Raw genomic sequence first — 288,358 nt, forward strand, 5'->3', positions numbered from 1 at the left:
TTAAACACACTTGCTGCTCTCGAAGACGACTCAGGTTTAGTTCCTAGCACTCACGTGATGGCTAACAATTGTCTGTAACTGCAGTTCCAGAGGTTACAGCACTCTCTTCTGGCCACCTAGGGCACTGCATACACACAGTACTCAGACAAACATGCAGGAAAAACAGCTGTGCTGCCTGGTTTTGGGTGTTAATTGACCTAAGCTAGAGTCATCAGGAGCCTCAGTTGAGGAAATGCCTCCATGAGATCCAGATGTAAGGCATTTCCTCAATTAGTGATCAATGGGAAAGGGCCCAGCCCATGGTGGGTAGTGCCATCCCAGGGCTGCTGGTCCTGGATGCTGTAAGAAATCAGACTGAGCAAGCTATGATGAGCAAGTCAGTAAGTTGCACCCCTCTGTGGCCTCTGCATCAGCTCCTGCCTCCAGGATCCTGCCCTGTTTGAGTTCCTGTCCTGACTGCCTTCACTGATGAACAGCAAACCTGATTTCTCATCACAGTGTTTCATTGCCACAATAGAAACCCTAAGACACACATAAAATAAAAATAAAAATATTTTAATCTGGGTGTGGCGGCACACGCCTTCAATCCCAGTACCCAGGAGGCAGAGGCACACAAATCTTTCTGAGTTTGAGGCCAGACTGGTTGGTCTATGTAATGAGGTTAGTCAGTGGTGCATAGTGAGACTCTGTCTAAAAAAATTACTATAAAAACAAAGTAGAAAACCGGAAAAAAGACACTTCCAAGAATGTGAGGGGGTTAGTGAGTTGAGGAAGGAATGGGCTTCAAAGTGCTGGGCCAAGAGGCTCATAGCCTTTGTAGCTTACGTAGCACCTGCCTCTTCTGTGATTGAACATCTAGGGCTTTTCTCAAGCATGCTCTGTTTGCTACCTGAAGTCCAGGTAAAGAAGGGTTTCCAGGCTTTCCCTGCAAACTGCCTTCTTTTATACATGCATCTTATTTTGAGTTTTAATTATTAATGAGTGTATGTGCACTTGCAAGTGGGTGCCACAGAGGTCAGAAGAGGTCACGGGGTCCTCTGGAGCTGGAGCTAGAGTTGGCATAAATCACCTGACATGAATTCTCGGAGCCCAACTTGTTCTCTGGAAGAGCAGCTAGCACCCTTCACTGCTAAGCTGCCTCTTCAGGCCCTGTGTGTTAGTCTTGATCTAGCTTGCTCCAGACTTTATCTTCTGGCCACACCAGGCTTCTGTGCTGGCTTCAGAGACATGGAAGATTTAAACTCTCCCAAGGGGGTGGGCTGGGATCAGCTGACAAAGCACTTTCTGAACAACCACGACTATCTGTGTTTAATTCAAAGAACACATATAAGAAAACCTGGCGTGTTGATGCATACTTGTAATCTCAGGGCTGGGGATGAGAGGCATGTGGACCTCTGGGCTACATGGATAGCCACCCTAACTAGAGGCTCTGTATCAAAAGAACAAGTAAATGATGCCTGAAGAATGGGGTCAAACTCCGGCCAACATGTGCACACTCAAGCATTCTCTCTCTCTCTCTCTCTCTCTCTCTCTCTCTCTCTCTCTCTCTCTCTCTCTCTCTCTCTCTCTCTCTCTCTCATACACACACACACACACACTCTCTCTCTCTCATACACACACACATACACACATACACCCTTTTGTCAATCTGTGTAAGAGTCATCTGGATAGGCATACACCATGTTCCATGTGGTAAGGGCTGCGGTAAGCAGTGAAAACTGGTAGGTGTGATTCTAGAAAAAAAATAGCCTCTGTCTGTTGACATCAGTGAAACTCTCAGAGAATATGCTTCCTCAGACCCAGCACCATGAAATGCTAGGGCTGTTTGATTTGCTTGGGTGGGAATGGATGTCCTGTGCTTGCCTGAGGATTTGAGCCTCCTGGGTCACTTTGACATGGGGAAGCAGCTTTAGCTTCCAAAACAGGCCATGAGGGATTTGTGAAGGCTTTTCACAGATGACTTCACTTTACGGTTTCCAAGGAAACAGGTCTTTGAGTCCCTCCTTAGACCTACCTGCTGATAATCAGGATGTGATGTTCCTGGAAAATCAAAAGGCTTCTGATGGGACATGGTCAATGCCTGTAAATATTCTGCCTTTCAGTGTCACACCATAGCTTCAAAATGATGGGCTACCTCTGTCCTCTTGAATGACTACTGCCTTCTTTCCTAATGGCAACTTCTTTCCCAATGACTCCCAGCAGCCCACTTTACTCTTCTTCCACTTGTATAATGATTTCCCTGGACCAGTTTCCAAGTTGCCTCTGCTCTGTGCCAGTGACCTATAGACAGTTCCCCTTCCTTGGTTCAGTGTGTGTGTGTGTGTGTGTGTGTGTGTGTGTGTGTGTGTGTGTGTGTGTGTGTGTGTAACCCTGGTTGTGGTTAAGTTATTAGGTTAAATCCTCAGGGATCCTTCTATCTTTCCCTCCCCAACTCTAATATTACAGGCAAGTGTTAAAAGCTGAGTGTGGCAACACACACACACACACACAGAGCAAGCACTTTACAGACTATAAATACTCTTGCCAGCTCTCTGGTTTCTCTTAAACAGCCTTTTGCTCACTCCCAAGCTCTCCTGACTCTTGAGATGTACTGCAGTGCCTGTGGCTTCCAACATCGCTTATGTAAACAAGTTGACAAATCTAATGTTTTGGGTCAATGATGGCAAAGGAGGGTTCTCCCCCTTCGGGTGGTTACACTGGTGAATTTACCGATCCCGAGCAGGCTCTGGGAAGAAGTTACAGTGGATCTCTCTGATTTCTGGGGGTCTTGTCTGTGGAGTAAAAACTCCTGTCTTCGTGGCTCAAGTCCCAAGGATGATGTCACATAGTCGAGCTCTGGGCTGAGGCCCACTGTCAGTGTTGAGAGGTCAGGACAAGTCAGTCCAGGACATGACAAGTGCATTCTTTGCCCAACTCATCCACCTTAGGCAAACATCTCTTTGCTCCTTGAGTTCCCCAGAATTTTCTTTTTCTCGTGGTGTACCATTTCCCCTCCTTGAATCTGTGCAGGAATCGGTACCTCGCTGATGTAGGAGTGAGCTGTGTGGGATGTGGTGACTACAACAGAAACTTCCACTGACAAATGGTGACTGGCAACCGGCAAAGAGCGTAGAGCTTCAGAGACCAACCAAGGCGGAGAGTGACTGTCACTGGGTTCCTGGCTTTGCCTCTCTGGTTTTAGTAGAGAAGAGAAATGCCTCCTCTTGGCTATCAGCCCTAGTTCATCTTGCCTTGGCCTGGTCTTAATCTACAAAGCTCTCAGCAACCTGACTTTGCTAGTTTCCAAAGCAAATTACCATGGTAGAATACCTATGAAGTAATTATAGATAATGGTCCACGGTCTGGCAGCTTCAAGTTCAGCCTTTTGACTGAGAAATGAATTCCCTATCTGCGGCTACAAGACCTCATTATGTGCTGGACTGGCGAATTGATAATGAAAGACTTGAAACGTGTTTGATAGCAGAGAAACCCCTTTCTTAGCCTGCTGAGCCTCTGGGAGGGGTGTGGGGATGGGGGCTAGAGACAGGCATCCAAAGTTAATGCAAATTTCAAAGGAGATTACATTGACTTCTTGTCATCCCTTGAGAACTCTGGGGATGCAGAAACCAAAGAAACAAAGATGTAGTTAAGGTGGGAGGGATTTCAATTGATGGAGAACGAAAGAAAATGGCTCACGGTAGCTAGGAAAGATTGGTCTTGCATTTCTATGAAAGCATAAGCTACTTTGGCTAATGGTATAGAGAAAATGGATCTCACACTGCCAGCATATTGTTCAACAAATGTATGTAGTTTTTTGGAGGCCCTGGAAGTGACAGAACAGAACACAGTTGCTTGCTTCTTTGTCCTTAGACTGAATCTGACCTACAGCTTTCTGCTAAGCTGCATTTTCTAGGTTCCCTAAATATCTTGCCTTAATCTATGCTTAACACATGGAGAAAATGGCTGGAGATAAGAGTGTGGGCATTGGGAAGAGGCCAGAATATTCTCTATCCTTCTCTACTCCCTTTGGCTGGTGGCCCAGGAGTCCCAGCTCCCTTGGACCAGTTATGGCATTTTGGACTCCTGTAACAGGTTGCAACTGATTTTTCTTCCAGCCCTGTGCTTCCTGGTTATCTCAAATCTGAGCCACCTCGTTGCTGCTGTTTGACTTATTAACTCCCAGTACTTTTCAGAGTTCCTTGTGTTTAGTACAACAACAACTAGTACTAGTTGCTGAGTTCCTCCCAAAAACCAGACAAGGGCTTCTTTTGTTGGCTCTAGGTTGATTAAGTCAGAAAACAAGTAGTTATAAAGTTTACATGGTGCTTCTCTGAGAAGTCTGTACAAAGCTACCTGCAGACATAGGCCGTAGCCTTCCCTCACCTTCAGACACAGGTGGTAGCCCGTCTGTCACCTGCAGAGACAAGAAAGGCTCACATTGAACAAGCAGTTAGGTTGTATATTCAAGAATGAGAAGGATATTCCAGGAACTGAGGAGGAGGAAGTAGGAAGGCAGAGAGTAAGTCACCCGTTGCACGACACAGTGACAATGACAACACAGTAACTTCAGAGGAGGGTCAGGTTGCCAGGTAACACTGACTTGGACCAAGCCAAAACTCAGCAGGCTACTCTGTATTTTACTCACAAAGAGAAAAAACAAATTGTCTACTGATTCTTGACACTTTATTTCCTGTGGAGATGGCTACTCTTGTCAGAACACCTGGGGCAACTCCCCAGACAGACACAGATATTTCTGGATCACCCCCACTCCTCACCTGACTTGTGCCATTTCTCTCATGGGTGACATTTGAGACCTTCAGCTCAAGCTGGCACCTTCAGGGCTTTCTCTTGTCACCATCAGCCTTCTGATCCCCCGGGGAAAATGCCCTTGTGACCCCTACTGGCAGTCCTGAGTAAGCATGGCCGAGTTCTTCAGACCAGACATCAGCACACACTCCTGCTGTGATGGGGGTGGGTGAAGCTATACACAGGACATCGGCTCACCCCGAAAGCACAGGCTGGAAAGGCAAAAGCAAATAATCCCCACATAGGTACCCCTAACGGAACAACAGAGCAAACGCCGAGGAAGAAGACTGCTAGCAATTCTTAACTAGAAGATTAATGTGCGGGGATGCTCTACCGAGGACACGAAGATGACCAGAGAGGCAGAAACAGCTCCATGGTGACACACTGCTACAGTAGGGAGGAGGGAAGGGCTGACTGCGTGTTGGGAGCTTCCGGTTAGGGATGCTCAAGGCGATGGAGGTGACTAAGAAGGAGAGGGTGGAGAGCAGTAATGGCAGACTCACTGCATAGATTTGTTGGAAGGGATAGGGACGAGCTGCAGAGCGGTGTTAAGGGGCTTGCCTGAGTTTCCTGAGCTTACAAGACCCCTGCACTGGGGTCTGAGTTGAACTGCTCATGGCTAAACTGAAGGAGAAGGCATTCTGACTGTAGGTCTATCAAAGACAGTGTCTCCTCCCCTTGCCACCCCACCCACCCACCTCTCTCTCTCTCTCTCTCTCTCTCTCTCTCTCTCTCTCTCTCTCTCTCTCTCTCTCTCTCTCTGCATGTGCTGGGGATCCAACTTGGGTCTTTCTGTTTGGGTGGGAAACGTTTTGGCAATGGAGCTATCTCTCACCTGTCTCCCCAGCTCTTTACTGATACCTTGGTAGCCATTTACTATCACAGGTAGCTTGGGAAGAGCACATTCTGCAGAGGGATGGCAGGCATTAGGTAAAAACAATTCGTACAGGACAAAAAACTGAGAAGCAAGCTGGGCTACAGTCATGAGCCATGGGTTTGACTGAGAACTTTTTCCTCGCCTAAAGCAAGCCTATGGCATTGGTTAGAGCAAGACAGAGAAGGATGAATGGCAGAGCACTGAAAACAGGGAAAAGATTTTAGTTTGGAACTGGCAGATCCAAAGCAGAGAAAGAGCGTAAGAGTCATTGGGCTAGCAGGTTAGGGGAGGCTCTGAAGTTGGATGGTTTGTCTCTGAATCCTGTCTTCCTCACACTCTCTAGACCGGCTCTGGCTCTCTCCTTGCATCTCGGTTTATAGTTTTCAAGTAGTGACAACGACAATACCAGGGATCAAGTTATGACCATATAGGCTGGGAGTGGGGCTGCATGGTGGAGTGCTTGCCTGACATCACAAGGCCCCAAGTCAACCTCCAGCACTGCACAAACAAATGGACAAGTAAATAAAGAAAGGAAACGAGTTATTTGAATCCCATTGGCTCACGTGCTTGAACACGTGGTCATCTGAGGGTGCTGTTTGGAAGGTTGTAGACCCTTTAAGAGGTGAAGCCTGGCTAGAGGAGTCATGCCTGAGGTTTTACAGCCCTACCTCACTTCATGTCTACTCTCTGCTTCCTGACAGCAGACACAATGTGACCAGCTGCCTCCCTCTTCTGTAGCCGGTCATGTCTTCTCTGGCATCGTGGAATGTATTCCCTCAAATAGTAAGCGAAATTAAACCCTGCCTATCTGAAGTTGCTTCTTGTCAGGGACAGTAACAAATAAGTAATACAGCACACATAGGTAAAATAGTACCAGGCACATGACAAGTCCTTTAATATTAGTTACATTGTCAACACTGCATTACTACCAACCTTTGCTAGGAGTCGGAATTGGATAAGTGTGGGAGATCAGCAATGACTATCAGCAGAGGGCTAACACTAGGCTATTTGGGGCTGGGGTTTTCTGGGGAGGGAAGTACTCTAGGATGTTCCTAGAGTTGGCAATAGTTGCTAATGGACATCAAAGGGCTGTGTTATAGAATCTCTATCTTAAACCAGTTGTCACTGATATGTTTTTTTAATGACTTAATTCTCCAGCAAACACACCAAACAGTTAGTGAAACATCCATCTATGTAGTTTCATAGGGGACAGGTGTCGTGTCACCTTTGTAGGTAGTGCTTCTTCCTATGGGCTGGCACCTTGTGACATGGAAGAGACACACCACTCTGGACGGGAGGCTTTAGAGAGACAGAGAACTTACCAGAGGCCATCAATACGAGAGGGTATCTGGCCTACTGTCGCCTCTTAAAACTATGCCATGAATGGATAAACACAAGCAGGATCTCCCAGGCAGCACACACACCTGTGATCTGGCACTCAGGAGGGGATGGTGTGGAGAAATGATGGAGGAACTCTGCAAAGAGCTTCCAGAGCACAGCCGGGAGTGTTGGTGTTAGCAACATGTGACCACGAGAGTGGCAGCACACAGCAGGCAGGGTGTGAAGGAGCAAGCCAGCCCAGAGCAAGGACTTCCCATGTGGGTGGGAGCTGAGGAGTGGGCTACCACTAAGTTAATTTCCCTGCCTCTCTTTCTCCCTCCCTCTACTTCCTTTTCCTTCCTTCCTTCCTTCCTTCCTTCCTTCCTTCCTTTCTTCCTCCTCCTCCTTTTCCCTCCTCTCTTTTGATGAAGTCTCAGGAAGTTTTAATTTGGTTAGTAGCAGAGGATGACCTTGACCTCCTGATGTTCCTGGCGCCTGGTGCTCCTACTTCCTAAGTGCTGGGATCATAGGCCCAAGCTCCCATGCAGGGCCCAAATTAATCTTTGTGGTCCACCTTTGTAGTTCTGCTAAAAATTCAAGTGTGTCTCCTTTACAATAGGCAAAACTACATTTTAATAGTAAAAAGTCATTACACTGAGGGTCATGGAGTAGTTTTATAGCAACCTCAAATTACATATGTAGCAGAATTAGCTTCTTGCCAGTTAGGATAATGCTCAAGGGGAACCTTGTGTGGGGGACCATGGCAGATCCCATGATAGGTCAGGGAGACTGAAGCAGGGGACAAACACGCCAGGCAGACAGAGTTTAAGTGAGAAGTTTTACTAGAAAGGAAAGAGAAAAGAGGTAAAGAGACAGAAAGAGAGAGAGGACAGAAGATGAGAGGGAGACAGGAAAAGTTCTGTCTGTCCCAGGGGAACAGCAGGCAAGAGAGAGCTGGAAAGAGTAGAAAGAGAAGAGAGTGGAGAGAGAGTAGAGCCGGAGAGAGCATAAGTGGGCGTGGGTCTTTCATTTAAAGGGTCCTTTGCACCTGCCTGCAGACTAGTACTCATGGAACCCTAGGCTGACCAGAGTACTGCCTGAGTGCAATCTGCCAGGTGATAGAGGCAGGCCAGCATAATACCTGAGTCCTTACAGTGCCCAGTTCTGACTTTAAATACAGAATTTTTAAAGAAAAAGATTATCACACACATTTCTGAGTGTTTTAGGAAATTAGCAATTGGATTTCACAAGCAGTTCTTTGTACACTGATGGGTATCTGAGCCTAAGCAAGTTTAAGGAACCTGGATACATTGTATATTAAATGAACAATGATCTTTGTATTCAATTCTGAGGCTGCTAAGTCTCAAAGTCCTTGTCATTCATACTTAGCATACAACTCTGCAAGTCTCTGAGGGCATAATCTGGATTTTATGTAAGTGTGTTTGTGTGCACAGTTATGTATGTGTTTACGTGCATTCACCTCTGTGTACAAGAGTATGTGTGCATGTATATGCACATGCATGTGAAACCCAAAAGGCAACCTCAGGTGTGTGTGTGTGTGTGTGTGTGTGTGTGTGTGTGTGTGTGTGTGTGTGTTGGTTTGAATGATGGCCCCCATAGACTAATAGGGAGTGGCATTATTGGAGGTGTGGCCTTGTAGGAGCAGGTATGGCTTTGCTGGAGGAAGTATGTCACTGGGTGTGGGCTTTGAGGTTTCAGATCCTTAAGCTAGGCCCAGTGCTTCACTCTTTTCCAGCATCATCAGCCACCATTCCTGACTTGTCCATCTACCCTCCTCTGGTAGGAGGGGGGAGGGACCTGGACACAGAACAAAGCATCCAACATCGGCTGCGATTCCTATCTTGCTCCTGCACCATCTGGGAGAGAGGAGAGGATAGGGCCTTGAACCCATACCCACCAGGAGAGGGAGAGACCCTGCCTATACCCACTAGAAGAAGAGATGGGAAGATGACAGTATAAGAACACATGCAACAACAGAAAGACTTACATGACACTACCAGAGTCTATAGACTCTACACCAGCAAAACCTGAACATTCCAACACAGATGAAACAGAAGAGAATGACCTTAAAAGCAACTTCATGAAAATGATAGAGGCCCTCAAAGAGGATATGAGAAAATCCCTTAAAGACATGGAGGAAAAAACAAACCAAAAATTGCAAGAAATCAACAAGTCTCTTAAAGAAAGCCAGGAAAGCCTAGAAAAAAACCAATCAAACACATGAAGGAAACAATTCAAACAGTTCAAGACCTGAAAACTGAAATATAGACAATAAAGAAAACACAAACTGAGGGAATGCTGGAAATAGAAAACATGGTAAATGATCAGTAACTACAGATACAAGCATAACCAACAGACTATTAGAAATGGAAGACAGAATCTCAGGCTCTGAAGATAAACTAGAGGAAATAGATTCATTGACCAAAGAAAATCTTAAGTCCAACAAATCATTAACACAAAATATCCAGGAAATATGGGACACCATGAAAAGACCAAACCTAAGAATAATAGGTATAGGATAAGGCAAAGAAGTACAGCTCAAAGGTATAGAAAATATATTCAACAAAATCATAGAAGAAAACTTCCCCAACCTGAAGAAGGACATGCCTATGAAAGTACAAGAGGCTCATGGACCACCAAATAGACTGGACAAAAAAAAAGTCCCCTCACCACATAATAATCAAAACACCAAACATACAGAATAAAGAAAGAATATTAAGAGCAGCGAAAGAAAAAGGCCAAGTAACATATAAAGACCGACCTATCAGAATTACTCCTGACATCTCTATGGAAACTCTGAAAGCCAAAAGGTCCTGAATAGATGTTCTACAAACACTAAGAGACCACGGATGCCAGCCCAGACTACTATACCCAGCAAAACTCTCAATCACTGTAGATGGAGAAAACAAGATATTACATGACAAAATCAGATAATACAATACATATCCACAAATCCAGCCCTACAAAAAGTTCTGGAAGGAAAAATCCAACCCAAGGAAGCTAACTACACTTACAAAAACACAGGCAATAAATAATCTTAGTTTACCAAAAGCCAGAAATAGGGGAAAAACTCACACACAATACCACCACCAAAACAAATCCAAAACAAACAAGAATCAACAATCAATGGTCATTAATATCCCTCAATATCAATGTTCTTAACTCACCTATAAAACGACACAGGCTAACGGAATTGATACAAAGACGGAATCCATCCTTCTGCTGCATACAAGAAATATATCTCACCTTCACAGACAGATGTTACTTAAGAGTTAAGGGTTGGGAAACGATTTTTCCAATCAAATGGCCCTAAGAAACAAGCTTCTAATATCTAATAAATTAGACTTCAAAGTAAAGTTAATCAAAAGAGATAAAGATCGTCATTTCATATTCATCACAGGAAGAATCCATCAAGATGAAGTCTCAATTCTGAACATCTAAGCACCAAATACAAAGGTACCCACATTCATAAAAGAAACATTACTAAAACTCAAATCATACATTAAACCCCTCACACTTATAGTGGGAAACTTCAAAACCCCACTATCACCATTAGAAAGGAATACCAGACAGAAACTTAAAGAAACAAAGGAACTAACAGAAGTTAAGACCCAATCAGGTTTAACAGACATCTATAGAACATTCCATCCAAACACAAAAGAATATACCTTCTTCTCATTGCCACACGGAACCTTCTCTAAAATCAACCACATACTCAGTAACAAAGCAAACATCAACAGATACAAAAAGATTGGAATAACCATCTGTATCTTATCTGACCACCATGACTTAAAATTAGAATTCAACAACAACACAAATTGCAGAAACTCCACAGACTCATGGAAATTGAATAATGCTCAACTGCATCACTCTTGGGTAAAGGAAGAAATAAAGAAATCAAAGACTTCCTAGAATTCAATGAAAATGAAGGCGCAACATATCCAAACCTATGGGACACTCTGAAAGCAGTGCTAAGAGGAAAGCTCATAGCACTAAGTGCCCACATGAAGAAACTGGAGACTAGCCACACTATAGAATTAACAGAACACCTGAAATCTTTAGTACAAAAAGAAGCAAACTCACCCAGGAGGAGTAGACACCAGGAAATACATTGAGAGCCGAAATCAATAAAGTAGAAATAAAGAAAGCAATACAAAGAATCAATGAAACAAAGAGTTGATTCTTTGAGAAAACCAACAAGCTAGACAAAACTTTATCCAACCTAACCAAAAGGCAGATAGAGAACATGTAAATTAACAAAATCAGATATGAAAAGGGGACGTAACAACAGACACTGGGGAAATCCAGAGAATCATGGGTCATGTTTTAAAAACCTGTACTCCACAAAATTGGAAAATTTAAAAGAACTGGATGATTTTCTAGATAGATATTACTTACCAAAATTAAATCAAGAACAGATAAGCAATTTAAACAGACCTATAACAGCTAATGAAATAGAAGCAGTCATCAAAAGTCTACCAACGAAAAAAAGTCCAGGGCCAGATGGTTTCAGTGCAGAATTCTACCAGAAATTCAAAGACGAGTTAATAACAATACTCTTCAAATTGTTCCACACAATAGAAGCAGAAGTATCATTGCCAAACTCTTTTTAGGAGGCTACAATTACCTTGGTACCAAAATCACACAAAGACACACAGACCAATCTCCCTCATGAATAGTGATGCAAAAATACTCAATAAAATACTGGCAAGTTGAATCCAAGAACACATCAGAAAAATCATACACCATAATCAAGTAGGCTTCATCCCAGAGATGCAGAGATTATTCAACATATGAAAATCCATCAATGTAATCCACCATATAAACAATCTGAAAAAGAAAAACCACATGATCATCTCACGAGATTCTGAAAAAGCCTTTGACAAATTTCAACACCTCTTCATGATAAAGGTCTTGGAAAGATCAGAAATAACAGGAACATACCTAAGCATAATAAAGACAATATACAGCAAACTGACAGCTAACATCAAACTAAACAGAGTGAAACTCAAGGTGATTCGTCTAAAATCAAGAACAAGACAGGTTGTTAACCCTCTCCAATATTGTAATTAAAGTTTTTGCTAGAGCAATAAGACAACAAAAGGAGATCAAGGGGATACATATTGGAAAAGAAGAAGTCAAACTTTCACTATTTGCAGATTATAAGATAGTCTACATAAGTGACCCGAAAAACTCTACCATGGAACTCCTACAACTGATAAACACCTTCAGTAAAGTGGCAGGATATAAGATCAGCTAAAAAACAATCAGTATCCCTACTATATACAGATGATAAAAGGGCTGAGAAAGAAATCAGAGAAACATCACCCTTTACAGTTGCCACAAACAACATAAAATACCTTGGGGTAATGCTAACCAAACGAGTGAAAGACCTGTATTGCAATAACTTTGAGTCTTTAAAAAGAAATTAAAGAAGACACCAGAAAATGAAAGATCTCCCATGCTCTTGGATAGGAAGGATCAACGTAGTAAAAATGGTAATCTTGCCAAAAGCAATCTACGGATTCAATGCAATCCCCATCAAAATCCCAGCACAATTCTTCACAGACCTTGAAAGGACAATTTTCAACTTTGTATGAAGAAACAAAGACCCAGGATAGCAAAAACAACCATGAAAATAAAGAATCTTCAGCAGGCATCACCATCCCTGACATGAAGCTCTATTATAGAGCTATAGTAATGAAAACAGCTTGGTATTGGCCAAAAAAAGATAGATAGGCAGACCAATGGAATCGAATTGAAAACCCTGATATCAACCCACACACCTATGAATACCTGATCTTTGACAAAAAAGCTAAAACTAAACAATGGAAAAAAGAAAGCATCTTCAACAAATGGTGTTGGCATAACTGGATGTGGGCATGTAGAAGATTGCAGATAGATCCATACCTATTACCATTCATAAAACTTAAGTCCAAATCAAAGACCTCAACATAAATCCAGCCACACTTAACCTCTTAGAAGAGAAAATGTGAGGTACCCTTGAATGAATTGGTACAGGAGACCACTTCCTGAACATAACACCAGTAGGACAGACTGAGATAGACAATTAATAAATGGGACCTCCTGAAACTGAGAAGCTTCTGTAAGGCAAAAGACATAGCAGCTCACAGAATGGGAAAAGATCTTCATCAACCCCACATCAGACAGAAGGCTGATTTCCAAAATATACAAAGAACTCAAGAAGCTAGCCACCAAAACACCATATAATTCAACTAAAAGTGGGGTGCAGACTTAAGCAGAGAATTCTCAATAGAAGAATCTAAAATGACTGAAAGGCTCTTAAAAAAGTGTTCATTATCCCTAGCCACCAGGGAAATGCAAATCAAAACAACTCTTACACCTGTCAGAATGGCTAAAATCAAAAACACCAATGACAGTTTATGCTGGAGAGAATGTGGAGAAAGGGGAATGCTTCTCCATTGCTGGTGGGAATGCAAACCTGTACAGCCACTTTGGAATTCATTATGCCGGTTTCTCCGGAAAATGGGAACCAGTCTACCTCAAGATGCAGCAATTTCCACTCTTGGGCATATACCCAAAGGATGCACATTCATACAAAAAAGACATCTGTTCAACTATGTTCATAGCAACATTATTTGTAATAGCCAGAATCTGGAAGCAACCTAGATGCCCCTTGAACTCAGAATAGATATAGAAAATATGATACATTTACACAATAGAGTGCTATTCAATGGGAAAAAGAACCAGTGGAATCTTGAAATTTCAGGCAAATGGATGGCACTAGAAGAAACCATCCTGAGTGAGGTAACTCAGTCACAGAAAGATAAACATGGTATGTACCCACTCATATATGGATTCTAGTCATAGTGAAAAGGATTACGAGCTTACAAAACAAGGACCATTAGAGGGACAGACACACACGGTCCTCCAGTGAAGCAGAAAGGGACAAGAACCCATGAACAAGTCAGGAGTATGGGGGGAGGGGGAGGTAGGAGAAAGAAGAGGGGAGAAGAGGAGAGGGGAGGAGAACATGAGGGTCAGGAAGATTGAGTGGGTAGAGTAATAGAAGAGATCAAGAAAAGAGACACATCAATAGAGGGAGCTGCTATAGGTTTAAAGAGAAATCTGGCACTAGGGAATCATACAGAGATCAAAAAGGATGACCCCCAACTAGGACCCTTAGCAGTAGTGGAGAGGGTAGCTTAATTTTCCATTCTTTATAACGAGAATGATGACTACCTTAAATGCCATCCTAGAGCCCTCATCCAGTAGCTGATGGAAGCAGAAGCAAAGTCAAGCACTGAGCCAAACTCCTGGAATCCAGTTTCAGAGAGGGAGGAGTGATAAGCAAAGGGGTCAAGACCACGCTAGGAAAACCCACAGAAACACCTGACCTGAGCAAGATGGAACTCATGGACCCAGTCTGTCAGCTGGGGAACCAACATAGGATCAAACCAGGCCCCCTGAACGTGGATGTCATTTAGGAGCACTGGGCAGTCTATGGGGCCTCTGACTGTGGAACGAGAATGTATCCCTAGTGCACAAACAAACTTCGGGAGCCCATTTCCCATGGAGGGATACTCTCTTAGCCTAGATGCACAGGGAAAGGCCTAGGCCCTGCCCCAAATGACTTGACATATTTTAATGATTCATCATGGAAGGCCTCACCCTCCCTGGGGAGAGGATGGGGGATGGGATGGGGGGTTGTTGGAGGTATGGGAGGATGGGAGGGAGAGTGAACTGGGATTGATATGTAAAATAAGATTGTTTTTAATTTAAATAAAAATAGAGAGAGTTCATGTTGCCTTATTTCATCAACTGTCACTTATATGTGAAGTGATATGAAATGATTTAGAATTCTTTAGAGCTATAGATGTCAATGTAAACAATATTTCACTGGGGCTGTGAAATATTGCACTTTGGTTTCTGCCCAGCATTCTGAATGGTTTGGAGACCTGAAATTCTGCAGTTGATTGGCAGGCATTTCTGCTGGACATGCTGTCAGGCTCCAAATCAAGGCTGTAGTGATATGACCAAGCACCCAGAACCATTTACGGGTGATTCCACAAGAATCCTTTGTATTTGAGCTGTTGATCTGTGACTCTGTATGTGACAAACACACACTCCATCTTGGGACAGGGGACTGGCTCCCAAGGAGAGTAGACTCATTACATATTGCCATGACTCTGTGCTGGAGTGACTCCACGAATCACTGTTGTTGACTTCACCATGAGAAAATTAGACTCATAATATGGTAACATTCCCTTCTCAGGTACCGGCATGAAAAAATGTGTCATGTGCAGGGTCTTAGTATATAAGCTGGCAAAGAAGGGGACCAGTGACAGGTGAAGGAACGATGGCATTTCAAGGTGACCTTTAAAGTCCCAAATTTGACAGTGCAGGTGAGGCCAGGGAACAAGATTGAGGAGCACTGTCCCTCACCTTGAAGTGAGCCCTCAGGATCACTAGCCACATATTTTCACATGCCCTAAGGGAGACAGGGCGCTGTGTTTCTGTACCATCCACAGTCAGATACAGAACCAGCCCTACAGACACACACAGGTTAACCTGCTTCTGTTTCTAAATCCAAAGCTGTTGAGCTGTGAGGGTGATTTCATAAGGGGTTGCTGCCTTCCTCTTATGAATATGAGTTAGTGCCTTTGTTCTGCTAAATATAAACATCTAGACACCACTTCACATGACTGTGGACTGTATGGAATTTTCCCTGCTCTGTCATTCTTGTCTCAGCTCTCAGAGCTCTTATGTAGTGCTAGCCTGTTTCAGGACTTGACACTAATTTGAAAAACTGCATTGACAGGAACCAATCTGAGAGATCTATCTTCCCTCCCTCCCTCCCTCCCTCCCATCTTCCTTTCCTTCTTTCTTTTTGTTTTTTGAGACAGGGTTTCCTTGTGTAGCCTTGGCTGTTCTAGAACTCCCACTGAAGCCTCTTTCTTCTAATTGGAACTGTTTCAGAAGTGAGGGTGGTGTCTTCCTTTTGAGAACTCTTTCTTTTCTAGGTGCTTTCTCTAGGAATCTGGATTTCCCTCTCCCAACATCCCACTGGCCTGCTCCCTCTCTGAATACCTTACTGGTCCATTGCCCTGTTTCCTGGAAGCCACACTTTACATCATGCATGGAAGATGTCACAGGATGGTGCGGTGAACCACACATGCCAATATTCTGATCAGGTAATGAGTTAACTTCCTGGAAATACAACTCTTTCCAAGGAAAAGCAGAATCACAGAATTTAAAGCTACAAAAATGCCTTTAGATCTTTTTGAAAGGAAACAGCTAACTTACTTGGGGATAAATATTCATTGGAATTTTGCTTTCTAATTCAAGTTTTCTTCCTTCTGGGCCTAAGAAATCCTGGCCAATAGACCATCCCCCTTTTAAGTTCCTGCCTTGGGGACTGTTCAGAATGGGGTCTGACCAATGGACTCTTCAATTTCATCATTCTTTGCCCTACAAGCCTATCTCCTCTTCTTGCTCACTACCAGATACTTAGCATTGATTTTTCAATGGATTTATGCTTTTATGGAGTTAACTTCAGCTCCTGTCATTTAGCAAATGCTGGAGGCAAGGAATTACAAAAATGGTTGACTGCTTAAAATGAAAGGAAAAAGGGAAAATCGAGAGTAAAATAGGCAAAACTGCTGGATCAATCGTCTTGGGACATTTGCTTTCCCATCAGCCAGAGAGCAGTTCCTTTCGTGTTTTACTGTAAATGTCGTAAAGTACAGGAAAATAAACTAAAAGACTCATCAATACCTTACTATTATTGAGTTAAGTTGTAATGCATGTTGATTGGTAGATGGGTAGATGGCTAACTTATTTTTATATAATCAGGATTATAGATGCAATTTTAATGAAAACTATTAAGTTTAATTTCACTTAAGCTAAGGGAAAAGCGGAAGTAAAACAAAGACAAATGTTTTTTTCATGATTTTATTAGCATGTATTAATTATACATAGTAATTGGTTTCATTGTGACAGCTTATATGCATATATCATGTATCTTAATTGTAATTTCTACCCATTACTTTGTCTCTTCCCTCCTCCTTCAAGATTTCTTTCCTCTTCCCAATTGTCCTCTTTTAGTTTCATGTCTTTATTTTTAATTTTTTTTCTGACCAAATGGGTTTCACTAGGGTTCCTTATAAAAGCATGGGTGAAAACTTATTTACAGGAGCAAGGGAAACCTGCTAGTTTCTATACCACTGAAGAAAATGTCCCTTCCACCTCAAGCAGCTATTAACTGACTGTAGATCCTAGAGGAAGGGTGTGACCTTGTGAGCCTCTCTCTCCTCCAGGATAAAACTTGAACTTAATTTCTTTTCTTGCAGCTAATCTCAGCTGTCTAGAGTTCAAGAGTTCAATGGCATAGCGGTAGGTTTTCTCCTAGACCCAAGACCTATCTAGTCTTAGGTTCTTGGCCACTTTAGACAAGAAAACTAAATTTTCACTTGCAAGTGGTTGTCAGTTGGAGCTGGCTTCTGGGTTAGGGATGAGGGCACATGCTATCTCTTTTTGATTAATTTTGGTTTCAAATCTACCTTGTCTGATATTAGAATAGCTATATCTGTTATTCTTGTTTCTGATTTCTTGAAATACCATTTTCCACCCTTTTACATTGAGGTGATATTTATCTTTGATTTAAGGTGTTTTTCTTGGATTCAGCAGAAGGATGGATCCTGTTTTGTAATCCAATCTGTTAGTTTTTGTCTTTTTATTAGGGGATTTAGATCATTAATATTGAGAATTATTAATGGGATGTGTTTATTGATTCCTGCTATTTTGTTTTTAGGGTGCACCCTACCCCCACTTTGACTTACTGTCCTGAGATTATTTATCCCTTGTGTCTTCTTAGGAGGAGTTAGTCTCTTTAGAAAGGATTTTTCTTCCAGTGCTTTCTATAGAGCTGGATTAGTAGATAGAAATTGTTCAAATTTGGCTTTATTGTGACATGTTTTTCTTTCTCTATGGGTTGTGCCTCATTATTTTTCTGGGTATTATAGTCAGTCTACAATGGCATCTTTGGTCTCTCAGTCCAGGCCCTTCTTCCTTTCACTCTCCCTTGAAAAGTCGGTGGGCCTGCCTTTATAGGTGGCTTGATCTTTTTCCCTTGAAGGCTTTAACATCATTTTTTGTTCTATATATTAAGTGTTTTGGCTATTTGTCATGGAGAATTTATTTTCTAGTCCTATCAATTTGATAGTCTGTATGCCTCTTGTGCCTAGTAGGCTCTTCCTTCTTTAGGTTGAGGGAAATTTTCTTCTCTGATTTTGAAAATATTTTCCATGCCTTTGGCCTGAGTTTCTTCTCCTTTCTCTTCTATACTTACTATTCATAGGTTTGGTCTTTTCATAGTTTCCCAGATTTCCTGGATGTTCTGTGCCTAGATCTTTTTAGATTTAACATTTTTTGACTGAGCTATTTCTTCTACATTGTATTGAAGATCTGAAATTCCTTCTTTCATCTTATAATCTGTTGGTGAGGTTTACCTCTGAGGTTTTTGTTTGACATCTTACATTTTTATTTCTAGTTTTATTGTTATTTGGTTTTCTTTAGTGATTCTATTTCTATTTTCATGTCTTGAAATGTTTTTGTTATTTCATTCAACTCTTGTCTTGTGCTTCATCTAAATTGCATTTCTCACAACCTGTTGCAATAGGGTTATTGGCTTCTGAAGGAGGCATATTGTCTTGGCTGTTCATGCTTGTATTTTTGTGATGGAATTCAGGTTTGTAGAGTTGTGATGTTTGAGATGTTTCTTGGTATGGATATCGACTCTTGTCTTTGTTGGGTAAATGTTCCATTCTGTGGTGGTTGTTGCTCACATGGATCCTAGATAAGTATAATGGCTGTAGGGTCCCTGATAAACAGTGCTTTTGTAGGTCACAAAGGAATGGAGATGGGCTAGGAGGAAAGGCTGAGAGGTCCAGTGAGTAAGAGCTAGGGGGATCTGGGGTCAACACCAAGAATCAGAGGCCCCAGAGAATGGGGGTGTGCTGGGAGGAGGGGGTCCTCTAGGCAGGCTGCTACAGGACTAAGAGTAATTTGGGAAAGACCAGGAAGGACAGTAGTCCTACCTGACTCCCAGTCCAGTGTGGCCATTGGCGTGCCCTGGTAGCAAGTGTTTCTGTGGATTGAGGTATGAAGCACTCTGCAAGGAGGCTGGGTGTGGATTTTGATTTCCTAGAGTTGACTTTGGGATGGGGAGAAGCAGACACTGAGGAAAGTTCTGAAGTGTGACTGTGCAAATCTGGGAAGCTCTATGGGGTAAATGAAGGCTGAGACAAAGGAATGGAGATGAGCTTAAAGGGAGGCCTAATTAAAGGGGGATGGTGTGAGAAATAGCTAGGAGGACCCTGGGTCCACACCAATATGTGGAGTTCCGAGAGAATGGGGGTGGGCTGGGAGAAAGGGATCCTGTGGATAGGCAGTAGGAATTAAGAGTAAGTCCAGACAGACAGGAATGGAAGAACTAGGGGTCCACATCAAGAAATTAATCTATTTTTTTTGAGCCAGTGCCTTGTGTGCCTCATGCTGTCCTTGAACTTGTTATGTAGCTGAAGATGACTTTGAACTCTTGATTTTCCTGCACCTACTTCCCCAGCGCTGGGATCATAGGCATCTATCACCTCACTCAATTTATGCTGTTCTGGGGATTACACCCAGCGCTCTTTCAACAGAGCTGCTTCCCCAGCCCTCTTGTTCTTTTTAGCCTGCAGTAATCATAATTATCTCATACCATTCTCCCTTTATCAACAGTTCTATTTGCAGCATTATTTTCTTGTCCTTAAGTTATTTGTTAAACCTGTAATAATGCTAGTCTGTTCCTTAAACTTATCTCAAGTCTGCAAGCCTATTTTTGTCATATCCTGTTATTTTGTAGTCTAATTTTAAGTTTTTGTTTATCATGTGTGTCTTCATTTATGTGTTCTTTTAAAAAGATTAATTAGTTAATTGTTTTTATGTATGAAACTTGCCTACATGTATACGTGCACCATGTATGTGCCTGGTGTTGGAGGAATTCAGAAGAGGGAATTGTCTGTCTGGGACTGGAGTTACTGGTGGCTGTGAGTCACCCAGTGTCCTTTGGAAGATCAGTTTCTTAGTCAGTGTTTATTACTGTGAAGAGACACCATGACCAAGGCAAATCTTTTTTTCTTTTATAATTGATTTATTCTTTTGAATTTTATTTTACATTCCAACCACAGTTCTCCCCGCACCCCAATCCCATCCCCAGTCTATTCCTCCTCACAGGTAAGGGCTGTCATGAGGAGTCAACAAAGTCTGACACATTGAGTTGGGGCAGGGCCAAGCCTCTCTCTCACTCATTAAGGCTGAGCATGGCATCCCACCATAGGGAATGGGCTCTAGCAAGCTAGCTCATGTACTAGGTTTATATCATGGTCCTACTGCCAGGAGCACCTCTGATATTTCAAGCTTCACAACTGAAGATGGAGGTTTCTGTCCCTCAGCCTGGTCCCACAGCCTCTTTGCCCCAAATAAACACACAAAGACTTATGTTAAGTATAAAATTGTTTTTGCCAATAGCTAAGCTTCTTTTTGGCTAGCTCTCCCTTATTAACCCATTTCTATTAATCTAGGTATTGCCACGAGGCTGTGACTTACCTGTAATCTGGCATGCTACTCCTTTAGCAGCATGGTGTCTCTTTGTGGCCACTCTCTGCCTTCCTTTCCTCACCCTTCTCCTGGTCTGAGCCCCGCCTATCCTTCCTGCCTGACTATTGACCAATCAGTGTTTAGTTCATCAACCAATAAGGGAAACATATATACAGAAGGACATTCCCCATCACACAACTGTCTCCCACATATGGGGGTGTCTAGTTTAGTCCTCTGGAGTCTATCCCTATTGGCCATGAGTTTCCTTGAGCTTGGTTCAGCTGTCTCTGTAGATTTCTCCATCATGATCTTGATCTCCTTGCTCCTATATTCCCTCCTCCCTCTCTTTGACTACATTCCCAGAGCTAGGCCTGGTTCTTGGTTGTGGATTTCTGTGTCTGGTTCCATCAGTTGCTGGATGAAGATTATAATGACAGTTGGGGTATTCACCAATCTGATTACAGGGGAAGGCTAGTGGGGCCACTCTCTCCACTATTGCTAGGAGTCTTAGCTGGGGGCATCCTTGTGGATTTCTAAGAATTCACCCCCAGTTATAAGGCCACACCTCTTACTCCTCTACTCCTTTTCAAATAGTGCCATTCCTTGATGACTAAGCATTCCAATACATGGCCCCATTGGGGGTCATTCTTACGGAAACCACCACAAGCAGCAAGTTGCTTGTTCTTAACCACAGAACTAACTGTCCAGCCCTATACCTCCTTTTCCTTGACCTTGCTGCTTTCTTATATTTCTGTGTTTGCTGATGCCTCCTGCCTGAATATACAGGGGCCTGTTCACCACTCTCTTATCACTCATCTCACTTGAAGTGAGGCAGGAAGGGGGTGCAGCCTCAGTTCTCTCTTCTAAGGTTTTGTAGAGTGCCTTTCATTTGGTAGCCATGCATGTATCAAATGTGGTTTTGAGTTGGGACCAAAGACATAATAGCAGTGATTTAGATGGCACAGAAGTTTACCTTTTTCCTGGTTAATTGTTTGAAAACGAGCAATACCGTTTGGTGGCTCCATTCTAGGGGCAGCTCCAAGCCACTGGTGGAGCTGGGTGGCGTCCTGTATTCCTATCTAAGGACCTGTCAGCTTTCTCAACACTATACTATGCTCAGCTCTGATTGCATAACCACGCCAATTAGAACAAATGGGCAAGTGGGGACAGTATGGCAGAGGATGACTTCAGCTGTCGTTTCTCAGGCACTATTTACTGCTTTTTTTTAGACACAGTCTCTCAAAAATAGCTGTAATCTCCATGACCCTAAGTTTCAACTATTAATTTGTCATTTGCCTAGAGCATGGGATGTAGTCACCTTCTGAAGTTGTGTGTGTGTGTGTGTGTGTGTCTGTCTGTGTGTGCGTGCCTGTGGGTTGAAAATTGTATTCCATTATTCTAGGAAGAAATGGGAAAGCATGGCACCACTAAGGTTCCCCTCTAATGGTGAGGTGTAGCTCATTTCTGGGGTGGAAGAATTTGAGCTCAAATTGCACTTCAAATTGGCTCCGAAACTAAGAGAGCTTTGTGAGACCCTCCTCCTTCCATTCCAACTATTGTCTCAGTAGCTTTCTACCTCTCTGCATGAAGGATGAAGCGCTCCCTTTGGTGCATGTAACTCTGGGTATGATATGGTTAGAGAGGATCCCCCCCCACACCCGAGTGTGGTGTGTGTGTGTGTGTGTGTGTGTGTGTGTGTGTGTGTGTGTGTGTGTCTCCTCCCTCATACACAATCATGTGTTTACACATGTGGAATCTTTACATCTGAACACTGATGTACTGGGGACCAAACCTATTCAGTTTTTTATTTTTTTATTTTATTTTTTACAGCGTGAGTGCTGGGATTATACGGGCGTACCACAACATTTTTAGTTTTCAGTTCTCAGGATTGAATTGGGGGCTTCATGTGTACTGGAGAAACAATATGTCAACTGAACTACAGTCCCAGCCCTTAGGTAGTATAAATATAGAGTAGAATAAAAGAAAGTTATATTTAAGACCCTAAAAGTAAGTTCCTTTTAGCTGGAGAGTTTGAGTCATGACAGAATTCCAAGAGATCTGAGGAGAGTAGCTGGGTCACCTTCAAAGAAACAATGCCTAAGTCATTAAAACATAACTTAGTCAACAATGAGAAGCTTCCGACATGGGCAGAACTGGAGCTCTGATGGCTCACAGGGGATGGATGGTTTTCCAGGAGGGTCATATCGTGACTAGAAGCCCTTTGGCTTACATAGCTGATGTGGTGACAAGACCTCAGGAAAAGAAGTGTAGTTGGCTCTGGTCCAAATGAGGAGCAGAGATACCAAGCCACTGGAGGGGGCATGAGGAGTGGGGATGCTGCTGTCTATCCTGGTGATTCATTTTCCTGTTGAAGCTGCCAGAAGGCAGTCTGTGTTTGTTCCCAACCTAGAGGAAACCATTTCATTTCCATGTGGAGATAAGACCTCACTTTTGGCTTTTGAAACATGGTCTCCTGTATCCAAGGTTGATCTTGAACTTGCTAGTAGCCAAGGATGACTCTGAAGTCCTGATCCTCTTACCTCCCCCTCCCCCTTACTGGGATTATAAGTGTGCACCACCAGGCCTGGCCGGAGACTCTCTTTACATGGAAAAAATCCAATTTTCGGGTGCCCCATTTGACCATAAAACTCTATGACCTGATAGAACCTTATCTACTTGTAAGAAAGACCCATGAAGGAAACATTAAGAGACCATTTGGGGCTTCAACATCTTTAGAACTCAGTTGTTGTGTGTGATCTAAAAGCTAACTGGAGGAATTGGCTCCCAAACTTACTTTCCTCTCCTTGCTGGATGAGCTCTGAGGAGTGCCAGCATTTGCTACACTTCTGTAGTACTTCCAAATCTCCAAGCCAGCAGCATACTACACCAGTGACTCTTCCTCTTCAAACAACCACATTTAGGTTCCTTGCAGGTTATGGTGGCAAAATGACCACAATCAAATGAGATTTTCTTTACTTGTTTATTTATTCATTTAGGCAGGGTCTCATGTAGCCTCGCCTGGCCTTGAACTCACTATATAGCTGAGGACAGATTTGGACCTCTCTCTCAAGCACTGGGATTACAGGTGTGGGGCATCGTGAGTGAGGTTTGAACTTACTAATTTTCTAGACTGCTATGTACTCAGTTTGGAGTTTTTACAAACCCTGCGGGGATGCCTTCTCTTAGTTTTGAAGGTTTAGAAGTGACCAGAAGATGAAATGCCAAGACAAATGGCTGAGAGTGGTGACAGAGTGACATGGGTGGGCACAGGTCACCAAACATCTTGTGAACACCCTGACTGGATCATTACACAGTGCAATACGTATTCAAATATCACATCCTGTCTCCTAAGTATGTGTTAATTATCACCTGCCATCAAACATAAAATCTAAGCAGCATCCCTCATCTCCCACACAGGCTCTCGTAGCAGGGCCGTTTGTGGAGGCCCTGGCAGACAATACCCTGAGAGGAAGCAGAGTCACTGAGGGCAGAAAGCACAAACACATCACATCTGTGTGCACCCTGTGACCTCTCTGCACCTTGGGGTTCTCATTTGTAAGAAGAGATAAAGAGACTGTTAAAACTTGATATTATAATGTTGCTACAGAAATGGACACTGTAAGGGCTATGGCTTGGAGCACTGGGAAGGCAGAGTAAGATTAGAAGTTCATTGTCATTCTTGGTGACGTAGCCAGTTCAGAGCCAGTCAGGGACACATGAGACCTTGCCTTAAACAAGTAAAAACACCTAGTGTTCTCAGTAGGTCGTCACGGGAGGTTCGTTCATTCCGTCCGTGAAGGAGCAGATCCCCTCTCAGGGCTGTCAGTTCTCTGTTTTCATATGCATTACCGGGTGGTGAGGAAACCTCCAGGTCCACATGCCTTTTGATGTCACGTTTGGCTCCTTTTGAGGCCTATTCTGTCCAGGTTTCTGAGTTGCTTAAGACTCCTTAGGACATATAGTTTAGGAGAAACGAAAGCTAATTCTTGGCAGAACTACTTTTTAATGAAGCCCAAAGCCTTGTGATTGCCACTGGGAAGCAGAAGTACCACAAAATGGAAACATTAGGCAGCATCTTTGATTTGCACAGATAGTGTAGTGTGTTCAGCCCCATTGGTAGGAAAGATGTCAGGACACACAGGAAACAGGACAGTAAATTATTTTCATGTTTAAATTAAATGCTTCAATCCTCATGATGTTTTAAACCACAAATTTGGGAAGTATTAGTCAATGATTTATCAGCTTAAGCAAACAAACAAACAAAAAGCTTAGCTAAACTATCAACAAGGGAGAAGGGAGTGGGAAGCTTTCACATTGACAGCCTCAAAGGATACAGAGAGTGTAGCCCATGGGTCCTGTGCTGTTCTGAAACTATGTCTAGGAGACTGGTGCTGCGACTCAGTTGGTAGAGTGCTTGCCTAGCATACATGTAGTCCTGTGCTGTTTTTAGCACTGTATAAATTTGGCATACACCTCTCATCACCTCAGAGGTAGAGGCAGGAGGATCAGAAGTTCAAGACTACATAGTGAGCGTGAGGCTAGCCTGGGTCACATGAGCCCCTACCTCAAAAAACAAAACAGAACAATAATAACAACAAAACCGAACCAAACAAAGAAATAAAATATATGTAGATTAATTCTGAAAACGCTTGCTTGCATGCATTGTATTTTCTGGAACTATCCCCGAATGTCAGTAGAATTTAACCTTAGGAAAATGAATATGGTTTTATCTCTTTTCTAGGCAAAGACCTAAAAGCTCACACAATAGGGAGCTTTCTGTATTCTTGGCTAAGCACTGGGAAATGGTTCCAGGATCCAGGAAAGGAAGCAGGAAGTGAAGAAACTTGGCTCACTGCTCAGAGCAGCAGTGTGTCCCAGAGCTCTCTGGACTGAGATTTTCTGCCATTGGAGGTGGGCAGAGAAGTAACCCCTCGCCTGCAGAGTAGGGGTTGGGTTCTGCCAGCTCTGTTGGGACAAGCTTTTTAAAGGATCTATTTAACATGGTTTGGCTCAACATGTTTTTTGAGTCCTTTTTGGGGTGTGTGTGTGTGTGCCATTAGTCATTATTATTTCCTATTGTTTTGGTCCCCAAAGGAATGGCCATTTCCCCAAGGCTTACTAAACAGACAGTTGTAACACTAAACCCAGTTTCCCCTTTCCCTAAATTTGGTATATAAACAGTATGTACATTTACCTGTTGCCTACAGAACCAAGACTCACTAATGGTAATCTGTTAGTATCATAAAATCAACTTCGCCATGCGGGTATACAAACCAATATAATTTGGGTGGAAAAAATGTCCACTTAGAGGTCAGTCCTACCTCGTTCACCCCCAAAGACCTCTGTTTCACACGCCCACTCTTGGGAAGGGTCTGCTTGCTCTCTGCCCATTGTGAGATTATTTTGAAGAGATAACTGAAATCCTGGAAAGTGGGCTGTCCCCAACATCTTTAACAAGAAGAAAGCTAATTGAATAAGAGCCATCAGGTTTGGGATTTCTATGAAAATGTTTAATTCAACTGCTTCTTTGGAATGTGTAGTTTGGAGCTTAAGTTACAGTTCATTCTAGGTGGTTTTTTTTATGCTACTCAGAGAATACAAATGTCATTTCAAGTTAAGGCTTCGCTGTTCATTTTGAAACAACAATTTACAAGTGTCATACATATCATCATAGAAAATAAAAATTTCTGTAAAAAAAATTTGCACAAAATTTTATGAGGGTACAAAACATGAAGCAATAATATACCAGAAAATGAGACATCTTACTACAGAAAGTCTTATAGATTTCAATAAAGAAAAAATATGTTATTTTACACCTTTAAAAATTACGAAACAATCTAAAACAATATAAACTGAACATTTTGTAACACTGCCTTTACAAATTAATAACTTTATAAACATATAACTTTTAAATATATTTATCAGTGCAAGGTACTTTAAAATTTTAAGTTTCAGTATCATTTTTTCCTTGGCTGAGGACATGGGTTAAGTCTGTTGCCTTAGAAACAAAGTCTCACTTAATGCTTTCCTCCCAGTATGATTGTAACAAGTAAAAGATGCCCCTGGGAATAAAAACATAATCTTTTTTGTGTGTGTGATCAATACTTTCCTGGAAAAAAGACATTCTCAATCCCATTAAACCAAGGTGAACGGACCATTCATCCAGGAAGCAAATGTGATCTCCAGGAAACATAACTGAGACCTACAGCCACATGGGGAAGGAGAAGACTCGGGAGTTCTTACATACAGCTCCACAAGACAGATTCCACCAGCCACAAGCTGCTTTGGGTTAAGATATCAACCTTTTTGTGCTGTTGAAGGTTATGCCTTGCCAGCCCTAAGATAGACCTTTCCTCTTTATTAGTCATTGGAAGTTTCTAGAAGCAGTCATTAAAATTTTTTTCAGGGTTTCTGTTGAATAGTTTGCTCTAAACATTGGCTTTGACTTTATGCACCCCTTCTGCCGAGTCTTAAAATAGCTTTGCCTTGGGCATCAGGTTTATTGTTTATATCTTAAATGAGCTGTTCTTTTCCCGCCCCTCCTCTGACCCAATAACAAAACAGGAAGGTTCTCAGGGATCATTTTGTATATTTGGATGTAAAATTTTCAAGTCCTTTTAGATTTGGGGATTTTATTCATTGTTTCCTGTGGGTCTCATCAGAAAGCCAGTTGGTATTCTTTTTTTTCTTTCATCTCATGACTTCCATTAGATGCAAATGTTCATATTAAACATCAACCTAATCATAATGGATGAGCACATGGCTTAAGGAAAAAAGATACTGTCACTTTAACCAGTTAACAAGAAACCCAAAGTTAGACTTTGGAGGACAAAGTTAGGAATTTCCCCTTACTTAATTATCTTAAAACATAAAGTCTAGTAAAATTGTTCGCCATCGCCAGCAGGTTAAAGCTGCAAGGTTCATTCTGGACAGTGGCAAATGCTTCGATTCTAAGAGAGGAAAAAAGGACGGAGGGAAGAGAGAAAGAGTCAAGAGTTTACATCTGAAAATACATTCCATAGGAAAGAACAATGAGAGAGAACATTGCAGCTTTATACAAAGGGTCAAGAGACATGACATTGAACTTCAGAAAAAAGCAGAACAATTAAGCCACGTTGCCAGGTCTTCAGAGCCCTTGCCTTCCCGGGGTCGGCGTAGCACACTAAAATATACTTTCTTCTTAGTCAGTGGGCCACCAGGTCTGATTGAAGAGAAGGGTTTTCACCAGAAACAGAGTGGGTCATCCACGGGACACAAGGAACCAGTACAAACAAAAAGGCACTTGAGAGGACGAAGACTAGCCAGTGCCGAAGACTTTTGTGGTGGTCATCAGCGGGACACCCAGGTGCCAGCAGTTTGGTGGCTGCATGGTATGGTATTCTGAATGGAGGTCACAAACACGAGATTCGGTACAACACTGTAAAACATCAATAAAATCTGTCGGTATTGCTTGGTAAACAGAGCTGACACGCTATACGGGTACTGAGGCCACAGTACTTTGCAGACAAAATAGTCTAATTCTTTTCTCCCCCACGCTGCGCTCACTGCAGGTTAGCGAGGCAAAGGCGGATGTTGGTGTCCCCTGATACGTGGTTACACTAATATGCTCTGGGCACTGGGCTACAGATCGCATGCCCATCAAAAGGGCCCACTGAACAATGCCTGGAGCCAGCATCTTGGATTTTGCAGTTTTTGAGAAGAATCCATCACAGGGTAAGGAGAGAGAAAAAAGCGGGGAAGAGAGGATGAACCATGAAGTCAGTCACACTTGGTCTCAACCGGCTTCTGATTATCCAAATGAAACCAAGAGAAGAAAGTGGGCGGTACATGATTCCGGTTGTTACCAGTCACCTGCTTGCGTCTGTAGGTGACGCTCATTGAAGCTCCTGAGAAAAGCCTGGCGTGGCGTCACGGACGCCCTTTCCAGCTTACAGTGAGAGCAGAGCAACAGAGTCCCCGCACCTCCACTGTCCTCCCACCTCGGTCCTCCCGTGCTCCCTCCAGATCTGCGCCTTCATGCCTCTGAGTAATTACTCTGTGGGTTCAGTTTGTCTTTTTTCAACTTGACGCCATCCACAAGTTCAAAATTATAGTTCTCCAGGGCAGACAGGTTTCTTTCCGACATCCCATTGTGCCAACAGGCACAATACAGAACAACTCCACAGACGGCACCCAGGAGTACCCCCAGAGCACTCATGGCTATGATGGTGATGAGGATGGGGTCCAGGGTCTTAAGCACGTTGCCTGGTTTCCTGGAGATGTTCTTGTCACCTTCCCCTTCCCCTTCATATCCGGGGGTGCTCCCTGAGGAAGAAGACAAGATTGACTCATGAATGCTGACAGGCCACGTGTGAGGAGACAGACAACGAGGGAAAACAGGAAGGATCTAGGAGCCATTGCATGCTCCCGTGCATGAGGAGTGGAGAGGTGGCAGGTGAGGATGTTGGGATTTGGAGGTGGACACTGAGGTCACAGTCTAGTTTAAATCACTCTAGCGTGACAGATGTGTTTATAGTTCTCATCCAGAGAGTTAGTCATGCATGATAGTCAGGTTTTCTAAAGCCCAGGCTGGCCTCGACATACAGCAGAGGATGACTTTGCATTTCCAATCCTCCTGCCTTTGTTTCCTTTGCGTTGGGATTGTAGGCATGCACCACTATGCCTAATACATACGCTGCTGTAGATTAAAACCAAAGTGTAGTGAATGCTGGGTTAGCATTCCAGCAGCTAAGCTACATCCCCAGTCTTAGATGTGCAGGCATGAAATTTTGTCAAGTCTTGGCCACACAGTTGAATACTGTGTTTGGTGGGTGGATCTAAACATTCTCCTGACTTCTGCCTGACCTCCCAGGCAGGCCTGGTGCGGCGCCACTATGGGATGCTGTTCTTAGTGTCCCCGTGGGTTTTTACATAGAAAGCCGTGAACACCCTTAAACCCCAAACTATCTAGTAATCCTGGAAGAGAGACTTTTTTCTGAATAGACTAATGCCCACTCCTATCATGCAGAAAGGGCTGTGGCCCCGACTAAGAAACAGTGTCTGCGTTGTGCCAAGTAGAAGACATTTAATCAGCATCTTCACCACCCTGACCATGCTGCTGGCGACAGCCACACTGCTCTGCAAAGGAGTCACTAGGGATGTGTTTGCTTTAGAGTGGAACATGAGAAGTTATTAGCATGGGAGCTTTGAGCCTAATTACCTGGTGCTAGGAGCAGGACTGAAATGCTAATGGGCAGCTTGTGTGGTGTTTACTTAATGGTGCTCTGATCAACTGAGATTCCAATCAGCACAAACTAAAAATATGAGATGTGAGTCCCTAAACAAGGGAAAACAAGCCTTGGGGGCATATTAATACTCTCTCCCTTGATGAAAGATTGTTTTGAAACAACTTCCAATAAAGTTTACAGCTGTGTGGACTTGGTAATATGTTAATATTTCCAACAGCACAGAGCAGTGTTTATTGTTTCTATCAGTCTGTGCTGGCCATACATATAGTAGGGCCACATTTCCAATGGCAATAGATGGCATTGGTTCTTCCTTGTCCCTGCTAACTGTGAGCAGTGCTGGCCAGGTGGTTTGGGAACTTCCAGGACCTAGCTCAGTCTTATATGTGAGCACTGAGGAAATGCTAGCTCAAACCACACATTTTACAGTTAATAAAACAGCCAAGGCTACCTGTAATTAGCCGTGCTACTTTTGTTTTAGTTCTGTTGTCTGTCAAACGAGAGGGAGCTCGCCCTGTGCAACTGTTCGGAGGGTTCAAGATGAAGGGTCTCTAATGCTTGGAGTGTACAGAAATCCCTTGGGAACTTCCACCATTAATGTCACCCCCAGGCTGCAGGGTCAGGGAAAGGGAGCAGGACAAGATCCCCAGAGAAGCTAGGCTTTCTTCCCTCCTCAAAATTCCACCTGGGAGAAACACAGGATTTGTTGGCTTCAAATGATTACATGAATAGTCTTCACAATTTTCCCTTTTGTGATTGTGTTTCAGTGAAAAAGCTCAGGCACGGAAGGATTGGGCATACTTACTCTGTGGAGTGTAACCTCACAGTGTCACTCCCAAGTCCCCTAGGCAGCTAAGGACACACAGTACTCTGTGACAATGATCCAATCCATGCCCACTCACTTAGACACAGGGACTTATTTTGTCTAAACTGCCTGGATACAGGAGTGTCTGAGGATTTCAGTGATGTTTATTTATAAACAACAAAAACATAGGAAATTAAAACAGAGGCTGATCAGTAAGATGAATTTACCTGTTTCATCAATTTTAATTTCTGTGTTCTTTTTATCTAGGTCTGTTGGTTCTGATAAGGCAAAGAAAATGGAAAGAGATGTTTAAACCGCCAATAAAATAAAACAGATATGATACACACGAACTGCACAGAAACCCTCCAACCCCTCTGCTGGGCCTCCATAGGAGTTAATATTGCACAGTGTCCCTTTCCATGATGCAGAAATGCCGTTAAGACACTGTGAAGGGCAGAGGGACAGGTTTTGGTATATGGGATGTAGAAGACTGATGAAAATAAGAAACACAAATGGGAATGAACCCGTCACTATGCGAATGTAGAAGGCTGGTAGCTGCTTCCTACTGCTGGTGTGTACTAACCTGGGTTTTGAAATAGCACAACGATTCCTTGAACTAGGAAACTTCCTCCTGGACTACATCAGAAATAAATAAAATCCTATGGAAAAGGTGAAGCCTTGGGAATAGGTACAGTCCTGCGTTCCCTGTTTTGTCCCTGAATTTAAAATCTAGTCTAACACATAATAAACACTTCGGTAAACTTGTACAAATGAATGCTTCGTATGTAGTTAGCACCCATAGCCTCCATGACTGGAATGTCCAATAATATATATTTTGTGAGTAATTATATAATTATGCACATGTGCATGTGAAGGCCAGCGGCTGATGTCAAGCATCACTTCTCAGTTTCTTTTCATCTAAGTTTTTGAGACAGGAGCTCTCGCTGAACCTGGAGTTCACTGATTCAGGTGGACTGGTGGCCCATGTGCTCAAGGGGTCTACCTGTCTGTGCCTACCCAATGCTGAGACTACAGATGTTAGAACACATCTGTGCCTGGGCACTAGGGATCCCAGTTCAGGTCTTCAGCTTGCTGCCTCAACCACCCCTTTTAGACCATTCCTTGTTGGCATATCTAAATAGACAAAAACCATTAAAAGAAAAAACTCACACGACCAGTGTCCATCTAATGTACCACTTGGCACATTGCTTTATATACAGTACATAGATGGTGAGAACTTACTGGCCTGAACTTAGTTTATGTCTTTGTTTTCATTCATGGAATCTGCTCTTTTATACCTGGAACATGCCTTTCTTAGTCTCAACTTGGGAGAGGAATGCAGTATTACACACATTGTGTTAACTGTACATTTGAATAGCCAGATAGCCATAGAAATGAGTAATTTGCAAAAACAATGTCAGCTGAATTATTAAAGCTGTGTTGTTTTGTGAAGCTGTTGGGTGGAGTGGCATTGAAGAAGCTTCCTTATGTAGAATGAAGAAGCGGACCATTATTCACTCTTTTTCTTTCTCTTTAGTTTCTTCAATTAATGGTATCAAACTATTGCCCCTTTAAGAACTACACACAGTCAATGTACTATATAATAAAAGACTTGTAAGTTGTAGAAATGACCAAAAACTCATTGCAGCCAACAGGCCTCCTTTGTCTGCAATTCGCCCAGCAGGCTTATTTCATTCTGTTATAATTAACAGCCTATTATGTAATGATATGTAACAAAAGTTTCAGTGTAGCAAATGGAGCTTAAGACTAATTACTGTGCTATTACATTGTCATTAGTGATGCTATTTGTAATTACAGATCAAGAACTGGGGAATATGAATTAGCTTTCTATGTCTGACTATCATCTGTGGACCGTATGAAGCCATTATAATCAACCCCGTTAGGTAGATCTCTGAATCGCCATTACCTGCCAAGTTGTGTCAGCTAGTGGCAGAGCTAGAAGCACCCACTTATTTATAATACAGTGGCGAATGGCGGTGTCTGTGACTCACTGACAAGGTAATCTCAATTCAATTCTCTGTTATCAACTTGTTTAGAAGGTCCACTGCTTTGTTTCCACACTCAGCTATGGGAACGGTCCAGAGGTCTGTGTGCTCTATTCTCCATCAAAATGTTTCCGTGTGCCAGCTATGACTTCTAAACCACAGTCTTTGGATTCTGGAGGTGTCAACCAGACTTTCTAAGTGACTAGGTTAGAGGAGGAAGTGAGTGAAGATACACTGGCCCACTTTATGCCCTGCCTGCATTGGCTTCTGGTCTAAATGATAAGGCAGACTCTGTCCCATGCAAAGAATCCTGCCAGGGATTCATCCCCACCCCGAAGCTATCCTTACTTGCACAATCCTCCTGAGAAATGTGATTGTTAATACTGATGTCATCCACAGCGATCCCACCAAGGTTTCCTTTCCCAATTTCACCTTCAAAAATCACCTGAAAAAAAACAAGATGATTTCCACAATATTTTAACGCTCTGTCTTCAACAGTGATATTTACAGACGCTCTCTCAGTGGAAGCTTTGGTGTAAGTTCATGAGACTTCATGTGAGTTAAACCCATGAGATTGCATATAGACACAAGAGGATCATTCCTCCCTATTGGTGGCAGAGATGATTCAAACCTCTCCTCACATTCATTTTTTTCATCAAGGAAGAAAAGATTTAAATGAAAGGAAGGGTATCCGTGACATCTCAGGAATGTATTATAATGAAGATTTTCCCCCCTTTCCTGGCTGTCATCTAAGAGGTAGTGAGATATGTCACCAAGACAAATGTCACAGAGGCAACAGTTCAGGGTGGGGAAGCATTCCATATATCCCAGTGTCCCGAAGCCCCAGTCTTCCCTTTGTGGGAGGGTTCATACCTGATATAGTTTCAGAGATTTGTGCAGCAAGACACGCCCTTCTTTCCAGTGGTCTCCTTGGTGACCGACCACCATCCAGACCAGCTGATCGTATTCCTCTGGCTTTTGGTAGCGCAGTTTGACCCTCAGTGTACCCACGTGAGACCCGGACATGTGGTACCAGAAGGTCATGCAGTGGGCAGAGTTCTGGGAATAGACCACGGGGCTCACCAGGCGGGCTACTTTGCCCTTCTGATTTTCATCAGCTTGGGAATAGATGAAGTTGCCATCTCCTGCTGAGGCAAAACTCTGTGTCAGGGAGACCAGGCAAGTCTACAGCTCTTTTCTCTCTCTCCTCCTGAGTACTTGCTATCCATACAGACATCCTCCTGGGCTGGGCACTAAGGAACCAAGGAGCTAGCAGAAAGAGAGCCCCATGGGTACTTGTGACCTTACTCTGAGAGGCATTGGGTGGCCTTTGTTTGGGACTGCCTACCTGGATCATGGCGACACAGGGAACCAGGCTAGAACTTATTATTTGTCTTCATACTGCCAAAGGTAGACTATGCACAGTCTGTCTCCAGACTTCAGAGAAAGTGACTTTCTGCCACCCATACCGTACATGTAGAAGTCAGAGGACTACATTTGGGCATTATTCTTCAGGTGCTAACCACTTTGTTTTTTGAGACCGGGTGTCAACCACTTACAACTCCACAAATAGGGTAGGTTGGATGGCCAGCTTCAGGCATACACCTGTCCCTAGTGCTAAGATAACAAGTCCATGTCACCACATCTGTTTCTTTTCCATCTTTCTTTCTTTTTTAACATGCATTCTGGGGATTGAATTCCTATCCTTGTGTTTACAAAGCAAGCACTTTTTCTCCCCCTGGCTGAGCCATCTCGCCAATTCCTGAACATTTAAAAAAATTGTTCTTAATTTCCCTTTAGTTTATGTTAATTATCTATGGATTTCTCAGGTGTGCCCAGGAGTTTGATTCTCACCTGCAAGCCTACTTCTGTCTGCTGTGCTTCTTGTCCAAGGAGAAGCAAGTCTGCATTTCCGACACTCATTTGAATACGCCATTTGGCAATGGCGACACTTGTGGCACCATGAGGACTTGCTGTTGGCTTTGCTTTAATCACCCCCAGTGGGAACATTTGTTCTTGCTTCCACCTGGTCTAAACACACAACTCGTGGGCTGCCTTTCTGCTCTATGAATAGGAGTCACAAACTCCCACACCTCAGCTGACGTAACTGGGGGTGTAATGTGATGCTCAGGCCCCAGAGGGCAGCAGGGTGTTTCCTTCCTTGGCTCACAGGCTTGCAGACCTTCGAGGTACCTTTTCACTGTGCATGTGTGGGCATGTCCTCATGCCTGGTTTCAATAGTGTCTAAGTGTCTCAGTAGGCAGCGTTCTTCTCTTACTGAGCAATCAACCTGAGCTCTCACGGATGCTCTTATTAAGTCAACGAATGGATCCACAAGGAGGGGTGGAGGTAGACCACTGCTCCAGATGTGTGCATGACAGGCACCTTACTGACAGACCCATTTTCCCAGTCCTCACTGGGTTCCCTTTTACCCTTAAAAATTCATGCCTCTGTCACTGAACACCCCTCCAGTCACACTGTGATGGTTTCTGCTCAAAACTAGACACAAGACCATTCCTCCCACCCCCAGCATTCAGGGAACAAGGGAAAGGAGCTAGAACCATTTATAAACAGGCACACAGGCCCATTCGTATAGACAAGAACACAAAGCTGAGTGGGTTCTTTTACATTCAAACTTAGGAATTTTACCAAAGTAGTAACAATTTAGAAATGCCTCAACTTCCAATCTATAAATATCATTATTATTGTTCTTGAGGAGGTGTTTCACTATGGGCAGGCCTTGAACTTGTGGCCCTCTTGTTGAGGGCTGGAACTCTAGTAAGCACCACTATGCCTAGCTGCCTAGTGAAATGACTAAGAAGTAGGGCTGGGGGGGGTGTAGCACCGTTTGTACAGTGCTTGTCTAGCATGCACAGAGCCGTGGGTTCATTCCCCAGGAGCAGATGATTCTGGGTGTGGTAGCACATGCCTACAGGTGTAGCACTCCAAAATAGAGGCCGGAGGATTAGAAATTCAACGTCATCACCATCAGCCACACAGTGAGAACGTAAGGCCAGCTATGGCATGACTGAGTCCCCATCTCAAAAAAGAAAAAGAAGTGAATAACCCATCAGCGTGGGGGGTGGGGTGGGGTGGGAGGGGCCGTTTTCATCTAGATTGTATCTTGTTAACAAGTTCGTGCCTTTGCCATACCAGGCATGTGTACTTCTCCCACATGGGAGGCTCTTTCCAGTTAAGGCAGAGCCAGCTGCCAGTCAGCCTCAGCGGCTGGTCAGCAGAACAAAGGAGCCACGCAGTTGGAAGGAGTCACACTTTGTGCTGTGAATCCCAGAGACGTCCTCTTGTGATTCTCCAACGCGCAAAGTGCCGGTGTTCCCTTTCAGACATTTTATCCGACTCTGGGTCGGGAACTGTGTCTTCATTTTCTCAATTAGCACTCTACTTCGGTGAGGCCTTTTAGCTTTTGTGTCTGGCTAATACAGCTTTTCACCCCCCTTTAAACGTCAGGTCCTCCTGAGCCATTTTTCCACCATTACTGCCTTCATCTCAGCTAATTGCATTTAGTTAATCTGATGCCATTTATGTGTACAGTGCCATTTACAGTCAAAGTATTTTAAGTTTTCTAAAACTGCTTGTCTTAAGACTCAATGGAAAGTGTCTCGGAATTGAAGGAGTCCAATTTTATCCAATTTCCTTGTCACTTTCATTAGGAGAGGAGCTAGCCGTGGCAGAAAGGGCCTCTTCAGCTTACTTTGTGCTTAGATTCATTGTGGAAAAGTGAACAGCAGAGAGGGAGAGGGGTGGGATCCCTTCTACCCATCTGGCAGCCTACAAGCCCGCCACCCCCAGGGCTGGCATTTGAACATTTAGGGGTCCTTCACCACTCCAAATATTCAGCTTAGGGGTCTTTTGATGGCCCATTACCAAATACATCTCAGGAGTGGTGTGTGTGTGTGTGTGTGTGTGTGTGTGTGTGTGTGTAGGGAGTGAGTGTCTGTGGAAGTAGGTGTGTGTGAGTGTGTCAGGATGCTTCTGGCTCTGTGGAAGAAGCTCATGCTGGGTAAAGACAAAAACAAACAAACGATCAAACAGCCCCTCCCCCTAAAAAAACAAACCCAGGACAGCAGTGGGAAGGAGCACACTGAATCATTCTCCTCCCAGCAATTTCTCATAAGAGGAAGACATAACTGAGAACTGGAGTATGGAGCTTAGAGGAAATGGGCAGGGTTGAGTGATGTCTATTCAATTGTTCTCTCTTACTTCAGGGGAACACAGAAGAGGCAAGGGGACAGTGTGCTGGGCCTGGCCATGCCTTAGCAGAGTCTGGGGTGCAGAGGTCGCCAAGGAGGCATGCTTGTGCACAGGCAGGGTCCACTGGACAGTATTGTTTCTTTTCTGAGACAGGGTCTCACATAGGCTCTGCTGGTCTGGAACTTAGTATGCAGCCAAGATGACCTTAAACTTCTGATCCTCCTTTTTGCCCCTCCTGAGTGCTAGGATTACAGGCACACATTATCTACAATGTCTGTCTGTTTGTTTTTTTAACCATGTCTGGTTTTAAGCATCCCCTCCCTCTCCACTACTGATAATGTCTTTAGTGAAAGTCCAGAAAAACTATAATGAGCTTGAGTTCACTGAATGTGGCAAAAGTAATCGTGGTTCTCCCATTTGTGCTTACTTTGTTGTTTCTTGAGGGAGGCCAACCAGTGGCTAGACTCAGTCAGAATTCCCATTCTTGCCCCAGGCCTCTCTCCACTAAGGAAAGAAACCTGGAGAATTCCAGAAAACTGGGGCATGAGTGAACACTTCTAGCATTTCTTATCACCCGTAAGCTACAGGTGTCAGGAACCTTCCCTGGTAGCCAAAGATGTGCCTAGCATGGAGCCATGGTGACATGCTTACCTGTATGGTCCTGAATGGGCCCTGTCTTGCTGGTCAGCACACTCCACTTGAGCTGTGCATGGCTGTCGTGTTCCCAGTGGCAGAACGTCTTGTGAGAGCCCCAGCCAAACTCGCAGTTAAAGCCATAGGTCGGGAACTCTTCAGTGGGGAAGGACAGACAGACACATGGGGAGAATTAACCACCAGGTTAAGGAAGGTCATTGATATTCTCCTGGACAACATTTTAAAAATGATTTAATATCTGTTTTAAATTTCATATCTGGGAAACCCATAAAATCCAAGATTACCAAGAAACTACCAGATGCCTGAACACATTGACATGTTTGCAAAGTCATGTTTAGCATTACTATTCTACTTTTGTGTCTGGTCCATCTTTATCAAGAACATGACTTTCCCAGTAAACTGATTTATGCAATATTCCCAGGAAGACTGCTTTCCAAGGAACCTGTGTAGGGGACATCAGGGGCATTTTCCCTGTTTGCACAATAGTCAATAGGAAAGGTAATCTGTTATTGAGGATAAACCATAAAAATTGATATCGTCAATGAAAGGAATCTTATGATAACTTGACTGTGAGCCTCCGAAGTTGGGATGTGGCTTGGGAGGAAGCCTGGCCCTGAGACTCCTTTCTCATCACACCAGCTGACAGGACTGCCCAAGCTCGTGTCATGGAGGAATGACTGAAGCGTTTTTGGCTGAGATTATTTTCTCTCTTCTGTGCTTTCCGCCAGGTCAATTAATTTCAGAATAAATCTCTGGCTTTTTTTTTTTTTTGGTGAACTTCTACATTTGCATATAAATTGTTCACTTCACTTAAAACCTCAACTCGAGGTCACATAACACCCAAACTCATTTAAACATTGACCCTTCAGAAATACTTTTTTAAGTCTTCCAAATGCCTCCTTTGGAAGCTGAAAACGCTAATGGGTTGGTAGGAAGGCGGCTGACCTTAGTGGTCCATAAACCCAAAGACTTTTCTTTACTCAACCCGATGCTCTGAAAGGGTTTTGAGTTTGGAACTACTGAAGGAAGAAATTAGTGATAGTACGATTTTTTTTGGGGGGGCGGAGTCAGCGAAGGCTGAAAACAATTCCAAAGATGAGATCATTATGCTAGCCTTGTCCCCACGAAGAGCAAGCCTGAGAGCAGGCATCCACTAGATGGCAGTATTGAGTCGGATAGAGGCACGTCGGAGGCGACTGCCCAACTGAAGTCTCAAAGGATGTGTAGTATACAATAAAGGAAAGCCTGCTATTATGGGCTGCCTTAGGGTCAGGCGGGGACCTCGCCTCCTTTTGAGCATTTCTTTAACTTGCCCAAGTGTTTAACACAAAGTCCTGCGACAGCTCTTCCAGTGCCCCTCCCCCTACTGAACAATGGAGGGAGGGAGGGATTGTAATGGGAAGATTTATTAAATAGATAAGGATGATTTAATATGCGTGTTTTGGTTTCCAAGGAATTCTTTTCAAGTGCTAATGCCCGATTTTGGAAGGAACTCACCATACGAATAATCAGAAGTGGGATGTAATTCCTTATTATAAGGAGGTAATGTGACCTCCCAAAGGGTGGGCAGAGCTGGTTCCAAAAGAAAAGTTGGTCACGTGACATGTTTATTATGCACATGCTCAGCCAGTGCAGAAGGACAGCTTGAGTGTCAAAGGAGAGGGGTTTTTCCTGTGCAAGCCATTGGAGCATGAAGTGGAACTTCATAAGGCTCAAAAATCTGTCTCCCGAACTTGCCTCCCTTGGGCAGCACAACTGACTTTTGCAGATGGTGTGGTCAATGTCCTTGCCCTTGGAATGTACTGTTGTGTAACCTCATGGTAGGAAATGTTGATGTGAAAGTGTGAGGTTTTGACTTTTCTGCTTCAGTCTGCTTTGTAAGATATGCAAGAGGACAGAAAGCCTTCACAGCACACATCCACTTTGCTAACACAGAAATCCACACTCATGCAATATGTGAGCTAACATTCTGAAGACATCATAAAGCATACGAACCTGGCATTTTAGCAATGACCAGGACAAGGAGAAAGCTGTTCCTCACGTTAGCCTCCTCAGTGGATAGTCATCTACCAGTAGCATCCTGTGGCCTGGACAGCCCTAGAATTTAACTAGGGGGCCACTTTTTCAATGTATTGGACCCCTGTCTTCTTGTCTTGTTTTGATGAAGTATGGCTATCTTAATCATTTAGAAAATTCAAAGCACTTCAGGGGGACAGGGGATTGTGAAGTGTGTAGTTCAGTGCTGACAACTCAAGCCTCGATCAAAGGGTGACTAACCCTTATCAGCAGACATTTGTAGGAGATAAAAGAAAACTGCAAGGACTAGGAAAGAAGGAGAAAAGGGGGAGAGAGGAAGACAAGAAAGTCAAGTGGAGGAAAGATACGAAGACACAGGGACACTGACAGCTAAGCTTTTAAATTATCACCCAGGCCCTGGAGTTGTGCACAGTTCTCATTAAATTCAATAGTAATAATTGGACTAAATCCCTTCTTAAAAATAGCAGGAAACAATATTCTGAACTTAAAACAAATTTATGGCTCTGTGAACAAGTGCCAGCTGTGCTGCCGAACCGATCTTGCCTGCAGTTGAGTCATTAGCACAGGATGTAAGCAACAACTTAATTTTCAAGTTAAGGCTCCTATCTGCTTAGCCGTCGCTGGTCCTAAAGTCCAAGCAAGTGAGGTATGGAAGCCCACATGATCATAAGTCACCGACACACTGTGAGCTGCTGTGGGGTTCGAGAAGAGTCTCAGCGGATGAATGCAGAGAACTGCCTTAATGGAGCGGGGAGGGGTGCGTGAATCGACTTTTCTGCCTCTGATGACCACCTAGGCAGTGTATGGGTGTTGTATTCCTGCCAACACTACATATTTTGTAGTGATAAAAATTCTCTCTCTCTCTCTGTCTCTGTGTGTGTGTGTGTGTGTGCATGTGTGTATGTTTGTGTGAGTGTATCAGAGGCCAACCTCAGACGCTATTCCTCAGGTACCCCCATCTCTGTTCCAGCGGGTCACTGAGATCTGCCTGTCTCCAGCTCCATGCATGCTCTGTATACCCCACTTTCTATGTGGGTTCTGGAGATTGAACTCAGGTTCTCACGCTTGTACAGCAGGGTAACTTCGTGCCTTTACTCACTGAGATGCCCCCTCATCCCTGAAAGCAGAGTCTCAAGATTCTGCTTAGCCTGTAATTGCTCAGGAAAATAGAATTTCGATGAATACTTGGGGTCTGTCTACTGCTGCCGCTGCCTGTGAAGTGTGGGAGGCCTGTATGCAGCAAGGGTTAGGTGTGGTCAACCTAATCTTGAGCTGTTGAGCTGGACCTCTGGTGGGAAGCACATTCAGTCCTTTTGAGGCCCATGCCTCCACCTGATCAGAATGTTATATTGAACAGATATCATCCAAAGGTCAGACAGTTCATGACCCTCCACTGAGGAGGTGGAGACCAGATTCATAACTCAGACAATGGAATAAATAGGAAATAATAAGTACATTGTCTGCCTCTACAGTCAGATGGACTGTTTGAACCAGTCTTGTCTAGATGATGGTAGCAACAAATCGTACTGATTCATGCTCTGTACGCCTGCCCTGAGAGAGGGCAGACCCTGAGAGAGGGCTGATGGCCCCTGCTTGTAAGACCTTCACAAGAATGACCTAGAGGTCCCGTAGAATGCAAATGTGATACTAAAACCACTCATGTCTGGTCACCGTGACCTTCACTTTCGTTCTTTCCAAAGACACCAATGCTCTTTTGATAGGTGAGAAGAGAGATGAATGAGGCAAGTGAGTTCACTACTGCAGAGTGGTTCTAACCACTTCTAGCAAGAGAAGAGACTAGAAGAGTAGTTAAAACACACATGGCAGCATCACAACTTTGCTTATTCACTTTGTCTTCCTCCAAAGACAGCATATTGAGAGCCACAGTCCCACTCCTGAGATGCTCCCTCAGGACATGCAGACCAGGACCTTCTTCCTTGTAATAGCCTGGCAGGAATAAAACACTTGCAAAAGACACTGGTGCCCTTCCCTTTGTCATTAGACTATTAAAACAACATTAGAATTTCCCTCATGACTCTTATGCTGGGAGGAGGAAGGCTCATGCCTGGGCCAGCCAGAGGGGGAAACTTATCTCTGGGAAGATTTCACACAGGGCTGATAGCCCTCTATTTAAACATAAATCTCATGTCAGAATCTCTAAGATAGAGTTGAGGGTCGCTGAACCTCTTTGTTCCTCTTCCCAGTTTCTTTTTCTGCTTGTGGCTATCACTTGTTTGTTTGAGTGACCTGTTGAGGGTGGGTAGACAAACCTAGCATCTCAGGGCTACCAGAGCCGGGGGTTCAGAGCCTAGCGACATCCTAAGCTACAGCCCCCAAAGTCAAATTATTAACTTGGAAAGGTGTGTAGAGGAATACCGCATTTGGGGTATTTGGGTGACTGTTCCTCTGCCTCGTGTCTAAGTGGTTTCAGGTTATGTGGGAGCAAGCATTTTGTCAGCCCGAGTGCCAGAAAACTGGGGGAAAGTTCCACAGAAGAAACTTGCCTTGCAGTTTAATCAGGTCAACGGTGACAGTGGCCTTTAAGGAAGCATGCTAATTAGGGCAGTCCTTTCTAGTCCTCTCTCAGGCAGTCAGTGCAGAGGAAACATTGATACACACCACACGGTCCATTAATAAATGACCGCAGAGGCCAAGGCTGAGTGAACTTCAATAAAGGAAATGGAAGAATCTGGAAGGCTGACCCTCTCACCTTCCTCTAATGATTAACTCCAAAGTATTAAAAAAAAAAGCCTAGTTGCTTATACAAGTGCTTCCCTTCATGGGAGTCTGTGGGGAAGAATGTCACAGAATACTAACAGAAAACAAAAGAGGACAGCCTTTGATAACCCGCACGGTTGGGCGTGCAGAGTCCTTGGGTTTCCTCTGAGCTAAGGATGAGTGGGCTGCTCCAGGGTGCTTCTCTGCCCAGGCAGTGTAAACCTTGGTTTCCTGAGCCCGTCTCGTGGCACACCCACTGTAAGCGCCGTTGTAAAACTGCCAACTCTGTGGCAGGCGCAACAGACAAACTTTGCGCCTCTTGATTTTGCAGAATGGTGATGAAAATAAATTGTTAGGCTGGGGATTGTGAGATTTCCTTCTTCTAGTTTGCAAACACAGGCCACATCAGAGCTGTGCTGCAATTAAACAAAGTATGTTGCTCAGTTCCCTGGGGGGTAGCTGGGACTTGTCATTCAGCAGTGACTGATGAGGAAGGGAACCTTGCTCACTGGAGCTTACCGAGGACCAAAGGCATGTGGCTCTTACAGCTTTCCGTGAGACCGGATGCCTGGGCATCTCTCCTAGGTCTTTAGAGCAACTGAAACCACAAAGCTCTGGGACTCTGTTTGGGAGTGGGATTGGAAGGAGTGCATGGAATCTAAGACGTCTCAGATTTTGATACCTGATTGGATGGTGCTGTCGATAATGGTTGGTTTCTCTGTGGCCAGGACAGTGGTGCCTCCTGAAAAGTAAGAAAACAGTAGCATACCAAAATAAGAAAACAGAGGTAGTGTGGGTAATGTTATAAGCTCACATATTTACACATTCCCCACAGAAAATTCTTTCTTTAGTTCCTGCCAGGATTAATCACATTTGACTGATACTTGGTCTACCAAAATATCTGGTTCAAACATTACCATAAAAACAGTTTTATGTTAATTTTAATGCACGTATTGTGTATGTTTACATGTGTGTGCATCTTCAGATTCACATGGGTAAGCATGCAGGAGCCTGTGCGTGTGGATGCCAGAGGATAACCCAAGGTGTCCTGCTTAGAAATGTCACTCACCTCCTTTGAAACGGGGCCACCCAACTAGGCTAACTAGACTACAAGCTTGTTGCTACCATGCTCAGCTTTCTTGTGGGGGCTTTAATGGCTGGCTTCAGGTCCTCTGGCCTTTGGGAAAGAGCTTACCAACTGATCCATTGTCCTAACTCTAACAATTACTTTAAAAAAACCTTACACTTCAAAAAAACTTTTAAAAATTAACAAATAAACATTGTCTCTTATCTATGGTATACAATATCACATGCTCACATACACACACACACACACATACACACATACACTAATGAATAGGTAAATTGGGCTAATTAGCAAATGCATTGCTTTCATTCTTTTAATGGTGGTAGTAGTGAGAACTCTTGTAGAAATATCAAGTGTGACATATATCCTGGCATGTTTCCTCATAAAGTATCCAAAAAGCATGGGGAGTTGGGGACTTTGTTCTAAGGCTAAATGTGACATTCAGTTTCAACAGTGAAAGACCAGGGCCACTAACTGTTCTCACTGACTTATTAAACTTGACCTACACCTTGAAGCCTCAAATAGTTTCCAGCTCTTGAGAAGTGTGCCCTCAGGGAAGTCACGAGGTCAGCCCCCACAAGGTATTTTTGAAGCTGAAGGTTTAAAGTGGATGGTTGTGGTTCTGCCCCCTTTTTAATTCTTTCCTCTGGCACAGCGGTTTATTTTTTCCAAGAACAAATGTTCTGCTCAGAATATGACTTGGAGAAGTGGTGGGACGGTATGTGAAGGCAAAGGGGATAAACATTTCTTCAGAATCCCAAGGGACTCAGGAATTGGACAATGATTTTGTGAATATCAGCAACTTTGATTCAGCCTGGGACATCCTTGGAAATCTCTGCCAGGGGAATGGGCTGTGGCCTTTAGCAGACTTCAACTTCTCTTCTGCACGACTGCTCTGCCATCCCCACTCATGACCACTCTAGGCTGCTCTAAGTGGCTGTGTGTGTGTGTGTGTGTGTGTGTGTGTGTGTGTGTGCCTGTGTGTGGGTGGGGGTGCTTGCATATGAGGACACATGCATACTTACACTTGTGTGTGAGAGTGCCCATGAATGTGTGTGCTCCAGTGTGTGAAAGTAAGAGACTAATATCAGATGTCTTTCCTGGCTAGGGTTATTGAGGTGGGGCTGGCTAGCCATCAAGTCTTAGGGGTCCTCCTGTCTCTGCATCCCCAATGCTGGGATTACAAGCACATGCCACTCTCCATTCTTGTGTAGCAAGCACTTCACCAAGCCATCCCTAGGCCCCTGGACAGTGTTCTCATACTTTCCCTACCACAAGAATAACCTTGATTACTCATTGCAGTTTCCTCTCTACTTAGCCCCTCGGGGACCTAGTGGGAACAGAATATCTGGGAGAAAAGGCCTTGAAATAAATTATTTCCCAGAACGTCTCAGATGAGTCTTCAGCTCACTGGGCCTGGGAAACAAACGGTGTGCTGCTTTTTACTCAGTGACTTAAGGGAGCCATTTTCCTCTAGTGTATTGCCATACAGGCTCTGATTGTAGGGAATGGATCTTCTGTGTTAGTGTGTACACAAACACACACACAGACAGACACACAGACACATAGACTCTCTCTCTCTCTCTCTGTCTCTGTCTCCCTGTCTCTGTCTCTCTGTGTCTGTGTCTGTGTCTCTGTCTCTCTCTCTTTCTCTCCTTGTGGAGGCCAGAGGACACTGGATCCCCTAGAGAAGGAGTTATTGCCTGGCATGGGTGCTGGGACTCAACCTCAGATTTCATACGAGGTCTTAACCATGGGACCCTTGCCAGACCTCTCCATCTTATTTCTGAGACAAAGCCTTTCACTGATGCTGGCGCTCACTGATTTGGCTGAACTAATTGGGCAGTGAGTCCAGGGACTCCTGTCTCTGCTTCCCTAGCACAGGTATTACTGGTACACTCTGCTACAGCTATACCTGATCCCAGAATCCCAGCTCAGGGTCTCAGGATTGTGTAAGTGAGATGTCTGCTAAGCCATCTGCCTAGTCCTGAGGAAGTGATCTTTATGTCAGAGTAGAAGCACTGGTCTACTCTGGGCAGAGGCTCAGTGGGCCGAGACTTACTGCAGGGTGCTCTCCACGTGGCTGTACGGTGCTGTAGCTGTGCTCTGCCCAGAGGCCTCGGTTCATACAGATCTGTGACGCTCTCTACACAGGCCTGTCTTTTGTCACAGCTCCACAGACAAGAAGTCACATTAATGTGCTGGCATGCATTAGAGAGCTGCATGCATGTATTAGACAGCTGAGACGGCTTACTTTCGGAACATCTACCAGTTTCTGAGCTAACCATTTGCACTACCATGTTCCACTCCCTGAGTGAGAATGTTAAAGGAGGGTCACATGTACATGGCCTCAATAAGGTAGGCACTGGAAAGAAGGGATTATGCACACTGAGCACTAAGAAGGTGAGTTTCTGATGGCAGGATTGGAGAGAGGCCAGAATACATTAGCACACTGTCTCCAGCAGTCTGAGGGGAGAGAGGTTCAAGGTGAACACACGCTTTCATATCTTGCACCCATGATCAGTTCTGTTACAGGCTGGAAGCTGAATTCCACTGTGGGGGCCACGTGACTCCAGGTAAAATTTTCACCTCCCACTGCCTTTCAAGAGGGGTGAATCCTAGCTTTATCCAGAAAGCGTGACCACACAAGGTCTCCAATTCTTACCGTGGGACACAGCTTACCTGTGCGTTAGAGTCATTTGTAAGGGACAGCATTTGCTGGAGTATTTGTTTCCCTCTATAACTAAACATGTCGCCCCAGGAGAAGAGTGTGAACAGACTCTGGATATGCTGAGGGAATAAGCACTGCTTGAGAGTCAACCCTGCTCCCACATACCCTGTCCTGGAGTTCAAGTGAGAAAGCTCCACCCCCACTCCTACTCCCTGGGTTTTATTATACCGGACACCCAAAGTTTATAGTTCAGGCCATTAATGACAGTTACAATTAGCTAAAAGGGTAATGTGAGTATACGCTGACTCTAGGGGTTAGAGGTACTTGGATCAGGTGAGCTAGGGTGTGTGTGTGTGTGTGTGTGTGCGCGCACGCTTGTGTTTTACATGTAGATAGTTACTTGGGTCTGGTGCTAGTGTAAGAGGGTAAAAGGTATATGTTTTGTAAGTAGAAAGTTGCTTGGAGCTGGTGTGAGCTCAGAGAGTCAGTGTTTTACAGATTAAATGTACTCTGGTCAGGTGTGGTAAGTTGGATTCATAAAAATGATGTTATGTGAGCACTGCCTTTCCCAGGAAACACTGACATGCTCTACACACACACTTTTAATTTTGAACAATATAATATACTCAATATAACCAATAAAAATGAAGCATGAGAATGAATAAGATCATTCATGTTGGTGGGCTGTAGACTGGGCATGACCAGTCTCCAAGGTCCTTAATAATGGGCATAGAGTTTTAGAATTGTTGAAATATACTAGCCTAAGAAAATAACTATTTTTCTTTCATGCCATGGTAACTTAAAAAAATTAAGAAAGATTTTTTTCTCTCTACTAAAGAAACCATTTCACCACTGTAGGTGAAACAAAACCTTGTCCTTTCAAGGGTTGTCACTGTTTCCACTCTGAATGACACATTTTCTGGGGTACACAGCTTGCCTCATATGTGTTTTGCTCCAGGCTAACAGACTTGACCTATTCATTCAAAGGCTCCGGTTTCAGTTGGCTCAGTCATGAACTAATGTAAAAATGAGAAGGCCATTTGTTCGGATATGGGGAGTAAATCTGAACCTTTGTTTCTAATCAATACGAACTGACCACCCTGGGGCTCATCAGGATCAGAGTCCTCCACAGAGGGCAACAGAAAAGGGTGGACTGTGATACCGAAATACCTCCTTTTCATGAGGGACTTCACTGACGCTGTGTTGGGGCCCACAGAACCCTGGGGCTTAGAGTGGCCTGCTTACAGGCAACTCTGGGAAGGTTGTATGGGGCCTGGCTTGGGGATGGGACTCTGTTTTCTATATTGGCCACATAACTTGTTGTCTGACATAAAAATGTCTCTGCATTAATTGGGCAAACTTTTTGTGGCTTGTGGTTACTTACAAATAAGATTTGCATTGATAGCCCACAGTCATGTGATGAGTGACAATCTTTGAAATTTGGAGGGCAACAGCTTCAATGGGGGTGGGATTTAAATATAAAAATTCTGTTTAGCTGTGCTATATTTCTGCATTGATTTTTTTCCTTTTAACCTTGAACAACAGTGAACAACACAAGATGTCTAGGGCAAAGATGAATCCATCCTCACCTGTCATTCTATGGCCACTTAACCCAAGCACGGCTGTGCTATGCGTGTGTTCTGAGATAGATGTCATGTCTAGCCTGCCTTCTTAGTCCCCAAACCAAATGCAGCCACCACAGTAGGCCAGTTATCAACTGGCTGCCTGCATTGTAGACTACTCACACCAGAACACTACAGGTGCACTGTGACTTGGTGCCTCCTGGCATTTTTTATTGTCATCAACATTTTCCACGTGGGATTGTACATAAAAGACTGGCACAACTCTGTAGACCCCTAAACAACCATATGCCCAGGCTCCACCCATGTGTGTTAAACCACATCTGTCTAGGAGGGAAGGGTTTGGGTCTCTGTCCTATGGAGATCCTTGTCTGTTTAAATTCAGTGCAGTTGGTCTTTTTTTTTTTTTTTTGGGTATGGGATGCAATAAAAAGTAAAGCCAGGCTTTTTAAACACCAAGTCTGAAGCCGAGATACACATCTGAAATCCTAGTGTGGGGGTAGGTAGAGACAGGTAACTCCCTAGAACCCAGTCTCCAAAAATAAGAAGGAGCAAATTGAAGCATACACATGTTCATGCACACACATGTACATCCACACACATGTACACACATACACAAGCATATACATGTGCATGCACACATAAGCATATGTATGTACATGCATACACAAGCACACGTATACACAACATAAAATCAGTGTCAAATTTCTCTGCCACAGTCAGCCATAAAGGTCCTGTGAAGACCTTTTGCAAAAATAGTGTGTGAATTTTAGTGCCCTGCCAATTTTCAAGTGGGCAATCCCATTTCCATATTTACTTAATCTCCTCTGCCATTCTGGGTGGAAAGAAAGGGTTCTTTATAACTTTTGTGGTTTTGGATGGCATGAGAGTAACACCAGATAGACCCTGAGGCACTGGTGTATCCCCATCTGATGAACCTGCTAGCCAGGGCTGATGTGGTCATAGGTAATTCTGCCTTAGCAGATTTCAATACAACATTATTTGCAAAATCCTAACTTAAAAGCTGTATTGAAATTAGAAGTCTAATTTAATCAATCTGTTGGATAAAGTCTCCACTCAAACAGTTTTGGCCTCATTAAGAAAGGAAAGTGAACGCTTTATAGTATGTGGTTGGGGATGGGTGGAGTACATGTGACGGGGGCCGGGGGGGGGGCTGCCTGAAGATGAACTTAACATGCTCAGCTCTGCAAACAGCTGCAGCTACGAGGAGTTATTTGTTCACGTGAGTTGGCACGAGGAAATGAAGCCCCATGTGGGGCGACAAGGTTCCATTGCTAGTGGGCGTCACCAACCACTAAGAATGACAAGCACACACACACACCGAGGACTGGGACGCAGACTGACAAAGCACAATGATGGGATGAGGGTGGGCTCTGCACCTGTGAGCTGGAAGTCATCACCTGTGCCACTGTGGCAGTTGGCCTGGTCATCGTCACACTCGTCCACTGGGTTCCCATTGGGTGTGGTTGGTCCAGCTGTAGGTGCTGAAATGAAATCCAAGTATTACTTCTCACAGTCCTGCAAAGTATTCTCAAGGTTTTGGATACGCTAGTGCTTGTGCATCAAACTCTAGAGCATGGTATGGAGGCCAGGGATATGCTCTGCCTCTCTTGTGGGAAGTTAAACACTCCTGAACTTTACAGAATGAACTAGGGGCTGCTGGGCTTGGGCAGTTGATCCCTATCTGATGAGTAGATATGGCTGCAGGGGCAGTCAACACATAGTTATCTATATAAACATTTCTTTCCTGCAAACCTCTTGAGTCTCCCGGATATTTGTTCATGACCCTGGAGTCAAGAACCCCCATGATAGCGATTAGACCACATTTCCTTTTCCTCCTAAGGCACTAAGAAGCCACGCCCATGAATTCTTTCATGGTCTCAGTATTGACTAGTTTGCTGTCACAAAGGGGCATCAGCTGGCACTTGGTAAGGCGTTGTTCTTTGTTCACAGGTTGTTCTGTTTCTCTCTAAGTACCTCTCCACCTGGGCCCCTCTGTCCCAGGCAGGTGTGTGAGCTAGGCTGTCCCCTGTGGCCTGAGGTCAGCTTACCTGGTCTGGTTTCCAGTGGGATTGCATTCCACTGCTGTCTGAGTCCCCTGTATCTTTGAGTTTGTAGTTGAAAAGTAGCCAACATTAATCAAAGACTGCTTTTGAAGTCCTTTAAACTTGGTTCAGTCCATTTTTTTCAGCCTGTTACTCATTTTTGCAATCTGTTTAATATTTTACAGTTTTGGAGATTGTATTTCACATTACAGGACAAGAGATAAGGGTCAAGTCCCTTAATGTGAGAGAAGCATGTGAGATGCTGGGAGTAGGATGGGAGGGAGTGTGGGGGCCCCTCCCAGCCCGAGCCAGGATGAATGTGCCCTTTAAAGTTGCTGTACTGGGAGGAACTTGACACTGCCTGTGCGCTTAAGGGGGGGGGGCAGAGCTAAGAGATGTGTAGAGGCAGAGCTGAGTTCCCACTGCCCCGAAGCTCCGAACCCAAGGCTAGCCAGGAAATGACCATGCACGGATGACACGTGCTGGGCACCTCCTGGACTTTGGGAAAATATTGGGCTAGTGAGTTCTTAGGACCTGCCTATCTCTGCTTTCCCGGTGGTAGGATCACAAATACATACCTCCATGCCCAACTTTCTTTTGAATGGATTCTGGAAATGGAACCCAGGGCCTTATTCTTAAAAGACCCTCTGTGCCACCTACCCAGCTCTTATTATTTTTTCCTTCTCAATAAGTGCTTACACACACACACACAGACACACACACACACACTCACACACACACACACACACACATGAGCACAGGTGCACACTGACCCGAACACACATCCATGCCCACTCCTGCCTGATGTGCACACACCCCTGGCTCTATTCATTGCCATCCCTGGGTCAGCAGAATGCCTGGCCATTCATACAGCTATTGCCCCTCAGTGAGCACAGTCCTTGATAGGTTCTGCTAATTCTGCTGACTTTTTCTCATGGCTAATGGAGCTTACAAGGAGAGGCTTCATACTGGAAATGGTCCAAGGTGGTGCCTAGGTCCCATTACAGAAAGTAAGAAGTGACTCATTTTTATGCTTCAGTTTCCCTGTCTGAAAGTCTTCTGGGAATCTTTAACTGTTGTTAAAAAAGAAGCTTGAGTGCAAAATAGGATACAGGGTCCTTCAAGGCTGGACTGGGCCTCAGCATCTCTCCAATAGCCCTTCAGATGCCTAGAACCTTGGCTCTGGTGCTCTTTAGCCTGAGAATGGGCATAGAGAGGCTGCCTCTCACCATGTGCATTAAGTAGCGGTGACATTACTTTTCCCAGATCATTTTTCCTTCACCTGGTTCAGGGAAGTGTTTGTAGGTCCCCCATCTTACTCACCCCACAGGTTGGAACTGGCAACCTGCCACAAGGCTCAATATTTGCAACCCTCCGTTCATCCCACCCTCTAAATCACAGTTCCCTCCAGCATCTGGGTGAACACCTGCCTCCGGGTACCACCTCCTGTTTCCCAGAGGACCACTCTTCTCAGCACATCGAATGAGCACATTTTGCACTTGGTCAAGACTGCTAATTGCTTCTTTGTTGTTCTCTTTATCCGTGATGTGTGCTTACTCCTGGTCTGCATTGATAGTGTCCGAAGATTAAAACTACAGATTTGGAAGGTGTAACTAGAGGAAGGGTGAGAGACAGCCTGGCTTTAAATCTACATAGAAAAGTAGCTATGAATTACTCAGCAGTGCCGTGATTGATAGTCTAAAATCCTATAGTGCATACAGAAGTTCTATGGCATTTCAAGTGCTCAGGAATGTAATTGGGTTTGGGTAGCTCCACACACACGTGACTTTGAAACCTGAGGAAGGTGATATTAAAAAGCCTTCTTTGCAACAACTTTGAGCATGTGCTCAGTTGATTAACATCTGGGCACCAACAGCAGCCATTCTTCTTGGTAAGCCAGAGAAGGACACTATGGAGGGGAAAAGCTGGTGTAAGGTTACTCATTTATACCCAGATCTAAGGCAGATGGGAATTCCATTGCATCAAGCAACAAACGGTACAATAACCAGCTCAAATCACTCAGCGCCTCCGTCCCTGGTAAGATTCGGTGTCTGAATTTGTCCTTCACGTGACCTTCATATGATAATCTGAGAAATGAGGGCATGTTCTTCAGCAGACCTCACCACATTATTATATACTTTTTATCACAGGTCAGACTTTCTTTCTTCCCAGAAGCCTAAGGAGTTAATCCAAGATGTTTTGACATCCTTCTGTCAAATGCAACAGGACATCAGTCAATAGCACAGACAGAAATTTGGATGGGACAGACCTCTAGACATTTATTTTTATTTTAATTTTTACTTTGTGTGTGTGTGTTTGAGAGAGAGAGAGAGAGAGAGAGAGAGAGAGAGAGAGAGAGAGAGAGAGAGAGAGATGTGTGTGGGTACAGATGACTGTGTGAGCCACTACAAACATGGAGATGAGAGAGGTCAACTTGCATGGGTCAGTTTTCTCCTCTATAGAAGGCTCAAGGGATTGAGCTTAGGTTGACAGTCTTGCATAGCAAAAGCAGAGGGAGAGGCAGCATAGTGGGTAGGGGACTTTACTCAACTGCAATGGAAAGATTTCAGAATCCATGAGAAATAATGGAGGCAAGAAAACTGTGGGTACACTCAAAGATACTGAGTTATTTATTTTAAAATGGTGGCATGCATCAGAATCTCAAGATAGTTTGGGATGCTGAGACAGGAGAATCACAAACTTGAGGCCAATTTAGAGTATAGTGAGATTTGAATCTCAAAAATAAGTATATTTTTGTGTGTGGATGCTCTTGTCTGTGTAGGTGTGCATGTGCACACATACATGTGGAAGCCAGAGGTCAACCTTGGCTTTAGTTCCTCCGTTGTCAGCCACCTTGATTTTTGAGATGGGGTCTCTCACTAACCTGGATCCATCTGTCTGCCTCTCCAGTGCTAAGAATACAAATGTGCACTACACAGCCAGGTTTTTTTTAATGTGGATTCTGAGGATTGAACTCAGGTCTTCATGCTTTGTGTGGCAAGTGTTTTACCAACTAATGGATCTCTGTCTCTGTCTCTCTCTTTCTCAAGTGAGACAACCCCCACCCCAGACTCCAAAGAAGGGAAGCAGTGCAGATGACTAATGCATAAGTTGGATGCTCTGTGGCATGGTCAGCTGCTGGATCTCACAGCTTGCCAGACGTGGGGATACAGTTCACTCAGAGGAGAGAGTGGCAGTTTTACCACAGCACCATCAGAGGCATAAATGCACAAGAATGTAAATAGGAGGGAGAAAGGAGAAGGGGCTCTGAGAACTGCAATTACCTTCCACTTCACAGCCCAGGAGCTCCATCCTCAGCCCAAGCCCACTGTGTGTGGCTCTCTCAGGGTAGATCCTGACGAACCGTGTGGAGAGAGGTGAAAAGGTCCGGAGCTCAGGTGTGTCATAGTTGTTGTTGCCTTCGAAAGTCTGTGAAGCAGAAAGAGTGCTGGTGATTATGAGAAAAAGTAATAAGGGCTGGGGGGGGGTGGTGAGGTGAGTAAAATCCTTGTCTTCCAAGAATGAGGTCCTGGGTTCAATCCCAGAATCCGTGTACAAAAAAGTTGGGTATGGTGGTGTGCATCTATGACCCCACCATGGGGAAGGTAGAGACAGGCAAATCCTTGGAACTTGCTAACCAGCCAACCTCGTCTAATTGACTAGCCCACGTTAATGAGAGACTTGTTTCAAAACATAAGGTGGAAAGTGCCGGAGGGAGGACACCTGAGGTTGTCCTCTGGCTTCCACATTCATGCATCCTTGCATACAAACCATGCACATGTGCACGCGCGCACACACACACACACACACACACACACACACACACACACACACACGGTCACTCTTGGTTTCTTCTTTGTACAGGACAGTAGAAATTTGCTGTCTAAGAGGTCAATAACTGAGTATGAACTAAGCAGAGTAGAAAGGATGACAGAAGGAAAGACTATACACTAAGAATAGCCTCAGAGCCTTGCAAGAAAACCACCACCCAGAATACCCAGTGCACTCTGGAAGTGGCTATCTCTCTTTCTAGAGAAAGGGAGACTACAAGCAGTTTAGGGGGCCAAAATGTTTTATGGGTTCTGAGAAGGTAACACCTGTGCCCATCATATCTATGTGGGGTCTGACCCCAGCTTTCTCTGAGGTGACATGACCTTCATCCCTTCCTGTCTGATGGCATTCCTGGGACAGGACTCAGAGAATCTTTGTGAGCAGGTGGGGGAAGTTTAGAGAGAACCGTGCCTGCTTGGGTCCTAGATCCCCTAAACTAGAAATTCCAAGGGTGCACATTTGGGGATGGTGTTTTCTAAACTGCTTTATGTGTTTTAGCTCTCTCTCTCTCTCTCTCTCTCTCTCTCTCTCTCTCTCTCTCTCTCTCTCTCTCTCTCTCTCCCTCCCTCCCTCCCTCTCTTTGTGTGTGTGTGTGTGCGCGCGCGCGCACACGCTACACATGCATGCGTGATATACATGTGTGTGCTCCAGCCTGTGCGGGTCAGGAGTCAATGTTGGAAGTCTTTCTTAATCTCTTTCCACATTATTTTTTGAGAGTCTTTCACTGAATCTGGAACTCACCAGCTGGCTAGGATGGCTAGCCAGTGAGCCAGGGGATCTGCCTGTTTCCACTTCCCAACTGCCATGATGACTGTGTACATGGACTGGGGGATGTAACTCGGGTCTTGCTTGCACAGTGAGTACTTCACAAACTCAACCATCTCCCAAGTCCCCTGCATCAGGACTCCTAATAGGACAGAGAAGTGGGCACTAAACAGCCTTTAGCAATGGCTGGTATTTCTTCTGTAAGTGAGAAAGGCAAAAACAAACATCGTCTAAGAACTGACCAGCGTCTTTTCTCATTTCTTCTTGGAGACCTCAAAGCACACACTACTGGTACAGGAGCTGAAGATTCAGGGGAGCCTTTGAAACAACACACCCATCTGCCTTGCAGATGTGGCTCAGTGTCACTTATCTGAGGTGGAGGAAGATAACATAGAAAGAGAACTAGCCACCTCTTGGAGTTTATAATAGATACCGAGTTTCAGTAAACACTCCAACTACTGACTCTCGAATAAGAGGCTCCTGTTTTTGCTCAAACTTGGATGAATTAAATCCCTGAAGAAGGAAGAATTAATTTCCTTTTGTGATGCTTGGGTTGGAAACAAGACCTCCTGTGTGCTAGGGAAGTGCTCTACCCCTAATCTATAGTCTCAGCTCAGAGACAGTTTACTGGAGTCCAAATGTCTTATTTCAAGACCTTAGCTTAAACCAGTGAGTGGAAATCTTTTTCCCTGAGGAGTACTACCAGATGAAGGCACTTAGAGATCAAAGGTCTTCTTTAACAGCCAACAGCAGTCCTGGTTACCAGGGACATCCTGGTGGTCTGAATCATCGTGTGCATTGGTATCTCTCTCTTTCTGTGTGTTTATGTGTATTTGTGTATATGTGTGTGCGTGTGTGTTTATAAAGCCCAGAGGACAACTTTAAGTATTATTCCCTCAGCATTCTCTACTTTTCCTTTTGCTTTTGAACAACATCTGTTAGGGTACACTGATTAGCACCCTAATAGCACCTCTGTCTGGCCAGAGATCCTAGTGAGCCACTTGACTCTGCCTCCCCAACTGCTAGTACTACAAGCATACATTGCCACAACTGAGTTTTTCATGTGGGTTGATCATGCTAGCAAGGTAAACACGTTACCTCCTGCATCATCTCTATAGCCCTTACACATCTTTTATAGATGAGGAAATGGAGTCACAGAGTGCTTGCCCATAGTAGAGGCAAGATGCAAACCTTGACTGACTAGTGTTCTAGCCACACCACTACAGTGCCCCGACTCTCAGAAATCAAGCAGCACAGTCAGTCTCATTTTATTTTTGCTTTTGAGGAAAGAGGGTCTTTCTTTGGTACCCAGGACTGACTACAGGTCCTGAGCTGACCTGATTCTAGCCTCTCGACTAGGAGGAAAGAACACCAAGGTCCAAGAAATATCTGTACCCAGGAAACACATTTGTATTCACTGATGTGCCTTTCGCTTGATGCGAACTGGCAGCCAGATGGAGTGGCCAGCCCAGCTGTTCCAGGCAGAGTGGGAGCACACTGAACCGACTCAGCATTCTGACACATCAGAAGGTGTGAGTATCCCATGGAGAACATGCCATGACTAGAGGAAGCATGTAGGAAGAGATAGACAGACAACCAAGGGCTCTGGGTTCTTGAAGTAAATTAATCAGTCTTTATAACTCAGAAAAGCTAGCAGAAATCTAACAAGCTAACAGTAGAGCTTAATTAATTAATTTCTGTTTTTAAGTTATACATTTGCTATCAAGGTCCTGACTCTTGATAGATCTGCAAGCACTGTGAGTAATTGAGACTCTGACACACAGCATTATCAGGCTCAATTAAGTTGTTGTCAGCAAGACGATAATTGTAGTGGAAACACCATTACTACACACACAAGTCCTGTCTACATTGATGAGTCTGGGAAGACTGTCCGAGGAAGCAATGGGATCATTGGAAGCCTGGGACCCTTTTTTCATTTCAACTTGAACAAAGGATGAACACAATTGGATAATTCATAAAAGTTGTCAGCGGTGAGCTGGGAAACTCCGGCAGTGAAAGCCACATGGACTGGGTGAACTCAGGTAGCAGAGCCTGCTCAGAATCAGCAGTGGGCTCCGTAAACCGTAGTGCTTTAGGACATGAGGCCTTTGGCTCCTTCTAGTCCTGAGAAGTTGAGTTAATCCAGACCCTGACATGTAACCATCCTGGCAAGAAGAAGTTAGAAGAGAGATAATTGTGTCCTCACCTTGACTTTTGGACTCTAGAGAAACCTCAAAGAACTAGAATTTCCTAGCAAATTCCAGGCAAAGGAGAAAGCTGAAGGCTGGTGCTAGCCGCATTGAGAGCTTGTCTCCCAGGAAGAGATTTCACAGTTCTGAGAACTTATCAGACCACTTTGCAGCAGAGATAGGAGCTGAGATAAGGATGGGTCAGTGATGGCGGAGACCACAGTTGACTAGCACTGCTTAGCTATGCATACCTCTAGCCCTCTCCTTAAACCTAAGCCTCACACCCAGGACCTGGAAGATACACTTGGGGTCACTGATACCTTTTTTTGTTCATCTTCTCAATGGTGCCACACTGGATAAATCCCCTTCCTCTGCTTTTCACTGTTATTTGCGATGGCCAAGACTAGCCTGCCAGGCTGCAAGGACTAGGCTCTGATCATAACAACTCTGGTAGAAGACAGAGCTTGCCAATTACATGTTTGTGGGTGGGAGTGAGGGAAGGGCATGGAGGAGATTAATTCACAAAAGCACTGTTTTATCCTACAAACACCCTCATTTCACTTTTACATGAATGATGGCTGGCATCCTCAGCAGGCAGGCAGCATTCGGACCATTAAGTAGAATACGTTTCAAATACCTTTATATAATTTGAGAATGTAGACTGTCTGAAATGGAAGATTTTAACAATTTCCATCTCTACCTTAGTGATATTATTTCAGAGGAAGGACATGCTAAGAATCACTGATTAGGCTCAGTCTAAGCAGTTTAGAAGTTCCCATGGTGTCAGGTGTCACAGGAAGGTGATAGTGATGAGCATTTCGGGACTAAACCCCAGTGTAGTCAACCAGTCTCCAGCAGAAGACTGTTAAAGTGGAAACACATGCTTTAGTTTCTTGGGCAACTCTATACTGGATTTACTGCAATGGCTGACAGCTTCAGGCTCCGCTGCCGTGAGGGCTAGGTGACAGGAAGCATATGATGCCTCCTATCAGACACATATGGTGACTTGTTTGCTCTCCTAGAACCCAGTGTGAAGAATGTGTCACAACAACAATGCCTGCATCGGCAGCAGCAGGGAAGTGGTTGATTTACTGCCTACTCCGGTTATGGGATGGAGTCACAGTCCATTCCACTCTTTTGTACAGGACTTCCAGCTTGTGGTGTGTTTCCCTTTCCCTTGTCCCAAGTCCAGAAAGGGTGGACATAAAAGGGACAAGTGGCCTGGGGAGACAGTACAGTTGGTAAGGACTGAGTTTGATTCCCAGAACCCAAGCAAAAAATCCTGGGGGTAGTGTCACACACCTGTAATCCTGGGGGTGGTGTTATACACCTGTAATCCTAGGGGGTGATGTCACACACCTGTAATCCTGGGGGTGGTGTTATACACCTGTAATCCTAGGGGGTGATGTCACACACCTGTAATCCTGGGGGTGGTGTTATACACCTGTAATCCTAGGGGGTGATGTCACACACCTGTAATCCTGGGGGTGGTGTTATACACCTGTAATCCTGGGGGTGATGTCACACACCTGTAATCCTGGGGGTGGTGTTATACACCTGTAATCCTGGGGGTGATGTCACACACCTGTAATCCTGGGGGTGGTGTTATACACCTGTAATCCTGGGGGTGATGTCACACACCTGTAATCCTTGGGTTAGTGTTACACACCTGCAATCCTGGTGCTGGGGAAGCAAATATGGGATGATTCCTGGGGCTCCCTGGACAGTAAGCCTAGCCTAACTGGTGAGTCCCAAGCCTGAGAGAGATCCTGTCTCAAAACACAAGGTGGATCAGGTCTGAGGAATGATGGATAAAGTGCCTTCCAGCTTCCACATGCTTGTGCACACAAGTGCATGGCACACCCATGTCAGTTACACATATAAACATGCACACATACACAAAATAAAAGAGTAAAGTAAAAAGGACATGACAAAAAGGAAGGTTATGAGCTGGGACTGTAGGTCAACTAATTGGTTGAGTGCTTTGCTCAACATGCACCAGAACCAGGGTTTCATTCTTCAGCACTATGTACACCAAGCACAACAGTGTATGCCCGTGATCCCAGCCAGAGAATTAGAAGGTCAAGGCTGCTTTATAAGTTGGGGGCTAGGCACAGTTGGAGCCTCCATGAGACCCTGTGCTGGAAAAGAAAGAATGTAGCCACACATCATACTAAAATGCTTTAGAAACCACCAGTCAATTCAGGGAGGGCAGAGGACATTCTTACACTTTCCTCAGTGAGGAGAACATTGGTTTAGTCAGTGGCCAGCAGCTCCATCGCTGACTTACAGCTTTTGGGGGATAGGATCTTAGCCCTCAATGCCACGTATCTGGAGGGAGGGAAGCTAGAAGCATGGCCAGGATTTCTTCTTGTCTGCAAGACCTTGCAACACTGGTTGGAAAGTGAGATAGGAATATCCCAGCCAAGGAGCTGCAGTCTTTACCCATGGGGGACAGCTTTGGGGAGGTAGAGTTAGAAAGACCTAGGACAAAGGCCAAATGTGTTGGTGTGAGAAGTATCAGCAGAGTATCTGAAAACCTGGGGGCGGGTCCTCATTTTCATCCCAAATCCACTTAGGGCCACCCAAGTACACTCCTGGGACCATTTCCAACTTGGTGTGGTCTGCTCAGAAAGTGTAAATAAATGTAGCCAGAACCCTGAGTAAAACATAGTGACTAAAGTATAGCTTTTGTGTTTAAAACTTAACCCACATTTTGTGGCTGCTGGGATACTTTAATATTGAGATTGCCTCCTTGTTTCATTAGATTAGCAAGAGGTGACTGAGTTTTAAGAGGTTCCAAATGCATAAGAATATATCTAAGCATTATCTACCATAGCTAAAAGATGGAAACAACCCAAGGATCCATCAGTAGTGAATGTAAAATTGTGGTAATTCACATGACAGAACATGATTCTGCTCTCAAAAGAAAGGAAATTGGGACCAGCGTTATTTCAGTGTTACACTAAGTGAAATAAACTAGCCATGAAGCAACAGATTCTCTACTGTGACTGGCTTAAAGGGGGTTCCTGAGCAGTCAGAGTCAGGGCAGGAAGCAGGGTGGTGATGTGCCAGGGACCAATGGGGGGGAAGTGGAGGGCCATTCCTGATGGGCCCAGGATCTCGGCCTCACAAGACTACATACAGTTCTGGAAAAGAGCTGGACATGGATATGATTTACATGACACTGCCATGATGTGAGCTAATGAAGATTCAGATGGTAAAGTCTATGCATATTTTATCACAATTGGATATGTGTTTGTTTTTTTATTTTTGGTGTTTTGGGACAAGGTCTCATTCTGTAGCTCACACTGGTCTGGAACTCAGTGTGTCCCCAGGCGGGTTTCTAGCTCAGCGAGATCCTCCTGCTTCTGCCTCCTGAGTACTGGGATTACATACACACCCAGCTCAACAATCCAAAGCTTAAAGAGTGTGGGGAATTGTGGCTCAGTGAAAAGTCCACTCTTTCCATACACTTTCTTGAGTACCATGAGCCAACCAACCAACCAACAAGTGCTTCTGGGAGAGTGTCCGGTGGGTGAAGTACTTGCTGTGCAATCATGAGGACCCGAGATTGGACTCTTCCAGCACCCAAGTAAAAGCCAGATTAGGCATCTCGAATTTGTAACCCCCATGCTGGAGAGATGGAAACGGGAGCTTACTGACAAGACAACCTAGCTAAATCTCTGCTTCCCTGGGAAGTCCTTGACTCTGGCTAGCACATGAGAAAGGGCCTGGGAGATGGTTCAGTTGGTAAAGCACTTGACATGCAAGCATAAAGACCCGAGTTTGATTCCCCAAACCCACATAAAAAGTTGACTATAGTGGTGCACACTTGTAATCCCAGCCTTGGGAGGAGGAGATGCAAGGAGCACTGGGACTTATGGCCATGTAGCCTAGACCTTGTCTCAAAAAACAAGGTGACTATCTCCTGAGAAACCACATTCAAGGTTGACCTCTGGCCTCCACACTCGTGTGTGAGGTGCTTCAGGTAGGCATGAAGGCATGTGTGTGCATGACCATGCATGGACGGACACACACACGCTCACACACGCACACACACACACACACACACACACACACACACACACACACACACCACAACAAAAAATCCCAGGATGTGAGGAATGACTCTTCTATTATGGGCTAGAGAAACGACTTCCTAGTGAGCTAGTCAGCACACAGAGTTCCCAGACAGCGGCTGCGCCCTAGCCCCAGGCCTCACCTTAGCCTTGCGCTTGCCGTCATCCATGATCATTTTCCAGTCGGAGCCATTGTTACTGTAGGCGATCTTGAACTTCTTCATGAACACCTTGTTTTCTCGGTGCTTCCCACCCTGAATGATGACACCCCTCACTATCTTCTCATCCCCCAAGTCCACTTGGAGCCACTCATTGATGTATGGGTGGGCTGAGGGTGGCAGGGCCCAGCCAGAGCGACTGGTCACCAGGCGGATGTTTTCTGGCATCCAGTTTCTGTCTCCTTGGTTGGATGCTGTAATCTGGGAGTCTGAGATAAGTCCAGACACCATGCCCAACATTCCAGAGCAGGGGTAATCTAGAGGGTGGGGAGGAACAGGTGAGGTGAGGTTATTTTCTGAGAGACGCCATGCTTAGAAAAACATAACCTTGTGTCCGCTTATATGGAATCCTCAGTCTCTGCGAGTTTACATTAGCAGAGCCGTCTCCCCTGCAGATTCCCTGTCCACTTGTATCCTCTCCTTAGACTCACATTCCCACAAAGGAGACCTGCATCCAGAGCATCACTGCCACCCCGGCCCTGCTTCCTTCCCAGTTCTCCTGAGTTTAACATCAAGCTAAGATCCCACTTGCTTCTGTTCCTAGCAGTTGTTCCAATTTCAAGGAGAAGTGCCACTCATTGTGGGTTGGAGATATTTAAAGAAACACAATGAGAAGTTGGTAAGGACACGACAAAGGAAGATCCTGGCTTAGCATGGAGAAGGCAGCTGAGGTCCAGGGAGCTGGGTGTCCAATGACAAGGACAGTGCCATTTTATCCTTACCGTCAACTGTCCTCAAGATCTCTCTCTCTCTCCCCTCCCTCTCCTCCCCCTCTCAGATAGGGTCTAATATAGTCTGGAAATGAGTAGATGAGGCTAAGGATGACTTTGAACTTCTGATCCCCCTGCCATCACCGTGAGTGACAGGATTACAGGTATTACCACTATGTTCAATTTATGTGCTCCTATGGATTGAACCCAGAGCTTGGTGCATGGTAGGCAAGCACACTACTAACTGAGCTACGTTATCAGCCCCCTGTCTTCTTTTGAGACAGAGTCTCATTGTGTATCTCTGATTGGCTTGGAATTTACAGAGTTTTTTCCTATATCTGCCTTTTAAGATTACAATCAACCTGCATATGTGTGGAGGTCTTGGGACAACTTGTGCTGCCATTGCACAAGTGCCTCTTGAATTCTGAGACTAAAGCTTACCGCTGTCCTAAATCTTTGCTTGTTTGTTTGTTTTTCAAGACAGGGTTTCTCTGTGTAGCTTTGGAGACTGTCCTGGAACTTTGCTCTGTAGACAGGCCAGCCTTGAACTAACAGGGATCCATCTGCCTCTGCCTCCCAAGTGCTGGGGTTAAAGGTGTGTGCCACCACTGCCTGGCTACCCTACTTTCTTATCTCAAGGAAAAGTGCAATATTTTCTGTCTAGGTTTTAAAAATCACATTCTGGGGAAGGGGAGTTAGCTCAGTTGGATCTCCAGAATCTATGTAAAAAGCCAGGCACGGTAGCTGACACTTGTAATGCAGCACTGGAGAGGCAGAGACAGGCAAATCCCTGAGCCTCAGTGGTCGGCCAACCTAGATGAGTTGGTGAGCTCCCAATCCCAGTGAGAGACTGTCTCAAAACAAACAAACAAAAGTGGGCTGTACTTGTGGAATGACATCGAGGTTGCCCTGGGGCCTTCACACATCTGCATGTGCTCTTTCCACATGCACATTTCCGGTGAACTCAAATGCCCCTGTTTATATGACACACACGTTTCCATTTCATATCAGCTAACTAATATATTCAGTTACCGACAACATACTCTACTTAAGCAATTCTCCCTCACATCCCACAGACAGATTTCCTATTGCTGCCTTTGCTTCAGCCTCCTCTCTGCTGATCACAGAAACATGGCCTGCAAAAGGGTCAAGATGCAACTCAAGAGTCAGGGACTCCCCTTCCAGCCATGTGATGGCCCAGGCAGGAAACGGCTCCCAGCTGGAACAGAGCTGTGCTGTGGATGGGACTATGAGTCCTGTAATCACAGATGGACTGTAAGACACCTAAGAACAATGACGTTCATATGGACCTCTTTGCATTTTCTGTAGCAGTTTGAGCTTCTGAGCAACAGGGGAATATCCATCATTGATTGACTGATTGGCTGCATAATAACTAATCAGTTATCCTCCTTGCAAAACGATACAGCTCAATTAGGGACATGCAGGAGTGACAACATATTTTCCTTTGAAACAATTCCATTCTACATGATGTGACAAATTGTAATCTAAAAACCTAGCCATCCTAAGTGATCCCAGTGAGGCTCTTGTTGACGGTAAACATGGGTCAATCAGCACATCTCCTCACGAGCCGTACAGTTCTAACGCTGTGTCTTCGTTCGCACACCAGGGCCTGGAATGTTACACACCCCAGCTCCTCCGCTGCTCATTCACTGATGCTACAGAGAAGCTCTTCCCCTCTGGGTGGAGGCCAGGCTTTCTCCCATTCCCTCTCTCTGCTAGACCCTCCTTCCATCTTGCTCTTCCCACCATTTAATCTGTGGAGAATATTGACCCGTCTTCAAATATTATTTAACTTAGTCAATACTTCCAGTCTGTAATTGGACACATTTGTTTTCTTGGATGCCTTATGATACTCTATGTATATTTTTCTTGTACTGAGAATCTTATTCACTCTTTTGGATAACTGCTTTTTGTTCCCTCTCTCCCTCCCTCCTTTGATCCCTCCCTCCCTCCCTCCCTCCCTCTCTTCCTTTCTACTTGTTTTTTTTTTTTTTTTGAAAAGATCTCATGTCCCAGGATGGCCCTGAATTCCCTGTGTAGCGGAGAATGACCTTGATCTCCTGACTCTTTTGCTCCTGCCTTCTAAGTACTGGGGTTCATGTGTGTACTTCCATGTGGCCTCTGCAGAGTTGGGTTCAGAGCTCACGGATTCCTGTGTGCTGGGCAAACATACTAGCAACTGAGTCGCATGCCAAGCGGGATCTTAATTTGATTGAGGCTATGAAACAAGTCATATTTTGCTGTTTTCTGAGACTTGCTGAGCCTGTTTTTGTACACTGTCATCCTCAACAAATATTTGCTGAATGAATCAACGTATTTCAACAGTCAGCAGCAGCTGTCGTTTCTCAGGATGCCTTCCTGCAACTCAGCCTGGCTATTTGTTCTGGGTGGGATCTGGAAACCAAGAATAAACTTAATGGGGATTAAAAAGAAGATTTACAAAACCCGTTTTACTGAAGGACTGCGAAGCTCACATCAGAAACAGAAGTCCCATTTCTTGGTTGCAGTGGTCTCACCTGCCTGACTTCCAACTGGCTTTTTTATAGAGGTGACACTCAGCTGGCAGAGGGAGCCAGATGCTACCATTTTAGAAAAACACAATTAATGTGGATGCCGCAAGCAGGGCAGAGCCTCCACCACACAAATGCCTTTTCTCTTACACAGAACTTCCGGGTTTTTCTTTCTCCAAACATGGTGACACCCAGCCCACACTCAGTCAGCTGTGTCGAGCCGGTTCCCACCACATCTTTGTGAGTGTCCCTTCTGAAAGGCAGTAGAGGGAACCTTGATTTGACCTTCACCGAAAGCCGTAAGACTCACACTGTGCAAGTGTGGACATATGTCTGAGGGACAAATTACATTATGTTATACTCTCTATGATGCTGTTGGAGACAGGGTCTCTCACTGGCCTGGGGTTGTTGGGCCTAAGAAAAGCTTGGATGTGAGGCCCAGTGTAACCTCCTGAGCCTGGCTAGAGTTTAGCGACCTGTCTCTAACCTGTAACCTCCACGTGGGGGTGACTCAGCCAGATCTGATGCAAGATTGCCCCCTGCCTAGCTACCTGCCTGCTTGGTGGAATACTATTGGCCCTTAACTCCTCACATCACCTTATCCTATCCTAAGATTCCCATCCCCTACCTCAGTCCTATATTAGTTCCTGTGTGCTGGAATAAATCAAGATCCTGCTTCGACAGACTCCCGACTCAGTGTGTATGGTTTTTCCCGGTAACTAATGGGGGGAGGGTCTGAGTCCTCGACACTCACCATCCAGCTCAGCCCCTGGGAAGAGGCCGGCCCTTCTCCTGCTCTACCTGCAGGGAGGACCCTGCATGGGATAGCCAGTTAGGCTACACTGGCTGGTTAGCAACCTCCTCCCTGCTTACTATTCCAATTCTGGATTACAGTGTCACTATGCATGGCTTTTTATGGGTTCTGGGGTTTGAACTCAGGTCCTCATGCGAGCAGGGCAAACACTTTACTGACTGAGCCATTTCCTCAGTCTAGCCTATAATTCACTTTTAATGATAATGAGGAAAAATTTATATTACCAATTAACTCAAGGTTTAGATGGGGTGCTAGTTTACAGCAGGGTTTCCTTGGCAGACAGGCTTAGATGCAGGTTTGCCTATCTTATCAGATTTAATAAACAAATAAACAACAGAACAAATAGGATTGGAATTTCAGGGAACAACAACTAATCCTTAGTGTTTCCAAAACTGCAATGGGAAATATGTACACTAACAATCATCATTTTTTAGCCACATCAAGCTTAACTTGGGATTTAGTATTTTGCTTGGCAACACTATTTCTTGAAAACCTTCAAATCAACCTTGGATGAAAGAGACAAGTACATGATGTTATGGGGAGTGGTTTCATGTGGTAATCATTCGTGATACTAATTTACTGTGAGATCTCTGTGCTTGACCTTAAAAGAGAAACAGAGCACACCCAGGTAATAAGTTTCCAAAGAGTGAGAAAGCAGCAGGTAAGTGTCACAGTAGCTCTCAGGTGAGCACCATTCAGTCTTCCCCTGATAGCTTGGGACATTTCCTAAGGGCGTGGTGGTGTCTGGAAAGGTCATGTGCAAATTGACTGTGGGGAACAGACCCCCACTGAGCAGAGCATGGGCTAGCTGGCTGACAACCCTGCAGAGTCCCCCAGTGTTATCTTCCCAAGCCCTTCCTTTGTCAAAGTGATGCAGCCCTCTGCAGAAACAAGGATGTAGATATGTCACTCCAGGGTGTCTCTTTCTGGGTAATACACCACCTTATTCTCTGGTTCTCCAGGATGGCTGTATTTCTAAAGAATTTCTGAACATGAAAAGTAGAGCTCCTTCATTCAGAAATAACTACTGAACACTCATGGTGCTCCAGGTCTATGGGGTAAGGAGAAAGCGTGGTGACCAGGCCCAGCTCTTGTGCATTGTCTAGTTCAACAGGACACTTCTGACCGACTCCCCATCTTGCAGAGGACCAGGGCCTCAAAAAGAGGGAAATGCTCATGAATGATTATCTCATTGCAGGCTCTACCTGGGGCTTGCCCTGCATTCAGTTTAGTGGGTACCAGGCTTGGGACATTTAGTGAGCACTTTAAGCCAAGTACATTATAAATATTCTTTCATTTAATCCTCATTAAAGCCCATTAAGGTATTTTACAGACTAGGAAATGTACATCTTAGATGCAAAAGGTCTTTCCTGAAGTCAGGCATTCACTAAATGGACAGTCCTGAGCCACACATGGCCCTTCTGGCTGTGTGGCCATCATGGTCACATACTGCCCTTCCCCCAAACCTTCCAAGGTCAACTTCTGGGAAATGACAGTCATTTCACTAGAGAGAAGACAAAACTCAACTGTGTAGTTAAAATAACAAAATAGGCTGTGTTTAAAAATATTAGAACAAACTACTTTAGATAGTTTAAATAAACAGACTAATTATTTTTTATCCAATAAATTACCTTCTTTTTTTGTTCACATTCCTAGAATTACCTCTTGGGATGTCCTTATGAAAATAAAAAGGATAATTTGAGTTCGAATAAATATTTTATTTAACCAAAAGGACATAACATAAATCTTTAGAGGCTGGGCAGTCAGAGTTCAGAGTTCAGACTAATTTTGAGTCTTTATGAAGCTTGCTTCTATATAAAATTCTGGTGTAGTGACATGAAATAAGGTTGGGGAAATGGACCAGAAATTCCCACCCAGACCTCATGTGGCCTCGTACCTAAGGATTTATGAGTGGACTCCTACATTGGTAAAGCTCTAAAGTCCTCTGGAACTTTCTGTTATTTGGCTACTTTCAAAAATAAAAACAAGGTTACATCTGTGTTTTCAGGGTCCATCCCTCTTCCAAATGCCCCTCCACCCAATTCCTGCCTCCAAGGCCTTGGACTTTCTAAGGCTTGGAACCATAAACAAGTCTGTGATAACTATGGAAACAAATAAAACCCGGGTCCAATTTCAGATCTGGGTTTTACATTCCAAAGTGAACTTTCCCACACATCTTCTCATGAACTAGCTTCTCTACATAGTGCCTCCTCTCTGATGGGAAAGCCCCAGGCGATGCTCTTCCTTCAAAAGTCAGTTTTCTTCCTTCTCCAGAAATTAAGCTCATCAGACAAAGCGAGAAACGAAGTGTTCTAAGGAGTAACACTGACAGAATATAGTGGTTCACCAGAGACTGCAGTTGTTTACTTTTTAGTTACCTGCTCAGAGAATCAACCACAGATTCTGTGTTTCAATCTTCGAAAAAGCATTTATTTGTATCTAATATGTACGAGTGTTTGCTTCATGTATGTTTTGCACCACATGAATTCCTGGTGTCCACAGAGGCCAGCAAAGGGCATGGGATCCCCTGGAAATGCGGTTACAGACAGTTGTGAGCTGTCACTCAAGTGCTGGGAACTGAACCTGGGTCCTCTGGAAGAGCAGTAGGTGCTCTTAACCACTGGTCCATTTCTCCAACCCCCATGTTTTTCAGTTTTTAAGATATGAAGACTGCATGTATGCTGTTGTTGCTTTTAAGCAAAAGCTCTGTGGCGTATCTACTTACATGGAAAAAGGTTGGAGCATGGCTCCTGTTACATCAGAACACAGGGTAACCCAGCAGCAAGGGCTGTTACAGAAGCCCTGGAGGCCTTGGGACCAGTGACTCATGGCCAGGCATGCCTTGACTTCCAGTCTCCTGGTCTGACCCTCTCGCAGATATTTAACAAGAGCCAGTGTATCTCATCATTTTCACTCCTCAAGTAGGAATAGCCTCTTGTTTCAATTTAACAGACTTCTCAAGTCCCACTTGAAGAACAAACTGAAACACCAGCAACTTCCACAAGTTGACTTCTACTTTCAAAATATCCAGTTAAGTACTGGTGATGCATAGTTCCTACTATGGTATAGTGCTTGCCTGCCATGTGTGAGGCCCAGGTTCAATCCCCCAATACCACCAGGGGAAAACACACACATATAGAGGCAACAAAAACAGAGGGAAAAACCATGATAGAGTTGCCAGGGTTTTAGGGAGTGAAAGATGCCCTTGTCAGAAGTCAGGTTCCTTTAGCGCAGCTGATTAAGCACCTCTGGGTGTCAAAACTACAGAGAGAAAGCCAGTCTGGAGCCTTCCATGGGGCAGCTATTTATTAGGACCTAATAACAACAGTCAGCATGCTGCCCATCCAACAACACAGGGCAAGGCAGGTGAGCTACCTTCTCAGAGCCTGTTGAGAGAAGCCTTCCCGCAAGCCTGCTTCCAGAGCCGCATCAGTCCAAATAAACACACAGGAGGCTACATTAATTATGAAGCTGTTGGCCTTGCTTGTTTCTTACTGGCTAGCTCTGACTTAAGTAATTACCCCGTAATTGTTAATCTAAGTATTTCTCTTACCGGAGAAGTTTCTGGGCTTCTTACCCCTATAGTGTTACATCTTGACTCCCTGTGTTTCTCCTTCCCAGAGTACTCCTCGACTCCTAGTCCCACCTATCTTGCTTCCCTATTGGCCAACAGTGCTTTATTGACATATACACAGGACTTCCCCCACCAAGAGCCTGCAGTGGAAAACTGAACACTGACAGAAATCTCTGTCATTTGACACACTATGCTAATGCTAAATGCCCATGTCCATCTCTCCACCTGCCATGAGGAGAGGGCTATATGCACTCAGGACTCTTGCTGTTAGCCAGGGGAGAAAAACCAGGCTTGGGAAGCTCTAAGTAAATCATCTTCCAAATGGCTAATGAATTAAGGTGGAGCTTGAATTCAGACACGTGCACATCCAGGGTGCAGGTCTTTGTGGCTTGAACGTGAATGTCCCCCATAGGCTCATGTATTTGAACACTCCATCTCTAGTTGCTGGAGATTTTGGGGAGGTTGTGACAGTTTTAGGAGGTGGCACCTCACTGGAAGATGTGAGTCACTGGGGCAGACCTTGAGCTCCTTTTTTTGTTTGTTTGTTTGTTTGTCTTTTTGCTTTTTGAGGCTCTAACAGTCCTAGATGTTCTGGAACTCACTCTGTAGGCCAGGTTGGCCTCAAACTCATGGAGATCTGCCTGCCTTGGTTTCCTGTGTGCTAGAATTAAAGCCGTGGGCAACCATTACCTGACTGACCTTGAGGTTTTATATCTCATCCAATTTCTTGTTTCTTCTCTGCTTCCTAACTTGGATGTAATATAATCAGTTGCCTCCCACCCCTGCCACCATGCCTCCCTGCCATGGTGGACTGTGTCCACTTAAACTGCAAGCCAACATAACCTCTTCTTACTTCAAGCTTCTTTTTGTTGGGTATTTTGTTATACCAATGAGAAGAGCAAGTACACAGACCTTAACTATCAAATAAATATGAACAGATCACCTTCATATTTGAACTTATAAACAAATTCTTCTTGAATGGGAAAATTTGCATTAATTTGAGGGACAATTTTCATGTTGGCACTTACCTGTTATCTTACAGCCATAAACTTCAAATCTCATAGATATACCAGTTTCCCAGGATACAGGTTTGATCCGGACAAATCGAGTTATTAGTGGTTTGGGGAAAACTCCTAAGACAACATCGGTGGGGTTGGTGTTTCCCTGAAAGATCTGGATTGGAGAGAGAGGGCATTAACAAACTACCTGTATTTGAAACAAATTCCAGAAACTTTCCACAAATGCTTGCAGAAACTGTTTGCAGTTCTAGCATTTTCTACCAAGGTTGGTGTGCCATTAGCAACCTGTCATGTCATTTTCCCAAATAACTGTAATCAAAGAGAACCCTGTCCAGTGTAGAATGCCACCCCAATCATATATTCTTGCTTGAGGGCCTACAGCTTCAAAAAGCACTGTCACAAGGATGGCATTTATTAAAGGACACATGCTGTCATCTTTAAAAGTGAGAAGCTGTTAGCTTTACAGAAGAGCTACAGCCACGCGCATCCCGCAGGGACTCTCACTTCCTCCCTTCCCCAGCGGTTTCTAGAAGAGACGCTCTTGGAGTTCTGGGTTAGGTCTGGTTTTTTAAAATTCTAGCCCATGTCCTCAGACACAATCCTTCCCCCTCTTTTCCTCCTTTCTTCTTTTTGTAGACCTTGTTGCATGTGTCCATGGTCAGCCTTGAATTCCCTTAAACTCCTCATATTTCTGCTCCTACCTCTCAAGTGGGGGGTTTCAGGTATGTACCATGTGTCTGATTTAGGGATGTTCAGGATCAGTCCCAGGACTTTGTGCCCATGAGGCAATCACTCCAGCTACTGAGTCACATCCCCGGCTTCCTGCCCTCTTTGCTTCCTGGGTCCCTTGGTAAATGTTCTTAGTCATGCATCTGAGATTTTAGTACTTTGGGGTTATTGGTAAAATTATGCTTCAGTGGTCAGAGGCAAGTAAATAATAAATGATTTTGAACTGAAAATTCCCAGTCTTTTGCTTCCAGGTACAAATAGAGCCTCTGAGTCCAAGAGCGATTAGGCATGTGACCACAAAGGCAAGTAGGACTCACTATAATCCGGGCTATAAACCTGGTGCCTGCAAATGTCCTTTGGGACTAAATGGAATTCGGTGGTGTTGTTTACAGAATCATGGAACATTCTGGCACCAGTCTTCCCTCAGATAAGAGCGATAGCCCTCTGCTTTCTAGATTTGTAGGTCAGCTATGGGTGAGGACGGCCTTGCAAAAGCAGCAGCATTTACACGGGGCGGTGGTGGCACATACCTTTAACCTCAACATTCAGGCGGCAGAGGCAGGGGGATCTCTGTGAGTTCAAGGCCAGCCTGGTCTACACAAAGAGTTCCAGGACTGCCAGGCTACATAGAGGGACTCCGTTTCAAAGATCTACCCCCTCTCCAAATAAAATAATAAGACGGACAGCTCTCTGTGGTACTGAATGTGTCAAGCAGCGTGACTGCCCACCATGTAATCAAAACCTTCCTTGCAGGGCCTGGGCACCCCCCCCGCCCATCTTCCAGTATGTGCATGCAGTTTCCCTGAGCTTTACTCTTCCCTCCAGAGGAAGGCCACATCAGTGTCATCTGACTGGTACTTATCTGCTTCATTGCCCGTGCTGCTGCTCTGCAGCACACACTAAAATGCCCTCTGTGAGTTACTTCTAATTCAGTTTCTCCGTCTGGCAAACAACCCGAATGGGTACATTTTCATGTGGCAAAAGCAGCGAGAAGCTTCTAGAAGTAGTAGCATTTCAAACAATGCTGTTCTTATGGCCCATTCAGTTCTCTCAGAGGGACCAGAGTTGGCTGACTAGGGTTTGCACAGACTTGGGGTGGATGTGTGCCTATTGCATAGAGTTCGCATGGGGTGGATGTGTGCCCGTTGCAGGAGTTCGCACAGACTGGGGTGGGTGCGTGCCCATAGATTGCTGAAAGACATGCAAGTTCATGCTCTGTCCAAAGGATGAGGACTGTCAGGGCAGGCTGGGATTGAATTCTGACCTTGCCACGGTCCAGCAAATGAAATCAAGACAGATGAGATCTCAGGTGAGATCTCTGGCTGGAATAAATGGGAAGGACTTCATTTATGTTCTGAAGTCCCCACACGCCAAGTGTCATCCCTGCTGCCTCCCTCCCACACCCTCCTGCACCTTCCTGCTCTGGAAGGCTTGTGTGTGCAGGCCCTGCCCTTGCTCCATAACTGGAAGTCATGAAACCCTGCGGTCATGAGGGGCTTTCTTTCCCAGGTGGAGAAGAGGTTCTATGTCCTCCACCTTTGATAGCCCTTGTACTGTCCTCAGAATCTTCCAAGGGCCTCTCTTCCCACAGAGCAGCTCCCCCCCTACACCTGCCTCCATTTCGCCTGCCCTCCACGAGAGAGAGATTTTGCCACTGATCGAGAGAATCCATATCTGTCTTTTACTGCATACTGCAGGGGCTTTTCTTGGTTCTAGCCAAGGTCATGGGTGTTCTAAGGTGAGCTGAGGACACATGAACGTTACTGAACTAGTTTCCTTGCATTGTGTGTGTGTGTGTGTGTGTGTGTGTGTGTGTGTGTGTGTGTGTGTGTCTGTAGGACAGGGAGAAACCTCAGGTGTCATTTCTCAGACAGAGCTAACACATCTAGTTTTTTGAGACAGGCTCTCTCACTGGCCTGCCAATGAGTTTTAGGGATTCTTCCGTTTCCACTGCCCAGGGCTGGGGTGGCAAGCATGACCCATACAGTCCCGGCCTCTTTTTTCCTGTTTTAAACATTGATTTATTTATCATGTGTAGGTACATATGTGGAACTTGTGAAAACTGGTTCTCCACTTCTGCCATGTGGGTCCTGGAAATGGAATTTGGGTTGTCAGGCTTACCAGTGAGTGCCTTTACCCTCTGAGCCGTCTCACTGGCATGCATGCATATACATGCATGCTTTTATATATTGAAAGCATGGGTTCTGTAGATGGAACTCAGGTCCTCATGCTTGTGTGCTAAGCAGTTACTGGCCGAGTATCTCTCCAGCCCCTCAGGCTGTTGATTTCAGGTAACATAAAATATGAATTCCCAAAAATCTTTTGATTAATAAATCAAACAAGCAGGCTGGCTGAGGAGAAGATCTTAGCTCCTAAATGACAGAGCATAGGGCAAAGGCTCTGAGGCTGGACCCAGCCGCCCCAGGGGTGAAGCTTCAAGTGCGGAGTAGTGTGCTGTCTGTGTGATCTGAAAGAACACATCGAAATAACCACAGTTCTCCTGTTCTTACAAGGCACAGCCAATTGCACTTGTAAATGAGCAACAAGCATAGATGAAAGCGTGCTAGCCCATTACAGAGAGGAAAGAAGAAAAACATCTATGAAAGAATGAAGACACACAAGGAAAAAAACCAAGTAAATGAAGCCAAACAACTACCAGGAACTCCTAAGGTGGGTAGTGTTAGGCTGTGCATTATCTGTCCTGGGGTGGGGTGTGTGTATGTGGGGGTGGGTGGTAAAGGTGATTCTCCAGTTTGTCATTTAATTTGGCTGGTTATTTCTGCTGTCTTTTCAGTGACATCTGTGTAATTTCCTCTTGGCCTTTGGATTGGTAACATGAGACCCTTTGGTCAGATTTAAACCTCTAATTGCACTTTTCATTTTAAATCAATTCAAAAAGTAAACCAGGCCCGACAGAAAAATCCCCACACAAACAAATAAAAATTGATGGTGCTTGTGAAAGGCTTTAGCTGGGGAGGGGGAAGGGAGGGGCAGCAGCAAACTCACAATGGCCTTATTTCCCTCTTTCAGGGTGATCCAGTCCTCTCCATTGGAGCTGATGTCTACTCTGTAAGTCTTGACGTAATACTTCTTCTTGGTTTCCTTGGAAATGGCACCCTGTGTCCCGACAGCAGTGACGAATCGCAGGAAGCCCAAATCCACCTGCAAGAAAGTGACACAAGGGTTCAGTCATCTGCCCCAACAAGCACTGCTGTGACCTAAACAGCTTATCCTGCAGGCTCCATTGGAATCAGCAGGGCCCCATGTGATGTCAATGACCCTCATCTTCCCATCCACCCTCTAGAGCAATGGTTCCCAGCCTCCCTAATGCTGCAACACTTTAATACAGTTCCTTGTGTTGTGGTGACCCCCAACCATAAAATCACTTTTGTTGATACTTCACAACTGTAATTTTGCTACTGACATGAAACATAATGTAAATATTTTTGGAGCTAAAGGTTGAGACCCACAGGTTGAGAACCACTGCTCTAAAGGAAGGCAACGGCTGTCAACTACCTTTTAGAAGTCTATTCCTGTGCCCATAGGTTAGTGCTGTTGTCAGCTTGGGTCAGAGAAACTTCTTCCTGCAGTAGGTAACAGGTCCTACAGAGACTCAGAACAACAGAGTGTTCAGCTCTGAACAGGGTATCTGCATCACCACTTCAAATGCTCAGGGGACATCACAGAAGGGGGTGTGGAAAGATTGCGAGAACTGAAGGAAGGGATGGAGTGTTGAGCAGTTGAGAGGGAGATGAGTCCCAGGGCATGATGGGGAGGAAAGAGATACAGTCAGAAAGCAGGGCTTGCTCCTCTTTGTCAGTTTCCAGTTTCCCAACAAGAGAGTCTCACTTTTTGTCTTGCTTGCTAACCTCATGCCCTGAAGGGTGGTGGGGACTTCCAGAAAAGTTTTGTTCTGTCATGGGTTCCCACCTTGACTAGCTAGCTGTCAATAGTCCCCCAATGGGACAACTGTTCATGAACTGGAATCCTTGAACGCACTGGAATCATCAGTCAGTGCTATCACACACAGCTTTTCCACATGGATTTTGGGGGTTGAATTCAGGTCCTCAAGTTTGTATGGCAAGTCCTTTACCTCCTGAGCCATGCTGCCCCCTTAGGAAGACCTTTCTTACCTCTGACCTCCTGCAATCCTATTTTTCATATTCCTCATAGATATCTGCAGTATAATCACATCCCCTTTCCTTTGACTCTTCACATTGTCATCATTAATAATTACATATAGTTTTAAAATAAAAATTATGATTAGGCTCTACATGTTGAGCATTTTCACTGCCTTTTCATTAATGCGTTTGACTTTCCCTGGAAAGCTGTTTCTGTATATTTGTTGTATCGCCTGGATGTTACAGAATCTTTTTTTCTTACCGAAAAGAAATAGCTCAAAAGAAGGGATGCATAAACACAATATTCTTTTACAGGATTCAGAGAGGAATGGCCTAATACACCTGGTTTGCATTGACCAGATATTTCAACAGTACACTAAGAGCTAATGGAACACCGTTTTCTTCAAAAGTGAAGAGAAACAACAAAGGCAGAGCAATTCCCCACCCCTGCCTCAGCTTCTGAGTCCTGTGACTTGACAGCCCAATTTTCAGAAAACACTATTTCAATTAACCCTGCAGTGCCTGTGAGCCCAGGGCTGCTGCAGAATGAATGGCCTGCTTGGAAGACTGCCTCCTCTGGTCTGTCAGGAACAGCTTTCCCCTGATGACCCTGGGAGGAGTTAGAACACAGAGGCACAGGAAAAGGCGTGCATTGAAAGGAGGAGGGTAAATTCCACAGTCCAACAGCTCAACAGCTCTCCCTGCAAGGGCCCAACAATACAAGTGCATTTCTGTGTTATCAACGTAAATGTAACATTGATGCTCTGTAGGTTTTCTCCAGATCTGAAACAAATAAGAGAATCAACAACGTATCTTTGTGTGTGTGTGTGTGTGTGTGTGTGTGTGTGGTGTGGTTGTGGATGGTTATAAAAAAGTTATAAGCCTGGAGCTTGATATGTAGACCAGGAAGGATGTCCTAGAATTCAAACTCACAGAGATCTGCCTGCTTCTGCTTTCTGGGTACTGAGATTAAAGGCATGCTTTTTCTTTTTCTTTTGACACAGAGTCTCATAAAGTCCAGCTTGACTGGAACTTGCTATTTAGTCAACTATGACCTTGAACTTCCGATCCTTCAGCTTTTACCTCCCCAGTGCTGGGCTTCTAGACATGCAGCACCACACCCTGCTCTTTGTTACGGATGGAATCAGGCCTTGGTGCATGCTAGGCAAACGTTCTACCAGCAGAGCTGTGTCCCATCCACAGAACAAAATTCTAATAAAAATTAATACTGTAGATTAACAATGGCTACCATTTCAACTTCTCATTCAACAGTACTTATCCCGATGGCTGACACTGGTAATCCTTTTCAGAAGGGAAACAGAACATCATCTAGTGAATGCCACACTCTCCCTATCCCCTGAGAGCACAGGTTTCTAAAAGTAGAGACTGCCAATGCTTGTACTATGTGGCAAGCAAAATAAAAGATGGCAAATTAAACTGAATTTGAGATGAAAAGAAAATAAAAAAAAACTATACTAACTCAGAAACTTGAAAAGGGGAAAACACAATTTTCTACATAATCTGGGCTTTCAGAACACTCACATATGAAAGTTAATGGGCTCTAGACACTAGAGGAAGACTTCAAGAGTTTCAAATGCTCTCAGAACACTGAAGACTTTATTGGCCATCCACCAAGTTACTCAAGAGTCATGCACGTCCACTTGCAAGCTGAAAGGTCCTTAAAACCTGGATGTCCAAGGGATTGCAGCAGAGCGCTGTAGACACAAACTCTTCCTGTCCCACCTACAAGAGGCCCTTCAGTCTGGGAATGATTAAACTCTCAAGTGTCCAATTGTGGCTTGAGTTGATTTGAAATCACTTTGGAACTCTGTTTCCTGGATGTACCTTCAGACAAACAGACACACACAGCGTCTCCTGTAGCCTGGCTTCCTTTGAACTCACGCTGTGGCCAAGACTAGTCTTGAACTTCTGCCTCCACCTCCCTAGTGCTGAGATCACAAGTCAGAGTCACCATAGCTGGTTTATGGGGTGCTGGGGATGGAACCCAGGACTTTGTGATACCAGATAAGCATTCTACCAGTGCAGACACACGTTCCAGACCTGTGTTCACAAAGCTTTGAGGGAGAGCTAGTTACTAGGCAGGGAAGCAGTGGTCACCTAGAACATTCCCAGGTATGGGGAATCAGCTGACTTGCAGGAAGGAGCCTGGGCAAAGACAAGAAATTCCTCAGTAAGGAAGATGTCAAGACATAACAGAGGGGCTCCTAGAACAGAAGTGTGAGTCATTCCTGAAAGGGAAATAGTACTTTTTTTCTCGACAGCAACGAACACAGCAGTAACTTCCCTGGCAATTGCATAGTTTCCTGCTGGGGTTTAAACTCCATAGCTCCTCTTATTTGCCACACTGGGGATTTGAAGTTCTGTTTCATTTTTCTTCCTAACATGACTGCCGCTGAGCTTACAGTGGATGACAACCTCATGGAATCTAGACTGTTGCATAGACCAAGAGCAGATGCTATCTAGATCTCTGATAAGTCCTGCCTTCCTCTCTCCAGATGTGGACTTAGGGTTAACACAGGGGGTCTCTACTCACTAACTCTCTCTACCTAAGAGCTTAGGGAATTCTGAGTAACTGGAAGGGACCACCCTCCACCCTAAAGGGCCATGGAAAGTCTGGGAGGATATGGGGACAGTTGGCCTCATCAACACCTGGTTCCTTAGCCTCGGTGTCATTTCAAGATGAAGGCAATTGGGAATCAGTAACAGAATCAAGAAGTCTCTGCCCTCCCCTGTCCTGCCTAAGAGCAGGGCATGTATCCTCTATGGTAAAGTGTGAGTCTCCCTTGTGCTGTGCTACCAGGAATCAACACTGGGGTGAGGGCATGAGTATGCCTTTCCCAGAAAAACCTGATTTTCCACCAACTGCCCTTAAGGGGTGCCCTGGTTACTAGTGACTAGTCACAATCTAGTGACCCCAGAAGCCAAATACCCTTCCTTCCATTTATTTATTTATTTATTTATTTATTTTTGGAACAGCATTTTTCTGTGTTTACAGTCCTGGATGGAACTCACTTTGCAGACCAGGCTGGCCTCTAATTCACATAAATCCCCCTGCCTCTGCCTTCTAAGTGCTGGGAATTAAAGGCTTGAGACACCAGCTCCTGGCATCTCCCGCCTTTTAAGAAGTCATTTCTCCACAGCAATTGCCATTTGCTAAAATGGTGTATTTGTGCTTGGATATATAACTGTTTCTTTGAACTTTTACTTTTCTCTGAAGCCCAAGTGACATAAAAATATGAATAGAATTTGTATTGCTTTCTCTTGTTAATCTGCCTTTTGTCAATTGAGTTTGCAGACCACAGACACAAACCTAAATGGGCACAGGAATAGCCTTTTTCTGCCTTTACAAATCTTTCTAACTGGCATAATTAAGTAGGGCAATGGTCTCAATCTACCTTCCTGAGTATTATTTAATCACATCAGAATATGTATGACCTAACTAAAATGCTTGTAATTCCTAAATAATATTTTTGTTTGTATATTTGATTTGTAAAAATCTTGTGCCATAATAGAAAATAAAACCAAACTCTTCCTCCTTTCCTCTTTCCCTCCCTCCCTCCCCCATCTCTCCTCCTCCTATTCCCTCCCCATTCTTCCCCCTCCACTCTCCCTCCACTTCTGCTAAATAGGAGTGACCATTTCCTCTCTTCAGCCTGGTGGATGAGCCCAAAATTTCTACTCTGGTAAGTTCATCATACAGCTCACTGAGTTCATCATGCTGTGTTCTCCTTCTAGTCCCTTTTAGACATTTGTGATTTCTCTGAAAAAAGAATTTGTCTTTCTGTATTGCTGATAAGAGTCCTAGTGAAAATTTCATAAAATGTAGTAAATTCAAGAAGGGCAAAAACTCTCACAAGATACCACTACTGTAATAACACACTCCAATCTTCTCCAGGGTCTTTTCCCTATGAAAATACACGTGAATATGTGTATGTTTATAGTTATAAAAACAAGGCCATTCCAACTCTGTGACTCATAACTTGTCATTTCCTTCTGTTTTTTATTGTATCTCCTTGCCAAGAATAGTTTTCTTCTCTCTCTCTCTCTCTCTCTCTCTCTCTCTCTCTCTCTCTCTCTCTCTCTCTCTCTCTCTCTATCTCTATCTCTATCTCTCCCTTCCTCCCTCCATCCCTCCCCTTCCTTCCTTCCTTCCTTCCTTCCCTCCTTTCTTTCCTTCCATTTTTTGGAGAGGTTCTGGGTAGTTTAGGCTGGCCAAGAACTTACTACATAGCCACAAAACAGGTCTGAAACTCTCAGGCTCCTCTTTTCTTAGCCTTCTGAGTGCTTGGTGAGCAGGCATGTGCCACCACACCTAACCCCATCACCATTTTTTAAGGGCATCATCATGCACTGGTAGATTGATGTAGTCTGCTGTTTTGGAACCCTCAGGTATTAGACTTTATATAATAAACTTGATATAACCAGTAGACCTCATACTGCCTGTCAGAGTGTTCTGTAATGAGTTAGTGGACTAGAATGAATAGGAACCATCTGGCAACTTCAACTATGACCTCAGGAAGGGTTGGCAAACATAGTATGAAGCAGGCAAGAGAAGATGCAAACAATGCTCAGAGAACTGGGAGGGATGAGGGAGGGGAGACATCTCACAGCTGACTATGATGCCCAAGATGTGTAGCAAAGGTTCCACAGTAGAAATCTGCAGGTAGACAGGAGAAGAAAGAATGTGGGATATTTTGGGGGGTGTATGTAGGGGGAGGGGAGCAGAACTGACTGACCCTGAAGAATGAAAGGATGGAGCAGCAGACACCAGCCAGCCATGGTTCTCACACCACAGCCGGCACTGTTGATGTGAAGTGCATGGGCTCCGTTGAACACCCGATTTCCACAACTGGAAGGCAATGGTCAACAGCCATGGAGACAATCTGGAACCTCCAGATCCATCACTGCCTACACCTCTGCTGTGTTGTCACCAACCTTGCATCCATCCTAGGACACAGCAATGGTGCACTAAGACAAACAGCAGCAATGACAGAGAAGCAGGGCAGTTCTCCACAGGGCATCACTCCCTGTTCTCTTTCCCCCAAAACACGCAGGGCGACAGGCATACAACGAGGTTGCGGGCTCCCTAAGCCCAAGCAGCTTTGCTTCATGCACCATCTTCTGAGATTCAGATGCGTGTCCTTACCTCCTAACTGTCTGAGTTTTGACTGGAAGATGGATGTGTTTTCACTTCTGAGTTTGGGGGACTTCTGTGATGAAGGGTGGTGGGGAGGCAGATGGAGGATGGAGGGGGCAGGCACATGTGCAAGTGCACATCAAATGCATTCTCTCGGATCATTGAGCATTTCCCACTGGGGATGTGACACACATCAACATCTGGAAAGTATCCAGTGGTATGTATGCTATCTTCAGGAACCCATCAGGCTCCTTTGGAGTTCTAGTGGCTGCTCCCAAGTCAGTTTGCACAGCTCAATGAACATAAGTGACTCCACAAGACACAATGCTTCCAGCATTGGTATAAAACTCTAAGACATTAGATTGTCTGTACACATCGTATTTTCACACACAGGAAAAGAAAACCTCTAGCTTTTCACTTTAGGCATGGGATAGGGATCAGGCTCGGTCCTACTGCAGGGAACCCCTGAAAGTGCTGGGGTCCCCTGACCTCTTCCTTGTTCTTTCTTTTTCAGGGATCTACAAGAACAAACACTTTATGGCCAAAGGCATTGTCTTCACAATAACAGGAAACACATTCCCCAGATAAAGAGAAACAAGGAAAAGCCCACATGTTACTGAGAATCACCGGAGGACGAAGGAGCGTATCTCAGCATTGTATAGTAAATCACACAGCTCGCAGCCTCCGAGCCATGAAATGCATGCCACTGCTTGCCATGATTGTGCACAACTGGCCATCAGTAATGTAATGTGGAAAACCTCATTTCCAAAATGAAAATCTGCCTTGCTCAATAAAATACTGCCCCATGAGTGAGCATTAGCAAGGGAGCATTTATCAGCTTTTAATGCTCCCCTGGCAGGCCCGCACAACAGCCTGAGAAAATAAAGGACAAAGAACTGAGGTCTGATTAAAAACCGGAAAGTCTGCTTGCAAGGGGAAGACCATGGCGGCTTTCCTTCAGATCGTCTCTGATGACTCAAGGCTGTTTAATTCATCAGTTGATACTAAAAGCTAAAGAAAATATTTGTAAGTAATTGTCTCATTTCCTTAGATAAAACACATGTTTTCTGACCTAGTCAGGCATGTGGCCCTCAGCTATTCTAGGCCGAGTGGGGCTAATTCACAGCATCTGACCATTGTCTGCCCAAAACTTAGGGTCTCCAACTTCTTATAGAAGTTAATCAGAGCACAGCCACCTAAGGTTACTAACATAATCCTCTAATTGTTAATAACATTATTCTCTACCTATATTATTTTGTCAGGATTATTGTGTTACATAGAAAAATGCTGATAACTAAGATTGTTCCTTTCCATAGACACTCTGTATGGCAGCCTTTGTATTCAGGGTATTTCATGTAAGGGCTAAATTTAAGTGTGTTATCGCCATCAAATCTCCTATCAAACAAGGAAAGTTTTATGCACAAATAAACTGAGAAGCAAAGTGACACGTTCCCTTGTCCAGAGTCACCCTGTTTAGCTCATGGCACCCCATGCTGGCCCCCAAGTTCGGAGGCAGCAGAAATATGATCCAACAGCTCTATGGAATTAAACACTTTATGCAGTTATAGGAAATATGAGACCATCTGTGACTACCTTGTTGATTAGTTTAAACTGGACTCAGGGCTACTGGAAGAGTCTACTTCGAATATTATTATATGGTAGAAAAATAAGTTGATGTTTAGGAATTTTTTTAAGTGCAAGACAGGAAGGACCAATGGTCATCTGATTGTTTGAATGGATCCTCTGGCCACAGTTACACTAAGAGAGAATCAACTTCTGGTTGTAGCAGCACCCGACTCCTGGACAGATCTCCATTCTCAGATTAATCTCTTTTGACAACCCAGAAACAACTAATATAAAAGGAAATTTTAATTCTGAGGTAGTCTTGGAAGAGCAGCCCTACTCAGTTTGGTGAGAACAGTGGAGTCTCCTGTCATACCTTTAAATTGCCCAGAAACAAGGAGACAAGGAGACAAGCAGAAAATGTGAGCCTTGCTTAGACTCTGACAGTCAAAAGGGAGCCAGAGCTAAGCTGGGCAAGCTCAGCCATGGGCTCCAGAGCCTCAGAGATGCTCAGATGCCGAGGATGACAACACACCGACGGACTGAAGGATGCCACACATGCAGATAAGGCCATTTTGCCCAGAAAATTCAAACACTCTGTATGACTCTTAGAAGCGCAGAGGCATGCACAGAAATGCGGTATGTCACACATGATGGTGTCAGAGTGAAGTCAAAACTGACACTGTGAGAGCAAGAGGGCATCACAGAGTTCAGAGAAGGGAAAAGCACTGTGGACGGGAATAGACAGGGCTTTGTTGAAAAGGTCAAGTGATGCATTCAAACCAGGCCTCACAGGATGGGTGAGACTCTGGCTGAGGAAATGGCCGGAGCTGATGAGATAGAGACAAAAGGAATGACAAAGTCTCATCCAGTTGCCTACAAGTGGGATTAATACTGGTCTTCTGTCTTGTATCTCTTGCCAGAATTTCTCAGAGAACCAGGGTGACTTTTCTCCCCAGGCACCACACACACACACACACCACACCACACCACAACACAAAGATACCACATATATACACACACACTATACGTAGGCACATTAATAACACACATATCATAAACACACACACACCATATGCACTCTTCCATCTACAAAGACATTTCACATAGTCACACCTGTCACACCCCACATATACCCATCACACCCAGAGAGACATATACCACACACACACCATACACATACCATACTATACACTACACACCAAGATGCACACCAGACACATACCATATCATACTGCATACCATGCACATGCCACACACACACACACACACAGAACATGTGTGTGTACACACACACATACACACACACAGAGACACACATATACTACATATACACACATCCTCCTTTGTGGGCCTTTGTGAAATGCAGGAATCATATCATGAAGCATCCAATAGTGACAGAGACAGAGAAGACCTCATTGGGGTTTAACCCCAAGCTCAGCACCAAACACTGCCCTGCTGAGTTGCTTTCCCTGCCTCTGGGACACCAGGCATTCCCAGGAAGGACAGAAGCACTCCCTGTCTGAGTTGCTGGCTGCTCTTGGGCCAACAACACTCTCCTCCATCCTGCATGATGTGCTATGCCCAAACTAGAAACAAAGTGCTTTGTGTCAACAGCACACTGATGGTGTGGCAGCTTTCCCAGGGTTCCTTCTGCTGTCCAGATCCCACCTTGCAGGGAAGGAAGGAGTCGGCAATTACTCATTTACAACACAAGTAAGTGTTTGGTGTGTCTAAGTGTTTGTTGTGTGGGTTAAAAGGAAGGAAAGGCTACAAGATTTTGTCCTGCAGTAAGAAGGGAAAATGCCAAGTAAAAAACAAATCTCCACACAAAGTGACTGGCTGCACTGAACAGCTCAGCAGATTCTGGGCTTAGGAAAACTGGAGTGTTCTGGTTGGGCATATGGTGGCCAAAGTCATATAGCTTTGACACGGAAGAACAACCTGGCTAAGCAAGTTAATTGGCTAATTTCAATTCAAGCTTTAGCTCCCCCTTCTCTTCAACAGAAAATACTAGTTACTTCTTATGGCCTTTATGAGGTTCACACAGTACATACTCATACAACTGTGCCAACAGTGTGAGGACATTTTTCCTTAGTCATTTTGTAACTCTGTGTGTGTGTGTGTGTGTGTGAGAGAGAGAGAGAGAGAGAGAGAGAGAGAGAGAGAGAGAGAGAGAGAGAGAGAGAGAGAGAGAGAGGACCTTCTGCAGTTTTAATTCACTACTCCAATATATCCCTAATCCTTAGCAGATGGGGCACCAGTGTTCCTTGTGTTTAAATTCAATGCTGTTTTAAGTCCAGCATGGTTGGCAAGATCTGAACCTCCTTTCTTCCAAACAAAAGCCAACCGCATGATATTAAAGTCAACATGAAAGTGTCTGGAACACTAACCGTCCTCTGTAAGGAGGAATGCAATTACTCTTATCCTCTTACTTCACACTGTGAATATTATAACTCATCATAAACTTTCCAGCCCTTTTGAAAGGCCCTTACTTAAAGCTGGAGTGCCATTGAGTCTTGTTGGTTGGGTCCACCCATTATGAAGTGTCCCTTGTTACTCACTTCTCAAATGGTCTCTCATGAACTTAGAGTTTCTTCTGGAAGTTGCCTCAAAGGGCAGCGAGGATGAAAAAACTCCTCTGCTGTGTCTCACACAGTCTCAAGGACATTGTCCCGCCTGCCCTACCTTCCTGTTAAGGAGCAAAGATAAGCCTGCCACTCTGTTGTGTTTAAGTGTGATCTGCCTACCTATTCAGAGCCTGGAAACCCCTCATACCCTTCTTGTACTTTGGCAAAAGTAACATCAAATTCTCTGCAGGTCATAATGTTTACCTAATTTGCAGTCTGTAAGGAGTTATCATTGGGGAGAGGCTAGAAAAAGCAGGCAGACTCCAGAAAGAAGCAGAGCTAAGCTGGATCTAAGGTGCACTGAAAGAAATACCCACACCCACACATATACACAACACACACAACACACACACACACACTTCCTAATTTCTTGACAGTTTAAAAAGATTTCGAACTAAAAGAATCAAGAAAATATTAAATACAGGGAAGGAATATGTCTATTAAAATGTTGTTCTGGCATTGGGGGGGGTGTCTCAGTCAGTAAATTTTGTCTGTGCATGCATGAGTACCTGAGCCGGACTGCCAAAGCCCACAGCAAAAGTTGGTGCAATGGCACACACACTTGTCATCTCAGCACAGGGAAGGTGGAGACAGAGGATCCCCATAGTTCAACCCATCTAACTCTATCTGGTGAGTTCTAGGTCTGTGAGACACCCTGTTATGGAATATTATTTTAAGATGTGTTGCATTTATTTATGTTGTAGAATATGTGTTTAATGATGCAAAGATGTGTTGCAAGTAAATAAAGGTATACAGAATAGAGAAAGATAAAAGCCCAGAGGCAAAAGAGACAGGATAATTTAAGTAAAGAAGAGCTGACTAGTAACAAGCCAAGATAAGGTCGGGCATTCATAAACAATAATGTCTCCGAGTGATAATTTTTTGGGGGGAGCTGGGTGGTGGGTCCCCCAAAGAGCAAAGGAGCCAAAAGAGTATGCAAACAAATACAACATCCTGTCTCACACACGAGATGAGCAGCTTCTAAGGAGTGACAACAGAGGTTGTCCTCCGGCCTCTACATGTGTGCACACACAGGTGTGTACTTGTGCATACCTGTGTGTGCACATATGTACTGCCCCTCCCTCGGACACAAAGTGGTTGTTCTATTCCGCACATGTGCAACTTTTTGCTGCAGTGGGGTGATTCCTAAATGGCTGACTAGAGATAAGCATGTATGCTCAGCCTCTGCCTGTTCCACAGTCAGTCATGCCTTTAATGTCTCCTTTGCCTAAAATCTTGGTTCCAAAAACAAATTGGGGGTGGTGGTGGTTTGGAAACTAAAGGCTTGCAGATGGGAGTAATGGCCTCCATCAGTCACTTGCCCTATAAACTCTGACAGCTTCCTTTCACACGGTGCTCCATGCATTTCTCCGAGATGTAGGTGGGCCTCTCTCGGTAAGAAGAGTTTCATGTGCTGATGGAGAGGTTGTGAGTTCAGGTGTCGGGAAAACTCTTCCACTTGGCATAAAACATCCTGTCTGGAGCTGACAGGATCACTGAACCCGAGGTGATAATGAATGTGGCCTGGAGACAAGACTGAAGGAAGGATCGGGCTGCTCAGTACCAACTGTCACAAACCCTGCACAGTCTCTGGGGGATTCCCATCATTCTGGTTTGTATTTGTTTGCTTGAGGCAGGGTTTGTCAATGTAGCTCTGCCTGTCTTCAGAGGTGAGGACTCTGCCTTTACAGCCCTAGCATTACCAGCACGGGTCACCATCCTCAGCCCGCCATTTTGAGAACACATAAACAAGGCTGTGACTGCCTTTCCCTGTCAGAAAGCTTACCAGTCCATTGATAAGGATTCTTTCGCTGAGAGTCATCTCTGATGGGGAGAGTTTTCTAGATCACACTTTCAAAGAAGGCATGAGAAAGACTTGTGATTAGAACTCATAGTGGCTGAGCTGAACGAAATGGGCTGTGTCAAGAGAAGGAGTGCCCACTGGAACCTCACCCAGAAGAAAGGGACAACATGCAGCACTCTGTGGAGCACATGCCTCCCTCTGAGCCCAAATGCAATCAGCTCACACAACTGCAAATTATTTCCATGTTTTGAGAATAATCCAGATGCTAATTTCAAACATTTGAGCCCGGGTCACACAATGAAAAAAATATGCCTGGCTGACAACTTGCAAACCACAGGACACAAGCACAGACGTCACAGGGCAGTACTGTATTGTTTGCCCCTCTCCTACCTCAGCTGGGAGTCTTCTAACATGCCAGAAACTGTGGCTGGAATTCAGCCACTGGAGCCACTCTGGGGTGTGCATGCGTGTGTGTGTGTGTGTGTGTGTGCGTGCGTGTGTGTGTGTGTGTGTGTGTGTGTGTGTGTGTGTGTGTGTTCATGCACATCCATGTATGTGTGTGGAGGTTTGGGGGTAACATCAGGTATCTTCCCCAATCTCTTCTTCACCTTATTTTTGAGATACTGTCTTTTCCCTGATCTGTTTCCCTCATCTGTTTTGCTGGGCTGACAGGTCAATTAAGTCCAGGAAGGAACCTTCCTCTCTTCCCCATCACAGCAATCCTAGACACACACTGTCATTCTGCCTTTTTCTGTGGGTCCTAGGAATCAAACTTATGCTAATGTGAAAGCAGTGTACTGGCTGAGTCATGGTTGGACACATTTATTTGGACTATAAGCTTGACAATGGCGAGAGGTCACCTGCCTAATGCAGGTGGCCAGGCTGCCATGGGGGTAAAGACATAAAGGGTGGAGGAGGCACTCCTTGGCAGAAACACAGAGCTAAAATGCTTTGGAATGCTCCGAAGAGCTTCTCCCTTCCTGGAGGACTTTTCAGGTTTTCTGATCAGGGAGAATTCAATTACATGGTGGTTATACTCGGAGACGCAAAGTTAAGGGATTACAGCACATCACTTCAATTCACATGGTTTTAATTAAAATGCTAGGAATTAAAAGGAAATGGAATGATGATTCTTAATCTGTATGAATTATGTTCGATAAAAGACCTTAATTGAGATGAATCTAAAATGAGAAACACAAATATCCTAAATCTAGACATTTCATAGGCAGCAAAGTAGAAACCAGATTTTTATGTAAACCATTCTAGAAAGCAACAGAGAGCTAAGTGTCTGTGCTGTGGAGGTTGGGACGTGCAGCTGAGTTTCCAGGTGGAAGCATGCATTAGTGCTAGATACCGAGCATCTAGGCAGAGAAATGGTCGTCATGGTTATTGCACTAAATGAGATTCATCTGCTTCATAGCTAGTTGATTTTAGAGAAAACATACTAAAAACACAAGAGTATTGGCTACTGCCTTCCTCTTTTGTCTATGTCATATGTACATCTGTGTATGCATGTTTTGCAAGTATTAGAGTGTATAAATTTTTATATGGTAGATAATTGCTAAATAAGTAAATAATTTCATGCGGTATGGATATCTTACAAACAAATAATTACATCATTATTACTGCATGCAATCCTCAGAAACATGCTAAGTTATGGAGTAGTATGTTTACACTATGAAATGTTGTTGATTGAGAGTAGCAATGACCAATCTGGATATTTAAAAATACTTTAAAAATTAAGTTAACATGTAGTGGTTAATATTATCAACTTGAAAGGATATAGCGTCACCTAGGGGACACAGCTTTGGTGATGTCTCTGAGGGAGTGTCTAGACCAGGTATACTGAGGGAGGAAGACCATACTGAGGGGCTCTCTAACAAGCCCAAGCACTGCAAACATGGTGCTGGCAGATTTTGCCCTTTTTTCTTCCTTTTCCCTTGCTAAACCCTTAGATTACCTTCCTAAAGCTAGCCCCCAAAGTCTATCCCCTCGTTTGTCTACTGACTCATTCCTGAGACAAAACACCAAGGTTCAGGGATCAAAATCCATTATTTGGCTATACCCACTAACCGGTCCAATTAGGACTTACCAACTCTCCTATCACAGACTTTCCCTTTTTTTCTCTTTAAAAACTCACTCCTGCAAAAATACCTGCCGCCTGTCTTTGTCCAGTCCAGAGGCAGCCCCTCCCCCTTCCGAGCACCAGGGAAGAGTGATGAAGTTGAGAAAGTGAGCTGAGCACTGGTGCTCCTCTCTGCTTCTGACTGTGGACACAATGTGACAACTGGATGCCTCATGTTCCTGTTGTCACTCCACCCCTATCATGAGGAACTGGACTCCCAAACTGTAAGCCAAAACAAAGCCTCTTCCTTAAGCTGTTTACATCAGGTTGATTCCCAGGAACGGGAAAAGCAACTGATAGAGCACACAGAGTAATGAGTTCCATTGCGCAGTTTTCATTAGTCTGGATTTTCTGGGAAATGTTTAAATTTGGCTCATTGCGTGCGTATCTATTTTGTCAAAATTGGGAGCTTAAAAAAGCTATTTATTCTTTTCCCTATAAGCTCCACATACTTCTTAATGCAGTAAAAGGATTTATCATGATTTCACATTTCTTGTGATTTCCTAACTTCTTTTCATTATCCTGAGTATTTTCCAATAGAAATTTGGTATTTCAATCCCAGAGCCTCTCAAACTGCAGGCCCTGCCTAAGTCCTTTCCCCTGTAGTAGGAGCCTATGTACCTAGCTGGGTCTGGTCTTTCTCTAGTCTGAGGTGGGATTTACCAGTTTCCATGGTATGTAAACACTTCAAGTCTAGAAGCCAGAGACAACCAAGATGTCTTTCTTCAAAAAGCTGGTGTGTGGCATGGCTTTCTCCTTCATCTCTCTGGGTAGTCTTTCAGTTTATAGATGCTCAGAAATGAACATGATCTCTTTGTTTAAGGGGAGACAGAGACTGGGTGTTGACCAAGCTTGAAAGTGTGACCAGGCTGTAGTGGTAGGTAAGTCCCAGCCTCGCAGACTTTTCCACCAGAGATGTAGTGGTTCATCTTGTCACTCATGAGCTGCATGTCCTTGCAGACTGGCTCAGGAGAACCGAGGGAGACAGCCTCATCACACAGCGTTTCAGCATGAACTCCTCAGATTCCTGGTGGAGGCAGCCCTAACAATTACTTGATCTAAGGAAAAAAACTGCCTTAATGGAACAAAATTAGCTGCATGCTGCCTCACACCATTATCAATAGCGTTTAAAATGAGTTCCAGCTATGCTCCACATATTTATATTTTCATCTTAGGCAAGCTCAGGGCACTAGCTGATCGAGTACATTTATTTTTAATAGAATCATGGAATCTTAAATGCTTGAAAGGCCCCGAGAAGCTGTCTTATCCAATCACCTACCCCCTGAAGAACAGTATCGATAGCCCTCTCAGGCTTGCTAAAAGAATGAAAAGGCTTATTTATCCTCTTTGCTAGATCCATAAAATGTAGTTACAAGTTTAAGGCATTAGAATTGTAAGAAAAATAAAACTTTGCTGCAACGACGGCTTTGTTCTCCTGACACAAGGCAATTAGAAGAATGTCAGAAATACATTTTAACCCCTCGAGGCAAAGAGAACTGATTTAAAAAAAAAGAGCATGAGTCACATGCACACGCACATGTGTGATTATTCTTAGTCATAATGTGTACAATTAGTCTCAAATGCATACTCTCATCAACTGCTGGAAATACAAAACATAATGCATTTTATTACTATTGGGATATACAGAGCATTTTAAAATTTAATCTACTTTTCTCTCTTTATTAGAACCTAGAGTTGAAAGAGATTAGATGGTTGAGGGAGGGGAGGGAAAGAGTGAAGAAGGGAAATAACTCACGTATGCATGTGTGTGTATGTGGGCGTGTATGCATACAGGCACATGAATTTGTATGTACATGTATGTTCATGTATGCTCACACATGTGCATGCATACTTCTATGCATGCATGTTTGTGTGTGCATGTCTATGCATATGTGTTTATGATTACTCATACATGTGCATGTATTTTGTATACATATATGTTTGCATGTGCTTGTACATGGGGGTTGGGTGTGTCCGTACTTGTGTATACACACATTCACTCAAGCATCAGTCTTGTTTCAGATCAGCAACTCAAACGACTCTTTTGATGCTGATCAGAAGCCTCATGCTGATGTGGATCTTTTGAGTGGTACATTAACCAAGAACTAGGAGGCCCCACATCTCCATCCATATCTGAGCCTGGATGCCAGGGTGGAAACCCCTCTCTCATCACTTGAGAAGCTGTCTGTGGATATGCTAGAAGTTTCGACCTAGAGGTTCTCCCAATTTTAAGGAACATATTTGTTTTTGCTCTGGGGTTTTCAACCTACAATATGAAAGTTATTTAAGGCTCAAGAGTGGGTGTGTTATATTACACACAGCATAAATGTAGCCATTGCTCCTAAATGTGGACATTAACACACTCTGTAAAAGGTGCAATTATTACCACTGGGACAGAAATCAACAAACCTCACCAAAGGAATTCCTTAAAACTGCTATCGTAAAATCTGCAAGCATTATGGATTTCATTAACATTTTACTCCCAGAGGATTCCCAATTGTATAATAACAGAAGTTCTTTAAATTTTCAGTACCACAGACAGGAACAGCCTTTTCACCCAAAACAGATGTGAAATCATCAGCCTTCTTTCCTCATTGGTCCACGGATTTGGTGCTGTAACTAGGAACACTTAATGTGCTGTCCTTAAGGTTGCAGATATGAAAGTGCAATATTATGAAAAGAAATGAATAAACAATAGACAGGCTTTGTAGTTCCTCTTCCCTATTCTGGAATATGTTGGAACTTAAAAGACAACAATAAGCTTTTGATTGACATACTTCAGGAGATCTAAAATATGTCTGTGTGCAACACTTCCTGTGTGCGGGAGAACTAATTTCATTCTCGTTTTGCCCAGATCTTGTTGCTCACGACTGACAATTTCATCCTGTGTTTCTGTGCCCCAGTGTCATCCTTATCTCTGTGCATTTTGAGTGTGATTGTGTAGCAGTCTAAAATAACATTTGTGTTTATTTAGTTAGAACAGTTCACTTCTAATACCTAAAAATAGAGAAACTCAAGATAAGCAAGCAGGGAAGTGGTGATGTGATATTTCTGAATAGGGTAAACAAATACATCTGTATTTTTGGAAAACAAAAGAGCCAGGCTCCAGTTCAAAGAACAGCATCAAGTAGCTTAGAAAACACCCAAAACCCAGCAGCAAATCACTTGCTGCTTAAGAAGCCCGACCCCTGCGATGATTCATAGCTGGAATCCAGGACACTGTGAGCTTCCCCCTGATGGTCATTTTTGGCTGGGCGTGAAAAAAGTCAACATCTGCACAATTGTCTTTTGGTCCTTGGAACTTTTGTATGGGAAGACACGTGGCACTCTTATGCGGACCCCAGGGGCACTGCTCAAAAACCTGCAAGTCACAGAGCAGTCCCTATGCCCACAACCTACTTATCCCCCATAGCTCAAGCCCTGCCTACGCTAAGAAACTTCTCCACACATCATCCAGTCCTTTGTCACCGTTGTAGCTTCTGCTGTGTCAATTCTAGTTAGCAGACAGTGTGTTAAGCAGCAACCAAGCAGGGGCCAGCTGGGCTCAAAGTGCTGCTGTTCACCTTCAGGTGGATATGGCCCTCTACATAACTCACTAAAAGCTGAGTAGGAACAAGGGTGCCAACATTCTGACTCACTGCAAATCTCGGGTCTTTGGGCCTGGACAAAGAGAAAATGATGCTAACACATCTACTTTGGGTCCTACACTTTGAATTGAGGTGTCCTAGGAAGGAGAAACAATCTCTTTCAGGATGTAACTGTAAATGTGGGTTAAAAAAAAGAGACTGTCATTATAAAAATGAGAAGGCAGATCTGTGAGCAAAGTGCTGTACACAGCCTTTTAGTGCAGTTCTCCATGAACAACTGTGGCTCTGTCAACACTGTTTGCCAGCGTTATTCATGCTCTTATGCTCTCTAGGGAGTGTTGACATGAAATGCTCATTAGCGAAATCATTATCTGATTTCTAAAACAGAAGTAAGTGGTCAGCTTGACCAAAGCTATTTAAACCATCTTGGTAACTTCTATGTGACATAAAAGTCAAAGTATTGAAACAATTATGTTACACGAATTTCTGTTTACCCCCAATCAAATCCATGCCTAAACACCTGAAACTCTAAATTTAATGCATCTCTAGTTATGGCCTTCAAATGACCTGTAATGTGAAAGTCCAAAGTCTCTGAGACAACTTCAGGAAATGTGGCTCAGGGAACAGAGACTTTCATAATGTTCTGGAGGGAACACAGTCCAGGTATCAGACCTATGCCAAACAGTGGTCTATGTGGGTGGGAAGCAGAGGTCCGTGCAGATTCAGGGTAAAGGGACTTGCCAAGACTCACCTGGGGAAGTACTTTAAAGCAAATTATATACCTTCCAGGCATTTAGAGTACCATCAGTAGTTGTAGAGTGCGCGCATGCATGCGTGAACACACACACACACACACACACACACACACACACACACACACACACACTAAAACCAGTCTGAACAAAACACCTGCATTTTCCCTAAATTGACTACTATACTTTACAAGCATCATTCCACATTTGGAGAACCCAGTGAGCTATTTCTGTCAGTTCTCTAGTTACAGATTTATAAAGTATCGTTTTATTGTAATTTCAGCAATTTGCTAATGATCTGAATGAGTTAAGGCACCCCCTAGAGTGCCTGGTTTATAAACACAGAGTGTTTACAGTCAGAATAACCCTGCTGTATACACATTCTGGATTAGTCAATTTGGCAGATGGAAGCGATCGTGAGGAAAGCATTACAGATTGTAAACCCAAAAGATGCTGGCAATTTTCTGAAAACTCAAAAATGATTTCATGTGAGGCTCCTTACTCAACACCTGAGAACAAAGGATCAATCCAGAAAACACCAGAGGAAAGCAAACACTGTCTAAAGATTGTTCACACAAATGGCAGTCTACAGCTTTAAGATAAATCACTTCTATTTCTAACTTTCAAAGCGGGGGTACTCTAAAGGTTACAAGCAAGGGCTTCAAATCAAACACTCTTCCGACTGAATAAGCACGCACTTTTTTCTACCTAAAAGATGATTAAAGTGTATATTAATGTTGATTATCAAAGAAAACATTATTTTATTTCATGTTGTCCTTGAACAAGTCCAACTTGTTTTGTCTTTGTTCTTAAAATCAGTGTGTATGTGAGTGTGTATCTGTGTCTGTGCATCTGTGTGTATGTGTGTGTGTGTGTGTGTGTGTGTGTGTGTGTGTGCATGTAGAGGCCAGAGATGGCTCAGTCTACCTTGTTTTTTGAGACATGATCTCACTGGTCTGTAGCTTTTCAAATGGGCTAGACACTAGCAACTGGTAAACCAGAAAGCTCTGAGGGTTCTCCTATTTTTATTTCTTCCTCCCCAATGCTGGGATTATAGTCAGCCTCCATTATAGAGGTTTTTTTAAAAACATAGGTTCAGGGTGGAACTCAGGATCTCATGCTTGCTCAGCTGTCTGCCCAGCCCCAATTTCATGCTTGTAGCTAACCTCTGGTTCCAATCTCATCACATTATAACCCAGAGGCCTACTCCATGGCCAATTGTCCACACCAGGGCTAACTTACCAAACAAACAGAATATGGCTAAGCAGCCAACTGCCTTCTGCTTCTCTGGAGTATGTAGAGCCGTAAATAACCTACTACAAAATTTCTTTTGCCACAAAAGACAATGCCCTCCCATTTGGAGAAGAGTGAAGCTTCAACTGAGTTGGTTTATCAAATAATTCTATTTCTAAAGCCACTGGGGGTGGCAGTGGCGGTAATCGATTAGTCCCTGGTGCCATTTTTATTTATCTGAGATCAGCAGAGTTCATCTTCCACTCAGCCTCATGTCTCTTGCAATAGCTTTTCTTTTTTTGTCTCCTGGCATTTTAATCAGGGAAAGTCACAGTTGTTTTGAGGAAAATGCTCCCAAGAGCTTTAATTAAAGTTGGAAGGATAAATCTGTTTACAGTGTGGTGAACACCATCATTAATAAAACATTGGAATAATTAACAAATTAAATTCTGCTTTGTATGTGAATGGCTACAGTTAGGATCTATGAGACCATGTCTCTTGAACAAATACAACATGATATGTACTTTGTGTGGGAGAAAAGAAAAACACAGCTTGTGTTTCTCTACGACTCATAGTGCCACAGGCTGGTAGTGCTTTAGTGGCTAAGTCCACATCACTGTTTTGTGGGGAAAGGACCTCGTTTCCTTGAATCTGAGATTACGTTGTAATGATGTATACAAAAGTAAGGATTTTGATTGCATCACAGATATACTGAGTCTGTAATTGCTTAATTAGAAACAAAGAAAGAAAAAAATTATGTCAATAATGTAAGTAGCCTAGAAGACAGACTACAGAATGGAAGAATCTGGAAAAAAATGAACAAATTTTACATTGTGTTCAACTGTGACCACTAACAAGAGCTTTTTGTGAAGTGGCCTTGTGAGCAGGATATGGCCATTTGAGAGCCTTCCAGTCGGGACATCCCTTTGTGTTTCTTCTTACCAGGCTGCTCCTTGTCTTGTTTTGAAGCTTCCTGGCAGACAACGGATCTCACAGGAAGCACTAGTGCGGACATTCATATCCACAGCTAACGATGTATTGTTGCTTTTTTAAAAATGTTACTTGGTAATTTCCTAGAGAAAACAATGGGAACTGAAGGCTGTTCCTGTCTTTAAGGAAAGCCAGTTTCCAATGTTGCTTTATTAATTTAACACATGCAAGTATTTGTTCTTAGTTGTTGCTACAGCAACGTGTTTTGTGGGGCATATTTCATGCAAAATGGGATAAAACCGAAAATCAAGACAAATGTCATCTGCATAATCATGTGCATAAAAATAGAAGTATACGTGTGTGCCGCCGTACGTGCTATGCTTGTGATTAGCAGTGACTGCCTCGACCCTTCATCTGAATTACGCCACACTTGTTGGCTAATTTATAAAACATCTATCTGATGAAAACAACCAGCCAACCACTTCCAAGGAGCTTCAGAAAAGCTGGAAGCACATGAAATTATTCATAATTAGGTGATGGGTGGATGATAACCGCTCCTATCATGAACACAGAGGTAAGTGTGTAAATGAGCTCTGAGTGCCAAGGGAAAAAAGGCCATTTCATCCCAACGTGAACTAGAAGCTTTGCTTTCCTGACAGTCACCTTCTCGACACTGAGGTTAACATGGCAAACGCGAGCATCTTCAGCTGGAGGGAAGGAGAGGGCAGAATCTGGAGCTCATGGGAGAGACCCACATGTGTGAAGGCAAAAAGTCACCACACATGATAACGTTAAGAATCATGTGGGGACGCGGAACCCAATAGACTTTGCTTCCAAGTCCAGGGTCCCACCTGTGATGAATACTTAGCGGGTTTCCTCAGCCTCAGGGTGTCTGATTTTGAAATGGAGGGATTTTAGCTCCTTCTCAGGATTAGGGGATTAGATCAAAGCTGTCTCCTCTTGGAACTGGGAATGTGGTGCACTGGTGGGGTGTTTGCCTAGTATTTAGAAAGCCTTGAGTTCCATCTGCAGGCCCAGATAAAACCAGGTGTTTTGATTCATGTCTGCAATTCCAGCACTCAGGATGGAGAGGCAGGAAGATCAGAAATTCAAGGTCATCCTCAGTTACATAGTGAGTTCAAGGCCATCTTGGGCTACAGGAGACCCCCACCTCAAAAAGAAAAGTGTTCAAAAGATGTTAAGTGGCCAGGACACCTCAAAAGCAAAAAGGGGGGAATGGTTTATAAGAGGTACCACTGTCGGTACATTCACCGGCTAGTTTGTCCTTTCCCTCCACAGAGGTAGGCTGAGTGTGCCTGTGTGACAAGACATTGGCAATGGGATGTGCAAGTTCAACAACTTGGGTAACTGCCCCTGGTCTCCTTCCTCTTCTGCCTTGCTGATAGAGACGTTTCAGGTAACAGCTACCCCTTGCTCAGGCTCGTATGTAAAGGTCTGAGCCTCCAGCCAGTCTGGGGGTGTGGAGGAATATGAATAGTAATAAACCTTTTTTTGGGGGGGGTCGCTGTCATGCTTCTCCTGACCACACTATTCCATGAGAGAAAGGGTTGGATGGCATTCTTCCGTAGCTATCTCAGATAGCATCCAATAAAAAGTGACATAGGATCCTATCCCTTTGACAAGTGTTCCAGGAGTGCCTGTTTTCTCTCTAGATTTCTGCCAATGAAGAAGTGGTTTGTACAAAAGAATTGCTACTATGGCAGTTTCTGAACCCCTGCAGTACCACAGGGGCCCCATTATTGGGCAAGGTCCATGTTACCCAGAATAGAAATGCATTACCATACAGACATGCTTAGCACTGCAAAAATGCAAGCTTCCCCCAGAGCTGCGTCTGTCATTCACAAGGAGCTACTTGTGGGTTTGGAGACATGGAAAGACAAGCTACCATGAGCAAATTAATTTCACCTCTGGCTTCATCTAGAGCAGGCTTCAGCAGTCCCGAATGAGGCCTCATCTTTTCCCACCCTCTCCACATGGCTCGGTGTTATCATACAGAGGTTAGCATGAGTTCAGTCTCCCCTAATGGACTCTTTCACGTTAAGTGTATGTTAAACTAATATTGACCTTTGCAAAGTAAAACAGAATCCTGTATTTGTGCTCAAATGACTGAAATAGCAATGGACATGGGAGAGGATAAATCACCCCAGCTTTCTTCTTGCATAGAGACTCTCTCTGGAGTTAAGTCATTTATATATATATATATATATATATATATATATATATATATATATATATATATATATATATATATAAAGACAGGCTCTGCCTACTTTTGGGTCAAATGATGTCATATACACAGAATATCCACATCCACAGGCTTCATTAAACCATGGTGCTGGCCCCTTGAGTCCGAGCATGGGACCTTGGGTTGCGCCAAGATGGTTAATTGTGGTTGCCAGTGTGATGGGTTTAGAATCAGAAAGGAAACAAATCTTTGGATATATCTACGAGGGATCTTCTCAATTAGGTTAATCTAATTGAGGCAAGAAGACACAACCTAAAAGTGGACAGCATGGTCTGATGCCCAGGACTGGGTAAGAGGGAGAAGTGAGATGAGTGCCAGCATTCATCCCTCTCTGCTTCCTGATGCAATGTGAGCCTCTTGCTGAGGCTACCACATGTTCCTTGCAGTGATGGACTGTATCACCTGGAACTGACATAAAACAAACCCTTTCTCCTTTAAGTTGCACTTGCTGGATGTTTTGTTGCAGCAAGAAGACAAATAAACAATACAGGTAGAGACATCCAGAAGCCAAGGTGTGCAAGAATGGGTACTCAGATACTAGGGATGACTCCTGGAAAACAGGGAGAGTAGACGACCTGGGGATGAGGACCAGTGGCCATGTGTGTGGCACAGTAAGGAAGGATCTAGTTCTAAGAGCCTAGTAAAAGCAGTAGCAACAGAATCACTAATGAAGATGCACATATGAGGATTCCATGCTTGTCCGTGAATACAAGTTAGCAGATGCCCTCAATTAGCTACACACAACGTGTGTATCTTGTATGCTCTACTCCAATCAAACCATAAAACCAATGCTTGTAGACAAATATCTCAGACAAACCCTACAGAATTCCTATATCCCATCAATGGCATAGAACTGTGGCAGAATAGGAAGTGAGTGTGTAGTTGTTGGGAGAAAATCTTATCTTCTAGTTGTGATGGAAGTGAGGAATCTATTCAAACTTGGAAAAAGCAGTGAAAGGGATTTGAGAAGAAAATGTTTTCTGCGGGGTCACCTGAGCCAGCTCTGCTATTCTGTGTGTGTGAGTGTGATCCTTTTCATGGACTGATCTGTGTTCAGGTGTCTTTCCTGTGTTTGATATAGCACCCATTTTTATTTGTCAGCTTTTCTAGATGCCTTGTAGGTCTCCCAGGCCCGTTATGCCCAACCTTGTTTCACCCACCTGGATCCACTCCCGATAGGAGTCCTGTCCGGGAGTCCACCCATTTTCAGGGTAGTTCAGGCGGGAACGCTCTACAGACCAGTTGGTGCCATACTGTGAGGATGCCGTGATCTGGTCAGAATGGATCTCTCCAGATTCCATGCCCAGAGCCTCCATACACTTGAAATCTGCAGACAAATTATAAAGGGCTGAAGACACAGTTTAAATTCAATGTGGCAAACTAAAGAGTTCACTCACAGCCTGGGTAGATGGTTCAGTAAGTGTTAGGACCTGCATTTGATCCTTACCACCCAAGTAAAAGACAGCTGGGCCTGTCATATCAACACTGAGAGTCAGATCTCTGGGGCTTGCTGGGTAGCCAGTCTACCCAGTTCATAGTCCAGATTCATTGAGAGATTCTGTCTCAAAACACATGGTGGACAGTGACCGAGGAAGACACACAGCTTAATGTCAACTTCAGGTCTACACACACACACACACACACACACACACACACACACACACACACACACACACACACACACACAGAGAGAGACAGAGACAGAGACAGAGACACAGAGAGAGACAGAGAGAGAGAGGGAGACAGAGAGAGAGGCAAAGAGAGAGAGAGGCAGAGAGACAGAGAGAGAGACACACACAGAGAGAGACAGAGACACAGAGAGACAGAGAGACAGAGAGAGAGGGAGACAGAGAGAAAGAGAGGCAGAGAGAGAGACAGAGAGAGAGAGACAGAGAGAAACAGAATTCATTAACAAAATCTGACAAAATATGCAACATGGGATTACTGGAACATGGCACCAATAATTACATTTTCCTGAATATGGATCTTCAAAAATAAGATTATAAAAGCCAGCACAGTTATTATTAACACTCCCATGTGGGCTAATGTTGACAAAATGCTCTCTGAGGTAGGGATGTGGTTTGGTTGATAAAGTGTCAGAACAGTGTGAATGGAGCCACATAGGTGACATGCTAGCACCTCCTCATCTGATGTGCTGGGGTAAACCACCTGCAATCCCAGCAGCCTGGAGTGGAGGCAGGGTCAGACAGTCATTGGTATCCTTACATATTGAGTTGGAAGCCAGAGATCATGTGTCAAAACAAAATAAATTAAAAATAAAGAAGAAAAAAAAGAAACCTTTTTCCTTAAATTGAAAATCTTGTTTGTTGTATCAATGGAATGTCCAACTAATAGAAATTTCACATTTTTCTAAAATTTGTGTCCTAATAGATAAGGTTTTGACTAGCCAAATAAGTTAAGTGTAAACACATTTTGAATTTCATTCACCTTTTCATTTCCCAGTCATATATGGGGCAGAAAACCTGAGTAGCTCTGCTATGCAGGTCAGCAAAAGCAACGAGACACAGGTTTTTCTCCATCTGGCCTTCAAAAGAACCCTTAGCCACATGAACTTTAGTCAGTGTTTCTTTTTTTCATTTTATTATTCTGTTGTGCAGAGAGGTTGCAATGCTGGAACTTGAATCTAGGGACTCCTGCATTGCAGGCAAGTATTCTACCATGGAGCTCTGCCCTGAGCATTTTAATAAGGTCTTTAAAAATACATTACTCTTTTTATTGGAAAACTATGTAAGACAAACTGAAATATTCTCCTTTTACAGGCTAGGTCAGCAGGATTACCTCTAACCTAGCAGGTACCAAGTCCTAGGTTCAACCTTAGCATTGTGTGTCCAGGTATGGTGCTGCATACCTGTAATCCCAGCACTTGGGAGTTAGAGGCAGGAGGCTCAGGAGTTAAAGGCCAACCTTTGTTATACAGTGAGTTTTAGGCCAGCCTGGTATACATGAGATCCTGTCCTTCACAAATAAAAAACCAGAATTGGTGAGATGGCTCAGCAGGTAACAGCCTTTGCTGCCAGAATCTACACGGTGGAAGGAGAGAACTGATATCTGTGAGCTGTTGTCTGTCTGTCTGTCTGTCTGTCTGTCTGTCTGTCTGTCTGTCTGTCTCTCACACACACATATATATGTATATGTATGTATATATATAATAAATTAATTGATTTAAAGTGTAAAAGAATAAGACCATTCTTTTACATATCCTACTTTATTTTAAACTTTATAAGAAAATGGTAATGAGTACCCCAGGGTCACCTACAGCCAACAGCCCTATCAGCTACCTCAAGCTGGTTCTGCCTGGACCTGTCCTTTGTGTTTCCTGACACCTGTGCCTTTGAGGTGCCAGGGGAGCTTCCTGGTCACCCCTCATTGTTTCCATGTAGTGTTCAGTCATTTTCCACTTCCCTAACTGCAGAGGCTCACACATAATTTTATGGAGGAAATACACCAAATGACATCTTTCCAATTGACACTCACACACAAAAAGATTTTTTTTCCCAGAGAAAGACAGTGGGCACCACAGTTCACAGAACATTTCTTTAGTGTTTTGTGTGGCCACAGGTGTATGAGAAATAATGGGCAGTGTTTACTATAGGGCTTTGTGAGATGAACACACTGACCTTCAGAGATGCTGCTCTGCAACACACTGTAGTTGGCTGAGAAACCTTCCTTTGCTATGGCGCTGTCGGTGTAAAAGACCATGGATAGAACGCCTGAAGAGGAGCGGATCCGACCAGGTGTTTTCTGCCCACAGTAGCGTCCAATGTGAGGGCCGACTGGAAAAGGAGAAGTACGGAGAATATCAGATTGTCCTTTCTGCTAGAGAAGATGTAAAAATAACCATTTGCAAGCATGAATCTCAGCAGAACACAAAGACTGTTATAGCCTAATGCAAGTCTCTCCTGGTTAATGGGTGAATAGAGCTCATACTGGATGACTGGAGAGGATTTGGAAAGATGCTCAGACAGGCATTCACAGGCACAATCATACCCCCAGCCAGCCCAGTTCTTCTCAGGAATGGAACATGTTAGGGAGATGACTCAATGCCACAAAGACCAGAGTTCAAATCCTCAGTGTCTACACACAAAACAGAGAGGGTGTTGTGTGGTAGCCCAGCTGTAAGCCCAGAGCTCAGTAGGTAGAGGCAGAGATCTCAAATACCAGTTGGTGAATGATCTCTGTATTCCATGAGAGATCTTGTCTCAGAAAACAGAGTGGATAGCAATAGAGGAAGACACCCAATGTCAACCTCTGACTTCCACATGTACCTGTGTACACATACACACATATGCACTCACACATATGAGAATACATGCTATACATACACACACACACACACACAACATGTACATATACATGTAAAAACAAAATGAAACAAAAGCAAAGTAGATGACTATTGAGAAATGATACCTGTGGTTGTCCTCTGGCCTTCACACACATACACACACACATACACCACAGAGAGAGAAAGAGGGAGGAAGAGAAAGGGAGGGAGGGAGGGATAGATAAAGATAGAGAGAGAGAGAGAGAGAGAGAGAGAGAGAAAGAGAAAGAGAGAGAGAGAGAGATGCTAGGTAAGCATCCAATTGCAAAGAATGTAATATGTAATTCAGTCCAAGCAGTTAGGCAAGGTCCAGGATGTCCCACTTCTCCTTTCCCCAGTGGTGAGTCTGGGAGAAACATAATGTCCCAGGAAGCATCCAGGGCCACACAACCCAGATTTCCTTCCTCATTCCATTACACAGCCCTGGATCCTAAACCAGCCATATCACACACTTAGACAAAAAAAAACTCTGGAAAAGCACTCACTCCTCGGGTCTAATAGACAACTAATAGACAATCCTAACCATTCAAGACTTAGAGACTACAAACACTGATCTTTTATATATGTTACAATAAAAATGAATGGATAATGTATTTTTCTGAATTCTGACTGGTTTTTTAACTCTTCCAAACCCAAGAATAGGGATTGCACTACACTGTGTTTAGTGGCTACAAAATGGCCTACAACAACCATTTGTGCCCTAGGCCATGAATATCCCAGAACACTGACTAATTTGTGTTAAAGTCAAATTCTGATTTGGCTCATGTAGCTGTGCCTGTGCTAGAATGTCTTAGCTCAACCTTGGCAATGAGTCACTTAGTGCAGAAGCCCCTTGCAGTTGAGAGACTGCTCCATTACTCCATTCAGATCAACAAAGCACAAAAGTAGTTGTTTTCTCTAATGTGGTAAAGACATACCAGATGGCTTGGGTTTTGAAGGACAGTCTGTTGTAAACCATCTTCCTTCCCTAGAAAACCACTATTCTGTGCACTTCAGCTAAGACTCACAGCTCCTCTTAAGGATCCAAGTTATTGTAGACTTTCCATGTGTCCTGGGGTGGAGGAAGAGGACTTCAAAAGGGACATGGATCTCCAAGGACCAAGAATGTCACTATTGCAGAAGGCAACCTTTGGGGGTAAGGTGATTCAAATATCATTGCAAAAGTGAAACCCATAAGAGTTGGTCTTCCCAAAGGCCCCAAGAACCACTGACTTTCCAGGTAGGGGCAATCTGAATACTTAGTATTTTAGAGTATGTAGATCCTTGACTGACAGGTGGTCAGTTTGACCAATCCTCTTAAACCAAACCAAAAACCAAAGCCCAAAAACCTGAGGTGGTTCTCATAGTTGAGTTTATTTCTGGTGTTGTCTCTGAGAAAAGGTTTAATGTGTATCCTAGAATGGCATCAAACTCACTATGTAGCTGACAATGACCTTGACCTTGTGGTCTTTCTGCGTCAACCATTAGAATTACAAGCATTCAGTATATGCAGTGGGGATCGAACCCAGGGCTTTGCTAGATGAAGTAAGTAAATCTATCAACTGAGCTCAGTGCCCAGCTTTGACACAGTACTCTTTCTGTATACATGAACCCAGGGCTTTGTGTATGTAGGTAAGCACTGTACCAACTAAGCCACAGCCCTTAGCCTACTATGCATTATTCGGCACATCTGACTACTTGATGTGTTCAAAGCCATCAACCAGACTGAATTAAAAGGCTGTTCTCTCCACCATCACCCGCTCTCTGAAAACAGAGGATGTGGTGTGTAATGTGGTTTATCATGAGGAAAACACAAGGGCATCCTGAGAGGGAGACTGATAAAGATCCTGGAAAGAGCTGCACACTGGTCAATAGCTTTGAATGTCGCAAAGAGAATTTGTTACATTTGCCTCAGAAAATGGAACTCTTATTGTTCCCACCTCTTTTCAGCTTAATCTTGGCCTGGATTTCTTCTCCAAGTGCTAGCTCTGTGCCAAGCTTTCTTCATTCTGGATGGGAGGCCCTGCCGCTAATTCAACTCCTCTTTTCTTGGCCAAGGAGCTCCAGGTTGTCCAAAATGTATGCACAAAAAAATCTTGCTGGAGCCAAGAACTCAGTTCTCCCCTTGCCTGGGTAAGAATCCCATTTTGGTCTGCAGTTATAAATGGGAGGCTTAGTGCCCATTCATCCTCTCCTCATGGTTCCCCTCATTTAAATTCCATTAGTGTGGTTTCATAATCTCTTACTTTCGTTGTGGGCAAACTTTTACAGTCCTAATCCTTGGGGTTGTTTCTTGATGGCCACAGCCCCTGACCTTCCCCGTCAATGCTTGCGAGGGACACGGCAGTGCCTGTGGAAGGAGGCACTGATAGCTATCCCCCCCTCCCCTGTCACCCCATTCCTTTGGGGAGGGTGGCAGGGGGAGTCTCTTTGAAAGGGGAAACAGAAGAGAACTTGTCTAACGCAGACTCATAATTTAGAGAGTCTCCATGACTCACTGGTTTATAATGTTGGAGGCATGCTGGGTAAATCTGCCTTCTGTCTTTTAGAACATTGCCCCCAGACAGATCCCTGTACGTCTCCTTAGGAGCCCTCCAGATATGAGAGTGTAAGGCTCTGGCGACAATAATACAAAGAGGTATTGAATTTTCGTGAACAACAGGGGGACCTCAGCTTCGCAAGCTAATGCAATATTGATCTGAGCCGGGAGGACAAGGCGCGCTCATGCAACAACGCGTGTGCTCATTTGTGTTGGATTCGAACGGGGCTACTGATTTCTCCTTTCTGTAATTGTACACCCAAAGGCCAAAGAGATGGGTGAAAGTGATCACCAAACCCAGGAGTATAATGCAAAAAGTGAATCACTGAGGGCTCCAGTAAGGGGGAGGGATATACAAGTTGTGAGCAGCAGGACCCTAGTCCCATCAAGTTGGATGTAAGGGTGACAGAATGTCTGTCCTTAGAAAACAGCACCCCACTCCATTATTCTTTCCAATAATCATAGCCCTGCCTCAGAATAATATCATCTTCTGCCTTCTGAAGAACCAAAAGTAAATAATTTTTTTAAACAGTCTGGTACTTGCTGTGTTGTCTAGGTTAACCTTGAACTCATAGTAATCTTATTTAAGCCTTCCAAGTGCTGGGATTACAGGCATATACTACCATGCTGGCTAAAGAGGTACTTTTAGTGAAAGATCTTTAATAAACCAGAAAGGAATGATTTCATAGGCACTAGACAGGGCACTTAACTTTTCATAAATTAATAAGCCTATTATTAGTAGAGTCTCCAGAGTTTGCGCATTGGCACATTTACTTCTATCCATGTGGTTTTACTAGGCTACTTTATCTGTTAAAGTAAATAAAAAAACAGCACTTGTCTCGCTGTTAAGGAACTCATTTCTGACTCTGCTGATCAGTTCTGCAATGTCATTGACAAGCAAGTTCTGGTCTTTCTTCCCAGCTCAGGCAGAGAGCTGACATACCACTGGTGTGACTACATCACTCCCAGGCTCCAGTGTCCAGTCCACACCCATGTAGTATCCCTTGGCAGAGGCAGGCTTGGTACTCTGCACCAATCCCTCCAGGACTCCATGTGATCTTCTGGAGACTGAGAGATGGAGATGTGTGGTTCACAACCTGCATGCCTTGGACTCAGAGTTTCAGAGTAAGACTGCTTTTCTTCAAAGTCAATTTGTGTCAGTGGATAGCTTTCAATTACTTAGTCATTTAATTCGATGTTTATGGGAAGATGGAACATAAAGTCATGCGATGGCTAAAAGCCTTCTGCACCTTTTGGATGTTGTTTCTGGCATGGGAATTGTGAGTGTTGAACTACAGTGACAAAAATGTTTCTAGTGCCACTGACAAAAAAAAAAAAACCCAGGAGGGTTGGTTCCCATTTTCTCCACAAAAGAGAAAACTTAACCACACAGTTATGTCAGGTAACCATGAACAAATATACATTTTTGGGGGGTTAGGTACGTGGCTGGGATGATTTAGTACTTGTTGAGTGTGTGTGAAGCCCTGGGTTCAATCCCCAGTGGCGTAAACCAAGTGTGGCAATGAATGCCTGGAATATCCAAGTACCAGGAAGATAGAGATGGGACAACGAGGATTTCAAAGCCATCCTCAGCTACATAGTGAGTTTGAGATCAGTCTACACTACATAGGAACTCTGTCTCAAGAATAAAACAAAATGATAACTCCTTCATATTCCAAAGCCAGTGTTCTCTGGAAATGAGCCAACTTTGCAACAGTTCAAACCGTGGGTGCATAAAGCTGGTAACTCTTATATCCTTCTTAGTTTCAACACAGTGATTTTCTAGAACCAGAAAATTACCACTTTAAGAAACCCTTGACACTAATAACAATGTGTCTCTTTCTAAAAGTCTTCTAAATATATTAGGTAATGGGACGTCCTCCTCAGTCATTTTTAAATAAAGTTCTAGAAAGGAAGACTGAGAATTTGGGTTGTGAACAAATAAACCCATTATTACACATTCCAACTATTGTTACCACATCATTATAATGCTGTTTTCCTAATTATCAGATTGAGTGTTTGGAAATCAATCAGCACTATGTTTGGGAAGCTCTCATTATCTAATGAAGGAGTTCCTGTAAGATCATTATAACTTTCTTCATAAGGTAAAAGGGAAAGAACAGATCAAACCAATGTTAACTCATTCATTTACTAAATGGCAGTAAAAAGCTTTTCTAAAGGTGATATTGTTCTTTACTATTTACTGACAAAATGAGTGTAATTTTGGTGTCTTTTCCAAATATTATAAGTAGTTGCCTTCATATTCTACCTGCTCTTCACTCACAAGAAACCCTCCTGCCATTTTAATGGTAGCTGTACATTGTCAACGGTCAGTCGTTGAGCCTTTCTGAGTTGTCCTTTCATATACATGCAGTGTGTCCTCAAGGGAGATCTTAGAAGGAAACTGGGTTAAGCACAATGTCAGCAACATGGCTTTAACAAATTCTTTATCCCTCTGCTTGGAATCTTCATGTGGATTTTTGCATTCACTTTCTAGTTCTCCAGGAAAGTTCATAGATGTCCACATGGCTATTTCCCTACCTTTATCAAACCCAGCTCATATGGTTCTGTCTTACTCTGGTCTGGCTTGACCATCCCATTTAAAATCTCAACTACACCCCCTCTTCCTGATACTGCTATCCCTTAATTCTGCTCTACTTTCCCTCTCTCATTTCTGAAATGAGCTATCTGATGCAAATGATGTTTTAATGAACAGAAATAAGGTAGTCAGGAAAACCACGCGTTGATCCCCAGGCTGTCACAGAAATCACTCAGGACCTTGAATTTTTATCTTTCACCGCCTCCACTGCCTATGTGTACAGTGAAGGAGTACAGACTGGTATTGGGGAAGTCCTTCCTAATCACAGAAATTCCATCCCTGCCCTTCACAGTTTCATTTTCTTTTCCCTTGCTATTTTTGGTTACTTTTAAGAAGTGATGAGTGCATTGTGACATTTATAGAAGATTCCTTTTGGGGGGACTTTTCCCAGCTGTTCTCAGACATTACCTTCAGGGAACCCATCCCAGATCTCCAGCCGGTCATAGCGACAGAACATTCCTCCTGGAGGATTTGAGTCTTGCTCCAGGTCAAAACTTTCAAACTCCAGGATAATCTCAGACATCTTCGGTGCAAAGATGATGTAGGTGCACTCCAAGCTGTTAGGGTATTTTTCAGGGAACCCTGGGGACTTTATCACTCCACTAGGTGCTGTGTAGTTCTGAGAACATTCCGGACCTGTGAGCAGGAGATAAAGGGAGCACAATGAACATTCCTTGACTGCACACGAAGCAAGGGGAGAAGGCAGAGGATTTCTAGGGAAAGACCACCGTCGTATCGTTGTCATCATCCTTGCCAGTCACTCCTCAGCCATTCCCTAACGTCGACTTACATGGAAAGTCACACTAATGTTTACTGTGCTCACCATAGTGTCCCATTAGAGTAGAGCAATTGAAAGGCATCTGCTGTTACAGGAAAAGAAAAAAAAAGGGAGGGGACAAATATAAAATCATGTGGGAACAATGAGTGAGTAAGCTGCAGAAATCTCGACAGAGCCCTAGAGAAATAATTACAGCCCCATTCAAGCTCAGATCTTTAAATCTCCAGGCTGACAGCCGTTTATTGGTGAAATAGAACATTTACAGAGGCAAGGGAGAGGATCCAGTCAAGAGAGTTTGGGTTTCAGATTCCCCTGGCAGTGAGCCGGTCACTCTGCCAGATGTGACCTCTGTCTCTTTGACAAACTGAATGTGAAAGGTAATTCGTACATGGACCCTGGGTGACTTGACTCCCCATGAGCGGTGTTGACACAGGTGCGTGTCAACGTGTGGCAGTTAGCAAGGGCACCATAAACTGTGATTACAGCCCTGGTGCTAGGCGTCACCTGATATCAACACTGACACTGTAACCTTCCCCCAAGAATCAGCTGTGGTGCAGTATCCACCCTAAATGTGCTGGCTCACAGGCATGTGTGTAGACGGTACCTATTTACAATGTGTGATTTTAATAGCTGCTCAGAGTTATCAAGACTTTGCAAACTGTGGTGATTTGTGATTGCAAAACAAGAAGTGGGCATGCACCGCAGTAGGCTGACCTTGCAGCTATGTGAATGAGCACGATTTCTGTCTGTGACATCTAGCACCAAACAGGGCAGGGTTGTCTGCAGCTGAGAAGTCAGCTTTCCCATGTGGACACCACCCCTCTGACCTTCAAGTAGTCACACTTACGTAAAGCAGAGAAAATGGGATATCCCTTCCCCTTTAAAGATCTATTACGTTCTTTTAATGTGTGTACGTGCTTGCCTGCATATGTGCGCACCACAGGAGTGCCTGGAGCCCACAAAAGTTGGGATGCCTAGAATTAGAGTTACGGATGGTTGTGAGCTGCTGTGCGAATACTGGGAACTGAACCTGAGTCCCCTGCAAGAGCAAAAAGTGCTCTTAACCACCGGGCCACCTCTCCAGCCTGGAAAATGGGATCTTTCGAATCTCAGTATTGAATCTGAGAATGTCCAAGTCACCTTTTCTCTCCCTGTCTGGCTGTGACTCACATGCCACTGAAAGAATTCCAAGCGTTGATGAAATACGGCGAGAAGTCACGACTGTTTCTTGCACCTTGGTGTTCATGTGTACATGTCTGTGTGTGCATGCCGTGGCCAGGATGACCTCTGCTGTCTTTTCCTTAGTGCCAACCACCTGCTTGTTTTGAGACAGGGCCTCTCACAGATTAGCTAGTCTGACTGACCAATGACACACATCTGCCTCCCCAAATATGTTACATCACACCCAGCCTTTTACTTGGGTGGTGGGGATTGAACTCATGTCCTAATACTTGTGGGGCAGGTACTATACTGACTGAATCATCCGCCCCACCTGACACTGTTCTGAACTGAGTAGCCTTCTGAAGTGCCCAATGACTTAAAGTAACTTCTTAGACATTAAAGCAGATGGTTCTAGTGGCTCAGGTCAATTAGCCTAGTTTCCACCTGAGGCTGTGGCAGCTCTCAAGGGGACAGGTGGCTGGCTAACCTCTGAGTTAGCACAGTGGAGGAGTGGAGGAGGACAGGGTTTGTTACCTGGACACAATACACCTGGTCTTCAAGGTGATGTGGCTTATTAAGAATGCGCTGCAAACTTTCTTACAAGGGGCTCAAGCTACTCTGCTCTGCCTCCACGTGTTAATCTGTTTGATTGTGGTTAAGGGCTCATGGCCCTCTTGTATTTTTGACAGGTTAGATCCGGGTAAAGGTTTTTATTCCATCCTGAATGCTCTGGGAGCTTCTAAGATGGCAGTGACAATGCCAAGTTAAGTCACAAGTTACATATGGAATATATAAAAAACCCTGTATATCATATACCATGATTACATATCCACATATTATGTATTGTTATATTAACTTATAATCACATAGTTAATATATAGTAAATGCATGTACTGTATATGCTATATAATATATGATGCATGGTACTGGCAAACTTAGAATTTTACTTCCAAGATGCAATGTGTCTTCATGTCTCAACCTCCTCTTCAGGTAAGAAACACCTTGGTTAGGTCTTTTAAGGCAAAGTGCACGGAGAGTGCTAAAGCAGGCTTTGATACCATCTCCTGAGAAAGGTTAGCATGACCAGATGAGATTATGTTTCAATGAGACAAAAAAAGTGTGACCAGAATTGATTTCACTTTCAGAACTTTAAGTCAGGCTTTGCAAGGCTTAATACAGCAGAGAATTCCCAAGGGGTGGTGGGAGAGAACTGGATTGAGTGCCAGAAGATGTGGGCTCCATTCCTGCCTTGGTCACGTGCACCCCATGGAGCCTCAGGTGGTCTCTGAGCCTTCCTTGTTCTCAGATGGGCCCCAAGCTTTGGAATTGAATATAAAAATAATAATTTGTCATTTTCTCTACCATACACCAAAAATATTTTTTGAGACAGGGCCTTGGGGAACCCAGACCAGTCTGGAACTTACTTTGTAGCTAAGGGTGACATTGAACTTCTGGTCTTCTTGCCTCCATCTTTCAATAGGGCTGTGTGCATGTGCTCTGCCAACTGAGCCATATCCCCAGGCCCCAAATGGTTGTTGTTGTTGTTGTTTTTAACATTTTCCTTTGTCACTGTTATATAAGTTTGACCCACTGAAAAAGTGCTCCTCCAAAGGGGAAGGACAGTGGTAGGAGAGAGCTCAGGAACTTTGCAAGAGCTCCCAGGACTGAACAGGAGTGAGGCCAACCTGGGAGGGAGGGAGTTGCAAGGGGGACAGTGCTAGTGAACACAAATCGAGAGGTATGCCAATCTCTGGCTATGCCTTGGTAGTTGACAAGTACCTATTGGGGCTACAGTAAGGCACATCTGGATGGTAATGACAAAGGGGATGGACAATTATAATAGCTAAGGTGTTTTCTTGGGGTTACACTTAGATAGGGCCCCTCATTTCCCAGGAGTTTAGCCTTAAACTCCTTGTAGCTGGGGATGATGGTGAAACTCTGCTACTCCAGCCTTCCTGATCAAGCAATAGAATTATAGGAGAGTTTCACCATGCCTAGTTTATTTGGTTTTGGGAGTGGAACCCAGGAGTTCCTTCATGGCAGGCAGGCACTCAACCAATCGAGTAACATCCCTCCCTGGTCTTGTTAAATATCTAGACTCTTAATTACATAGTCTGTACCAAGCACCACCACTCAGCCCCTGACAATGAGGTCCATAGAAACTGTCACAACCTCCTTCATCAGTAGGGCCAGTGGCCCAGGCCAACAGAAAGGAAGTGTGACAGGCTGGAGGTGTGGGTGTCCCAGAGAAGTTTCTTTAGGTGAATGTTGGGCTGGTAACCCAAAGTTCCAACATCAGGGAGAACAGATGTGGGGGAAAATAGGGGCTCTGGGGAGAAATTCAGGGTGGTACAGGGTGACCAGGGGGGAAGCATGGAGGTGCTAGGGTTACCAGGCAGGACAGTCCTGTCCTCAGCTCCTGGGATTTGGATGGCAAATTCTCATAATTGTAAGCCATTACTGGAAAATTTCAAAGCCAGCATCTAAAAAATTAATTTCCTGGTTGCATTAAACTATGATCAGTATAATCCACATGTTTTTCAGCAGCTTCTGAAGTGGCTGAGCCCGGAAAGAAGTGCTGAGTTTTCAAAAGATCAGTAATCTATGAGTTCTGTATCATTAAATGACTTCTGAGGAATAATGTATATTTATGCATGTATTTGTGAATATTTTTATGCAGAATATATGTGCAGTAATAGAAAAGTGGGTTTTTGCATTTCTCAAATAGAAACAGCAGTGTTGGGAAATGAAGCAAATTTTACTTGAGGATATTTGAAGATATTAAGAGAAATTGGTAAATGTAATATATACAGTATGTTTGTACACACAGACATTCTGTGTACTGTATACAGTGCATACACAGAGGACAAGAAGTACTGGAAATATGCCTAGAAAAAGTCATGGTAACTAGGAATGCTCCCTGAGAAGAGAGTTTGGAATCAGGTTTCTTTTTTTTTTTTTTTTTTTTTTTTTTGGTTTTACCAGACAGGGTTTCTCTGTATTGTTTTGGAGGCTGTCGGTCCAGCCCGGCCTCAAACTCACAGAGATCCGCCTGCCTCTGCCTCCCAAGTGCTGGGATTAAAGGCGTGCGCCACCACCGCCCGGCGAATCAGGTTTCTTAAAAGGCCAAGTGCATCCTGGAAGACTACAGGGCCCTGAGGCTTGAAGGAATCAGCTCATCTGTACTTGCTGTAACAGTGCTTACTGAGGACAAGTGAGTGGCAGGTGCCAGAATTATCCTGATTTCACGTGCCCATGCTGGGTTCCTCCCACAAGGAAACTGATGCCCCATCCATCCACACCACTAAGGTAGGGGTAGACATGAAGTCACACTTTGACCAGAGTGTTGTCCTAGAGCAGGATGCCCATTGTAGCAGGTGACCGTTGAAGGTTGACAAGGGCCAGGGCTGCTCAGGCCCTATCCAGCATCCAGAAGGACTGAACTTAACCCACCAGGCAAGAGGCCAGTGATGGGTTCTAATGACAGGGGCTTGATGGCCCATGGGGAGGTGTCAAATTGGATTAAGCTACACTGGCAAAACCGCAGTTTGGTTCATGGCAGTGGACCTGGAAGGAGTTTGTGATTTTCTGTCTGTTGTATTAAACTGAAGAAAGTAGATAGCATGCTAGACACCGGAAGTACACAAGAGAAGGAATATAGGGTAGATAACGGTGCTGTGGGTGTAGGCTCTGGTGGAGGAGGATGAAGAACTCCCAAGTCAGCAACCTCTTCAACCTCTGTCTCTCCCTCCTCCCCCTCACATTTCTCTCAACTAGCTTTGGATCTTTTAGGAATACTGAAAATGCAAGTCTCTTTTACTCCTTTTTCTGACACCTATTGCCTTTGATGATACCCTACGCAAGAAAGCAAGCACATGGAACAATGTGTGGGCACATACAGAAATGTAGTACCCTTTGAATAACAAGTCATACAACTTCCAATGCAAGAAAACTTGTACCCATGTAACCATGGGTCCATCCTGACATGGTTTTTAAGCTATCGATTATTCTCTAAGTATGCGCTTACATTAATGTCTCTCTGTGTATGTGTGTGTGTGGAGAGCGTATGCACGTGTAGGTACAATATTAGGTGTTCTTTTTTTTTTTTTTGAGACAAGATCTTTCTCCCACTAGCTCATTGAGTAGGCTAGGAAAGCTGGATAACACATCTCAGGAAACTACTTCTCCAGCTCCCCGTCCTGGGATTACAGGAATGAATTAATACACCTAGCTTTTTGCATACCTGCTAGGGGTTCAACTCAGGCCTTCATGCCTACAAGCTAAGCACTTCCCTGTTTGCCCAGCCCTCTGCTCACATAAAATTATGCAGAAAGTTCTTTCTACAGGAGTCAGGGCCAGACATCTTTGAAACGCAAAGAAGTCACACTGATGGTTTTCAAAATCCCAGTGGCCTTCTTCCCCTGCCTCAGCCACCGCTGACTTGGAATGTCTCAGGTTTTTAATACTGTTATGGCTAGATTTCTTTTTTTTTCTATTTAAATGAGCACTTTCTCCTGTATTTCAGAAAAACGTGTTTCAAACTTAAGCCACTGTTTGTGGATTGTCAAGAAATTGCAGCTGACTTAAAAATGTAAATAACAGAAACAAAATTTAATGCAAGAGGAATCTACAGTGTTCTCCAGATACCTCACAGTGTTTATGGGCTAACTTGTTCCAGACTGGATCTGGAATGTTCCCAGCTTAGTCTTATGGGAAGGTGGGGAAGCCTTTAGGCAAGTGGTTCTCAACCTGTGAGTCTTGACCCCTTTGGGGGTCAAATAGGGTGGCCTAAGATCATCAGAAAACACAGATATTTACATAATGATTCATAACAGTAGCAAAATTACAGTTATGAAGTAGCAATGAAAATAATTTTACGGTTGAGGTCACTACACCATTAGAGGGTGGCAGCATTAGGGAGGTTGAAAACCACTGCTCTAGGTGGTACTGCATATTGAGAAGTCATCCAGTTATTTTTTGGGGAGTATCTTTGAAAGTGGCTGTAAGATGGGCATATTTTCTTTACTGAAAATATTTCCCAACATTTCTGTAAGGGAAAACTTAAGTTCATTATGAAGGGAAAAGTCATGACCTCCATCTTTCTTTTCACGTGACCCAAACAGCGCTAAAGACTCATTTAGTCATTCTTGCTCTTCTGTATGTTGCTTACCTCGCTTGAAGATTTCATAACGGATAGAAAACCCGGCCCCATGTGTCTCATAGTCAGAGACAAATTTGATGAGGAGGAAGGGCCCTGAAGACACCACAGGAGACGGTGCGATCTTCCCACAGAACTTGCCCCACAGACGGCCATTTTCATTATCCCCATCGATCACCTCCACATAGTCGTACCTTGCAAACAAGAAAAGGAGGCATTGTGAGGTGGGGAGAGAGGTCCTTTCAACTTCAAAATTTGGCCAGCTTAACATCTGGTACAGTCCGTCACGGGGGAAAAATGCACCATCTGCATTTACCGCTGCTTAGCACAGAGGAAGAAACAGAAAGAAATGCAATAATTAAAATGGACTGCATTGCCTGAGCGCATTATCAACAGCACAGAACCATTAAGAATAATGGTGTCCATTATACTTGCAGACAATGTCAGTTAAAGTAACCAATTAACAAGGAAAAGCAAACTCTCTGAAGCACAATTGTCTATTATTAAGTAGTGTTGCTTTGTCTGTGGCAGGGGTGTCCTGTGCATAATGCAGGGCATTCTTTTCAAACTGCGAGGTTCCCTTATGAATTCAGAACGTCTCCTTGGCTAGAGTGCCCCACGAACAATACTTTGATTTCTGTGAGCGACCTTCTAAACATATGGCCTCGGAATAATAAACAGATTCTTCACTATTTAACGCCAGCCTGCCCAACTCCAGTCTTCTGAGAAAGGACTCTCTCTTTAGCCACATTCAGTGGCTGAGACGGAATACCTCCCCAGCCTACACTTTGTGTCACAAGGCACCATTTAAAGTCTGGAAGAAAGGGGGAGGTATGTAAAATTGGAAAGTAACTTTGTTTATACTCGCCCATCAGAATCTTTAAAGGGATATTGTTGGGAAAAGAAACAACACAACTGTGCAATCACCAAGGAAAACCCAGGCTTGGTAATCATACTGACGGGACCAATGATGGAGGATCACACTGGGCTAATGTGAGCCTAGAGTACAAGGCTCTTTAAAAGGCAGAACACCATCAGCAGGAAAGACAAGGTATCCTGGAGCAGAACGAGGAGGTCTCCATTTGTCTGGTGTTATGTTTCTTAGTGCTTTGCTTTTGTCTTCCTTCCTTCCTTTTTAAAAACGTGTGTGTGTGTGTGTGTGTGTGTGTGTGTGTGTGTGTGTGTTCCCATAGGGCAGTAAGTATGTGTGTGTGTGTGTAGGTCAGAGGTCAACATTGGATAGCTTTCTCAAGAGCTCTCCACCTTATTTATTTTTTGAAAAGGGTTTGCTAATTAGACTAGACTGGCTGGGCAATGATGAGCTCCAGGACCCTCCTCTTCACCTCCCAGTGCAGATGGTTACAGATGCATACTGCCTCGCCTGGCTTTGTATGTGGTTGTGGGGGACTGGAACTCAGGACTTCATGCTTGTGCAGCCAGCGCTGTACCTAACAAGCCACCTCCCCACCCTTCCACTCCGTATTTACTAAGCCATCTGGGAGACTGACACATCTGATTTATCTTCACTTTCTCCTAGAATGCACACGAAACCATTGCAGCCCATTTATTTCAAACCTTAACTTGCTTTAAAAACCCTGGGATATATTCATTTCAGGCCTGGCTAAAATATGGCAGTCACATGAACTGTATTTGGCAATTTAAAAGAAATCAAGTGGGGGAAATCTTCATGATGACCATGCAGTCGCTAACAGAACTGCCAGGACCCATGACTTATGTCTGCAGAAAACCCCAGGAGACAATCACCAGGATGATATCACTGCTTAGAGTGGACAGCTCAAGGCTCTTTATATTAAGGATGACATTACCTCATCAGTTAAAATTGTCTGCCAGCTTTGTGTATATCAAGAAAATAAAGCTGGTGTTGATGGAGCTCAGCATTAACATATGTGAATTATTGTCCAAACACCATTTCCCTTGTTGGGTATGTTATTTCCAGTAGTAATCACGGGGCCAGCTAACACCTCCAATATCACTGACCCTTCATGAAATGTGGACATACACTGAGGAATTGTCCCTTTTTCCACCCTGGCAGAGATGCTTTACATGTGGAAGACAAAGGCGGCTGGTGGGCAAGGAACTGGGGAGGAGGAGGAAAATACATTTAAAACCCTAACCAACTTTCTGAGGCACCAGCGGCCATGGAGAAACAAGCCTGGACCCACCGCAGCCTCCCCAGCCCGCCTTCATGGAGAGATTCTTTTCATGTACAGCTCCACTGACAAGAAAGGCCCGCCGGCCCTGCCCTGCGCTTTCTTATAATCTAACTGTGATTTTGAACTGCTTGCTGTGTTTGGTCTGGCCACAGCTCACTCAGCTTTGCAATATAAGCTTTCACTCCCATCTTGACACGGTATGAATACTAAGCGACTAAATCCTGGTGCGCCCTGCCTTTCAGGCACAAATGAGCGAGGTGGGTCAGGCTCTGTGAAGAAGGCTTCTGTGGGAAGGGCTTTCTCCCAGGTATCAGAGTGCTGAGCTATTGCCAGGGAACCTCAAGAGGGGGGAAAGCTAGTCTTTTAATTCATATATTCTCTGATAGTAAATACCAGGCCCTCCCCTTGGCAACCGTGAGAGCTATTTTTAAAAGTGCGAGGGGTGTGAATTAGAATCCCTTCCCACCAAGAGATAAGCCATAGCCAGTGCCAATTTGAGGAAGTTGAGTTATTCAGGGATACTATAGTCACATTTGGGTGCTGGAAGGCTGCTAGCATTTTAGCACTCCCTTCAAAGCCCTATCCAATCAGGTCCCTAGGAATATAGGCAATAGACTTTCTTGCACACATTCAGGAGAGTGGATCCTGCCCAAGCTGTGAGCAAGTATCACTAGAGGAGTAAAGAGGAAGCAGCTGGCATCTGTCTCTGAGTTGACACCAGCCCCACTCCCCACCATTCTCTGGCAGACACCATGCCCAGAATGCAGCTGGTGGGCCAGCTTCCTTCCCTGGAATACCAAGGCAGCTCACTCAGCCCTCAATGGCCCTGAGCCAGGATCCCAAGTTTGCAAATTTCGACACTCCCACCCACCACCACCCCTCCCTGCCCCCACCCCAAAAGACTGTGCATTGCTCTGCTGCGGCTGCCAGGGAGGCAAACGCCCCCTGCTTAGAATGTCAAGATCCTCAGTTGAGACCCAGGGCCCTGCAGAGCGAGAGGGCAGGCACCTGCTTGGCTCCAGCAGCCAGGGGGAGACCTGAATTCACAAAGCCACAGGGGAAGCTCTGAAAGTGCACTCATCCTGCTCAGGGGACATGGATGCTTCAGGTAACTAGGGAAGGGGGGTCGCCCTTCCATGTGGGGATTCAGGAAGTGGACCCCTCTGCTCCCCACTCCTTGATCGTTGCAAAGAAAATGGAAACTTCCTAGGGAATGCAAACTTAGTGTGGATTTTTTAATTATTCAGAAGGCAATCGACCTGTTCGGGTGGCGTTCTCCCTCTGCTAGAGTCCTCTATCCTCAGACTCCTCCCTGTGTGGTGAAGGTGGCTGAGCGGATGCCTACTCCCTGGAAGACAGCATGAATACCCATGGAGCCTTCTGCCATTAAAAGGGATTGCCCCCCAGGTGCTGAGTTCAGTGGTTCCATAGCTCTTTCCTTGGCTGTTCCTGGACTTAGAATCTAAGCCCTTCAGAAGCCACAGGCTTTGTCTGTGCTAATCCCCAACCTTACCCTACCTGATGAAATGGCTCTAACCATATAGGCATGCAGGAGAGTGATAAAAGAATAAAGGTTTCCTTCTAAGAACTCCTGTGGCTCTCAGGAGCAGAGGATGGCCCATCTCTGAGGCCAGCCTGGTCTACAGAGTCAGTTCCAGGACAGCCAGGACTGTACAGAGAAACCCTGTCTCTAAATAAACAATAAAATTGCCAAGCTGTTATTTTCCTTTCCTTTAGGAAGGCCTGGATTATGGTTTGAGGAAGATGGTCGAGGAGGACAAAAAGTGTGCCCAGGGAATGAGAAACGCACTGGATCGCTGCAGAGTGGTTCCAGACTGTCCAGAGGTGTATGGTGGTGAACAGATAAGGACCAAGTGCAGATGACCCATGATGCTGTGACGGAGTGACTAATGGAAGGAAAGCCAATCCTCTGTGGATGTCTTCTGATGCACAGACCTACTGTGCTCAGACTCAATCTGCCTCCGCCTGGCTTCCACACACCCTGGAGTCGGTAGGAAGGGGGAATCTCAGAGTGGGTGTCTTTCTGATCCTCCAATAGGATCATCCCCTCATCCCCAACATGGCACAAGTACAATCACAATGGAGAGATATGCTTCCCCCAATTGTGAATGAATCATGTCTACTCTGGGTATATATTGATCTGTGGGCTCATGGCAAAGCTTGCAGAAGACATGGGTTCAATTCTTTGCACCCATATGGTGCTCACAAACATCTGTAACACCAGTTCTAGGAAATCCAACAGGCATGCATGCGGTACACGTACATGCATACAGGCAAAACATTCACACATATAGAAAGATTATGTTCCTTACCCATTTCATCATCTTTAAATTTTTTATCTTGAGTTTTGTTTTATTATGGACAGGTGCTTATAATCAGATAAAGTTGCTGTACAAAGCACTAACTACCTGTGCAGAAAGCAGCAAATCAATGTGTTTGCCTTCCCAGCAACTTTATATTCTTGGTTAGCAAACATTATCATTAAGATGTTTTATTTGGAAGTAGATCAAGGACTGTTTTTTTTTAATACATCACGGAATCAATGAGACTCTCTGTGTGCTTGTTTTTAATAAAAGAAGTTAAAGGAAATTGAATTTGATTTCTTACTTTCTGAAATGCTGGCCGCACTTCATGGCACTGTCCAATAAATTCCACATTGCACTCGCTTCATTGAAGTTGGTCTTTGTGGGGGACCCGTTAGCCGCAGAGCAATCCCAGAAGAACCCAGGGGTTGGGGAGGGCCATGTGACATGGAGGCCATGTCCACACAATGCTGCCTGCTGTTACCTGGTCCCCATAGCTTCTGTTTCTCGGGGTGAGCACGACAGCTGTTCAGGTGCGTAAAATGCACACGGAGGAAACACATCAGCCTCAGCTGTTGTTCCTTAGGAGTAATCCGCTTTATTTCTATTTCGTTTGTTTGCTTGTTGTTGCTTTGAGACACTATCCCTCACAGGTCTGGAGCTCTCCACATAGGCTAGACTGGCTGGCCGGTGAACTCACCCCAGCACGCCCTCAGCCAGTCACTCTTGCTACATCTTTCAAACCTGTTTTCTGGAAGAGCTGTGTCTTTGTGCTATAGCTATCTATTCACAGTAATCCATTGTTTCTTTACCTGGTTACTCTCAGGTATGCTATCCTCTAAGCCTTCATTAGTTTTTCTTTTTAAAGTGATGCAAACAACATCCTCATGTCAGCCTTCCATACCTCTAGGAGGCTCCTGATATACCCAACTTCTTCTAATTATTATTATTATTATTATTGGTGGTGGTGGTGTGTATGTATGTGTGTTTGTGCACATGTGTATATGTGCACTGAGGCCAGAGGTCAACTTTGGGTGTTGTTCCTCAAGTACTGTGAATCCTGGTTGTTTTTGAGACAGGGTCTCTCACTGCTCTGGGTCCTGCTGATTCAGCTGGGCTGGCTGATCAGCCCCAGGGATGCACTTTGCATCCTCAGCACTTGGAATAACAAGCAATGTTACCAAGCTTGGCTTTTTATGAAGGTTCTTGGGAATGGAACTCAGTACTCATGCTGGCATGGCAAGCATTTTACCTGGGCTATTAGTTCCCCTGACTCTGAGACGGTCAACTTCTAAAGTGGAAAGGTTACATGCTTTGGAGGTTTCAGTTGGAAGTGGCATTTTGGCTTTGGGCCTGTGACGAGCATGCATCACAGCGGAGGACCTTGTGAAGCGGAGTTGCTCATCTCATGGCCAGACAGCAAGGAGAACAAGAAAGGGGCTCAAGCCATTTCCCTCAAGAGCACAGCCCCACGTCCCTGTGAACTGAGGACCTTGCATACACACACGCACCCCTTTTAAAGGCCCAATGTCTCCCAAAGTACCAACTGAGGCCTTGGGGAGACACTCCAGGTGCAAATTAGGGCAATTTTAGTGTGTGCCAAAGCAGGAGGGTGAAAAGAGAGACTGCATTCCTGGCCTGCAGAAGGCTGAAAGTGACTGTGGACCTCCCTCCGCTGTGTGGTCTCCTCCAGTCCAGGCTGTGTGTGTTCAGGGACCTTGTAGAGTGTTCCCAGGTCTCTTTTCTGAAATAGGCAGGTTATGACAGGGCTGCTTCCTCAGTTCCCAGCCTGCAGTCCGATTTCTGCAATAGCCACACAACCTGTATTCAGAACTCAGAGTCACACTGGAGAGAGTTCCACTTTATTATGTCATCCTGGTCCCCTGTTATGTTCATTTCTATGTTCATAAACACATGTTCCCTTCCTAAAGCATTTCCCCCTGTATTTCTTTCATTCTATCTCTCATCCACCTGCCAACCTACTTACCTATCTGTTGAGCTTCCTATTATCTATCAAGCTATACTAGTGTCTCTACAGGTACCTACCTATCATTTATCTATTTTCTACCATTTTTTATCAATCTATATCAGTTAAGCTGTTACCTATCTTTTTTATTACCTATCTAACCTATTATCAATCTATCATCCATCTATTATGAACCTACCATCTACCAATCAAACTATCATCCATCTATCTCTCTATATCTATCTATCTATCTATCTATCTATCTATCTATCTATCTATCTATCCATCTCAACTATTTATCATCCACCCACTCACCCACCCCTCTATCTTCCCTTCTCTGTGTAGAATCAGGATTATGCCACATCAATTTTTTGTTTAGGGTTCATTTTTACTTGGTGTGACATGCAGTTTGTATTCCTTTTGTCAACATACACTGTAGATCTAAGTTCTTAACCATAACAGTATCATGATATTTATTGCCATATCTATCCATAAACCATGTGCTTATGCATATTTGTGTTATGTAAAATGCTGTCATAGTGTCATTTAGCTGGGGACAGTGATATTTCAGTAGCATTTCCATATCTCTTCTGATGATGTTTTGCAGTGTAATGGCCGAAGATGAAGTCCCATCTCTGAGTAGATTAAGGTAGACTTCAAAAGAAGCACACATTTGAAGTACAGGCAGGATCCCCTTCACTGGCTAGACCCAGAAGAACATAATGCTGAAAGATACTGGCAACCTGGAAATGGGGTTCTCGTTTTACCTCTCCTCACCTCACCCTTCCCTCTCCTCACCTCACCCTTCCCTCTCCTCACCTCACCCTTCCCTCTCCTCACCTCACCCTTCCCTCTCCTCACCTCACCCTTACCTCTCCTCACCTCACCCTTCCCTCTCCTCACCTCACCCTTCCCTCTCCTCACCTCACCCTTCCCTCTCCTCACCTCACCCTTCCCTCTCCTCACCTCACCCTTCCCTCTCCTCACCTCACCCTTACCTCTCCTCACCTCACCCTTACCTCTCCTCACCTCACCCTTCCCTCTCCTCACCTCACCCTTCCCTCTCCTCACCTCACCCTTACCTCTCCTCACCTCACCTCACCCTTACCTCTCCTCACCTCACCCTTCCCTCTCCTCACCTCATCCTTCCCTCTCCTCACCTCACCTCTCTCACCCTTCCCTCTCCTCACCTCATCCTTACCTCACCTCACCTCACCCTTACCTCTCCTCACCTCCTCACCCTTCCCTCTCCTCACCTCACCCTTCCCTCTCCTCACCTCACCCTTACCTCTCCTCACCTCACCCTTCCCTCTCCTCACCTCACCCTTCCCTCTCCTCACCTCACCCTTCCCTCTCCTCACCTCACCCTTACCTCACCTCACCTCACCCTTGCCTCTCCTCACCTCACCCTTCCCTCTCCTCACCTCACCCTTCCCTCTCCTCACCTCACCCTTACCTCTCCTCACCTCACCCTTCCCTCTCCTCACCTCACCCTTACCTCTCCTCACCTCACCCTTCCCTCTCCTCACCTCACCCTTACCTCACCTCACCCTTACCTCTCCTCACCTCACCCTTACCTCACCTCACCCTTCCCTCTCCTCACCTCACCCTTCCCTCTCCTCACCTCACCCTTCCCTCTCCTCACCTCACCCTTACCTCACCTCACCCTTCCCTCTCCTCACCTCACCCTTCCCTCTCCTCACCTCACCCTTACCTCATCTCACTTCACCTCCCCTCCCCTCTCCTCTCCTCTCTTTCCCTCTCCTCTCCTCCCCTCTCCTCTCCTCTCTTCCCCTCTCCTCTCCTCCCCTCTCCTATAAGCTCTCATGGTGTCATTCAGTTGCATTACTGTTCTTTTCAAAGGTCCACTCAGTTGAGCATGGCCATGGGCTCCTCTGAGTAATTCCAACATTGTATAGCACTTTAAGACTTTTCTCTCCACTCATGATGAGTTTTAGGAAATGTCTCTAGCATAGTTTTGTTTCCCGTTGCTGTGATAAAGTACTCTGGCAAAAATAGCTTAAGGGTTTACTTGGCTCACAATTCCAGGTTAGGAATTGTGTTAGGGAAGTCACAGTGGCAATGTTTTAGAGAACTGGCCCATCACATCCATAGTCAAGTGCAGAGAGCAATGAACTAATGAGTATATGCTTGTAAGTGCTCAGCGCAGTTTTCCCATTCTCAGCCAGTTCAGGATATCCTGCCTAGGGAGTGTTGCCACCCACAGTGAGTGGGTTTTCCCTTCCTCTTCAGTGAACACAAGATAATTCCCCACAAATATATCCACATGTCAGCCTTATCTAGACAATCCCAATTGGAACTTCCCAGGTGATTCTGGATTGTATCATGTTGACAAAATTAATATCACTACTCCATGTTATTATAATCAAGTGGCTTGTTATTTGATAATTGGGTGAATCTTATGAATCTAACTTCGAATATTAAAATTTAGTATTTAATATTATCATCTATACTAATAGATGATACACCTGAGTTAAGATGTCCAGATCCCATGACTAAAAGCTTGGTGTGGTATGAGTGTCTGTAACCATAGCGCTGGGTGGAGTGACAACAACAGTGTCTCTGGAGCTCCTTAGGCAGCCAGCTTAGCTGAAGAGATGAGAAAGTATCTGAGCTGGAGAGATGGCTCAGCAGTTAAGAACACTTGCTGATCTTGCAGAGGATCTGGGTTTGGCTCCCAGCACACACATGGCACCTTCCAACCATCTGTACCTCCAGTTCTAGGAAATCTGAAGCCTTCTTCTGGCCTCTGACAGCATCAAGCACTCTCATGGTACATAAGTAGTTATGAATGGGGATTCCTGGAAAGAAGCTATGTCTTAGAGGCTTATTGATGTGAAAACTTCAATGACTATGGGAAGTTTGGAAGTTTGCAGGTCCAGAGCCTAATTCCAATTTGTCTTGGTCTTTGTTTAGCCCACTAAACATCCATTTGCTTGCTTCCACCAATCTCTGTGACTGACCTAATAACCCGACTGTAGATTAAAAAGAAAACATTTGAAATACATTAACAAACTTAGCGAAACCCTAATTTCCCACCAACCAAAAGCCATCAGATAACATCTGGGAGGTATAGCAGGGATTTCCCTGCTGTGCTGTAACTGCCACTTACTGTTTCCAATCTATTTTTAAAGTTCCTTGATTTATGACTTTATTTTTCTGTTACTCTGAAAATTCATGAAACTGTGTCCATATTGGAATATGGATTTGGGGTAACCTAAATCCATGTTTGGAGGCTATGGTTACTCAAATTTAGCTCATAAAAACATTTCTTATCCCCCTTGAGCTGAGGGCTGTAGTTATTGTGTAGGCACAATCAAAATATTCATATATATAAAATAAAAATAGTAATAAATCTAAAGCATTTTTAAAGGAGTGAACAGCTGAGGACATCTTCTGTTGACCTTTAGTCTCCACAACAATGCACACACATGCACGCATAAATATACACTGAAGAAAATGTTAGAGAGAAAACATCTAAAATTAAGAAAAGTATTTGGAGACCAGTAGGGTTTCAATGGCCACAGATGGTCACACCTATAGGAAACAGAGTCTAGCTCTCTTGTTGAACAAGCAGAAATGATTGACCAAGTAGCTGAAAACAACCCCCATCGTCAGCTTGAGATTCAACTGTGGGTCAACCCTGGCAGGGAAGTTACAATTGGTAGCCAAGTTGAGTGTAAAATGGCATGGCTGCATCATTTCTCTGAGTGTGACAGGATGAAAAGCAAGGTATTGATAGGGCTACGGTCCACAGCGGGGTGGGACTTTGTGGTGATTCAGTGATTTGAGGGACAGTCACACTTCTGTGAGTAACCCCTCACCAGTGCTCTCCAAGTAGGCCCAATAAACTGATGGGTTCGCTAAACTAGACTGGGTTGGAATCCTTACTTTGGTCTTTGGTAGATGCCCTATCTTGGAAAAGTTAGCACAGCATCCTCCCACACGGCCTTCCCCGATTCAAAACCAGCTGTAGGAACCCTCTTCTACTTCAGATTCCTCTCATGCTGGCTTCGAGACCCTTCAGGAAAATCCAAGGTACCTTCCAGGTTCCCCACAGTTTCTCTGACAGAGAAGAGTGCTGAGCCCAGGGCAAGGGTGGACGTGATGTCAGGATGTTTGTTAATGAGAGGCACCTGCTGTGGGTTCCGGAACCTTCAGGTGCTGATTCCAGAGAATGCAGAAACAGGGAACTGGACTGAGCCAGGAGTTTTCAGAGGGACAAAAACAGCAATCCTAAGGTTTTTTATGACACATGTCTAAGACAGAAATATGATAACAATTTGACCAAAAGAACAAGAGCTCCTGGGCTGAGGATACAGTTCAGTTGGAAGAGTGTGGCATGCATGGAGCCCTGCGTTCCACCAAAGCTTGGACATGGGTGCCTGTAACCCTACCACTTGAGAGGTGGATTCATGAGAACCACTGAGGAGTTCAATGCCACTGTACTCTACATAATGAATTAGAGACTATCTAGGTCTATACAGCAAGGTCCTGTCTCAAAAACTCCAAAGGATTCAAGCCATGTGGTATAGAATAACAACCAAATTTATATTTTTAATAGGAAATACTTGGACTTTAAGTTTCTGTCAGCATGGAATTTCAAGTCATAATTAAGATTTATTGGCAAGTTAAATTAAAAAAATAAAAGTAGCCTGTACAAAAGAAAATGCTTTTAGGATTAACTTAGATCCTAAATGCCTGCATTTTGGAGGGACAGTCAGGCACACCTTTCTTGGAGCAACCGTGCTGTAGAAGGAACAGTATCTTCTTAGCGTCAGACTTATAGAGCTTGGCGTTCTAGAAAATTCACATGATTTTAATTATAATAGATTTAGTTCCCAAGGAAAATGGCCACCTGGAAGACATTAGCATTTATAACTCATTCACCTCCCACTTCATAGGACAGTGTTACTTCTTGCCAATTTTCCACTGTTCTCCAAGGAAAGGGGAGGAGGGAGGAGGGAAAGACAGACAGAAACACAGACAGAGACACAGAGAGGTGCACAGGAAAAACAGAGACACATACACACACACACACACACACACACAAAGAGACAGGGACACACAGAAAGAGACAGAAATATAGACACAGAGACAGAGAGAGACAGAGACAGGAGAGAGACAGAGACAAAGACTGACTTTCCCAGGTTCCTCACAAGGGGTTTGGATAACTGGCTAAGTCATGCGGAAGGGAAGGGTTGGGAGGAGCACGTGAACATTGACTCCCTCTTGTATTTATTTATTTAGTGTGTTGTTTGTGCTCTCTCTCTCTCTCTCTCTCTCTCTCTCTCTCTCTCTCTCTCTGTGTGTGTGTGTGTGTGTGTGTGTGTGTGTGTGTGTGTGTGTGTGTGTGTAAGAGGAGTTGGTTCTTTTAGTTTGTTATGTGGGATCTGGGGAATCAAACTCAGGCCAGACATTTTGCAACAAAGGCCTTTACCTGCTGGGTCTTCCTGACTCTGACAGTGTCATTCAGGATGTGCTGGGCAGGCACTGATGGGCCTCTGTGAGTCTCAGATACTCATCTATAAAATGGACAGAATGGGAATTAACTTGTAGAGTTAGAAAACTAAATATATGCAATGGCCTTTGGAGAGATTTAATGCTCCCTTTCCCTAGCCATGTGGGTATATGAAGAGAGTATTATAAGGAGGCTATAATTAATAAAATTAAATAGGACAGAGGGTGCTGTTATAGTTAGGTAGGTTTTAGGTTTTTGTTTGCTTGTTTGTGTTGGTTTGAAATAGGGTCTCATTTTACTTCACGATGGCCCCAAACTTGCCATCTATCTGAAGTTCTGATGCTCCTGTGTCTACCACTTGCATGCTGGGATTGCTGGCTCACACCACCACCTGGGGTTTACTGGGACAGAGATTCCTTTTCTCCTATGTGCACCCTCAGGTCACAGCAGGCTGTAGTTTCCATAGCTCTGAAAGTGGAGTTTTACTGTTGTCCAGGGAATGAGTTGAGTTCTACATGACTGACTCACAGAGTGTGACCAGACCCTGACATCTAGAAGACTTTTCACACTGACAGGAGGTCTACCTCAGCACCACTGTTAAAGTTAATAACAGAGTTAGAGGACACAGTGCATACACACTATATAAAGCTGCTTATTTTAAATTGCTCAACTTGAAGCAGGTAAGTACAGAGGGTTGGTTAGCACCTGGGACTCCCACTGGTTGTAGGCTATACACTCTCCTTTTGTAATAATGCACTGACCAGTCCAGTTCCTTCACCTGCAGGCACTATGTATCCCTTTGCAAACACTGTACCCATCAGCCTTAGAACCCCTTACTCCACCTACACTGGACTGCTCTCTTTGAACAATGGGATGCATTTTCCCATCCCCAGTAACAATCAAATTTAGACACTTTCTATTCAAGTCTAGTCCAAATTTATCGTAATGTGAAGAATAGATGGGGTGATTCATATTGAACTATTTTTGGATACAATAAGGTTAAACTGTGTCCTCTAGTCACCTTTTAGAAAGAATCCCCCATTTCCATCTCATGCCTATGCATAACTGGGCATGCATATGAATAAAATCAGATGCACTGTAGGTGGGGACATGTACAGTAGAGAAATGATTCTACGATCACATCAATTAAAATAGAGAACTGCTCAGACTATTTCCCTTAGTAACCATCCCTGCTTCATGAACCCCATAAAAGGAAGCCCTGAACACTAAGCGGTTCTTGAGTATCTTTACTCATGTGGTCTTCTGCTGTTAGTCTTGACGCTGCACCTCTTTTTAATCTGTACTATTCTTTTGCTCCAAATAAAATTATCTTGATTCTGTTACAGTTCTGTGCTATTTCTTATTTTCAGTTCTTGGTGTGAGCAGCCAAGAACCCAGAAGTGCTCAGCCCAGACTCTGACCATTGGTAATAGGTCCATTAAGTGTTTTCATCGATGTGCCGGACTGACTTAATGATCTGCAGCTGGATTCCTGCTATTAGCACAAAAAGCTCCCTGCACTGGGATGGGTGGGCGCCCTGGGGAGCAGCTTCCAGGTCAGGAAGGCAGTGCCTCTGGCTTACGGTATCAGAAAAATCCTAATCCTTAATTTTCTCTTTAATTCTTTAGAAAGAAGAAATAAAGCCATAATTCTTTTTCAGGCTTAAGGACTCAACGTGCTAATTTTAAGAGCTTAAAAAATCCTCCTGATTAATTAGTAATTATTCACTGGGGATCAAGAGAATTTGCTAATCAGAGCCGCAGGAACTACAGTTGGCAAATACTTGCATCTTTAAGGTTTTTTTCCTCCCCTAATAATTACCCCACAACCTTTTCATTGCCAAGTAGGTGGGATTATTCTTTTTGTAGTGACGTCCCTCAAACAGCCAGCCATCTTTTCTGAGAAAGTAGAGAGCAAAAGAAAAAGGGGTGGTGGGGTGGGTGAGGGGTGTGGTGTGTGGGTGGTGGGGAGTGGGGGATGAAGGTGTGGTTGGGTGTGAGTGTGGGTGGGTGGGGGGGTACTGACACAGATTTGAAACCTCTGTCAGTGACACTGCTGCGTGGAGCTGAATTTAGGATAGGTGGTGGGCATTGACTAAGTCAATACTGTGTTTTGCAGGAGTGGGGAAGAGGACTTAGAGGGCAAAATGATTGCATCAAAAGCACCAAAGACCTGAGTCTAAAAACCATGTGAAAAAGTCGGCAGGATGGATGGTGCATGCTTGCGATCTCGGCACTGGGGAGGCAGAGATGGAAGGACCCTGGGGTCTTGCCTGACAGCCAGTTGAGCAGAATCAACAAGTTCCAGTCTGGCAAGAGACCCTGTGTCAAAAGTAAGGTAGAGTTGAGCAGACACTACACTAAGGCTAACTTACAGTCCAAAGTCTTGGAGTAAGTAAACCTCAGTCCAGAACAAGAGCTTTCAGATCTGGGTCTAATGAGCTTCTGATGCTAGAGTGGAACATACCCGAGGGAAGCAGGTCAAATCATACAGAGCTTCTCTCCTTATCCCTGGTGTTCAATGAAAGTATCACACTAATGGCAGAAAACCTGAGCATCTGCTCCCATGCTTTCTCATGACTTGACTCTGTAGTCAGACGGTGGATTTATTGGCCACACACTGTTGAGCCACCAGCAACCACCTTGGCATGTATTCTACATATGTCCCTGTCAATTCATAATGCACTGAATAACTCAGCTAATGACAAAGATCTGTCATCTAGAGTCTCCATGACAACCTGCAAACCAAATGACAGTAAAATCCCTGGGGCTGTCAAGATGCCCAGCAGCTAAAACATTGCTAGGCAAGCCGTCCACTATAGCCCAAGCCTTCTTGTGGCTCTATCTACATATGCATTCTTCCACAATCTTTTGCTCACAAAGCACAATCACATTTAGCCCTCTACTGCAAAGAGTTAGAAGAAATCAGGCTATTAACGTAGAGGAGAAAGTTCACCTATTTACATTTTATTTGTCTGTTTATTTTATTTTGGTTTTCTCTATCTAAAAGCCTTGGCTAACCTGGAACTCATTTGTAGACCAGGCTGGCTTTGAACTCACAGAGATCCACCTACTTCTGCCCCCTGAATGCTGGGATTAAAGACTTGCAGCACTCCACCCGGCCCTACAATGTTTTAAATTTTTAAAAAATCTGCTTATGCTATGGAGTATGCGTTCCTGTAAAGAAGGAGCTCAATGTGGCCCAGACTTGTCACCTACTGTCCTCTTTGTACAGATGAACCTGTGGTAATGGGCAGGGAATGATTGCACCTTTATCTACCTTCTGTTGTGCTAGAGAGAAATGGGTGTGGAAACATACACTTTATGCCGTATTTGATTTTAGCTGGCTTGGCCATGTTCTCTTTTCCTTTCTGTGAAGTTGGCCGTTAAAGGCATTAGAGTCTGGGGAAGCCCTTGGATGGGAGGAGAGGGTTCTGTGTTCTCTTTGCTGAGCTACATCTGTGCTGAGATCATAGAACCTCTCTCAACAGGCTGGTACCACATAGTGCTACAGACCTATGATTCCAGCACCCGGGAGGTACAAACAAGGAGACCAGAATTTCAAGGTCATCTTCAGTTATTCAGTGTGTTTGAAGCCAGCCTTGGCTACATGGAACTTTGTGTCAATAAAATAAAATAAAAATAAAGAATAAAGAATAGGGCATGGTACCCAAGGAATGGTGCCTGAGGTTGTCCTCTGCATTTTTCCATATTTGCACCAGTACGTACTTGCATGAACAACAGATACACATAAATACCCCCAGCCTTGCTTGAGTACACACATACAATTCAGAAAAGAAATCAACTTTGCAAACAATGTCATGCATTTGACCAGACAGGTAAGTTTGATATTATAACTCCTTCTACTCTGCCTTAAATATTAGAAGTTTCATATGAATCAGAGTTCTGAAAAACTGTTTTAGTGACTACTTCTGGCTAAATGAGCATAGTGTTGATGTTCCAGACTGACTAAGCTTGGTCCAGAAGGTTCAACTGGGGCAAATGCCTGGTTTTCTCTAATTAGTCTCTGCGAGCAGGGTTATACTGCCTTGGGTTTCAGGACTTGCTTAGAATTTCAGTGAGCGGAGCAAAGAAAATCAAGTGAAAGGAAGGAGGTGATGACCACTGGAACTGTACTCCTCAGAGGACAGAACTGAAGACCACGCTACTGTCACTGGCGGGATAAGACTTCATATCCAATTGCAGTGGTTTGCAAATGTGGGTCATGAACCCTCTGGCAAACCTCTATCCCCAAAAATATTTAGACAACATAACAATAGCAAAATGACGGTTATGAAATAGCAATGAAAATAATTTTAGGGTTGGGTGTCACTGCAACATGAGGAGCTGTACTGAAGGGTTTCAGTCTTAGGAAGGTTGAGAACCACTGCCTGGGAAGAAGAACTAGTCCTTGAGTTTCTTTGGAAAGGCTGGGCACATTTCCAGGACTGAGTGAAGCGTCTGCTGCCCTGAGGACCCATAGCTCAGCTCATTGGAGAGGATTGCCCCATCATTGGGGGATTGCTAGGCTTTGCTTAGCCTCCTACAGGAGAGGACACTCCCTGAGTGTGGATGGGTCCCTCTCCCTTCAGATGCTCTGGTAATCATTCTACATCTTCCTTACCCTCGATCCTCTACTCCCTCAGTAGATATGTTTTCAGAATTCCATACAGCAGCCACATTTGATCCTAAGATTACATCCCAAACCGTGGTCACTACATGTTTACTTCTTCATGGTAAACTGTTGCCTTTTTGTTGGTGACGGTGGCAGTGGTGTGTGTGTGTGTGTGTGTGTGTGTGTGTGTGTGTGTGTGTGCAGAGAAGCATTTACCTGCCAGATTCTTTGGCTGGCTCCTAAAAGAAATGACACCAAGTAAAGAATCAGCTCCTTAGCTGTGCCCAGGGTGTTGATGGTGGTAGGTAGTTCAGAATCTCTCTACATTTTAGGTTTTCTATGCCTTCGCTCTGTGTCTGGTATCATCCAGTTTCTATCTTTGCCATTGACTCTCCCTGGGCAACCTAGAGAATTTTGTAGTAGGAATGAAGACTTCCCCATAATGTTTTGGAATGAGGACCCAGGACGTACCATGAAAGATAAGGCTGAGAAAGGCGGGTCCCTATCTACCACAGACTGGCTCAGGAGTCAGGTAGCCACAGACTAATGCTGCCTGTCGATTTTCCATGTCTAATTTCAGGGTTGGCTTTCTGAAGCCAAAGAATTTCACTTGTTCCATTGATTTTCTTTTTTCCTTTTTTTTTTACAAGTCAGGCATGCTAGCCAAGAACTCTGAATTCTCGATGAAGAGGGTTCCTGTGTTCATAACTGCTTAATGTGCATGTTGAATTTCCTTTTATGCAACTATATAGTATCAAGCCAAACCCAATGGCTCCTTTAACATTTCTTTTTGTGTGTAATACAGTAGATTATTACTGGGCTGTGAAAATGCCATTGATTCAAGATACTTTCCTTAATGACCCAGATTGTAATAACTCTCCTCTCAGACATGGGCACAATACCCATTTTCACTAATTAGACACACTCATAACCTTCATAAAAATCTAACCTTTAAATAGCCTGTTGTAAATTTAGAAGTCATATGGCCTTCATATCAATTACTTCCTAAGGAATTCCCCCTAATTATGCACTGACGAATGTACACTCAGAAACACAGGTTAACAGTTCAAAGACTTCCAAAGCAGAAGTAAGGCAGGATTTGGTAGTCATTAAAAATAATAACCTCAACTTAATATTTTTCTAATTTTTCTCCTTTAAAATCCAATGTCTTCAGAAATACTTTTCCCTTAATGGGTGACAGATATGTTAAACACAAGCCGTGCAAATGTAAGAGCAGCAATCCTATTGATCTCTTCAATGGAAATTTTCTGGACAAATGGAACAAGGCTATTAGCAGGAGCTTTGATTTTTTAGTTCCATTATACTTTGCAATTAAAAAGGAAGGGGTTCTTCATGTGTATGATTAGGTGAGTGTGTGTGTGTGTGTGCCTACGTGTGTCTGTCCATGTGTGCTTCTCTCTCTCTCTCTCTCTCTCTCTCTCTCTCTCTCTCTCTCTCTCTCTCTCTCTCTCTCTCTCTCTCTTTGTGTGTGTGTGTGTGCTTTTAGTGGAGAACATACCAGTAGGTTTTGATTATTTAGCACTCATTCCTGAAAAGCTGAGTGTGCTTTTATGCCAGTCATTATTTTATAAGCTGGAAGGGAGTAAGCAGGTTGTGTCCTGTTACACAGGAGAATATTCTTAGGGCAGCTGTGTCCACAACACTCTGGGAGCAGCTGGTCAATGTGGTTAAACCACAAGCTTCACAGGCAGTTATTCACTGTTAGCAGTGAGTTGACTGAACTAACTCCCGAGTTCCTTGTCCAGAGTGTCACACAGGTGCGTGAATGGAATGCATAGGTGCTGTCTAACACGCTGAGGCTTTGTGCTTAGGTCTGACCCCTGGCCTCTGATTAGAAAGTGAGGCAACAGACGGATGCCATGGAGAAGGTGGAAAGGGGGAGGCTGCGATGGTCAAAGGTGATCTGGAGCGTTTTCCTAACAACACGATGGCCACCATCATGTGAGTGTGCTCTGCTCATTCCCAGCTCCAGAACTGTCTCAGTGACTCCAGTTGAAGGCCGGGATGCCTGGCTGCAAACAACACAAGGCAACACAACATAACACATTCCTGCTTCTCTAGCTCAGACTTCAAAATACAAACCAACAAACAAAAAATAAATGGAGGTAAATCTGCGTACCGTGAACTTTGATGAAGAAACATGGATCCCAGTAGATGTATGGTAGACTGACAAAGGTCCAGGAATCAACTTTGGGGTTTTCATTTTAAAGCACAAAAATACCAAGCCGTCCTTTATCTTGTGACACATCACACAGTCTCTGCCCCCAGTCCTTGCTGAGTTGCCACCTTTAGGGTTGACTTAGTATGTCTGAGAGAGTAGTGGAACCGTCTTGATGTCCATCTAAGGACAGCCACACAGAGTTTTTATTCTTAATTTTGACATCCCTCTTCTTTTTGCTTATTTCTGCTGATCTAAATCCCCACTTCCCAAAGCCCAATTCAAGGATCTTCTGGGAACTTATCTTATTCACAGTCACCTCTAAATACTCTTCCACTTGTGCTTAAGGAAACTCTTAGTTACAGAGGATTGCACCAAGCGTTTGCAGACACGCCTAGCATAAGGACCCTTCCTTCCACCACAAGCTGTCTGTGCAGTGGTGGTCCTGTGAAGCTATATTTCTTCCTGAAGTTGTGGTCATCCTTATTTGTGTAAGTATATCCAAGAATGTTCTCTCAAGGATAAAATGACCTAAGCATACATCTCTCACGATAAACCCTGCCCTTTAGTGGTACACAAACTGTGTAAGTTTGCCATGCTATTTGCTAGAATTCATTTTCAGGAACTATCATATCTTATTTATTTCCTGGATAAAAACATATTCTTGCTAGGGCTGGTGAGAAGATCTGTAATTCCAGCTACTGAGGAAACTGAGGCAGGAGAATCACAGGTTCAAACTCAGCCTGGGATACAAAGTGAGTCCAAGGTCAGCCCTGGAAACTCAATCAGAGCTTGTTTCCAAATATAGTAAAAAGAGGACTGGGGGTGTAGCTCATTGGTAGAGTGCTTGTCCAGTGTGTGAAACCCTGTGTACAGCACCAGCACTGCAGAACAGAAGAAAGCTTAGGTGCCCGTAGGTGGGATCTCTCTCCATTTACCTTGAATTTATCTGTAAATCAAATACTCAGGAACTAGAATAGTGATTCTTTGGAAATGAATCTATGAAAATAACCAGATCAGACACCATAGATCCCTGACAGAAAACTATTTTACACCATACTTTATGACATGTAAGCTGATTCTTCTGGGTTGTTTCATAAGCAGTTGTGGTGGAAAAGTCCTCACACCCCTGACGCCTTCAGCATCCTTTCTCCTCAAATCACATAAATCACTTTTGGGAAAACGCCAAGGCACACTGTGTGTGCTGTTCTTGTTCCAATTACACAAAACCTTATTAAAACAGCCATCATGACAACAACATCTCGTCAGAAGAGCATGCCAAATACTTAGGGGCATAGTCTCAGCTAGACGTTCTGGGATTTGGGTACTGGGTGTCTATTAGCGATAATGGGCATTACGTCTGCAAATCCCCAGGTGATCATGTCAACTCTACCTGTTTCGCTTTCCACAGGTGGAATGATGCTCTAATGAGGCCTGTGTCTACAAGATTTCTACTTAGAAAATAAACGGTTTAGGTCCCACTTCCCTACGAATCCCTTGCTGCATTACTGACAAGGGTGACATGGATGCCTAATTGCCTGTTGCAAGAACTGTTCATTGTCTTTTAGAGAAATCTGGTCTGCGTGGCATCTTGGTGCATCTGCGGTTAGTGTGTGTTAGAAACATGTACAAATGGTGAGTTTTGCCTAATGAAGCTGTTAATTATTTTCCCCTTTATGCTTTCTTCTTACATTATCACTTTCCTCTACTTCCTCCAGTTAGGCAACAAGCATTAAATAGTTCCCTTGGCTTGATCACCATCCTTCACCTTCTCCAAGGCACTTCATAACCACCCATTCTCTTTTCTTTTAGTGTGTGAAAATATAAACCCACTACCATTCAGAGGTGAGGTCAGTCTGTGCAGACACCAACATTTTCAACTACTTATCCCATCATTAGAATTTCAAATTCTTCTCCACAAATGTTCACCACCACCACCACCCCCCGTAAGCGTAAGGAGAACCACACACCTGCCCTTTTAAGCTTTGCTTCTTGCACAGAATAGAGATGTAAATTGCAGGTTTTATCGATTCATGTCTCCCTTTAGTACACAATGTCCACTAAATAGAGTAGAATTCAGGCAATTGCTTTGGAAGTCCAGGATTATAATGTTATCTGGAAGTACCTAAATGTGCATCTATTTGTGTATTCCAGAGAATAAATACAAAAGATAGCAAACTCGTCTGTCTAAAGAAAGTTTATTCACAAAATAGCAAGATTCCAAACTTGTACTCTTGACTGTACAAAATGCTGCATTTGGAGTTCATTTTTGAGAGGTTTGCTATCTCCATGGGCCACCAAGATGCAAGAGGACAACTGGCCCCAGTTAATCAAAGCCACAGGCTGACAAGTGATTAACTCCAGTTGTCAAATGATTAGCTCTAGCAGTGGGGTCACAACCCCGCCTGTCACTAACTGACACCTAACTCCATAGGAAAGGTAAGGAAACTTGAACACACTATTTCCAAAGCCAAACTCCATGCAGCTGCAGTAGACCCTGGACTCTATGCCTGGCTTCTCAGAGGAGTCCAATTTTCAGCTTTTGTTAAATTAGTTTCAGATCAGTCAATACTTGTTTAAAAACATGTCATAAGTCTCTGTGGCTGGTGCATGCTTCAATTACCTCTGATTATTACATCAAGATTCACAAACGAGATACCAGAGTCACTCCTATTTACTGGAAAATGCTATTGAAACAAACTGAAATTCAATTTCGGGGCAGACTGCAATAACCCGTCAAAACATTCAAGTGGAGAGGAAGTTGGCCTTGAGGTGTGCTGGGCCATTGTTAAATGCAAGACAGCATCTCACCTAATAATTTAAACATGGTCTTGTGGCCTGACATTTTTAATGCTTTCTTGATCTCTTTCTTCTGGCCCTATGTGCTTTTTGCCACTGTGGGGTGCAGGACATGGTGGGTTATAGATTAAATACCAAGTCTTATTCTGCCAATAGCACTTTAGGAAGGGGAAAATGGCTGCACACTCTTTATAAAGAGTCTCACTGTAGGTGTCCATTCAAAGTAACCTTTATCTGTGTTTTTAAAAGGAGCCTGGGTTTTAGACACATACCAATCTATAGAACTACCAAGTTCAGATTTCTAATTCTTATCTGGGAAGTAAGCCTCTACCACATCCACAGGCTGATATGACATGCTATCAGAGCAAATTAGGATCCTAAGTTTAAGTTACACAATCCGGTGTGAACAATGAATTTAACCAGCAGGATCTCTGTGCTGTGCAGCCGGTTAACTAACACAATCTGGCCCTAGCGCTGTTTCAGCTGCACGATCCCTGTGCTCTGCACCGCCATGGCTTACACGGCTTCCAGCCTCTGGAAGAAAACAGAGGACTAAGGACTTCTATGTTTATGGCAGTGACTCTGAAACAAACATGTATTTCTCCCATTGTCCTCAATGCAAGAATGAAGTAAGCCACTGTAGTGTGGAGACAAGACTTTCCCAGACAACTGTGGACCCAACCACCATAGCTGCTTCTCAAATGGAAATGTGCTGTGGAGGCTCAGTCATGAAATTACCAGGGACACGGGAAGTTCTCACTAAGAAACCATGTGGACTCAAGGAGTCCCTGCCTGCTTGTTTATAGTACTTGCTCTACAGAGGATGAAGTGAGTTTCCCAAAGCAGAAAAGCCACAGGGAAAAGTTAGAAGAGCCCTTGAAACGAACTTGAAAATGATCTGCTTCAGTATTATATTTGCAAAGGTGGAAACTGAGTTCTAGAAGTTTCAATGGCAAAAAGAGTTTCACATTGATAGCCTGTGTTAGGTAATAACACTAAGCCACTGTGCTAATGTGTCTTTCCAAGCTGTCCTCGAAGAATAGAATTCTACTTCATTAGGGTATGTGTGAGGGTCTCTCTCTCTCTCTCTCTCTCTCTCTCTCTCTCTCTCTCTCTCTCTCTCTCTCTCTCTCTCTCTCTCTCTCTCCTTTCCTTTTTTAAGACACAGTCTCATGTAGCCCTGGATGGCCTTGAAATAACAACTTACTATACACTCCAGGCTGACATTGAACCTCCTGATTCTCTGATCTACACGCCCTGTGAGATCTGATCACAGGTGGTGACAGCTCACCAGGTTTATTTGGTGCTGGGATGGAACCAGAGTTTTGAATGCTAGCCTCAATCCCAAGAGGCTTTTATCTTCCTAGCATATTTTGAATAGAAGACAAAGGAACTTTTGAAGTCATCACTCAAAATAATATGTACTCTCAAACATTGTAAGTGGTGTGAACTTATCATGGTAGACAGCAAAAGAAGCTCTTCATATGTGAAGCCCTGAGCTGGCTTTGACTCTGAGTGTCAGGGTGGAGAGGGAGGCAGGCAAGAGACAGAAACAGCATTTTAGTGAGAAGTATGGCATCACTGTTACAACCTACTTGAGTTAGAGCGCCCTGTGCCTTCCCTGCTTTAAAACCCATCAAAGGATTTCTCCAAATTCCCAAGAATTTTGTATTTCATAAGCCCCACTGTTAGAAGATGTTAGAAGACAGTTCAATCTCTCCTTTTATTTAATATATATATACATCATATGCTATAGCCACATAATCTATTTTTATACCAGAATAGATTCTCCATTTCCTTCAGATGGGGTAAGAAATGTTTCTGACATATTAACTTTCACACAATGATTCAGGAGGGATTTCTTTCCAGACTTCTCCTTCTCTGGAATGATTTTGGCTCTGAAAACTTGAACACCACCGGTCAATACATGTCTTAGCTCCTGGGACAGAGGGAAACACAGATGGACAGGACTGCTTTGGATTTTATGACCAACCCATTTGTACCATGGCCATTTTACAATGGGAGAGGGACTTGCTAATTATGAGTCTAGTCACATACCATTAATTCCAACCTTGTGAAAAGTCCAGGGAATGGGAACCGCAGAGAGGACTTCCCAAGGCGGCTTCTCCAAGGCCTGAATGTTAGTGATAAGGAAACAGTTGCTTCGGCTAGTAGACAGTTGCTGTACAAATCTGACAACCTGAGTTCAAACCTCAAAGTGCTTGCCAGTATTCATGAGCCCCTCGAGGACAGAGAAAATTGACTCCTGAAACTCAGCTTCTGGCCTCTGTGTGTTGCCCGTGGCACCCACATGCCCACGTGCTCATGTGCTCCCCTCATGTGTGCCCACATGCATACATATATACTAACAATAAATCACATTAAACTAAATGTAAAAAGCCTCAGTTGCTGTATGAGTGTTGAAGTCACATGGCCAACACTATACTACACTCAGTACAGGACCTTGGTTATGACTCCTGGGTTTCTATTAAAAGTTTGCCTTCAACTTTCAGCAAAGCGGGAAGGGGGGGAGAGGAAACAGAAACCGTGTTTATTATTTCTGAAGGAAGAGTGCTAGGCATCTGGTTAAAGCACACACGGGGACTGTGATGATCACTCAGTCAGCAAAGTGTTTAGCATACAAGCATGAGGACCCAAGTTTAAGTCCCCAGACACATGTAAAATGTCAGACATGTGATGTGCTTGTAACCCCATCACTGGGGAAGGAGAAAGAGGGAGCTCTGGGACTCATTGGCTGGCTAGTCTAGCCTCCTTGATGAGCTCTAGCCCTGTTTCAAAGCTCAAAGTGGAATGAGAAATGACAACCAAGGTTGACCTTTGGCCTCCTTGAGCACATTCACACATGTGTACTCCCCCTATACACACCACAGCCCCTTAACACGCAGCTCTGCCACATAATAAAATGTGGTATTTCTACTCAGGAAGACATGGAATCTGAAGAAGCCAGTCGCAGGATGAGGTGTAACTCAGTGGTCCAGTGCTTGCCCAATGTGCATGAGGTCCTGGGAATGATCCCCTGCCCACCCAACTTGAGAACAGAATAGTGGAGGTGAGGGACTAGACTGGAGGTGGGGAATGGCGGAAGATGGAGAAAGGTCAATCGATGGGTGTTGAATGGAGTCGGCCAGGAGCTGTTGTATGAACAGCCGAGTGACTATCTGAAACAGCAATGCACTGAGTCCTCCCAAAGACAGGAGTGTGAAAGTTTTCCACATGAAGAAAAAAGAAAACAATCAACACTAGGGGGATGGTTCAGTAGGTCAGTGCTTGCTGTACAAGCAAGAGGAACCGATTTTGGATCCACAGAAAGACAGGCACCGGATGTGTACCTGTAAGCCCGGCCCCAGAGAGGCAGGGAGTCAGTATCCCCATGGTTCACTAGCCAGCCAGTGCAGCCTCCTTAGTAAGTTTCAGGTTCAGTGGGAGAATTACCTAGGAAGACACTGATGTCGACCTCTGGCCTCCACGTTTACATATCTGAGCACACCCATACAGACACACAGACACACGGACCACAGAAAAAAAGAAGTGATAAATGTTTGATGTTTGAGATGATAAATGTTAACCTGTACAATGTGTATACATGTTAAAAATTGTGTGGCATCCCATTAACAGGTACAATTTCTATGTTTTTTGGACTCTGTTAAAAATAACAAATAAGAGCTAGGCCATCATTACTGCATTGTAGAGGTAGAACTTTTGCATAGCGATGTGAATGGATTTCAGTGAGCTTTGTTTTGTTCCTCATTGTTGTTTTAAAACCCAATCTGAGAAACCCAAGGATATCATCACCATCACCACATGTGAGAAAGTTTACCAAACTGGGACTCAGGGTTTTACGATCTAGCCCTTGAGCCAGGACTGTAGAGTTTGGTCAGGCTCCACCCACCTCTGAGACAGACACTGATACCTCCCACCACTGTCCCTTCTTTGGTTCCCGCATTTGCAGCCTGACTGCGTTGCTCCAAAACCCTCTCCACTAACAACCCATGGAAACAGTCATGTTGAACTCTCTTGGTTTTGCCCTTTCTGCAGAGAGCCTCAGATTTGCCCACCACCATCTGCAGTGTGTTAGTGTTGGGCCATGGATCTAGGCCAGGCATTCTTCAAGTGTCCCACAGTTGTAATGCAGTTGGAAATGCTTAGGTTTCATCTTGATAACGGCTTCCTAAAACCATCACTGTAAACACATTATGGATCTGTTCTGAAGGAATGCTGCCGTGTCTTTGTGTTTATGAGGCAATGACTGCCAAGTGAAGGCCATAGGAAGGCATAGCATATGTAAAGATGGCTTCCCTGTGGTTCAAACAGAGATGAGTGGCGGGAGGAGTGAGCTACCACTTGGGTCACTGGAGTGACAGAAAACTGAATCCCAATAAAATGTCATTTGGACTCTGGCACCATGCCCAAAGTATTGTGATGGACATGATTTTAGTTAAAAACAAAAACAAAAAGGAAGAACTTTTCATTGATGGCTTGCCCCAAATGTTGTATTTGGAGGGTTCAGTATTAAAATAGTTATCCTAACAATAGCTACAATGAATTAAACACACAAACAAACCAAAAGCCCCAGCAGTAAAAGGATAATGACTAAAGGGTTGTCCAGTGTGCTAAACTAAGGGTTAATAGCATGTAAAATTACTCAAGAGCATAGTTTCTACAATATTAGTCATCCAATGACATGGTTTGATAGTTGGGCCTGGCAGGTGGGGAGGGTAGCCTGGGGCAGATTGGGTGGATTAATATGGGATCAGTGGTTAGGCTGGGTTAATTTGGGACTGGTGGTTAGGTTGGGTTAGTTTGAGGTTGATGAGTTAGGGTGGGACAGTATGGGTTTGGTATTTTCATAGGTTAGCTCAGGTAGTCAGTTATTGTATATTGCAAGGAATCTGAATTTCAGTCCTAAATATCATTGGCAACACTCCCCTTTACCGGGGATAGAACATGCCACAAGTCTGCAAGGCCCATTTCTTTTCTTCCTACTGTGTCCCCAGCTATCCCACCGAGGAGGGGCAACACCAGGCAGGAAGATCTACATGAAGCTGGAAGGCCCTCCTGATTTAGCAGCAAACTTAATTGCTCGGACACCACACTCTCCTTCTGTTTGAATTAGTTTAAATGGAGTTACGAAAAGGCCCGTTTTCATTGTAATCCTGCTTCTCCCACCCAGTGCAGCCTAGGACCTGTCAGAACTGTCAAAATCAGTACTTTGGTGCAGAAGATGGCAAGATGTCTGTTCCTGAAAGGCTTTCTGGATTTACATAAGGCACTTGGAAAGATCTATACTGGGCCAAAGCACTGGGGGTTTTCTCATCTTGGGGTTTCCAGGATGAGAAGGAACAGGTCACTGACACCCACAGACCACAGGGTTTTGCACTGAGGAAGATTTGACCAGAGTTAGAGAGTTCCCAGAAGGCACTGGGCCACTACACCCTAATAACAGTAGCAATGCAATTTAAACAAAGAAAATATCTTTTCTCAGCATTTTACACACTCCACATGTTGGTTATAAAGCAGAAATGGGAAGGCAATTATAATGATTATACTATAACTAAACATTATAAACCTAGCTCTCTCTTCCGGGTGCCATGTAATTGATGACAATCTAGGAAGGCTGTGCTGGCTAGGCACAGCAGCACACTTCGGAGGGTAAGTTCCTCACCGGAACCCAGGAAGCAGTTTTTCCAAGGCAGTTCCCACAATCCACAAGCTGTGACCTTTTCGTTTTCTTTAGGCATTGTGGTGGCTTGAGTGAAAGCTGTCCCCGTTGGCTGTGATGTCTGAATACTTGGTCTGCAGTTGGTGGTGCTGCAGCCTTGTTGGAGGAAGTGCATCAGTGAGGGTGGGCTTTGACAGCTCACGACATTGCCCCCCTATCAGTTTGCTCTTTTGGCTTGGTGTTTGAGGTGGAAGATGAGATTGCACAGCTTGCCGTTCCAGCCACATGCGGGCACTTCCCCCACACACGTCTTCCATTATGGGGTCCTCCTCTGGAATCAAGGTGAAACAAAGTCTCCTGGAGGTGGCCCGGGCTGTGGTGTTTTACCTCAGCCATAGAAAAGTAACTAATACAGAATATACACAGGGAGAATAATTCTGGAACATTCCTTGGAATTTTGTGATTTTTTTTTTACTTCCTGTCTCGTCAGGTGTCCCAAGAAACTGACTCTGCCTTCAGACCTTGGGGCCTAGGGTCAAGATTTGCTGTCCATACCCTGGTGATTTGCTTGGATCTTGCACCAGGTATGGTCTCTATGGACTTAGGTGCCCTAATCTGTGTGATCTCAGGGGTATTGTAGTCACCTGGGGTATGTCCTCAAAGCCCTGGGTACCTGCATCCTTGGTGATTTACTGGGGTATTGTATTCCACTGGGCTATGTCCTCATGCCCCGAGGAAATCATTCTCTTTTGTTCTAAAATAAAGTTTCTTGGAGTTCTACTCTCAGGAAACAGGAGCTATGTTTTCCGTTGATCATAATAATCAACTATTTGCAGCGGAAAGCCAGCTCTCCTGTCCACTTGCCCGGTTTAACACCAAGGACACACACCCATATTATTTTAAGACCTTGAGATGCACAGAACATGTTTCCAGTTGGCGAAAGTGTTCTGAGATATCATCATCCTTACTCCAGGAGCAGCCTAGGGAAGCCTCATTAAACTCCCTTCTCCCCTGATGAGTGGGGACTCCCCGCAGAACGGTCTCTGCTTCACTGGGATTTATCACCCAGGTTGTAGCAGCCTCGGGGACAGGAAGAATGGACTGTATACAGCCAGCTCCCAGCCTTCCACACTGCCTCATGCCCATTCTTCAGAACCCACTCTGGAGCCTGAGAAACACCTCACACATTTTCAGCTTAAAGTTAAAGGGCCCATTTGATGTCCTAACGGCACATAATGCCTGAGCTCCCACATCACTGTGTTCTGCCCCACGCCCCACTCCCGGGAAAGAACCACAGTGGGATGGGTTTTGCAGACAGGGTTCTCAATCCGAATTCTGCTGGCTGGGCATTGCATCCACCACAGAAGGGTTTGGACACGAGAAGGTCCTTCCTTTGAGCTCATGTTTTCTGTGTTGAGTTCTGTATTCTCAGACAGATCTTTGAATAGTCTTAGTCTTCATTCCCTCCCCTTGAAAACCCAGATGATCACTAAGCTTTTGAGGATTAACGTTTACCTTTATTCACAGCCCACCAGGCACACTATAGACTCTGAGGAGATAGTCCAGGTCCAAGTTGGAATGTAGCCAGAATCTACATCCCCTGCTCCTCACACTAATCAAAACAACCACCGTCCACCACAGCTATTGCCACTAGGACGGACATCTGCTATTCATTGAGCAGTTACTGGTGCCAGGATCCTCGCTAGACACTTGGCTGAATGATCTCATGGTTTTACATTTCTATTTCCGATTTGTTTTTATTTTTACGTGTAGGAGTGTTTTGCTGCATGCATGTCTGTGCTCCATATGCATGCCTGGTGTCAGAGCCCCTCAGCCTGACACAGCGGATGTTGTGAGCCACCATGTGGGTGTTGGTACTGGAAAATGGGTCCTCTTGAAGGGAAGCCGGGGATCTTAACCAGTGAGCCATCTCTTCCGCCCCGGAGCCATCTCCTTTTATATTCCTGTCACCTTGCAAGCCAGGTGCTACTATTTTTAGCATCGCTTTGGAAAGTAACGAGGCTTTGAGATGTTCCACTGCCCACAGCCTCGGCATGAGCGAGGCATGGGTCAGGCTCTGAAAACCAAGCCTTACTCCAGCTGAGCTTGGCCACCCTCTCCTCACAGTGGTTGAAGAGACACTCCTTCTTCAGTCCCAGCCCTCCCAGGCAGGACTCCATCAGTCTAGAACAGATACAGCACTCCTGCTGTGGGGACAGACTGCTGCAGGGCTCTCAGTCCACTCGGTTCACCAGAAATGTCTCCAATCCTCGTCCAGGAGCCATCCCAGGGTTTCCATCCTCGAGGCTTTATTTCACATTCTCTCTCTCCCCTCCCCACTTCTCTTTGGACAGACTTCCTTGTGTGTGCCCCTAAGAGTAGGTGCCATTTCTCAGGAGCCAGGTCTCCACTGCTTTCGGAGACAGGGTCTCTAACAGCCCAAGTTCACTGTAAGCTAGACTGGCTGACCAACCAGCCCCAGAGACCCTCCTGTCTCCACATCCGGTGAGTGTTGAGATTACAAATGTGCTCCACCATGCTTGGCTTTTTTATATGGGTTCAGGATGAAACTCAAGTCTCATGCTTGCACATAAAACATTCTACTGACCTAGCTACCTTTGCAGTCCCAGGTCTTCAAAATTGCTATGGACAATTGAATCTCTGCAGAATCCTTGGAGTACCATCACCCCATCTCTTTGTCCCAATCCGTGCTGTGAATTGTTAAATGTTCACTAGGTCTATTAAGGGAATGCCTCTTTTTATAGTTTGATTCAGAACTGTCCACCATAGGCAACTGTGATAAAGCCTTGGTCCCCAGCTTAGTGCTATGGGGGAGACACTTTAAGACTTTGGGCCTAGAAGGCGATCTCCAGAGAGGGCTCTGGATCTTCAAGGTGCTAGAGGGGCCTCAGCCCCTGTTTCTGTATGTTTCTCCTTATATCAAGCCTAAAGAAATAAGGTCAAGTGACTGTTGTCCAAAACTGTGAGTCAAGGTAAACCTTTCCTTTCCATATACTGATTTTTCTGTTATTTACTATAGTATGGGAAGATGGCCAGACACGTGTATCTAACACAAGGATGCTGCCACCTGCTTTTGCCTCCTGGGTCCAGTACTCCCCATTTCATGTGGTGACTGCCTCCTTCTCTCCTCCATGTGAGCAGATCAAAGCCCAATGGAAGAGGTGAGTGTCACAGGAAGGAACAGGAAGGCAGAGTTACTCACACAGGACGGAGTCTACACCAGTTCTTACCTGAACTGCATCTGCACTGGGGGCAAACAGTACTCCCAGGGTTGTGTGATGGGTGTAAGCAGCACTTTGACTGTTGTGCGTCTGGGAAGGGGGTATGAGGTCACACGCCTGAAAGCCCTTTGTTTCACTGCTCTGCCTTAGTATTCCAGTCTGGATTCCCCTTCAGCCTCAAATTTGGGAGGTTATGTAGGATTTGATGGCCTATGGAGTAGCACTGATAACAGAGACGGAAAGTTACAACCTCCCAAATGCCATATGTGAGCAACCTGTAAACAGTTTATAATTATCACCTGTCTCAGAGTATCAACCGTTAAGCAGGGTCTGGGGTCTGGGGTCTGGGAGACAGAAGAGGATCCCTGCTCTAACACGATTTCTTCCACACTGAGCCAGCTGGTGATGACAGTGTCTTTTCTAGTTGGCCTGGTACGGTGATGCTAGGGCAGGGGCTCTAATTTCTATACTGGAACAGAGTCGCTGCCCACCCTGCAGTGTGGACAGAGAGCCAGCCGGAGGTGCAGCTCAGCCATGGGCCGTGTCAGTGTGAGTGGATGGGGCTTGCTCAGTGGTGGGCGTGAGCTGAGCATGCATGATGCCCTGGATATAATCCCTAGCACCCCAAAATAAAGTCCTACAGAGAGTAGCAAGGTTTCCCCAGGCTTTGTTTCCCGTAAGGAAAAGGAAGGAAGATCTATACATATACATGTGTGCACATATCTCTATCTGTGTATTTCTATCTATTTATATGTATTATACATAGATATAAAGTAAGAGGGAAGAAAAAAACACATGAGTAGTTTGCATTTTTTTTTGTCCTCCAAAATAGACACAGAAGAAAGTTTCCATCAAGAAAGAATATCTGAATTTCTCTCAGTGGCAATGTGGTGACACAGGAAGTCTGCTGATGAAGAGATGACCTGGTGACTTCTGTCAGCAAAGCCATTGAAAACTATACATGTTTTAATGTTGTTATCCCCTCTCCACCCAGAAAAAAGACTTCCGATTTGAGTTTTAATCATGAAGTCCTTCTAACCTGCTCCTTCCTGCCTTCTTGGTCTCTGTGATAGGCAGCCTCCTTCCTGGGCTCTTCCTGTTTGGACTCTTGGCATAAGAGCTGAGGCTCCTGACCTGCCTTGGGCCAAGTTTTCAAAAACCCCCCTGAGTCTGTAAACAGGAAAGGTTTCCTCTGAGACTGAGGTTCCTCCTTGGTCCTCAGATGGCCACAGCATAAGGGCTTCCCACTGCCTGCCACCAAGGCCTTCCAGTTTAGGTTCATAAGAGGGCATGGTCACAGGGATGCATGGCAGGGCCCAGGCCTTGCCAGGGAGGACAAAGGCCAGCGGGGGAATAGGTGTGGTGTTGGATTAAGGAGGTGGAGAAACACAGATCTCCTAGGGGTGGCTTAGGCTGAGGGTCCAACTTGGTTCACAGCTATAGTTACAGGAGGCAAACACACCAGACTTCAGTTCAGCCAGAGAAGGGACCTTAGAAATACAAGAGGTGCTCAAGCAACCTGAGGACCACAACTTTGTAGACAAAGACCTCCTCTTTCCCTTGGTTAGCAAGCATCCTAGTTTTAGGAAAGGGAGCATAGTCAATGATAAGTCATACACATTTGTCCATAAAGAGGATGTTGGTTTGGCTATGTTAAGTCACAGCTCATACTTTCAAAGTTGGATGACACCTTTGTCTAAGGCATCTAACCTCTCCTCTAGGATTTTGTTAAAATCTTTCTCATCCAGGCAAAAGTATTTCTGTTTTTACAGACAGAATGCCCCGCCGCTCAGCTTAGCCGAGACACTTAGGGTGTGCGCCACCGCCCCTGGTTTATGTGGTCTTGAGGACGGAACCTGGCTTTCTACACACTAGGTGGGCATTCTGCTCACCGCACCAATCCCCACTCCCTGTTTTTCATTTCTTTCTGATGTTTCACCTGTCAAGGAGCTTGGCCCTTAGAAGGAAGGGAGGAAGCCAAACAAAACCTTTTACCCTCTTCATAAATTGGGAGACTAAATTAAAAAATGGGGTGGTGGGCAAAACAAAATTTAAAAATCCCTTTCTTATAAATGATTTTATCTAGGAAATAACCATTTAAAAAATTCTGGGCCTCTGGTAGTGGATCAGTATTTATCCCTAGTGTACGAATGGACTTTGGTGTCCCATTCTATATAGAGGGATACTCTCCCAGCCTAGACACACGGGGGAGGACCTAGGCCATGCTACAAATGATGTGACAGACTTTGAAGATTCCCCATGGAAGGCCTCACTCTCCCTGGGGAGCAGAAAGGGGATAGGATAGGGGATTGGTAGGGGTCAGGGGAGGAGGGGAGGGTGAGGGAACTGGAATTGGCATGTAAAACAAGCTTGTTTTTAATTTAAATAAAAAAGAAGAGAAAAAAATCTTTAGCAGAAAAGAGGCATTTTGATACTTTATATTTATGTGTGTGTGTGTGCGTGTGTACAGGCTGGTAATGGAACCAGGACCTCACACATGCTATACAAATGCACTACCACTAATCTGTATCATAGCCATAATTCTTTATTACATCAGTACTTGGGGACCACTCAGGTGGCACTGAAGGGGCTGTCCTCTTCTACTGGCCCTCACAAGACTTGCCTAAGCTCCATCTTCTGAAATAGTGTCTGCAAACTGAAATCCAGGGGTATATGTTGTTCTTTACATCCAAAACCCTCTGGTGACAAATCAGGGACAGCCCATGTTTAAGTCTGCTTTGGAGAGCTGCCAGGACATAAAGTTGGGGACTTTCTCACCCTAACAGAGAAGTGAAGTGATGATCTTCAGACTTACCAGGATGAGAGGGCTTCAGTTCCAGCACCTCTAGGTCAGAGGGTAGCAGTCTGCAAGAAGGGAAGAAATGGGGAAATGGGCTTGGCACACACCACCAGACCGGGTACCAGTTTAGGGGACAAGTCCTTTATACTCCCCTTGCAGCATTTACCGTCTTAGGCTGTAAAATATGTTTACAAGTCCTGCCTCCCTAGTTAGCTGTGACACTGTTGAGGGCAACACACCAGGCAGTCTGAAGCTTTCAGTGCCTGCTTTGGTATTGTGCGACACACAAAAAGAGGCTTTCTGGATGGCACCTGGTAACATGGAGATGAGAAATTAACATAGAGCAGCTTTTGTTTTTGTCTACGTCTTGAGACTCTTTTTCCTCCGAGATACGATGGAGGGACTCAAACAAGTCACAGGAGGGAGGAAGCACTTCCTGTGTGGTAGGGGGCTGTTCTGGGGGAACAACCAAATACAATTTGGCGCATGCATAAACAAAGGCCCAAACGGCTGAGAGCAACTGAAACACATTATAGTAATTAGTTTAGGAGTTGACCCAAGACATGTTCTCATTAAAATTCTTTCTATTTTTGGTTTCCATTCCGTCATCTTTCCCTGATTTACTTTATTTGACTGGAACCCCTGCCCCAGAAGGACCATGCCACTTCTGGGGGATGGGTTAAAAAAAAAGGGAGAAAGTCGAGAGGGATTGGGAGGGAGGGGGGAAATTGAGAGGATCAGGAGAGAGCCTGAAGCAGCTTGCCTTCCTTGAGCTCTCAGCAACTCTGCCTGCTCTGTGAGACCTTGAACCAGCTGTACTAGGAGGCCACCCTCTTTCTTTATTCACTCCCTTATTTTCATTAGGTCCTCACTGCCTATGCTCTTCCATACCCATGGCCCTGAAACTCAAGCACACATTGCCTCTCCCTGAGCAGCCATCTCAGTGACATTATCCTGTTCAAACTTTGAGATAAGCTGGCTCTTTCATGATGTCCTCTGGGCAATGAAATGAAAACAACTTCATGTCAGCCAGAGGTCACATGACTGGCAGTCTATCATTGACTGGACCCGATTTATTCACATTCCAGTTCCTTCTGGGTGGGAGTCCAACAGCTATGTGTGCCCCTCCTCTTCCAGAGGCTTGCCTAGTACTCGAAAGCTTCTAGAATGATGCTCAGTGCCATTCTCGGGTTGTCCATCCGTCAACAGAGAGCACAGGAGAAAACCACATGCTTCCAGTCCAAGCAACGGGAACCAAACCACAAAAGCATCCGCAAAACCGGACAAGTCCAAGCAAGCAAGCTTTTTGCTAACTTCAGAGTGGTTTATGTTAGAACAATGTGTGCCATGATGGTGTGTGTGTGTGTGTGTGTGTGTGTGTGTGTGTGTGTGTGTGTGTGTGTGTGTGTGTGTCCTGGAGCCTCAGTGGCCCATTCAGTAGCCTACAAGGAGAATGAGCCCCCACAGTTCCGGTGATCTGCTGGTAACTCCATTTAGTATATTGGTAGGTTACAGCTATCCAACAACCTGAACTCTATCTGAACAAATGTACATGATCTAGCATTTAAAAAATGCTTTCCCAGGCTTGGTAGAGTGCTTGTTCGGCATGCTTGAAGCTCTGGCTTCAGTATCAAATAAACCATGCCCGTAATCCCAGAACCCAGAAGCTTGAGGCAGGAGGACAAGAAGTTCAAGGTCATCTTTGGTGTCAAATGAGTTCAAGGCAGCCTGATATACATAAGATCTTGTCTCAAAAAAGAAAAAATCCTGCCCAATGCATGACAGAACGGAGGGAAATCCCTTACAAAAATCGTGAGACGTGTCCTTCAGTGCCACTCTATCCTTGAGGATGACATAGAGTAAGTTATAAGGCCTCCAAAGATAAACATAACTGACTACAAAGGGGGGAGGTGCACGTAGGGCAACCAAAACCAACCGGACATCTACTATCCCGGACAAACAACAGGCATGAATAGTGAGTGGTGTAGCTGATGAGGGGGCAGGAAGGAAGAAGGTTTACATTCTGTGTTCAGGAGAAGCACATTGTTTCTGTGCAAGTCAAGCTCTAGGCAAGCCATTGGCTGTCCAAACTACAGTTTCTTTATCTACAAATAAAGAGGCCAGAGTACAGATGCGGGCTTATCTTCTCTGTCAGCGACCAGGCCAAGCAGTATGTGTGCATTTATAAACCCAGCATATTTAAAAATGTGTATAACTTGAGGCCTTGAGGATGGGAACACAATTCGAAGTATTTCCACAAAAAAAGTGTTTCTAACAGAAATTTAATTTCACCCTCTCTCACACACACATGGGAAATCGTTGTTTATATTAATTTACAAAGGTTAAATCCATTCTTTCCCAAGTCTTTGTGGCTTGCTTGGGCTAGCTTGCCAACAAAGTTCTATTATTGGCAGGGAGCTGCCCACATCCAGCACACATTGTTTCTCCAGCATGAATAAAATCTTGCTGGCCTCAATGCAATGTTTACTGAGGCGGCTGCCTTGGCATTCTGGGGTCAGAAGGGTGGGTGGGGGGGGGTGGTGCACCTCTGTACCTAGGTAAGAGCCAACAGTCAATGTAAGCAGCTTTCCTTGGCTGCTTCCACACAGGGGTTCTGAAATCAATGCTGCTTCTGAACCAACAGGGGAACAAGGGAGGTAGCAGGCAGCCACTAACCCACTGAAATAATATAGGAAATTTATCTTATGCCTGTGGCCAGTTTATGTGTTTCCTTCAGGGACAATGGTCAGGTATTGACAATAAGGTGGTGCTATTTAGGAAATTTTGATTCTTTATGTTGGGTATCTGTGTGTGTGTGTGTGTGTGTGTGTGTGTGTGTGTGTGTGTGTGTGTGTGTGTGCGTGCTATGTACATGAATCCATATGTGGTATGTATATGCAGATGTGTGCATACATGTGTGTGCACATATGTGGTATATGTGTGTAAATGTATATGTGAAAAGGTAGGTGGTGAGGCCCAGGGTTTCTCCTGTAGCTGCCTCCCCAGCCCTGAATTAACAGGTGCACACCACTACATCCAACATTACCTGGGTTCTGTAGATCCCAACCCTTTTCTTCATGCTTGAAAAAAAAGTTTCTCCATTAAGTCATTTCCCAGACCTTTGAAAATTTGGTTTATAGCCTTGGCTAGTCTTGGAATTATTAAATGGATAAGGGTGGCCTCTTACTTGCAGCAATTCTCCTGCCTCTGCCTCCTGAGTGAGCACCATGCTAGGCTTGTGTTTGACAATTTTGCTAAAGGCAGTCCACGAGGGCTCTGAGCTGCTCTAGAGGGTCACCTAAGTAGAGCAACTGTCTGCTCATTTCTGGGAAACAGAGTTCTGTGCAGGAGGTTTCATGAGAACAAAGTTCTTTCCCTCCCAGTTTCCAGCTTTGTAGTCCTGGAAAGGTGCAGAAAGCCCAGAGTTAATGAGTGATTAGGGCTCTAGCTGAACCATCATGGGGTAATATTCACTTGCATACATAGATGAGGCTACTCTGTTGGAGTTGGGCTGGACTTATCCAGAAAGTTCACTAAGATAAGACATGAGGCAGAGGAGCAGCTGCCTGCCAGAAGAACAGAGCCAGGATCTGTGGACTTTTCCATGTACCGAACCATCAGGCCAATTCACAGCTTCCTTGCTTAGTTTCCAAATCACTTTCAACAAAAGCATCCTTCCTGCCTTGCATTAAACCGGGGCTCCTGGTCCCACAAGGGCTGTCTTCCTACATGGAACACCACAAGGCAGGGCCAGAATCTCCACCGCCACAAATGCAGATTTTTCTCACAAAACAACGTAAGTTTGAAGTATGCAAAGTCAGCAAATAGAACCCTGCAGAGCCTACATTGTGGAGATGGCCTGTCCTTTACAAGTAGTTTTATTGCACCAGGGCCATGCTCACTCCCATTACAGTGGAGGAGCTGAGCCGAGTCTGTCCCTGTCAGCAAAGCCCACAGTAACGGAATCTGACTCATTTAAGAAAGTGCACTAATTTCTGTTTTAAAATATCAGCTGATGTCATAAAAACCTGTCAATGTCTTTGAAAATGTGCATGGGTTTCGATATAAAACCTCCATGAATTACCCTCTCAAACAAGTGCTTTTAGAATCTTAATTGTGCCCTCATTCTTTGGCTTAGCGATCATACTTCTAGAAATTGCTTCTAATGCAATTCTAAAATACACAAGGACCTTAGCATTCAAATATTCATCCCACCATCATTTACAGTTATTTCACTGTTTGAATAATTGAAAGCACTCTAAATATCTCAAGAAGTTTAAATAAAAATCATCACTTTGGAGAGATAATGTTATTTAGCATTTAGAGCTTAATATAATGTTTAACATTTAATTTTAAGGGAAAACAGTACAGGAAAAGCTGTCTACAGGGAGTAGTACCAATTTTTAAAAACATTTTGGAACATACACATATCTCTAATGCAGAGTTCACTAAATAGAGACACAACACACCAAAATGAAAGAGCTGTTAACATTTAGCCTCAGGGCTTTGGGTGATTAATTTTCTTATATTTTCAAATATTTACTTAAAGGAAAATATGCAACATGTTTCCATCATACTTAAAGGACATCTTAAGTATACATACTTAGAGGATGTATACATATCTCCAAAAAAAGGCTTACTGAATAAAACGAGACAGAGTTGGCCAGAGCATACAGAAATATCTTCATTTAAAAGTTCTTAAACGATTCTAATTTTTAAAAAGTTCTTAAATGGTTCTAATAAAAAAAAACACACACTGAGTTTTATTTTTTATTTTTACCTGTTTGTGGGCATGTTCATGAGTGTCCAGGTGCACATGCATATATATGCATACATATATGTGTGGGAAGGCTGATGGATAACTTCTGGTGTTGTCAGGAATGCCATGCAGCTCCTTTGAGACAGGACTGCTCATTGGCCTGGAGCTCCCTACCTACATGGTGAGGGCCTCTCATTAGAGCTCCCTACCTACATGGTGAGGGCTTCTCATTGACTTGGAACTCACTAACTACATGGCGAGGGCTTCTCATTGACTTGGAACTCACTAACTACATGGCGAGGGCTTCTCATTGGCCTGGAACTCTCTAACTACGTGGTGAGGTTTTCTGGCCAGTGGTCCCAAAGACCCGCCTCCCCAGCACTAATGTAATAAATGTATGATACCATACTAGTTTTTCACTTGGGTTCTGAGGATTGAACACTTTACCAACTGAGCTATCATCTTTTCAAGCTACTCTCTGAATTTAAAAAGAAAATAAAAGGATTTTCTATAAAATATACAGAATATAAAACTTTGAATTTTACTTAAAGAAATTAATCTAAAAGTTGTTATAGGGGTGAGGCATTAGTTCTATCTTTTATTTATAAGTTCAAGCCTTCCCATTTAATCTATAAAAATGTTTACTCCAAACCAAGTTTCTCTCTTCCCTTCTGTAGTTTGCTTCTTTCCAAAGGAGGTGGGCTAAATGTGGCAAATTCATGGCACATGAGACACTGTTTCCTCAAGTATACTGGCCACTCCTTTTTGAGCAGATATTTAAAATGTACAGTGGTTTGTCCCCACTGATCAGTGGGAAGCAGCATGTGGAATCAAACACATTTGTCCCCCCTCAACAGGACTGCATACAGGTTGGCAGGAGGCTAGCAAGCTGATTCTTGTTTATTCTTTCCCTTAAGACTAGACAGTGAAATGTGCATTGGTACTGAGCTTGATCACCTTGCTTTGAAATCCACTGAATATTTTCTGAATAAATTTCTTTCAAATCCAAAGGCCAAAAGCAGGGTTCATCTACATGGTCTACGTTTGTTCCCATGCATTCAGTGCCTAATGCTTTGGGTTGAACGAAACAGCTTGCTTAAAAGTCTCTGTAAAACTAAGCCTTCTGATAAGAAGGAAGAAACAAAAGCTCAAGGCCAGCCAGAGCTCCAGAGTGACACTTAGCCACAAAATAAAACAGTGAAAAAGACCTGGGGACACAGCCCAGTACCTGTGTGTTTGTTTAGCATGGGTGAAGTGATAGATTTAATCTCTAATACCAGGGGCTGGGGAGTCTGAAAAACCCCAGTTCCATGTCTCCATGTCTCCCCTGCCTTCAAATAGTTGCATTTCTTTCTAGAATCTGATTTTATGAATGCGTGTGTGTGTGCGTGTGTGTATATATGTGTGTGTGTGTGTGTGTGTGTGTGTGTGTGTGTGTGTGTGTGGTGCATGTAGACCACAGGCCACCATTGTGTCTTCCTCAACAGACTCAACAGCTCTCCATTTAATTTTGGGGTCAAGGTAGTATCTCTCACTGAACCTGGAGATCATAAATTGACTATATTGACTAGTCTGTAAGCCCCAGGGACCTATCTGCCTACCTCCATCTCCCAGTGCTGGAATGATAGGCTCATGCCACCACGCCTGGAAGGGACTTGAACTCCCTTCCTCAGGCTTATGAAGCAAGCACTTTGTCCATTGAGCTATTTCCCCAGCCCATGTCTCCCTTTTGAAACCTCTCTCATAATTACTTAATATCTCCTTTGAACATCAGCCCATGTAACTGGCTTTCCCTCAGGGGCCTTGATTTCTTCTCTCTCTGCTTGGCATGCAAAAAAAATGTTGTTCATCTCTGCAACTTCAACCATGAAATGATCTGGAATCTCTACAGGTAGCTTCCCATGATCAAGTTTCTTTTTGGACAGTGACTTGGAGTTTCATTCACCGCGATAAAACACCGTGACTAAGAGCATCTTGGGGGAGGAAAGGGTTTATTTTAGCTTTCAGCTCTCAGGTCACATGCCATCACTGACAGAAGTCAGTGTAAGAACTCAAGGCAGGAATTGAAGCAGTGACCATGGAGAAACTGCTTTCTGGCTCGCTAGTCATGGCTAGCCCAACCCACTTTCACACACAGTCCAGGATCACAGCCCAGGGATGGCACCATCCACAGTGAGCTAGGCTCACCCACATCAATCATCAACAAAATGCCCCCCAGGCTGGCTCACAGTCCGGGTATTTTCTCAGTTGAAGTTCATTCCTCCTAAATGATTCTAACTTGTGTCTAGTAAACGCTAGCCCGCACAGACCCCTCAAGCTGAAAACTTGAAAAGCATCTTGAAATGTCCAAAACATAGCCTGCTCTTATATTTTCAGCCTTCATATGTCAGGTGTGCCATCATCCTGGACAGGAAGATGGGGAAATCCTCCCAGGCTGAGCCTCATCCCTGGCTCTACCTCTGCTCCAGCTCCCTCACATCGCCTCTGGGTGTACCTTATTTCTGTTAGTGCTAGCCACATCCAGGGATACAGGGGTCCTTGCACTAGAAAAGATGAAAGCAAAACGGGAAAAATTAAAGCATACCACTCAAAACTGTGTCATAAATATTGTATATTATCACCGGACCCTGGCTTGGGTTGAGAGAAGAGAAGATTTCCTAAAGTTTCTTTTTGTCCTTTTTTGTATAATTTGAGTCACTTGAACAGCCGGTATTATAGTCTTGATATCCAAGATATAAGTAAACCCACATGAAATCCTGCCCCCTGGCTGTTCAGTCCCCCACGAAGGGTTAAGGTCTGCCCAGGCACACCCCAGGCTGGAGAGTGAAGGTTGAGAGGAGAGGAACTGAAGTTTAAGTCAAGCCAGCCAGCAGGGGCTGGAGATGGGGAACAGACAAACACTGGTCCTGCCCAGAACTCAAGAAGTGAGTGAACCCGGGGTCCTGAGAACTAGAGTATTGAGGGCTAGAACAGGGCAGGAGCTTATGGCTACAGAGCACCAGCAAGCAGAGGCTCTGCAGACCCTCCACCAAGCGTGCCTCAGGGAAATGCTTGCTGTACACATCTTGCTTAGAATCTCTACAGGTTCTGAGGGTACCTACCCTGTCACCTGCACATACACATTCTGAGGGTACCTACCCCGTCACCTGCTCATACACATTCTGAGGTTACCTACCCTGTCACCTGCACATACACATTCTGAGGTACCTACCCCGTCACCTGCAGATACAGGTTCTGAGGGTACCTATCCCGTCACCTGCTCATACACATTCTGAGGTACAGACCCCATCACCTGCACATACACATTCTGAGGGTACCTACCCTGTCATCTACAGATTGAGATAAGGGGGGAGAGCAAGATAGAATGGTTTGGCGGGTGCACAGAGAAGGGATCTGGAGGTGGCAGATCTGAATGGCAGTTCACCATGCCTTTCTAGATAGCGATGCCATGAAGGCAGGGATGGTGCCTGCTTTGGTGTGTGCTCTATCAGTACAACACTAACTGGTACTTTCTGGGTAGTTGATAAATTAAGTGAGTGAGTGAATGAGAGACTAGGCTACAGATGAAGTTTTCAGAGGAAAAAACCTGGTGTCTAAAGACACAACATTTAGATGTGAAATGCCTGAATGTCTCTAACTTCCAAGCTCTTAAGTCCAGGATTTCTGACCACGCCTATTTTTCCCCTAGGTGTACACCTTGATGAATGCTAAACAGCGCATGCATGCTCACTATCCATCTCAGGCTAGTATAACATTAGGTGTATAAGCTACATCCAAGATGACATGGAGAAGAAACACAAGTTGTTCATTCTCAAGGCTTGCCTTGGGAAAGATGTGACAAATGAGAGACTGTGCTTGGCAGCTCAGATCATCTTTTTATCCTGGGGTTTATAAGTACCAGGTTTCCCCCAATCAACACCGGGGATAAGGTAGGTAACTTTTGGTGTCAGTTCATTGTTGATCATCTGACTTAATGAAAACCTGGCTCCAGAGGACCACAAAGAGGAGAAATGTACTTTCAGCAGGCCCCGCTGGCATCTGCATCCTGGCCTCCAAGGGCTCGTGTTTGCGCCTTCTCCACCAAGTTTCCTATCAGCTGTGGAACTGTTAACATGGATCTTCCGTCTTGCTTGGGAGTATGTTTGTTTAAATTGCTCAGATGTGCCTAGTCAGATGCCTAAGGATGCACTTAGGAGGGACTGGGTTTTAATCACACCCCTGTCTCGTTCAGCCTTCAGCAAAACGTTTTTTATCTTTGTGTGTTTGGGTTTTTTTTATTATTATTATTTTGAAAATGGGCCTAGTACAAATAAACAATTTCCCCGGGATGTGTGAATTAACTGGTGGTTAGAAAGAGCTTCGGAATGCACTATCAATGCTAAGTCAAATTATGAAATTGCACCTTTGCAAAAATGCCATTGTGGGAATAAATGAATCTGAACATTGTATTTACAGTGTGATTCGCCTCTGAAATAGAATATTCATAATGGGCCTCAGCGGGCGACAACAAAGTGCCATCTTATCTCCTGGTGATAGACCACAATCTCGGGAAATTGTTTTCACAATGGCATCTGAATAGGCCCCTTAATTTGAGTCTGTTTTACAAATAGATACATGGTTTATTACATAGGCGCTGCCTCAGAGACTGGAAGAGTGAGGTGGGATTCATTAACAAAATCCCCGTTGCCATTCCTTTGTATTTTTTTCCAGTGTAATTTCTACTCTTTACAATCTAATTTCAATGTTTTGTTGAATGAAAAGATAAAGTAAAAGCTACTTTTGTGGTAGTGATGAAATTGGAGTTTAGGTTAATACCAGAGCTATCAACCGCATGTTATGTTAAATTACACCTCGGATTCAGCTTGCAGAGCACACTGCTCATTGTGATGCTGAGTCTCCCCTGCCTGCGGATGGCGTGTTCCCTAGCAGCAAACCGTGTGAGCCCATTGCCACTTCTAAAGAATCGCTCAGAAGCTCCCACCCCGTAAGAATCAGTGAAGTCTATGCTCAAAAGCCTAAAAGAGGCAACTGCCAGGTATGAATTAGAGTTAGAAGACTCTCGTGAGATGTGTGTCCTCCAGGAGGAATGTGAAGATAGACAGGGTGGGGAGAGGCAGATGGACGGGCACTGCTTGCAAATCACTGGTCTGTTAGTCAACAGGAGAGTGACTACAGATTTGGAAAGTTTTGGTCATTAAGAAACAATAAATGTACCGGGCATTGGTGGTGCAAGCCTTTAATCCCAGCACTCGGGAGGCAGAGGCAGGCGGATCTCTGTGAGCTCAAGGCCAGCGTGGTCTACAGAGCGAGTTCCAGGACAGCCTCCAAAACAATACAGAGAAACCCTATCTCAAAAAACCAGAAAAAAAAAGAAACAATAAATGTTTGAAGAGACAGGCATGTTTACCACAACATGTTCATACATCAACATACTACATGGAATCCCTCAATGTTTTTGTGGGTTTATGTACCAGTTAGGAAAAAAAAAACAAAACTAAATAAACAGAGTTTAGGAGGAAGGTTCATAAGACCCCGCCCCCTCCCTGAGTGAGCATCCATTGTCAGTTACGGTGGCTGCAGGAAGGGTTTCTTTAGTGGTGTAGCACTGGCAAGTTGTCCATGAGCCTGTCAATAGCCTCTCAGCCATGTTCCCATCTGTAGCCCTAATGAAACTCATTGAGTCACGTGCACAGACGTGAAAGTGGACGGGGATGGATTATTTGGAAAGAAGAAAGGAACCAGAGGGAATGGAAGGTAGGCAGGAAAGGGTGATAGAGGATGAATGTGAACAAATATATACAATATAGGCATTTGAAACAGTCATAATGAAACAAGTTATTTTGTATGATTAATATATGCTCCTGAAAGTAGAGTTGAAAAGCAAGTAAGAAGGGGTAGACTGGATAGAAAAGGCAGAGCAGCACCTGGGCAGGAAGCAAAAGCAGAGCTGTGAGTTAGTATGGGGAGGCATCGGGAGAGGCACACGGCCAGGCTCAGTCTCCAGGAGCGATTCCGTATGCTTATGGCAACGGGGCTTGGGGGAAACAGTGCCCTCCTACATGAAGCCAACAGGGCTGAGAAAGCTGAGCCCTTTACTCCTTTCTCATCCCAGGGACCAGATATCCAGAAACAGGAAACCGGCAGCATAGAGCTAATGGAGACTGGGTGAGTTCTAGAACTCAGTCAAGCTGCCCTGGCTTCTGTCTCCAAGGACGTGTAAGTCAGTCCAGCACCCTAACCTTCTGTCATGTAGCTGCAGATGTGCAGGATGTGAGGACACTGATGCTGCCTGTGTGTGTGTTTCGTTTGTTTGTTTGCTCATTTCTTTGTTGTGGTCTGTGATACCACAAACATTTGAAGCTATCCCTGGTGGAGACCACAAGAGCTAGTGAGACAGACAGAAGCGTTCTGGAGCGGCAGGGACTCCTCCCTCTTGGAGGTAGAACTGAGCACCAGCCTGTTGCTCCACTGTTACAGAAAGGCTGAGGTATTATCCAAGTATGGCAGTTAGACCTGCAATTCTAGCACTTGGGAGCTGACAGCAGGAGGACCAGAGGTCAAGGCGTCACCCCCAGTTTGAGGCAATCTTAAGCTACGTGAGAGTCTGCCTTAAAAGAAAGGATGAAAGGTAAACGAGGGTGAGGTGAACGCCTCACTTTCCGTCTTAGGAAACACCCCGGCATAGCCACTGTAGGGCTAACTTAGACTCTGCCCCTTGGGGAATTTCTTTACCCAGAATGCAGACCTTCCATTTTGCTGGCTGGCGTGAGCCCGTGTATATAGGCCTTTGTGCTGGGAATGCACCAGGCACCTTCTCTAACTGAGATGCTCACATGCAGCACATCTAGCTGCCAGCTGGAGCAGACGCCCTCAATTATTTGTGTTAAATTTATGCAAAGGTGGTTTGGATGTGAGCCCAGACATGAGCCAACAATACACAGGATGACTGAAAGGTACAGGCAGGCAACAGGGCAAAAGAGTACGCTGATGTTTCTAAATGGAGCAAGCATAAGGAAAGTGCTTTGGGGAGGCTGAGACAGGAGTGTTACTGAGTAAGGGGTACAATTTGAATGGTGACAGAAATGGAGCAGAAAAAGAATGGGAAAGATTGTAGCAGTGTGACTCAGGGACATTTAAACTGGCAAGACTTGAGGAACAAGCAGGGATCACAGGATATCCCAGAGATTCAAATTTGGGAAGATGGGGATGAAGGAACAAAATGGAGAGAAAATAGTGGCTTGATGAGTATAAAGAATGATTCATTAATCTATGGAAATGAAGACTTCCAGGCAGGTATGCCATCCAGGAAATGCTGCAAAATTGGAATCCAACAATCAGGTGAGATGGGGCTGGGCAAAATATCAGATGTTAACCAGGTCAGGTAGCTGAGATAAGAGGTCCTTCAAAGAGGAGCCAGAGCCCAGGCAGACCAGAGCTACAACACAGAGAAGTGGAAGCCATGATAGGTGGGGAGGAGGTGACTACAACGATGCTGAACAAAGAAATTAGGACCAGTGGCTGAGAAGATGGCTCAGTCAGGGAAGCACTTGCCTTGGAGTTGCATCCCAGCATTCAGGGGAGAAATTGAACATCATTCTAGCGCCTGGGAGGTAGAAGCAGATGGGTCTCTGGGCTCCCTGGTCAGTCAACCCAAATTCAACCAAAGACCCTGGCTCCAAAATCAAAGTGATGCCTCTGGAAGAATTGACATAGGAGGAACTTTGACCTCCACATACAGGGGCACACACATGTGAATCCGAACACATGTGAAGAGCTCTCTCTCAAACACACATAACATCACTTAGGACCACGTAATGAGCAATAGCCTAAAGAGTCATTTGAGTCAGTAGAGACCAGAATGGAGCCTTGGCTTGCAGCTGGCACACTCGCAACTCCAGGCAGTGAGACGAAAGAGAGAGGCCAGAGTGGGACAGAATACAGATCTGAAGGGTGACAGGACCCAAGGTGGAGTTCTACTTTTCAAGGACAGGAAAGTTCTACAGAATCCCTTTGGCCCACGGAGACCTACTAGGTTCCCACAGAAAGGAAAGCAAATTCCTTCAGCTGGGCTCCCAGCCACACCTGTGTCACTTCAAATGAACTGAAGAGCCCTTTCCAAGGCTTTCAAATATAACCCATGTCCTCAACGGCTGGTCATAATGGTGATCTGGGGACAAGGGCTGGAAAGAGTTACCCCCTCTATCATCATCCCGGGGCCTCCCTGAGAACGTGCTCTTCCAAGATTCTCCCTTCACCACTGGGAAATCTGACAAAGCCAGAAATGGAGGAAGGAGATGGCCAAGTTAAAGGACATGAGCAAGAATAAGAGGGAAAGGGATGAACGAATGAGTTGCCTGTTTCAAATACTGCTTTCCCAGTAGTGCTTCCCTGTGAATGGATGGCATAAAATCCCTGAGACCATTATTGGTCACACTGGTTGAAATGGCTGGTCCTTCTTACAAAATGGCTCCTGCCTTGAGATTGAAGCTTGGGCTGGCTCACTCTCTGAATGGGCTAGGCATGTTTCCAAGCCCCCAGAGAACACCAGGACAAGAAGCACATATGCTTTTCTTATCAATTGTGTGATAGCAAGATAGCATCTTCCAAGAGGCGTGCTAGGAGCTCCACCCATCTGATGTTTAGAGACTGATGAGAGCTCAATCACCTTTCCAGGACCATGGAGAGGAGTTCTCGGGGCTGTCTCACTGCGGGTATGCACGACTTTGGAAATATTTGTGTCTCCTCCTGAGGATACGGATGTTATTGTTTACAGTCTGAACTTATTTTAAGGAACAAAACCTGCGGATGCACTTCCTGCTCCAGTCATACCTAGGCTTTATTTAACATTGTCTGGTACCCATAAGCCTACCTCATCAGCATTGTGTTCCTGAGCTAGGGGAGGAAGGAAGGCCACACACTTCCAGAAGAAAGGGGGCCTCAATGCAGCTCATTGAATCTCGCATACATGAGAAAAGGCATGAGAGTAGAAGTTAGAAGGGGATTAGTTGGGAAGATAATGATGGTTAATACAGGAAAATATATTATGAAAACATCATTATTGTATTTAATCAATATATGATAATACAATGATTGGGGAACTGGCAAGATGGCTCAGTAGCTAAAGGTGCTTGCTGTAAAGCTTGATAACTTGAATTTAATCCTTGGAACACACACAGCAGTGAGAGAGAACCAACTCTCAAAGGTTGTCCTCTGGCCTTCACACCCACGTCTTCACATACATGCACATACACATAAACAAATAAGTGCAACACAAAATTTAAAGATGAAGAAAGCTATGCCTATGTGGTGTCCTCAGCCAGACCTCATAGTAGGCAACCTGGTCCATTGTTTCATCTTCCCACTTACACTGGCTGATACTGTCAAAGCAGCATTGCTAACCACGCAATAATCACACCATTCACATATAATTGGGACCCAGCCCATATGAAGCATCTCCTGTCTCACAGATGGGAATGAATGGCAGAGGGGCAATTATAACCCTTGGCCTCAATTCTCACCAGAGCCCTTGCTCACGGGGAACTGCCAACACGGTCCCCTGGCAATCAGGAATCCCCAGCTCTCAGTAATGAACCTGCACATGCATCACACACGAGGTGAGAAAGCTAAGGACGGAAACAGAGATGTGCCTTGAGGACTGAACCAACATGTTCTCCGTATTGCTCAACACAGCCCAGAGTCATGGACAAAGAACTTGACATTGGGAGAAAGCTACCTGAGGGGAGATAAACACTAACCAAATAATTGGAAAGGGACACCTCAATAAAGAAGTGTCAGACCAGAAGTGCACGGCAATTGTGAACGAGACAGAGCCCAGACTGTTCAGTTAATTGGGATTTGTCGGGTATTTTGTGGGTTACCATTTTTCCCAAAGAATGAACCCCTCTAGAAATTAAAACCTTTATTTATTCTAACTATCTTTTCCTATAACCATATTTAGGAAGTTAATGTCCACTTCTTCAACTTCTCTAAGAACAAACATCAGCACCCTTTTTTCCCTCTTTCTCTGTCTCTCTGTTTCTCTGTCTCTGTCTCTCTCCCTCCCTCCCCCCTCTCTCTCTTCTCTTCTCTTCTCTTCTCTTCTTTTTAGCTTTTCAAGACAGGGTTTTTCTGTGTAGCTTTGGAGCCTGTCCTGGAAATCACTCTGTCCACTAGTCTGGCCTCGAACTTACAACTACCCTTCATCAAGACCACGTGAGCACAATTGCCACTATAGTGCAGCTCTGTGTGGCTGCCTTATCTTTGTACCAAGAGTGTGTTCTTTGTTCCATTTAAAGTGGGGCAACTTTATGCTTTTGAAGGTTTTAGATTTATCTTTTAAGACTAAATTTTGGGTTACATCATGTTTCCGAGGTGGGCTGGAAATCATAGCGTCTGATCATCATAGTGTCTATCTATGGGAGGATATCTTGCAATGTTGACTGGGAATCATCAGCTTTGGCCGTCTCTGTAGAAACCTCATGTAGGATGAGACAAGAGAGGGGGACTGGAAGCTCACCCGTGACAGGCCAGCCTGTCATCAATGCCATAGGAAACACCTCTGTCCCGATTTGGCTGCTTGCTCAAAGTATCTATCCAGATAACAACAAAAGACTTTGCGGGGCCTGTTTTTTCTCAGAACACACTCCTCTGTCTATCATAAGAAGCAAATGCCTGGGCAAGCATTTCTCTCTTAAACCCTTCCAGAGTTGCAGTGGCAAACACAAGCATAAAATACAGGGAATGGTGGGCTACCAGAAACTTTCCTGACATTTGCCTGAGATTAAGTAAACATATAATATTTAGAAGAGAATGTGACCCTCTTACTCGGGGTCTAGGCCTATATGCACAGCTAGTACCCAGAACACCCATTTAACCACCAACAGTTATAAATTCAAGCCAGGCCTGGCCTGGCCATTAAATTTGGGCAAACATTACAGTAACTTCTGCTTTGTGTCTGGCAACCACCGACCAAGTATTCCAGAATTCAGACACCTCCACCATTTTCACTCCTAACTGGCAGCTACTTTAGGCGGAGTAGAGAATCACCAGTCAGCTCTCCGTAGGACTCGCAAGTGCATGCTTAATGGAAAGGCTCAGGCTTTCCTCAGAATTGTTTGGTTTCTATTTGAGTATATGTGGGAGATGGTGCAGGGAAGTCAATGGCTGGCAACAGTTTAGATGGCTTTCATACAAAGGGTAGGGCCCAATTCTGCCTTCTGCTGCAACAGTGGCCAGGGCTTTTGGAGTAACAGGTGAGCACTTGGGCATTTAACTTACACTTCTCCAACTTCAGGTGTGTGGTGCTTAAAACGTGTAGGAGGATGAGGCAAGGTCACATGCCTTGAACGTACAGCACCTGGAGGGGTACATACCACATACTCAAGGTGCAGCTATGAGACCCAGAAGCAGCCAAGTTGTTCTTTCCAAGCATTCTATAGTTACTTAAGTTAAAGGTGAAGGTTAGGGACTTGGCTTGGGGTGGGGGCAGTGTTCACAGTGCAAGCTTGAGGACCTGAGTTTGCATCCTCAGTACCCATGTAAAAAAGCCTGGTATGGCTGATGGGGTAAGCAGAAGCAAGTGGATCCCATGTGCACATGAACACACATGCACATTAATTAATAAAAGGAGAGGGGGATAAAACACATGTTGAGCAAATAAGAGTCAGTAAATGCATATCAAGGCTGGCTGGAAGGGAGCATGTTGTAAGGCGATCATTTCTTTGGTGGACGTGAATGTTTTTAAGCAATTGAGTTGACAGGAGCCAAGAGATGATTGGTGGTTTGTTTGGCTCTGTTTGTCTGCAGAATGTAGTCGCTGTGAACAAACAGACTGCTTTCTCGGCTCTCTGTGAATTGCCTGAATCATTGCAGCCATAAGACAGCACTAGCTGACCTGGATGCTAGACACAGGCCATCTGAACATAGACCAGCTGGACGCCCACTCCTGTGAGGAGCTGGGACAGCTAAGTCACTGCCCTGTCACATTCAGCATTATTGACAAACACCCAATTAAGAAGCACTCGGAACCTATCTGAACACTCATCTCATCTCTCTGTCTCCCACCTCTCTGGCCTCATTATCAGCCTTGATGAACAGACAACTGCAATTAGTGAAGCTTATCTCTCACTCTCCTTGTGCACACATGCTTATGTGTGTGGTTGCTGAGGCAGATCGGCAAGCGTGCATCTGCCAAAGGTTATGATGGGAAGGACAGAGCTGAGAACATGCATGAAGCTGGAGGCACATGTCCATTCTGGTCCCTTCTTAGGATTCTGTGTCTCAAAGAGAACTCTAGTGGGGAACAGCAAACACTTGTTGATTCAATGTTGCACAATTTCAAGCAGCCTATTCCTTTAGCTTCTGATGGAAGTGTGATGTGTGTGTGTGTGTGTGTGTGTGTGTGTGTATCAGAGCTTTGATTTTGGGTGTTTTCAACAATTGCTCTCTCTATCTATCTATCTATCTTTCTATGTATCTATCTGATCATGTGTGTGTATATATGTGTGTGTGTGTGTGTGTGTGTTTGTGTTCGTGTGGTAGGTGTGTGTGCCCTTGAGTATAAGCAGAAGGCAGAAGAGGTTATCTGACATTTACTTTGTCATTCTCTACCTTATTCCTTCGAGACTAGTGCTCAATTGGCTAGGTTAGCTGGCCAGTGGGCTCCATGAATCTGCCAGTCTCTACCTCCCCAGGGCTAGGGTTACAAGTGTATGCCTCCATCCTCAGTGTCTTTACTTAGGTTCACGAAATTGAATAAGGAACCTGAAGTTCATGGAGCAAATACTTCATTCACTGAGCCATTTTTCCACCCCAATAGCTGCTTCTTTTAAATTACACAAGTATCTCACACAAACCTACCTTGTCACGCTCACAATACATCACTGTCAAGTGTGAGAGCTTATATTAAACACAATGAAGAAATCCTTTTATTAAATACTCCATGCCCTGTTCAAATTAAGTCAGTGACAATGGGGGAAAATCACAGGGAAGAAAGTAGAAAGTTACCTGCCTGAGTGACACTCACAGTGCTGCAGTTACTGGACAACAGTACCCAAGATGGCCCATTCCTACTTCCCCAAGAGCTGTTTATTTGAACTGAGCTTTGTGGCACCCCATTCACTTGCCCCCAAAGAGCGCTGAACAGCACCCAAGATCAAAACAAGAAGTGGTAAGATGATCCATTAAAATAAGGGGGAGGATCTGGGGAGACCACTCAGCTGGTACAGGGCTTACTGTACAAACCTGAGGACTTGAGTTTAATCCCCACCATCCCAGTGACAAGCTGGGCCCATAAACTCAGTACTGGGGAAGATGAGATAGGAGAGGACCTGGAGCTCACTGGGCAGCCAGACTAATCAAACAGGTGAGTTCCAGCTTCAACAAGAGACCCTGTCTCTAAAATATGGGTGGAAAGTGACTAAGGAAGTCACCCAACATTAATCTCTTGCTTTAACATGGACATACAGACATGTGCACATGTCCCTCCCCCAGCCTCAAAACAGACAAGGGAAGAATTTTCTGAATTTCCTTTGCACAGAAAGCAGATACAGATGGAAGACTTCATGTTTGTTATAAGGTATCTGTTAGTATATTTAGTAAAGATAAGATATTTTCACAGTAGCTGACAACAAATGAGGTGAGTTTTCAGCACGATAAGACTCCTTATTGGAAAGGGGGAGTGTGTCTGCGTATATGTGTGTGTGTCTGTGTATATTTGTGTGTGTGTCTGTGAGCATGTGTGTGTGTGTTTGCGCGCACGTGTGTGCGTGCGTGCCTTTGTGTGTGTGTCTCTCTGTCTCTAATCCAAAGACTTCACAGGATCTACATGAGTACAGAGACATGAAGACTTCTAACAATGCTTTAGTTCTCTTAGACTTTGAAACTCACAAAAATGGAATTATATGAGTTTAGGAGAGCAGCTCCTCTCTAGGGCATAGTCAGTGACTGATGGTAGATATCAGGGAATTCTGGAACTGGAACTGCTTCTTTCTGGTCTGGGGACCTCCCAAGGTTATATCAACTGGTACACTAACATTACACACTTTCTAATTATGTAATAAATTCTAATTAAAAGTTTATGTAAGTTTATATACTCCTATATTTCATATAGAAAATGAAGAAAAATTTTGGTTGAGGTCCCCACTGTTTTGAATAAAAGCTTTTGTTTTAGCCCAAGCGATGCTAAAAAGTGAAAGACTAGGTGGCGGGCCTTGCCTTGGATATACTCTCTAATACACACACACACACACACACAAGGACAAAAACTCACACCTATGTACATATACCCACATGTATAATATAAACACACAAAACCAGAAACATACACACACTTATCTACATACACATAATTATATATGTATATATGTATGTATATCCACATATATACAGTATAAACCCACACACAAAAACATATATCCAGAAACACACACATACCTACATACATATACCACATATATACCCACACATATACAATATATACATACGCACACAAATACATACCCAGAAAAACACACACACACACACACACACGTATATACACATAAACAATACTTCTGGAAATGTAGTTTTTGATGTAACAGTCAAAAATCAAAACTGATGCCAAAATTCATGCTGAAAAAAAAAGAAAGGAAGAAAGAATGAAATCAGGAAATTTTACTCAGGGAAACAAAAATGGGACTGAACCAAAAATTACTAAATAGTCATTGTAAAATTAAGAAATTTAGTTTGCAGAGATAATCAGACTTAAGAAACTAAAGACAGATTAAGTTTTGATAAATTGTTTGCATTCTTTGAAAGGAAATCGGATCAGCAGTGTTCCCAAGCTTGTAAACATTTGGGAGATTTTAAAAGTAGTAATAAGGAAACACAGTGTGATTTAGTCTATAGCTCCCTCCATGATTTGACTATCATCTCTATTTAGCTATGATTTCACCGTGATTTATACGGAGCCACAGGAGTGAAAGGTTCCTTCGGCTGCCTGGAATCCAGAAACATACTCATCACTGCTGATGCTGAGACGTGGCAAAGGAAGGGAGAGAGCAAACATCCTGGTCGAGTTAAGAAACTCAGGTGAAGCAAGGGTCCCATCCGGAAAGACCCTTCTGCTGGCCTCTTTCCCCAGCTCTACCTTCAAGGCTTTTCTTCGGCAGCTTCACATTCATTTCCTTAATGTTTTTAACCCAAGGTCTGTGAAATTTTTATTGCTCCCCAGATAAAGACATCCGATCTGAATGTAACCATACACCTCTCCGCTCGGCAGTATTTGTCACAAACCATTATAAATTATCATGCTGATAGCCTGCATTGCTGGGAAGCCAGAGAAGTTTCATAAATCCTAACTACTTCGTCAATGGCATTCTTGTTTATTATACAGAAATAAAGTTTTATGAGACTCAAGATGTCGGCCTTTACCACTGAAGGAAGCCTTGGAGCAGGAGTTCTGAGCAGTTCAACGTTTCCAAGGTACAGTGGACATTTCTCAATCACACAGTCTCAGCTGCTATACTTTTAATGGTGCTTTAGTGTTTCCTAAACATGCAGGGTTTGACGGGTGTGAAAGGAAAAAAGTTACTGTCCCTGCCACCTCCTCAACACCTTCTGCTCTCAGAACATTCTAGAGTTGTCTCTTACATTGACACAAGAACATCCATCTGGAAGCCCTAGCCCCTTATTAGCCTCGAAGACAGGTGCTCTGCTGTGTGTTTATTGATTGATTTACACCACACGTTGTTCAATAAGAGAATGGAAGGGTTACATTACCATGGTCTCAATGATTGTGTGTAATGAACCCAGTTGAATGGCAGCATCTACATGGACTGCATGCCAAAAAAAATCTCAGCAATCATTTACACATTCATTTTCCCCAAGAACCCCCTCCCCATTCTAGTCACTGTGAGGACCTAACCCTTACTTTGTAAAGTAAGTCCACAATTGACTTGTGAGCTAGGTCAGTTTTAGCACTATTCACGAGGAAAGCTCATGATTGTATCCTGAATTGTCAGAGTTCTATGATGGCTTTTTACATCATTACAAACAAAACAATGAAAATGTAAATAGAGATTTTCCCCTGCTGCACTGGTTGGCTGGTCTAATGATGCATCCAGCTCTCCACCCTAGGAAAGAGAATTGCTTCCTTGGGTCTCAAAGAGGTTTGCCCTCAGTGAATGTTACAAGAAATTGATTTCTTGCTTGCTTTCTCATGGTGAAAGTTGACTGTACAAATAGTGGCAATTTCAGGGAAAAAAATGCAAGTTGTATTTATATGAGAATCAACACATTACAGGATCAATAAATTTAGTTTGACATATGTTTGCTTTCATATTTTGAAATGTTCTAACAATAACCAAATTGTTGATGTCACAGTCATGATGAAAATGTATTGGTGGAGAGCTTTTAGCTTCTCAGTGATTCCCTCACTTAATCCACCAGTAACCTAATAGCACCAGCACAACAGGTCATTCTTCTGTCACTAGCCATCTTCCACAGCCAACAAGGGAGAAACATTAGGAGAAACATTAGCTATCTCAACTAAGATGAACATGATGACTGGTTTGCAGTTTTCTGAGACAAGGTCTCAGGCAGTCCAAGTTGTCCCAAGCCTGCTGTGTAGCTGAGGGGCCCTGTGCATCCTCTACCTCCTAGGTGCTGGGATCGCGGGTGTTGACTGCCATGACCCTCAGAGCAGGTAGTTCTTATTGGAAGTGATGTGCGGTGTACGTGTGTGTGTGTGTGTGTGTGTGTGTGTGTGTGTGTGAAAGCACTATCTTACATAACAGTTTATCAATTGGTGTCCATCCCAAACTGCTACTGCAGGGTGTGTTGGGCTCATCATACCAGCTCTCAGAGTCACTGCTGAATATGCATCCCTCTGCAAGGCTATACATGGCAACATCACTTGAGGAGTTGGAAACTGTCCACAGTGGAACATTCAAGACATGGAAATGAGCAAAATCACAGATCAGGACTAGACTTGCTTCCTCCCCAGAATCTGCTGTTGAATGTTTATTACCTCTGATGACAAGTGATCACTTAGAGCTCTTGATTCTTTTACACACCTACATGGTTATGATTTCCTAGTCAGAAATCAGTAAACATAAGCTTATTGAAATCTAAGAACACTTTAGTTTGGAAGGAATCATGTATTACCAGAGTTTCTTGAAAATATCTCCTACAGCAGTTTAAACATAGTCAATATGAAAAGATAAACAAAATACACAGTATCCAGGCTGTCTACGCTATTAACATTGTAATGACTAATAACAAGCTAGGGTGTGGTTCGGTGATAAAATATTTGCCCTACTATTCATGCAATCCTAGGTTTGACCCCCACAACTTCCAAACAACAACAAAATCAAAATAATTCCCTGTTTTCTAGAAAGCGCTGGAGCACTCTATTAATTCTACAAAAGATTAAAACTCAATCCAGTGCTGAGACATGGTTAAACTGAAATCAGAATAATTTTATGTATGCTAACTATCCACAAATGTGTCTTCTAATTTTCTGGGCACTAACACCGTGAATAAAGTAGACACCTTGATTCCCTGGTGATGAAAAACTGGTTGCTAGCACACCAGGAAACCAACAAGTTACTGAGTCCTTCGTACAGGTGGAAATGTTTTCATATCACTCTGGCTTTTAACAAGAATAAAAGTATGCCAACAGAATAGCGTTGACCATTGTACATGTCTGTAACATGGTTAAGTCCAAAGCAAGAAGAACTGGCCCATGTCTTCATTACGATTCATTAATATTCAAGTTCAAACTGGAGGCTGCACTCCCTCCAGTACTCCAGAATGGGATCAGGCAGGCAAGCCACCAAGAGGTGGGTCTGGGATGTGGAAAGTGATGAGCCCTGAAGACCTCAGTGGCTCACCTCGTATAATTCACAAACAGATTCTACATCCACACCCCAGGATTTCCACACAAAGAGAGTAGGCATCATTTAGATGATCTCCACAGTAAAATATTGTTGTAATGATGAAACTTGACTAGACCAATGTTTGGTAACTTCAAGTTGATAGAGCTAATCAGGTAAGGCAGATAAATTCAAACCTGATATATGCCTAAGTTCTCATTGCATTTGTGTAATGTTGTTTATCAGTTTCATAAAGTTTTCCACTGTTAATCTAATATTTAAAATTCTTGCTTAAACTCAGCATGGTGACAAATGTCTGTAATCTCAGTACTTGGGAGGCAGAAGCATGTGCATCTCTAAGTTCAAAGCCATCTTGAACTAAATAGTAAGTTCCAGGCCATCTAGGGCTACATAGACAGATCTTGTCACAAACAAATAAACAAACAAACACTAACAATAATGCTAAACCCTCACCCAATTCACCCTATATATTGTATTTCTTCCCCATGACAACCTGCTTTTTTCATGTCAAACTCAATACAATCGTTGGAATCAGAGTTCTGGGGTAACCCCCTGCCACTGAGCTACATTCCCCAAACATGAGAAACACAGTTCTAAAGTCATTAAATGAGCCACAGATTTGTTTTAAAAACACCCAACTTCACCATCTGCAGATAATGTATACTGGTGACCCACAATATTTAAGAAAACACAAGCTTTTTCTCAAAACACTTTCCAGAAAGAACCACACACCACACATTTCTTAACAAAAGATTTCCCAAACCAAAAGTGTCAACAGAAAGAGGACAAGTGATCATGCATTTAAACACAGCCTTACATATTGGGAGAGCTCATTAGACTCTTGTAACTTCATTTCCACACCATTGACATTCGATCTGATCTGGGCTGGGACCCATTCATGTTCTTACACCCACCACACGGACACTCACGACCACTAGATGGTGCTGTGGCGCCCTGTTCAAACTCCGTTCACTTACTTGCAGTCTCTGTCCTCCAAATCGAAGTGTGGGTTGAAGTTGATCATGATTCTCTGGTAGGGTTCTGGAGCTTGGATCAGCCATTGACACTTCTCACTTGGGTGATAAGAATGCGGGTAACCGGGAGATGTAAGGTACCCCGGGTTTTCAATTTTTATAGTCCCTCCACATTTATCTGCAACAAAAAGAACATTTTAGCAGATCCTTCCCCCCATGACCAGTTGAGTCTTTTAGCTTTATGTATGCATTGACAGCTAGCAAACATTCTCTCGGTTAAGAGAAACTCCAAAGTGTCTGCACCAGTCCTCCATGTGACCCTAAACACAAGGAGCACCACCCCACCAAAGAACACTCTTTAATATCAAGGAACATGGCTTCTACTGGGTTCTGAGATGCTTCTCCCCAACACCCACACACCCAAACTTGCTTCCAAAGAAAGAGGTCTTCTAGTATTAAAAACATTAAATCCCCCTCAATTGATGTTAACACAGTCCCCTGGGAGCTGCTGCTAGACTTAATTATCCTCTGAGAAGTGTAATCACATTAAGGAACAGTTCTAAGTAGAAGGTGACTAAAATGCTGTGCCACTCCTAGCGAGTGGTGTTTTGATGATAAGCCTGGTCAGTGTCATTGACCAGAGGGGACTGTCCTCCAGGACTTAGATTGGCCGGAGGCCTACCCTTTTGTTATTGCTTTATCTGCCTGTAAATCTGAATGATTTTGAGTTATCTCGGCTTTTGAGGCTCAGATCAGCAGAGAACAAAGTGCAGCTAGCGATGCAGAAAGAACTCTGCTTTGCTTATCCAAGTTGCTCTGCCTTGGCGACCGGATCAAAGCAATGGGGCAGGAAGAAAAATAAATAGCCACACGGCGCTAATTCTAATTACTAGATGTTAGGGGAAGCCCTGGCCACTGAGGTCTGGGCGTCACATATGGGGAGCTATATTTTGACATCCCCGGAAAGATAAACTATCTAGTTTGGAGTCTTTACCGAAACACAAACCAGCACCACAACAAAAAACTCAAATGTTGAAGTGCCTCTCTAACAGCAGAACAAACCAGATTCTGGGCTTCTTTACAATTCAGCATGGATCGCTACTGTCACTATTCATTATGGGTTTCATATACAAGAGCCCCAGCCTGCAAATGCCACCCCATTTATTGATGCTTAATTTGGGGCAATAAAAATTTGGTGCATAAACTATGTTAAGAGGAACAGGTATAAAGCATTGAAATATATAAGTCTATCAATCACAAACATCCAGTAATGGTATATATAGATTTTAATATTACATCTAATAGATTCCCTGTGGAAAGGGAGAGCATTCTTTGCTCTCAGCATGAATTTATAAATCTACGGAATTTTATTACAGGAAAACCAGGTCAAATGGAAATGAAAGATGAAGTGCGCATCAAAAATGCATAAAGCTACATGCATTACAGAAGTCATTTCCCATAAATTAAAAAGAAGACAATATAAATTATGTTGTTTTCTCCCATTGCTAGATGTTTCTGACTGTTTCTTAGCACGGAGGGGGTTGGTCTTGCTGATCCTCTTCCCATTGGCTTCTTAAAAGCTGTAGGTCTGCATGAGGGCCTGATGTTGCAGCCGGCACTCAGCATCCCAGCTAATGATGCCAGCCAGCTCAGTGGTGCGATTCTGGGGAGGCTCTGACATTATTTCATTTGTGCAGAAATCTCGGAGACTGACGCCCCCTTCCCCCAGCTCATTAAGTCCCTCCAGCTCTGTATGGCCACCATGGCATCTGTTAAGAGAGTGAAATAAAACAGTCGCCAGAGAGTCACTTCAGAAGACAGTGAGGTGGAGTTGGTACCACACCAGAGCACTTTAATCTGTGACTTCTGAGAAAGTGACAGTGTAATAAGATAATGTGGACTGCTGGACTCACACACTCTGTTCAGTCTCTCTAACACTTGATTAGGAGAGAGCAATTCCTAATGACTCTGGACCATTAGTTCTAAATAAGGTTAATGAATTAATTTAGTAGACACTTACTGGGAGGAGGTGGATATGGTTTTAAGAGGACTACAGGCTTACCCAGGCATGTGTTGGCACTGGTCACCTCAAGCATAGCAACAGGGTTTTAACTGACTGGAGCCCAGATTCTCAGCATTCCCCAGATTTCTGTTAAGGAAATTAAAAGTGTGTGTGTGTGTGTGTGTGTGTGTGTGTGTGTGTGTGTGTGTGTGTTGTTGTTGTTGTTGTTCAGAACCACACAAATCTTAATTCTCTTCACATTGGCTATCACAAACATTCTTTGAGTATCTCAACATGGCTCTAATCCAGGGGTTCTCAATCTGTAGGTCTCAACCCCCCTCCACTAACCTCCATCTCCAAAAGTATTTACATTACAATTCATAACAGTAACAAAATTACAGTTATAAAGTAACAATGAAAGTTATTTTATGGTTGGGGTCAGCACAACATGAGGAACTGTACTAAAGGGTCACGGCATTAGGAGGGTTGAGAACCACTGCCTTAACCTTAGGCGTTGTGAAGGGTACCCGTTTTGAGGTCTAAACATTTGAGTTCTTTTGGTTGGAGAAAAATGATACTTTATCCCCTGCCAGAGTACATACACACTCCACCAACTCAGGTTCATTAACAAATTGAACTCCACATTCATGAATTTTTTGAGTGTTTGGCTTCCTTGCTAGAGTATATGGGAAGATGCCGCCAACTCGGATTCATTAATAAATTGAATTCCAGCCGCGTTCACAATTTTTTGCATATCTTTTGAGAACACTGCTTTGTACCTGTTGGGAGAGATCTATCGCTGAAATCACAAAACGTGGGGAATGCACATTAAGGAGATTAACTTCTATCATGAAGGAGTGATTTAAATAAACTCTTCCTGGTAGAGAGCCCTCCGCTTGTCTCCTCTTATTAAAACAATATACCACAATAAGTAGTAGATGCACTTTCCTCCTCATTACTTTGATTGAAATTTAAGTCAGACAAAAGTAAATATTTGGCCATTAGTTAATAATAATACTGACAATGTACTGTTCAAATCAGCTCTTGGCTGGCCTTCAGCACCTTTCTAGGGGATGTGGAACGTGTTTGTACCGGATCCCATTTTAAACACACTATTTAGGATCCAAGGCACTGGTTATAGCTAGGACTGCCTTTCATTACTTAACAGTGAGTGGCTTTAAAAGCCAACTGGAAGCTGCAACAGGGTTAGGGATTCTCACATATGCCGGTGCACTGAATAGATCCGAAGCCTTTATTGACAGTGCAAGTTTCATTCATACTCCAGACAGACCACGGACGGTTTACAAAGGCGGGGGAGAGAGTCCTAGCGATCGCCAAGACTGACCGCTATCTCTCCGTGTCGCCCACCAGAGGAAACCGAGCAGAGCAGAGGAGTTGCGAGGAGAACCAGGAAGTCCTCCCGGTGAAGTGTTCATTAACTCTCAGCAGCCATCAGATTTTTGAAAGGGAGTCTCATCTAATTGCCTCTGGGAGGAAACATTATTACGATAATTGGTGTGCTGATCTGGGAAGGTAGGGAGCTCTGCCGCGAAACTGGCAAGAGAAGCCCACAGCCAGCAACCAACTGGAGCAGGGTGCTGAGGGCTTGCGGTTCTCCTGCCCCAGAGGCCCTGACTTCTCTGTTCCTAGTGCAGGCAAGTTTCCTGCGCCCGGCAGTTGTGCGCGCGTCCCGCGGTTGAGGCGGGAAGCCCACCGCCGGAGGGGACCCGGCAGCCCCGGGCACTCTGATCGCTCGCACCTCAGCCTGTCACTTACCGCTTCGGAAAGCGCCGGCCCGGGCGAGGGCAAGGGCGAGCGCGGCGCACAGCAACGGCAGCCCCCTCTCCATCCTCCTTCGCCGAGCCAGTCCCAAGGCAGCTGCGGGAGAACACGATTGCGCGGACGAAAGCCCAGCAAACCCGAATCTTAACAAGCCGAAATGCTCTTAAGTCCGTCTAAGAGCCATAAAATCCTCAGCGGGTCTTGGCGGGGAAGGCTAGCAGCGAGGCAATGCCTGAATCCGCGAGAAGCGCGTCTCTTTTTTGTGTCTCAAGTCGCCTGCATCCTGTCATTTAGCTCCGATTTCCTCTCCTTTTTCCCACACTTGTTCCTCTTCCAGGAGCCACTGCCCGGGCCATGTCTCAGGAAGAAGAAGAAGGAGGAGAGAAAAAAAAGGGAGGGGAGGAGTTGAGAGGAGGAGGGGAGAAGGCGGGCGACACACCAAAGCCAATTTCTAGAGGGAAAAAAAAATCCCGCTTGATTCTGGACGGGTTGGAGCCGAGGAGCTGGCGCCCAGAGGAGGTCCGGGTTGTCTGCGGGAAGGAGAGAGAGCAATGAAAAGATGAACGGGAGAGAGAGGACTTTCTCCACTGGCACCCGCCTCCCCCTCCGAACTCCCCTCCCTCCCAGAACCCTTCCCTGGCTTCCTCCCGCCCCCCTCCCCGCACAGCTCCGCCAGCGATTGCCTGGCTGGAGATTCAGACACTCAAGTTTCCCTAGGCGTGCTCTCCCGGTGGGTTGGCTAGGCTAACCCCCATACCCTGCGGTGCTCTCCGCGGGAAGAAGGGCGCTGAGGGCACAGGTTGTCAGCCCAGAGCGCAAGGACGCGCGTGTGTAAGGAAGGGCAAGGCGAGCGGTACCAACCCCAGGGTCCTGCTAGTCTACCTCGGCGTGCTGCTCCGCACCCGGGACTGAGCTAGGCTTCTCCAGTAGACGAGGATCCCGGAGCCAAGGAGTTCCGAGAGCCAGGGGATAGGGGCTACTTCACGAACTCCAAATCCCCAGGCACCCGCGCCCCCGTTTGTGATGATCGCTGAGCTAGATCCCTCCCCCTGCCCTCCACTTCCCAGATGCCAGCCTGTGGCTTGGGGCAGCAAGCAGCCGGGCGCTCCAGGATTCTCGGACTGGGACTGTGGGCCGGGAGAAGAAAGCTTGGCTGTTGTGGGAGACCCGCTGCTGAGCCCAGAGAGCTGCGAGCGTGTTTCTGCCACGTAAAGCACAGGCAGACCTTGGAGTGCGGAGCCTGGCTGCAGCGGAGCGCGGCCTCCTCGCCCTCCGTAAAGGCGCGAGGCTGGGTCCCCCTCCCACGACGCTTCAGGCTGCTTTGTTCCCCGAGATTTGATGCCCTCTCCTTTGGGGTTGCATGAACCCGGAGGATGGGTGGTGGCGCGCCTTTCAGCTAGGGGGCAGCCGCCTACAGACACTGACCAGCCACGTAGAAACCCAGGTGCTTCAGGAATTCTGAATGTTGGGTCTAGGGTCCCATTTCTTTGCATCCCGAGGGAGGGACACGACTGGCAAGAATCGGGTATAGGGGTGACAGGATGATCTTGGCAAATGTCTCCTAGCGTCAGCTTTAGATCACAGGCAATTGTGCTTACAGGCCTTCCAGCCCCCGAGAAGGTGCGTCCTGGGCGTCTGCCGGGTCCTTCCCTCCCCCATCTCGTCCGGTTCCATCTGCGAGGGCTTTCCGAGAACTGCAGCAGGTGGCGTTTGGTGTATGAATAGCAAGGACAACCCAGGGACTTAAACTGGTTGTGGCCTCTGATCAAGCACTTAACCGGGCTCATCGCCCTCCGAAGGAGTGGGTGAAGAAGGTGAAAAGGTCATAAGCCTTCTGGGAAGTGGCATTTATAGATTCACTGCCACCACAGAGACTGACTCCTACCTGGTGCAAGAGCTGGCAAAGCTTTAGGAATGCTGGCAAGGAGACTCTGGTCAAAGGTTTTGGCTGAAAAACTAGGGTCAGTCAGGGAGAAAGGACGCCGGGACACTGGTGCTCCGGGCCAGGACTCTGCGTTGGGTGTCTGGGCTGGGCGCTCGACTGAAGCTTGTACGAGGCACGGAGCTGCAGCCCGGGCTCCCGCGCAGGACTCAGCCTTCTTTCCGGCCCTGGTTTCCCGGCCCCGCCTACGGCACCGCTCCCCCCCCCCCCACTCCCCGCCCCACCGCACCTCCACCCCGGGGCGCAGCTAGCCAGCCCAGTCCCGAAGCGCCTCCGTTAGTCGCCACTGGCTTCCTCCTGGTCTCCTCGACCCGTTGGAAGCCCCGGTGGGTTGGGCGCGCCGGGAGTCTGGGAGTCAAACGCTCTGGAGCGAGCGGAAGGGGCAGTCGTGGGGCGGTCGGCTCTCTGCAGACAAGGTCTCGGCGTCAGCCGCGCCCAGGGCAGAGCCCGGGGAACGCCAGCGGCCGGGGACATCCCTGGCGCCCTGCCACAGCGAGCGCGTGTCCCCGCCTCCCTACGCCAGGCGCCAGGTGCATCCCTGCCAATTCCAACTGCGCAGAGCGAGTCTCAGACTCTGGGCGACCCCGAGCCACCTTAGTCCTGGAGTCCAAGGGACAGGCGCCTCTTAGGACAACAGAAAAGGGAAAACAGGCTTAAGCTGTGGAGATTCAGATCCTTGTCTCTTCTCAAAGAACATTCCCAATGCCCGGCTCGCCCAGGAGCAGCTGTATTTAGGCAGTCTGCCCCGGGTTTGGTGAGCTAGGGGCATAGGAAGAACACTTGAGAGGCCAATGTTTTGAGGAAATGGCTTGTAATCTCCCCTACCCCCACTCCTGCTGCGAGTGCAGTTTTTTTGTTTTGTTTTTCACAGACTACAGCCAGGCCAACAACTGGTGCGCCCTGGGAGGAACAGTTCCCCAAACCCAGAAGCAGGGGGGGGGGGGCGGGGAAGGAAGGGCTTCGAAGCTTGGGGACTGGTGAAGGACCCCTGGTTTTCTGGCTCAGCCTGTAAGTACTCTTGACAGCCTTTCTCCATCTAGTAAGGCACGCCCTATGCACTTTAGGGGAAACATACTTTTAAACTCTGTCTCTGATTTTCCAGGGCTATGCTTATCTGAGGCTTTCCTAGACGCCTTGATTTTCATAGTGGGTGCTGCGAAATGGAGCTATGCCATCATAATTAATAATTACCAGCTAGTGCGCTGGTATACTGCTAACCGTTCTGGCTAACAGCCTTTTACTGTGCTATAGGATTCCACTAAGTAGAGAAGGGCCCTTTCAGATAACTACAATTCCCCACCCAGGGAGATAGAACGGCTTCATAGGAGAGCAAGTGTGAGACAGAGGAAGAATTTGGCAGTATTCCTAGCTTAATTTTTTTTTCTTTTGGTCTCGTGCACACATCTCTCTTCTTGATAGCACAGATTTGCCGAGGAGATAGGGCCGGTTTCCACCTAGGGGATGGTTTATCTATCTGCTTTCCTAACAGAGTGCTGCTGGACCGAGGCTGTCCGTGGTCAGCACCACCTCAGTGGCCTGTTTGAGCAGGGCAGGAACCTGGCCTCACCGGTGAGAACTAGCTGGGTGGAAATGCCCTGCTCGTTTCACCAAGCTGTATCAATTTGCCAGAAATAAGAGGAGAGTCATTGCTCCCAGAAGGCCTTTGGAGCCACCTGGTACTTCAAATCCGTACAACATGCAGATCCCAATGTAGCTGAAAACCAAATCAAGTTCAGTGCAGAGTTTGTGTTATGCTGTTTTTAAAGTCAAACCGACAGATACAGAAAAACGCGAAGTATTCTTAGGCGCTAACCAACATCCGACACGGAAGAAGGGAAACTTGGAAAAGATAACAAATGACAGTTTATAACCACTTGCAGTGGTATAGGTTTATAATCCCTCTGGGACAGAGGCTGGAGGATCAGGATTTCAAGGTCAGAGTGAGTTGGAGGCCAGCCTGCGTTACCTGTGTTAAAAACAAAACAAAACAAACAGACAGACAAAAAACCCAAACAACAACAACAAAACAATTCCCTTTGGTGCCCAGGGATCCAACAGTGTCTTCTATACTCTGTAGGAATATGTACCCACACATATGTACACACAATAAAAAAGAGTTAAAAATTGTAAAACTGAAGCAATTCCCTTAAAACGATACTTTTATGAAACAACTGGCATGCAAAAGTTGTCTCTCGAGGGTTCCTGCTATAACTATTGTCTGAATTCGTAGTGGCAGAAGAAATGAATAAATTAACCTTTAGTTTTGTTTATTTTTAAAGTTACTTTAAGTTTCATTATGTGTAGCTATGTGTCTGCACATGGGTATGCATTCGAGAGTGCAGGCGCCCATAGATCAAAGGTGTCAGATACCTTGGAGCTGGAATTACAGATGGTTTTTAGCTGCCAAATGTGGATTGTAAAGAGAAGCCTTCCCACCAGCCTGGTTCCAGAGCCGCATCAGTCCCAAATAAACACACAGCTGTTGGCCTTGCTTGTTTCTTACTGGCTAGCTCTGACTTAAGTATTTAACCCATCTAAGTATTTCTCTTACCGGAGAAAGGGGTCCGGACTTCTGATCCCTATGGTAGCTACATCTTGACTCTCTGTGTTTCTCCTACCCACAGTCCTCCTGGACTCCTAGTTCCACCTATCTTGCTTTCCTATTGGCCAACAGTGCTTTATTGACATATACACAGGACTTCCCAACATCTCCTCTTTTCTGTCTAAACAAAAAGAAAGGTCTTAACTTTAACATAGTCAAATTATATATAAAAGAACAGTTATCAAGTAAGAACACAGTTACAATATTTTGTCTATCAACATTTAGCAAGATTTAAAGAAAATATCATCTATCTCATTCTTGTGAGTCCAAAGTCCTATATGTAGCTTATCTTTTATCATAACTAAGGAAAACTATAATTATGACTATCTGCCTTCAACTCTACCAAAGACCACAGAAGGATAATATATAAACACTAGGATTGACAGAGACATCTTACTGCCTGGACAGTCACCCGAGTTTCTCTGTAATGTTGGGGCATCCATCTTCAGCCCATAGCCACAGTGTGTCTGGAAGTCTTCTCAGCAAAGCAGGAAATTTCAAACTGTCCATCTGAATCAGCAGTCTGCCAGTCATTTTTCTGTGTCCTGCAGAAAGTCCCGTAGACTCTTCCATGAATCAGGAACCCTGAAGGACTGTTTGAGTTCAGCAGTCACTTTCCTGTGGGTCTTGTATGTCCAGTTTATACAGCAACAGTCAAGGAGTCTAGGCAAGAGCAGTTTTTTGCCCAAATGGCTAATCTTGCCATGTTGAAAGCAAATTCCATAACGAGTCTCTTCAATGCCCATCTTCTACTCAGACATAATTGGTGCTGCCAGGAACAGACATTTCTCATTGTCAAGAAAAACCCTAAACCATTTTAAATGCCATTTTCTGAAGGTCTTTGAAAGGTTTGAAGACTATCTATCTCAAATATATCTCTGTATATCTAGAAAACCTAACTAACCTAACTATAAGTTCTGACTATTATAAGTAACTATCTATAGTCTGTATTGAATCATGCATTATGTTTTAAAAGATCAGTATAAGCACAATACTTAATCAAGAGGAGAAATATACACATCACAAAATTGACCTTGAATTTGTATCAATAAATGAGAAACCACACCAATACAAAGTACTCATTTCCATACCATAATCCCTTTTTCCTTTAAAAAGAGATTGGTTGTGATCATTAACCAATTATAAATAATCCCATTTAAATGAAAACAAAGATTTATAAACAAGATGGGAATTAGGACGTCAATCATTCCAAACTGCTTCGTGCTGGAAGGGGGCGCTGTTCATACCATGGGGATCATGACAAAAACTCAGAAACCTGTATAAGCCCTTATTTTCCGGTTCTGTAAGACTGCATCATCTTAGCTGTTTCAATTGTTGGAACACCTGTTCCACTGCTTCCTGGGGTCTTGGTTCATCAAACCACAGAAGCCTGGAAGGAATCCTCAGCTTTTCATTTTCTGTAGAAACACAAACAAAAACTACTTTCCCAAGTAACATATACTTATACTTAAATTTTGAAGTCAAGGCATTTTCAAAAGATATAAGTTGAATTAATTCAGCAGCATTTATAATCAAGTGTACTTTAGCAGTTGTTCCGTCCTGAGCAATCAAAAAACCGAAAAAAACAATAGCGTACAGTATCCAGACTCTCTGTGTATTTTCCATCTTTACATGGCTTATTTAACTATTATTATTATTCTATTTCTTTTACTTTTATTTATTTTTCTCTGAGACAGGGTTTCTCTTTGGAAATCTGCCTGCCTCTGCAGCAAATCCTACTGGCGTGCGCCACCACAGCTGGCTTCTCTACTTATTTACCACTTTTCTGTTTCTTTTTCTCTCTCAATTCTACATATATATTTTAAACACACTGTAAACCTGTTTCTAAAATTCCTTTAAAGCTTTTGTCATTCTATGTGGGAATTCATCATCCCACCCCTGATCACCATTATGTAAAGAGAAACCTTCCCACCAGCCTGGTCCCAGAGCCGCATCAGTCCCAAATAAACACACAGGAGGCTATATTAATTATGAAGCTGTTGGCCTTGCTTGTTTCTTACTGGCTAGCTCTGACTTAAGTATTTAACCCGTCTAAGTATTTCTCTTACCGGAGAAAGGGGTCCGGACTTCTGATCCCTATGGTAGCTACATCTTGACTCTCTGTGTTTCTCCTACCCACAGTCCTCCTGGACTCCTAGTTCCACCTATCTTGCTTTCCTATTGGCCAACAGTGCTTTATTGACATATACACAGGACTTCCCCAACAGTGGATGCTGGGAACTAAACCCAGGACCTCTGGAAGAACAATAAGTACATGCAGGTACAATCTCTCTAGCCCTAGTCTCTATTTCTCTAAATATTGGGGGGGGGGAATGAATGCTTTCTAAAATTGCAGGATAAGGTTTTAAAGCAAAATCTTTGTGATATGGGTATTCACTGACACAGGCAGGTAGTGCTAAACTCCAAGTCCTGTTGGTGGAGACACAGCCTTCAAGAGTTTGGGGTTAGATTTTGAAAACTGTTTAGTCTCAAACAATAACCAGAGACTAATCTGCCTTCTATGAACTACTTTTAGGTACAGGAGTTGAGATTAAGACAGTGTCTAAGTAAGTCACCAACATGCTGAGATTACAAAGTACACACCACACTACCTGGCTGAGTACTCTCTAACAAAACAAACACTGACAGAAGTACTCAGAAAGCAAATTACAACTATCATTAGAGAGAATAAATTCTAATTTTCCAAATGACTATCTTTTAAGAATTTTATCTGTACAATTCAACTTGGGCAATCAAAACAGGAGAATGGTTACACTTAAAATTTAACCATAGTTCCATGTGAATAAAGAGTAAAAAATAGAAAGAATGCTAAAAGATCAATAAAATCATTATTACAATAGTCAGTCAAGAGCTCAAAACTGGGCTGCTGATGTAGTTCAGTTGGTAGGTGTTGTGGAATATTACTTTAACTATGCAAAGGTGTGTTACATTTGTTTATGCTGCATTGTTTAAGTATGTAAAGATGTGTTGCATTTGTTTTACCTTGCCTGCCTAAGGCACCTGATTGGTCTGATAAAAAGCTGACCAGCCAATAGCTAGGCAGAGGATGGATAGGCAGGGCTGGTGGACAGAGAGAATAAGTAGGAGGAGGAATCCAGGCTTAAGAGAAGAGAATGAGGGAGTAAGAGAAGGAGACACCCAGGGTCAGACAAACAGACAGGGAAGAAGCAGGAAAAGTAGGACATAAAGAATGAAAGAAAGGTTAAAAAAAAGCACCAAGGCAAAAATGTAGATGAAGAGAAACAGGTTAAAATAAGTTATTAGAACTGGTGGCACAAGCATAAGATAAGGCTGAGCATTCATAACTAATAATGTCTCCGTGTCATTGTTTGGGAGCTGGTTGACCCCAAAGAAAGCCTGCTACAGGTAGAGTGTTTTCCTAGCATTCAAGAACTAGGCTAAATTCCAGCACCACACAAAAATCAAGCAGTGGATGGGAGGGGTGCCTACCTGTAATCCTGGAACTCTGGATATGGGGGCTGGAGGATCAGGAGCTCAAGGTCATCCTTGGCTAAGGGAGTTTGCATCCAGCCTGGGATACCTAACATTCTGTCAAGAGGGAAGAAAGAAAGAGAGAAAGAAAGAGAGAAAGAAAGAAAGAAAGAAAGAAAGAAAGAAAGAAAGAAAGAAAGAAAGGGAGAAAGAAAGCCTCAAAACACAGTTAAGGATTGTTTAATTTATCCTAGAATAATTTAACTTTTTTAATTCCATTGCTCGGGCAGTTGTATAGAAAGTGGGTGGTCTGTGGAATAAGAGAAGAAGTAAGATGAGCTTTGATGTACTGCACTAGAACACGCAGTGGGAAGGAAGGGGAAGCAAGGAGTGCAGTTAAGAGAATGAAGCTAACTGGACAGATAGGTTGCTATGGCAACGAAGGAGCAGGTGCTGCCAAGAATGACCCAGCAGGACTCAATCCTCCATAACTACAGCAGTCTTAGTGGCTGCACAGGCATGGACTCTGAAGAAGCTGTCTTGGAAGAAAGTTGGACTTTGACTGGTTTCAATGTTTGTCCCTTTGAGGCAATCAGATGAATTTGTAATCCAAAACCGTTGCTTGGCTTTGAGGCTATGCGCATATGGGTCACTGAAATGCAGCCGACAGCGGTGAAGTGGCAGGAAGGATGGCATTGTGAAGGAAGCAGAGAAGGAGGCCACAAGCAGGATCTTTAGAAACCTGCATCATTTGTTTGCGGGGGTGTGGGTCAGGGAATGCACACTTACTTGTTTGTTCCCACCTCATTTGGGATGTGGGGATCTCACTGGCATGGAGCTGGCTGATTAGCTGAGGTATGCTGGTCAGCAAGTCCCAGGGATACCTACATGGAGATCTTCTGACTAGAGGGGATACTGTTGTCGTTGCTCTGCTGATGGTTTTATAAGTTCACATTTGGGGCTAGGAACACATTGCATATTAGAACATTTTTCCAGAATCCCATGCTAGATTTTTCATACAACTCACTACAATTTGCTTAACTGCAGTGCGATGTTTTACTCTTTTGTGGGGCCCACCACTCACCACCCAAATAAATCACACACAGAGGCTTATTCTTAGTTATGAGTGTTTGGCTTTGGCTTGGCTTGTTTCTAATCAGCTATTCTTACGCTAAATTAACCCATCTGCCTTTCCCCTCTGGGCTTGTATCTTTCTTACTTCTGGGTATCTTATTTTTTTCTTACTCTGTAGCCGGCTGGGTAGCTAAGTGATTGTCCTCCTCTCCTTGGTCTCTTGCTTCTTCCATTCATCTCTCTGCCTGCCAACCCTGCCTATCCTTGCTCCTGCCTCACTATTGGCCAGCCGTTCAGCTCTTTATCAGAACATCAGGTGTTTTAGACAGGCAAAGTAATACAGCTTCATGGAGTTAAACAAATGCAGAATAAACAAAAGTCACACACCTTAAAATAATATTCTACCACATTTAACTCATATAGTAATACAGAATCAATGGTATTATTTCAACTTTCATGACTCAAGAAGGATTCCCAATAAATGTCTATTTTATAAAACAATTTTCCTGCCATTATTTACAACAAATAAATGAATGTGTCAGTTGGTATCAAGGGAATATTCCCCTCACTACACAGCCACCTAGCTCTTCTACAATAGTAATGTCTTTCTTATCTCTATCTCCATCCTTTCTGTGTTCATTGCACTCCTAAAGATAGTGCAAGAAGAATTTAAGGTGTTAACTTTTAAGTGTGCCACACAGCTTTGTTTGGGTGAGTCTGTGAAACAGCCAGTGCACAACTTCAATTTCTGAAGTCTCCATTCAGCAGCATCATTGAGCAATGTTTTTGAAGGTATGTGTGACTTTTAAAAATTGTCATGCAATTTCCTGCCATGATAGTTCGGTCAAACCAGCTGGCAGACTATCATCGGCCACTTTTAAGTCTTTTTCCTTCCATTTGTTTTGTTAAGCCATTAGATTGTCACAGCACCTTGTTTCCTTTGTGAGAAGTGATGCATTAATACTCGTGGGTTGCTTTCCAGTCACATAATGCCCCATCTTGAGGGACTTGTAATGCCACACCAAGGCACAGATGACGTGAAACAGTCATACAGGAGCCAGAGGCTTCGCGGAGCGCTCATATTTTCAGAGATAGCCTGCTAGTAGAACAGGTTAGCTTTTGGAGGCCTGTTAGACATAGTCCCCACTCCAGCAGGAACTGACTGTGTAGACGGCAGAGGAAATTCTTTGGGAAGGGCTGCCCCTGCACTTTTTTGCCTTCCCTCTCCCAGAGACAGTTTGACTTGCAGACACCAGAAAGAATAGATATGCAAAAGTGGGGTACAGGCACCAAGGAAAGAGTCATGTGTGCTGTGGGCACACTGAAGATGAGGAGGTAACCAAGTCAGTCTGCTTTACTAAAACATCATGTGCCTGAATTGTCTTGGACACTGTGTCTGGTACTAGGAGACTGGACTGTGTCCCCATTGGCAATAAATAAGTAAAGTTTACTTCTGGGTACTGAGAAAGGAGGGGAGGAAATGTGCCATGAAGAACAAGGCAGGGCCAGAGTCAGACTTTCAGTTTGCATCCTCAGAATTCAAAGCATCACCATCACCTAAGGACTTTGTGTCTCCTTCATGTCACTGGTGTGGAAACTGATGCACTTTGTGAGTTCAAATGTGGCTGAGTTATGAAGGAATTCTGCAATGGAATTTAATATGGCAAATGAGATGTTTCAAATTTGGGTTTATGTCTTAAAGTTAGAGAAATTAAGTTTTTATAATGAAACAAAGGCCAAATAATATAATTTATTCTTTGAAGATTTAGAGGTACTCACATTTCTGTGCATAGTATGGGATTAATGGTACCATTAAGCCCATAGAGTGTTCTTATGTCTAGTAGGCCTACAGGTACCTTAACTGTTGTAGTTCCTTTTTCTGACTTTTTAAATCCATTCGTGATTTCTTTTGCATGAAAACATGTGGGCTGTGTACTGGTGTGTATATGTGTTTCTGCACATGAACACACTTGCACACACATATGGAGGCCCAAGATTGACAACAGAATTCTTCTTTGATCTATTTCCCCTTTATACATTGATGTAGGGCCTCTCTCTTGAACCCAGAGCTTTCTGATTGTTAGTCTACCTACATAGCCAGTATGCTTCAGGGATCCCCTCTCTCTGTCTTCTATATCCACAGATCAGAAATGGGCTGCCACATTGCTACATTTACATGAGTAGCTGGATGGTGGTGGCACACGCATTCAATTCCAGCATTCAGGAGGCAAAGGCAGGCACACCTCAGTGAGTTCAAGGCCAGCCTGGTCTACAGAGTGATATCTTGATGGCATCTGAAATCATCTATGGGACTAGATGCTATACATATCTGTGAGGGACATTCTGTATTGAATTAGCTGGGGTGGGAAGATCCACCCTAAGTGTGAGCCGCACTATCCCAGATTGGGATCCTGAATGGAATAAAAATGAGAAAGCGCACAGAGCATTGGCATTCTTCTCTCACTGTCTCGTGCTCCTGCCATCCTGCCTTCCCACCATTCCTTCCCCAATATGGTAAGCCATATCTGACAACTGTGACCCAAACACACTCTTCCTTTATTAAGTTGCTTCTTGTCACATATTTGACCACAGTAACAAACAAAGTGACTACAATACTCAAATTTGATCCCCACTCAGATTTACTCATACCCACCCAGATGTTGGTATTTGTAAAAGCTGAGTCTGACCTTATTGATTTTCAAGATGCTTTGGACTTTGGTTTGAGAATGATTGCTCTGGGTTTCAGAAGGTACCCATGTTGGCTGATTGATGCTGATAGCTGTGTGCTGTGTTTGACATTAGTCTTGATCTTGTTAAGTACGTATCTTTTACTGTGTAGACAGAAGACAATGGAAGCATCTCACAATTCCAGGGTACAGAGTGAGCAGAAATCAGGGTTTGTTGTTGCATCTTAAAATGCAACCTAGAAGGCTGGGGAGATGACTCAGTGAGTAATGTGCTTGCTTGGTATGCAAGGATGAGGACTGAAATTTGATCCTCACAACCTACTGTGGTGGTTTGAATGAGAATGGACCTCAAAGGTGAATGTGTTTGAATGCATAGTCACCAGGGAGAGGAACTGTTGGAGAAAGTGTGTTACTGAGGGTGGGTTTTGAAGTTTCAAAAGTCCATACCAGGTCCAGTGTCTCTTTCTCTGCCTGCTGCCTGTGGGTTAAGATGTAAAGCTTTCAGATACTACTATTTCAGTACCATGCCTGTCTGCTTCACACCATGATGATCATGGATTAACCCTCAGAAACAGTAAGCAAACCCCTATTAAATGCTTTCTTTTATAAGAGTTGCCTTGGTGTCTCTTCACAGCAATAGAACAGTAACTATGACACCCATATTTTAAAAAGTCAGGCTTTGTGGCACATGTTTATAATCCTAGGGCTAGAAAGCTAGAGACTGTCCATGGGGTTTGCTGGTCAACCAACCTAGACTAGGTGCCAAGTTGAAGGCCAGTGAGTAACTGTCTCAAAATCAAGGTAGACAGCTCCTGAGGAATGGCCCATGAGTTTGTATTCTGCCTGCCACATGCCACACCCATGCATGTATATGCACACATGCACACACACAGTCACAAACAAGTACAGGCTAGATTAGGAGACCAGAAAAGTGAATTAATGGCTGTGACTAGGCAGCCAAGGCACAGATCTGACTTCATGCAGAGCTGGGACTGCAAGCAAAGATCACATAGATGTCAGTCAGTGGGAGGTCACCTGTATTTCCATTTGGTGGCTTGGTTTTGGGGCATGCTCCAAGAAAGACAAAGGTGGAAATTATAGCCCACTCTTTGGTGGACTTCTGAAGTTACACCATAGAGAAAAGTTTGGGGTCAGGATATTTTCTCCCCACTGATGTGATTATCCCATATCTTTTGCTTGATATGTGGATTGTGTATATATCCCCTGGTCAGTCAATTACTCAAGAAAATAATTTCAGGCCACCTACCCTGGTGGTAGCCGTCAGCTACAAGGAAAACAGTGTGTAGAGAGGCAATTGAGAAATGAATCTTTGGATTCCATGACCAGAAGAAGAGGGGAATATGCTAGGCTAAGGATAGGCAACATGTTCACAAGTGAGCTGTGTGTGTGTGTGTGTGTGTGTGTGTGTGTGTGTGTGATGGTTGAGGAGTCTTGCTCTATTGTTCTTGATTTTAAAAGCATGTATTATTATTATTATTATTGTATGTATTGTTGATGTGTTTATGTGTACACTTGCATGATGAGTGTATGGGATCCTGTGCCATAGCATGTATGTAGAAGCCTGAGGACAATTTTGTGGCATTGGTTCTCCTCTTCTATCCATGAGTTCCAGGGGTCAAACTTGGGTTACAAAGTTTGGATGACAAGTGCCATTACCCAGTGAGCAATCTTACTAGCCCATGTTCTCTTTATTTTTTGACACAGGGTATTTCACTGAACCTGGAGCTCATTGGTTTGCTTAGATTGGCTATTCAAAAATCCCATGAGATTTGTCTGTCTCTACTTCCTCAGTACCAGAATTACAGACAGGTCTGTGCCCCTGGATCTGGCTTTTTATGTGGGAGCTGGGGTTGGGAACTCAGGTCCTCATGTTTATCCAACACCAAGTTACTTCCCCATAGCCAGCACCCTCTCTTTGCTATCCTTAGTTGTTTTCAAGCAAGAAAATAGAAAATGTTCTGATTTTAGTTTCAATATGGTTGGTGTTCATATGTTGTATTTGGTTTCCTTTCCCTCCCTCCCTTCCTCCCTCCCTCCCTTGCTCCTTCTCTTCCCCTCTCTTTCTTTGTTTTATAATATAAATATTTGGAGGGGGCAAATAGCTTTAGTTTCAGAATTGGAAGTTCATGCTCCATTGAACTGTCAGTAAGAGTACAAAGCAAATTAAGTTGATGTTTAACTCCGTCTCCTTTTTCATTGTTGTGATGGTTAACCAATTTGACTAGATTTGCAGTCACCTATGAGTTTCACTGAGAGGGGAAGACCCACCTTGTGTTTGGGTGAGCACCAGTGTCCATCTCCTGTCTCCTGACTGCTGGTGTGCTGTGACCATCTGGCTTGCGCTGTCCCCCCACCATGTCAGACTGTACCCCGGGACTGGGAGTCAAAGCAAACCCTTCCACCTCATGTTGCCTTTGTCAAGTATTTGGCCCCAGTGATGCATCAGGACTACTGCAGCTGTGCCTCTAGGTTTTGTTCTTTCCTGTTTTTCCTCTGATAACAGCCTTTAAAAGATCTTACTCCAGGCAGTGGTGGCCCGCACCTTTAATCCTAGAACTCAGGAGGCAGAAGCAGGTGGATCTCTGAGTTCGAGGCCAGCCTGGTCTATGGAGTGTGTTCTAGGACAGCCAGAGCTACACAGAGAAACCCTGTCTCAAAAAACCAACCCCCTCCAAAAAGAAGTGCTATTACTAGATATTTGCACACTTAACCCACTTTACATGGTGCTGTGAATCATGCAGAAAAGGTTTTAAAGGTAAGGAACTTTCTAGAATGGCCTTGCAAAAATTCTGAATCGTGGAGTTAGTACAGACTGGCACCGGAATATTCAGCTAGGCTCAGAATTTGTAAACAACATTTGAGGGAGAAATGAAAAGCAGGGATACTTCTGTAGACACTACCTAAGAATCATTTATAAAATAATAAATTTAACAATGTGCTCGTCACATGAGTGTGACCAGTGAACTCCAGGGGGAAGATTGTCACATGCTAGCATCATACAAGGAAAGGCTTGGAATGATCTGTTAGTTTATTATCTGATTTCTTGACTATGTTCAGAGTCTTGAACAAAAGAAGCACTTGAGAGCTTTGAGCTCTATTTAGATCCAACATATACACACCCACCAGCTTGTCCCTTTAAGACATGTGACCTTGTGCTGGTGAGAAGGCATAGTCACTAAAGGCACCTGAAGTCAAGTCTGGTGATCTGAGTTCAATCCCTGGAACCCTCAGAAGAAGGAATGAACCAACTCCATGAATCAAGTGTGGTCCTCTGACTGCCACATACTAGTCATGGTATGTGGATGTACATGCATACACACATACTCACGCTAGTTTGAATTGAATTAAAAACTAACGAAAAGCCCACATATGAAATGTGACCTTTTTGGAGAGCTTTACAGTGCATATTTCAATGGAAGATAGTAAAAATGACAGAAACGGAGACAGGGAAGCACATGACAGAACACATTACACCCGAGAGCACTGCTGGGGCCAATCCCCAGTGCCTGGTGGCTCTTACTGCAGCTCAGAATGCATTATTGTGCTTTCCTCTAACTTGGTCCTGAGGGGTCTCTATCTCTTGGTTCTGATGGTGCTTCTGGGAGGTGGGTGGTCAAGGATGGTCAGAGGATGTCTCAATAGCTACATTCATCCCGGTGAACAGCTAGTATCCCTGTTCTGATCCATGGGCATGTATCCCTCTCCCAGGAAATCCACTTATTGTCCAGCCTGTGTTCAGTTTATTCCTACCAAGACAGGCAGAAGGAGATCCTGAGCAAGACTGAAGCCCTGGTCAGTGGTGTCAGTCTGGTGACACACAGGGGACAGCTCAGTACTACATGCAGACTAACAGAAGCATCTTATTACCCACAGACACCGAGAGAAGAGAGCAGCATGTGTCACCAGCTGGAAAGAAATGGCTGTCAAGGACAAGGAAGCCCACCAGTAGGTGAGGCCCAAGCCAGCAGGGAAGGCTTGTGAGGAGAAACTTTCTTGGGAGTCAAGGTGCTCCTTGAGTGCCTTTTCTGGAAAGAGTTGTAGCCGGTAGGCTAAGCGTGGCAGGTGAGACCTCCATGCAGGCACACAGTGACTGACTGACAGTCCCCCGGGCAAACCTGTGTGGTCCAGGGGCAGTGGAGATGGGGAGGGAAATCAAGTAGTTGGAATCTGGCTGTCTAGTGGGAGATGGATGCAGACAGCATTTCTCTCATTCACCACTTACGGAGCTGAGAGGAGGAAGGGCCTCAGAAATGGAGTCAAGAGGACTTAGCTAGTGACTTCTTTTTGCTGTAGCAAAATATTTGACAAAAGCAAAGTAGGGTAGGAAGTACTTGTTTTGGCTCACACTGAGAAGGCACAGTTCATGGTGTGGAGAGCATAGTGGGAGGAGCCTGCGGCTGCTGGTTACATCATGTCTACAATCAGGAAGCAGAGAGAGATGAATATTTGTTCCCAGCTCACCTTTTACTCTTTATTTGGTCTAACACCCCAGCCTGCAGGATGCTGCAACCCACATTTAGGATGGGTCCTCTGCCTCAGTTGACCTAATCTACACTCTATATGTATATGTAGTCCTTCATGAATGCCTGGACGTTTGTCTCCCAGGTGATTCTAGAGCCTGTCACGTTAAGATAAAGACTAAGCTGTTAGCATCAGAAGGTTCAAGGTCCTATTGCTGCAGACTAAAGCTGGGATTCCCTGCTAGCTTTGAACTCCTGGGTTTCACCGTGGAATTTAGCCATCTTTCAGGATCTTTGAAGTGACCCATACTGAATGAGTCTCCTGCTTTGTGAGCAGTTTGCTACCACCCTGGGCTGGAGGCTGGGAGTACGAGGTACCCCACTGTGACAATACATGAATGGCTGTCACGACACCATTTGCTTTCTACGCCTGATGCTTAGAGTTTGCTTAGCATGTCCTGAACTATTTGTGGTCCTAACACCCACCATGAAGCTCTGAAAGAAACACAGAGACGGTGACATCTGTCTGCACAAGCTTTCAACTTCCAGTGTGGAAAATGATAGCAACACAAAGCTGGGAACAGCTCAGACGACATAAAAAAAAAACACCAAAAAAAAACCCACAACTGTAATAAAGGGATCACAGAACATACACAGACACCTCACACCCAAAAGCTTTTCTGTTGGATTCTCTTAGGTATGAGGCAAGTTGATATTCCCTTTCAGTGGGGAACAGCCTTTATTTCATGAAGGGTCTTTGGGATTTACCTAAATTAAATGTTAAATATGTGTGTGTGTGTGTGTGTGTGTGTGTGTGTGTGGAGAGAGAGAGAGAGAGAGAGAGAGAGAGAGAGAGAGAGAGAGAGAGAGAGAGAGAGAGAGAGAGAGAGAACTGCTTCACATGCTGTTTCTCAGGATCTTATATCTTGGTTTTTTGAGACAAGTTCTCTCATTGACCTAGGGATCAGCAAGGAGACTAAGCAGGCTGACCAGTGAGAGCCAGCCCCCGCGCCCCCGCTTCTGTCTCACTAGTGCTGGAAATATATGTTGGGAGTACAAGCATATATCACCACACCCAGCTTTAAAAACCATGATTCTGGGGATTGATGTCAGGTCCTCCTGCTTGAATATCAAGCACTTTGTTGACTAAGTCATTTCCTCAGCCTCTAAGTTGAATACTCAGGGAAAGATTTACCCAGCAATGTGAGTGAGGGCAAGGCAGTTCCTCTCGGGTGCTCTGATCGAGTGCTGCTGTGTCTGCCCTTCTGTGCCCTCCCTTGTTATGGGGAGGGGATGTGCCTCCATCATTGTAGGATGTACAGAGACACCAGAATTGCTAAGCCCGCAGGCATGCTTTCTTCAGTGGAAGGAAGAGTGACACCCGTGATCCTTTGCTGTTCTGTTAGGAGCCAGCCTCTAGCTAAATTCCTCCCAAACCCTGAGGATTGTTTAGGCCTAATCCTGAGCATTTTCTCTCAGTGAATAGAACTCATGCTTACGGAGAAGGTCTACGTACTTCATGTCCTCCATCAAAAGAATCCATTCTCCAGCTTATTACAAAGTCCTCTTCTCTAGGCCCTCGCCTGGAGCACTGTTTCCCAGTCAGCAGGACTCATTCTTGTGATAAAGGTCTCAGGAACTTTGCTGTAGCAGGGTGATTTGCAAGGGAATTCTGATGTAGCTGTCCCTGAAGTTTTGCTAGGAGAATTGTCCCGTGGAGGTCTGCCCCCCTTCCTCCCCCCGCCCCCGCACTGTTTTACTATGTTTGGATGTGTAAAAGAATCAACCTCAGGGTCACACTCTGGAGCTTTTGATCCAGTCTGACTGACCAAGTCCCACTGTCCTGAGTCTTCATTCTCACCTCTTAGAGGTTCATTTCATTGTTGGTGGTGATACCTGCAGGGACCTCCAGGAAATCGTATTCCTGCTGCTTCATTACCAGGTCTCCTGGTACAGGGACAGGGAGGGAGCTCTGTTCCAGTAGAAAACAAACAGTAGCACAGTCAGGTTGTGGACCTCTGGTTATGCTGTCTCCAGCTTCCCCACAGGAGTGGAGTGCTCTCTCCTGTCTTGAGTTCCATTGCTGAGGTCACATACTAGGCTGGAAGTCGTATGGGGAGAGTATCATGCTTTGATAGAAGGTTCTGGAAATTTCCCATTATTCACCGAGATACTGGACCAGCTCACCTAGATCAAGCTGTGGCCACACTATCATCTTCAGTATGATAAAGTTGAGAGGAGTGTTTTGTGACTAACAGGACAACATTACTGAGCCACATGCTGGCTGAGCTGAGCAGTGTCCTCAATCTAACTTACAATGTATTTGCTGCCATCTTGACAATCACATACATTAGTAAGAGTTATCCTCAGAAAACAAGATAACTAAAAAAGTTTTGTACAAGCTCCTAAAAACTGAACCAGGTTCTCCTGGGGCTATAATGACTATTCTGGTTTTAAAATCCTTTTCTTATCCCTTCAGACTTCTATTCCATTATCCCTGGGAGAACCTGTGGAAAATAAGTTTCTGAAAATGGGTGATGAGGAGATGGGGCCATAATTGAAGGTCACATCTATGGAGGAAGAGGTAGGCACTTTGGCTAATGGGAAAATCTCCCAGAGCGAAGCCCTGCTGTTTGGCATCTATTGCAGTCTTCTTAACTTCACAACCAGGTCATTTCCATCGCTGATGACTCCCCACATTTGAAGGGAGTGGGAAGAGTCTCCAAGGGCTTCTATAATGAGTCACAAACACTTTGACAGGGCCAAGTCAAAGCTTGCAGCTTCCAGATCCCCGGGTGTCCGGTCCCTGTTAGGCACACAATCGTAGCCTTTGCTGTGTCCCTTTCACTTCTAGCACTCACTGCAAGCCTTGTCACTTATTTTGCCCCCTTTTTTCTTTTCCTAGGGCTTTTATTTAAAAAAAATAAGGACAGCTGTGGTGATTTTTGCTCCGTGGGCTTGCTTGCTTTTTCCTTTCTCTTTGTTTATTATGACTGTGTAATGTTGACACACTTTTTCACCTAAAGCAGGGAGGACATTTTTAGTACAAAAGATACTATGCTCCCAACAGCTCAATTTTCTGAACCAGCAGAGGGACTGGTTAGACTGTAGTGTAAGCTCCTGGGACAACATTATTAGCTGGTAGTTTTCACCTGAAAGTCCTCTTTGTTCTTTGCTTTGTTTATTTGTTTGTTTTTGCCAACAAGTCTTTTCTTTCTGTAGCTGTAGCTATTAAATGCATGCTCTCAATATTTTAATTTCTCTTCTTTCCCTGGTACATATTGTCAATTCTGTAACTTTAGCTCCTACCACTTGCTCTGAGTGATTTGTTTATTTATTCTTATTTTTGTGTTACTGGGGACTGGACCCACAGTCTTGTGCATGGTAGGCAGGCATTTCACCACTGAATTACATCTCCACACTTGCTTTTATTTTTCTTTCTGAGACATCTCAGGCTGGCCTTGAATTCAGTCTTAAACTTTCAACAGCCATGTCTTAGTCCCTGGAGCAGCCAGGATGGCAGGCTTGTGCCACCAAGCCTGGCCTTGTTTCGGGGTAGTTATTGTTATAAGGTCACTAGCCCAGAAACAACTCCCACCTAGGTGTCAAGTCTAAATTGTTTGGTTTGAATTCTATGCAATTCTCTATAGAAATAAGGTAGCTTTCATGACCAGAGCTCTGAGTTGAGAGGCTGCATGGGACCCTAATCCTGGTTATTATTATTATTGTTACTATTTACTTTTGAAAACAGGATCATACCTACCTCAGACTGAGCTCAAACTCACTATGTAGCCAAAGATGACCTCAAACTTCTGTTTCTCCTGCCTCCACTTGCTCAATGTTGGGATCACGTACATGCATCACCACACCTGTTTTATTCAGTGCTGGGGATGTGCCTTAGTTTACTTCTCTGCTGTTGCTGTAATAAACAATATGACCAAAAAGCAACTTGAGGAGGAAAAGGTTTATTTCAACTTCTAGGCTATAGACCATCATTGAGGGAAGTCAGGCCAGAAACTCATGGCAGGTACTGAATCAGGAACTGAAGCCAAATCTTGCTTCGACTTGCTTTTCTACACAACTCAAGACTGGTTGCTCATTTTTGACACTGCCTATACTGGGCTAAACCTACCATGTGAAACCACTAATCAGGAAAATGTTCCACAGACTTGTGCACTGGCCAATATGATAAAGTCAGTTTCTCAGTTGAGGTTTCCTTCTCTTAGATGACTTTAGTTTGTGTCAAGTTGACAAAGATTAACCAGTACAGGGTGGCATCCAGGGGTTTGCATATGTTGAGAAAGCACACTACCGACTGTGTTCCACTTCCAGATCCGAGTCTGGGAATTTGTAGGAGGAGCAAAGAACGCAAGTCAGTGCTGTACCAGAAGGCTAGAAAAATCCAGGTAATGGCAGCTGGATTGGTTTTACAGGACTGCCAAGGAGTGGCCTAGAGAACAAGGCTCTGAATCCACAGCTTGCTCAATGTCCTCACAATGTGCAGAGCTCCCAGCAGGTGGAACCCTCAGTGGGCATGTGGGTGTGAAGGGGGGTAGAGTAAGTTGGTATCTTCAGCCAGGCTGAGTGGCTTTGGGGACTGGAGGAAGACAATGAGTAACCACGTGGTTTTCGATTAGACATCACTTATCGGGATTTTAGGGCCTGTCTTCTTCAATGATCGTGAAGGGATGGATGGCTTCAAAACCGATTGTGATTCATTGTGATGAGATCACTGGATCCCTTCAAAGACTGGTCCTGTCTTATCATTTTTCTCTCACAACATGGGCATATCTTTCTCTTCATTTTGTGTTTTTATGTTTCTGCTATGGGTTATGTACAATGCACTATTTTTAACTTGTCAAGAGTAGTCTTGGAGGATTATTGTCATTATCCTACCCTCTTCCTTTCCTGACTCAAAAATATTTTCTTCACTTGCATTTAGCCTTATGAAATAGAACAATAATGCATTTAAGTGCAGAGTCAATTGCTGAGTGACCCCCGTAGTTTTGTTTCAGAGTTGTATTGTGCTATTTATAATATCAAATAGCCATTGTTTGAAGGCAAAAATGATCGTTTCAAAGTGTTTCTAACAATCTAGCAAATATTTAAGATCGCTTACTCTCAACCCTGCTGTAATTTGTCAGATGTCTTCCTATTACTGACAATTGTTTTTATAAAGCCTTCCTGATTGCTCCTCTTGTCTTGTCTTTGAATGTTTTAGTCCAGAAATATTTAGACAGCTTTCTAGAAGGCTGCTAGCTCTTCAAGACCAGAAGAGAGGCCAGCTCCTTTCCCCAGTACCAACTTGTACAGACTGTATATCCAGGACAGAGTTTAGAAGTCCTGAGCCATGTGATCAATGAACCATTTGGAAAGTTGCTTGGGCCTTTCTTTCTTTTTTTTCTCACTTTTTTAAAATCAGAAATTCTGGCATAGCACTCTCCAGCTGTGCCACAGAGGGCCACAGGCCTGCTGGTGCTTGTCCTGTCTATTTTTGTCTGCTTCCAAATCAGAGGCCTAGAAGGAGCTTCAGAAGCTGTTGCCTTCATGCTTAACTTCAGAGGGAAGCGCATCGACCGCGTTCTAAAAGGCTTGCCGGTGGAAAGCACTTCAAAACCAGCCAACAAATATTTGTGATTACTACGTGCATGCAATCGCTTCCAAAGAACGTGGGAAACTGTAACGTCCACACCCCCAGGAGTTGTCCATGCTACCGAGAGAGACATAGAGATGTACACAAAGCTGCCATCCATGAGTCCTGAATGTAGGTATGTTTGAAGGTTGAATGTCTAGACCATCACAAATATGCCCCCAACTGCTCATGGGCATGTTTGTGTGTGTGTGTGTGTGTGTGTGTGTGTGTGTGTGTGTGTGTGTGTTTGTGTGTGTGTGCATGAAGGGCAGAGAACAACCTCAGGTGTCGTCCTCCTGATACTGCCTGTCTTTTTTTGAGACAAGATCACTCACTGGCCAAATAGGCTAGCTAGAATGACTGGTTAGGGAACTCCAAGGATCCTCCTGCCTCTGTTTCTCCAGTGCTGGGACTACAAGTGTATACTGCTACACATTTACTTGTTTTGGGGGGGGGTCCTGAAGATTGCTCTCTGCAAGCACTTCACTGACTAAGCTATCTCCCTAGCCAGCAAATATGGACTCTTGACATCTTGCCTTTTGACCCCGCTGTTTGCTGCTGGGAAATTCTAATTGTAACATATTTCTCCCAGGTCTACATTCTAAAGTACCCAAATGTAAGATCGTTATGTCTCTAAAGGTTAAATGACTGCTTTACAAATAGCCTGGATACAAATTCCATTATTAACGTAAATGTTTTTTTTTTCTTTTCAATTTCACACTTGTAAAATGGGAAGATAATAGCATGTACGAAGCACTAAGAGAGTTGTGGGTTGAAGTTTTAGACTAGTGCCTGATATATAGAAAACTCACTTAATCATAAATGTTATTTGCCCAATAGTCTTTTCACATATTTGATGGCACATTAATGTCCCCTTTCATTTGCTTCGTTCTGCTTGTTCTTCTCCATGTAACTTCATCATTGTGTGATTAATGACAAAATCATTTAACTATTGATCACAGAATAAGATATTAGAGCCCACTCAGTCCTTTTGGTGAGGTTTTAATGTCATTCTTACTCTAAACATGATATAAATGGAGGATGGGGCTCAGTTATGTTCTAAATAATTCATGTTTGCAAGAGTATTTCACCCAAAGACATGAACAAAACATTGCACTAATCCTCAAAGGCCTTGCTTCCAGTGTGAAAAGCAGACAGATAAATAGGCTTCTAGTCTCTGGCTAAGTGTGAAGGGCTAATTGCTAATCATCTCACATTGGAGGGGATAAAAAACCTTTCAGTTGAAATGGAAGCAACAAAAAGAAAAACTGATCCCCAAGGGAAAAGATAATTTGGAAAACAAAAGAAAACTAAAAAAAAAAGCCCTCCCATACTGCAGCTAAAAAAACCTACCACACTACAATCTAAGTCTGGAGCAGACATCGTGCCTCACAGTGGTGCCAAGTGTGTAACGATGGCTTGAGGGCTGAGAGTTTTGGAGACCTGGAGACTGAACTCAGGCCACAGAGGCCCTAAAAGTTTATTTTACTCATATTCCACTTTGCTCAACTTCCAGCTTTGTGAAATGCTTGAAACGCCCCCCCTTCCCCACGATGGAAACCGAGACTCCATAGCCTGTCAATGCTGAAGCCTAAATTCATGATCTCTAGTGAAGTCCTGGTGTTAGCACACTCGTCTTTTCACTAGAAAGTTCTGTGTGGATGTGTACGTGTGACCATACATGCAATAATATGGTTCTATTCTGTTGTTCTGCATTAGAGTCTGTCATTTCTTTAGCTGCCCATTTGTAGTGGTGACAGCATCCATTAATTTCTGTAAAAACTATAAAGTTTACCAATGGGAAACCTGAAGTCCACAGATGTTCCCAGAGGTGATATGGAAGTTCAAGTCTACATGCCTTTAATCTGATAGACACTAAATCACATCTCTAGAAAGTCCACAGTAAAACAGAGAGCACTGTGTGGGAGAGAGTTTCCAGATGAGCCTTTTAAAATATTATTTTTTTATGTGTGTGAGTGTTTGACTTTCTTGTATGTCTGTGTAAAACATTTGTGTGGCTGGTGCCTGTGGAGACGAAAAAAGGCATCCGAGCTCCTCAAACTGGAGTTACAGATGGCTGTGAGCTGCCATGTGAGTGCTGGGAATAGAACCTAGATCCTTAGGAAGAACAACAGTGCTTTTAGCCACCGAGCCATCTCTCGAGGCCTCCCGCTGAGCCTTTGGTGACAGAGAATGAGAATTGGCACAGCAGAGTTTCTTGCTTCTGACTTAGTGTAAAGGGAATTGTGTCAAGTGTCAACCAACCACTTGAGGCATAAGTGTATGAGATCTAGCTGGTGACAATGAACAGATGAAAAAATGTCCCTGTACAAGAACAGTAAGATTGTAATGTACCTAAGAAGGCTAACAAATGCTAAAGAAAAGGGTTTCTCACTTTACCCGGTGAGCAGTGACTCCTTGAGGTCCTGGTAGCATGCCCTAGAGCATCAGGGAAGTCTATCTGTGCCTTTAAGTGGAATGGGCTGTGCTACAAAAAGGACAGGCGCAAGACTGAACGGTGCCTTCGAAGTCATCTCAGAATGATTGAGCAACATTTTTTTCCAGGAATTGTTTTTCTATCTGCAGTGGAAACATGACAAGGAACAGAGAAAAACCAAAACCAAAATCCAGCAAGAAGCCAGCAAAGTATTGTGTCTTGTTTTTTCAAATGGCTATAGGAGGAATATGAGAGGTTTTGGTTTTATTTTTATCTCTGTATTTATTCATTTTGCCTACGTATGTTTGACCTTTCTGTGTAAGAGCAGCTGGCCTCCATTGATGCTCTTCTTCTGTCTAATTGCCTATCCTGTCAGATCCTTTCTCTTTCCACACTGTGCTCTGCACTGTGATCCTGTAATCCCCCTTAGGTGGCTTCCCTAAACACCTAAGGTTCCTGATTGAGCCTGACCTCATCCTGGGTGTTAACATCACTCACACCCTGGTCCTTGAATCCACTGTGATATCCAGCTGAACTTCAGGCCCATATTTCCACCTCAATGTCCCACCTACTGTTCAAACCCCAGGATCTCTGCACACCACCTAGATTCTCCATTTCGTTCTAATTTTCCCAGAAATTAGAGAGCTGGCAGCCTGGAGACTTCTGTGGATCTCTGGTTCTCCTGGTCTGCCCAGTCCTCCCCACATCCACCCATCCCATTATCTACTGTCAAAATTTGACTTGAACCCTATCGGTAGTCTTTCCTTGCTGTGGGGAACCATTCATACTTCCTGCAGGGTAAGCCTATTCCTTAGTAATCTGCATTCACATTCCTCCTGGAATGAAACCAGGCTCCTCACTCCTCTCAGGAGGTCAGCATCTGTACCTCTGAGGTTTGCTCATATACCAACCACCCTCATCTTTCAGACACTCTGCCTCACTCCCTAGACCTACTGTCCATGATCAGCCCCTCCCCTGTGCTGCCAGTTCTAGTCCCTTGATGCTCTGGTGACTGACAGGGTTTGTCACTTCCTTTATGCGCCTGTAGATCCTTGGGTATCAAGGTTTTATCTTATTTATCTTTGTCTCCTAGGGCCTACCAAGGATTGTATAAAAGTTTGTTAAATTGTACAAAGAAATAATGGAAAAATGTACCTGAGGGGCTTCTTCTTTCTGATCAGATCACTTTAATCATCAGAAGGGTGGAAGGCTTCGAGGAGGATGGTTTTATAATGAACATCTACTTAGCCCTGCTTATTGCTCAGTGTGGTTTCTATATTCTCTCATTTGGTCCTCACAGGGCCTTTATAGGGTTAGTGTTATTACCCTGCTTCCAGATGAATGTAATGAGGTTCAGATTCTGAGTGTCTGGCTCACTCCGTAGAGTTCAGGTCTTGGAATTCAGTGGAAACTAGGACAAGGATTCTAATTAACTTGATGTTACCCTCCAGCCATCAAGTTGTTAGTGACTCAGCTTGAAGTGGCTTGAGCTATATGGAAAAGCTATAAAAATGTCATTTTTTATTCAAAATTCTTGTGACTCTTAGTGTGTGAGTGTGTGATTGTGTGTGAGTGTGAGTGTGTGTGTGTGTGTGTGTGTGTGTGTGTGTGTGATCTCAACGCACAGATCAGCACTGAGGATCATTCCCCAGGCATTGTCCATCTTTCTTTTTGAGACCAGGTCTCTCACTGACCTGACGCTCATTCAGTAGGCTAAGCTGGCTGCCCGGCCAGCTCCAGGGAGCCTCCTGTCTCTATCTTCCAGTGCTGGAATTACAAGCATGGCCCACTATGTTTGCTTTTGTTGTTGATTTTAACATGGGTTTTAGGGTTCAAACCCAGGTCCTCATGCTTGCAAGGTAAGTGTTTACTGACTAAGCTATCTCCTTTACCTGATAGCATTGTTTTGAGAACTAATTAAATCTGATTCACCAGGCTAGTGCATCACCAGCTTCCAAACTAGGAATACTGCTCTGGCTGCTCTTGTGGCCATCACTTCTGCCTGCATGCTCTGAGAGATGGACATGTGTGTGAGCATCTGTCTGTCTCTGCTCACTCTCTCCCACCTACCATGCTTTGTCAAGAATTCATTTGAAATGTTAATGAGTTTATGAGTCTGATGTAATTAAATGTCTAGTTTTCTTACACTTTCAGAATAGTAACATTATTGAAACGTGCTCCCCCCCACCCCTTTCTGGTGCTGGAAATGGAACCCAGGGACCAATATGTGCTGAACACCAATTCTACCACTGATCTGTCTCTGGTCCCCAAATTTTCATTCTTCATGCATCATCACTGTAGACTCTGTTCTAAGAGACTCAGAAATCTAGAAAATTCCCTAAGAAGAAAACATCCACTTCAGTCAAAGAGAATAAAACAAAGTGGGGGACTTTATCAGGTCCTGGAAGCACTAGTAGAACTTAACATTGGTTTGACAGTGACCATAATTGGCAGCCTGAGGAACAAGCTTACTTATTCCCATCTAACCCAAATATTCACTCTGGTGAGCCTTCCTCCTATGCTTGTAGGATTTGGTTAGCCATACTCTTGGTCTTGGTATAATCTTGGTCATGTCTCTTTCTTCTCCTTTCTGGATGGGGTCCAACATCCCCCAGTTTTATGTTACTCTCTGGGCCAGTGTGTACACTGCAGTAATTACACAGTCATGTAGTGGAGTATAATGTATAGCTCCTAGCACATTCAATTCCATGCTTTGGTTACAATTCACTGACTTAAGGCAAGGGTGGGAAAGAACAACTCTAAGCATGATTGAGGGATAACTGCTGGGTGGGCCATCCACATGACTTTAAACCAGAGGATGCTGGCAGCCCTCAGAGCTGGTACTCCCTGGGAAAAGATTCCCCACCCACAGATGCAATACCATGTTTATTCACATACATTTACCAGGGGTTACTTTTTTTTCATGGCACCAGCTTTTGTTCCTGGAATGGGGATGGAGGGTAGGGAAGCCATAGAAACCATATGTGATAGTCAGAGAAATAGTACATTAGCAGGATGCATATTATTTAAACACTACATGGATGTCTTCCAATGGGAGTGTGTGCAGTCCCTTGAAGGAGAAAAAAAGATAGAAATATAGTTGTTTTGTTTTAAGGAATCAGATGACATGACTGAGGACATAGATCAGTGGATAAAGAACTTGCATTGTAAGTGTGAGGACCTTGTTTCAGATTCCTCCTTGTAAAAACACCAGGCATGAGGATGCAGGTTTGTAATTCTAGCACCGGGGAGGCAGAGATAGGAGAATCACCAGCACCTGTCAGCCACCCAGCCTAGCCTAGCTGATGAGCTGCAGGTGAAGTGAGACTGTCTCAAAGAATAACATGGGGAGTAGGTGAGGAAGTCAGGGCATTGAACTCCTCTCCATATTACAGGCTTATACACATGTACATGCACACAGACATTATTATCTAGACCAATTAAGAACTCCAGCTACACACACACACACACACACACACACACACACACACACACACACACACACACAATGACTAGGAGAGTGAGGGTTATTGGATTATGCTCCCCTTTGGAATTCGAACTGCTCCATGGCTCAATTCTTTGGCCACTCCTTTGGAGGTCAAATCCACCTGGGTCAGATTTTGTTTGACAAAAGCTTCTGACGTGACTTGTTGCATGTCTGTCAATAGTCTTCATTTATCCCATGTAGTGTGAGAATCATGGTGATGCTATAGGGACACTAATGTGTTGACTTTCATGAAGGTAGCTTATAACCTGCAGCATACACATCATGTTTGGAAAATCCCTATTGCTGACTCCATCTGGCCAAAGAGGGTTTGGATGAGCAATCATGCCACATATTGGGGTAGAGATGGTATTGATTTTAAACACATTTTCATGAAGCACAGCCTCTCACCCATCTTACTCAGACTGTAGTAGCCCGCACCCTTAGCCCTTACATTCTAGGAAGATCTCAAGTCTGTTGATCTGGTCTTTCATTGTTTCCAAGTCCCCAATACAGACATACCCTTTGTGCTGTGTTCTGCGTGGCCCAGTCCTGGAATCCTGACTGCAACAACTCAAGAATGGGGAAAAGGACAAGACACTGAAGAAACAACAGACACATACAGAAAAGCTAGGATCATTTGGACCATGCTTGATCTGATGGAGGACACCTCCTAGGCAGCCTCAGCTCACTTTCTATATACAGACAAGGAGACTCTGAAGGCAAGCAGTCTCAGGTTATAAATGTCCAGGGGGATTTTTGCACACATCATCAATATCCACAAACAAACCAGAAGGAGGTTTTGTAATTCCCCAGAGACTAACCTGGGGAAGGCTTGGCCGTTCCAGTGGGTCTAAGGCACTGGGGTGGCAGAGCACTGCCTGTGCCAACAGCACATTCACTTAGGACTTATCTGCTCCCCACACTCCTCTCCTTTCATTGCTTGACCCATCTCCATGCTTCCCCTGACTCCCTTCCTCTCTCCCTCCATTCCTTCCTTCTCTTCCTTCTTCAACTGTGCTGGATGGAGGTTGCCTTGCACATGATAGGCAACCATTCTCCTTCTGAGTTACATTCTTAGCACCCCATACGACCCTACTTTTACTTTGAGGTGAGCAAGGTATTTCTAAGTTTCCCAGGCAGGTCTTGAACCTGTGACCCTCCTGCATCAGCTTCCTGAACAGTGAATGACAGGCCTGTGCTACCAAGCCAGACTTCTGTCATTCTTTCAAAAAAATTATCTAGCCACTCCCTGCCTTCTTCCAAACAAATGAAGGCTGTTGGGGAAAGTCACATGCTGTAGTCCCTGGAGTTTGTGTGTTATATCTTACTATCATCTTTTAAAATGACTTTATGAAATTGCATGTCTTTCTTAGCTTACTTAAGTGATTGCTCATTGAAAAAAGATATAGGCACAAGAAGGAAATAATTCATTCATCTTCCCTCCACCAAGCCTTCAGGTCCACAGTAGTGATGGCATTGGGTCCTGTGCACTAGTTCCCTTGTCGGCAGGTAAGTTACTCCTGTGTCTGTCTGAAGCATCTTCCCTGCTTACCTTCCTCTGCTGGTCTGACAGTTCCCTCCTCTCATGTTCTGTCTCATGTTCATAACATTACAGCCCAACGAAGGAGCTGTCAGCACCTCTCCATCACTTTTTCTCGTTAACTCCTTAGGCTTTTGTCCAGATCCTCAGGACCCTCTGAATGTCATAGGTGCTGCTCCTCTGGTTTTATCCTGACCTTTCAGCTGCCCATCATACTGGAACCGTTATCTTGTCTTCACTTCTGTGGCTAAACAATCTTTTCTTTTCCTTCTCTTCCTCCTCCTGTCCTCCTCCTTCTATATAGTTTCAGATTATTTCTTCTCACATCTTTCATGGAGAGCTCATTTTCTATGAGGTGGGGTGTCCCAATGTACCTCATTTCGTTGATCAATCCAGCTCCCCTTGAGTTAGGTAATGAGTTGGGTCCTTACAGACCCACCATGGTCTTGAACTTTGGGTGCGTAGATAGCAGTCCTTGTGTCCATGGAAAATGATGGTTCCAGAACTTCAGTATCAATGTAGGATTGGTACTAAAGTTCTTAGATGTTCTAGTGTCTTCAACAGAACAATGTAGTTAGAATTTATTCATGACTTACACACCCTCACATGCGTTTTCAATCATCTCTACAAGTGACACCAAACACAAAGTAAATACTGAGCAAATAGTGGCCAGACCATACTGTTTAAGGAACAAAGACAAGAAAAAGCCTGTGCACATTCAGTACAGACATACCCATCACAGACCTAACTAGCTCAGGCTAGGCTAGAGGTAAAGCCACACACATGCTTGAGAAGCGGTGGTGGTGGTGGGGTCTGTGGTGGCAGGTGGCGGGTGGCGGGAAGGGAAGCTGCAGCTGGCTCTGCTGACACACGATTTTACCCATATTGATTCATTCAGTATACTGTCTTCTAGTGACAATTTCCAAGTTTTCCATTTGCAAGTTTTGGATTTAAAAAGTATTTTTCATGCACACATGTGTGCAGGTGTGCGCGTGTGCACTCGTGCATATGTGTGTGCATATGTGTATGTGTTACTGATTTGTAAGTAACCTTAAATACTTTACTGCCTGAGGGTGTGTTGTGTTGGTGCACCTCTAACAAAACCTGTCAAATGACTTGTTGTGACTACCAGTGTCTCTCTCTCCACTTGAATCTCTGGTTGGTGCCATGGACTTAACACATCAAGTACAGCTGCTAATATTCACTTAACTAAGCTATGCTTTCTGGAATGCACCATCTGAGTAAGCAGGAAACATTCTCTGTTACCTGTCATTCAAGACAAACTATAACTTCCCTTGACATTCCCTCTCTCCACTCACTTGTACATGTGCTTGTGGAGGTGAGAGGTTTACCTTGGACATCACCTCTCAGGTACCATCTGCCTTGTAGTTTGAGAAGGGGTCTCTCATCGGAATCAGGGGTTTGCTGATTAGTCCAGGTTGACTAGGTACTGGATCCTGGATCTGACTGTCTCTGCTCCTCAATGCTAGAAAAGCAGGTCAGTAACTTCAGAGTTTGCAATTGCTGCCTGAAATAACATTAGATTTAGGCACAGCCTTTGCACTGAAGGTAAAAAACAAACCATCCACAAGCCGCAGTGGCTACAGCCACTTTACACTTATCAAACTTGTTGGCCTAGCAGGGCTTTGCAAGATCTCTATGTGGAGCTTCTTCACCACGTTAGGGCGGTCTTAAATTAACCCTTCACTCATTCTGTTGAAACCTCCAGGGAGACAGAAATTAGGGTCCTTATTGGAGACTCTGCCTCAGAACTGATAATTTGGCTGGGCTTTGTGCATTTTCTAAACCTGACTTAAGTCCGTTCTTCCTTTTTCTTTTCTCACTGCCAACGTCAGAGCATAAGATTCTTCCACTTGCCTGGACTATTGTAGTATTCTCTCAGCCACCTCCTCACCTCTCATCTGTGCACCTGTAATGACCTGACCACTATCCTTAGACATCCTTGATATGATCCCGGTCTCCGAGCTTCTGTTTAGCTGCACCATTTAACACATTTGTATTCTTTTAGTCCCTTAAACGTTTAATACTCCTTTGTCACTAAGCACAGTCTCCCTTTGATTATGAAGACAATTTACCTTTTTCATCTTGTCTCCAGCTCATCTTCCAGCTGTTAGTCTAGAAGTCATTTTCTGGAGAAACTGTCTTGCCCTTTCCTACTCCTCCAGACCCCACAGTCACCTCTTTCTGCATCTCATGCTGGAGCAGTGGTATTGGATTCAAAGTCCTCAATGCCCGTCTCCCCTCCTTCATCTCTGCAGCTAGAGCTGAGTGTAAAATTGCTCTAGGGCCAGGCTGCCTTGAATCTAAGCACCAGTTCCCTTTTTTCCTTAGCTGCATGAAATCGAGAAGACCATTTAGACTTCCTCAATGCAAAATTAAGCTAATTATAGTCTCCACCATATAGATTTGCTTTGAGTTTTAAACGAGTTAATAAACACAAAGTACTTAGTACAGTGCTTGGCAGATAAACACTCAATAAAGCATCTTGAATGTCCCAGTACTGAGGGCTGGGATTACACAGTCTCGTTCATCCTGGCACATGGCAATAACTATTTGTTGAGTATGTAAATAGTATTCTTCATGAATCAATTAAAGTCAAGAGTAGCCTTATTAAACACCCATGTTTGCTCTGGACTCTTAATCTAGAGATTAATAAAACACAGTTTTCACAATGGAGGTTTATCTGCTCATCGAAAGGGGAGAGCAGTTGTGATTATACCCTATGTGCTGGGGCTTGTCCTTGGAGTCTAGTCCATGACTTGTGCTGTGATCTCAGGCTTCACTGTCCCAGGGCTGAAAGGAGGGAAGCTCTAGAGAAAAAAGAAGGACCACCAGATAGAGTGGCAGCAAAGTTTCACTTGAAGGATGGCTAGGATTTTCATGGCACAGAATGGGCTGGTGGAGTGCTGAGTCTCAAGTGTGGACATGGTTACTGTCAATGTTACTGAGAATTCTTAGAGATGCAACTTGCGGGGCAACTGTCCACAGTCCCAGACTTGTAGTTCTGTAGCAGAGCTGGCAGCTTCCCCAGTGTCCCTCCAGCCAAGAGCCACTTTGGATCAGGCCTGTGACTGGCAAGTTCTTAAGCTGTTCTCACTCCCCACCCTCTTCACCTATGAAATTTGGACCCCCAAATAGGTAGATTAAAAAAGATACGCAGATCAAACTTTTCCAATAAGTCATAAAGAAATTTATTGAAAAAATCTTTGGCCTGTATGCACTTCTATCATTTATTAGAGATGAAAGCACATTTGCATACTAACAAGGTAGATGTGCTTGTCTCTATTTAGGTAAAGAATTAAATTTTGGTTGAATTTGATACTGAAGGCTACATAGCATCTTCATTTCTAGAGTTAATCGACACTAATGCCTTAATCAACAATGCTGAGAACATTGCTTCACATAAAAAACACAGCGCACTGTGATCTTGTATAACAGATTTCCTGAGGGTGAAACATTCTGTACTGCAGGAATAGCTTCAGGAAGTTCCCAAAGCTGACCAGATTCACTAGGCCCCTTTCTTCCAGAGCAAAAAATAAAAGGAGAGGGTTCCTCTGAGATTAGAGACACAGATGCACAAAAGGCTCTGAGACCAGTCCAACTGTCTGGCAGAGGTTTAGGCCATCTGAAGCACCTAGAAAGGTCACTATGCAAGCCGTTGGACTGCCTGCAGGCTGTGCAGTGGGTTCCAGCTTCCCAGCTTTGGTGAGCTGTCACCCATGCTGGGGTGGACTTTGGTAATGCAGTTATCTTTGAGTCATTTCTGCTCCCGTAAGTAACCCCTCACCCACATTCCTGTAAATAGCACCCACAAAACTCATTGGTTCACCAAGTTGAACCTTGGTGACATTCATACTGTTGTGAGATCCCTATCTGGGGTGAGTAAACGTGTGTGTTGTATCTCCCCATGAAAAGTTTTATCATGCAGCAATTTACAAGCATGTGTTTTAGGACAATTCAGAAATCAATGGAAAATCTGTCCTAACCCCAAGCCAAAACTCACTGATTTTTTAAATGAAACTCAAACAGCAAATCAAACAGCAATGTTTGAAATTTTATTTTTACTAGAGTGTGTATTTGCGTGTGAGGGGCAAGGAGAGGATGGGGGAGGGAGGATGGGAGAGGTGTGTCATGTTCTGTGGATAGAGGTCAGAGAAAAATTTGATGGAGTCAGTTCTCTCCTTCCACTTTTACATGGGTTCCAGGCATTGAAGTCAAGTCATCAGGCTTGAGGCAAGCATCTTTACCCACTGAGGCATCTTGCTGACCCCTGATCCCAAGCAGCACTTTTATTTTTTTTATTATTTATTTTTAAGTTTAAATTTAGATTAGAAACAGGTTGCTTCACAAGTCAGTTCCAGGTCCCTCTCCCTTTCCCTCCGCTCCTCCCATGCCCTCCCCCCAACCCCCCCCCCCCCGTTATCCCCTCATTTCCCCAGGGAGGGTGAGGCCCTCCATGGGGGTGTCCATAGTCTGTCATTTCATCTAGGGCAGGGCCCAGACCCTCACCCAAGAGTTCAGAGTGAGAATGCATCTCACATTGTTGGATGGGAGTCCAAAGTCCGTGTGTATATTCTGTGTGATGAGTACTGATCTACTGCCCAAGGCTCAATAGATTACCTAGGCCTCCTCACTGACACCCACATTCAGGGGGTCTTGATCAGTCCCATGCTGGATTTCCAGGCTGATGCCTGGGATTCAAGTGTTAACCCTTGTCAGGTCAGCTGTTTCTGGGGTTAAACCAGCTCAGTCTTAACTCCTTTGGTCATCAGTCCTCCCTCTCTGTTACTGGCTTTCTTGAGTTCAGCTCAGTGCTTAGCCATGGAAGTGTGCCTCTTCTTCCATCAGCCACTGAATGAAGTTTCTGCTTCCCAGACTCTCTGGCCATGGGATTGTAGGCTGGCACTCCCCAGATCTATGTCTAAAATCCATATATGAGAGTACATGCCATGTTTCTCTTTTTGTGACTGTGTTGCCTCACTCAGGATGGTTTCTTCTAGTGTCATCCATTTGCCTGCAAATCTCAGGATTCCATTGTTTTTTTCTGCTGAATAGTACTCCATTGTGTAAATATACCACATTTTCTCTATCCACTCTTCAGTTGAGGGGCATCTAGGTTGCTTCCAAGTTCTGGTTATTACAAATAATGCTGCTATGAACATAGTGGAACAGACATCCTTGTTGTATGAATGGGCATCTTTTGGATATATGCCTAAGAGTGGAGTTGCTGGGTCTTGTGGTAGGTTTATTCCCATTTTTCTGAGGAATCTCCATACTGATTTCCAAAGTGGCTGAACAAGTTGGCACTCCCAACAGCAATGGAGGAGTGTTCCCCTTTCACCACATCCTCTCCAGCATAAATTGCCATTGGTGTTTTTGATTTCAGCCATTCTCATAGGAGTGAGATGGTATCTCAGAGTTGTTTTGATTTGCATTTCCCTGATGGCTAAGGATGTTGAGCACTTTCTCAAGTGCCTCTCAGCCATTTTAGACTCCTCTATTGAAAATTCTCCATTTAGTTCTGCAGCCCACTTTTTAATTGGATCCTTTGGTGTTTTGAAGACTTGCTTCTTGAGTTCTTTGTAAATTTTGGAGATCAACCCTCTGTCAGATGTGGGATTAGTGAATATTTTTTCCCATTCTGTGGGCTGCCTTTTTGTCTTGCTGACTGTGTCCTTTGCCTTACAGAAGCTTCTCAGTTTCAGGAGGTCCCATTTATTAATTGTTGATCTCACTGTCTGTGCTAGTGGTGTTATGCTCAGGAAGCTGTCTCCTGTACCAATTTGTTCAAGGGTACCACCCACTTTCTCTTCTAAGAGGTTCAGTGTGGCTGCATTTATGTTGAGGTCTTTGATCCATTTGGACTTAAGTTTTATGCATGGCGATAAACATGGATCGATCCACATTCTTCTACATGGCAGCCTCCAGTTATGCCAGCACCATTTGTTGAAGATGCTTTCTTTATTCCATTGTATATTTTTAGCTTCTTTGTCAAAGATCAGATGTTCATACGTGTGTGGGTTAATGTCTGGGTTTTCAATTCGATTTCATTGGTGTACCTGTCTATTTTTGTGCCAATACCAAGCTGTTTTCAGGACTATAGCTCTATAATAGAGATTGAGGTCAGGGATGGTGATGCCTCTGGACATTGCCTTGTTGAACAGGGTTGTTTTGGCTATCCTGGGTCTTTTGTTTTTCCATACAAAATTGATTATTGTTCTTTCAAGGTCTGTGAAGAATTGTGCTGGGATTTTAATGGGGATTTGCATTGAATCTGTAGATTGCTTTTGGCAGGATTGCCATTTTTACTACATTGATCCTACCTATCCAAGAGCATGGGAGATCTTTCCATTTTCTGAGGGCTTCTTTAATTTCTTTCTTTAAAGATTCAAAGTTCTTGCAATACAGGTCTTTCACTTTATGTTGTTTGTGGCAATTGTAAAGGATGATGTTTCTCTGATTTCTTTCTCAGCCCTTTTATCATTTGTATATAGTAGGGATACTGATTTTCTTGAGTTGATATTGTAGCCTGCCACTTTGCTGAAGGTGTTAATCAGCTGTAAGAGTCCCCTGGTAGAATTCTTTGGGTCATTGATGTAAACTATCATATCATCCAAGCAGCACTTTTTAAATCAAACATTCTGATACAGCAAGCCAAAAGTGTACTAATCTTATACTTATGCATGCTGAAGAGTGATAGAAAAATATTAATTTTTGTCTTCTATAATTAGACTTGTTTTTAGAAGTGCAGAGACCTCTTTTGCATGTATGTACAGTAAAAATATTTAAGCAGCTCATATCTGGGCTAAGCAGGGTAGCGTTGGTTGCCATTGTGCGATGTGACAGCATTCCCAGTGCAGAGCACAGGAGTTGCATGCTCAGAACCAAGGCCACAGTGCAGTCGAGCATTGTAACGTGGTCGAATGCTGCCAGGACCACCTCAGATTAATTATGCATTTGATTTTGAATTAATTTATGTTTGTCAAGTGTTCAGTTCAAAAACCTTCTGCTGTTACTGGTATTTTTATGATTCCCACACTGAGCTGCATGACCTGTGTGGCTTATAGGTTTTTAACTTTGATCAAGAGCATGGTTTTCATTGTGTCTCCCGAATGCCAGAAGTCACATAGGGTATCCCAGACACAAGTGGAGACAGAGACAAAGCACTCCAGCACCACGGTGAGCAGCAAGAATGTGCAGCCTCAGCTGTAAATAAGTGTTCCCCCTCAAGTGTGTCAGTGGGGACATCAAAAAGCAGAATTGTGATTTGGTCAAACATAACTGGCTTCAATATTTATGAACTTTTCTATTTTATCCATGCATTGACACTGGACAGGAGATCGTTGGTTTAGCTTAGAATGTAATGTTGGACTCTAAGTCATTGATAATCAGATGATAAACTGCATTTTAATTTTTACCGGATGTACAAGTCAGATACAAAATTTATTATTCTGTTCCTAGCACTGTCTCAAATGCTTATAAACAGAAACAGAGAGAAATACAGTATTAATCATACCTAGTTTGGCTCATCTAATAAAAATGTGCTATTTGGAAAGAGCTTGTAAAATAGCAGCCATGAGAACTTAACAATTATAAAAATGAAGCACATTTTTTTTTAGCTTCAGAAGGCAGTAATTCTAAATATTACCTACTCAGGCAGCCAGAACCTGATGACATCACAAGCAATTAAATTTTAATCTATACTCTAACTTACATCAGTTCCCACATCACACTCAGTATCATTTGAAATTTATTACTAAACCATTCTTTTTGCCTTACATAATTAAAGTAAATCAAACTGTATATGTCACATAAAATAATGAGGGAAAGCCAAACCTTTTAATAGATAGAATAGATATTTTAAATGATTATACTAAATGAATTTTGTAATATGATCTCAAATAACGCATTGATCTGAAAATGTAAAACCCTTTTCATCTTAAAATCAATCTATCTCATACCCTGAAAAACGTCAAGGGACATTATTTGTGAGATCATCATGAGTCCCGGGACTGGAAGCTGAAGAGAGACAGGGGTCAAAGATTGACTTGGCTGGAAAGATAACAGCCAGGATGAGTCTTAATATCTTCATGACGTGGAGATTTAAAAATGTTTTATATATTTTGCATGCTGTATGCACATTTGTATGTGTTCGGGTGTGCACACTTCTGTGCAAATTCATGTGGAAGCCCCTGGTGGACTTCAGAGAGTTCTCAACAGCTATGTCTCTTGTTTTTGGAATCAGGGTCTCTCACTGGTCTGTAATTTCCCCCATAGGCTAGACTGGCTAGCCAGTAAGTTCCCCCAGGTCTATCTTTCTGCATCTCCCTGTGCTGTGATTACAAGTGCCACCACCCACAGCTTTTTAATGTGGGCTCTAGGCATCAGACTCAGGCACTGGTGCTTGCACAGTAAGCACTTGAATGACTGAACCATCTCCTCAGCCAAATTATTTTGCAATTCTAATTGGCCTCTTACATTTTTTACCTTAACATGTATTGCCATGAGGCTGTGGCTTACCTGTAATGCTCTGGTATGTTACTCCTTCAGTAGCTACATAGCACCTCCTCCGCGACTCATCGCTGCCTTTCCTCTTCCCAGAATTCTCCTACTCTGGTAGCCTTGTCTATACTTCCTGCCTGGCTACTGGCTAATCAGCATTTATTCATCAACCAATAAGAGAAACATGTTCACAGCATGCAGAAGGACATTCCCCACCAATAACCTCTAAACTCTTGTGTATCTTCATAAGCTCCATGGTGGGACATGTGAGCCACAGGTACTCTACAAGAGAGGTCATTGTGCCTCTTCCCCTTGGCTAGAGATTATAGTCATGCTTTTCTGACCTTCACTATCCCCAGTTACCTTCTCAAAGGTCCAAATACGCTGTGGTGGTTTGAGTAAAAATGACCCCCACAGGCTCAGAGGTAGTGGCACTGTTAGAAGGTGTGGCCTTGTTGGAATAGGTGTGGCTTTGTTGTAGGAGATGTGTTACAAGGGGTTTTGTGAGGTCTCAGAAGCTCAAGTCAGGCCTAGTGGCTCATATTTCTTCTTCCTGCCTGCAGAAATGGATATAGAACTCCCAGTTATCTCTCCAGCAGCATGTCTGTCTGTGAGCCACCTTACCCCTCTGGAACTGTAGGCCGTCCCCAATTAAATGTTTTGCTTTATAAGAGTTGCTGTGGTCATGGTGTCTCTTCATAGCAATAAAACCCTAACTAAGACATATGGTTACAACAGGGATCATAGTTTTTACAGTTTAGTCCTAATAATCCCTTTTATCTTGTATGCTTCTTTGTTCTAGTTTCTTTCATATTCTTATTATGGCCCCCTTGTTTTTGAGACAAGGTCTCACTATAGCCAGGTTAAACTGGAATCCACTATGTATTTCAAGCTGGCCTGGAACTCACTATGTAGCTAAGGGTGACCTTTGACTTATGGCGGTCTTCTAATTTCAGTCTCCTGACCGCTAAGATCACAGACATGGGCACACCTGGCTGGTTGCATGTTTTCAAAGTGTAGTCAGTGCATGCATTTTAAATGTGGTTGTGATAGCTGATGTTGTAGGCTGTGTCGCTAAAACAACCATTATTCTTTCCAGTGGTTCTGCAGACTGGAGTTCTGGGATTGGGGTGCAGCATGGCTGGCTCTCACTTCTCCTGCAGAAGTCAACTTCTATTTGTATCCTCAGAGGCAGAGAAAGTGAGCTCTCTTTAGATCTCTACCAAGACATCTGCGGATGGCAGATGCCCTTCTGTGTGCTGTGAATATATATTTCTCTTATTGGTTGGCAAATAAAGCTATTTCAGCCAACGGACAGGCAGGATTTAGCCATGCAGGAAATCCAAACAGAGATAAAGTAGGTGGAGTAGAAGAGACTCCATGTAGCTGCCAAGGAGGCAAGAGACTCAGGCATCACTGGTAAGTCAAGACTACATGGAGACACACAGATTGATAGAAATGGGTTAATAATTATCAAGAAGCTAGCCAATAAGAAACCTGAGAAATAGACCAAATAGTTTATAATTAATATAGGCCTCTGTGTGTTTATTTGGGATTAAACAGCTACAGGATGGGGTAGGATAGAAACTTCTATCTACAGTCTGCTCACCTTTCAAAGACCTTGCCCTCATCCCCAGTACCTGAGGCTATTACAGAGAACAAGATTCTATTTTTATTTATTTATTTTTATAATATGATAAGAGATTTTTAAATGAAACCTAGGTGCACACATGAAATTCATGTGTATTTTGCTTTATACACTCAGTCTGACTATACTTTTGTTGAATACTTCATATATGTATGTGTGTGTTCAATTGTATTTGTCAGTTTGTGTGCACAGCGGTGTGCATGTATGTGGAGGCCAGGGGTTGACATTAGCTGGCTTCCTTGATTGCTCTCTCCTTTACATTTTTAACAGTTTTTAAAGTATTTTTACATTTATTCATTTATTTGCTTATGTGTGTATATGTATGTGTATGTGTGTGTGCCATGGTACATGTATGGAGGTCAGAGGACAACTTGTTGGAGTTCCAGTGATCAAACTCAGGGATCAAATGCCTTTACTGCCGAACCATTTTGACAGCCCATCACTTTATTTTTTGAAATGGGGTCTTTTACTGAGTTGGATTTCACTGCATCAGCTGCACTGATTGCCTGGGAGCCTGGAACATTCTCCTGTCTCAGCCTCCTCCCCACTGGGATTACAAGTGCATATAATTTCATTCTACTTATACTGAGTGCTTGGGATTGGGCTCAGCCCATCACTCAGTCCCTGAGCCTACATTTCAGTAGTGACATGCTGTCACAGGTAGACAGATGGCCATGTTGATTTGTTTTGGTAGGATTGTGGAAGGATTTTGGTGCTTTGGGCTGGAAAAGCCATTGAGCTTAATGGGGTATTCTGAGGGAACTGTGAAGATGAGAAGGCTGAAAGAAATTCAGACAATGGAGGCCTGGCTTGTGAAGCTTCAGGGGGACGTGAAGACTCAGTGGGCGCTGTTTGATATTTTTGATTAAGAATCTGTGGAATTGAAACCTTTATTTTTTTTTTTTACTGGGAAAATGGATGCTCATTAACTGTGTCTGAAAAGTCAGCTGTGATTAAAAGATGAGCACCATTGAGGTACATTTTCTGGGAAGTATTTTCTCAGTGCCAGCACACAGAAGCTGTGGTTCAGAGGGCACTGCTCAAGTTGGCAGTTGAACGTGGTAATATGCAAAAGCTCACGTGGTACTTGTTATGGTGGTGTGGAAACTACAGTATTGAAGAAGTTATGGATAGAAGCTAAGGCCTGGCACAGTGTGGCAGGGCCAGAGTCTTAATAAAGAGGCCAACAGAGGCCATTGTTGAAGGTGTGTAGTAGAGACCCCAGGATGTTGGAGATGCCAGGACTGTGGGATGTCTGCCAAGGACAGGGACAGGTGTAGAGTGAAGCTGGACCAGGCCTATGAGACAAGCTGTGTGTTCTGGGGATGACAGAGCTGGAGAAACTGAGGATATAGGTAAGCTTTTTGGAGGCAGATCAGAAGTGTCTCAGCTATCTGACAGTGAGCTTTTTATACTGCTAAACTTTTGTTTTTGCTTTATTTTATTGTAAATGTGCCCTTCTTTGTCTTGGAATAAGAAAGTATTTAACTTTCTATTTTATTTTACAGTCATTCACAGTCTTAACTTGGACTTTTAAACTGTTAAACATTTTAAAGACGATGGGAATTTAAAAAGTTAGAATGCCCTTTACATTATGATGTTAACATGAGATGTTGGGAACAATCAAGAAAGGAATGATTATGGTTTAAAGTGATATGTAGCATGTCAAGGTTGACAAGGGATGGAATGTCACAACTAGCCTTAGCTGTCAATTTGACACATCTCAGAAGAGTGAACCTTAATTGAGGAATTAGCCATAGTTTGGCTTATGGGCATGTCTGTAGTGCATTTTCTTGATTACTGATTAGTGTAGTTAGTACCATCCCTAGGCAGGCAGGATGTATAAGAGAGATAGCTGAATGTGATCCGTTGAGCTAGCTAGTGCATCCCTCTGAGGTTTCTGCTTCAAACTATGCATTAAGTTCTGGCATTGGCTCAATGATGAATTGTAACCTGTGTGATCAAAACAAAACACAACAAGACCTTTCTTCCCAAAGTCACTTTGGCCATGGTGTTTATTACAACAACAGAGAAAGCAAAGTAGAATGCATGCAATGTAAGGTCAGGTTTGAGTACTGGTGACCACAGAGGTCAAAAGCTGTTGAACCTTAATCCCAGCACTCGGGAGGCAGAGGCAGGCAGATCTCTGTGAGTTTGAGGCTGGGCTGGACCGATAGCCTCCAAAACAATACAGAGAACCCCTGTCTCGAAAAACCAAAAAAAAAAAAAAAAAAAAGCTGTTGAATCTCCTGCAGTTGGAATTATCAACAGTTGTGAGTTACCTGACATGGGTTTGTGGCAACAGAACTCCAGTGCTGTGCCAAAAGCAGGAACCATCTCCCCAGCCCACAAGACCACCTGTCTCTTATGTCACATGAAAGCTATCCTCCAAGATGAAACTTGATTTAAAAGAAAATTCTATGCTAGGCACGGTGGCATATGCCTATATTCTCAGTACCTGGGAGACAGAGGCAGGAGAATCAAGAGTTCCAAGTCCTCTTGAGCTACATAGCAAGCAAGACCCTAACTCAAGCAAACAAGGATAAGAATCCTGATAAACCTTTCCCTTGGCGTCTGTTGTATACATAAAGTTTGACACTACCGCTGATATCAAATTGTATTTAAACACACCCAGCTTTGGCCACTGGAGAATGCTGCTTTGATCATCTGTAGATACATTCTGTCCTGTTTCCCTTTGTCACTTTTCTCAGGGTCTTCCTAGTGTTACTAAGGAATCAAGATTTGCTTTTGTGGGTTCTTACTTTTTTTATAAAAGAATTTAAAAACAGAATTAGAAGGAAGCTTAGGACCATCTCATCAGAGTTTGAGAGAAAAGCGACAGGGCAAGTAAGCTGTAAATCCCAGCTGGTGAGACAGGGTGGAGAAGAGGAAGAAAGACACATCTTTTAAGTCTATAAGCAATGTCATGGGGGTGTGAGGGAGGAGTACTTTAGATACAGAGTGAGAGTGCCCAGCCTGAGGAAAAGCAGGCTTAGGATGTGGGCTGGTATTCAAAGAGACAGAATGGAAGAAAAGGGAAAAAAAGAAATCTTTTTGTATGTTTGTTTGTTTGTTTGTTTTGATAGCTTAGAAAAGTGGCCAGGCTTAGCAGTGAAGATCTCTAAGCAACCAAACTGAGGGAGGGGCTTCAGGGGCACATAAGTACATTACCGCATCAAAGGATGTTTATTTACCTAATTCTGTAACATGTTTTTGGCTATATTCATTTTGTGAGGAGTGGCTCCGGGGGAGGTGATTAACTCTTAAGAGAGGGACAATAGTACATACTGTTTTAGGAAGTTTAGACTATCACGTCTAAACTCTCTTAATGGGTGTCAACAAAGTCCTGGCTCCCCCGCCTCTCCCATCCCATGTAGTATTTTAAAGTCTAGTTGGGGGCAGCTGTGAAGCTTTCTCTTTTTAAAAATTACTATGTTACCAGAGAAAGGTACAATGCTGACCATGAAGTAAGAGTCCATGCTTACTGATTTCTAAGCCTACTAATGCCTGGCTTGGCTACCTAACACTAGCACACACACACACACACACACACAAAAAAAAAACTCCACAGGCCATATTTTCATAATGATTCCATGTTTTGATGATTGACATGTTGGTAGGAACCAATGCACAGAAGGGAATCACTATATTGTTCTTTAAGAAAGGGACAACTTTTAGGGCTTCTAAAGATTGGCAATAGGGGAGCCTAAAATCAAAATGCTGTGCTTGAGGGAAAATAAAGATTTTTTTAAAGGAAGCACAAAGAGAGAAGCCAACAAAATGGCTCAGTGGGTAAGGGGCTTGCTGTAAAGCCTGATGACCTGAGTTCAATCCCTGGAACCAGTGTAAAGATGGAAGAAGAGAATTAACTCTGAAGTGTTCTATCATCTCCACACATGCATTGTGGTATGAATATGTCCCTCCTATCTCTCTCTCCCCCTCTCACACACATAAATACACACAATAATGTTTTAAATACCTTAAAGATATATGTCTTGATTATTTTCTTGTTGCTATAATAAAGTATCCTGACAAAAGCAACAAAAGAAGTCCCTTGTCAACTAGACACTCAAACATACCACTTTAAATCATAACTTCCATCCATTGTCCTCATAGGCTTATAACCATGCTGCCATTTAGGATACATGCAGTCCAACTTTAAAAGTCTAAAGTCTTAAACTTTGAACTTCTATTCAATCAAATATAAGTACTTCCAACACATAATTGCATGTAGTAAATATTCCAAAATGGAAGAATAAGAGCATCTAAGGAATAAGACAAAAGTAAAAATTAAATCCAGGAAGGAAAAGACAAAATCCAGTTCCATGTCCTACTTGGGCTCATGATGAAAGTGGCTGGGCTTCAAAGGGCTTGGTAAATCCACCATCCAGCTTGATCACCCCATGCACACCCCTTGTCTCCAGCTATCTCTATTCTCTGCCTGCCGCTCTTCTTGGCAGACATCCTATGGTCCTGGTATCTCAAAAATACAGGAGTCTTCACTGCAAGCTTGGTGTCACCTTCACAGTTTTACCCTGTAGTCTCCTAAGGCCCCCTTTCCAAGATTATGGCTTTGCTACACATTTTATGGCCTCGGTTTCTCTCTGAAGCCATGGATCAAGACTCCACAACCTGCCCCCACTGCTAAATCTTGCACATTTTATTTTTCCAACACTAGTACCACATGAGCAATGCTTTAAAGTTCTGCTGCCAGATCATGGTGTTGTCTGACTGCCTCGGCTGGACCAGCTTCTGTGTGTGAGCCTGTCCTAGGCAGTGGCTTTTAAGGAGCAGGCAGTCCCCTCACAGATGCATTCTCAGTTGAGGTTTTCTCTTTTCACTTAGATTCATGTCTTTATAAGCCGGAGCCTTTGATGGGTGGGATCCTGCCTTCCAAGCGTCCTTTCTATTGTCCCAGTGCCCAGCACTGTCTTCTCTTTAATGCCACTGATCTCTTTAATAGCTAGGACTGCTTTCTTATCTACCATTCGAATTGTCTAGAACTTCATACTTGTTTGCACACCTCTCCTCTGCCAAGCAAATGGGTCCATTATCTTTAAATTCAGCTTCACTCAAACGAAGCAAGACTCTTGGTCAAAATATCACATGAATGACCCCTAGCCTAGTTCCTGAGAAAGCCCTTGACCACTGCCCCCCAAACTGCATGAGCTAGGCTTCCACTGTTCATGATTCTCTCAACATTCTTATCTCCTAAGTTCTCACCAGAATGGCAAGTTCTTTGAATATTCAGAACCATCAAAAACAATATATATGGCTACTGTAAAGACATTTGGGAGATCCACACCCATTTCTTGGGTGTCTTGTTTTTTTCAGGGAGTGTGAGTGCCTCTCCTTTTCTTAACCCTGCTGCTTAAAAATGTCTGCCTTGTCGTTCCTTATTAGAGATTTCTCTCTGCAGCCAAGTCAAGACTGCAGCTTTACCTAATTTGTGGCCTTAAAAGGTTAAAGCAAGTTGCCAGGCTGTTGGCAGTGGGGCTGAGTGGTGTCTGTACCCTGCAGCTGCTGTCCATACCACATTTAAGATGTTCATTTCTCATGTAGGCCTAAATGAGGGGGGGCACGAAGGTGGAAGATTGTTCATGTTCATATTTATTGTTGGATGGGAAGAGATTGGGGAAGAGGAGGGAAAGGAAGAGAAAAAGGATGATATAAACTAGGAAAGATAGAGCTAGGATGAGGAGATGAGGAAAGTAGTGGAGGAGGGGAGAAGGTGGAGAGGAGGTGGGACAGGAGGATAAGAGGAGGAGCAGGAGGAGGAAGGAGGGGGAGGTGCAGGAGCATGAGGGACAGGTGAAGCCTGTTGACCCCCGTGCCTATGCAGTACACGTCTCTACAGCATTTCCTACTTTGGCTTGACAAAGTATGCTGATTATAGAATTTCTTAAAAGGTCATTTGGTAAAGTGAAATAAATGACTTGGAAAAAATAATTCTAAAGGGAAATTGTTATGAACAATTAAATCATAATAATCATAATTTAAACCACTTTGCAATTAGTCTCCTTATGAACATCTACAACTCCAAAGTGATCTTTACAAAAATGAATCTTGGCAACCAATTAGTGCTGGGTCTAGTCTAATTTAATTGATTTTTTTTTGAGGGAAGAAAACACTGAGGAAGTTTCCTAGAAGGGATCACCATTTTAAAATACTCACATGTAATAATATTTTTGAAAAGCATATGACATGGGATTTTATTACAAATTAAAAATATTGTGCCCACTTCCTTCCTAGTCAATATCTTACAACAGCTTCAAGGTGTCTGTGATATTTCTCGAAATTAATTCCATATAATGATACTTATTATTTTCACTTATTAACAAAAGAATGTAATAAGCTATTTCTGTGACTATTGCTAACTCTGTTTAGAGACAGAACATCATCACCTGTGTTTTAATGATTACAGTTGATGCAAAATTTTACACTAAATGTAACAAAATCCTCTTTCATTAAATGTGTATTTTTGAAAATAAAATTTTTGAGGCAGTATCTCATGGAGTCCAAGATGACTGGGAACTCTCTTTGTAGATAAGAATGATGTTTGACTCCTGATTCCCTTCCCCGTTCCTTCCAGAGTGAGGGATTATAAGAGATGAACACTACACTGGTTTGTAAGACTCTGGGGACAGAACAGGGCTTGTCCAGGCTAGGTAATGCTATCAACTGAGCCACATCCCCAACCATTTAAATTTAACTTTATAAGTAAAGCAATAAGGATGAAGTTGTAGCAACCTGAGTATTAGTGATACATACTAAGTCTCCCAACCCTCTACCAAGCTAAGAAGTCGATTTTTCAAGTAGTTTATGGGATGTCTCTCTGTTTATACACAGTGTGATGATGATTCAGGTTTATTCCACAAAATCAGTCCTTGACATAAAATCCCCTTTAATAAGGACTCCCTTATGACTTGTCAAAAGCAAGACAAAACACTAAAAGTGGTCATATGCCTTTGTGACTTGTTTCACATGCCTTTGAGGAAGATGGCTGACATGGTAGGAATGTGTAAGGAAAGACTAAAGTTAGTTGTTAACAGCAAAGTATGATTTTAAAATTTCAACAATGAATAGTTTCTCTATGTTGTACCTGAAATCCAGAGGCTGGATCTTAGACTAGGAAGCAGAAACTAAACACTCTGAAATGCATTGGCTCAGCTCCTGAGAACTTGCACTTAGAACTAACACAGAGGCTCAGATTAAAAAAAAATCTTATGTAGACCCTTGCAAATAGCAGAAAACGAAGGAAATATTTGCTGATTCTTTCCATGACCTACCTTCTTTCAATAGGAGGGAAAAATGTGGGAGACTCAAAAAAAGAAGGAAGGAGCTTATCTTGTCTTAGGGTTTCTATTGCTGTGAAGAGACACCATGACCATGGCAACTCTTTTTTTGTTTGTTTGTTTGTTTTTCGAGACAGGGTTTCTCTGTATTGTTTTGGAGGCTGTCCTGGAGCTCGATCTGTAGACCAGGCTGGCCTTGAACTCACAGAGATCCGTCTGCCTCTGCCTCCCGAGTGCTGGGATTAAAGGTGTGGGCCACCAACGCCTGGCGACCATGGCAACTCTTACAAAGGGAAACATTTAATTGGGACTGGCTTACATTTCAGAGGTTTAGCCCATTATCATTATGGTGGGAAGCATGGCAGTGTGCAGGTGTGCAGCCAGACATGGTGTGGGAGAGGTAGCTGAGAGTTGTACATCTAGATCCACAGGCAGCAGGAAGAGAATGTGACACTGGGCCTGGATTGAACATCTGAGATCTCCAAGTCCATTCCCGGTGATACACTTCCTCCAACAAAGCCAGTCTACTCCAACAAGGCCACACCTACTCCAACAAAGCCACACCTCCTAATAATACCACTCCCTATGAGCCTGTGTGGGTCATTTTCTTTCAAAACACCAGAGAGTTAGATGGGAAAGGGGAAATAGAAGAAATCACAGAGAAGCGAAAGCTTACATAGGGATGGTACAATGAGGTCTTCAGTGGAAACAGTCAGGTTCTTTTTGGTCCTAACCATTCAGTTCCTGTCCTTTCCTACTTTCCCTTCCAGGACACAGCCCATACTCCTACACAGCCCCGCCCTTGCCCCGCCCACCTATGTACTCTTCACTCTGTCCTAGATCCAGTGTCCAGGACTCTTGCAGAACTCAAGGCTGGACTAGGCCTTTACCAGGTCTCAATGAAGCCCAGCAAAGGTTTTCAGAGCACTATCTGGACTTGTTTTTCTCTGTTCCCAAGTGGCAAACCTGCTACTCTTTCAAAAGCTTTGAAAAGTTATCAGAAAGGAAGCAACCCTCTCCACCCTGCCTACTGTAAGATGCCTGGAGCCTACACCCAGCCTTTTCCCTCAGCCTGAGCATTTCTCCTGTTATCTTCTAGAACAGTTGGCTAAAAAAACCAAAGATACATACTTTTCCTGACTACTTGAGTGAAAATAGACACTCTAAAAAGAAATTTAAATAATATATAATTTCTCAAAATAGTCACTAATGGATTTGGTATATTCTTTTTGAGTTATCTTAAATGGATATACATGCATACATTTTTATCCCTAAATGTAGTCCTATATATCACTCTGTGGCTTCTCAGATGAGATGGTCCAATATAGGCATCTTTCTATGTTGATACACAGAGACAGATCATCTTGCTGTTTGAATAGCTTCATGCTGTATGTCCACATTATAATTTAGTTTAGCCTTTTTAAAAAACAGATATTTAGGCAGTTTTCCTTGTTTGCTTCAGAGAATATCTACATATGTATCATGTCAGTTTTGCTGTAGGATGAATTCTTAAAATAGAATACTTGGGAGACATGTCTTGATTACTTGATTTTTTTTTGAAATAGGATCTCATGAAGCCCAGGTTGTGACTTTGTGTACAAGAATAACCTTGAATTCTTGATCCTTCTGCCTCTGTCTCCCATGTTCTGGGATTACAGGTGGGCATCATTATGTGGAAGAAAACTGACCTCTTTTTTCTTTCTTTCCTTTCCTTTTTTTTTTAAGACAGTTGGACATGGTGATTTGAGTGAGATGTCTGCCGTAGGCTCCGTACATTGGAATGGTGAATCTCCAATTGGTGGAACTGTTTGGTAGGGGGAAACCGACATGATGCTTATCACATTGGAGGATGTGTGTCACTGTGAGTGGGCTTTGAGGTTTCAAGAGCTTCCAATTAGCTCTTTGTAAATTCTCCAGCACCATGCTTTCCTGCCTGCTCCCCACCACCATGATTATGGACTAATCCCCTGACACGGTAAGTGAGCTCTCAACTAAATGCCTTCTTTTATAAGTTGCCTTGGTCATGTGCCTCTTCACAGCAATAGGAAAGTATCAAAGACACTTGCAGAGGTCCTGCTGCCTCTACTTCTCAAGTGTTGGGGTTACAAGCTGCCCTGGTTGTTTACTACTGTGTCCATAAACACTGTAACAAAACCAGCTTGGTGAGGAAAGGGTTTATTGTGTCTTACACTTTGAGGTAATAGTCCATCACTGAAGGAAGTCAGTGCAGAAACTCAAACAGGGCAGGAACCTGGAGGCAAGAATGGAAACATAAACCGTAGGGGGAGCTGCTTCCTGGCTGGCTCTCTATGACTTGCTCAACCTGCTTTGTTTTACAGCCCAAGATCACCTGCTCTGGAAAGGCACAGTCCACTGTGGGCTCAGCCCTCCCACATCAGTATTAATTAAGAAAATGCTTCACAGGCTTGCCTTTGGGCCAGTCTGATAGAGGCTTTTTTTTTTTTTTTTTTTGGTTTTACGAGACAGGGTTTCTCTGTATTGTTTTGGAGGCTGTGGGTCCAGCCCGGCCTCAAACTCACAGAGATCCGCCTGCCTCTGCCTCCCAAGTGCTGGGATTAAAGGCAGGCGCCACCACCGCCCGGTGAGGCTTTTGCTTGCTTGAGATTCTTTCTACCAGATGATTTGAGCTTGTGTCAAATTGACAAAAACAACAAAATACAAACCACAGACCTCAGGCTTAACCAGCACATAGGCATGGTTCTCTATACCTGGTTATTGCTCGAATTTTTGATTAAATAAGACAGCATTGGCCTTGAAAAGATTATAACTCACTCACACTGTCTTTCATTTCTGTTTCCAAGCCAGAAACTTCAGGTTCTCACCTAACACCCCTCTTTACTTCCTGGCTTCCTTTCCCTTCTCCTCCCATTTGGTGATGATGTCACAGAATGCTTTCCTCATGCTATCCAGCCAACTCCATCTTCTTAGCTAGTTTTCCTCAACCCTTGCCTTATGGAGAAACTTTCAAATATCCTTAGAATTTCATTCCTGTAATCTCTCTGGGCTCCCTCACACACATAGCACTTGCTCACAGGGGTACATGGTTTCCCAGGCTTCCAGGTGGCAAGCTGTTAGTCAAGAGAAAGATGTGGAAACAGCAAATCTTTCCAGGCTTGACCCCTGACCCTGGCAGGGCCTGGTCCTCAAGGGTCTAGCATCTTGAGGATGTGTGCTCCTGGGGTCTGAGCAGGTGGCCCAGCAGAGCTGTGTACCACAGAGTCAGTGACAAACAGAAAAATGGCCACTTAGCTAGCAGGCTTTTTGCCCCTTCAGATAACCACAAATATCCTGCCACTTTGGACACAAATGCCTTTTTATTTTCAGCCCAGGACATTGAACAACTTTTTCTTCTTAACCCATTTATGTTATACTAAGTATACATACAAATGGATTTCATTATTACATTTAATACATGTACATAATGTATTTTGACAATGTTAAGCTAGTTCCCCTCTCTCATCCCCTCTCACGCCTGCCAACCCCCTTCCTCCTTCCACTTAGTCCTTCTCCTACTTTTATGTTTTTTCTTTTTCTTATGACCCAAGGAGTTTAATTAGGTTTGCTTGCAGAACAACTGTATAGACATAGGGTGAAGAGTTATTTACAAGATCATGGGCACCTGACTGGGAATTCATCACTGAAAAGTCTCTCCTTCCCCTAGCAATAATGAATTGCCTGTTGATCCTCAGGAGGCGGTGGGACTTCGTGAACCCCTTCCCACTACATAGAGTGCTGATGGATCCAAATCTCATACAGATAATCCCTGTGAACTCACTAATGCAATGGTGTGTCATGCCTGGAGCATTCTACCCTTCCTCCAGCTCCTAGGTTCTTCAGCCGACTTCTTGGTGGCCATCCTGTCACTTGCTTCTTCCCTATCAGAGATCCTTCTAACAGGGTGGCTCTTCATTGAGTCATACCAACCAGCTGAAGGTCCATGGAGGCTCATTCGCTGTAGACTCAGGTCCAAACCCATGGCCATAGCTTCCCATAGGTTATAGGATCCTATCTGTCATTCCTCAGTGGTGCCCCACCCTATAGCAACTTCAAGATGTATTGTCAGAATAAAGCAATCTTTAAAGTTTGCTTTTGAGACCAGTCACATAGTGCTCAGAGTGAAGTTCCATTTTAGAGACGACTCTTCAGAGAACTCTATCCATATGACTAGCAACTGGTAAATGTTTATTTTAGGGTTCACTTCTTTCTCTGTGTTCCAATGCATGTGTGCACATGTATACGTGTGTGGAGGCCAGAGGTCAACCTTTGGTGTCATGCATCTGGAGCCTTCACTTTGATTTTGGGACAGGGTCTCTGACCAGTTTTGGGGGTTTGCTTTCTGAGGAGGCAAGTTTGTGTTATGGCTGACTGGTGCCTGTAGCCTCTACTCTCAAAGTAGTCTGGGAGTTCTTCAGACACGTTTCTTTTGCAGATAAACCCCACTGCAACTCAGAGACTGGATAAGCTTGCTCTAGGCCACCCAATGAGTTGGACCCACTCCAGAACATCTCTTAAGCAGGTCACCCCAGGTCACAGACTGACTTTCTAGGACACTAAACTGTCCCCAAGGACAGAGGGCACAGGAATGTGATATTTGATGTTTACAGAGCTTAACTTACTTCTAGTCCTCAGTTAGAGGTTATGTTTCAAGTTTTGCAGCCTCCCCTTTCTGTCCCACACCCATCTTGTTCTGTCTGGGGAGAGGTGCTGTCACCCTGCTGTGACGGTGCAGGATGTTTCCTGGTCTCTGCAATCCTCCTTCAACAGCAGAACATTTCTCGGGTCTACTACGTCTAGAGCCTTCTTCATTCTTCAAGGCCTGGGGCCACTGGTATACAGGGAAGGCATTTTTCTAATGTGGTAGGAGGGATGGCAGGTTTATAACAGTAATTATACCCTGCAGAAATAGCTGCTACTGAATGGCTTATTGTTCTTCATACACTAGTCCAGTGATGGTGTGCGCAGCCATCAATCATCAGTCATCACTGGCTCTGGGGTGTCACACTCATGTAGATTGGGTGGGCCCAGGAGATAGTGGGTGTCAGACACTTCTGATGGGACACACTGTTGGCCTGCTCGAGTCCTGGTTCAGCTTACTTACCCAAGTCACACTCCTGTCCCCACAGATGCCTCTTCCACACAGGATCCTTTATTCCACAATGATCATGCTGGCACTTGATCCCAGCTAGCCAAGCACTAGGAGCAGTTGTGTGTTGAGATCTGCAGCCAAGCACTGTCAAGTAATATCCTCAATCCCCCAGAAGAGCTTGGTGGGCAGAGGTTACAACTAAGAGGAGGATATTTAAGCCCAAGTTATCCATTTTCAGACATGCACAATCACAAGGGGAAAAACTGGAAGGCTAGAATGACTTCTCTTATAATAAAAGTCTGCCTGGAACACCTAAGATGCTCGTGTATGAAATACAAAACTGAGTATTCATTCAGAGCCATTAATTTCATAGGTTTTTACTTTAAAATTTATTAATTCATTGTTTGTAAAGTCTATGGGTATGTACGTGGGTGCATATGTGTGCCATGGTGTGTAGATGAAGGTCAGAGGACAATGCCTGGTAGTTGATTCTTTCTACTTTGTAGATACAGTATCTCCATCCCCCTTTCTTTTTGAGACAAGGTGGTCTTGAACTCTCATGGACCTCAGTTTGGCCTAGAACTTGATTTGTAGTCAAGGATAACCTTGAGTCTTGCTCCTTGTGGACGTTTGAATAAGAATGGCTCCCATAGACTCATATATTTGAACACTTGGTCACCAGGGAGTGAGACGCTTTGATAGGATTAGGTGGATTAGGAGGCAGAAAGTATGTTGAAGAAAGTATGTCACTAGGGGCTAGGCTTTGAGGTTTTAAAGCCCATGGCAGGCCCAGTCTCTAAGTGCTTGCAGATCAGGATACAACTTTCAACTACTGTTCAGTGCCATGCTTGCCATCGTGCTCTAGGCCATGATGATAATGGACAGACTCTCTGACACTGTAAGATAGCCCTAATTAAATGATTTCTTTTATAAGTGTTGCTGTGGTCATGCTGTCTCTTCATAGAAACAGCAGCAACTAAGACAGTCCTCTACATCCTACTTTGAATCAGAAGACCAGCTTGTGGCTAGGCTCATTGGGAGAGTTGGGGTGTCTTGATTCTCTGTCCACATGGTCTTTTGTCTCAGGGTACCATAAAATTGAGCACCAAGGAACAACTATCTGTTTAGTTCTATGTGTCATGCTGCCAACACACTGTGTACTGTCCATGTCACATAGGAAGGGACAGTATGGGCAGGGATTGTGTGTTGGATGCATGTGAGAATGTGTGATCAATCCGAAACATCAGAAGAGTAGTAAAGGATATCATATGTATGGGTGTGTGTAGGTATACTTGTGTGTGTTCATGTATGGGTGTGTATGTGTTCATGTATTTGCAGGTGTGCATATATGTGTGTGGAGGCCAAAGGACAACTTCATCTGTCATTCCTCGTACCCCACCCACCTTGATTCTTAATAATTCTTTTGTTTACTTTTCAAGATTATAAATGAGTTACATCATTTCCACCTTCCCTTTCCTTCTTCCAAACTTTCTCATATACTTACCTTGCTCTCTTTCAAATTCATTGGCTCTTCTTTCATTAACTATTGTTGTATACATTTGTGTATATACAAATATATTCCTAAATTCAGAAATGCAACTGGGTCAGTCTGCAAGGTTACTTGTATGTAAGTTTTCAGTGCTGGCCACTTGGTACTGGGTCACCGGCTGCTGTGCTTGTCTCTAGTGATAACTGTTTCATCTGCTCTTAGCAACTCTTAGTTGCCTGTAGTTCTTTGTGTTGGCCTAAGGTCTCTTGGGCTTTTCCCTGTACATTTTAGTAAATATATTGTTTTATTTTCCTCATGGCATTCTAAATAGGACTCCATTTGCCCAATAGTTAAGGCTGGCAATTGACAAGTGGGACCTCATAAAATTAGAAAACTTCTGCACAGTTAAAGAAACAATCAACTGTATAAAGTGGAAACCCACAGGAAGGGGACAGGAACTTTGCCAGCTATACATCTGTCAGAGGATTAATATCCAGAATAAACTAAGAGCTCAAAAATTTAAGACCCAAAACCACATGGCCCATCCAGTAAATGAGCCCGGGGCCTGAACAGAGACTTCTCAAAAGAAGAAAAGTGAATGACTAAGAAATATCTCAAAGACTGTTCATCATCCCTAAATTAGGAAAATGCAAGTAAAAACTCATTTAGATTCCATTTTACCTCAGACAAAGTGGCAAAGATCTGCAAAACTAATGCCAACACACGGTGGAGGGGGTGTGGAGAAAAGGAATCCCATTCACTGGTGGGACTGCAAACTCTTACAGCCACTATCATTAATTAGTGTGGGGAATTCTCTAACATGTGATTCAACTATACCACTCCTTGACATATGCCCAAAGGTCTGAATGTCCTACTCCATAGACACTTGCTCGGCCATGTTCATTGCTGCTCTAATACAATAGCTAGAAAATAGAAACAACACAAACATCCTTCAACTGATGAGTGGATAATGAAAATGTAGTGATATATACTATGGAATATTATTCAGTTGTAAAAGAAAATGAAATCATAAAATTCAGGTAAATGGGTGAAACCAGAAAAGATCATGACTCAGAAAGATAAATGTCTCATGTTTTCTCTTATCTGAGAATCCTAGCTCCAAATCTTTAGATAGAAGTGTAGTCTTCACCTGTCATGAAGGAAACTTCTCTTTGCAACAGACAAGCCCATTCCTGTGGATAAATCTACAAAAAACTTACACACCTAAGATGCAGTGAACATTGAAGAAGAGGGGAAGGAAAGGCTGTAAAAGCCAGAGGATCAGGGAGTTTTCTGTGAGACCATGTCTCCTAGAAGTAAGAGAAGCTACACCATCAAGTCTTGCCAACATGACTGCATAAATGTCCACCTTATTTTCTGAGACAAGGTCTCTTTCTGGTCTGGATTGGAAACCAATGACAGTTAGACAGTGAGCCCCCAGAAACCCTCTTGCCTCCACCACCCCAGCTCTGGGATTACAAGCCTACTCCATCACTTCTGGCTTTTTTGAGAGCGGGGTCTGGGGATTTAAGTGGGATCCTTGTATTTTCAGGGCAAGCCCGTTACTGACTGAGCCATCTCTCCATCCATTTGCTCTTTATGGGGTGGGGTTTCCTGCCTTGTGACTGACAAAAATTAAGCTGAATTCTATGGGGTCTGCTAAAGTAGTTTTTTTTATCTGCTCTGTTATGCGTTTAGTTCATATTTTTATGGCAATAGACACTAGGTTTAGTAGTCAAGAGAAGTAAAGCAAATAAGATAAATAAAGTCAAATACGAACTTACACCAGTCAGGATGTAAAGGCCATGAACTTATATATAGAGGAGTCCCCTGTATGGAGTTAGTAGCTGTGTTCACCCAGCTCCGCTCTCTACCTGGTTCCCTCCATTGTGTATACCATCTTGACTCTTTGAAGCTAGAACCTTAGTAGGACATAGTAAAGACTGTGTTTGGAGCTCAGTGCAGAATAAGCACTATCTCATTATTATGTTCCAGGAGCCCACATGTATCTGATCATGATATTTCTAGAAGCTAGGACCCTCATTTTTTGTGTGTATTTATTGTCTTATCTTAAGAACCCACTCAATTTCTTCTTCTATCAGATTTATAATTTATATTTTGATTTAGTTTTGTTTTGTATTCCCAATTTATTTCTCTTAAAAGCATAAAAAATATATCTCCAGATTGGGATCAGAGAGAGGAGAAAGGGCATTAAGCAAAACGACTGAGATGGGAAGAGAATGGAGAGTTGGAGGAGTGGAGAGCTGGGCAAGGTCACCAGCATTTCCAGCCTCTCGGCTCTGAATGCCAATGCTCTTGCACATTTCTTACTTCAGATTCAAATGAAGTTTTAGTTGTTGTTTATTGAGATAGGCTCTCATGCAGCCAGTGCAGGCTTCGGACTTGCTGTGGGCCAAGGATGAGCTTGTACGTTTGATGCTCCTGTTTCGACCTCCCTGGTGCTGAGATTGCAGGCCTGTGCCACCATGGACTGTTCACCTGGTGCTGGGGATCAAATCCAGGAATTCGGGAATGCCAGGCAAGCACTCTGCCAGCTGAGCTACACCAGCACTCAACTTTTCTTTCTTGTTCCTGTCTATTAGGTCTTAGGGTTAAGTGTAGTGTCCAAGATATGAAAGCGTTATCAAGGGCAATGAGGCAACACTTAGCTCAGCGCAGAGTCCCTAGCAGTGGGGCATTGGAACAGGATGACCAGAGGAATCCACTCATCAGTCACAGGTCTTGTTGCCTGAATTCTCTCCCAGGTTTGCTGGGATTCCTTTTTCAGTTGTTCAGATGAGGGGAGACAGGTTTGTCATAAATTCTACTTCAGTTCTGCCAATTTTACTTTTGAAAAATTGACCTGGATCTTTAAAGGGTTTCCTTACATCTTAATCTTCTACGGTAAGCAGGAAGACAGACTCTAATATTGAACTTTCAAAGCTGCACTAAGGGACGGTGTTCCTGTTCAAGTTGACCATGCCACTGTCTCACTTACCTCATCTCTGATGTGCTTGTTAGCTCATCTATATTCTGCATGGTGAGAAGGTGCAGGATGACAGTCACAAGGGTCTAAATTGGTTGTCGCAGTTCCCGAAGTCCTCTGCATGGCCTAGCTTTGTTGTTCCTGCTAAGAGGGGCTCATAGCAGGGATCTGGGGTGTGGGGTGTGGTGAGTACACATCCTGCAGCACCTGTTTCCGGGTTTCAACCATGCATCTCTCCATCTCTATTCCTGAGGAGGGTCTGTTAATTACTCATCACTGTGTGCACTGGGAGCTGCTGGGAACTTTCCTGTGTTTGTCTCCCACCTTGTTATAGGAGCGATAGGATCACAGAGAAGGACTACCATATCCTACCATATCCAGATTTACATGGACTCTGGGGATGTCCCACTTGCAGGGCAAGTGCTTTAACCAGAACCATCCACAGTTTTTTGTTTGTTTGTTTGTTTCTGTTTTTTAAGACAAGCTCTCTCAGTGGTATGGAGCTAACCAGATAGGCTAGGAAGGCTGCCCAGCAGCAAGACTTAGGAATCTTGTCCTTTGTCCTTGTGTTGGGATTATAGGCACAAGCCATCATGCCCAGCTTGTTTTGTTTTGTTTTGAGCTTGAGTTATGAGGATCACCTCACATCCTGTGCTTCCAAGGCAAACGTTTCACCTACTGGGCCATCTCACCAGCCTCACAGAAATTCCTTGGATCAAGAGTTAGAGTTGGCTTCCTCAAGTCTAGCTTTCTTCTGTGTTAAATATAGCTCTCACAGTCAATTGTCAATCTTCTTAAGCATCGGTCCCTTTCCAGCTCCTCTGTTTGGAGCCATTTGTTCTGGCATTGGGAGGGTAAGAGACCTCTTTCTGTCATGGACATTGCCTAGTTATCAAAATGATTATAGAGTTGTCATCACAGGGGTGTCAGTTGTTTATTTATCATTTTATGTTGATTGGTTCTTACCTACTGAACAATGGCTTGTTTTATGAATAAAGTAACTTAATTCAAAACAGAAAAAAATCAACATTTAACAAATGGTCACAAACCCTGGAGTTTCTAGTGTATCCTGTGCAGGATGAGGCATTGGCATCGTTCTGTCCTTTGCTTTTCCTTCATGTAATTGGCCAACTCTCCAGGCTCGGTGCCTGTTAGCTCCAGACTCAGTACCTTTTAACTGCCCCATGTGTGACTAGGCAGTGCTAGTGCCCAGCACCCACAGGGAGTGCATGTGATTTTCCAGGACAGTCCCGCTTGCTTTTAGAATAATTGAGCTTTAGTGAATTAAACTTTTATGATCTAGCAAGTCCTTCATGCAAGCCAGTTGGAGAAACACCTATAATTTATGCTTCGCAGACCTTCTGTCTACGTTCTAAAATTTTATTTGCAGCGCCTACACAGATCTGAATGAACAGAAAAACCAAGTTTGATTTTTTTTTCTCTGAACACAACAAACCAGGCATGGATATTTTTAGGTGTTTAGAAGTGTAATAATTTTATTTCATTCCTTAATCCCTGTTTCTCTTAAGTTAAAATATAAGATTTAATCTGCTGAATTATAAGTGTATTTTGTGCTAGTTTGATGCTATATCAGGATAATAAGCCGAGATTCTAAAGGGAAATCATTTAATGATACCAACTTTAAATGTGGTTGAACTGAGGTTTGGTTTATACAACTTTTACTCATAATTTGTCAGAGGTGGTCAGCTTTTTTGAGTTATATTAAGATACATCCTTCTTTATTCTGTGTCTTCAAACTCCCTATATTGTAGCCAAGGATGACCTTCAACCATCCTATTTTCCTGCCTTTATCCAAAGTTCTGGGACTGTGGGCATATGCTACCAGTTTATGTGGTGCTAGAGCTCAAACTCTGGCTTTGTGAATGCTAAGCAAGCCTCTACCATCTGTGTTGCATCCCCAGATCTTGATGTACCCTCTTTGATAAAGTCAAAGAATAAAAGCTGAGATGGGAGACACAGAGTTGAATTCCAGCTTCTGAGTTCCCTGAAAGCCAGGGAGGTTGATTAGCTTTCCATCACTGTGAAAAGCACCTTAGGCAAACTCACAGGAAGGGAAGGTTTGCACTGGCTCCTGCTTTCTGAGGGTTCGTCCCAGTTCTTCAGCTCTGTTATTTTGGACCTGTGGTGAGGCAGAGCATAATGCAGGGAGCATGCTCAAGAGGCCTGTTTACCTTACCCACGGAAGAGAGTAAGAAAGAGTAAGAGGAGAAGCTGGGATCCCAGCATCCCCTTCAAGGGCACTATTCCCACAAGCTCATTTCCTCCCAGTGGTTTTTACCTGCTCAAGGCTCCGAGACACATGCTGGGACCCCAGCCATCAACACACGGCCTTTTTAGACACATTTGAAGTTCACAGTGGTACCGAACAAGAAATCTGTCAACATTGAAGATCTTCTTCTCCTGGTCTAGAGCCCCTTGTGTCCCTGTTATTCCCATTCCTGCACACGTTTTTGGCAGTCCAGAGAAAATGGGAAAGAAGGAAAGAGAAAATAAAGGCTCCGTCTTGGGGCATGATCACATATATGTGAAGGTCAGAGGTCAACTTTAGCTATGAATCTTCCTGGTACCACTCTTGTCTCTCTATGTGTCTATTGTGCATGTGCATGCATGTATGTGAGTATGCATGTGTACTTTCGACGTTGATAATGGGTGTCTTTCTCAATCTCCACCTCATTGTTTTTGAGATAGGGTCACTCAGTGAGACTGGATCGCCAGCATGCTCCAAGGATTGCTGTGTTTCTGTCTACCACCCACTGGGTGTGGGGGGGGGCGCTACAGACATGTGCTGCCACCATGCCTGCCTTAAGGATCTGAACCAAGATTCCCACCTTGGAAAGCAAGCACTTTACCCATGTAACTTTCTGCTCAGACCTCTCTGGCCTAGTAGGCTAGACTGTGTGACGATTTAGCCCCAGGAGTCTGCCTCTCTGCCTTCCCAGAACTGTGGTTAAAAATGCATGCCTTTCCATTTGACATTTTTTAAAAAATGGGCTCTAGAGACTTAACTTAGGTTGTCTGAGTTGCTTTTCTGTTGCTGTAATTAAACACCATGACCGAAGAAACCTATAAAAGAAAACCTTTCATTGAGTTTATAGTTCCAGAGGGTTAGAGTCCATGGTGGTGGGGCAGACACATGGCAGCAGGAACAGCTGAGAGCTCACATCTTGATCCAAGGATAGGAGGCACAAAGCACACTGGGAATGACCAGATTCTTTTGAAACCTCAAAGCCCATCCCCAGTGACACACCTCTTTCAACCTCCTCCTAATTCTTGCCAAACATTTCCACCAATGGGAACCAAGTATTGAAACATTTGAACCTATGGGGGATATTCTCATTCAGGTTACCACACAGGTCCTTATAATTTTAAAGTAAAAATGACTGAATCATCTCCTCAGTCTATACTTTAAACATAGTTCCAAAATCATCTTTTATTTAAAATAGCCTTTCTCAATTCATCTTGACATTGCCGTGTTTTGAAAACATCATGAACTTTTGAGATAAAAAAAAACCGCTGGCAGAATCTAAATCTATTACTTCAGATTATTCTAGATCTGAGTGTTTATTGAACCTCTTTGAGCTTCAATTTCCTCATCTTTCAGTCAAACAAGGATAACTATCTGTAAACAGTGGTGCAAAGGAACAATGGAAATTGGACTGAGAAATGGCTCTGTTGGTAAAATTCTTGCTTTGAAATTTTGAGGACCTGAGTTTGAGAACTATGGAATGCCCCCCTTCACCCCCCCAAAAAAGACTAGATGTGGTGGTGCATGTTAGTAGTCCCAGCCAGTGCTGGGAAGGATCTTGGGGGCTTGCTGACCAGTCACCCTCATTTACCAAGTGAGCAAAAGGTCAGTATAAACCTTGTCTCAAAAACAAGATGGATGACTTCTGAGAAATGATACTTGAGGTTGTTCTCTGGCCTCCACAGACACAGAGAAAACAAAAACAACAGTCACTAGCTCAATATGTATATGCCATTGTGCCCATCTGTTGGTAAATGCTTTCCTCTGTGTTGAAATGATGTTCATGGACTCTTAGGAAGATAAGGAGGTACCTGAACTATGAATAGTCCGTCACACAGTATGTAGGAACCTAAAAGACTGCTGCATGGAATTCATATACACAGAAGGAGAGGATGTAGTTCTCTGTACTCAGAGTGTTAACAGCTGAGACTCAGTGAGAGTTGTTGGGACACCCCCATCTAGGGGTTTTCAAACTCAGCTACAGACTGAGAATGGAGCCCGAGTGTTAGGATGTGGTCTTAGATGTCCCTAGACTTTGGACACAGTAATTGCATTTTTTTGTGTTATTGGAAGAGTTTCTATGTTAATATACCAATGGAAGTAAACACCTTCATTTACACTCACTAGCCTAAGCCAATGAGGGAAGAGATTATAGTCATACTAGGAATGCAGAAGGACAAGCCTGGTTCTGCCAGTCACCCTGCTCACCATCTGCTGATGGAGCAGGCAGGATGAGATTTTCATCTTCTATTCATGTATCCTAACATGGCATGAATGCATCTTGTTGAACGAGATCCCTAAATATGAATGTTGTTATCTTGAGGCACAGGACTAGCATTAAGAGTAAGTGCTCATGCTACAGAGCAGATGTGGTTCAGGTTGAGTAGGTGGTGTAGCCCAATGGGACTGCACAGACAATGCTGTTTCTTGTGAGGAGAATGACTGAAACAGAGTGGCTATGGAATTTCAGGCAGAGTGAACCATTCGTCTGGCTCCTGAAAGATGGAGAGTTTTGAAATGTGTATTGAGAAGAGAGGGCACCCTACATGTTCTGGAATATCCACGCTACAGCCACAGATCAAGGAAATCCCAAGGTTCTTACACAACAGATGACATAAAAATTAGTTTATCTGGAGCCAGGTTCATGCAAGAAAATGGATGTGACCATGCATCACTGAGCACTCAGTGACAGTTGATGCCACCTGTGACACTAATGAAAAGGAATGTATACTACAGTACCAAGTCCATGGTCTATCATGTGGTGCTGGCAGTCTATTTCTGTCCACTTAGAAGCTGCCTCAGCCATCTCTTCTCCAAACGTATTGAACTGAGGTATAATAGGATCTAAAGTGACATTTCTAACTCCTGCTTGTCACCCACCTCCAACCAATCCCCAACAAACGGGAAAATAGATACTACAGGAAGTGGCACACACAGTTGTAAGCAGATTATCTTTTAAGTCATTCTGTCTTAAGCTTATTCTTATGGGTGTGCATGCTTGTGTGCATGTGAATTCACACGTGTGCACATATGTCTACATGTGCAGCCAGAGGAATTCACCATGTGGGCTAGGCTGGCTGGTCAGCAAGTCCTAGGAACCACCTGTCTCCTTACTGTGCACTGCTGTGCCCGACTGTTCCTCATGGGCACTGGGGATCTGAACTCAGGTCTTCATGCTTCCAGGGGAAGCACTCCACTGACTGAACCACATCCCCATGCATTTATTTCTTGTTTTAAGACAGCATCAGATGGTTGCGGTTACTCTCATCAAGTCATGACACAGTACTCTCTTCACTCTGTGCAGGGCCTGTTCTTACTTTTATCATTGGAAGTCTCTTTACACCCAGTACCCACTCATTACCTTCTTTCCAGTGTGTCTGATGCAGTTTGGTTTTATGCATTAGTGGAAGATTGGTAGTATTTTGGAAGCCTATTTTTACTATGTGTTAAAGATAGCATATGTCTTCTCACTTATTTTTCCACTGAGCACTGCATTTTTTAAAGGCTCATCAATAATTTTATGGATGCTTCTAATTTATTGCTTCTAAATCCCACTTCTGCCCTTTTAATTACAAAAATTAATTTCCTAAAGCAAGGGGAAGACTTTGGAAGCATCATTCATAAATATAAATTAATCGATTAGCAGAATGAGAGCAGCATATTTAAGAAAATATTTGTTGAGCACTTACTACATGTTCAAAGCTAGAAATACTAAAATAACTAATGTTGAGGACCTAGGCTTAAGAGACTTCCAGTCCAACAAGAGATGATCCACATGTGTGCAATCCATCACAGCTTGGAGATTTATGAGCAGTGAAGGAATGGACAAGCATGAAGAGAAGTCACGCAGAGTTGGACTTCCTGAGAAAGATGGTGATGTACAGTGCAAGAGAATTACCTTTCTGGGTTCCACAGAACAAGAAGGAGGAACATTCTGAGGGATGGACAGGTTAGTGTTCCAGGAAATAGGGCCTTTACAGTTTCCAAATAGCTTGTCTCTCAGAGTCCCTGCAAAAAGCTCCCTTCACCTACAGTGTTATCATCACTGTCAACTTGACTGGATTTCAAACCAAGAATGGTGGTTCATGCTTGGGAGGCTAAGCCTGGAGGGATGTTCCAAGTTCAAGGCCAGCCTGGGCTACATAGTGAGACCTTGTCTCATAAAAATCAGTAGCAACAAAAAACTAACAAACAAAACCCACACATCTATGAAAACACATATACATCCATGAACACACACATACACACACACACACACACACCACAACAAAACAAAAACCAACAATGACAAAATAAAAACATCAACAAACCAAACAAAAACAAAAGGCAAACTTAATAAGAATATTTGGCAATACCCATAAAATGGGAACATATCTCTCTGTGTGTCTTAAAGGCATTTCCAGAAATAAATTTCAGTTTAAGTGGTCATAGTGACAGAAGAGCAAGCACCTAATATACCCTCTGACTTCCTGAGCTATGACTGACTATTTAAGGGAAGACCACTCACTACCTAACACAAAGACAACCTCAGCCAGCATCCCAGAATTCCATGCAGTGTGCCGCTATGTTAGTTAAAGCACACATTAGTGAAATCCACTGCTCTTCTTCAGGGTCTTGCTGTAGGAGACTGATAAGGCCAGGTGACAAAATATAATGGAACTGTCAGGTTTGTTCTATGCTGGTTGTTGACTTTTGAGGGGAAGTGGGGAATGAAGCTACTTCTGGAAAAAGAGAAACACATCCTTGGCTGAATTTCCTGAGCTTTGCCCCAGACCAAAAACACGTATCTACCCACCCCAGATAGGGAGACCACAACAGACCCAAGTACAGTTGTTGATCCAATGAATCTCATTGGGGTTACTTACAGGAGCACATATGACCCAAAGGTAGCTGCATCATCAAAGCTCACCCAGCATGAGTGACAGCTCACAAAAACTGGGACCTGGAGCACATTGCACAGCCTGTGGGCAGCTCAACCGCTTGGAGAGTGCTCTTCCCAAGTGATTCTTGTCTAATCCTCTTCCAGGTTTTATTGCTTTCTCCAGCAGGGAGAGGTCTAGTGAATCTGGTCAGTTTTAGGGACTTCCTGAAGCTATTTTTATTTTATTTTATTTTTTTACCTTCCTGCTTTCTTGTAGGACGGAGCATGTCAATCTCAGCGAAAACTGTTACACACCATCAGTGGCATGGGCTGGACTTTGCTTCCTGCCTAGAGTTGCTTGAGGATTTAATGAATCTTGACCATCGATCTCCCTTATTGTGAAGGATGTCTTCTTACTTAATGGTGTTTGAATAGTGTGTATTCTACAATACACAGACCTGAGAGGCTGTGGTTGGTTTGCACAGTGGTAATTTGTTTGATGTTGACAAATGCTAAATATGCATGAGGGGGTTAAGGGATCATCTGAAGGAAGCTTCAGGGAGACCCAGGGACTGATTAAAGAGAAGGCATGAAATTGACTAAATCACATTGGGGTAAGAGCTCAATCACTGAAGTACTTGCCAGTGAGCATTAGAACTTTGAGTTGAAGCCCAAACACCCACATGGAAAGAGCTGGATGTGGTGGCACGTTCTTGTAACACCAGCCCTGGGAGGCAGAGAAAGATGGAGTCTTGGGGCTCAGCAGCCAGACAGCCTAGCCTGTCTGTGGAGCTCCAGGTCAGTGAGAATTCTCTGAAAAGAAAAGATGTGCAGTGCCTGAGGCTGACCCCTCTGGTACACATACATACACACACACCACTCACATACAGAAATAAAAAGAAATTGACTGAATCTTTTGTTGTAACTAGGGAAGAAAGGTTTATTTTGGCTCAGTTTGACAGGATTCACTTCACGATCCCTTAACCACATGTTCCTGGGTCTGTAGTTAGGGAACCAAGGATACAGTCCATCCCAGGAGAGAAGCCAAGGTGTCAGAAATGTGAGGTAGCTGGTCACATGGCATCCACAGTCAGAAAGCACAGACTGACGGATGCTGGTGCTCAGCTCACGTTCTCCTCTTTTATTTACTCTAGGTCTCCACATCACTGGAAGGTATTGCCACATTCAGGGCATGCCTTTCCCCCTGAATCAAACCTCTCTGGAGGCAGATATGCCTAGAGATTTGTTTCCATGGTTTTTCTAAGTCCTGTCAAGTTGACAATTGGGACTCACCATCACTTTAGGCAAATTCTCTGCCACTGAGCTATATTTCCAGCCTGAAAAAAAATTCGTAACAGCTAATACTGGCAATGCTGTAAAGCACAGTGAGGATACTACATGGGAGACACGTGCAAGAGCCTCATACATCCTTCCATTTTAGAGGTGTGCTTGGAGCCGTTCATGCGCCCCCACCACTCTGCTACAGTAACACAGACGCCGTGCTCTGTGGAAAGCTGCTTTACCTGATCATCAGCAAAGAGGACTATGCACTCGTCAAATATATTTCTATTAATCAGATGAAGGAGATCCCCATGCTAAAGTTGTCTTCATAGACTGCTAAAATTAGAAGGCGCTAATCTTGACATCTGCAGCGACAGGGAGAAGTGTTTGAAGACGGGATGTTTGGGAAGGACATGGGCTGGGGCTTGTTCTCCACGCATCCTCCTCTCGGCGTCACAGCTCATTTGGTCTTGGAATTGTGAGGGAATGTAAATTCTGGGGTTTCCCATGTGTGGCATTGTTTTGCGATCTTGTGCTTAGCTAAAAATGCTCCTCGTAGCAATACTGAGCCTGGTGATGCGTGGTTCATTTGGAAAGAGAATAAAGGACAAATTCTGCTGCCCGCCTGTGCGACAGGCTTCACCAACTAATTAAATCCACGGTGCTTTCTGGCCTTATGGAGACTTCGTGCAATCCAGTCTGGAATCTTGTCACATCCAGAAGATCCGTTGCTGTCCAGGTTTCCATGGCAGCTAAATTTTTTTCCTTTTTGTGAAATTATCCTCAGCCCTTGGCGTCAGTTAGCCACATAAGTGGGTGTATTATCAGCTTAATGAAGGGACCCTTTCTGCAGGCATCTTCCTGTGCTGTCAGGTAAGTGCCTTACCACATGCCGCGGTGTGTTCAGTCTTAGTCTCAGCATCCAGCTGGAGACGTCTCATGAAGCTGGGTGGTTGTGTGCCAGAGAACATCTTGCACCCCCTCTTTGCTCTAATGTGGTACCCATCACAGCACCCATTCTGGCCATCCCGGGCTCCACACACAAGGGGAAGCTTTGTGGCCATCTGTATATACATGATAGCTATTTGTGTGCACAGCGGTTCATTTCTCACATCCATGACTATAGCACAACATTCTTTGGGATGAATTTCAAGTTCTAATGATTAACATGTATTTATTCATTTCTAGTGGAGCCGTGACTACAGTTGTCCCTACACATGTCACCCATGCTGTTTTATGTTGTTTATTTTTTCCTTTGTAGCATTATTCTTCACATGGTCCAGAAGAAGAAGCCAGCAATGAACTCTTGACATCCCTGCCTCTAAGGCACCTCTCCACTCTGCATTTCCCAGTGAGGTGAGGTCTCCAAAGCTGTCTGGATGCCATGCAACAGCCACCAGAAGCTCTACACCATCCCAGCATTAATCTTCACTCTATGTGTGGGTTTCTAGCATTTCACCACAGTTAAGGGCAACTTACTCTTCAAGATTAGAGGCAACAAAAAATTGTGTGTGTGTGTGTGTGTGTGTGTGTAGGCCAGAGGTAATTGTTAGGTACCTTCATTGTTCTCCACCTCATTTTATTCAGACAAGGACTGTCAATGAGCCTAGTGCTTAGCAATGGCTAGGCTGGTGATCAATGGCTCCAGGGATCCCCCGTCTCCACTCACTGTACCTAGAATTACTTCAGTGTGCATCCAGTTTTTTGTGGGTGTTGGGGATCCTTGCACGACAAGTACTGTATTGACCAAACCATCTCAAAATCTATTAACCCAAAAAACTAAAATATGTCAGGTGAACATTTAACAAAACACACACACACACACACACACACACACACACACACACGCCTAAGGTAGCAATGTGAGAGCTATAGTTTTTGCTAGTTAAAAGAAATGTCAGATCTAGGTTTATGATTATCAACTGCAGCTCTTTTTACACCTTTCCTTAGAGGCACCCCAGAGCTGCATGGCCACGTTCTTGGGTGGAGATGGCCAGCTGCTTACCCATCACCTTGTCAGCTCTGCACTGTGACCTAGGGGTGAATGTATGGGTGTGTGTGCTTTAACTCATACACTCAAGACACAACTGTGATTTACTAAGTAATTCTTTTTAGTTAAGTGATTTACTTTCCTCCTCCCTAAACCACATCCGAAGCAGAGTTCTGTGGCCTGGGTTGAACTTTCTGCAATCGCATCGTACAGCGGAGACGGAAGAGGCACTGCGAAATTTACTCCATCCCTGGATTTGCAGTTTTGCTTAGGAAAACAATATAAAACCTGCAAGATAAAAGAGGCTAAAAATAAAAGGAGGGAAGCCCAACAGCAAAGAAAGGACACTCACCAGTTCTCTCCTCTGCTCAAGGTGAAACAAAATAAGCAAGCATAGCATGGAACAGTGTAATAGCGGGTACATCCTCCCAGGAATGGCCTCTGTGTGCATCTGTAAGCGTCTGCGTGCATCGCACTTTCTTCTTGTCCCAAGTGTTTCTCTCCTGTCACCTCTTCTGATCTGAAGGTCAGAAGGAAGGAGATGCATGATTCAATTTTTTTATACATAGACTCTGACATACTACATATGCAAAGTGTAGGCCAAGCTGAAAAGACTTAACTGTGTCAGTTTAATTATTCCATTTATCATTTGTTCTGGTTTTAAGTGAAGACTTGTGATGTCCCTTGTTTCCATGTGTCAGGTGGCTTGGTCCCAGGCTCAAGCACATTCATGAGCAAGGCTTCTTCCTCAGTGAAGTCATTCCTGTTATCCATCCCGTTGTCTATAAATAGCATCACTTTGAGGATTGTTGGAATAATTTGTTGCTATAATTATAGTGACATTTCTAGCATGTTATAATCATATAAAATGGCACAAATAAAGGGATGCTATTTTTGACTAATTTATTTTTCTTCTGATTCCATTTGTGTTCCGTGCGATGGAAGAAAAGGTTAGAAATACACTCATGTGGAGAAGGAGCCGTGCTTGCATGGAAGAGAAGGGAATGGAAAATGAAGAGAACTTCCCTAAGAAGAAAGGGATATGCAGACTTTGAAGCCGACACAGTTTTAGCAGAAAGGAGAAAAGAGTAGGAGGTAGAGTCCCTGAAGTACCATTCCCTACAAACCAGAGAAGTGAAGACACGTGATGACAGTGTTCCAGCCTCTGGCCACCAAACCAAAGTCATTTTAATTTGTCATAGGCTTTTACATTTTCAACAACAGTGTGCTAGCTGGGAGTGACAAATGTCTGCAAAGAAATATCTAGGATGGCTGTTCTGCAAGAATCTCTGAAGAAGTCCATTCTGAGTTCAAACATTCCACCAGGGCCAGTTCAACACAACTACGATCTAGTGAGCGGACAGCATCAGCTGGTGAGCAATAGCACAGTTTGCAGACCCTGACAAGCTGGCCATGAGCTTCAAATAACTTATCTGGGTGCCAAGGGCAGGTCTTGGGCTGCAGCTCAGTTGCTAGCATGCCCAAAGCCCTGGGTTTGATGCTCTGCAGTTCATAGAAGGGGTGTATTGATGGGTATCTGTATTTTGTGCTTGCAATTGGGAGGTGAAGGCAGGAAGATCAGAAGTTCATGTCATCTGTAGAGTTTGACACAAACCTGGGTCACATGATAACCTTCCTAGAAACAAACAAACAAACAACAACAATAAAAAATGTGCTAAGGGCTAAGAGGCACACAGAGTCTATAGAAGCTATTCCAGCTGATAAAATTAAGAGTGTCAGTGAATTTATTTTGGGTGAAATTCCTCTTTCTTCAAAGTGCCCAGGCAGGACTGGGATCTAGTCTTAGGATCAGGCCAATAACATCAGCAACAAAATGTATTTGTACCTTATAGCTTTTTCAGCTCTGCTCAGGGTTAAAATTTGATTTGTTCTTTCCCCAATGACTGTATAGCCCCAAAGATGGGAGGTTTTTCCTAAATTTAGCATTTCCATCTTCCATGTTCTTGGCCAAGCCAGGCATGGCATAAACTGATTGAATGGGGGAAGGAACAGGAGGACTTTAGATGAATCTGCCATTGTACTTTGCAGCTTCTGTAAGCTTATGCAGGTTTTCTACTTTTTGGAGCCTCTGGTTCTTTTATTTTTTGAATTACAAAATGTTTGATTTGGCCTGGAAGCTGTTAAAGGCTCCCATATCTTAGGCAATGTAAACAGAGTATCAAAGCAGGCCCTCCCAGCACTTCTGTCCTGAGACAGGGCAGCCTAGTTTCATTGTGCAGTGTAATGTGCCCTGGATACAGCCGTGTAGGCCAAAGGTGGACCCTGTAGTCTTCTCAGAATGAGTTCATTGCTTCTGCTTGTCCTGTGCTATTGGACATGAGAACCCACCAATCGGGAGCTGCTTGTGTGTACTGTGACCTCTAGGTTTGAGAATGGGGAGAGGGCAGTCAGGTAGAGGAGGCTAGAATGGGTAAAGAGGCATTTATATAGCCAAGCAGGAAAAGCAAATGGAAAGTTCTGGAAATTCTTAGCCCATGCTGAAGTTTAAGATACCCCTGACCATAGGCAGCTTGTATTCTAGGGTAAATTTTCTTTTCTTCCTTCTCTGGATGGCACACAGGCCTAATTAATTTTCTTATTTGTAGTGAAAAGCCCAGGTAATATTCATCTATTGTCAGTAATTAGGATTTTGTTTTTAAGAGGATCTCATGTATCCCAGCTTGGTCAACAACTCACCGCAGAGTCAAAGATAACCTTGATTGTCTGCCCTCACGCCCACCTGGCTTTCACCTCTAGAGTACTGGGATCATAGTCCCTTACTGCGGCTCTCAGTTTTTGTGGAGCTGGAACCCAGTGACTTGCATATTTTAGGCAAACACTCCACTACTGGACTGCTCTGTCAATAAAGACATTACTGGATAGATTCTTCACATAGAGTCTCCTAGAATTTTCTAGTCCACATTCCCAGCAACCCCACACAGTGTTCACTAGCCTCTCTCCCAGGAGCAAATGCCAAACTGAAGCAGTCTTTGTGTTTCTCCCTAGAGGAACCCCACAAAGCTGGGTAGATGGACAGCCTTTGACCGGGTGAGCAAACAATCCACTCATGCACACTTGGGCTGGGCATGTGGGTCCCCACTGCTCTTGGCTTCCATTGTGGTCCAAGAACACTGACAGGGCTCAGCGCTTCTTGCATCTGCCCCAGACTCCCCTACTGGAGAGATGTCATCTCTCCAATGGACATCAGTACGAACCATCGTCTACTCTGGGGCTCCTCTGAGCTGCCCCGTCTTCTTGTCACGCACATCCTGACTTCACATTTCCTTTCTTGATCTCATTGAGAAATGAGAAATTGGGTTACAAGCTACCTAATTCCATTTGCTCATTATTCCTCAGAAATCTGAGTCCTGGGGAGGGAGTATAATGGAAGGAGTCTGAAGACAGGGAGGCTACGGTGACTGTGCCATTTTGAATAAATTTCCGTTCCTCCTTATTTGTAAATCTAGAAGCAAACTGCCAGGATTTTCTGGGATATCGTCACCTTCCCAGAAGGGAAGTATCAATTTCTCAAGTTCTACCAGGCATGCTCTTGGCAGCAATGGTGTGTGCTTGCTCACGCATGGACTTTCCCTTAGTTTTGTGGTGAATGCCTTAAAGTTTCAATTAAATGAACATTACACAAAGGCACTCCCCAGGTGGGATGAGGGAGGGGCTGGGAGGCTCTGTGACTTTTAACCTGGAAAGACTTGGGATCCATAGGCCTTTGTCTACTCTGTGTCTCTGACCTCTGCATTCTGTTTCTGTCTCCTCCTTCCATTGACAGCATAATGAGTAAGGCCTTGGAGGGGGGTTGTTTTAACATTGTTTTCTCTTCCTTCATCTATATGTTCATAAGAAGTCTTTTCTTGCCAGGCAGTGGTGGCGCATGCCTTTAATCCCAGCTCTTGGGAGGCAGAGGCTGGCAGATCTCAGTGAGTTTTAGGCTAGGCTGTTCTACAAAATGAGTTCCAGGTCAGCAGGACTGTTTGTTTCAAAGAGAAACCTGTCTCGAGAACCAAAGGAAAAAAAAAGTCTTTTCTTTTTGCTCAGTCTCAGCTTTCATCTAATCTTGCAAGGGATTGTACTTCCCACCCTCGCGTGCACGCGCGTGTGTGTGTGTGTGTGTGTGTGTGTGTGTGTGTGTGTGTGTGGTGTGGTGTGTGTGTGTGTTTAATCTGTCTGTGTGTGTGTGCATGTGTATGTATGTGTCTATGAGTGCCTGCATATAGAGGTTAGGGATCAACCTTGAGTTTCATTTTCTAGGGAGCAGGGTGTTCTCTTTTTCCTTCGAGACAGTGTCTCTCACTATCTGTCCTGTCTAGTTTTATGTCAACCTAACACAAGCTGGAGTCATCAAAGAGATAGGAACCTCAATTAAGAAAATGCCTCCATATGACTGGGCTATAAGCAAGCCTGTAGGGCATTTTCTTAATTTGTAATTGATGGGAGAGGGTTCAGCCCATTATAGGTGGTGCCATCCCTGGGCACCATGGTGATCCTGGATTCTGTAAGAAAGAAGGCTGAGCAAGCCATAATGAGCAAGCCAGAAGGCAGCACTCCTCCATGGTCTCTGAATCAGCTCCTGCCTCCAGGTTCCTCCCTATTTGAGTTCCTGTCTTGATTTCCTTCAGTAATGGAGGATGCAGAAGTGTAAGCCAAATAAACCTTTTCCTCCAGAATGCGCTTTGGTCTTAGTGTTTCATCATAGCAACCCAAACTACACACTATCCTAAAGCTTGCTGAGTAGGCTAGGCTGGTTGAGGAGCCCACCTCAAGAAACCTCCCGTCCCTGCCTCCCAGTGCCAGGTTTACAGACATGTGTCCCCACACCTGACCTTTTACATGGGTTCTGGGGATCAAGCTCAAGTTCTCAATTTGCAAGGACGCTCTTTCCTGAAGGAGTTATTTCCTCATCTCTGAAGTTTCTTTTAAACTTTCTCCTTGTGCCCAACCTTGCTCTGTGACTGACTTCCCCTGAGCCACAGGCAGAGGAGCCAGGCTGTGTGGTTGTCAGGACAATGAGGTAAACGTGAGGCCTCTACAAAGCTGTTTCATTTCTGATTTTGCTGATACTGTTTTTGTAGTGCTGGAGATTGAACCCAGGGCCTCTTGCATATGGGGCAAGCTCTCTATCAATGAGCTATCCCCCTGGCCTGATGATGCTGTACTCATGTAGTCCATTCCTTCTTCCACACCAGGTAGACTGGCACAGTACATGGCCATGTCAGGCTTCCTGGGCATGGCTGCCTGAAGAGAGAAGACAAAGGTCAGGGTTGGGGGAGGGGCCTACTGAAATGTGCAGTAATCAGCAATGGGGGAATTCCCTTATCTCTAGTACCAGCATTGGGGCAGGCTGTTAGGAACAATGTCACAGAAGACATTAGCAAACCACAGCTGTAGGCACACTGCAACTTTTCTCTGCCTCTCTCCTCATTTCTATTTACCCTTGGCCAAGCACTTCCTCAGCTCCTCTCCCTGTCCTCAACTCTTGTCACACCACGGAGGGACAGAAAATAATGCACTCCTGTGCACAGGACTCTGGTTTGCTAAAACAAAGTTGAAGTTCAGCCAGCCTCAAGCAGAGTCACGGTGATGAGTACTGCCACCATGGCCGGGAGAGCAGCTTCACCGCTTTCTTGAAAACAAGCCAAAAACAATAGGTCATCAGATTTCTACAGTTTTCATAATGGAGGATTTTACGATCTTCTAAGGAATAGTATGACGAAATGCAAGACTTGTGGTTCGGATAAAGATGCCATTTTCTCTTAAAATCTTTAGACTTGCATCTTATGCTTTCATTTTAAATTCAAAACATTTCTTTGAACCTATGGTCTCTACTAATTTGCTTCTTTCCTAACACAAAAACCATGACATCTGCCCTTGAAGTGGCCATTCTTTTTACACTGGGTGATCTTGGCCTGGTGTCTCTTAACTTTTGCTAGAGCTTTTGGGGACAGATGCATTTAATCTTGGCAGTCATTGAGTGGTTCTGTCCTTTGCAGTTTTAGCTTGTCTGGAGTTGGCAGGAAGGAGAGGGCGTCACTGTACTGTTGAATACAGAATTTGGCCTCTCTTACCGAGTGAGGGGGAAATCACTATTTGGAGTGGCTATGCAAACAGCTGGAGAACACTCCAAGCTTTTCTGGCATGGTTGAAGATGACTTCTGACTTAGTGGAGGGCAGTCTGCTGGCAGGGCTCCTTGCTTAAGGCATCTTCTTGGTGTCCTTAAAGGGAGTACTTTTCTCCTCTTCCTCTTCTTCCTGCTCCTCTCTCTTTTTTAAGTGTGGCAGATGAAACCCAGGGTCTTGTAACATGCTAGGCAAGTGTACTACCATGCTCCCCCCTCAACCCTTGTTGACTCACTGTAAATGCCATGCTAATGTTAGAAACTAAGTCCCTTTCTTTGTCATGTTCTACGCCACTAAGTAGGGCAGTGAGCTTGAGAAAAGAGCTTGTTTTTCATCTGACTGTATTAGACAGAGTTCTCTAGAGGTACAGAATTGATGGAATGAATATTGTTACAAAGGGGATCTATTAGATTGGCTTACACAATATGGCCAATCTGCACACTGGAGACACAGAGAACCTGGCAGCTGCTTACTTACTAGGTCGGAGGTTTCAACAGTCCTACTCTGTCCCTGAAGAACTGGGGAGCTGCTGGTCATCAGTTCCTGTTGGGAAGTTAAAGAAGCCGTCCTGATGCCAGGGAAGAATGGCAGCAACAGAGCACATGCTCTTACTAGCAAGGGGGCATGGGCAAGCTGGGAAAGCAGGGGCTTCCCTCTGACCTCCTTGTATATAGGCCTCTGACCCACTCTGCAGGACAGCCTTTCTTAGCCTGGTTAACGTGCAGAAAATATGCTCACAGATGTGTGCCTAGACAGCTTTCTCGTAGTTGACCTCAGATGCAGTCAAGTGGACAACTGAGATTAACCATCACATCAGGCTAGTGTCAGAGCTGGAGACCGGGGTCCTTCCTGCAGACAGGTGGCACATATGAGAGATGCAGAATGGATTCAAGTGTGGAAGAAAGGTGATCAGCATGAACACTATCAACAGTATGGGCTCGTGTGATCTGTCTCTACTGCTCTTTCCAGAAGGTATGTTCATCCATCTGTGGATGAGTTTGAGGGATCCAAAGAGGTCATCATTGGACATATCCTCAGGCCCAAATAGACAGTTGCTACTGTCTTTTAAGCCCATGAAAAGTGACCTGCACAGCTGTTATTGTCACAAATCAGAAGCACGATAACACTCAGCTTTGGGACCAAAATAAGTGATCTTAAAAGCCAGGCCTGCTGACAGAGTTGCTCAGGAAGCTGTGGCAGAAGAATTGCAAATTCAATGCCTGCCCAGGCAACTTAGTAAGACTTTTTTCTTAAAATAAAAAGTGAAAAAAAAAGAGGGGTCGGAGAGATGGTTCTGCTGGTAAAGCACATATACAAACATGAAGTCTAGAGTTTGAACCACCAGAGTCCACATAAAAGCTGTGTGAACAGGGCGGTCCCCTTGTAATTCCAGTGCTTGGCAGGTGCAGAGACAGGTGGCCCTTTGATCAGGCTGGCTGGCCAGACCAACCCAAATCGAAAGCTCAGTGTGTAGCAAGGGAACCTGACACAATATATATGGTGAAGGGTGATGGAGAGAGACGCTCAATATCAGCATGCCCTTGGGTCCTCACATACATGTGTTCCCATACACGTGGATAGACATGTACTCATGCATGCACACATAGGGGGAGAGAGAGACAGACAGACAGAGACAGAGAGAGAGGGAGAGAGGGAGGGAGGAGGGAGAGAATTGAGACCATTGTTCAGTACAGAGTGTGTACCTAGCATGACTGACTAGAGCCAATCTCCAGTACATGAAAAAAATAAAGACATAAGTAAAGATGAAAATAACTAAAGGCAAGGGCCTGAGAGCCTTTGTAAGGACAGGGCTTCCCAGCTGTGCCCAGCTTCACTAGAATACACTGTATGAGAGGGGGACTTGCCCACTACTGCCTGCCATGTCCACTATCACTGCAAATGCAGCTTTACCCAACAGCCTTCTTCTACTGTGCTACAACACTAGGAGGAAAAGAGGCCCACCAACAGAGGGGTGCCTCCTGGGGTCACACATGTGGTTACCACCCACAGAGCAGCAAGGAGGAGAGGAGGCTCAGTAGGGTAGCCCTGCTTTAGCTTGTACTAGCTCCGCTGGGAAGGATGGAAGAGACATCCCCCAAGCAGGCAGTGGGGCAGATGGCCAGCTGGGAATACCCAAGAAGGAGCTTCAACCAGACCCTCTCTCAGCTCTCAGCTGGCTCTCTCTCTCCCTGTTTCCTATGTGTACATGCATGTGTACATGTCTGTTCACCTGTGTGGGAACACATGTATGTGAGGACCCAAGGGCATGCTGATATTGAGCGTCTCTCTCCATCTTATATACTGTGGCAGGTTCTCTTGCTACACCCTGAACTTTCAGTGTAGGGTCAGCCGTGTGTGGGACAGGAGTGTGGAGGTAGGGCAGGCTGACAGGCTCGGACAGGAGTGTATGTGGGGAGGGGTGCTAGGCTTGAGACAGGAGTATGGAGGTGTCGGGTGTGGGGTTGCTAGGCTTGGGAAAGAAGTGCAGATGGGGTACCACCAGGTTTGGGTCATGAGCAGGAGGCTGGGAAGGATGGCATCCTCTGGGAGTTAGTGTTTCTGGGACAGTGTCTGGTGTTTGTAGGTCCTCCACTCCATGTTTTGCCTATGGTTAGCAGTGCCTGGATGCAGGGGGGTAGCATGATGATGCAGGGTCTGGGGACAGATAGTATTCTCTTCTGGAAGGAGCACAATGCCAATGATCCTTTTAGAACCTGAGTGTGTGTGTGCCTTTTGCTTGTGTGTACGTGTGTGTACACATGCATATGAATGTATGAGCATGTGTATGTGTGAGTGTCTATGTTTGTGTGTGCATGCTTGTGTATATGTGTGTGTTTATGTGATATGTGTACGTGTTCATGTGTAGCCATGAAGATTATCCCTGCTCTTACGGCTTCTTTGTCATAAAATAGCTCTGGGGCTTGGGAATGGCCCCAGTTGGTAAAGCTTGTGGTGCATAAGTGGTCAATCTCTAGAAACCATGAAAAACAAAAACAAAAAACATGGTAGTGGTGTGTACTTATAACCTAAGGACTGTGCAATTAGAAACAGGAGGTCTTTAGGGTTCACTGGCTAAATAGTCTAGATGACTCAGTGAGCTCCAGGTCCCAGGTTCGAGTGAGATACCTAGTTTCAAAAAGCTAAATATCACACACACACACACACACACACACACACACACACACACACACACACGCACACACACACACAGAGCCAAAAAAACCACAGCAACTCTGAAATTGAGAAAATGAACCTCCAAACCACCAGCTCTGTTGTCTTCTCAAGTTAAACCTGTGTAAGTGCATGGGCATCTCATGAAGAAGTAGAAACCCAGGTCACTGGGATCCATCTTGCTCTTCACACTCTGTGTGCTGACATTAATGAGGAAGGAGGGAGGCCTAGGTACCTGCTCAACACCCATAGGTCAGCCGAAGGGTCAGGCAGGGTGCTAACCTCAGTCATATTTGATTTAGTGAGCGAAAGAAATGCCGACCCCTTTTCTGCTGTGTTAAATAATGATAATATATGCTCTAAAAACTCATTACAACCATAATCATGAATAGCTAGTGATTTAGAATTTGAGTTAAATAGTTAGGCTGCTACATTTGTGCTCTTTGGGTGTTTGAATATAATTATTTGAGGATTAAATTGAGAGACATCGATCAGTCCCAGGAATAAATAGCAGGCTTGCTTGCAGAGCCCAAATTGGAAGGGAGAAATGAGAGTTTGCAGAGAAGATGTCTGTTGTCTGAATGAATGAATAAGAAGCAGATACTCCACACCTAATTACAGAAAGACTCCAGCAAAGGAATTGATTATGGTTTTAAAGAAGATACCTGAGTAATAGAAGATGATTTCAGAAAATGGTTTTGCTTTTGTTTCTTCTTTAATGGACTCTAAGGCTGGAAGAGGAATTTATTAAAGGGGCAAAAATGATAACTATAATTATATCATTTAGCAATCTCAATTTAGACAAAAGCTGGCAATAGGCTAGGTTTCCTGGGAAAAATGGAGTATGGCAGCCCATTTAAAGACTCACATGACACTTATATGTTAGAGTCAAACAAACCCCTTACATGATACTGGATTTCTGATAGTCAAGTCTCCAGAAGTTTATATCAGACCTGAAAAAAAACCTAGAGCTGATCACAAAAGCTAAGCAAATTAGTAGCCCATCAGTTTGTAGTAAGGATAACCTTGGATCAACTACACTGGGTATAGTTAGACTTCCAGATCAGTTCCCTGTACATATTTTTGGAAAAAAGAAAATCCCTTCAATTAATTTTCCACTGTGTAAATCTGTTTCAAGTGGCTTACTCTGGACCCTGTAGTCTGATTTTACTGTGCTTTTGTTGAGGATTTCAGCACATGCAAGTTCAGAGTTCTTTTACCTGAAAGCACCAGCTACCTCGATGTAAAGCAAAGTGAATGGAAATGCTCACACAGAGGTGTTCTGTAGCTCCCACTGCAATCAAACTGGGCATCGCAAGTCTGTGAAGCCAGGGGAGCAGCAAGCAAGGGCGTGTTCAAAGGCTCTCTGCCTTTAGACTCCGGGCTGCTAGCCTATCAGCATGAGTCTGAAGGTTCTGCTGGGTTCTCTCAGTCATCAGAGACCCAGGAAGACAATGAAAACTCAAAGGAACAAATAGTTTCATAACACACGAGACAGAAACCAACCCATGCATGCTTACAGTTTCATAAACCAGCAACACAGACCAGGGTGTTGTTTTGTAACAGTATGGAGCAATGTATCACACAAATTACCTCTGGGCTCTGACCAAGAAGGACTTTAAGGAAACCAATGGATCTCCCGCACTTTCCCCACATTGAGCTCACATCCTCCCTGCCTGCAACTACCCAGAGGAAATGGCCACTTTATCCCAAATATTATTGTAAGGCAGGGACAGCGCTTAGGAAAGATTCATCGAGGTGGTGGAAGGGGCCAGTGCCTTCACTTCCCTCTGCTACAGTGCTCACAACCCTGACTGGTCTTTGAAGTCCTGGTGGAGTGGCAAATTATATTTCAGAGGAGCAGGGGACATGATTAGGAAGATCAATGTACGAAAACAGCACCTGGGGCTCTGACTGCACTAAACCGTGCAGAGGGTTCAGGAGTGGTTTGGATGTGAAAGTCAGACACAGTGAAATCTGGTTTGTGTGCAAAGGTATGCAGATAGAAGCCAAGTGGCAGCCTCTTGTGTATTGAGGCAGGGTCTCTGATTGACCTGGAACTTGCTGATTAGATGAGGTGAGCTTGCTAGCAAGCCACAGCACTGGAATTACAAGTGTGCATCACCACACCTGGCTTTTATATGTGGGTTCTAGGTGTCAAATTCAGGCCCACAATCTCGTACTTCAAGCATTTTACCAACTGAGCCGTCTGACTATCCCTAAGTGTTAAGTGTTCTTTTCTGTCACTTCACCAGAATCCTTAGCTCCTGTCAAGAAGTCGCCTTCCCACCCTTTACCCTTCATCTCTCCCTTCTAGCAAAGCCACTTCCACACCTTTGCGTGTCCCCACACTTCCTCATGCTGGTGCACAAGCTACTCACTGTCCCTCACACCGCACCGCTGTTTGAACTGATAATTCCAATATCTCTTAGGCCAGGGCAGTGTCTTCAATGACGTTACAGTCTCCTTAGGATGATAAAAATAAAGATTACCCAACCTGTGCGAGTAAAAACAAGAGGAGGAGAGGCTGTGATCTGGGCCAGTAAGATGTCCTCAGGTAAGCTGGGGTTTTAGCACCTGGGGGGAGGAACAATGTCAGGGAGGAAGCCCAGGAAAGGCCGGGACTGAGGCTGAACAAGGATAGCCAGCAGGATCAGGGACAGACACAGAGGGACTTGGGAGAGGCTTCCATGGCCAGAGCAGGGAGACATGCTGTGCGAGGAAATATATCAGTACATGGGATATGGATGTTGGTTATTTATTGTGGGAAATCACTTACATGAGAAAGCGAAAACCCAGGTTAGTCTCTGCCGTCTCTCAAGACCAGACTGGAACACCAAAAGAGAGCGAGTGCCCCTCTCTTCAGCCCTTTATTCCACACACCCCATGCATCTGTGGCCACGCCCCAAAGGGTACCTAGATTTCTCCCTACAGGCAGGTGTGTGTGCCTGGGCAACTGCAGTAACTGCTAGGAAGGGAGCTTGGAGTGTGGGGCTGTTTAGAGTTAGCTTGTGGAGTTAGTGACAAGTAGAGCATGAAAGCTAACAGAGTCCCAGAACCCAGGGAGTGTAAATCAGGACTTCTTAGGATAGAGCTTGGTGGTGATCAAGCAAACAGAGACCTTGGAGACAAAGTATCAGGCTTAAGTCTCAGATGGGACACTTCCTTTTGCCGATGTTTTCTTCCTTCCTTTCACACAAATGGTGTGTGTGTGTGTGCCTGTGTGTTTCATTTAACAAAAGACAGTTTGCTGACCTGAATGAGATGGTATTACAAAAACGAAGCAGGAGGCAAGCTCTGAAGACTGTACAGAAAGCAGGACTTAAGGACCGTGGGGGGGGGCAGTGAGGATGATGGCAGCCTCTTCCCTATTTCTTGAGCCCCCATCTAATGTTCCCTCTCCCCAGGATGAGCACTTCTCAGAAGCACACACTCGTTAATCTAAGATCCGGTTTTAGCCTGCACGCGATGTTCTAGTACAGGCTTCTAACTTGTCATTTTGAGCTGACTGGGTCCCCAGGCAGTAAGAGAGAATGCAGTGATCCCTTATCCCCACCCCCACTCTACTCAGACACACCCTGACAGAACTGAGAAGTGAGCAGTGAGACCTTCCACCAACCTTGCTCAGGTATCTATGTAACATGCACTTGTTCCCATGCACAGCAAATTCTGTGGAATCGGATTCCACGTGCAGGCTGATGAGCCTCCGGGCCCAGTCAGGACAGGGGCAGTCCCATGACAAGGACACATCTTTGGGAAGTCTGTACCCACGATCACTCTCATTCCTTTTCTTGCTTCCTAGGTGTTGGCAATATGCTTGCTTGCTTATTTGTTTTTGCAGTGTTGGTTGGTGGACTTCGGGTTTTCAGTATTCTAGGTAAATGCTCTACCACAGAGCTACACTCCCAATCCCCTCTTTCTTTGCCTGCTTGTCATTTCCACCATTTGATGATTTCAGAAACTGTGATATCAGCCTTTTCCATTCTGAGCAATGTCCTGGCAATCCAATAGATTGCTCTGTGCACCAACAGTGTCAAGGTGTTTTCACTGTTGAATAGTTGTCCACTATGTACATGTGGCACAGTTCACCTATCATCCACACTTCCAAGGACATTGGCTCACAGGTGTAGAGTTAGAACCAAAGTCCCAGAAAACATTCATGTGTATGTTTTCATGTGAACCTGTCTTTTGATTTCACTAGAATAACTGTCCAAGAGTATTACTTCTGGATTTCATAAGTGTGTGTTTAGTTTTATAGTAAACTGTAATTTTTCCTCTTAGGGACTGTGCTATTTCATACTTTAACTGAAGACATCATCCTTGGGCAGCCTGGGGGTGTATGTATGGATGTGATTTATGTGGGTAATTTCAGCCATTTCCACAGGTGTGTGGAGATGTTCAGTGTGGCTTTAAGCAGTGTCCTGGCTAATTTTGTATCAACTTAACACAAGCTAGAGCCATCTGAAAGGAGGGAACCTCAATTGAGAGAATACACCTTCACAAGTTCCAGCTGCAGACAAGTCAGTAGCGCATTTTCTTAATTAGTGATTTATGGGGTGGGCCCAGGCCATTGTGGGTGGTGTCATCCCTGGGCTGGTGGCCCTGGATTCTGTAAGAAAGCTGGCCTCTGCATCAGCTCCTGTGTCCAGATCCCTGACCCTTGGCTTGTGACCCCTTTCTCTATTTTCAAAAAGCGTCCCTCCAGCCTTTGCTTCCATCCTTATTTCACATTGCCCTCTGTAGCAAAATCTCCCTCTGTCTCTTTCTTACGGCATTGCCATCTACAAAATTCATGCTCTAGAACTCTGCAACATAGTTATCAAAACATCAGGCAAGAGCCAGAATGATATTTAAAGCAAGTTTACAGTTTTATGTTGGGTTGCATTCATAGTTCTCATGGCAGGATGCAGCTGTGTACATTTGTGGGGAACCTTGGTTAGCCTTCCTCTGCACAAAAAGGTTTAAGGTAGTAGTGCCAAAATGGAGACCTCTCTCCAGATTCAGGACAATCCCCCTAAAGAGAATTCTAGTCAGCCACTCAGAATAGATTCTATTAAAGTTGTTCTCCACCCCATGCATTACTGATAAAACAAAGAACAGACCCAGAGGGGGAACAAAAGAGCACTCTAACTTATCTGTCATTACAAAGGATGGAAGCCTTTAAAATTCAGATAAATAAAATATATGCCCAGCACCAAAGTCTCAGGAGGCAGATGAGACACTGAAGAACAAAAATAACCAGAAAGGCGAGGCAGAAGGCAGACAAAGACTGTGCCCCGCATTGTTGTGCATTCTCCCTAACTGTCAGGTCCAGGGACTTAGAGAACCAGGGCAGGGGACACTGAAAGGAGGACTGAGCATTTCCTGGACATGGAGATTGTGACATTAGCTAATCAAACTGTCAAAAGTAGCATACCCCAGAGACTTGCATCTGATAGCAGGGCATCTCTTATGACCCGTGTCATCTCGGCCTAAATGGCCAGGACAACTCTTAAATTCACCACACAGGAGTCTGGAAGGCTACTCATGCAGCAAGGATATGTTCAAGATCTAAGTATGGCCGGGCGTTGGTGGCGCACGCCTTTAATCCCAGCACTCGGGAGGCAGAGGCAGGCGGATCTCTGTGAGTTCGAGCCCAGGCTGGACCGACAGCCTCCAAAACAGAGAAACCCTGTCTCGTAAAACCAAAAAAAAAAAAAAAAAAAAAAAAGATCTAAGTATGTATCTATCACCACGCTAGGGACAGAGTTAGATACAGGTGAAGACAGAACTGTCTTTGAAGGGCTGTGGGATGCACTCACGCTTGCTCCTTAAAGCCTCAACAACAGAGGCTCATAACATTGCCTGGCTCTGGGTCCTGAAGAGTCTACTGCTTTTTTTGCTTATGTACCAACTGAACAGTCTTCACAAGTGTCCTAGCTTGTTTTCCTATTGCTGGGACCAAAACCAAAACCATAACCAAAACCAACTTGGGGAGAACAGTTTGCTTGGCCATGTAACAAAACTTTTCCTGGGGAGATGCCACACATACATGTCAAGTCACCCCAGATAGGGAGCCATAACCAAAGTATGGATACCACCCAAGTTCAATTTGATGAACAACAGTTTTATTGAGGTCATAAGAGTCTGGGTGAGAGATCAATTATAGGAGCAGAAATAGCTCAAAGACAGCTACGTCATCAATATTCATCCCAACATGGGTGATAGCTCACAAAACTGGGAACATAGAATACACTGCTCAGCCTGCAGGGAGCTTGAGAGTTTGGAGGGGGTCCTTTCCAAGTGACTCAGTTGGTTTCAACTTCTTCCAGGCAGCAGGTCTGGTTTCAGAGTCTTTTTTGAAACCCAACTTGTCTGTAAGTCTTCTCTGCTGCTTAGATTGTCAGAGGTACAGTCTTCTTGGTAGCTCTCTAGACTCAGAGAGACTCTCAGTTTCTATTGCTTACTCTGGCAGGGAGGGGCCTAGTGAATCTGGTCAGTTTCATGAACTTCCTAAAGCTCTTGAGTTGTTTCCCTTTTTGCTTAAGGGGCTATCCTGCAGGATAGAATGTTTCAATCTCAGAGGAAACTGTTACATAACACCTGGTTTCTACTTTCCCATCTTCACTGAGGGAAGCCAATGCAGGAACATGGAAGTAGGAACTGAAGCAGAGGCCATGGAGAAATGCAGCTTAGTGGCTTGCTTTTCATGGTTTGTTCAGCCTGCTTTCTCATACAGCCCAGGACCACCTGTCCAGGGGCAGCACTGCCTACAGAGGGCTGGGCTCTCCCACACCAACCATTAATATAAAATTCCCCCACACACTTGGCACAGGTCGAACTGATGGAAGGATTCTTTTCAGTCAAGACTCCCTCTTCCCAGATGGTCCTGGATTACATCAAGTTGACAAAAAACTAAAGAGTACTGCAAGTAACCAGAATCTGCTGTCCAATTCTGCAATATATATTCAAGATAAGACTGAAGAAAAGAATTGTTGGAGCATAGAGCAAAAACAAGTACATAACAATTTTGAATGCCACAGTCTGTCCACCCTGGCTTGAATGGATAGATCACACAGGGCTCATGTTTTCCAGACCCTGCAGGACATTTTCCCATCTACAAAGGGAACTAAAATCATGAATGAGACCATTAAGTAAATCAGAGAGCTAAGCCACAGGCACTGAACAAAGCATCTTATGATTAAGTGTTTCACAGTGATGAATGGCATGCCTAGATCCTCCTAAACCTCTCAAACTTGAAAATATTCACTTATAAAATGCTACTCCTTTTAAAAACATATTCATTTGACATAAAATGGAAAAGTGCAATGATTTCTTTTAAAATGTAAAACTGTGTAAAAGTTTGCAAGACCAAACACTGAAGATTGTTGTATTTACTTTTTCTTGTCACTGTGACAAAATACCCAACAAACGCAACCTAAGGAAGGAAGGAAGGAAGGAAGGAAGGAAGGAAGGAAGGAAGGAAGGAAGAAAGGCCTTGTTTTGTCTCACAGTTTGAGGGCACAGTCCTTGGCTGTGGCAACAGCAGAGCAGCAGGGGTTGGAGGCAGCTGGTCACATTGTATATGCTGTCAGGAAGCAGAGGGAGACAAATGCTGATATTCTGCTTGCTTTCTCTTTTCTATCAGTCAGAACCCATCTCAGTTAACCTCATCTAGAAAGCCTTTCCCAGATAAGCCCAGAGGCTTGTCTCCTATAGGATTCTAGATCATGCAGATCTCAAAGACAAAGAATACATTTAACATTCCTGAAAAGGTCATTTACACAGGAGTGGCAGCTAAATGCACACAGCTGAAGGACAATAATTGTCACTGTGATTTGAAAGCAAGCCAAACTATCATTCAAGAGCAGGATCAAAGGGAAGACATTTAAAGGTACAGAGCGCTTGGGATATAGTTCATTTGGAAGAGGGTTTGCACAAAGCCTGGCCTAGATCTCTCTCAACACTCAAGCCACACCTATAACCCCAGCACTCAGGAGGTGGAAGCAGGGTTCCACAAGTCAAAGCCATGTTTGGCTACACAGGGAGTTTGGACCAGCATGGACTACATGGGACCCTATCTCAATAGCTTACAAACAAGCAAACTAACAGCACATTGGAAGTTAAGACTGGCTGGGTGTTGGCAGCACACGCCTTTAATACCAGTACTCTGCAGACAGAGGCAGGCAGATCTCTGTGAGTTCAAGGCCAGCCTGGTCTACAGAGCAAGTGCCAGGCCTCCAAAGCTACACAGAGAAATCCTGTCTGAAAACAACAACAACAACAAAAGTTGAGACCATTCTGCAGGAAGTGATGAATGGGATGGATATTTAAAGAGATTATAACAACAAATTTGATTAAGAGACAAAGGCATTTCATTTTTGCTGTGTAGTCATTTTGAAAAGTATAAGAATCTAAGGAAGGCACACTGGGTAAGAAGAGGGCGTCACTCCTCTGAGAGCTGCTGAGTCACAGACCTGGTGTCATGATCCAGAGAAACAGCACATTAACAGTTAAAGGATAAGATACACATTTAAAAACTTTAACAGCTAGCTGAGCATGGGAGCACATGTCTATATTCCCAATTTTGGGAGGTAGAGTCAGAAAGATGCACATAAGTCCCAAGTTAGTCTGGGCTGCAGAGCAAGTTCTAGGCTAGCCAGAGCTACAAAGTGAGACTATGACTCAAAATGAAAACAACAACAAACAAAACAAAAACCTTACCCCTCAAAAAATATTAAAGGCTACTACAAAAAAAAAAAGAAGCACAACTTACAGTTACCAAAACAGTAAAGGAACAGGAATGCTTTCAAACACAGAAATAAATCTGCAAAAGCATTCCATCATAGTAAAAGTCGGAGGGAAAGAATAAATCTGCAAAAGCATTCCATCATAGCAAAAGTCGGATATGTAGGGAAAGTTGGAGAGAATGGTAGGTAGCTACAGGGATAGAAATCAGACTGAATGCGATTAGTGTGAGGAACTACATACCAACTGGAAGGGAGAGGTCATTTGATTGCATAGCATTAAAAAAAATCTGGGCTTATATTAATTGGAAGAGACATTTTAAAGACAGGCAAGAAAATTAAGGGGCAGGGGTCCCAGGTCCAGGTGAGAGGAAGAACACAGGCAGCGTGTGCAAGGCTCTGCATTCAGTGTCCAACACCACACGGACAAAACAACTGAAGCTGAAGAAAAGCGAAGAAATACACAAAATATTCCCTTAAAGGGATTTAGATAGATAGTGTTAGTCGTATAAGTTAGGGTTTGCGATGGACATGTTAGGGGGCAAAATATGATGTTGGACAGTACTTAACACACAGGGGTGTGAAAACAGGTGTGCCAGCACACTGCAGTAACCTTAGGGAATGACCCTGATAGATGTAGGCAGAGGTGAATGAAAGTGCTGACTCACCCTGAGAAGCACACGCTAGCTCCTGATTGTGAGTTTCAGAGAAAATGAATGGCATTGCACCCTTGAGCAAGACCAACCACACAGGGAGCAGAGGGTTCGCGGTGATACAGACAGGAAGCAGGGGCTATCAGGGGCATTGGTTCGCCGATAACTTACCAAAAAGTGAAATGACTTTCTTTTTTTTTTTTTTGATTGTTTTTTTATATCATTTTTATTTTAATTTTAAATAGCTTGTTTTACATGTCAATCCCAGTTCCCTCTCCCTCCCCTCCTCCCGCACTCCCCTTCCCCTCCAGCCTCCCACCCTATTGCCAATTCCTTCCACATAGGGGATATCTAGAGTCTGTCATTTCACTCTGGGTAGGGTCCAGGCATTCCCCTAAGAGTCCAGGCTGAGAGAGCATCCCTCTTTGTGCTATAGGCACACGATGACTGTTTGTATTCCAGGGATAGACACTGATCCACTGCTCAAGGCCCCATAGGTTGCCCAGGCCTTCTCACTGACACTCACATTTGGGGGGCCCAGATCAGTCCCGTGTTAGCCTCCCCGCTGTCAGTCTGGGGTCCAAGAGCTCTCCCCTGTTCAGATCAGCTGTCTCTGCTGGTTTTGCCAGCCCATTCTTTGCCAATTTGTTCATCACTCCTCTCTCTCTGCCACTGGGTTCCTTGGGTTCAGTTCAGTGTTTAATTGTGTGTTTGCCTCTGCTTCCATCAGTCACTGGATGAAGGCTCCCAGATGGTTATAGACATCAAGTTCATTATCAGGAATGGGCATTCGAGGTGGTCTCTCAACTATTACTTAGCTTGCCAATTGGTGTTATCCCTTTAGATCACTAGAGGTAACTCTGGTGCCTGATCTGTCTTCTAACCTATGATTCCCTCTTCCCGCTATTCTATCCCCACCCACTCACAAGCAGGAGGACATTAGAAATGTTACAGCATGGTGATTTTCTAGATAAGGAAAGGGCTGACTCCAAGTTCAAGACAAGCGGAATAACAGCAGTTCTGCGCACAGGATAGGAAGAGTGGCTGGTGGCCAGCATCAGACAGGTCAGTATACAGAGTTTTGGAGTCGTTTGCTTGTTTTTGTGAGGTCAGGTCTTCTGTGTAACCCAGGCCTCAGATTCTTTGGTCCTGGCATCTCAGTGGTTCTAGTTTCAATCTGCTGCTGGCTAAAAGCAATTTAGGGGAGGAGAGGGTTTGTTTGACTTACACCGCCACTGAGAGAAGTCAGGATAGGGGCTCAAGCCAGAACTTGAAGCAGAAATCTTGAGGAAAGAACACATTTGCTGGCTCATTCAGGTTCACTCTTCCCTGCTTTTCTCATTCAGCTAAGGAACCCCAATGCAGGGATGGTGCCCCACTGTGAGCTGAGTCCCTGTATCTATTAACAATCAAGATAACCCCTATGCAGGGATGGTGCCCCACAGTGAGCTGAGTCCCTGTATCTATTAACAATCGAGATAACCCCCACAGACATCCCCACTGATCTAGACAGTTTCTCAGATAACTCTAGGTCAGTGGTTCTCAACCGTCCTAATTCTGCTGCCCTTTAATATAGTTCCCTATGCAGTGGGGACCCCAACCATAAAATTATTTTTGTTGCTGCTTCCTAACTATAATTTTACTACTGCCATAAGGAGTTGAGACCTATAGGTTGAGAACCACTGCCCTAATTGTGTCAAGGTGACAAAGGTAACAAGGACACAGGTGTACACTACCCGCTGCTGACTCTGCCTTTGATTAAGTGAATTTGAGGTGACACACAGGCTCACTGTCAGTATGATATGGGAAAGCAGGAGTCTGCCCTATCTACCTTGCTGACTTCTCTTGGCCTGTGGTCCTCTAGCATGCTGAGGAAATAGAGACGCTCATCTACTCTCACAGATGTAGCTCTACAAAGAAGGACCAGAAAACGGTGAGTTCCCATAGCCCATGGCTTTCTAGAACATTCTGGAATCTGTAAAGGTAAACACAGGAGCACAGCTTAAGCTCTTGATGGAGTTGGTTCATGGCCGCTGTGTGCTTCTACCATGAAGTCAGGATCACAGAATTTTAAAAACTTGTCCTAAACACATTTTCAGTCCCTCTGTCCACCTCAGAAGTGGCATTTTTGTGGAATATTTAACAGTAATGATATGTTACATCTGTTTATTCTGCATAATATTACTTTAACTGTGTAAAGGTGTCTTACATTTGTTTCTGATGCCTTTTAAATGACTTAAAGATGTGTTATATTTGTTTATGATGCATTTGTTTGATTATGTAAAGATGTGTTGCATTTGTTTTACCTTGACTGCCTAAGGCACCTCATTGGTCTAATAAAAGCTGAACAGTAAGTATCTAGGCAGGAGAGGAATAGGTGTGGCTGGCAGGCACAGATAATAAATAGAAGAAATCTAGCATGAGAGGGGAAAGAACGAGAAAGAAGAGAGGAGAGAACAAGGGATACACCCAGGGGAAGAAGCCAGACAGCCACCAGCCAGCAGGCTCAAAAAACAGTGAAGGTAAGATATACAGAAAGAAGGTAAAAAGCCCCAATGAAAAAGATAGATAAAAAGAAACAGGTTAATTTAAGTTAAAAGAGCTGGTCAGAAATGAGCCTAAGCCAGGCTGAGCATTCATAACTAATAAGTCTATGTGTCATGATTTGGGAGCTGATTGGTGGCCTAAAAGTAAAAGCTTAGTATATGATATTTTAGATAAATGAGAAATACTGTGATCCTGGAAGTCTGGGTATGACAGTAGAATCTTACACTTCTGTGCACTCTCCCTGAGTCTGGGAGGAACACGGGTCAAGCCTGGGTGCATACTCTCCACAGGGAAGAGAAGTAAGTCAGCTCTAGCAACCACAGAGCCAGGGAAAGAGAAGGGTGCAAAAGGGTCATTGAGGTAGTTGGGACCTTGGGAAGGAAGTTCTGGAGGAGTGCAGGCACAAACAGGATGGGGTGGGGGGGATGGAGCCAGGATAAGGAGAAGACTTCTTGAGAGTAACTACTGCTGGACAGGGCAGGAAAGAGGGAGGAGATCAAACAAGCGCCGGATCCAGTCAGCTTCAGAGGTTGACATGTGGTTGCAGGCAGTAGTAAAGTGTTCACTGTTCTGAGGAGAATCTGGGTAGGAGGCAAGCCATCACTGAAGGCCCAGTGGGGAATAAGAGGGCCCGAAGGAGGTGGCTAAGAGACGTCCCATCACCAGGATGAAGCTCAATTCTGTGGACAGCGGCTGCCCACACCGACATGCTGTGAGTGGGAACTCTGGCGTGACTCATAAACATTTCAGCTGTGATTCAGATTCCACAGTTGAGAGAAGAAGAAATAAACACTGGACATGGGCAGCTTCTGCCTCACTCAGAGGGTGGGATGAGGGATGAGGCGGCAGTGGCCCTGGTAAGTGGACCAAGGAGAAGAGTAGAGTGTAGTTATGTAAACCCTCTCCCTGAAGGTGACAGGGCCACAGATTACTGAAAGGATGTGGGGGTGGAGCTAGGAATGTGAATGACATAGGGGAATGGCCCACAGCTTTCATCTAAGTCACTGCTAGGGAAAAGGGGAGTGAACCCACAGGCAGGCTAAAGAACTGTGTACCCACATCGTTTGCATTTGGGGGACACCTTGGCTATTTCCTCAGACTTCTATGGAGCTTTGTGATCCAAAGGGCAGGAAAGCTACATCAGAGTATGAAGGCAGCAGATACATGAGGAAGAGGTTGGAGACTAGGAAGAGCTCCTGAGAGGGACCTTGCTGGGACAAAGCTTCCCTCCAGTGGGACTTTCAAGTTCCAGAGAGTATGTGTTCTCCAGTGATTGCACAAGTGCATGATGGTTAGATACACCATGGTGGGCTAAGAGATGGCTCAGTGGTAAAGCACTTGCCTAGCAAGCACAAGGATGAGATGGGTCTCCAGAACCCACCTAAAAAACACAGGCATGGTAGCACATGCTCATAATCCCAGTAGTGGCAGAGCACCTGGGGCAAGGAATGGGAAGGGGATTAGAGGATCCCTGAGGCTCACTGGATGGATAGCCTAAACTACCTGGTGAGCTCCAGGGCATTAGGAGAGCAGATCCTGCCTCAAAGAACAACAACAAAAAAGGTGCACAATGTCTGATGAATAACACCTAAGGCTGTCCTCTGACCTCTACACACCTAAGAATATACAAACACACACAGCTATCACCCAAGAAGTCCAGGGATTCCTACCATCTGCATATAATGCAGTGCTCTTTCTGAAAACAATTGTGTCCTGATTTAGGTGAAGTGTGAAAGTGCAAACCATAGGCTTGGCTCTGGAGCTAGTTCTGCTCCCACAGCAGGAATTACCTTTATCCTCCTGGTTTAGGAAGGATCTGCAGGAGCATCCTAGCAAATCCTGAAACTTGTCATTCTCAGGGTGCCAGCATTACACTGAGTATGGTTCTAGAAGACTTGGGACAGCAAACACTGTTAGTTGTGTATGGGTAGGTGTAGGAGTGAACCCCACAAAGCTATCTGCCCATGAGGGCGGGGACATGTAAACTGACACAGGTAGATATAAAAGGAAGTGAAAGGAAAAGGAACCTCCCTTTTCTCCTGGAAGCCAGCCACGCTTCTAACTCCTGGTTTGTGCGACTCTCTCTCTGGTAAATAAATATATTGTTTTCCTTATAGCATCGAATATCCCTGATAGGTAGGCATGGACTCCAGGAGGCAGGCAAGAGGTCCACTTGCCAGACAGGGGCTGAGGCTGGGGCTGGCCATCAGGACTCAAGGCCACCACAGGAGTTCACCTTCTGCACAGAAGCTGAAGAGGGGAAGGAGACATGTGCCTGATGTGGGCATCATCACTGTGAGCTGCACAACACCAAAACCCTTGTGGAGAATGGAATCCAAGGAAGGGACGATGGAAACATTGAAGAATGGGGGAACATGGCACACATCTGGATGTCTCCTTCTTGAACATTCTGACACCCAGAGACCTAGGAAGTTTCAGAGACAGAAAGAATCGCACTTTGATTTGTGGTCAACAAACCCAGATTCTATTGGAATCTTCTGCATGTTGGGTAGGGTTCAGAGAGTAGAAGACAGCTCATCTCTGCCAGAAGTGGCTCCAAACTTAAACTCTGACTGCCCCTGTATGAAACAAAGGCCTCAGTTGTCCAAAGGGAGAATTAAAGAGTGCATGTTCTGGGATGTAAAAGGGATTGCTGCTTTTAGCAACAGATAAAGTTCTGTGTTTTTAGTGGCTTCTGATACAGAAGAAAACCACAATAAATTTCTACTGGTAATAAATTGGTTCAAGAAAGATGCTTATAAAAGATGGATGAAACAAATCTCATGGAAAAAATAGAGGCACAGCCAGTGTAAATGTCACTCATGCAGCCAGTGTGTGCAAGTCAATATCAGAACAGCAGCAAAGTGACTTACTGTGGACTTGGTCTGTGCTTTATGAGTAATATGAGTAATGTGACTTCTTAAGCATTTTCTTTAGAAACACAAACCTGGACATTATGTTGTTCATACACACACACACACACACACACACACACACACACACACGTGTGCCCTAGCTTAGACAAACACACACAGGCACACACATCTACTGGCACACAGACTCATACATACACAAACACACAAACACAGAGAGACACTAGCCCTCCTCCCAATACATGGAAATGCACATACAGGCAGTGGCACACACATGCACAAGCAGACATACACAGGACAGGCACACAGACATATGTGCACATGTACACACAGGCACACACAGCTGTGACAGCACAGGCTAAAGTAAGCAAATGTCTTTATTAGACTATCCTGTGCTGACGGTTTCATTTACTTTCCAGTAACCATTAAAGAGTGGCCTATGCAATGAGGTCAGTTTTGCTTACACTCAAAAGCAAATGAAGAATGAGAACAGCCCAAGGTTCTATAATAAGACTATGGTGATAAGGGTTGGAGCTGTAGAAAGCAGCTCAGGGAGTAGCAGTGAAGCTTCCAGAATGGCACATGGGAGACTCCAGACTGTACAGGGGAAGAAACTGTGCTAGCATGGGCTGACAACTCAGCAGAACAGAGCAGAGGTCCTGAGTCAGTACTTCTGAAAACTAGGGGATGTCTTTGGTCCTCATGGGGATGATGAGGTTTGTGAAACCCATTCCAAAATGAACACAGTGCTGGATGGTAAGAAGCATGGAGTCTAATGAGGGGGATGAGGTGCCCAAGATGAATACACATGCCTCTGTACCGCCAGTGGAGGTCCAGAATGGCCTGCACACCGAGAGTGAATCCAAAAAAAAGCAACCAACAGAAAAAGGCATCTCCATTCAGAACTGTGTGAGTACACAGGTTGCTATGAAAGGTTGTTCATACAAATAAAATCCTCACAGGTATATATTGTGTAGAATACATTTTATGACAGATGCTATTAGCATTCTAATATCAGTTGGGTTTAAAGGAAATAATGGACTGAATTTCTCGCATTCATTAGCTAACTTAACTGGCCACAGATTCCTAGGGGAAAATCAGAGATCTTCAGGTTCACTACAAAATATAGAAAGGGGAGGCAGACAGGCATCCAGCAAGATCGTGACCCCCTAGATGACTGACTGGGAGCAGGGGCAAAGAAGGTGGGTGGTTCTCAAACACTGATGAAGAAGTGTGTATGGGTTGGCATCTGCATTAGTTTTCTTGTTGCCGTGACCAAGTACATGACGAAAATAACCTCAAGGGGAAAGACTGGGCTCACAGTCTGAGGACTTGCAGTACATCATGGAGGGGAGGCATGGGCCCGGGCCCTGCAGACCCACAAGGACAAGACTGGAACTCCTAAAGTTTTTACACACCTCCCAAAAAAGTGCCACTACTTGGGGGACTTCTCACACTCAAACCACAAAGCATTTAACATGAATTCAACACAATCTAGTAGTACAAGGTTGAGAAAAAAATAAAATGGAAATATTCTAGAAGGGACACTCGTTGGAAAACTGGGACTAGCAGACCAGACTGAGGGAAAGGAGCTCACTGGACAGCCACTGGGAGTCTAAGATTTTCAGAGTGCTGGGTTCAGTTTATATTCAAGAGAGAGAATCTCATGCCCCCTCTCCCTCTTCCCGCAGCCTGCTCTGGACCCCATGTCCACAACAGTACGGGCAAGCATGTCTCCACAGCCAGCTTCAGCACACACCACTTCCACCACACAGAGAAATGAAATGCATTTGTAATTGGCTTTCTGATAACGCTAATTAGCTCAGGCCTTTGTGATCCGTGAAGAACAGAGGAAGCTTCCATCTTCCCATCCCACCGCTGGGGCCACAGCGGCAGAGCAGCATGATGCATGCTGCTGTCTTAGAGGAGACACGGAAACTACCTCAGTGAAAAATCTCACTTCATTTTGCTACTGCGTATTTAAATCCAAGGGGTCAAACAGTGAAAGTGACTGTCACAGAGTTCGCAGGGATACCCCTGAAAGAAGGGCTGGGGGTTTATCAGAACAGGAAGTACTCTCCACAATGCTTGTCATGGGGCTGTGATAGTTGGCAGTGCTGGCAATTTCTATCTTTGTACTGGGGACACCAGAGAGAAAATAAATGAATCTATATTTGTCTGAATCCAGCATGTCTCTGAGAGGCCCAAGGCTGGATCACCTCTTGAGAGGTGGTGGAAAAGGAAGATGTGAAGCTTTTAGCTGCTGGGGGTTGGGTGCACCCTTGAAGGGCATAATAGGGCCTCAGCCCCTTTTCTGGTTCATTTCCTGCTGCCCACACAGGAAGCTGATCTGCTCTCCCCAGTTTCCAGGACACAGTCCTGAAGCAACAGGACAGTTACCAGGAACAGAAACCTACAAAACGGAGCCACATGCCAACGAGAGAAAAACCCTCCACACAGTGTCACAGAGACTAGTAGGGAGTGATGCATTTTTCACCAGAGGTAACAGGAACTTTTGTGGAACCCAGAAGGCTCTTCCACCAGAACCATTACTGCAAACATCACAAAGGAGGGACCCAGACGCAAGGAAGAGAATTCCAAGAGCAGGATGCAAGACTCACTGGGCTTACAGTAGGCACCAAGCCAGCTCGCTCAACTTTAGACAGATCAGTTCCCAGGCCTCAGGTCCTGCCATTAAATAAACAGAGAGGCACTTCACAGTTTTCAGGGCATGAATACTCCCTGCAAAGCAGCTGAGACAAGGTTTCTCTGCTCCAGCCTTTACCTGAGTTAGGAAATGGCCCATGTTATCCCCACAGCAGTTTCCAAAACACAGCGTTTCCTTAAGGCTATTCTCAGGCTGCTCCACTTCCCATTTCCTGTCTAAGGTCAGGAAGTGTTCTTAGAGAAATAGCAGCAATCACAATTCATGACTTGGCTTGTTGTGACTCAAAACAACTAATGTTTAGAAGTCATTCCTGATTTAGCAGCAAAACAAGTCTTCGTTATGTATAAGGAAACAGTTCCGGAAGAGGAGATGGAGATGGTGTGTGTGTGTGTGTGTGTGTGTGTGTGTGTGTGTGAGAGAGAGAGAGAGAGAGAGAGAGAGAGAGAGAGAGAGAGAGAGAGAGAGAGTGTGTGTGTCAAATATGCTACAATGAAGTGAATGTATGAATTAAAGAACTGACACAGAGTTATGGTAATGGAGGTAACGACTCATCAGGGCCAGCATGGAAGTTTGGAGAAGAAAATGATGAGCTGAAAAAGACAGTTATATATATAGTGAAATACTAATTTTATATAAAAGGAAGGTCCTATAAATATTGTTAGATGATTGAGAAGTGAGAAACCAATCTGGAAATCTAAAAGAAAAATAATCCCCATGGATAGAATACATCTGGGGCTTGGGAGCAGGAGAAACTGAGAAAATAAGACATTTTGTTAGTAAAACGTTAGGTTCCCAGGAGTGCAGAGATAAGCAGGAGAGTAGGGAATGGGGAGGTAAGGTTCTCCACAGCTTCAGCAGGAAATTACTTCAGGCCAAACTAGAGACACTGTGGGAAGCGAAAAAGAAACGGGCCCGATTTGTGGGATAGCGGTTCAGGAAGTGGAGCGGGAGCCCCTTGGGAATGAACAGGGACTAAGGAGGAAATGGAGTAATGGATGGTTGCTGCTCCTGAGTCTGGGAAGAGGGGAGGTGTCACTGACAGCTGAGAAGGGATAGGAGGTGTCTTACAGAGGAAATAAACAGAGCTCACATTTGGGTTGTTTGATTGATATATGCTTGGGTTGTTGGTTTGAAGATAAATAATTAAAAGTACAGCTTCGGGGAGGGGGATGCCTCTAGGAAGCAAGAGGCTGAGGGGACATCTACAGGAGCACGACTCCATTTACTCCAGCCGCTCAGAAGAAATGCCTTCAGTGTATCCTCCGCACTGGGTCGTCTTCTGTCTGCGTGCTGTTTGGTGCAGTTGGCTGATTCATGGAGCTTGGAGCATCTGCTGATTCTAAATTTACAGAATGGGGGGCTGGGAGTGTGGCTCAGTGGATAGAATGTGTGCAGGAAGCCCTGAGCTCTACCCAGCAGCCCAGCAAACCCCCAGCATGGTGGTGAATGCTCGTGATCCCGACACTCAGAAGGTAGAGGCCCCATGATTACACATTCAGAATTACTATTGGCTACATGCTGAGTTCCAGGCCACCTGGGGCACATGAGATCCCGTCTAAAACCTCTTTTGGTTTTTGAAAGAAGAAATCTTTGTGGTTCTGGAGAAGATAAGGAGGGAAGAGAAGCGCTCGTTAGTAAGTGAAAGATGAATGCCAGAATCCTCATGTGTTGGGGGTGGGGGTGGGGAGAGCCTTCTGAAAATACCGTGCTCGCTTTTCTCAGCGGCAGAATGGACAACAATGGTTCTGAAAGAACAAAGGAAGGGCCAAGTGTAGAGCAAAGACCCGGCTGAGGTGAGTCAGAAACCAGTGCTAGAGAAGATGATAGAAGCTTCTGGGGAAGAGGCAAGGTCTCCTCCAGTAAAGCCGGAAGGAGGGGCAGCCCACGCTTTCCCTGGGGAAACAGAAGCAGTTAAAACCAGAAGCGCCACTTGAAGGGTCCACACGTGTGGAAGCTGTTGAGTGTGGCAGCTGAACCAGCATTACAGCTCAGAGAACAGGGCTGAGCTCTGAAGCCGTGATAGGCTATCTAGAAGTGAATACAGCGGGTGTCTTTAAGAGGCAGTGTTCACAAAACTAGTGCTAAGGCTGTGTGCAGACTTGTGAGTCAGGACAATAGATTTGCAGGGTGGGGAGATTAGGCAGTTGGTTAAGGAGCTTGCCTTGCAAGCCTGAGGATCATGCTTTGGTCTTCAACACCCGTGTACAAAGCTGGCCATGGAGGCACACGAGTGTCACATCACCAGTTAGCAAGCAGAGACAGATGGGTATGTGAGGCTCACTGGCCGGTTAGCCTACTCTACATGGTGAGTTCTAGGTCAGTGAGAGACCTATCTCAAAACCCCAGGGTGGATAGTGTCTAGGGAACAGCATCTGAGGTTGACCTCTGACCTACACACACACACACACACACACACACACACACACACACACACACACGAGAGCGCTTGCATGTGAAAGGGGGCACGTATGAGAGAGAGCACATGCCAAAGAAATGACTCGAATCGGAGGACAAAGACATTTGTGTCAAAGCCTGAAAACCTGAGCTGGATCCCTGGGAACCAGAGGGTAGAAGTTGTCCTCTGACCTCTGTAAGTGCACAGGGGCATGCCCCCAACACAGCATGCACACACATACACACAGTAAAAAATAAACAAAGAGATAACTATAAAAAAGACAAGTGTCTTGTGGAACGTATAGGGAGCTGTGTGGATCTAGTCCTAGCAGGGGCTGAAGACCCTGACATTGAGGCAGAGACAGGGTTTGAAGATTAGAGCAACTCTACTGACCTCTGTTAACTTCCCTTACATACACTTACATACAAATGCACAGGCATACACACACACACACACACACACACACACACACACACACAGAGGCATACATGGAGAAAAATGTGAAGGATATGGTAGGTGCCAATTTCTCAAATAGCATCCACTTTCTACTTTTACGTTTTTATAATTACTCAAAATTTCCATTCCTCTGTAATGGAAAAAAAACCTTTCATTTTTAAGTCTTTGAAGGAGCCAGATAACCTTGAAAATTAAGTCAAATGAAAGTGTAAGCCCTCTTAATACACAAATATTTAAGAAGCTAATCCTTTAAAAATCTTTTTAATGCAGTTCCAGGAGAGGTGTGGTATGCTAGAAGGTAAGAACTTTAAGATATTATAATTTTGACATATTAAGACCAAATGCATTTTCTGGCTCAATGTCCCTGTCCACCATAGTTAAGCATAGGCCCAGGACAAAGAAAGTACTGGGTGGAATCTTGTTGACTGGAGTATAATAGTGAGCAGGGTAAAACTGTACAAGCGTGTCCTGTGTGGTGAGAAAAGTCAGGAAAACATTGGAAGATCCAGTGAATACTCAAGAGACTTGTCTCCATGACAATATGCTACCCAAGGTATCTATGTGGAACCTTTCAGGACACATGAACCATCTGCCTTTTCTGGGGCTTACTCAACTTCAAAATGCATTATCTAGACATACCACAAGCCTTCAGAATATTCTAGCAAGTTCAGTGTTGTTCATGTGTGTGCAAGCATGCATGTGTGTGCATATATGGGAGTCACAGGGCAGTATCAGATGCTGTAACTCATCAGCTAGCCACTTTTGCTTTGTTTTGCTTTTTCAGTCATAATCTCTCCTTGGCTTAGATCTCACTGTGGTGACTGGGCTGGCTGTCCAGAAAGCCCCAAGATCACCTGTCACCACTTCCCTGGTGATGAGATTTCAAGAGCACACGACTATGTTCAGCCTTTTATTTTTTGTGTGTTTGTGTACTAAGGAATCAAACTTGAGTGACTGCCCTTACTCAGCAAGCATTTACTGCCTGAGCTGCCTCTCCACTTCCATGTTCAGCTTTTTTTAATGATGAGATGAGGTATACCTGTGGAGCCCAAGCTGTCTTGGAGCTTACTATGTGGTCCAGGGTGGCTTAGACTCACAGAGATGTATCTACCTGCTTCTCTCTCCCAAGTGCTGGAGTTAAAGACATGCACCACCATGTTGAAGTGATCAGCATTTTAAACTAGAGCTCCGTGACTGACTCAGATCACTTTGAGACTTTGGATAAACACCCCAGTCCTCTATATAGTGGGTATTTGGAGTTCTGTAGACCATGATGACTTGTTTTAGTTAGGGTTTCTATTGCTGTAAAGAGACACCATGACCATGGCAACTCTTATAAAGAAAAGCATTTAATTGGGGCCTGGCTTACAGTTCAGAGGTTTACTCCGTGATTGTCATGGTGGGTAGTATGGTGGTGTGCAGGCAGACTTGGTGCTGGAGAGGTAGCTGAGCAGTCTACATCCCAATCTGCAGGTAGCAGGCAGAGAGAGATACTGGGCCTGGCTTGAGCATTTGAAACCTCAAAGCCCACCCTCAGTGACACATTTCCTCCAACAAGGCTACACCTACTCCAACAAGGCCACATCCCCTGACAGTGCTACTCCTAGAGACCAAGCATTTAAATACATGAGTCCATGGGGACTATTCCTATTCAAACTACAACATCAGTTTCACTTACCCCTGGTGTTTCTGCACTCTGTCTTGGCTGGCCAGTCTCCTATCCCTCTTCCTGGACTCCCAATGCAGTAGAATGGGGCCCTCCAATGGTTTGGAGTGGGGTGTGTGGCAACTGTGGTCACAAGTCATTTGGGTAGATGCAATTTCTAGATGGAGATCATCATGTCACACTGCTTTGGAGTGGAAAAGAAGTCACAGGAGGTGGCTCAGAGGCAGACATGGAGGATGTTCTCTTTCACTACAGAATTCAAAGGGACTGCTTACCCATCCCTACCTTTCTGGCTGGGACCCTTCCTGCTCAAGCCAGTGGAACACTGCTGTCTACTGGGGGTGGAGGCATGCTCCACACAGCACAGGACCCTCCTGCACTAGAGAAAGGTGGCCTTTGGTCTCCTAGCCACAGTTACAATTTCATGTCTGTATGTTTTCTCTCCATTGGGTATGTGGTTTGTCTGCCCATTTCCACAACACTAATAAAGTTTCTTTTGGTTGTGTGGGTGCTCCCCCCATTCCATTCCCACCATGGGTAGATACAACTCTGGAAGAGTTTCTTCTTTTGCTTACAGCAGCCAACACCTGCCTTTGAGTTGCATTAATAGGGAAAGGAAGTGCCGTTGGCCAGATTTCCACAGCTTTCTGAGAATCCCCATAACTCCCTTACAAATAGCTCACATTTTCAGTCCATTTCTTTTGGTTTTGTTTATGCTTCACCAAGCTAGGAAATTTCATATGCCACTCAGTTCCTCAGAGCAGCTGATATTGGGATGGACTTTAAATGATCCCTTACAGGGAATTCAGGAGCCCGGGATCCCCGGTCTCAGCCTCCCGAGCTCAGTTGGTCCTTTGCCATCGTGAGAACAAAGCACGGCATCTGCTTGCCTTGCCTCACGAGGTGTGATCCTGACCTTGCTGCGAGTCTTATTATGGGCTGGTTTTCATTCAGTGCTGTATGCACAATAGAACGAATCTATTTAAGAGTCCCCGTCCCTCTGGAGGCACAGCTTTCCTCTGACATGCACAAAAAAGGGTTTCAGGCAGCAGATCGACAGGTAGTAATTTTAATAGCCACTAATGTGAATTAATAATTCTAATAACCTTGTTTCAGACGTGCTATCGGGACGTGGGAGAGGGTTGCCATGGCTTCTGTGTTTTATTGCCCACAGCTGTGCAAACTCATCTTGGCCTACATAGCTCTCCCCTGTAACCTCTCCTTTCATTGGCTTACTTCAGCTCAGGCCCATGTGGCTTTAACAACAGCAACAACAAAGAAAACTAAGAAAAAGTTGGTTTTTCAGGACTCGGGTAAGCAGCATTGTTAAGTGACAGCAGGGAAGGTACATTTTAGGACATAAGGAGGTAGCTAGATCACTGATATCTGGGTCCAGTTTACAGTCTGCCAGTGGTCCCAAAGCACCTTCTTCAAGTGCTTTCGGGGCATAAGTAATGGTTCTTAATGATCTGTTTAGGGATATTGTTCTCCAGAAACTGTAGGAAGCACACTCATGAGGGACTTCCTCCAGAAGTCCTCTCAGACAGGGGTAAGTCCATAGGAAGTCTATTAGCTGGCTGCAGATTACACTGGGTGTTCGGGACCAAGCACAATCCCAGGCCATTCTCAGGGTGAATTTTCAAGCACAAAAATCATACCCTGGGTTGACACACCTCAGTTATCAAGAACAGTTAGCTAGAAGGGGCACTACAGAAGCCAGCAAGCAAGATTAGAACATTTAAGGACTTCCTCAGAACTACGGACATAGAATAAAGTCTTTGTTCTCATTTTTTTTTGCAACTGTTGCTGTCTGTGTCCTGGGTGCCAAGGCCTGAATGGCACTTCCATAGTGGCATCAATTGTACTAAAGCCTTGGGGCCTTGTTACACACTAATTTACCATCTTAGACCCAGTGACCGTGGGGCTAGGTGTGCCTCCCACACTTGCTGGTATTATTAACATACACTCTAATATTTAAACCTCTTGTGTGGTCATATTGTTAGTTATACTTCCTGGGAGAGGTTGGGGTGAGTTTGCATTCTCTCTCCATGCATCTGGGCAAGGACACAGAGGTAGTGCTACCATGAAACTTTCTAGGTGTCTTAAAAGGCTGTGTACCTGGACCTGGTCTGCCAGAATTCTGGCCACTGGAGCTCTGAGCACTGGTCCACCACTGCTGGGGAGGCTGGAAATCTGGAGGCTTGTGATGATTAATCTTGTCACCTTAGGCCAGGCATTGGTGGCGCACGCCTTTAATCCCAGCACTCGGGAGGCAGAGGCAGGCAGATCTCTGTGAGTTCAAGGACAGCCTGGTCTACAAAGTGAGTTCCAGGACAGCCTCCAAAGCTACAGAGAAACCCTGTCTCGAAAAACCAAAAAAAAAAATCTTGTCACCTTGATAGGACTTAGGATCACCAAGGACACAAGTCTCTGGGCAATCTGTGAGGGATAGTGTAGATTCATTATGTGGTAGGTGCCATCCTGTGTGTGGGTGACACCACTCCCTGGGCTAGAGTCCCGATCTGCTGAGCTGAGAATGCTCTCTGACTGTGACATAACATGCCTTTCCTCACCGTGATGAACTGTATCTTCAGACTGAGCCCAAACCAATCTTCCCTTCCTTAAGTTGTTCTCGTCAGGTGTCTCATCTCACTAACAGAGACAGTAATGAATACAGAGACTGAGCACTGGGGAAGCCAAAGACTGCAGGACCAGGACTCTAGTCAACAACTCTTTCTGACTTTGTCTCCCTTGGAATTCATGCCAACTGGTGCTCACTGATGAGAGAATTCCTGTGCCTCAGCTCCAGTGATGGAGAAGCAAAAGCAAGACAAGCTCTGTCTGAATTCTTCATCCTAATTCATAAGTGAGCTTAAATGGAGATGCCTTTGTGGAGTTTTATTATCTGTTGATAGACATAAAACTAGACCACTAAATTTGATATTAACCAGCATCACACTGTGGGTAGAGGCTTATGATTCCAGACCAGATTTCGGTGACACCAGATTGCAAGATCAACTTGCCACAAAATTATAAGCACCAGACACGAAATCTATAAATAGTGTTATAAAACATGAGAGATGAGTATTTTTCATTCTGTCCATGGTCACTGATGTGGACTCATGGGGACTGCCAATCCCAATCACAGAAAAGCTGTGGACAGCATGCGGTGATCTTTAATTAAAGTATATTTTTTAAGCCCACCCCTGTGTTCCCACCAAATTGTCATGTGTCTGATTTGAAAAGTAGCCAGCTCATTGACTTTAACTTTCATCTGAACCCATATGGCAATCTGGAGCTCGTTGCAAAAGCACCCAGTTCTGTTCAGGGCCGGGTTGCTCCATTCGAAGCCAATCGTGGGAATTGCTTATAAGCTTCCTGTCTTGGTTGCCATTTAAATGTTACCTCCTGGATCCTTAACAATAAGAAAGTTTTGGGCTTTTGAGAAGTCTCTAAGCTTTACAAACATTGACCATGTAGGGCATAGACCAGTAAAAGACATAGGTCTGAAGGGCGAGCATCCTGCCATGTCTCACAGAAGCTCTCTCCATGATCACACCCATGCAGAAGGCTGCTATCCAGTGACTGCCGCCAACCCTCACCCTCCCACGTTTTCTCCTTCCTGTGTTACATGAGCCTGTTAAGAAAAAGGAGATCTGGGCTGGGGATGACTGTCACTAAAGCACTTGCTTAGCAAGTTGAGGACCTGGGTTTCTGATGTCCACCATGTCATCTTGGTAGGATGCCCTTGTAATTCCAGCAATGGTGAGTTTGGAGACGGAGACAGGTGATGCTTGGAGGGTAACTAGCTGTTAGTCTAGCCTGTGCGGCAGAGATCCTGGACAAAAAAGGGTGGAAGGTACCTGAGGATTGGCACCCAAGGTTGTCCTTTCCTCTGAAGGCCGCATACACAGGCACATGAGTTCATGTGCCCTTTCGACATGTGTGTCTCATTTACATACACATACACAAACACACACACACACACACACACACACAAAAGGAGTCCTGATGTCATATTCTTGTGTCAGTTTGGAGAGTCTTTAGACAAAATGTACATAATTCAACAAGCCCCTCAAACCTCATTGGACCCAAACTCTAGGCAATGTGTCCCTGCACTGTGATAATTCATATAGGCAGAACTAGAATTTTACATGAATGCCATTTTCTGGAAACAAATTGACTAACTTCGTGAAGCTTTCTTTATAATGAGAGGTCTCGATGCAAGGTCACAGGTGACCGAATTGCGCATGCAATTAGTCACTAACTGCATCAAGGAGCCTTTGGGAATAAAGGCCTTTCCTTGTGAAGCAGTCTTATTTATTAATAGTTAATTATAATTTCTCTTATCAGCTTCTCAGTGGATTTGCTATCTACAAAGGAAGACTGGGGAGAATTTTTTTAAAGGATATCTGAAAAGCAGACAGCCCACCAGGTAACCCAGCCCTATTAGCAGTAGCATCCCCGAGTGTCAGCTGGGGTCACAGAGCAGATGTGTTTTTTCCACTGTATTTGCATAGTACTTCAGCTGGAGGACACCCAGGTGAATTGCACAGTCTTTCAGAGCTGCCACTCAAGTTGAGTCCCATGGAAGCAGCAAATGGGAGCTGTGTGTCACCTCTTTGCTTTAACACACTAGCCAGCTTCTTGGGACCCCCCCAAGTTTCTGCACTCTGATTCCAAGGAGGTCAATTTTATTTCATCTGAGACGAGTAACTAGTGATATATGCACACATTGGTTTCTCTCCAACATGGCAGGTCTGTGACAGCAGCAGGTGATGCGCCATTGAAATGTAACCTGGTTGTAGAGAGTCAAAGGCCATGCTCTATCATCTAGGCAATGTGGCAACATGACTGCCTTTAAACAGTTAGGAGCTGTATGTGTAAATGCTTTCTCACAGACCCTTCTTGATTGCATGGTGCATGATCTTCACATAAGAAAAATAACTGTATGTATGTATGTATGTATGTATGTATGTATGTATGTATTCAGGGCAAGGGAAATGTTTCAGTTGGAAAAGTCCTTGCCTTTCAAGAATAGGAATGTGAGTTCAATCCCCAGAATCCACATAAAAAGCCAAGTATGATATCACATGCTCATAACCTCAGCTCTTGGGGTGTGGAGACAGACAGATCCCTTCAATTCAGTAAGCATCCAGTTTAGAGTATTTGGTGAGCTCCAGGACAGCAAAGAGACAGAAACTTGGACAGTGGCTGAGGAATAACAGCTTGTCCTCTGGTCTCAACATGAATGTACACATATGCACCACACAAGTAATCACACACACACACACACACACACACACACACGCAAACACACACACGAAAGATACAGAGTATAACATTAAATATTGCCAACTTAATTTTTCTCTGTCTCCTTTATGAAATTTGTGTATAATATTGTGTGGGTTATAAAGTATATAATCACTTTTGACAAATACAGACACACACATTTTCCAACAATAAGTGGATTAGATGATATTTCAGATCTAGACAACCCTGATTGAATTACTCCTAACTTTACTGGCCTCTGTGTGTTGATCTCCCTTTGACCCCCACAGCCCATCAGAATAAACGAGAGGAAAGAGCACTAATGTTTTTGTTTTTCTTTTTTTTCACATCAGAACTTCTCAGGAACCCCTCTATTTTTGCGCACCATGCACCTGCATCAGCTGCTGCCAACAAAGCTTTGTGTTTTCTCTATGCGTTTTTTCATGTCTCTCTGGGTACAAACGAACATGGATTCAAAGAATTACATCAGTTCACTGCAAGGGAAGGTCATTCAAATTATATTTTTAAAGCTTCCACATTCACTTTATACAGTGAAAAAATTAAACCAAAAGCCATTTGTCAGATAAGAATGAGAATGTAGGCTCATGTCTTTTTAAAGTCTACCCAGCCTAAGGAACAAAGGACATTTGCTTTATAGGAGCCAAACAATGGAGACTGCCTAGGCTGTACTGTCTTCTACAAGTCATCCTTGATCTCCATGAGATATCTCTGTGGTAAACACTGAAGGGAGTTTTTTTGTTTTGCCATTTGTGAAAAGGCAATGTTTATGTTACACATTTTTATAAAAAGGTTGAATATATTATGCTGTTTTTTAAAATGATATTTTACTGCATGATAACAGATGTGTCTTAGTTAAAGAAGTATAAAACGGAAAAGCTGTATGTCACATGTACTACTAGAACAAACGGTTTTCCTCTGTCTTTCTATTGTCCCTCAGAAGACACTTAAGGTAACAGATGTATGAAACCCCTCCCTCCATCTCTCTCAACCACCTCTCCCCTCTCTCTTTGCCCCCTCCCCCTCCCTCCTTCTCACCTCTCTCTTTCCTCCCTCTTTTTCTCTCCCTCTTCCCCTCTCTCCTCTGTCTTTCTCTTCCCTCTCTCTCTCCTCAATATGCAGCCAACGATGGTCTTGAATACCTTCCTTTTCCACCTTTGGAATACTGGGAACACAGGTTACACACATAGTTTGTGTAGGTGTTGGTATTGAACCCAGATCTTGGTGCATGCTAGACAAGCACTCTGCCACCTAAGCCACACTCTAGTCCAGGGCTTCCATTTTTATGTAATCTAAAGAAGTCCTCCTGTGAAAATACTGTTTTGATACTCTTACTCAGTGAGATATCCACAGTCAGTGCAGTGGTTGGTTAGTTCAAGATTTTGCACACAGGGGGATCTTCAATAAATACCTGAATTAATGTTTATGGTCGGACATATAAGTGGGTTGGGGTATTTAGCACTGTTTTGATTATAAAAGCAAACACAAAATGAAAAAATTATAAGACAACCTTTTGATTTTGTAGATTTAGCTCAATATGTGCTTAAATGTATATGTTAACTTCTGTATGCAAGCATACAGTTATCCTGATCACCCACATCACTTGCAGTCCATGAGTGTTGATGGGTTTGGCCACACCATTAGGTGTGAGGTCTCCTACAGTCCTACTCCTCTAAGAGTGTGTTTTCTAGTGCATTGTTTTCCTGTTATCTTGAAAGGGTCTTTTCACCAAACACACAAGTAAATCAAGTACATGTACACACACACACACACACACACACACACACACACACACACACAGACACACACACATTAGCCTACACAAGCTTTCATGAGACTATTTTTCATTCCAATTCCAAATCCAAAATCAAGGAATCTGATACTGGATAAAGGCTGGCTTGGGAAAGGAGGGCTTTTTTTGTTTGGGGTTTTTTCTTGGTGCTATTCTCTCTTCTCATCTTGAAGCAGCAGTATATTCTCTGAGTTCAGTTGCAGGAAAGTAATCCTTCTGTCTCTGTGGCTTCTTCGGCCTCATGGTCTCAGAAACCCACAATTCCTTGCATTGCTTTGGTAGCCAGGATAAATAACAATTGCTATGATGTGGTAAAGTTGAATCAACATGTTTAAACGTTTTTTGGTTTTCTTCAATAGTTTTGTGCTCACCCATGAATAAAGTGAGTTTTATAGCAGAAGTAATTACTCTTTCTTGTTCTAATTAAAATCTTGACAAATAAGCAAATTTGCAACCATTCTACCTCTCAAAATATTGTTCTCATTTACTGTACCTAGAAGAATCAAAACTGAAACAAAATTTCAATTAATTACCTTTGTATTATACACTTTCCAAAAATCTGTGTCAATATCACTTTCTTCATAATGCGGTTTCTATAAACTTAAATCCTATAACTCCTCAAATTTGCTCTATTTTTTTCTCCTATGCTCTGCATTGTTAGTTCATTGCTCCATTTTCCCTCCCACCCAGGGAGCCTGAGCTGGCTGTACCTTCTTCTTTTCCCCTTCTGAAAAGCAAACAGAAACATCTTTGTTCATTGCCTACAGAGAACCATCCATTCAACATCAATCCATGTAGGGATTCCCCTAGAAAGAAACAGAAAATCCTTCCTGTGATGTCCAAAGGGTCATTACAAAGGCTGTGAGCTCAAGAGTTGGAAAAATAACAGTTTGTTTTTGCACATTACTCATGCTGGATTGGGAATATCTCAGTACCATGTACACATACCATCAAGAACCTTCTTGTGTGTGTGTCCATGTGCACTTGTGTGTATGTATGGAGGCCAGAAGTCAACCTCAGGTGTTATTGCTTGGGATCATCTACATGTTCTTGGAGACAGGACCTCTAAATAGTCTGGAACTTGTCATGTAGACTAGGTTGGCTAGCCAGTGAGCTCTCTAGAGCCTTCTGTCTCTAACTACCTTGTACAAGGATTACAAGCACACAAAGTCATGCTTGGTTTCTTATGTGGGTGGTACAGATAGTTCTCAGGTTCTCATTCTTGGTACTTTACCAACTAAATTGTGTCCCCAGCTTTAGAACAGTCTCGATTTCCTTTGTTTTCTTTTCCCCTATTTGCCAGTGTGATCAATAAAGGCTACCTCATTACCCACTCTGCCTTTGGTGGCCTCAGATCACAGTGGGAGGGACACGAGACTTCCTCTGGTCAACCCACAGCCTTCCTAACCACAAACTCTTTCACCATAGGACCTTCTTGGGCAAAAGTCAGGAGCTTATGAAGTCAGCTTTGGTCTCACTTCTGTGGCTGTGCTCTGCTTTTCTCTGCTTCTTTTCAAACTGCCAACACTACCAGAACCAGCTTCACCCAAATATACTTCTGGGACTTTCCCACCATATGGCAGTACTAAGAATGTTACCCTACGCTCTAGGGTATTTTTTCCCCACAGCTTACACAAATTGTAAATTATTATCCATAAAATAATGGCAAAGCGAGACAAGGGCAGGGAGAGGCTCCCTGTAAAGCCTCCATTAGCAAATGAGATTGGCTTTCCCATTCATGTGAAAAGTTCAAGGAGGCAATCTTGTTAAACAGCCATTTTGCATAAAGAAATAATATGCCGTAATGGACCTTTTCAAATGACTTTGATGTTTTTCAGAACAATTTATTAATGGCCGTTCTTTGGAGAAATAAGAGACAAAGTCTCACTAGAGAATAAAACAGTGGTTTTGGGCAGTTGGTGGTCGTGTCTCAGCAGACTTCAGAGCTTCCTGCTGGGTTCTCCCCTGCCCACCCTCCCAGAGTGTGTCAGAAACACGGTTCTGATCTCGCTTCAGCTCTGCCTGTACATAGCATGCATGCGAGAGGCAGCTTTGTAGCTACAATCCAGGCTCTTGCTCATTCCACACCACCTGCTTCTTAAGACAGAGAATGGGAGAAGAGGGACAAAGAATGGTACCCTAAGTTTGCAAGAGGATTTAGTAAACTCACTTATTTGAGGTAACACAAGCCCTACCTGCAGTTCGGCTTTCTGTCTGGATCTGTCCGTGTCTCTCCATACCCATGTATTGAACCATATGGACCAAGCATACCTCAGCCTATCATGGGGTCAGCAGAGAGATCCCTGATCTGACTATGTGCTCCCCACCATATCTCTCACATCCATGGAGCAAGATGGCATTTGAGCACTTCTGTTTCTCTGTGTTTCAAGGATGCTGTAGGATGTTAACTTTATGGGTCATCAAGGGAAGGCTGATTCTCTCTCCAAACAAAATTAGGAAACCCCAGAAAACAAAGCTAGTCAGTTTTTGTCCCTCATTGTTTAGATTTGCAATGTATTTGTTCATTTGTGAATCTTCTCTACCATTGTGGGATGTGCTGCCCTTCCCATGCTGATTTCCCTTCTGGCAAGCCGTGTCTTTTTCTCCAGCATACCTTGTGCACTGAAAGTACACAATTAAGGACTTAGGAATTACAGAGTCATTTTTCGCAGGCTGCAGTAGCTGATGCAATCTAAGGTGGTCTGAGAGCCAGGAAATAGGATGAAGACAGGACCATAAAGCTTGCAGATGATTCTATAAGTTTTTTTTCTTAGCAGCTTGGATGAAGCAGCTGACATAACAAGAATGAAGGTATTCTAAGGAGACATTTGTGTCTCCTGCCTTTTTGGTTATCAGACTATTGAGACAATGGGCCCCAAGAGGTCGGAATTTCTCCAGAAACATCATACTGGACTAAAGACAAGGCCCATCCAAGGGAAACTGTTTCACCAAAATAGATGTCACACATTTATGACAACCTGTTGGGCCACCATGCAGGAAAGACCGGAGCTGCGACAATGATGAGTCAGTGATGGCCAGGACGATACCTTGATCAGGACCCTTTAGCTATGAATGCCTAGTATTGAAACCCATACCACATATTAGGACCCTAAAGATGGATTTGGGGGTGTGACTGGACTTCTTTGCTCATTTATCAATGTGATCACCTTAAATTAATCCCCCCTTTTTTGGTTTTTAGAGACAGAGTTTCTCTGTGTAGTTTTGCAGACCAGGTTGGCCTCAAACTCATGGAGATCCACCTACCTCTGCCTCCTTAGTGCTGGGATTAAAGGTGAGCACCACTACCACCATGCCCCCTTTCTTTGTATTATTACTTAAAAACAGATTGGCCTATTGATGATGGGCAGGTTAGCCTAGTTTGTTAGGACCACCAAGCTCAGAGTCTGGCCCTAACAAATCCACAATGGTATTGGAGAAGTCCAAGGAGATAGTTTCCTACCTACATCCAGCAAGGGTTGGAATCCCAAAGTAAGCATCCATACAGTGACTGCCCGAGATCAACACTTGTGTAGATGGACCTTCCCCTAACTGTGGGCACATCTCAGGACCCAGGCTGCAGATCATTGCAACTGGTGAGAGAGACAGACCAAGTACATGCCAACATCTCAGAAACTGTAAGAGTAAAAATTTTTGGCCACCAATTATTTTAAAAGATTGACTAATTTTTCTTTACCTTAATCAGTTTGCATATGACCTTCCAATAATTTTTCAAAATGGGAATCCTTGAATATTTTTGAGAAACCAAAACCCACCCTTGGGTATGTATGCCTCTACCATCTTCCAGAATGATTCGTTACATAGCCATGATCATTAACACAGGTTTTGGTCTCTACTTAACAGTGAGAACCGGTGTCTCCATGGGATTTGGTTGTTACATTTCACTTGAGAACAGAAGTTCGATATGGTTTGAAGAGCAGACTACCTGTCTCAGGATAGGAGAGCATAATCTAGTTATAAGAAAAAGAACGTGCTGAGTGTGGCGGCATGCACTTGCAACTCTAGCACTCAGGAGGCAGAGGCAGGATGATCAGGAGTTCAAAGTTGGCCTTCAACACAGAGTTGAGTATTAGGCTAGCCTGGGCCATATAAGAGTCTGCCTTATAAAGAAAAAGAAAGAAGAAAAGAAAGAAGAGAAAAGAAAAAGAGAAAGAAAAAAGAAAGGAAGAAAGAAAGGAGAGAGAATACCCAAAGGATAAATGGCATTTCTTGCAGACAGTGTTTCCTGGAGATTTATAGAATGGGTTGTAGTGTGGGAAGAAGGAAGATACATAGTTTCTCTGGTCCTCAAGGAACTTTATCCCCTAGAGATAAGATGAATAAATAGTGAGGTATCTGTTTGCAACAGCAGAACCAAAGTAAAGGTACAGACTGCTGCAGAAGTGAATTCTGGTGTGCACATGGGGGATATTAGTTCCAACAGAGTGGAAGGAGAAAATTAACAAAGTTTGCTTGAAGAAAAAATGCCAACCGAATTGGCCCCCAGGAATAAGAAATAAAAGTGTATTTTTTTTAATAGATGGGAAGAAAGATCGCTGGAGAAAAGAACACAAAACAGGTTCAGGCTTAAAGATAGGGGATGGATTCGTGTAGTATCCCCACTTGTGGAGCATCCAACCGAGCACTCTCAGTCGGAACTGAAACCCAAATTGGATATCCAAATGATTTTTGCGTGCACTGAGCAGTCTTACTTTGATAAATCGTATCAAGTGAATCATAATTAGGCTGCAAGACTGAGAGCAGAATCTCCACTTCCCCCTTTTGTTCTCAGCAGCGAGTCTGACACAGAAGGAATGTTTCCCCCTGGATAAGCCTGACCACTTCTCTTACAAACAACCCCAAGAACTCCAGGAGCTTAAGCCCATGCCAAGATAACAGAAGATGAAAAGCAGCCTCGAAGAGAGCAGCCAGACCTCCATTCCCCCTCGATAAGACCCCACAGTCTCTCTGAGGTCCCTGCTGATGTTTACAACCTGAACAGCTGGCCACACTCCCTGAGCGTTTGTTAGTGACTTCATGTTAATTATTCACTTTTAAATAGTGATGATCTTTAAGTCTTCCCAAAAACCTGAGTTCGCTTGAACGATCTTTATAGGCTTTCTCTATGTCACTCTTGTCTTGCTTTTCTTGGCCTGGTCTAGAGTTTCCTATGTCTCTCCAGAAACAGAGACCCTGTTTTGACAGAGTGTATTCATGAAGGATCTGAGATATGATGGATAGGTTAAAGATGTAGCTTTCACATTCCATACTCCAAGCACATGACAAGGCGGGATATTTGCTATTTGATGGTAGTACCAGATCCTAGGACCACATCTGTCCTGCCTGTCTAGATGTCCAGAGCTAGGGAAGTCTTGCTTAGAAGGATAGCTCACTAAACTTCCCACTAGGTCCTAGGACTTTGGAACTATTGCCTTTCACTAGGATTGTATTGGGATGAATATTCAAAGAGTTAGTTTTCACATTTGATTTTTTTTGTGTGTCTTGTTTTTTCGAGACAGGGTTTCTCTGTATTGTTTTGGAGCCTGTCCTGGAACTCACTCTGTAGACCAGGCTGGTCTTAAACTCACAGAGATTGGCCTACCTCTGCCTCCCAAGTGCTGGGATTAAAGGCACGTGCCACCAACGCCCGGCTGAGTTTTCACATTTGAACAACACAACAAATGCAGGCTTGAGGCTGGCTTTTTTTGATGGAGTGGCATGAAGCGCCTGCACATTGTCTTAGCCTCAGAAAAATCTGGCTGGCATGAACACAGTGGCTCATGACTCTGTCCTTCTTTGTCTACTGTGCAAATGGAAGGTTTGGACATGGGGATTTATTTACCAAGCAAATTGTATATGATAAACTCAGAAAATCTAATCTAAATGTAAGCAAATACTGATGGGACTTGTCTCTCAAACAAATGTTTCGCCTCCAGGTTACTGAAATAACAAAAGAAGAAAATGCAATTTAATTATATTGTAGCAGCTGAAATTTAGACACAGCTACAACATTTGAATTATGAGGATATGACTGAGAGGATTGGTGGAGATGTTTGTTCTTGTTTTGTAGGGGTGTCCAAATGCTGATAGGGAGTCCCTGGTCCGAAGGCTTGCTCAGCCTCTGCCACACATGGCATCCACATGAACTCCACCATGCCCAGCCCTCTTTTTTCTCCTCCACCATTCTCTCTTTTCTTCTATCTGTTCTTTGCACTGAGGTTCTCACAGCCTCAGACTCATCGTCTTCCTGCCTCTGCTTCACAAGGACTGGGGTGAGAGGCACTGTAGAGTATGCTTGGTGAGATCCTGTCCTTAGATCCTAACACTGTGCACCTTGAACAGAGAGGCTTGCACACAGCCTAGCTCTCCCACACCTCCTCCCTTCTCAATGGGGCCAGTGTTTGGAAGTGTATGACAATGGGCCCCGAAGAGCACACATTCCCTTTGTTCTTTGTGAAGGCTCTGTTTTGCTAGAAGAACCTGTTTTTACTGCAAGCTTTAAAAAATAAGTAACTTTGACATGGTGGTAGCATAAACCTATAATTCCTGTACTTGGGAGGTGGAGGCAGGAAGATTAAAAGTTCAAGATCATTCATATAGCAACTTTGAGGCTAGCCTGAGCTACCTAAGACCCTGTTTCAAAAAAGTAAACGAAGTATATATAAATACATACATACATACATACATACATTAACTAAATAATCAAGATTGTGTAAATGGCTACAAGCTGAGGAGAGCCTAGAGGATGTGTGCCTTTTTCTATCAAACTTCACAACAGATAAGGAAAATTAACTGGAAACACACATGCTTGGGAATCGTGTTGCTACAAGAGTGGACTGCTACGTCATTGTAGAACTGTAGCTTGTCCAGTGGAAGGAATCAGAGATTGCACCGAGCTAGTCAGCAAATTATATTCTAAGTACTCCCTTTGGAATCAATTAGGGAACATCTTTAACAAATTAATCCTTTTGTTTCATCATTAGAAAGGAATACATAAACAGGATATTTAGGCAATGAAATATTTTTCATTCAAATTAATTACAGCAAATTAGGCAGAGAATCTGTAATAAATGGCAAAGTTGGATACCTTGTGAACCTATTAAAATGAAAGCTTCCTCTTAGCCTTTTAATTATTCATTTTCATAGCCTAAAATTGTAATTTAATAGCTTATTGGCATGTGATAATTTTAAATGTGGCTGTCCTGCCACTTTGTTATCTACATAACTGAAAATCTCCCACAGCACTTCAGCAAGGCTGTGGTAACAAACTCTTACATCTTATAGTTCTGCTTTTTCCAGTTCTTATGAAAAACAAAGACGAAACTTTGTTCTTGAGTAAACCGCTAATTATAAGCACTTCTAGGTCAGGGGCACCCTTCTAAAGGACTATAAGTAGGGACTATTATGCTGAATAAGCCCATAATTTATACCTAAGCTTTCCGCTGAAGCAAACCAAGTATTTTACTACTGTCATCTGACTTTGTGAAATTTTCACTTGTTTTTTTTCCCCTCTACTTTTCCTGGAAGTGAATCTTGATTTTCGCCATGACAAAAGGAGAAAACAAGCGGTCAGCATCCTGTGTGATTTCGCAGCTCCCTCCCGCACAGGGAGAGCTCTGTGAGGGCGGCTTTGTAGTGGAGTTTCTCTCACCCGTTTTCCCCTCTGCCTTCTGCAATCAGCCTTCTCTCTCTGCTGTCCTTTCACATTGCTCTTCAGATCATTCACTTTGCCTTTTCTTACCTGACAGTCATTTCCAAAGCACTTGAACACCCAGGGCTTTGCCTAACACCACCTGCTCCTGGTCCCGCCTCGTGCTGGTCCCTCGGCTGTACTAGTTGCTTCCTTTCTCCTTTCCTCTGTTCAGTATCCAGCTCACCATCCCAGGCTCCTTCTCCTCCACACCTGTGCTCCTTCCCCAGGTAATTGTACGAGTCCCTTTGCTGCTGCTATCATCTATATGATAATGAATCCCAAATCCATTACTTCTGTCCTGACCTCCACTGGCTGCTTGACTTACACATTTACATCACTCGGAGGCCCTCGGCCTGGTACAGTGTGTGTGTGTGTGTGTGTGTGTGTGTGTGTGTGTGTGTGTGTCTGCGTCTGTGTCTGTGTGTCTGTGTGTGTTTGCCAAAGAACCCAGATATTGTTCACTAGATGCCATCCACCTTGGTTACCTTTAGAGACAAAGTCTCTCACTGGCCTAGAATTCACCAAGCAGGCAAGTCTGGTGGCCGGCCAGCAAGTCTCCGGGAATCCACCTCTTTCCCCAGCTTTGGGATACAAGATTAGGCCTTAGTGGTCCTTTAATTCATTATCTTCACAGAAAACGTTAAATCAGAGTTTTACCAGCGTTCCTAAATTCTCCATTAGATTCTTTCACAGAGAGAGTGAAATCCAAACTGCTACATGTTCTTGAAGGCCATCTGGCCCTGCCCACTTCCTGAACTCATCTAATACCTCTGTGGTCTTCTCAGAAGTCACCATGTATGCCTAGGGCTATGTTAACCCACTCTCATCAGCGAGGGTGGTGTAGAACTAACAAGCTCAGGGGTCTGTGATGAGCATATCTTAAGCTACTGAGATTTGAGACTTGATTTTTACAGCATACATCACCTAAGTGGATCCAGGGGTCAACTAAACATACACATCCATAGGATGTATTTCTTGGGGATGCCATATACTGCAGATGCTATTTTGGGAATAAGTATGATTAGAGGTAGACAAAGTCTCCTCTTTCATGGGGTTCACATTCTAACAAAGGAGCATAAAGTAAGAAAAATCACAAGTATAAGACACTTTTAGACAGCCTAGAGAAACAGTCTGTGCCAGCACACTCTCCAAGCTCAAGATGAGACAGGTTGGAGATTAAGAGAGAGGAACCACACAGTGTTTCCAGGATGTGTATGAAGTTTAAGGCCTTGGCAAGAGGGGTGATAAATGGAATTAATGAACAGACTTTTTCTTAAAAACTGATTTATTTGTGTGTAAGAAGGTGTATAAGGTAAGTGGGTATAAGTAAGCATGCAGTGTACATGTACATGTATATGCTTACTAAAGGAGGGCACCCAACTTGTTTTCTGAGGCCGGGTCTCTCACTGGGACTGGGAGCTTGTGACTAGACTGGTCGACATGTCCACGGTGTCTGTTTGTCTGTCTCTGTCTCCTGAGCACTTGCCCAACTGTGTCTTTGTTTTCACATGGATTTCCCAGGGACTGAACTCGGTGTCCCCATGCTGCACAGCAGGCATGTTACCAGGGGACCCGTCTCCATGACCCCTAATAAGTATTTATGACAAGATGGATCTTGTGTATAAGATGTATGTCATTCAAGTACCATTTAGAATTACGAAACAGCTCCAATTTTTATTTCTAAAATCATGACTCAACGTTACAGCAATAATGAAGGAGGACACCCCCACCCCCCACAGTGGGGGCTCTCTCTTGGACCATGGATTAGGCACAAGCCACACCCAAACACCTGTTTTCACAGAGATCCTTTGTTAAGCAGGAAGAAAGGTTAAAGTGGCTGCTTTCTGACTCAGGCAGAAAATGCTTGCAAATGACCTTGCAGGTGTGATTTTTTAAGAGGAGAAAAAAGTGTGGTCTGTGTCAGAATGGGCTAGGATGCAGTGGTGTATTTTGATGGGTATGTTAATTAGGTGAGCCAAAGGGGGCTTTTGATTGCTGG

General features: G+C 44.2%; 1 protein-coding gene across 4 annotated transcripts; it reads right to left on the bottom strand.

Moving 5' to 3' along the window:
* Positions 1 to 26,111: 26,111 nt before the first annotated feature.
* Nrp1 (neuropilin 1) lies at positions 26,112 to 175,563 on the bottom strand. 4 transcript variants are annotated; one of them, XM_040755278.1, is made up of 18 exons: positions 175,409 to 175,563; positions 173,518 to 174,053; positions 169,743 to 169,917; positions 112,883 to 113,064; positions 106,182 to 106,409; positions 99,953 to 100,108; positions 97,475 to 97,641; positions 73,152 to 73,307; positions 69,426 to 69,570; positions 60,694 to 61,025; positions 52,968 to 53,112; positions 49,039 to 49,122; positions 42,962 to 43,021; positions 37,522 to 37,659; positions 33,532 to 33,803; positions 33,007 to 33,103; positions 30,880 to 30,930; positions 26,112 to 28,927 (listed from the first exon to the last, which is right to left on the bottom strand). In XM_040755278.1, the coding sequence occupies exons 2-18, from the start codon at positions 173,588 to 173,590 to the stop codon at positions 28,638 to 28,640; spliced, it is 2,751 nt and encodes a 916-aa protein (XP_040611212.1). In that variant the 5' UTR covers positions 173,591 to 174,053; positions 175,409 to 175,563; the 3' UTR covers positions 26,112 to 28,637. The 4 variants fall into 4 exon arrangements, with proteins under 4 accessions (XP_040611212.1, XP_040611210.1, XP_040611211.1 ...); XM_040755276.1 differs by having other exon boundaries at positions 49,018 to 49,122; positions 175,409 to 175,562; XM_040755277.1 differs by lacking the exon at positions 175,409 to 175,563 and adding an exon at positions 174,406 to 174,422 and having other exon boundaries at positions 49,018 to 49,122.
* Between the last annotated feature and the right edge of the window lie 112,795 nt (positions 175,564 to 288,358).

Source organism: Mesocricetus auratus, unplaced genomic scaffold (assembly GCF_017639785.1).
Source record: "Mesocricetus auratus isolate SY011 unplaced genomic scaffold, BCM_Maur_2.0 Super-Scaffold_100013, whole genome shotgun sequence".
NCBI lineage: Eukaryota > Metazoa > Chordata > Mammalia > Rodentia > Cricetidae > Mesocricetus > Mesocricetus auratus.

What these genes read in the sequence shown, in the direction of transcription:
- Nrp1 (XM_040755276.1), bottom strand. Translation starts at nt 173,590, where the DNA reads ATGGAGAGGGGGCTGCCGTTGCTGTGCGCCGCGCTCGCCCTTGCCCTC. An exon ending in GCCCATTCAGGACCATACAG is followed by an intron (nt 33,804 to 37,521) that starts GTAAGCATGTCA and finishes TTGCCTCAGCAG; the next exon opens with GAGATGGCAACTTCATCTAT. An exon ending in TTCTCAGGAGGATTGTGCAA is followed by an intron (nt 30,931 to 33,006) that starts GTAAGGATAGCT and finishes TTGCCTTATCAG; the next exon opens with AACCAACAGACCTAGATAAA.